This window comes from Nycticebus coucang, chromosome 15, assembly GCF_027406575.1.
Source record: "Nycticebus coucang isolate mNycCou1 chromosome 15, mNycCou1.pri, whole genome shotgun sequence".
NCBI classification, from domain to species: domain Eukaryota; kingdom Metazoa; phylum Chordata; class Mammalia; order Primates; family Lorisidae; genus Nycticebus; species Nycticebus coucang.
The window spans coordinates 62,858,177-63,146,534 of record NC_069794.1 but is presented as its reverse complement, the minus strand read 5'-3'; the positions used below and the strand labels follow the sequence as shown (position 1 = coordinate 63,146,534).

Genomic DNA, 288,358 nt, shown 5'->3' with positions numbered 1-288,358 from the left:
TCTTCTGCAGTGCCATCCTCGTAACCCACCACTCTCTGACACAGCTATATTCCTCTTTCGGATTGCTGCTGCAGTACAGTATGTACATCTAATCTTGGAAGTTTATCTTATTTAAAGGCTCTGGAGATGCTTCCTATTTAAAGAAGGCAAGTGATAAGCCCTAGAAAAATGTGAGTAATTATTCCATAATTGATTTATTTTATAAATTTGCATCTTATTTCAGTGAACTTTAAATATGGAGCGCTGGAGCACGCAGCCATCTTTTTCATTTATTTTTTTTTTTAATGGAAGCCCGTTTACTCTTTCTGAAGGGGCAAGCCAGTGATGAAATCACAGTCACTCTGGCCAGAGAGCTGAAATTTCTCCTTGCTGCCCTCTGTTGCCAGGGAATCTTCTCCTTTGGGTTGGGGGCAACCATTCCAGCTTCCTTATCTTTCTCCAAGAGCTAATTTGGGAGGAGCTGAGAGAGTTTGCATAGGGCTTTGTATTTGTGATTCATTTCTGTTAGCCTTACAGCCATGATGGATGGCACTGAATAGCACATCCAATTTTTTTTTTTTTTTTTTTTTTTTTTGTAGAGACAGAGTCTCACTGTACCGCCCTCGGGTAGAGTCCCGTGGCATCACACGGCTCACAGCAACCTCTAACTCTTGGGCTTACGCGATTCTCTTGCCTCAGCCTCCCGAGCAGCTGGGACTACAGGCGCCCGCCACAACGCCCAGCTATTTTTTTGTTAGTTTGGCCGGGGCTGGGTTTGAACCCGCCACCCTTGGCATAAGGGGCCGGCGCCCTACTCACTGAGCCACTGGTGCCGCCCTAGCACATCCAATTTTTGAGGCTTGATATTCACTAAGTACATAGCCAGGCCCCTTTGGCTCTCACTGAAGGGGAAACTTACACTATTAACTGAGATAAAATGACTCATTTTGAGGTCAAACAGTAAGTTGGGAATAGAATGAGAATTAGAACCACAGCTCCAAAGAGCTGCAAACACAAAGACTGGAAGAGGGGAAAAAGGGATACAATTTAGGAAGATTACTTACTCTTTCTCCTCCTGCTGCAGCGACAGACAACCCTGGCTATGGATTATTTGCAGGGATTAATAATTCATTTCAAACCTCAATAATGAATTAGTATTCATGCACACAGGGTCCTTACGTGACACTTCCGTGCTCTGCTCTAGAAGAAAAATGAAGCAGGTTTAAGTGGTTTACCAATCTCCAACCACTCTGCTGTGTACAATGTTGATGTCATTTAAATTTAATTCAACAAGAATTTATTTAGCACATAGTGTGTGCCAAGCATTGTGTTAATCCCCTAAAAGGAATATTAGAAATCCCTGCCCACAAGAAACCTGGAGTCTAGTGCCCTATTCATTCATTATCCTGATTTTGTTATTCATACCATTCTCTTTTTGACTGGTATAATTACAAGAACACAAATTAGATTTTGACTTTAAAAGTATCAAGGATACACAGTGTTCTTGAAGACATGATTGGTTATTTTTCATTCAGCCAGATGAACTGGTGAATGCCAACACACACACATTGACAGCGACTGTTGTCCTTCAGTGGTAAACTTGGAAAACATGTTCTAAATCCCCCCGTGAAATGTTTTGGCAGGCATTTTCATCTAGATATTATTACCAACAAAACTAAAACAATCCACACATCATTTTTGACTCTCAGGGAGGTCCTTGCTGGAAATGTTAGAGACTAGAGCTTCAAGTGCTTTTGTCCAACCAAATCTCATTTCCCAATCAGTCATAATCTTTTAAGTGGCTTTTCTGTTTGGGGTAAATAAAGGAGAACAGACATTTCCTTGTCCAACCACTTTTTGTGTTTTTCATTACTGTGACATTTTGGGAGGTTACAGCTGATCTAAGAATTAACTCCCTAAAAGTACTCTCAATGGCACAAAGACTGCTGGAAAAAAACATGCAACACACAGGTATATTACCAGTTGGAGAACGTGTCTGTGTCGTCCAGTCATTCAACAAATATTTATTAAGCTTTCTGACAGACCTTGCACATCTTAGACCAATGGCACAATCTCTTTGAACCTCAATTTTCCATGTCTGTGAAATGGGAATAATGATGCTTCTTTTACAGGGTGGTGGTGAACGTTAAGGACTGCAGCTATGTGAAAGTTCTCATCCCTGGCAAGCTCTTTGGTCAACGTGGTTTTCCTTCCCTCCTAGGGAAGAAGGGGCATACATATCAATGACAGGTATTTTCCTTACATTTTTCAGGTTGCCTTCCCCACTTCAGTCCTTTGTTCCTTTCACAGAGGCAACTTTGGAGACCTCTTGAGAGAGATAAATAGAAATCATCACTTGAAATGCCTTCACATTTCTGTCTTTAGACCTCTCAGTCTTCCCTCGCCCCTCCCTACTTTGTCTCAGAACATAACCTGTCCTAAGGCCTGGTGCAGTGGCTCTCACCTATAACCCTAGCACTGTGGGAGGCTGAGGTGGGAGGATGGCTTGAGCTCAGGAGTTTGAGACCAGCCTGAGTGATAGTGACACTCCATCTGTACTAAAAATAGAAAAATTAGCCAGGTGTTGTGACACACGCCTGTAGTCCCAGCTACTTGGGAGGCTAAGGCAGAAGGATCAGTTGAGTCCAGGAGGTGAGGTTGCTGTGAGCTAGGCTGATGCACAGCACTCTAGCCAGGGCAACAGAGTGAGACTCTGTCTCAAAAAAACATAAACAGAAACAAAATCTCCTGTCTTTCTTGATGGCCAGGTCAGCTCCTCTTTCTGTACTTGAGAGTCCACTCCTAACTGTGTTCCCATCCTGTGGTTAGGTACTTTACTTTCTGTTGAGCACAAAGAAGGCCGCCTTTCCTCCTGACCTCTTGAATACCCATCTGACTGCAACCTTCTCTCACTCTCTTTCCCTTCAAAGCCAGGCTTCTGGGAGGAGTGGAGACAGGACATCCCCTCCACTTTCTCACCCCCCATTCACTCTTCAAGCTGCTGCTCTCTGGCTTCCAGCTTCCTTCTGCCATGGCTATAGCTCTCACCACAGTCATCACTCACTGCCAAGCCTATTGAGTGTTAGCCCACCTTATTCTTCTCAGTTCTTTACGCCTTTTGAGACTGTTTCCTTTTTGAAACTTCCACTCTCTTGGCTTAGTGGTGCTACTATTTGGGTCTTTCTTCTCTTCCCCGGCCTGCTACTCAAGGGGATCCTTACCCTTTACACCTGATAATAATGACCAACTTTTGCTCAGACCTCAATATGTGGGGGTAGTTTTCTAAGCATTTTATATATATTACCTCATTTTGATCTACACAACAAACCTTTAAAGAGTTTTATTGTCTCCTTCTTTTATATACAAAGAAAGCAAAGCTTAGAAAGGCTAAGCAATCTGCTCAGAGTGACAATAGCTGTTAAGAAGTAAGACTTGATTCAAACCCAGGCAGTCTAGCCCTAGGAGCTCTTCTTATTACTACCTAAATGTTAGTGTTTCTCCTCATTTCCTTTTTTGTTCTCATTCTGTATGTTCTCCCAGGGATATCCAATTTGTCCCCATTCTTTCAGAATTATTACCTAGTTGCATATGGGTCTGTGTCAGTCCAGTGTGTCCAAGAAGCAGATTCCAAAATGGAAGATGTACAAGACATTTATTGAGAGAAATGCCTTTGAGGGACAAAGGAGAAGGCTGGGTGCAATGGCTAATGCCTTTAAGGTACAAAGGAGAAGGCAGGGTATGATGGCTCATGCCTGTAATCCTTGCACTCTGGGAGGCCAAGGCGAGTGGATCGCCTGAGCTCAGGAGTTCAAGACCAGCCTGAGCAAGAGCAAGACCCTGTCTCTAAAAGTAGCTGGGCATTGTGGCGGGCACCTGTAATCCCAGCTACTAGGGAAGCTGAGGCAAGAGACTCGCTTAAGCCCAAGAGTTTGAGGTTGCTGTGAGCTGTGATGCATGACACTTTACCAAGGGCGACGAAGTGAGACTCTGTCTCAAAAAATATATATATAATAAATGAATAAATAAATGAGACCCAATGGAGAGAATGAACACCCAAACACCCCATCATATTTAAGAGCCAATGGCATATAAGAATTCAAAATGACTGCACTCCCCAACTGGCTTAGTCTTTCCCTTTTTATCTCTAGTCAAAAAGTTCTGGCCCATGGGTTCCTTTCTCATTGGTCACTTTGAATCAAGTGAGAGAAGTGGGCTCCAGCTCTTACAGAACCATGGGCTTTTACAGAAGGTGAACCAAGAGTTAGTTTTCAGGTCCTAGGAAGTTAAGTCACCACAGGGAGGACCTCACAGATGTATTCTTGGGGTTTCCTTGAAAAGACCTCTGTTCTTGGTGGCGCCTGTGGCTCAAGTGGCTAAGGCGCCAGCCATATACACCTGAGCTGGTGGGTTCAAATCCAGCCCGGGCCTGCCAAACAACGACAGCTGTAACCAAAAACTCTACCCAGGGCGACAGCTTGAGGCTCTGTCTTTAAGAAAAAAAAACCACTGTTCTTGTAGACTTTACTTTTTCCTGGTATCCTCCCTCAAAATAATTAAAAATTTTAATTTTAATTTTAAAAAATGAGACAAAGGAGGAGAGACAAAGGACAAAGGTGTAGGCAGGGACAACCTTTGGGACATGGTGGCAATCAGACTTGCAAAAGGAGGGGGAAAGTAAGGATTGGATAGGGAGGCTGCACCCTAGATTATAGTGCAGCCCTCAGAAAGTCTTAGAGAAATCCTATAGGGCACTGGTTATGCTCAGGCACTGGGTGGGAAAGACACAGGGAGTGTGGCCCACACAAGCACTGCCACAGACCGAGGGTGAAGGTGCACTTCCACTCCTTGTAGCAAGTTCTCCTAGCAGGAGATTTGAACAGCATGCCTCCGTGATCATCAGAAAACCCAAATGTACATTTTCAGTCCTAACCTCTCTTTGACTCCAGTCTTATACCCAACTGCTGACTTCCCAATTCATCCACATCCCACAGAAGCTCAAACTCAACATGGCTAACAATGAACTCACTATCTTCTCCCTGTCTCCCCCTTTAGAGTCACATGTTTTGTATATTCCCTACCTCAGTATGTGGCATACCATCCACCCAGCCTTTAAACTCAGCCCTCCATTATCCCTCATATCCTCACATACGATCAGTAACCAAGATCTGTGGATTTTATGTCTGAAATATCTATCTGTTGAGTAAGTTGGTCATCTCTCCATACAAACTACCACTGCCTTTGTTTATACCCTCATCATCTGACTGTGCTATAAGCGCTTAGTCTCTCTGGTGTCTTTGTCTCTGCTCTCTTCTCATTGAACTGCCAATAGAGTGACCCACTTCCCCACTCAAAATGATCGCGCAGACAGAAAATCTCAACATGACATAGTGAATGCTTAATAGTAGGCCCAGGTGCTACAAGAATTCAGAGATGCACACTCAGTCCCTTATAAAAAGGCAAAGAAGGCTTCTTAGAAGGCACCCAGAAACACACACACACAAAGCAGAAGACTAGTCCTTGTTTAAATAGATAATTATTCAGAAATGGTTTTTCATGGCCAAGAAAAGTTTAGTTATAAGAAAACTTCATGCTGCTGTTAAAATACAGGATTGCTAAAGGCAAATAAGAGGTGCTTCAATTGTCCTGAAATTTGAGGCTGTCTAGGTTTGAGATTTCTCTTTTAACTACAGTCAACATAGACAACGTATCTGTCAGATGGGTTTCAAGTTCAGACACTGACTTTACCATTAGTGCTCCCTGATCTCACCCCAGACTTGCCATATCCTTTTAACTTGAGAGGCAAACTCATTCTCCCCACTCTTCAGGGAGGGATTATTTATTGTCTCCTAGAAGAGACACTTGAGAAGGCAGTGTGGGCCTCTCCTGGTACCATGAATTCTTGATGGGTCTGAGAAACAACTACTTATCAAGAGTCTATTTCAGTTTTAAGAATATCAAAGATAATCATCCAAAGTTTTGATAATCATCCAAAGTTTTGTGTATTTTGAGTTTAATTTCAGAACATGTCAGTAGAGATATGATGACAATATGTTCTGGAAGATACAAGATATTTCACTGTGTGAACTGACTTGTGGAAGTTCAATCACCTTGCTTACCCTCCCGCATCTCAACTAACCAGGATACAGAAATGAACACTCCCTTTTTTGATAGTAATTTATTCCACATTCTTCTATGAGACAATGGATGGAAACTATAATAAATGAGATAAACTGGCACATGTGAAGATGTTATAAACTATAAATAATGTCAAAAATAAGACTTATAATTATGGCATCTAAACATAATTTCCTTAGCGAATTTCATTTCAATAACATGTAATTTATAAACTTGCTTTATTAGTGTTTCTTTTATAAAGGAAATGATTGCATTATCTTTCCTTCGACTGTAGGAGGAGAGACAGCAAGAGGAAGACAACAGAAGGGAAAGGTCGTGGCTATTGATTTGATTGTTCAGGCAGATGATTAACTGCGTCTGCAGAGGCAGCTCCCAGGGCCGCGAAAGCCATTGCTCAATTTGAGACCTTCCCAAGTTTCCTTCTTTATGACTGAAATCTGATCTTTGTTTCTCAGGCATATGTAAGCAGCTTAATAATGATTTTCTTGATTGGTAATTTCTCCTCTGTGCTCAGGACTTGCAGAGTAGGTAACAGCTCTCTGCACAGTGGTGCCTTTCTGTGCTGGTGTCTCCCTTCTCGTGCCAAGGTGGAAAGTAACAAGAGCTAAGAGAAGATGCACAGAGAGGTTAGACTTAGGATCTGGGAGAGGAGCCAGTGACTACCACCCTTCGTGGCCACTCATTCTCTTTGGAATCAGCTGGACCACAATACAAAAAGGCAACATCCTGATGAACTAAACAACTGGTTTTCTAGAATCCAAGTGGATGTCCCACATGTATTACTAATAAAGATGCAGCATTTTTATTAGTAGCAACTACTATTAGTATTATTAAATAAAAGTGAGCAGATTAGTGGTTCTTCTTAAAATAATGTCTCCATTACTCGGGTCTATTCCAATGTATTTCCCAAGGAGGGGTTCATGCCTAAGGTTCTCATCTGTGTTGGGTGTCATGATGAGAATATAGCTGAGAACTTCTGGTCAAAGAACATTCTCTCTGGTCTTCTCACCTGGCATAGAACCATACATTGCGTGTGACCATTTTTTCTTCCCTCTTCCTTCTTCCCTTGCTGTCTAACCGTCGCTACTAACACAATACATTGTTCAGCTGACCCTTAACTTCAAATGAGCTCCCTCTAAAACCTGCTTTTGCTGAGTTGTCTTGAACAAGACTGCTGCCTCCCACTTGAATGTAGGTCACTATGAATATTTTGAGACAGACTGTCTTAAGGTCCATTATTTTACTTTCAAGAAAAACAGTCAATGTAGTTCTTTCTGATTCACCTGTGCAAGGGTCAACTTGCTTGATTTATCTGTGTTGCTGGGAGGAGTTCATTTGTTTCCATCCATGTGGATTTTATGTCTCTTGATTTTTGTGTATCTCACAAACTTTTGTAATGACCCCCATACAGCAGATCTGCCCCCTCCTTCTTTAAACTGTGAGGGCCTAGCTCACACCTGTAATCCTAGCACTCTGGGAGGAAGATTGCTTGAACTCATGAGTTTGAGACCCGCCTGAGCAAGAGCAAGTCCCCGTCTCTAAAAATAGCTAGGCGTTGTGGCGGGTACCTGTAGTCCCAGCTACTCGGGAGGCTGAAGCAAAAGAATCAATTGAGCCCAGGAGTTTGAGGTTGCTGTGCACTGTGACACCATGGCACTGTACTGAGGGTGACAAAGAAAGTCTCTCTCAAAAAAAAAAAAAAAATGAGGAGACACTGTATATTATCAGGACAGTTGTCTATGTTTTTCCTTTTTTAAGTAATATGGATTTAAACCCCATTTCTGCCATGTAACTACTGTGTGACCTTAGGAAGCTTTCTTAAGCTCTCAGAGGCCCAGTTTCCTCACCTGGAAAACAAGAGCACGTTGTGAGGGTTAAGTGAATTGGTATTATGGAGGGGTAAAGCATGTTCTCTTTTCAACTTGGGCTCGGTGGTTAGAAGCCTGCAAACTTAGCTGACCATAGATTACCAGAGAGAAGACAAAGTTCAGTTATGTGCACAGGAGCCCTTCTGTGAAATGGCTCCTCTAGACACTAGAAAGAGGTGTCCATACCAGTTACACAGGGGGAAAGGGAGCAGGAGAAAGGGCTTCTGTGGAAGAACAATGGACGGAATGTGATAGTTTCAGTGTGTCTGAGCAATTCCTCACCATAGTGCTAATGGTTAGTCTCCTTGCTGGCTGTTACCCTCCTGGAGGGGGGATTTATGGCACCTATCTTTTTTGAAAGATCCTGCTTAAGTCAGCAAAAAGAAGTTTAAGTAAGGTTTCTTTTTTTGTGCCTAATGTTTCTTCAGAGATTTTTAGCTTGAAATAATTCTTATGCTACTGAGCTCTATTTCAGATCCCTTTATCATAAAACATATAGTGTTACCTATGTGTTAGTTTATTGCTACTGTACTGCGGTGGTCCTTGTTACAGAATAAGTGCATCTATCATAGTTCAGAGTCATTACCAAAAAGTGGCGCCATCATCCTTAGAACAAACGGCTCCTCCTGGGCATGGATGACTAGGACGTCCATAGTAGTTACAGAGCAACGGCAGCCACAAGGAGAAACGCTCTGCTTTTCCCCAGAGCAGAAAAGAAATTTCCATTCTCCGTTCTTTTACCATAAACACAAATACAGAGTTTCTGCCCCTACCTATAATAAACAGCCTCTTCTTTGACCCATAGCTAAGAAAAAATAAGCTGAATAAAAATCATTTTATTTATGAAGTTTTTACTCCTGATGTCTAAACATTCAGAGTGAGGCAAGTCACACGGCAGAGGGATTTTAGAGTTGAGACAGGAATCACAGCCACCCAACAAGGACTACATGGAAATTCACATGCTAGGTTTGTGTATTTTAAATCCTGGGACACAGAGACTCTCTCGAAGTGAATAGTTTTATATAAAATTTTCTGATTTCAGGCTGGGCATGGTGGCTCATGCCTATGGTCCTAGCACTCTGGGAGGCCTAGGTAGGTGGATTGCTTAAGCTCAGGAGTTCAAGACCAGCCTGAGCAACAGCGAGACCCCTGTCTCTACTAAAAATAGAAAAACTAGCCTGGCATTGTGATGGATACCTGTAGTCCCAGCTACTCAGGGGGCTGAGGAAAGAGGATCACTTGAGCCCAAGAGTTTGAGGTTCCTGCGAACTATGATGCCACAACACTCTACCCAAGGTGACAGAGCGAGACTCTGCTTTAAATTAATTAAATTAAAAATACAGTTTTCTGGTTTCAACGTAGTTTAAGCACCTAATAGAAAAAACCTCAAAATAATAGACAAATCTCTATTTTTCCTTATTAGAGAAAAGAATGGCAGAATTATCTGTACTACACAGATTTCAATATAATTCCCATTTTTCAGGTAATCACCATTTTCTTTGTAGTACAGAGCAGGGAGGTATGGGGAGATGAGGGCATATTAGAAAAATATTCTTGTATTATATAATTAATTCTAACTGAGTTTTTGTACTAAACCAGACTGTCTTTCAATGGAAAATTTGCTTTATTATTTATAATTTTAAAGATTTATTGTTTTTCTATACTTAGGCAAAATAATTTTAAAAAATGATAAACCTGAAATTCTAATTGAGCAAGGATGACGATTTAATAAATATTTTCCTCACAAAGTTGGATTCCCCTCTCTCTCCTTGGCTAACTGGTAATAAATAAGAAGAAAGTACATTGGTGATTGGGAGATGAAGTTTGTTTGCTTGTTTGTCTGTTTTAATATAAACATATCATTGAATATTTTTTAGGAGTAACCTAGTTACAGGTGCTAAAGATTGTCTACTAGTCAAATTGTAACTAGTACATACTAAGGACATGGAATACACGTTGACAAAAGTTTGTGGAATCATTTGGGGAGAGATAACACTTTTCTTAGCCAAGAGGTACCCCTATGTTTACCTAGTCTTTCTTCCCCCGGGCACTTGCTTATGATAAGTAAATAACAGAAATGCTTAATTGATCTATTCACTTAAAAAAGAAATCTTACTCCCTGCTTGTTGCCAGCATTTTTATCTGCATAATTAATTCCTTTGGATTGTAAATCCTTAAAGAGGTAGTTTTCAGCTCTGTGACATTCAGCTCCTGTGTCATTGTCTGTGCGAAAGAAAGGAAAGGAGTCAGGACTTGTGAGGTGGGATGCAGTGGGACTCAGCATAACTCGCAGGTGCACCTAGGCCCACAAACCATCTTTGATGCCCCTGGAAGCAGGTCCCCCCACAAATATCCTCTGTCAGTTGTGTCCCTGCAGAACAAGGGTGAAGGCTTTGTGGCTTGAGCCGATGTGGCTTGAGGTCATGTTGACCCAGATGATTCTGCCCAGCATGGAACAGTGTCATGACAAGTGGATATCTCATAAAAGCCACCTGATGATGATGTGATGATCACGATGATGATGAAGGCAGCGGTGTGGTGATAATAATGTACTCTTGCTGTCAAGTAGTTCCTCGTCTCCCCTGTTCTACCTCTTTTTGGCCTAGACCCAGACAAGTTGGAAAGTGGATACTTAGAGCCACAGACTCCTTCCTCAGAGGAAGCCTAGTGAAAGGTATGAGGGAAGATGTGCCGATCCTTCTCTGCTCATCACACTTGTGGGCCTGGATGAAGGGAAGAGCTGCTTTCCTGTCTGGAGTCCTTTGGGAGCCCACCAGGAGGAGGTCAGAGGGCAGCAGAGCTAGAAAGGAGTAGCAGGTCTTACTTTTCGTAGCAGACACGCCATTCATTGCATGTCCAGTTGCCAGTCTCAACCCCACCCCTTCTCGTGTCTGCCCAGCATCCATGAGCTCAGAAAAGGCAGCAATTCTCAAAGGCCGTCACAGCAGTGTTCTCCTCTTTGCCAGGGACTGGCTTAGGCATTGGCAAGGTGACCCAGACCTTACCTGAAGGTAAATCTGCTGGGGCTACTTCCAGGAAAACTTTTCCTCATTAATTAAAAACAAAACGATGCATAGAATGCACTTCCCTCCTTTACTGGCTCAGCTACAACCTCTGGAGGTTATGAGAGGAGACGCTGGCAGTGCACTGGGGCTGCTGAGCTGCTGAACCAGAAAGGGAAAAGCACCTGGGGCCTTGATGTCATAAGAGTACCCCTGTAGAAAGCAAGCCTGCAGCTGCCCTCTCCTGGAGTTCCAGTTATGTGGGACAATAAGCCAGCTACTGTTTAAAGCACTCACAGATCAGCAGGTCCTCTGTTGCTCACAGGCAAAGGGATTCTAACAGGCGCACCCTTCATAGGACCACTGGGGCTCATGATTAGATAATCAGAACTGAGAGCCCCCAAACTGGCAAAGGACCAGGCATGTAAGTTGTCCCAGCCAGGTCAGTGTAGTTTAAAAACTCATTAAAAGCCAGGTGCAGTGGCTCACGCCTGTAATCCTAGCACTCTGGGAGGCCGAGGCCGGTGGATTACTTGAACTTACCAATTCGAGACCAGCCTTTGCAAAAGTGAGACCCCCATCTCTACTAAAAATAAAAAAAGTGAGGCAAAAGGATCACTTGAACCTGAGTTGGAGATTGCTGTGAGCTACCCAGGGTGACAGCGTGAGACTCTGTCTCAATAAATAAATAAATACTCATTGAAAACCATAGTTTCTTAGGCTTCTACCTCCAATCGCTCATTCAATGACTATTCAGTTAGCCTGCACTATGGTTTTGCTGTAAAGGACACCAAGAAATAAAATATCTAGCAATAACTTGGCACTTTAGCATTCACCAAGAACTTTGCATACAGCTCATTTGATGGCCATAAGAACCCAGTGAAATCAATGTTATTTCTATCTTACCTACAAGAAATCTGAGGCTTGAAACAACTGTCCAAATTTCCATGACCCAGAGTTCTTTCCACCAAACCTGAATTGTATCTTGCCCTTAGGAAGCTTAAGATCTATAGTTAGGGAGCAAGGGTATCCATATATTTACAGTTAAATAACAAACAAAGCTGGGCATGGTGGCCCATGCCTGTAATCCCAGCACTCTGGGAGGCCAAGTGGGTGGATTATCTGAGCACAAGAGCTTGAGATCAGCCTAAGCCAGAGCAAGACCCTGTCTCTAAAAATAGCCATTGTTGTGGTGGTCACCTGTAGTCTCATTTACTTGGGAAGCTGAGGCAAGAGGATCACTTGAGCCCAAGAGTTTGAAGTGCTATGAGCTATGATGCCATGGAACTCTACCAAAGGCAATACAGTGAGACTCTGTCTCAAACAAAACAAAACAAGATTTAGATAGCAATGCAAACAAGTATATTCAGGAAATTTTACAGAGTAGTAAGTAGTTCAGGACCAAACAAGTAAAAAGTAGAGTAATAATTATTCAGGAGGAACTTAGTACTGCCTATAGAGAATCAGTGTATATATGTGTTTACAGTAAATGTAAAATAGTCTCTCACATACAAGGACTAATACTTCATATTTGGAATATGACATAATCATATAGAAACTATTGTTAACTTCAAATAAGTAATACATAAACAAGATTCATACTTCTTTTTTTTTTAAGATTCATATTTCTTATCAGATCTTTGTCACTTACAAAAAGCTAATTCTAAGCTTGAAAGAATTTGATAAAATAATTTCATCTGAAAAGGAAATTTTCAAGTATTTATGTGTACTTGTTAAGAATATTGGTGAAAAGAATTAGGGTGATCTTGATCGGCCCCAAGAACACCTGAAGTGAAGGAAATGGGTTAGCATTGGAGTCTTATCTTCACTAGCTTTTGTAGAATTAATAATAGTCATACCCTCTAGAACTGTGCTGCCTGGTTCAGCAGTCAGTAGCCACTAGGCACATACAGCTAGTGTGGCTATTTAAATTTGAATTGTAATAAATTAATGGTAAATAAAAGTTGGAAGTTCAGTTCCTGAGCTCTACTAGCTACATTTCATGTGCTCAATAGCCACATATTAGTTAGTGCCTGTCATATTAGACCATGCAAATATGGAATATTTTGCAGAAAGATCTGCTAGACAATGCTGCTATAGATTCTTGCAAATGATGCACTATGATGGAGAATGTAGAATGTTTTTTAGAAGAATATGAGGCGGGGGAAGAGCAGCTTGATGACTTACACCTGTAATTACAGCTATAGGAGGCTGAGATGAGCCCAGGAGTTCAAGGTTACAGTGAGCCTGCACTCTGCCTTGATGACAGAACAAGACCTTATCTCTAAAAAATTTTTAAATGTTAAAAGAAAATGAGGAGAATAAGAAGTCTTAATTACAATGCTTTTGCAGTGTTTTGTATAGCTGCAGCATCAGAGTTAATTTTGTTCATTCTTTTTTTTTTTAATAAAAAAAATTCACACTTTGCTTGGTACTGTGTTATAATAAAAACTATAAGTGCACTATTTCAGTTCTGTTAGGCATTGGCAGTTGTTTCTTCTAGAATCTAGCATCTAGCACTGTGCAGGAAAATAGTCCTACTCATTAGTTGTTCATTGACTGAATGGTTCTGAGGAACAATGCAGACTTTAAAACTTCTGCTGTTGTTAACAGAGCAGGGGTGAGACTAGAAGCTCCCTGCAAAGGATAAAGCAAATTCTTTATTACCCACCCAGTATCTCTTCCCTTTTTCTTTCTTACTGATAGGCTCCAAATTGTTGATGTAAATAACAAATGGAGAGACGCTCTCTAAAAGAAGATGATAGTAATTTAGGAATAGTATATAGCAATGGGAATATATATACCATGGTAACCTATGTGTCTGTTCAGTGAGGTAAAGACAAAGGTTTTTAAAGGGAAAATGAGGAGGATTACATAACTAGAGATAATTATCTTTTGCTATGAGGATCACTAACACAGGTTAGTGATACCAGTTGGAGGTTGTACAGGCAGTTACTGGGAAGATGTCCTGGCAGAAGTATTTTCTGTTTAAGGTTGCCATGGCCTTTGTGAAAGGTTGTGGTTTTTGCAGTCTTTTGTGATCGTTTTTGTTATCAGGGATTCATGCATGAGAATCCTGTCTTCATGGCCTTCCTCAACTACAAATTTTTAGGTTACATTGCTCTCACTTCCAAGGTAAAGTTCCAGCTGTAAAAGAACCTCTCACCCAGGGTGCGTGGTATGCGCCCACACATTGCCCGTTAGGTGAGTTCCCACCAAATGTCCTCCCTCCTTCTTCTTTTTTTTTTAAACACAAGTGACTCCATTTTGATTCTGACAGCTTTTACACAATTTTATTCAGGACAGTAATGTCCTTAATCAGGGCAATTGGTGAAGAATTTTCCACGCCCATTTGGCAGTTTTATTCCGGTATTCCTATCATCTCTTTGAGCTAGTATGGCCTTGTCATCCAGATTTGGCCAATAAGATCTAAGAAGAGTTTCTGTAAAGGCTTTTCCCTCTTGATAAAAGGAAACTGACATGGCTATACAACCTGCGCCCTTCCCTTTATTCCTGTTTTAAATGTGGATATGATATTTAGAGATTCTGCAGACATCTGCAATTATAAGAAGACAAGTGAAAAATCAAGAGAAGGGCGACGCCTGTAGCTCAAAGGAATAGGGCGCTGGCCCCATATGCCGGAGGTGGCGGGTTCAAGCCCAGCCCTGGCCAAAAACTGCAAAAAAAAAAAAAAAAAAAAAAAGAAAGAAAAATCAAGAGAATTGCAGACAGCACTTTTGTCACTGTTAAACTGTGAAGACCCTCAACTATTTATCACTGAACTTCCCCTGCGATAAAAATGATATGCCCATTCATTTGAGTCACTTTTAATGAGATGTTCTGTTACTCGTAGCTAAAAGCAATCCTAATTGATACAGAGCTTCATGATACACAACACTGTGTCTTCCTCACTGGATCCAGGACCATCTCATACAGCTATGGAGATTGTGCACTGCACTAAGGTGGCAGGCCATGGGGGTTGAGTGATTGTCTTTTTTTTAGTTTGCATAAATGTGTTGTATAACTTAGTAGCTGCTGTGACTGGGACAGTGAATTTCCCAAATTCAGTCCATCAATTTCTCTTGCTAATATCTGATTGCCTGTCCAGTGTAATTCAACTGCTTTATCTTCATGTTTACTTCCTTGCATCCTTGATACCTTGAGGTGCTCATTGTGCCTATCCCCAGTCTTAGATCCCTTTTCTTCCTCTTTCTCTATTAATAAACTGCTTTCCTCTTTCTTGATACCTCATTTTCAAGTTCCCTGGTGGTCTAGTGGTTAAGATGCAGTGCTCTCAATAGCTGATTTTCCTAGTTACATATATCTAAATATATATGTTATAGTTTTAAAAAAATTAAATAATTTAAATAATACATAGAAGTATGAAGAAGAAAGTAAAACAGTCACCTGAAATCTCATGTCTGAGGTAACTGTCACCTACATTTTGTTGATTTTTTTCACACGTTTGTGTACATATAGAATTTTCTGGATCATTTTCACTGTCTGCTTTCGTCAATGCTTCCCCTAGAGATAAATAAAGAACCATCTAATTAGACCCCACTACAAATTTAGTTGCCACACTTTGCCTAGATGCTTACATTACTTAGTAATATTTAAAAATCTGCCTTATTTTGTTTGGTCGAAACGTGGGTCCCACCATGTTCAGTTAGTTGACACCTTCTAAATTCTCAAGCATTACCCCCGTTGCTAAAGACAATGAGCTCCCCCTCAACTCTCCTTCACCTCCGTGGACTTCTGTCATGGCCTTTGCATCAAAACAAAAACAAAAGTGGGAGGAGCAAAGACAAGGCAGGCAAGTCAGAGCTGGGAATGGGCAGCTGACAATCAGAGAAGACAGAAGCTAGGAAGGTGAAGTGTGTGATACCAGCACAGCATCCTCCCTAGAGCAAGACCAGGTCCAGATGAAGGGTCAAAAGGCAAAATGAGATTGCAATGGAAGAAAAGAATGGTCTTGTAGAAATTCTGTTTCTATAGTTTGTTTTGTGTTGCTATAACAGTTTACCAGAATACCAGGGGTAATTTATGAAGAAAAATAATTTATTTCTTACATTTCTAGAGGATGGGAAGTCTGAGGTCAAGGGGCCTTCGTGTCATGTCATCCCATGGCAGAAGATGGAAGGGTGAGAGAGAACAAGAGGGGTCCCAGCTTCTTTTTATCAGGAACATATTACCATGATAATGGCTTTAATCTATTCCTGAGGTTAGAGTCCATGGCCTAATCACCTCTTAACATTCCACCTCTTAATGCCCTTATAGTGGCAATTAAATTTCAACCTGAGTTTTGGAGGGGGCATTTGAACCACAGCAGCTAGATATCTGAGTCTGACTCCAACTGGGCTTTGTTTAAACAACTCCAGTCACTAAATTGCTTTAAGATGTAAGTGTGACTTAAAACAAATTAAAGTTCTGGTTCTTGCCCAGCATGGCGATTCACGCCTCTAATCCTAGCACTCTGGGAAGCTGAGGCAGGTAGATTGCTTAAGCCAGGAGTTTGAGGCCAGCCAAGAGCAAGACTGTCTCTGCTAAAAATAGAAAAACTAGCCAGGCATTGTGGTGGGTGCCTATAGTCTCAGTTACATGGGAGGTTGAGGCAGGATGGCTCAAATCCAGGATTTTGAGGTTGCTGTGAGCTATGATACCACCGTGCCATAGCATCCCACCCAGGGCAACAGAGTAAGACTTGGTCTCAGAAAAAAAAAAAGTTCTGGTTCTTGAGAACTGTTGAGAACTGGTTGCTGGCCAGCTGCTCCATGCACTCCACTTGCCTTCCTGGAAGCCTTGGAATCAGCTCTTGCCTGCATTATGGCTAAGTTTGTACCATTCTTTGTACTGGGGCATTTCTACAGAACACAGACAGAGATTGCCCCAAGCCTGGGTCTGCCCTGGTGAGTGGTTCTTTCAAAGGACTCCTACCAATATTTCTAAAACCTTTGCTAAGTTCTAACAAAAGATAATAGGTTTGTTACCATAAGCTATGTTCTAAGGTAGGAAAATATATATTTGGGGGGGAGGTTTTGATCAGAGTCTCACTATGTTGCCCTTCGTAGAGTGCCGTGGTGTCACAGCTCACAGCAACCTCAAACCCTTGGATTTAAGGGATTCTTTTGCCTCAGCCTCCCAAGTAGCTGGGACTACAGGCACCCACCACAACACCCAGCTATTTTTTGTTGCAGTTGTCATTGTTTAGCTGGCCCAGGCTGAGTTTGAACCCGCCACCCTCGGTGTATGTGGCTGGCACCGTAACCACTGTACTACAGGCACTGAGCGGGGAAATATATGTTTTGATGCTACTAGGTAGAAAAGAGAGGGGGGGAAAAACCACCAAGTCCTTCCACATCTGGAGTAAGTCATAAAAATGCTGTGACAGAGGTCAAGCAATTGTTAGCTGTGCGTAGTAAGGTTGGGGATCTGAGGGTCTAATGGGCTAATCTAAAATATGATTGCGACAAAGAAGATGAAAAGAAAGAACAAGACCATTGAAAAAAAAGAAGATATTTGTGGACCAGATGACTAAAGGCACAAAAGAGGAGTCCACAGCACTGGTGGGTTTGGGACAGAATGACTGAGAGAATTCTAGGGAATTTATGAAGAGTAAGAAAGACTTTAAAGCCATCTACATGAAATCAGCTTCAACTGCAGAGTTAGTGCTCGAGATTACTGCAATTCCAATTCCTAAGCATTTCAGACATTTTGTATAAATCAGATCAGTTCTAGATTTCTTTCAACACTGGTTTAGGAGTCAATTTTCACAAGTCTAGTGAGTCAATTATCACTCATCCTTCTACTTTACAGTTTTCAAAATGTTGATGATGTTTGTCTTTATGCCTGTCTTTTAAATTTATTTATTTTAAGCCTTTTACTGTCATTTTCAAGGGGCTTGGGAAGGACTTCAAAGTCACTGTGTGCAATCTATCATCTTAACCCAAAGGCTAAGTAAGAAAGTATTTGCAAAGGAGAACCTCAAAGAAGGTTTTTACCATGAGACCATCTATAAAATGTAGGCTAAACTAGAGGTGCAGACGCTTAAGCCATGGAATGAAGAGGGTATACAAACATCCAGAAGAAGATAAGAGAAGGAGTAAAGTATGATTGTGATAAAGAAAATGAAAAGAAAGAACAAGACCATTGAAAAGAAAGATATTTGTGGACCAGATGACTAAAGGCACAAGAGAGGCATCCACAGCACCGGTGGGTTTGGGACAGAATGACTGGGAGAATTCTAGAGAATTTATGAAGAGTCAGGAAGAGAAAGGGAAGAGGACTTAGAAGTAGTTGACTGGTTCTGTTTTTATAATGGTGAGAGCTGAGAGTGAGGGAAAACTGCAACTTTCTTAGCTCATACAAAATATTACAAACATTCTGACAAAAGGCAGCAAAACATTTTTATTAACATACAGGGTAATCAATTTTTAAAGATACTTGGAATATATAATCAAGAACATTTAAGTGTAAAATTAGACATTGACTCAGAGGTAATTTCCTCTCTTATTCCACATGAAGGACATACTTTCTCAGGAAAAATTTTTCTGGTGTGAGCATATTAAAAGGGTACTGCAATGAAATCAGAGGGTTAAGAAAAATTCTGCACCCTTCTTAACCAGCCTCCTTGGTTGGTGGCCAGCCTGCTTCTTTAGTCAAGAGACCAAAGAGCCTTTTTAAAGAAATCTGACCAGCTCAAAAGGAAAAGGTGAAAGATATAGACAGCAGAGGTTTCCTTATCAGTTAGGCTTCTCAGAGGAACAGAAATAAAATAAATTATTCAGAGATTTATTTTAAGCAATTGGCTCAAGTGATTATGGGGGCTGGAAATTATAAAATCTTTAGGGTAGAATAGTAGGCTAGAAACTCAGGCAAGAGTTGTTGCAGTTTTGGGTTTGAGACCCATAGAGTTAGGCTAACAGACTAGAAACGGTGGCAGGATTTTTAGTTACAGTCTTGAGGCAGAATTCCTTTTTTCTGAGGAGCTTCAGATTTTTGCTTTTAAGGTCATCAACTGATTAAATCAGTCCCACCCACATTATTGAGGACAATCTCTCTTGAAATCAACTAATTGTACATGTCAATCACATCCATGGAATACCCGGACAGCAATGTCTAGTCTAGTGTTTGACCAAACAGGAGGGTACCATAGCTAAGTCAAGTTGATACATAAAAGTTAGCTTTCACACTCCCCAATGAAACTGTCCAGCCAGTCTTCTCAACATCAAAACCTACCATCAGTCAACAAAGCCCACCTATAGCACAGAATTCCCAGTTAGCCTTTTAAATGCTCCCATTCTAAAAAAACAAAACCTAATAGGCAAAAATAAATAGACATCTGAGGAAAGTCACTTGAAGGAAACAAAAACAATCCAGAAGGTAAAAAACAATAAAATAACTATCATTAATATTCTCAGAGAGCTAAGAGAAGATAATGTAATCATTAAACAAGAACGAGCTTGTTTAATGGAACTAGAATGAGCTCTTGGAGATCACAAATAAGATAACATGAATGAAAAACCTGGGGGGATGTGGTGGCTCCCGCCTCCCTCTAATCCTAGCACTCTTAGAGGCTGAGGTGGGAGGAACACTTGAATTCAGTTCAAGACCAGCCTGAGCAAGAACAAGATCCCATCTCTACCAAAAATAGAAAAATTATCCATGTGTAGTGGTATGCCCCTGTAGGCTCAGCTACTTAGGAGACTGAGGCAGTAAGATGGCTTAAGCTCAGGGCTTTGAGGTTGCTGTAAGCTAAGATGTTGCCCCTGGACTCCAGCCAGGGTAACACAGTGAGACTCTGTCACAAGAACAAAAGAAAGGGAAGGAGGGAGGGAGGGAAGGAAGGAAGGAAGGGAAGGAAGGGAAGGAAGGGAAAGAAGGGAAGGAAGGGAAGGAAGGAAGGAAGGAAATCTCCAAGAAAGCAGAACAAAATGATAATGAGATGGAAAACAGACAAGAAGAAAAATAGAATTTGGGAGGATTAGCATCTGAATAAGGTTTCTACAAAGAGAACAGAGAAAACAAAGGAGGGGAAAATTACCAAAGTAATAATGCAAAAGAAAATTTTTCAGCATTAAAGATCTTGAGTTTCCAGATTGAAAAGATTTGTGGTTAAATACATATCCACACCAAGACACTTCATCCTTTAAGAAATTTAAGAAAACAAAGATAGGATATTTTTGAGTGGTTGGGAGGAACAGATGACACACAAATGATCAAGAATCAGACTGAGGGCTGTGCGCAGTGGCTCACACCTGTGATCCTGACACTCTTAATTGTGGTTCTCAACCTGTGGGTTGAGACCCCTTTATAACAATGAAAATACATGCTGCATATCAGATATTTACATTATGATTCATAAGAGTAGCAAAATTACATTTATGAAATAGAAACGAAAATAATTGTATGGTTGGAGGTCACCACAACATGAGGAACTGTATTAAAGGGTCACGGCATTAGAAGCCATTAGGAAGATTGAGAACCACTGCTCTAGGAGATGCAGGTGGGTGGATTGCTTGAGCTCAGAAATTCAAGGCCAGCCTGAGCAAGAGGGAGACCATATCTCTAAAAAAATAGCCAGGTGTTGTGGTGGGCTTCTGTTCTGGGGAGGCTGAGGCAAGAGGATCTCTTGAGCCCAAGTGTTTGAGGTTGCTGTGAGCTATGATCCCTGGAGTTGAGACTCTGCCTCAAAAAAAAAAAAAAAAAAGAATCAGACTGACTTTAGGCATCAATAGAAGCAATGGAACTATGCCTTCAAAACTGTAAGGAAAAATGACATTTTAACCCAGAATTTTATTCCCAACCAAACCTAAAAAATTTAAAGATAGAAGATCCATGCAAAGCTGGCCAAAAGGAAAAAAGAGGCAAAAGAATGATCTTTTCAGAAGTGAAAACTCTCCAAAAATTTACTTCCCAATGACTTTTTTCTCAGTGAGTAATAGTAGCGGTATTCCTCAAAAAAATGTTTTTAAAAAAGGTTAGCAAAGTACAACCTTTCTGGAAGGAAGTATGGAGAAACCTCAAAGCACTCAAGCTAGATCTCCCATTTGATCCTGCAATCCCATTACTGGGCATTTACCCAGAAGGAAAAAAATCCTTTTATCATAAGGACACTTGTACTAGACTGTTTATTGCAGCTCAATTTACAATCGCCAAAATGTGGAAACAACCTAAATGCCCACCAACCCAGGAATGGATTAACAAGCTGTGGTATATGTATACCATGGATACTATTCAGCTATTAAAAAAAAAATGGAGACTTTACATCCTTCGTATTAACCTGGATGGAAGTGGAAGACATTATTCTTAGTAAAGCATCACAAGAATGGAGAAGCATGAATCCTATGTACTCAATTTTGATGTGAGGACAATTAATGACAATTAAGGTTATGGCAGGGAGGAAAAGCAGAAAGAGGGAAGGAGGGAGGGGGGTGGGGCCTTGGTGTGTGTCACACTTTATGGGGGCAAGACATGATTGCAAGAGGGACTTTACCTAACAATTGCAATCAGTGTAACCTGGCTTATTGTACCCTCAATGAATCCCCAACAATAAAAAAAAAAAGGTTAGCAAAGAAAGAGAACAGAGAGGACCCAAGATTCAAACATCAAAGGAATCTAAAAAAGGAATGACAAAAGAATAATTAGCAGGATAGTGAAGGGAGGTCCCAGGATACAGCACTGGACATATAAGTTGATCCAAACTGGATAAGTTCTGAGGATTCTGGGAGAGAGGCCTCCAACAATATGAAATTCATAGGCATGTTTACATGTAATAAGGAAAGATTTATATCTCTTGGGGACAGTTTGGACACAGAAAACTAAGTAAATATTTTTTCTAAAGTAAATTAAAGCAAATATTTTTTTTCTAAAGTAAATCAAGAAAAAATAACCAGGTACAGTGGCTGATAGCTGTAATCCTAGGTTTGGGAGGCTGAGGTGGAAGGATTGCTTGAGCCCACAAATTTGAGACCAGCCTGCACAATAGGGAGATCACCATCTCTATAAAAAAATAAAAGAAAATTATCCAGGTATGGTGGTGTGCACCTGTGGTCCCAGCTACTCAGGAAGCTAAGGCAGGAGGATCACTTGAGCCCAGGATTTCAAGGTTGCAGTGAGCTAGGATCAGGCCATTGCAATATAGCAAGACCCTGTCTCAAATAAATAAATAAAACCAAGAAAAGCAAAAGGTTATTCAAAAATGGAAAAGTAATAATGTCACTTAGTACTACTTGACTCAATTATGAATAATATTCACTTATTAAAATAATGTAAACAATGAATATGTTTAAGAAAACTATGTATTTTTGTGAAAGATGATGTTTGTGCTATAGGCAGAGAAGTATAAAAAGAGAGCTAAGTCTTTATCACTTATAATTGAAATAGATGATACATAATACCACAAAATCAAGAAGCACTTGTCCAGGAATGTTATGTAAAGATTTAGAGGTTAATAACAACAATAATAGTAGACAATTAAAGAGCTAAAATGGTGAACAAGGAGAGGACTACTGTTTTTCAAAATAAACTTTACAGAACCATTTAGCCCTAATTGGACTCATAATTTTGATAAAAAATAAAACAATTCTTTAAAAAAAACTTCCCAAACCTATAGGATAAAACCCATGTTCCTTGCAGTCTATGAGCTTAGCTTATGGAGTCAGAGTGACCTGGATTCTATTATAATACTAGCTTTGCTACTTACCAGCCAAGTAACCTTGGTCAAGTTATCTAAGTTCTTCAAATTCTATGAAAAGTGAACAATAATAGTTCTCATGGTAAGAATGCACACCTACTGATTAGAAGCCCTACATGTGAAGAATGAATAAAATAACCCATGTGAAATCTAAGCATTATGCCTGTCACATACGTAGTGTTGTGTAAACTTTCACTAGCATTTTGCTGTTATCAGGCTGACATTCAAGGCTCTTTGTAATCTCTCTCCAATCTGCTTTTCCAACCTCATGTCTTATTACTCTCCTAGACAAACTCCAGTCTTGAGCCAGGCAGGTCTTACTCTTTCTGAAATATATCATGTTTTTTCAAACCATCTCCCCACTATTACTCCTGCAATTGTTTGTTTTTCTATTTACCAACCTATTTTGGTTGAAGTAACAATGGGAATGAAATGTGTTGCATCCTATGAATAACTGGACCATATTTGCATTCATAGGATCAAAATCCAAGATGTAAATATTTCCTCTAGGGGCTAAAAGCTGAAAGGAGGAGTTCCATTTTTGTTCAAGACATGTTAATCTTATCATTGCTCAAGGTTGCCATGGTTCCTGTTTGAGATATTTTCTTGGTGCTTCCAGGACTTAAGCTTATGCCACTACATCTGAACAAATAAAAAATAATCCCATTCTATTGAACAGGGAGACAGGGACGATAGGATTCTTGTCAGATAGGGCAGTGCTGTAACTAGAAATATAAGCCAGGATTTTCATGTCTCAGTTACAAACTAATCCTCACTCTCTGACACTGTGTATTTCCATCTTTGTTTTTTCCTGGTGACCAGGGAGCAATTTATTTTGTAAACCAGGGAGATCCTCTTTTTCCCTTTCTCTCCTGTGGCACAATTTAAATGGAAAAAAAACCCAGTAACCATTTCCCTTTAGTTTTTAAAAATAAAGGCTTTGATTTCATAAGTAAATTATTAGAGACAATTACTTTACTAGACAAGGGGAAGACTTTATTAGAATATAAAGATGAGCAAGTTTTAGCCTAAAAAAAAATAAACTAATGAAGATTAAGCTAATTAACTTTGACATTCATAATTTTCTGTCAACTTCACAATCATTTTTAATTTACAATCACAGATAGAAGTGTGTCTTGAACATAAATGAAAATTGTGCCTTTATGAGACTCACTAATATATTTCTGATGACTTTTATATCCTGTGAGTAGGTCCTTGCTTCTTCTCTGGCCTCTGAAAGACTTTGCCCTTGGGTGTATACAGGACATAAATAGTAATATGGAAATAGAATAATCACTCTTGATTATTGCTGAAAATGATCATAAAATTTCATAATTTTGTGAATTTCATAAATCATTTTAAATCTTTGGCAAATGTAAATAAGAGTGAGAAGGAAGAAAGAGATCTTCCTTCTTTCATTGTTAAGTTGAATTCAGAGAGACTATCTGGAATCTTACACAAATTTATCATCATTTCATCATTTATTATTCTTGCTGTCAGTATTTTGTTGATATTTGCTGTTACTTTATAATTGACCCTATGGCTTATGATAAATCAGTCACAGAAGGGGTACATTTGTATGTACTAGGAAAATTCTTTTTCCTCATAGGGTAAATAATTTAGGAAGCGCTGGTTCCTATAAGCGGTATTCAGCTTTTTTAGTTTTCAACAACGAAGTTGATATCTAAAAGACATTTCAATGTAAAATATAGCAAATTTGAAAACCCTGTAGTTAGGTTTTGAAAACTCTTTGGTGCATGCCTATAATCCTAGCACTCTGGGAGACCAAGGCCAGCAGATTCCTTGAGCTCAAGAGTTCAATACCAGCCTAAGCAAGAGTGAGACCCCTGTCTCTACTAAACATAGAAAAACTAGCCAGGTGTTGTGGCAGGTGCCTGTAATCCCAGCTACTTGAGAGGCTGAGGCAAGAGAATCGCTTGAGCCCTCGAGTCTGAAGTTGCTATGAACTATGATGACGTCACAGCACTCAACCCAGGGTGACAGCATGAAAAAAAAAAAAAGATGAAAAAGAAAACCTTTTTTTCCCTTGGCTTTAAAGAGAGATTAAGTAGAAGACGTTTGAGGGAGCAAAACTTACCCTTTAGTTTCAATTGCTCTACCAAGCCAAATACTATTGTTTAGGATGCCTCAGATACTTCAGGATAATTAGAGCATAGTTCAATCTCTATTTTAGATAATATCTTATAATTTGAGTATTATCCTATGAATGCCCTTTATACCTAATTAATTTTTTGTTTATTAATATCTTTGTTAATTTACACATACTGTGACTGCTTAAATTTTATGATACCAAAGTATGGAATAGTAGACAAGGATACGTTGTCAATAAAACTTGCCAAGTACAGGTTGGGACTGTTCTTGAAATAAGAAGGTCATATCCAAAATATGACCTGTAAACTGAGTTCCCAGAGCCCTGTAGTATGCTCTCCATACCAGTGATTGAACACAAAGGTAATACTAAATATCAACTTCTCTGATTCAAAAATGTCATCCAATAATAACATCTTCTGTGGGTTCACTACTACAATGATTTCAAGTACTATGGCTGCCAACTCTTCCCTTAACAAATTGTTTGATGCATATATGGAAAAATTGGGTCATTCCCAAGTGATAATCCCACTAATAGATACCATGTTTAACAAATTCATTCTGAGGCTTAATTCCACGCACAGTGGGAAACAATTAGAAAATTAAAAAGAAAACAAAAATAAGAAAATAAAAGCACTAGATACACCTTTCAAAGAAATGGCCTATAGTGTCATATGGAAGAGGACAAGGATAAATAGACAGTCCTGGAAGCATGGTGCATGACGCAAGATGACTGCCTTATTGGTGCGCTTCAAGTGGCTGAGTAGAATGGAATGCTTCCTTGCACTGAGCTGTGCCATGATGAGAGTGCAAAAGCTTTTTTGTTCGATGGTTTTACTGCTGTCTATGCAGGACTCACTCAATTACATGTGATGACTACATATTTTTTCCAAAGCTGATCCACGTATAGGATGTTCCAGAATAACAGTTTAATGGCCAACAGGGCCTCATATTCCTTCCCACCAAGCAGTGCCCAGGGAAACCCTGTTCTGGATTGTGATTGATAAGTATTAGTTGAATATTTCCCTGGTTTTTATACTTGTTTTTCCTCTTATTTCTTCTCTTTTAACCACTGGTGATATGCAGATTATGGTAAAACATACTTCACAACTTATTTCTGGCTTAACATTTTTGATTTTCAAACGTGCTTTTCAGACTTTAATTAAACCTGGTTTCCCTGAGGCCTTAAAAGGAAGCATTGTTTTTTTTCTGCTTTCCGGAAGGGGACAATGAAAATGGAATAATGAATACAGAGAGAATGAAAGTGGAAAAGGACAGGAAAAAAGAAGGCTTTCCTGACTTAATCTGAATTTAGAAGCTTTTCTGCCTTTCCTCAGACTTAAATGCACATTATTAAGCATTTTGGGAAAATCTGTTTCCTCAAGGGGATTATGAGGCATTATGTTCTATTTCAAAATGTGAGAAAAAAATTCTCATTAACAAAGTCCTTATAGATGTAACATCATATATAAATTAAAATATAAAAAAGAGAAAAAATTGTACTTTCAGCTGTTTTTCTTAGACAAAAACTTATTATTATTCACTACTAAATAATGGAAATTATTTCTTACTTTTAGACAAAATTCACTTATGAAATAATTAAAATTTAATAATTATAATAAAAAGAATTATAATTTAACCACTAGCCTTTGAGTAACATGATTTGTTAAGTGTGTACAATTATAATTTATTGAGACCCCAGGGGTCCTCAAACTGCGGCCCGCGGGCCACATGAGGTGGTATGATTGTATTTGTTCTGGTTTTGTTTTTTTACTTCAAAATAAGATATGTGCAGTATGCATTGGAATTTGTTCCTAGTTTTTTTTTTTAAACTATAGTCCAGCACTCCAACGGTCTGAGGGACAGTGAACTGGCCCCCTGTTTAAAAAGTTTGAGGACTCCTGATATTGTCTTTAAAATCCATACATATTGGACATGAAAGAGTTAAACAACAAAAACTCACTGAAGCAGCGCTGACAGTTCTAACCACATTTACTGAGGCCAAAGAACACATGCACTAGTGGTATACACTAAATAACCACAGAAAACATGTTTGAGTGGGTAATGAAGTAGATCCTTGAGGTAGCACTTATCCTTTCTCTCAAATTCCACAGCAGGGCAAAAAGAATTTCATTTTTAAAGGCAGATACTGTAGGCCTATTTTTGCAAAGAAAGCATTAGAATAGTTTCCTTCCCTTGAGGTCTGGTGCTGCACACTTTTTCACAGCTAATAGGAACAGAAGGAACTAGGCACATAAATTAAGTTGATGATGACATTCTTATTTAAAATTTGTATTTTTAATAATTGCAAATAGAAAAAAATGAAAAGAATGAGAATACAACTACTACATAAAAAAGAAAACAAGAAAACATTCTAGCATGGGCCAGTTTGAATGGAGGAGCATGAATAATACAGAATCAAGGGGCGAAGGAAGCAGGGATATGACAAGACTGAAAGAAACAGTTATCTCCATGGCAGCTCCCTGTTAATGTATACTGTTCATTATGGTTGAGTCCTCACCATCCCTTCCACCTACCAGATGATCAGTACGGGCCAATTGATCCAATCTGCCTTGCCAATGATTGGTTTAAGAATGGGAATGAGACTCAATGAGTGAAAGTCTGTGGGGGAATTTCTAGGAAATTTCCTCACTACTATAAAAGAGACAGGAAGAGATGGACTTCCTTCCTTCATTGGGCTTATACTCAACCAAATCTATACTCAGAAGTTGGCAGAGTGGATAAATGGAAAGAACTTCAGTATCTGAATTACACGAGTTATTAAATCAACCAATTTTGAATTCTTCCCTACCTCTGTACTTACATTTGTATGAAATCATGTTTCTCTATGTTTAAGCCAGTTGAAATTGGGGTTTTCTCTTAACTATTAACCAAGAATATTTCAATTCTAATTAATAAGGAAGATTAGCTATTTTACCAAAAGTCTTGCATGGCTATAGTATATATATATATTTTTTTCATAATGTATGTTTATACTAAGTCAACTGAGCCTATCTTATTTCACAATTTGTGTTATATGTTGTGTTGTTTAGTAGAAAAGTACCTGACTAATCGACTTAAAATATCTTTGCAATCAAGATTTGGTTTTCAGAATTAGAAGATATGCAAGCAGCATTACCTACAGAATAATGCTTGAAACGTCTATGAATGTGTCACATACTATCCCCTACAGATTATATAAAAATGAGCTAATAAAGATGTCATAAACTAGCAAATTTGATATTACTAATAATGTCACCATGAAAAGTATAATTTGTGAGCAGTGCCTGCGGCTCAATGAATAGGGTGCCAGTCCCATATATCAAGGGTGGCAGGTTTGAACCCGGCCCTGGCCAAAACTGCAACAACAACAACAACAAAAAAAAATAGCCAGGCATTGTGGCAGGCACCTATAATCCCAGCTACTCAGGAGGCTGAGGCAAGAGAATTGCCTGAGCCCAAGAGCTGGAGGTTGCTGTAAGCTGACACCACAGCACTCTACCGAAGGCAACAAAGTGAAACTCTGTCTCTAAAAAAAGAAAGAAAGAAAGAAAAGAAAAGTATAATTTGTACAGAATTTCTTCATTTTCCCTTCCCCTCATCTTTCCATCAGATGATTGTCTTATTCATGACTTAGTATATTCTCCATTCTATGCTGACAGTTGAGAGCCAAGCATTCATTCTGGATATACATGCTCATTTACTGGAATTAGGTATGAATATTAAAGAAGAGTCCTATTTTTCAGGAATCTGTAAGCCAGTATTTCTGAAACTAAAAAATTACAGGTCTTTTAGAAAGAATATCATTGGGTTAAAATTTTTATATTATTTTATTTTGACAGAGTCTCACTCTGTCACCTGGGCTAGAGTGCCATCGTGTCATCACAGCTCACAGCAACATCCAATTCGAGCAGTCCTCTTGCCTCAGCTGGGACTATATGCACTTGCCACAAGGCCTAGCTGATTTTTTCTATTTTTAGTAGAGATAGGGTCTCACTCTCTCTTAGGCTGGTCTTAAACTCCTGCGCTCAGGTGATCCACCCACTTCAGCCTTCCAGAATGTTAGGATTATAGGTGAGAGCCACCACATCCAGCCCAATATTTGCTTTCTATTCATTCCTTCTGTTCTGTGTTCTGTTTCCCTCATTTCCTGCCAATTTTTTTCTACTTAAAAAATATATATATATCTTTAACTTATTAACATAATAATTTAATTTCTTTTTTTTTAAAGGGTAGAATATTTTTCTTCTTTTCTTCCCAGGATTGGCACTTGATCAAATCCTGCCAACTTTTGAATTGATTTTATTATTATTAATATTCCACTTTTCCCCTTCTATGAACTTAGGAGTTATATATTTTTACTATTCTTTTTTGCTACAGATGTTACAAAATTAATTTATCAAAGTGTATTATTATTCAGTGTTTTTACCCTCTTACCAGAGGTTTTAATGCTAGAACCTCAAAACTTTTATACTCCATTTATCCTCTTTCTGCCTTATATGCCATTGTTGCTACATTTAATTTTATATTCATTGAAAATTCTACAAGACACTATTTTATATGTCAACATGCATTTCTATTTTCCCTTCTCATTGTTCTTTATTCTTTCTGGTATCCTTGAGCTTCTGTCTAGGGTCATTTTCTTTCTGCCTAAAGTTCACCCTTAGTATTTTCTTTACTGTGAGTATGCTAGCAATGAATTTTATCAATTTTTGTTTGTTTGAATATTTATTTTAAAAACTTCATTCTGTTTTATTTTATTTTATTTTAGAGATGGGGTCTTGCTCTGTTGACAGGCTGGAAAGTTGGAGTGGCATCATCACAGCTCACTATAGCCTTGAATTCCTGGGTTGAAATGAGCCTCCTGCTTCAGCCTCCCAAGTAGCTGGGTCTATAGGCATGTGTCATGCCCAGCTAATTTTTTAATTTTTTGTAGAGATAAGATTTCACTATGTGGCCCAGACTTAAACTCCTGGCCTCAAGCAATCCTTCCACCTTGGCCTCCCAAAGTGTTGGAATTACAGAAGTGTGCCACTATGCTTGGCCTCAACATCATTCTTAAAGGACACTTTCATTGAGTGAATAATTTCAGGTTGAAAGTTATTGTCTTTTAGCATTTTGAATTGATCATTCCATTGTCTTTTGACTTCCATAACTCTATAAAGAAGTTAGCTGTAAATCTAGTTTTGTTGCTTTGAAGGTAAACTTTTTACTCTTTGTCCTTGCTTCTACTATGGTAAATCTATGTGTAGTATTCTTTTACTTATCCTGTTTTGATTCATAGTAATCCTTGAATCTATAGCTTGGTGTCTTTCATAAATTCAAGAAAATTGTTAGCCATTGTCTCTTTGAAGTTGGCTGCTGCCTCATTCTTTCTCTCTTTCATATTGGGGACCCAGTTATATGAATCTTAGAGTAGCAGTTCTCAACCTGTGGGTCACGACCCCTTTGGGGGTCAAACGACCCTTTCACAGGGGTTGCCTAAGACCATCTTGCAAATCAGATATTTATATTACTATTCATAACAGTAGCAAAATTACAGTTATGAAGTAGCAATGAAAATAATTTTATGGTTGGGGGTTTTATTATCTCTTCACCACAACATGAAGAACTATATTAAAGGGTTGCAGCATTAGGAAGGTTGAAAACCACTGCTCTTAGAGTTTTGCTGTATGCCCTCTGTCTCTTATACTTTGTTCTATATTTTATATCGCTTTTTCTCTCCACTCATGATACTTTCTTATATTCTATCTTCCAGTTCACTAATTCTCTTCTTAACTTTGTTTAATCATATGTTAACCTTTTCCAAAGAATTCTTTTTTTGTTTGTTTGTTTTTGAGACAGAGTCTCACTCTCTCACCCAGGGTAGAGTGCCATCACATCCTAGCTCACAGCAACCTCAAACTCTTGGATTCAAATGATCAACTTACTTCAGTTTTTCTATTTTTAGTAGAGATGGGGTCTTGCTCTTGCTCAGGCTGGTCTCAAACTTCTGAGCTCAAGCAATCCACTTACCTTACCCTCCAAGAGTGCTAGGATTATAGGTCTGAGTCACTGCATCTGGCCTTTCAATGAATTCTTTTTTTTGAGACGGAGTCTCACTTTGTCACCCTTGGTAGAGTGCTATGACCTCATAGTTCATAGTAACCTCAAATTCTTGAGCTCAAGTGATTCTATTGCCTCAGCCTCCCAAGTAGCTGGGATTGTAGGTGCCCACCACAATGCCTAGCTATATTTATTTATTTATTATTTTTTTGAGACAGGTTCTTGCTCTGGCTCAGGCTGGTCTCAAACTCCTGAGCTCAAGCAGTCCACCCACCTCAGCCTCCTAGAGTGCTAGGATTATAGGCATGAGCCACTGTACCCAGTCTCTTCCAATGAACTTTTTTTTTTTTTTTTTTATTGTTGGGGATTCATTGAGGGTACAATAAGGCGGGTTACACTGATTGCAATTGTTAGGTAAAGTCCCTCTTGCAATCATGTCTTGCCCCCAAAAAGTGTGACACGCATCAAGACCCCACTCCCTCCCTCCTTCCCTCTTTCTTTTCCCCCCCCCATAACCATAATTGTCATTAATTGTCCTCATATCAAAATTGAGTACATAGGATTCATGCTTCTCGATTCTTGTGATGCTTTACTAAGAATAATGTCTTCCATGTCCATCAAGGTTAATACGAAGGATGTAAGTCTCCATTTTTTTTAACGGCTGAATAGTATTCCATGGTATACATATACCACAGCTTGTTAATCCATTCCTGGGTTGGTGGGCATTTAGGCTGTTTCCACATTTTGGCGATTGTAAATTGAGCTGCAATAAACAGTCTAGTACAAGTGTCCTTATGATAAAAGGATTTCTTTCCTTCTGGGTAGATGCCCAGTAATGGGATTGCAGGATCAAATGGGAGATCTAGCTTGAGTGCTTTGAGGTTTCTCCATACTTCATTCCAGAAAGGTTGTACTAGTTTGCAGTCACAACAGCAGTGTAAAAGTGTTCCCTTCTCTCCACATCCACGCCAGCATCTGCAGTTTTGAGATTTTGTGATGTGGGCCATTCTTACTGGGGTTAGATAATATCTCAGGGTTGTTTTGATTTGCATTTCTCTAATATATAGAGATGATGAACATTTTTTCATGTGTTTGTTAGCCATTCGTCTGTCGTCTTTAGAGAAAGTTCTATTCATGTCTCTTGCCCATTGATATATGGGATTGCTGGCTTTTTTCATGTGGATTAATTTGAGTTCTCTATAGATGCTAGTTATCAAGCTTTTGTCTGATTGAAAATATGCAAATATCCTTTCCCATTGTGTAGGTTGTCTCTTTGCTTTGGTTATTGTCTCCTTAGCTGTACAGAAGCTTTTCAGTTTAATGAAGTCCCATTTGTTTATTTTTGTTGCTGTTGCAATTGACATGGCAGTCTTCTTCATGAAGTCTTTCCCCAGCCCAATATCTTCCAGTGTTTTCCCTGTGCTTTCTTGGAGGATTTTTATTGTTTCATGCCTTAAGTTTAAGTCCTTTATCCATCTTGAATAAATTTTTGTGAGTGGGGAAAGGTGTGGGTCCAGTTTCAGGCTTTCACATGTAGACATCCAGTTCTCCCAACACCATTTATTGAATAGGGAGTCTTTCCCCCAAGGTATGTTCTTGTTTGGTTTATCAAAGATTAGGTGGTTGTAAAATGTTAGTTTCATTTCTTGGTTTTCAATTCGATTCCAAGTGTCTATGTCTCTGTTTTTGTGCCAGTACCATGCTGTCGTGAGCACTATGCCTTTCTAGTACAGACTAAAATCTGGTATGCTGATGCCCCCAGCTTTATTTTTGTTACAGAGAACTGCCTTAGCTATATGGGGTTTTTTCCGGTTCCATACAAAACGCAGAATCATTTTTTCCAAATCTTGAAAGTACGATGTTGGTATTTTGATAGGAATGGCACTGAATAGGTAGATTGCTTTGGGAAGTATAGACATTTTAACAATGTTGATTCTTCCCATCCATGAGCATGGTATGTTCTTCCATTTGTTAATATCCTCTGCTATTTCCTTTCTGAGGATTTCATAGTTTTCTTTATAGAGGTCCTTCACCTCCTTCGTTAGGTATATTCCTAGGTATTTCATTTTCTTTGAGACTATGGTGAAGGGAATTGTGTCCTTAATTAGCTTCTCATCTTGACTGTTATTGGTGTACACAAAGGCTACTGACTTGTGGACATTGATTTTATATCCTGAAACATGACTGTATTTTTTGATGACTTCTAGGAGTCTTGTGGTTGAGTCTTTGGGGTTCTCTAAGTATAAGATCATGTTGTCAGCAAAGAGGGAGAGTTTGACCTCCTCTGCTCCCATTTGGATTCCCTTTATTTCCTTGTCTTGCCTAATTGTATTGGCTAGACTTCCAGCACTACGTTGAATAGTAAAGGCGACAGAGGACAACCTTGTCTGGTTCCAGTTCTAAGAGGAAAAGCTTTCAGTTTTACTCCATTCAGTAAAATATTGGCTGTGGGTTTGTCATAGATAGCTTCAATCAGTTTTAGAAATGTGCCCCCTATGCCTATACTCTTCAGTATTCTAATTAGAAAAGGATGCTGGATTTTATCAAATGCTTTTTCTGCATCTATTGAGAGGATCATGTGATCTTTATTTTTGCCTCTGTTAATATGGTGGATAACGTTTATAGACTTGCGTATGTTAAACCAGCCTTGCATCCCTGGGATGAAGCCTACTTGATCATGATGAATGACTTTTTTGATGATAAGCTGTAATCTATTGGCTAGGATTTTGTTGAGAATTTTCGCGTCTATGTTCATGAGTGAGATTGGTCTGAAATTCTCCTTTTTGTTTGGGTCTTTTCCTGGTTTTGGTATCAGGGTGATGTTTGCTTCATAGAATGTGTTGGAGAAGATTCCTTCTTCCTCAATTTTTTGGAATAATTTCTGCAGTACAGGAATAAGCTCTTCCTTGAAGGTTTGATAGAATTCGGAGTGAAGCCATCTGGACCAGGGCATTTTTTGGTTGGAAGATTTTTTATTGATTCTTTGATCTCAGTGATTGAAATTGGTCTGTTCAGGAACTCTATTTCTTCCTGGCTGAGTCTAGGGAGAGGGTGTGATTCCAAATATTGATCCATTTCTTTCACATTGTCAAATTTCTGGGCATAGAGTTTCTGGTAGTATTCAGAGATGATCTCTTGTATCTCTGTGGGATCAGTTGTTATTTCCCCTTTATCATTTCTGATTGAGGTTACTAGAGATTTTACTTTTCTATTCGTCATTAGTCTGGCCAATGGTTTATCTATTTTATTTATTTTTTCAAAAAACCAACTCCTTGTTTCACTAATTTTCTGAATGATTCTTTTGTTTTCAATTTCATTGATCTCTGATTTGATTTTGGATATTTCTTTTCTTCTACTGAGTTTAGGCTTAGATTGTTCTTCTTTTTCCAATTCCATAAGATCTCTTGTGAGATTGTTGATGTGCTCTCTTTCTGTTTTTCAAATGTAGGCATCTAAAGCGATGAATTTTCCTCTCAAAACTGCTTTTGCAGTATCCCACAGGTTTTGGTAGCTTGTGTCTTCATTGTTGTTATGCTCAAGGAAGTTAATGATTTCCTGTTTTATTTCTTCCTGCACCCATCTGTTATTCAACAGAAGATTGTTTAATTTCCATGCCTTTGGGTGGAGTCGAGCATTTTTGTTAGAGTTGAGTTCCACCTTTAGTGCCTTATGGTCTGAGAAGACACAAGGTAAAATTTCAATTCTTTTGATTCTGTTGATAATTGTTTTGTGTCCCAGGATATGATCAATTTTGGAGAATGTTCCATGGGGTGATGAGAAGAATGTATATTCTTTATCTTTGGGATGGAGTGTTCTATATGCGTCTATCAAGCACAGTTGTTCTAGGGTCTCATTTAAGTCTCTTATATCCTTGTTTAATTTCTGTTTAGAGGATCTGTCCAGCTCTGTAAGAGGAGTGTTAAGGTCCCCTGTTATGATGGTATTATCAGATATCATATTGCTCAGACTGAGTAAGGTCTGTTTCAAGAATCTGGGAGCATTTAAATTGGGTGCATAGATATTTAGAATTGAAATGTCTTCTTGTTGTATTTTTCCCTCGACCAATATAAAGTGACCATCTTTGTCTTTTTTGACTTTAGTTGCTTTAAATCCACATGTATCTGAAAATAAGATTGCAACTCCTCTTTTGTTCTGAATTCCATTTGCCTGAAAAATTGTCTTCCAACCCTTGACTCGGAGCTTTAATTTGTCTTTTGAAGCCAGGTGTGTTTCTTGCAGACAGCAAATGGATGGCTTGTGTTGTTTAATCCAGTCAACCAATCTATGTCTCTTCAGTGGGGAATTCAAGCCATTAACATTTATTGAGATAATTGATAAGTGTGGTAGTATTCTATTTGTCTTATTTTGTGAGAGTCCATTGCTTAGTTTTATCTTTTGCATCAGTGTGGAGGTTAGGTTCTGTCCTTTAATTTCTGAGTTCTTACTTTGCTGCTGATCCATTGTGGTGGTCAGTGTGCAGAACAGGTTGAAGTATTTGCTGTAGAGCTGGTCTTGTTGTGGCGAATTCCCTCAATGTTTGTATATCCGTAAATGATTTGATTTCTCCATCAATTTTGAAGCTTAGCTTAGCAGGGTACAGAATTCTGGGCTGGAAATTGTTCTGTTTAAGTAGATTAAATGTAGATGACCATTGTCTTCTTGCTTGGAAAGTTTCATTAGAGAAGTCTGCGGTCACTCTGATGGATTTGCCCCTGTAGGTCAACTGGCGCTTACTCCTGGCAGCTTGCAGAATCTTTTCTTTTGTCTTGACTTTGGACAGGTTCATCACAATGTGTCTTGGAGAAGCTCGGTTAGAGTTGATGCGACCTGGGGTCCGATAGCCCTCTGAAAGCAGTGTGTCAGAATCTTTGGTGATATTTGGGAAATTTTCTTTTATAATATTCTCTAGTATGGCTTCCGTTCCTCTGGGGCATTCTTCTTCCCCTTCTGGAATTCCTATAACTTGTATGTTGGATCACTTCATAAAGTCCCATAATTCTGACAGTGAACTTTCTGCTTTCTCTCTCTTCTTTTCTGCCTCTTTTGCTATCTGAGTTATCTCAAAAACTTTGTCTTCTACCTCTGAAATTCTTTCTTCTGCATAGTCTAACCTGTTGCTGATACTTTCCATTGCATCTTTAAGTTCCCTGATTGACTGTTTCATTTCCTTCAGCTCTGCTATATCCTTTTTATATTCTTCATATCGTTCATCTCTGATTTGATTCTGTTTTTGGATTTCCTTTTGGTTATTTTCCACTTTATTAGCAGTTTCCTTCATTGTTTCCATCATTTCTTTCATTGTTTTCAACGTGTGTATTCTAAATTCCCTTTCTGTCATTCCTAACATTTCTGTATAGGTGGAATCCTCTGCAGTAGCTACCTCATGGTCCCTTGGAGGGGTTGTTCTGGACTGGTTCTTCATGTTGCCTGGAGTTTTCTGCTGATTCTTCCTCATGAGTGATTTCTTTTATCTGTTTCCTTGCCCTAATTTTCCTTTCACTTCCTCTTGCTCTTTAAGTTCTCGTGCCTGTGGAAGTTGCGGGCGGGTTTAGACGGATTGAACACACGCGACCACTTGCCGGTTTTCCACTGTTTTAGTCCTCCTCTTGGGGTCCAGAAGTCTCTCGCTGACTCCCTGTATCCTCTCAGGGGTGATAGTAGGCAGATCCCACCAGCCAGAGATGCCTGGAGTCCTATATCCCCAGACTCACGGTGCCCAGATGCAAGGAAGCTGTTACTCGGCTGCCATCTTGCTCCCTCTTCCAATGAATTTTTAATTTTAGGTTTGTATTTTTCAGTTATAGAATTTCTTTTTTTTTTTTTCTTTTGAGAAAGAGCCTCACTCTGTTGCCTAGGCTAGAGTGCTTAGCTCACAGCATCAGCTTAGTTCACAGCAACCTCAACTTCCTAGACTGAAGTGATCCTCCTGCCTCAGCCTCCTGACTAGCTGGAACTATAGGACCCCTCCCCAATGATGGGCTAATTTTTCATTTTTAATGGAGATAGTGATGTACTCTTGCTCAGGCTTGTCTCAAATTCTGGAGCTCAAGTGATGTCCTGCCTCACCCTTCCAGATTGTTAGAAAGAATTGCAGGTGTGAGCCACCATGGCCATCCACCCCTATAATTCTTAATTGATTCATTAGTTCACTAATGCTGTCATGGATTTTTTTTGTTTACAGTTGTCCAGGTATTTTTGTTGTTGTCATGTTCATTCAAATTACCTGGTCTACCATGCCAGAAGTAAAAAATCTAATCTTGCAAAAATATAAGTCAAATTATGCCACTGAACTGCTCAAAACTCTCCACATGGAGAATAAAATATAATGTCTTTATAATGGTCCAGAGGATCCTGTGTGTTCCACTTTCAGGCTACCTTTCCAACTTTACTTTTTACAGCTGTTCATACCTCACTCCACTCCAGTCATACTGTCTCCTTACTAGTCACCATGCACACCAAGCAGGTATAATATCAGGTCCTTTGTACTTGTTGCCATTCTTGGAATGCTCTTTCCCTAAATGTCAAATTATCACAGGTGATTTCGCCAATCACTCTATATTAAATATTAATAGTAGCCATTTGCCCAGTACTTTCCACCCTCCTTATCTGCTTATTTTTTCATTACAGCCCTCCCCAACCCTCTGTCTCTCTCTCTCTCTCACACACACACACACAAAAATTTATATATACATACATATGTGTGTGTATGTACATGTAAATTGTTTTTAATTTGGCTTATTCCCCCTGAATATATTCTCTATAAAGACAACATACGTATTTTGTTAGTATTATATATGATTCCTACAACATTGCTTTGTATATAGCACTACCTATTAAGTATTTATTAAATGAAAATATAGGGTCAATATTGCCTTGCAGAACTACCTGAATTTTGGAGACTTGTTGTTGGTGATGGGATCTCCAAGTTTTTGGGAGCTACGATTTTTTTTTTACTATTTTTGGATCCTTCTGTGAATTAAAGGGAATTTCATTCCCCTTGATATATATTTAGCAAGTTAGTTTGTGTGAATATAGAGTGTTACTTTAGTCATAAATAAATACTTGTCGGTTACTTACTCTGTACTTTGGTGGAAGGATACATACATATAATGATGAATATGACAGCCTCTGCCCTTAAAACCATAGCATGACTTTCCATAAATTAAGGATCAATACAAATGAAAACTTCCAGAGTAAAGATACCATGTGATATATTTACTTTAGAACCCTCATAATGGCCAGGGTTGGTGGCGCACACCTGTAATCCTAACACTCTGGGAGGCTGAGGTGGAAGGATGGCTTGAGTTCAGGAGTTTGAAACCACCCTCAGCAAGAATGAGAACCCATCTCTATTAAAAATAGAAAAGTTAGCTGGGTATCATGGCTGGAGCTTTTAGTCCCTGCTACTTGGTAGGCTGAGACAGGAGGATTGCTTGAGCGTAGGAAGTTGAGGTTGCTGTGAGCTAAGCTGACACTATGGCACTCTAGCCTGAGCAACAAAGTGAGACTCTTTTTTTTTTTTTTTTAAGAGACAGAGTCTCACTTTGTCGCCCTTGGTAGAGTACTGTGACATCACAGCTCACAGCAACCTCAAGCTCTTGGGCTTAGGCGATTCTCTTGTCTCAGCCTCCCAGGTAGCTGGGACTATAGGCACCCACCACAGTGGCTGGCTATTTTTTATTGTTGTTGCAGTTTGGCAGGGGGTGGGTTTGAACCCGCCACCCTTGTTATATGGGTCCGGTGCCCTACTCACTGAGCCACAGGTGCCGCCCCAAAGCGAGACTCTTGTTAAAAATAAAGACCCCCTGAAATAGTGACTTGAAGTACATAATTTATTTCTTGATTACATGGAAGAAGTCTGGACACTGGCAGTTCAAGACTGGTATGAAAGTAGCAAATATCAGGAACTAGGCTCTATCTTATTGCTTTACCGTATGTGGCTTCTTAGGTAGCATTAAGGAGGGAGAGGAAAGCAACAAGGTACCTCACAATTATAGAAGATTGTTCAGAAGTATTATATAACACCTCTGTTTTCTCTCATTACCTAGAATTTAGTCACATGGCTTCATCTGTCTGCAGGGGCAGCTGGCAAATGCAGTCTTTTGCTGAGAAGAATGTGCTAAGTTGGAAAATTGGAGAACTTTTATTAAAGGGGAAAGCAGAATCTGGTATATAAACAGTAATCTGTTCTATAAACACTACGCTTTTTAAAAAGCTGGGATTTCTTGGATTATCTCTTCTTTTGATCTTGATCTTAACTACTGCTCATAGACTAATTCATTCAGTGTCTACATCATTCAAATGTAATATTTCAATCTCCCAAAGATTCTCCATGCAAAATCCTACAATTGAAACTTCACCAGGCTAACCAATATCTCTTACACAAACATAGAAATATTATCTCTTTGGTTGGATGTGGTGGCTCATGCCTATAATCCTAGCACTCTGGGAATGCTGAAGAGGGAGTATTGCTTGAGGTCAGGAGTTTGAGACCAGCCTAAGCAAGAGCAAGACTCTGTCTCTACTAAAAATAAAATAAAATAATTAGCTGGGTCTTGGGGCAGGCACCTGTAGTCCCAGCTACTTGGAGCTTGAGGCAGGAGGATCACTTGTACCTAGGAATTAGAGATTGCTGTGAGCTATCCAGGGGCAACAGAGTAAGACTCTATCTTGAAAAAATATATATATATATATTATATATATATATATATATAATATATATATATATATATATAATCTCTTTAATAAGACCCTCTTTAGCTAAGTGAGAGATAGAACAGTTTCCCCAAACACCCATTGTTATTAACCACATATCTCCAGTGAAATCACTCTGGCCTCCACAGAATGTGAATTCTTCCCTTAATTAATTTATAACTATATTTAATGCATGTAGTGTGAGTACCATGATCTGTGATCCTCTAATTAATGCATTTATTGGTATCAACACTTTCAATATTAGATTGAATAATATGTGTCTCTCCTGCTAGAATGTAACCTTTGAGAGGTTGAGAAGCATGTCTATTTACTCTCATTGTTTTACCTACCATCTAGTTTAGCATGGGGTAGTCACTAAATATTTATTAAAAGAAGAAAAAGTTAACATTTACTAAGCAACTGTTATATGCCAGGGAATAGGTTAAGGGCTTTGCAATTATAATTGTGTCAGACTTTTCACAACCATGTTATAAGTATTATATCTCCATTTTACAGTTGAGGGGAATAGAGCTTGAAGGAAATAAATAATTTCACCAAAGCTCCATAGCTAGAAAGAAGTAAATCTGAGGTCAGACCTATAACCTCTGTCTAATAGTAAATTCTACTTTTACTCTGCCACATTTATGTATACCAGGTGAAGTTGTTCCTAGCTTCCCCTGATACCATAGGTTGGTTCATTTCATGATAAGATGGAAATAAATAAAGGATTAATATATTTCAGTGGTAAATTCTTGAAGCCTTGTTGCTTTATCAAAAGAATTTGGTTCAGCACCTATAGCTCAAGCGGCTAAGCCACATACACCAGAGCTGACTGGTTCAAATCCAGCCCAGCCCTGCCAAACAACAATGACAACTACAACTAAAAAATAGCTGGGTGCCTGTAGTCCCAGCTACTTGGGAGGCTGGGGCAAGAGAATCGCTTAAGCCCAAGAGTTGGAGGTTGCTATGAGCTGTGATGCTGTGATGCCATGGCACTCTACCCAGGGCAAAAGCTTGAGGCTCTGTCTCAAAAAAAAAAAAAAAAAGAATTTATTTATAAAGATTAAATTCTAGGCACAATGGCAGCAATTGAGTGAGCTGCTAATCTGAAAGGGATAAATTCAGGAATAGCTCTCCAAAAATTATACTACATAGTATTTCCTACTTTGCCAATACCAATTGCCCACAAGGATCACTTAAGTGTTTGTTAGATATAATTGTGATATCAGGGCTTATAGTTAAGAAGCTGAAACAATGTCAAAAATTTCAACAAAGATCACTAGTCTAGCTGAGCAAGAGCAAGATGGCAGCCATGTAACAGCTTCCCTGCAACTGGGTACTATGAGTCTGGGGAGATAAGACTCCAGGCATCACTGGCATGGGATCTGCCTATAATCATCCCTTTGAGGATACAGGGAGTCAGCAAGAGACTTCTGGACCCCAAGAGGAGGACAAAAACAGTGGAAAACTGGCAAGTGGTGGTGTGTGTTCGATTGGTCTAATCCCGCCGGCAGCTGTAAGTACAGCAGCAGTGAGACTGAAAACCAGAAAGGCCTTACCTGTGAACTGTTTTGGTGTTTTTGGACTTGGAACTCAGTTGAACTGCCTTGGGGAGAGCTTGAGCAGGAGTGTGGAGAACTTTGGGCATTGTCTAGTGCCCCAGACTGAGCTGCTGAGCCAGACGGGGCTAATAGTGTTTGGCTGTGGGCTGCAGGGAGCCATTGTGAGAGAACTGCCCTGGCAAGCTCCACCCTAAGGGTCGCAGAGCAAGGATCGGGCAGGAGCTAGTAACCTAGTGACTGAGCAGCCTAAAGGTGGGGACTGAGCCGCCTTATAGAATTAACCCTCAAGGGGAGAGTGAGACCAGTTTTGGCACACTGGGTAAGTGGATAGCCACTTCAGCAGTGATCCCAGCAACAAGCACTTTCCTGGGAAAGCTTCTGCTTAGCCAAGTTTAGAAGTTTAAAGTGCCTTGTAAGAGGGCTGAAGAGAGATTTAGGGTGTTCACCTTGTGGGGTTTGAGAAAACAGTAGAGGCCTCCAGTTGTATCAGCATTATGATTAACATCTCATACCCCAGAAGACCACCTGTTGCCCAGATGATATTCTAGAATATATATGTATATACTGCTTTGTTTTTGTTTTTTTATTGTTGTTTGTTTGTTTTTTGTTTATTTTGTTGTTGTTTTGTTTTTTAATTTCAACCTTTTCTGTACAGATTTTTTCTTTTCTTTCTTTTCTTTCTCCATTTTTCTAGTGTAAATACAATTTCCCATTGCTGACTTTTTCAATAATTAGAACTTAATTTTTGCTAGTGTTTCTACCTCTATTATTTGGTTTTTCACCCAATTTTATCGCGTAAAGTTTTCTGTTTGCTTGTTTTGGTTTGATTTATAGCATTTTTTGTCTTTCCTCTCTACTTGGTGGAGGTGGGGTACTGTGTTCAATCAGGTTAGCAAAGAGCTGCTGACCTCAAGGGAAACTCCCAACCAGGCACCGCCAGAGGTTGGAAGTTTTTTAAGGTTGTGTCAAAGTACTCTACTGTAAACCTATATTGCTCTGTCTCCCTCTTTCTGTGCCTCTCTTCTTTTTGTCAACATTCCCTTTTACCCACCCCCTCTCCTTTCTCTATTTTCTTTTAGTTCTTTCTTTCTTTCTTTTATCCCTTCTTGCTCTTTAACTTTCTCATCCTTCTGGTCCTGTACCAAAAGGACTCATCGAAACCCTAAGCCAGAGGCACAGTAACTTAAAGAGCAAGAGGAAGTGAAAGGAAAATTAGGGCAAGGAAACAGATAAAAGAAATCACTCATGAGGAAGAATCAGCAGAAAACTCCAGGCAACATGAAGAACCAGTCCAGAGCAACCCCTCCAAGGGACCATGAGGTAGCTACTGCAGAGGATTCTACCTACACAGAAATGTTAGGAATGACATAAAGGGAATTTAGAATACACATGATGAAAACAATGAAGGAAATGATGGAAACAATGAAGGAAACTGCTAATAAAATGGAAAATAACCAAAAGGAAATCCAAAAATAGAATCCAATAAGAGATGAACGATATGAAGAATAAATAAAGGATATAGTGGAGCTGAAGGAACTGAAGCAGTCAATTAGAGTACTTAAAGATGCAATGGAAAGTATCAGCAACAGGTTAGACCATGCAGAAGAAAGAATTTCGGAGGTAGAGGACAAAGTTCTTGAGATAACTCAGATAGTTAAAGAGGCAGAAAAGAAGAGATAGAAATCAGAAAGTTCACTGTCAGAATTATGGGACTTTATGAAGCATTCCAACATACAAGTTATAGGAATCCCAGAAGGGGAAGAAGAATGTCTCAGAGGAATGGAAGCCACACTAGAGAATATTCTAAATGAAAATTTCCCAAATATCACCAAAGATTCTGACACACTGTTTTCAGAGGGATATCGGACCCCAGGTTGCCTCAACTCTAACCAAGCTTCTCCAAGACACATTGTGATGAACCTGTCCAAACTCAAGACAAAAGAAAAGATTCTGCAAGCTGCCAGGAGTAAGCGCCAGTTGACCTACAGGGGCAAATCCATCAGAGTGACTGCGGATTTCTCTAATGAAACTTTCCAAGCAAGAAGACAATGGTCATCTACCTTTAATCTACTTAAACAGGACAATTTCCAGCCCAGAATTCTGTACCCTGCTAAGCTAAGCTTTAAAATTTACAGAGAGATCAAATCATTTACAGATACACAAACATTGAGGAAATTTGCCACAACAAGACCAGCTCTACAGGAAATACTTCAACCTGTTCTACGCACTGACCATCATAATGGATCAGCAGCAAAGTAAGAACTCAGAAATTAAAGGACAGAACCTAACCTCCACACTGATGCGAAAGATAAAACTAAGCAATGGACTCTCACAAAATAAGATGAATAGAATACTACCACACTTATCAATTATCTCAATAAATGTTAATGGCTTGAATTCCCCACTGAAGTGACATAGATTGGCTGACTGGATTAAAAAACACAAGGCATCCATTTGCTGTCTGCAAGAAACACACCTGGCTTCAAAAGACAAATTAAAGCTCCCAGTCAAGGGTTGGAAGACAATTTTTCAGGCAAATGGAATTCAGAACAAAAGAGGAGTTGCAATCTTATTTTCAGATAAATGTGGATTTAAAGCAACTAAAGTCAAAAAAGACAAAGATGGTCACTTTATATTGGTCAAGGGGAAAATACAACAAGAAGACATTTCAATTCTAAATATTTATGTACCCAATTTAAATGCTCCCAGATTCTTGAAACAGACCTTACTCACTCCGAGCAATATGATATCCGACAATACCATAATAACGGGAAACTTTAACACTCCTTTTACAGAGCTGGACAGATCCTCTAAACAAAAATGAAACAAAGATATATGGGACTTAAATGAGACCTAGAACAACTGTGCTTGATAGATGCATATAGAACACTCCATCCCAAATATGAAGAATATACATTCTTCTTATTGCCCCAAGGAACATTCTTCAAAATTGATCACATCCTAGGACACAAAACAAACCGCAACAGAATCAAAAGAATTGAAATTTTGCCTTGTATCTTCTCAGACCACAAGGCACTAAAGGGGAACTCAACTCCAACAAAAATATTCAACCCCACACAAAGGCATTCCAAATTAAACAACCTTCTGTTGAATGACAGTTGGGTGCAGGAATAAATAAAAGAGGAAGTAATTAACTTCCTTGAGCATAACAACAGTGAAGACACAAGCTACCAAAACCTGTGGGATACTGCAAAAGCAGGTCTGAGAGGAAAATTTATCGCTTTAGATGCCTATATTCAAAAAACAGAAAGAGAGCACATCAACAATCTCACAAGCCATCTTATGGAATTGGAAAAAGAAGAACAATCTAAGCCTAAACCCAGTAGAAGAAAAGAAATATCGAAAATCAAATCAGAGACAATGAAATTGAAAACAAAAGAATCATTCAGAAAATTAATGAAACAAGGAGTTGGTTTTTTGAAAAAATAAATACAATAGATAAACCTTTGGCCAGACTAATGAGAATAGAAAAGCAAAATCTCTAGTAACCTCAATCAGAAATTGTAAAGGGGAAATAACAACTGATCCCACAGAGATATAAGAGATCATCTCTGAATACTACCAGAAACTCTATGCCCAGAAGTTTGACAATGTGAAGGAAATGGATCAATATTTGAAATCACACCCTCTCCCTAGACTTAGCCAGGAAGAAATGGAACTCCTGAACAGACCAATTTGAAGCATTGAGATTAAAGAAACAATAAAAAAAACTTCCAACCAAAAATGCCCTGGTCCAGATGGCTCCACACCAGAATTCTGTCAAACCTTCAAGGAAGAGCTTATTCCTGCACGGCAGAAATTATTCCAAGAAATTGAGGAAGAAGGAGTCTTCCCCAACACGTTCTATTAAGCAAACATCACCCTGATACCAAAACCAGGAAAAGACCCAACCAAAAAGGAGAATTTCAGACCAAATTCACTCATGAATATAGATGCAAAAATTCTCAACAAAATTCTAGCCAATAGATTACAGCTTATCATCAAAAAAGTCATACATCATGATCAAGTAGGTTTCATCTCAGGGATGCAAGGCTGGTTTAACAGAGGCAAGTCCATAAACGTTATCCACCATATTAACAGAAGCAAAAATAAAGATCATATGATCCTCTCAATAGATGCAGAAAAAGCATTCGATAAAATCCAGCATCCTTTTCTAATTAGAACACTGAACGGTATAGGCATAGGTGGCACATTTCTAAAACTGATTGAAGCTATCTATGACAAACCCACAGCCAATATTTTACTGAATGGAGTAAAACTGAAAGCTTTTCCTCTTAGAACTGGAACCAGACAAGGTTGTCCTCTGTCACCTTTACTATTCAACATAGTGCTGGAAGTTCTAGCCAATACAATTGGGCAAGACAAGGAAATAGAGGGAATCCAAAGGGGAGCAGAGAAGGTCAAACTCTCCCTCTTTGCTGACAACATGATCTTATACTTAGAGAATCCCAAAGACACAAGAGCCAATCCCACAAGACTCCTGGAAGTCATCAAAAAATACAGTCATGTTTCAGGATATAAAATCAATGTCCACAAGTCAGTAGCCTTTGTATACACCAATAACAGTCAAGATGAGAAGCTAATTAAGGACACAACTCTCTTCACCATAGTTTCAAAGAAAATGAAATACCTAAGAATATACCTAACAAAGGAGGTGAATGACCTCTATAAAGAAAATTATGAAATCCTTAGAAAGGAAATAGCAGAGGACATTAACAAATGGAAGAACACACCATGCTCATGGATGGGAAGAATCGACATTGTTAAAATGTCTATACTTCCCAAAGCAATCTATCTATTCAATGCCATTCCTATCAAAATACCAAAATCGTACTTCAAGATTTGGAAAAAATGTTTCTGCATTTTGTATGGAACCAGAAAAAAACCCATATATCTAAGGCAGTTCTTAGTAATAAAAATAAAGCTGGGGGCATCACCATACCAGATTTTAGGCTGTACTACAAAGCCATAGTGGTCAAGACAGCATGGTACTGGCACAAAAATAGAGACATAGACACCTGGAATCGAATTGAAAACCAGGAAATGAAACTAACATCTTACAACCACCTAATCTTTGATAAACCAAACAAGAACATACACTGGCAGAAAGAGTCCCTATTCAATAAATGGTGTTGGGAGAACTGGATATCCACAAGTAAAAGACTGAAACTGGACCCACACCTTTCCCCACTCACAAAAATTGATTCAGTATGGATAAAAGACTTAAATTTAAGGCATGAAACAATAAAAATCCTCAAAGAAAGCATAGGTAAAACACTGGAAGATATTGGCCTGGGGAAAGACTTCATGAAGAAGACTGCCATGGCAATTGCAACAACAACAAAAATAAACAAATGGGACTTCATTAAACTGAAAAGCTTCTGTACAGCTAAGGAGACAACAGTCAAAGCAAAGAGACAACTTACACAATAGGAAAGGATATTTGCATATTTCGAATCAGACAAAAGCTTGTTAATGAGGATCTATAGAGAACTCAAATTAATCCACATGAAAAAAGCCAACAATCCCATATATCAATGGGCAAGAGACATGAATAGAAACTTCTCTAAAGAAGACAGACGAATGGCTAATAAACTTATGAAAAAACATTCATCATCCCTATGTATTAGAAAAATGCAAATCAAAACCACCCTGAGATACCATCTAACCCCAGCGAGAATGGCCCACATAACAAAAATCTCACAACTGCAGATGCTGGCGTGGATGTGGAGAGAAGGGAACACTTTTACACTGCTGGTGGGACTGCAAACTAGTACAACCTTTCTGGAAGGAAGTATGGAGAAACCTCAAAGCACTCAAGCTAGATCTCCCATTTGATTCTGCAATCCCATTACTGGGCATCTACCCAGAAGGAAAGAAATCCTTTTATCATAAGGACACTTGTACTAGACTGTTTATTGCAGCTCAATTTACAATCGCCAAAATGTGGAAGCAGCCTAAATGCCCACCAACCCAGGAATGGATTAACAAGCTGTGGTATATGTACACCATGGAATACTATTCAGCTATTAAAAAAAAATGGAGACTTTCCATCCTTTGTATTAACCTGATGGAAGTGGAAGACATTATTCTTAGTAAAGCATCACAAGAATGGAGAAGCATGAATCCTATGTACTCAATTTTGATATGAGGAAAATTAACGACAATTAAAGTCACTGTGGGGGTGGGGGAAGGGGAGAGCAGAGAGAGAAAGAAGGAGGGAGGGGTGGGGAAAAGAAGAGCAGAGGGAAGGAGGGAGGGGGGTGGGGCCTTGGTGTATTCCACACCTTCTGGGGGCAAGACACGATTGCAAGAGGGACTTTACCTAAAAAATGCAATCAGTGTAAACTGGCTTATTGTACCTTCAATGAATCCCCAGCAATTAAAAAAAAAAACAACTATAAAAAACAATTCTAACAAAGATAACAGATAAATTTGAAAAGGCTAGAAAGGCAGAAAAGTTAGAAGAGCAAAAAATATATACAAAAGGAGAAAAACAACAGTGAAATGCAAAAGAGGTGGGGGTAGTACCTACTAGTTTTTGTTGTTATCTTTTGTTCATTCATTTTAGATTCCCAGCTTCCAGTCGGCCTTCTTTTAGTGGTAACATCTTCATTTACTTTTTGGGAATTACATTGTTACATTTGGATACCATGTGGTATGACTGCTGTTTAGACATCCTGACTTCTCCCAGTCCAGGAAAGTAGCATTGACCCTAAGGAAACCAAATGCTCTCTTCCTGGAATTTGAATCATCTATTGAGTTGTTCATGCTGTGGAGATGCATGTGAGCTGTCTGGTTAGTCCTTTCCAAACACTAGTTATTTAGCTTTCTCTTTTCATCTTTTGAGCTTCCCACAATTTACCCAGTAAATTCTCTTCTTGCTAAAGTTTACCAGAAGCAACTACTGTTACTTGCAACCAAAGAACTCTTAACTGCTGCAGTGAAGAAAGAAGGAAATACGTGGAAATAAATGCTGATACCAAAGCCTAGAATAGGATCCACTGAGAATGCATTTTCAGTTCCTAAAACAGTAGCTATTGGGGACAAACAATTCTAGTTTAAACTGGAATCAAAGTGCAAATTAGTGTTCAATCATCTCAGCCCATCTCCAGGAGCAAATGCAATCACTCCATAAGGTAACAAAGGGCTTCTAAAAGATGAGAGTAACATTCTTTTTAAGGTTAACCTACTGTAGGATTGGTGTCACAATTCTGAGTACTGAAAAGAGAATGTGTTTCCTGCAAGGCAGAGTTTGCTTCTGTTTTTACAATGTAAAAATCTTTGTTTCTTTAATAATTTCACATCTTTAGCATGACTAAAGGATTTTCAATTCAAATTAAACTCCTTTAACTCTTCTCATCCTCCCCTTTCCCACTGACTTTCCCCGTGGGATTCTTTCTTTTCACTACCAAGGATTAAACTCTCTGCGAAAGGCTTGGAGGCAATAGACATCTGTACTGGAAATGAAATACAAAACTGTCCAAAAGAGAGAAGCAATCTCAAAGTTTACATGAGAAAATAATTGAACTCCTATTCATATTGGGGGAAAAGTTTGATTTCAAATTGAGTTCTTTATTGACTTTTTTGGTCATAAAAATAATCATCATTTATGTCAAACAAGAAACCGTTATTCTTCTCTTTTGCCAAAGATGCTAAGTTTTGCATGTTCTAAATACCAAATGTTTCCACAGAGAACAGCTCACTGTCAACATCTGGTGTGTCCAGTAATCCTAACCAATCTCCTACCTAAAGCTCGTCTTCATATACCAGAGTATATGAAGTATAAACAGAGTATATATCTTTACATACGAGTTATAAACATGATTTAATCACACGTCTATTTTAAAAAGTCAAATCACCTGTAATTTAACCAAATTGTAATGTGGTAATGGTGTAGGTTGTCTGTTCTTAGACAGGCTGCAAAGTGAAGAACCCTGTAATCCTGATTAAGAGTATGAGAGCTGTCTTTGGATAGAATGACCCTTCTCCACATTGTAACTGGTTGTAAGCAAGCCAGACCTTCAGAACTGCCCTGTTACCTCAATCCTGTGTTAGCAGATGAGTGATTCAAGGTAGAATGTTGAATTAGAATATTCAGTCCTAGTCTTGCTTGGTGTGCTACTTTTACTGGGGCATTTCTTGGTGGTCAAAACGTAACCCCACAGTCTCAGAATTGTGCACATCCAATGCTCCTTCCTTGAGTCAAATAAAGAAAGGCACTGTGTGTAATATGAAAACGTCAGATGTGATAATTACAAATATAAAGGACTCACAGTATACATTGTAGTTCTTAACTAGTATCTTGTTAATTCAGTTCTAATCTCTCTACCTTCACATATAAAATATTTTACAAAAATTTTACATCCTAACAATTGGTAGGTGGCATCACAACTTGCGCCAAACTAACGTGATTGCCAGTTTAGATACAATGATATGGGGATCATGTAAGAGTGATGCATCATCAGAACCACATCATCTCTACTTCAGTCAGCTGTTCAGTCTATTAATCTCCAAGTGCATCTAAGACTGGATCTGGAGGAATATGATTCAACGGGCAGGAAGTGAGCTCTTGTAAAACTGCATCTCAGGTGGCGCCTGTGGCTCAAGTAGTAGGGTGCCGGTCCCAATGCGGGAGGTGGTGGGTTCAAACCCAGCCCTGGCCAAAAAAAAAAAACTCAAAACTGCATCTCGACAGGTATTCTCTTTTTCTTTTTGGATCTGCCGCCTCACTTTGTCACCCATGCTACAATGCAGCCTCAGCTCCCGAGTAGCTTGGTATATAGGTGTGCCCAACCATGCCCAGCTAATTTTTCTATTTTTTTTTTTAGAGATGGGGGGATGGGAGGGAGGGGAGTATTGTCCTTGCTCAACTAGTCTTAAACTTCTGGCCTCAAGCCATCCTTCATCTCAGCCTCCCAAAGTGCTAGGATTACAGGCGTGAGCCACCACGCCCAGCACAATGTTTTTTTGTGTGTGTTTGCCATGGAAAACGATATCATGTTTGTTCCATGTGAGAAAATTTAGCTCGTGGGAAAATTACTTAGGATAGTGTGTCAGCTCTCCCAGATGGTTAGCTGACCCTCTGTAAAATAACCTAAGGGTTCTTAGCTTTTCTTATAATTACTTGGGCCTCAATTCTATTGAAAAGTGACTGGAAAAGTTGCTCTGTGAAATGACTCTTTAATATTTGATGAATGATTCCGTCTTATGGCCTATATGGTCACATAATTCATGGTTCTCCACTGAGACTGCATATGTTCACATGAGATGGATATTCAGTAAAACTTTTAAGATGACAGGAGTTCAGTTCTTCTGTCTCATTTCCCAGAAAGAAAAATAATGGATAAAGTCTTCAGGCTTAAAAGCAAAAGGAGAAGTTGTGCACACCCACCCACACACACATACACACAGGTGCACACACAGGCATGTACATGAGTCTTTCTTAATCTACAAAGACAACATAATTTAGTAACAAAGAGCCACATTCTAATCGACAATGTGAACAGGAAAACAGAAAACATTTATTCCTAAATCTTTATGACATTTTAATAAAATAATGGGAGAATAATATTATTAGATTCTTAAAAATTGAGATAAAAGGATACTGAGAAATATATCAAATATTACACTATTATTGTGATTTAAAGACTATAACTTGCTATAATATCCTAGTTTAGGATCTGGTTTAGACACTCAAGCTGGTAAGTGATATGGGGAACATCAATACTGGATATTCAGCTTCCACATGGATCCAAATGTTATTTCCAGTTTACCCATAGTGAGTTAGCACTGTTTGTATCCACAGACTTAGGAAGCTCTGGCTTCTGCTCAGAGAGGTAAGACTGTCAGGACCACTCCCCTGGATTTCTCCTTTCCTGCTGCTCCCCGTTCCTGCTGTCCCTTGCCCTCTAGACATACATACAAGGTGCCTATAGCAATCAACTATCTCAAGTCAGTGCTCTCCCAAGAAGGGTTCCTATGGAAAGACAGCAGGCAGCAGCAGGAGCTTTCCAGCAAAATTGTCCCTTGGCCTCTTATCTGGCTTTTGACTTTGACTCATGTCTGGCAAAAGATAACAAATACCCACTAGAGAAAACATGAAAAATGCAAATAATTTTTTAAAATCACCCATAATCTCACCACCCAGAATGATGACTATCAATATTTTTGTAGAGTAAAAAAATTTTTTTATCAAAATAAAACACATAAATGTGCATTTAGTTGGGTTCACACTATAGATGAAATTTTGAATATTGCTTTCCTTTTTTTTATTTAACTCTGTATCATGACATTTATCCATATTATAAAAACAGTCTTTGTTACCATTAAATATGTTCCAGAAAAAGAAATAAAAACAATTATAGAGATCAAGAAGAAACCCCAAGAATTAAAGATGGGAAAATGAACAATCTAGAAATTAAAGATGAAAAAATGATGATTGTCCCAATTATCAATTTGCAAATCCTAAATATTATGTAAGAAAGTGTTCAATGGAAAAATTAAGAAGTACAAAACAATAAAAGTAGCAACTATAATCAATTTATAAAATAATCAAAAAATAGTTTTAGGTGAAAGAATTGTTATTGTGTAACACCAAATTATATTGGTAAGGTTTTTTATATTATATTTTATATTATATTGGTAATGTACTTTTATTAAATAATAGAGGAAAAATCCCTACATGTTTTAAAGATGCCTAGAGAAGGCTGGGCATGGTGGCTCATGCTTGTAATCCCACGGAGGCCTAGTCAGGTGGATTGCCTAAACTCACAGGTTTGAGACTAGCCTGAGCCACAGCAAGACACCCCCCACCTACCCACCCCTGTCTCTAAAGATAGCCGGGCAGTGTGGCAGATACCTGTAGTCCTAGCTACTTGGGAGGCTGAGGGAAGAAAATCGCTTAAGCCCAGGAGTCTGAGGTTGCGGTGAGCTGTGACATTACAGCACTTTACAGAGAGCGACAAGGTGAAACTCTGTCTCAGGAAAAAAAAAAAAAGAAGCCTAGAGAAAATATGCACAAGGGAGTTTATACTGATACTGCAAGTCAACATCCTTAATATGGTATTGCAGTTTCTGACATTAGATTCCTTTGATTTACAGCTTTACTGAGAACTTAGAAAGGTAAGCAGGATGATAATGGCTGAACTGTCTGTTGCTTCCACCTTAGGCAATTCTTTTTCCTTCAAAACAAAAATTAATCTCAAGGACCAGAAAATACAATGAGGTTTCATTTAACCTGCGGCAAAGTGTTTTGTTTTTACGGACAACTGACCTGATACCAGGTACCTTTCCCTTGCTGCAGTTTCCCTGTCCCAGTTATAGCCAGAGGGGATGGCAAGACCTGGGCTAGAGCTACGAGGAAAGATCTAAAATAAGGTCTCTGAGAAAAGATTATGGCTTGCTGCAAAGATGAAGAGCTGTGAGGTCAGACAGATCTGCATTCCAAGCCAAACAGTTGTTACTTCTGTGTCACCTGGGCAAGTGACCCAGACAATTTGGGGTTCCTTGTCAGTGAGGATAGTAAGACCTACTTCTTTTTTTTTTTTTTTTTTTTTATTGTTGGGGATTCATTGAGGGTACAATAAGCCAGTTACACTGATTGCAATTGTTAGGTAAAGTCCCTCTTGCAATCATGTCTTGCCCCCATAAAGTGTGACACACACTAAGGCCCCACCCTCCTCCCTCCATCCCTCTTTCTGCTCCCCCCCCCATAACCTTAATTGTCATTAATTGTCCTCATATCAAGATTGAGTACATAGGATTCATGCTTCTCCATTTTTGTGATGCTTTACTAAGAATAATGTCTTCCACTTCCATCCAGGTTAATACGAAGGATGTAAAGTCTCCATTTTTTTTAATGGCTGAATAGTATTCCATGGTATACATATACCACAGCTTGTTAATCCATTCCTGGGTTGGTGGGCATTTAGGCTGTTTCCACATTTTGGCAATGGTAAATTGAGCTGCAATAAACAGTCTAGTACAAGTGTCCTTATGATAAAAGGATTTTTTCCCTTCTGGGTAGATGCCTAGTAATGGGATTGCAGGATCGAATGGGAGAAGACCTACTTCTTATAGCAGTAAATGTTTCATAAAAGTTGGTTGTTGTCATTTATAATTTATTTTTATTATTTCATAAATTTTTACTTGCTCCCCCCTCCTTTTTTGAGGATAGAATCGCATTGTAGTCTCTTGCCTTTCACAATGTCATCTTATCATGCATCTACTGGACTTGTGCCATGGTAAGGAAGACAGCTTCCTTTTATCTCAAGACTTACCACTTGGTTAATAATGCTTATAAGTGGCACTGATAATGCTCCTTAAACAATCATTAAATAAAAATTCCCTTGATAATTTTTTTCTTGAGAGCCTAATATGAGCTAAGCACCATGCCAAATGATATGTCTAGAAATTAATAAATACCAGCTGTAGAAAATTGCCTAAATATACTTAGTATAAGGCTTAGGCAAAAGTGGATTCCTAGGCGTAACGTGAGTTAAAGACAATTTTGGTTATCCTAGCACTCTGGGAGGCTGAGGCAGGTGGATTGAGCTCACAGGTTCTAGATCAGCCTGAGCCAGTGTGAGACCCTGTCTCAAAAAAAAGAAAAAAGAAAAAAATAGCCAGGCCTTGTGGTGGGCACCTGCAGTCCTAGCTACTTGGGAGGATGAGGCAAGAGACTCGCTTGAGCCCAAGAGTTTGAGGTTGCTGTGAGCTGTGACGCCATGGCGCTGTACTGAGGGTGACAAAGTGAGAATCTGTCTCTAAAAAAGGCAATTTTGGTTTAATTTCAAGAAACCTTCTAATAGGGAAGAATATGAACTAAGAAACTGGAACACGAGAGTGGAATAGTAATCAGGAGTCTTTATTTTCAGGCCATGAGTTACTATACAATTTTGAGTGAGACATTTAATTTTTCTGTAATTTAGTTTCTTTATCTGTAAAACAGATTGAAGAGTCACAAATGAAAAAACACACTCTATTAAAGAATTTGCAGACTCAAGAGGAAATCACAATGGAAATTATGATTTTTTTTTTTTTTTCTGAGACAAGGTCTCACTCTGTCATTGAGTGCAATGGGGTCATCCCACCTCACATCAACCTTAAACTCCTGGGTTTAAGACATTTTCCTGCCTCAGACTCTGCAGTAGCTGGGACTACAGGTGCTTTCCACCAAGCCTGGCTAATTTTTCTATTTTTTGTAGAGATGGGGAGTTCTTAATCTTGCTCAGGCTATTCTTGAACTGTAGAACTCAAGCAATCCTCATGTCTCGACCCCCAGAGATCTAGGATAACAGGTATGAGCTACTATGCCCAGCTGAAATTATGAACTATTTTTATATGTACAACATATCAATACTTGTAGGCAATTATAAAGATAATGGTAATTAGTATGAAATGCATAAACGTAAATGAATTTATTTAAAATAGACAGATTAAAAACAATTGAGCTACATGTGCAAATTAAAAAACAAAGAAAAAGAAAATAAACAGTGAATATTAAGGAAATAGGAAAAAATTGATAAAAAATATTGATAACCAGCAAAACCCAAAGCTAGTTTTTAGAAATAAACCAGACAAGATAGTTTAGGGAAAGAAAATTATGGGCTAATTTCATTTATGAATTTAGTTATAAAATTCCTAAAGTACTAACAAATTATATTCATAATGTATTAAAAATACATTTTCATTGAATAATATTTACACCAATATCTGTCAGTCTAATCCACCATATTAGCAGATAAAAGGATCAATGGATGCTAAAAAAAAATTGCTAAAATTTAATACTTGGAATGTTCCTCTTTCAGACTTCTTTCCTGTAAGTCTCTGCTCACATGTCTCCTTTTTTGGACTATTCTTTATAAACTAACACCTTACAGTACCCTGACTTTCTGTAATGCCCTTTCTTACCTTATGTTTCTTCACAACAGTTCTCCCAAGGCACAAAGATAATGGAAGAAATCACAAAGAATGACATTGATAAATTTGACTATTTAAGAATGTAGAATTCCTAAATGCCAAAAAAGCATGATAAACAAAAGTAAGAGGCACATTTTAAAATTGGGAAAACTATTTATCATCAATATAACTGGAAAAGGAAAATGAGTTCACTTGTAATGATAAGAAAACTTTTATCTCATAGAAAAAGTAGGCCCATGACAGATTACTTCATTCACAAAATGCAATTTCATGACTATTAAATTTTCCAAAAAAAAAGTGAACTTAATTAAACAAAGAAATGGCTTTATTTTGTAACCTTTGAAATTTGAATAATTTTAAAAAGGATACAACTCTGTATGTTAAGACAGGCCTTCATAACCCTGCTGGTGAGAATACAAACTGATTTAGACTCTCTTCTCCCAGTTATGTATTGGTGCGTAACAAATTACCACAAAACTCAGCAGCTCAAAACAACAAATATTTATTACTTTACAGTTTCTAAGGGTCAGAGATGCAGCAATTGCTTAGCGGGTCTCTCAGGAAGTTGTAGATTGTCAGCTGGGGATAATCATCTCAGACTCAGTAGGGCAAGAGAATCCACACTTAAGTTCATGAATGTGGTTGTGGCAAGTCTCAGTGCCACACTGGCTATTGACCAAAGGCTTCAGTTCCTTGACACGTGGACTTTTTATTGTTCCCATAGCACAGTAGCTGCCTTGCCTCAGGGCTCCAAGAGGACAACTGACCAAGACACAGGCTATAGGGGTCTATTTTATTTTTTTCTTTTTGAAACAGAGTCTCACTTTCTTGCTCCCAGTAGATTGCAGTGCTGTCATAGCTCACAGCAACCTCAAACTCTTGGGCTCAAGCTATCCTCTTGCCTGAGCCCACAATGCCCGGCTATTTTTAGAGACAGGGTCTTGCTCCTCTTGCTCAAGTTGCTCTCAAACTCCTGAGCTTAACTGATCTACCCACCTGGGCCTCTCAGAATGCTAGGATTACCGGCATGTGCCACTGCCCAGCCAACTATAGGGTTTTTTATAATATAACTTTATAAGAGACATACCATCATTTTGCTGTATTAGTCACACACACCCATCCTGGTAAAATGTGGATGCAGACTACTTAAGGTGAAGTCAGGAATCATTTTGAATGCTGGTTACCACAATTCTTTAAAGCAATATGTCAATATTTAAAATTTTGTACTCCTTAATCCAATAATATTAGGTAATTCCATTTCTAGCAGTTTCATATATATGGACAAATACTGTATCTAAACATGTTTGATACAGCATTTTTACAGCAGTAAAATATGAAAATAAACATGTAGTAACAGAGGACTTACTTGTCAACTAAACAGTGATAACATGTAATGAATTATTATGTATCCATCAAAAGTGGTAATTTTATTTGTTTTATTTATTTATTTTTGAGACAGAGTCTCATTCAATTGCCCTGGATAGACTGCCGTGATGTCATAGCTCACAGCAACTTTAAACTCTTGGGCTTGAGCAATCCTTTTGCCTCAGTCTCTCAAGCAGCTGGTGCTACAGGTACCTGTCATAATGCCCAGCTAGTTTTTGTATTTTTAATAGAGACCGGGTTTTGCTCTTGCTCAGACCAGCCACCAACTCCTGAGTTCAAGCAATCCACCCACCCTGGCCTCCCAGAGTACTAGGATTACAAGGCATGAGCCACCATGCTTGGCCCTAAAAGTGATAATTTTAAGGAATTTTTATATCATGGAGAAATGATAATATAACGCTTGTTTTTAAAGGCAGGGCATAAACATTTATATATAACAATCACATTGGGGAACACCCTGAGGTTAAACACTGAGAAGATAAAACATACACCGAGAAGATAAAACAACTTATATCTAATATTCCTACCTGCACCCCCTCCCCCCAAAAGTTTAAACTGAATCTAATTATAAAGAAAGAATCAAACAAATCTAGGTGGTGGGACATACTAGTCTGCCATCTTCAAGAATGTCAGTGTCAGGAAAGAAAGAAAAAACAAGTGATTGTTTCAGACAAGTATCCAGTGTACTCAGTACTTCTATGAAACCAACTTGTATTTACTCACGCTTTCTTATGAAAGATAGAACACAACTATAGCCCAGGATGAAGGAGAGAAATGGAGTGGGAAGGGAGGGAAGGGGGGAGGTTTGGTAGAGGGAGGGTAAAAGGCAGGACCACACTTATGGAGCATATTGCAAGAGTACAAGTCAAATCTGTCAAATGTAGAACATAAATGTCTTAACACAATAATCAAGTAAATGAGGCGAAAGCTATGTTGATTGGTTGATGTAACCACATCAGATTGTATAAAAAAATCAACACGTGGTCCTCCCCCGGCCGCTGCCCAGCGCAGAGCTCGCGGTGATAGTGGCGCCCGCGGGAAGCTCGTCACCTGGAACCGGAGCCGCCAGTGCAGGCCGGGCGGGCCGGGCTGGGCTGCGTGCACTGGCTCGACCGCCGCCCCGACCAATTTCTTGTGAGCTCCCAAAAAAACTATACTCTGTGAGTTTCAGAGCAACCATCTGAATTATAATGACCATAATAATGGCATATATTGGATACTCAGCAAATATTTGTTAAAGGGGTAATTGCTTTCTGAAAGGTTCCCAGTTGCTTGTAGAGAGGTAATGTATAAACATAAAGATAGAGGGGCGGAGCAAGATGGCAGCCGAGTAACAGCTTCCTTGCATCTGGGCACCATGAGTCTGGGGAGATAGGACTCCAGGCATCTCTGGCTGGTGGGATCTGCCTATCATCACCCCTGAGAGGATACAGGGACTCAGCGAGAGACTTCTGGACCCCAAGAGGAGGACTAAAACAGTGGAAAACCGGCAAGTGGTCGCGTGTGTTCAATCCATCTAAACCCGCCCGCAACTGTAAGTTCAGTAGCAGCGAGACTGCAAACCAGAAAGGCCTTACCTGTGAACTGTTTTGGTGTCTTTGGACTTGGCACTCAGCTGAACTGCCTTGGGGAGAGCCTGAGCCGGACTGCGGAGAACTTTGGCCTTTGTCTAGGGCCCCAGTCTGAGCCGCTGAGCCAGACGGAGTTAATAGTGTTTGGCTCTGGGTCACAGGCAGCCATTGTGAGCGATCTGCCCTGGCAAGCTCCGCCCTCAGGGTCCAGAGCTAGAATTGGGTGGGAGCTGGTAACCCAGCGACCAAGTAGCCTAAGGGCGGGGTCTGAGCCGCCTTGCAGCCCTAACCCTCGGGGGCAGAGGGAGACGAGTTTTGGCACACAGGGTAAGTGGATAGCCACTTCAGCAGTGATTCCAGCGACAAGCACTTCCCTGGGAAAGCTTCTGCTCAGCAAGTGAACAAGTTCAAAGTGCCTTTTAAGTGGGCTGAAGAGAGATTTAGGGTGTCAACCTGCTGGGATTTGAGAAACTAGCAGCCTCCAGTCGTATCAGAACTGTGATTAACATCTCATACCCCAGAAGACCACGTGTTGCCCAGACAATATTCAATAACATATACATACTGCTTTGTTTTGCGTTGTGTGTTTTTTTTTTTTTTTGGTTTGGTTGTTTTTTTTGCTTATTTTGATGCTGTTGATTGTTGTTTTGTTTTTTAAGTTCAACCTTTTCCATACAGATCCTTTTTCTTTCTCAATTTTTGTAGTTTAATTATAATTTCCCATTGCTGCCTATTTCAATAATTAGAACTTCATTTTTGTTAGTGTTTCTACCGCTATTATTTGGTTTTTCCATCCAACTTTATCCTGTAAAGTTTTTTGTTTCCTTGTTTTGGTTTGATTTATAGCATTTTTGTCTTTCCTCTCTACTTGGTGGAGGTGGGGTACTGTGTCTGATCAGGTTAGCAAAGAGCTGCTGACCTCAAGGGAACCACCCAACTGGGCACCCCCAGAAGGTGTTTTTTTTTTTTTCTTTAAGGTTGTATCAAAATACCCTACTACACACCGATATTGCTCTGTCTCCCTCTTTCTGTGCCTCTCTTCTTTTTGTCAATATTCCTTTTACCCACCCCCTCTCCTTTCTCTATTTTTCTTTTTTTTCCCTTATCACTTGGTCCTCCTTTCTTTCATCCCTTTTTTGCTATTCAACCTTCTCACCCTTCTGGTCCTATAACCCTTAGTCCACAGGCACGAGAACTTAAAGAGCAAGAGGAAGTGAAAGGAAAATTAGGGCAAGGAAACAGATAAAAGAAATCACTCATGAGGAAGAATCAGCAGAAAACTCCAGGCAACATGAAGAACCAGTCCAGAACAACCCCGCCAAGGGACCATGAGGTAGCTACTGCAGAGGATTCCACCTATACAGAAATGTTAGGAATGACAGAAAGGGAATTTAGAATACATGTTGGAATGACAGAAAGGGAATTTAGAATACATGTTGAAAACAATGAAAGAAATGATGGAAACAATGAAGGAAATTGCTAATAAAGTGGAAATTAACCAAAAGGAAATCCAAAAACAGAATCAAATCAGAGATGAACGATATGAAGAATATAAAAAGGATATAGCAGAGCTAAAGGAAATGAAACAGTCAATCAGGGAACTTAAAGATGCAATGGAAAGTATCAGCAACAGGTTAGACCATGCAGAAGAAAGAATTTCAGAGGTAGAAGACAAAGTTTTTGAGATAACTCAGATAGTAAAAGAGGCAGAAAAGAAGAGAGAGAAAGCAGAACGTTCACTGTCACAATTATGGGACTTTATGAAGCGTTCCAACATACGAGTTATAGGAATTCCAGAAGGGGAAGAAGAATGCCCCAGAGGAATGGAAGCCATACTAGAGAATATTATAAAAGAAAATTTCCCAAATATCACCAAAGATTCTGACACACGCCTTTCAGAGGGATATTGGACCCTCTGAAAGGGTCGCCTCAACTCTAACCGAGCTTCTCCAAGACACATTGTGATGAACCTGTCCAAAGTCAAGACAAAAGAAACGATTCTGCAAGCTGCCAGGAGTAAGCGCCAGTTGACCTACAGGGGCAAATCCATCAGAGTGACCGCAGACTTCTCTAATGAAACTTTCCAAGCAAGAAGACAATGGTGATCTACCTTTAATCTACTTAAACAGAACAATTTCCAGCCCAGAATTCTGTATCCTGCTAAGCTAAGCTTCAAAATTGACGGAGAAATCAAATCATTTACGGATATACAAACATTGAGGAAATTTGCCACAACAAGACCAGCTCTACAGGAAATACTTCAACCTGTTCTACGCACTGACCATCATAATGGATCAGCAGCAAAGTAAGAACTCAGAAATTAAACGACAGAATCTAACCTCCACACTGATGCAAAAGATAAAACTAAGCAATGGACTCTCACAAAATAAGACAAATAGAATACTACCACACTTATCAATTATCTCAATAAATGTTAATGGCTTGAATTCCCCACTGAAGAGACATAGATTGGTTGACTGGATTAAACAACACAAGCCATCCATTTGCTGTCTGCAAGAAACATACCTGGCTTCAAAAGACAAATTAAAGCTCCGAGTCAAGGGTTGGAAGACAATTTTTCAGGCAAATGGAATTCAGAACAAAAGAGGAGTTGCAATCTTATTTTCAGATACATGTGCATTTAAAGCAACTAAAGTCAAAAAAGACAAAGATGGTCACTTTATATTGGTCAAGGGAAAAATACAACAAGAAGACATTTCAATTCTAAATATTTATGCACCGAATTTAAATGCTCCCAGATTCTTGAAACAGACCTTACTCAGTCTGAGCAATATGATATCTGATAATACCATAATAACAGGGGACCTTAACACTCCTCTTACAGAGCTGGACAGATCCTTTAAACAGAAATTAAACAAGGATATAAGAGATTTAAATGAGACCCTGGAACAACTGAGCTTGATAGACACATATAGAACACTCCAACCCAAAGATAAAGCATATACATTCTTCTCATCACCCCATGGAACATTCTCCAAAATTGATCATATCCTGGGACACAAAACAAATATCAACAGAATCGGGCGGCGCCTGTGGCTCAAGGAGTAGGGCGCCGGTCCCATATGCTGGAGGTGGTGGGTTCAAACCCAGCCCCGGCCAAAAAACCAAAAAAAAAAAAAAATATATATATATATCAACAGAATCAAAAGAATTGAAATTTTACCTTGTATCTTCTCAGACCATAAGGCACTAAAGGTGGAACTCAACTCTAACAAAAATGCTCGACCCCACCCAAAGGAATGGAAACTAAACAATCTTCTGTTAAATAACAGATGGGTGCAGGAAGAAATAAAACAGGAAATCATTAACTTCCTTGAGCATAACAACAATGAAGACACAAGCTACCAAAACCTGTGGGATACTGCAAAAGCAGTTTTGAGAGGAAAATTCATCGCTTTAGATGCCTACATTCGAAAAACAGAAAGAGAGCACATCAACAATCTCACAAGAGATCTTATGGAATTGGAAAAAGAAGAACAATCTAAGCCTAAACTCAGTAGAAGAAAAGAAATATCCAAAATCAAATCAGAGATCAATGAAATTGAAAACAAAAGAATCATTCAGAAAATTAGTGAAACAAGGAGTTGGTTTTTTAAAAAAATAAATAAAATAGAGAAACCATTGGCCAGACTAACGAGGAATAGACAAGTAAAATCTCTAGTAACCTCAATCAGAAATGATAAAGGGGAAATAACAACTGATCCCACAGAGATACAAGAGATCATCTCTGAATACTACCAGAAACTCTATGCCCAGAAATTTGACAATGTGAAAGAAATGGATCAATATTTGGAATCACACCCTCTCCCTAGACTCAGCCAGGAAGAAATAGAGCTCCTGAACAGACCAATTTCAAGCACTGAGATCAAAGAAACAATGAAAAATCTTCCAACCAAAAAATGCCCTGGTCCACATGGCTTCACTCCAGAATTCTATCAAACCTTCAAGGAAGAGCTTATTCCTGTACTGCAGAAATTATTCCAAAAAATTGAGGAAGAAGGAATCTTCCCCAACACATTCTATGAAGCAAACATCACCCTGATACCAAAACCAGGAAAAGACCCAAACAAAAAGGAGAATTTCAGACCAATCTCACTCATGAATATAGATGCAAAAATTCTCAACAAAATCCTAGCCAATAGATTACAGTTTATCATCAAAAAAGTCATTCATCATGATCAAGTAGGCTTCATCCCAGGAATGCAAGGCTGGTTTAACATATGCAAGTCTATAAACGTTATCCACCATATTAACAGAGGCAAAAATAAAGATCACATGATCCTCTCAACAGATGGAGAAAAAGCATTTGATAAAATCCAGCATCCTTTTCTAATTAGAACTCTGAAGAGTATAGGCATAGGTGGCACATTTCTAAAACTGATTGAAGCTATCTATGACAAACCCACAGCCAATGTTTTACTGAATGGAGTAAAACTCAAAGCTTTTCCTCTTAGAACTGGAACCAGACAAGGTTGTCCTCTGTCACCTTTACTATTCAACATAGTGCTGGAAGTTCTAGCTAATACAATTAGGCAAGAGAAGGAAATAAAGGGAATCCTAATGGGAGCAGAGGAGGTCAAACTCTCCCTCTTTGCTGACGACATGATCTTATACGTAGAGAACCCCAAAGACTCAACCACAAGACTCCTAGAAGTCATCAAAAAAATACAGTAATGTTTCAGGATATAAAATCAATGTCCACAAGTCAGTAGCCTTTCTGTACACCAATAACAGTCAAGATGAGAAGCTAATTAAGGACACAACTCCCTTCACCATAGTTTCAAAGAAAATGAAATACCTAGGAGTATACCTAACGAAGGAGGTGAAGGACCTCTATAAAGAAAACTATGAAATCCTCAGAAAGGAAATAGCAGAGGATATTAACAAATGGAAGAACATACCATCCTCATGGATGGGCAGAATCAACATTGTTAAAATGTCTATACTTCCCAAAGCTATCTACCTATTCAGTGCCATTCCTATCAAAATACCAACATCGTACTTTCAAGATTTGGAAAAAATGATTCTGCATTTTGTATGGAACCAGAAAAAACCCCATATAGCTAAGGCAGTTCTCTGTAACAAAAATAAAGCTGGGGGCATCAGCATACCAGATTTTAGTCTGTACTACAAAGCCATAGTGCTCAAGACAGCATGGTACTGGCACAAAAACAGAGACATAGACACTTGGAATCGAATTGAAAACCAAGAAATGAAACTAACATCTTACAACCACCTAATCTTTGATAAACCAACCAAGAACATACCTTGGGGGAAAGACTCCCTATTCAATAAATGGTGTTGGGAGAACTGGATGTCTACATGTAAAAGACTGAAACTGGACCCACACCTTTCCCCACTCACAAAAATTGATTCAAGATGGATAAAGGACTTAAATTTAAGGCATGAAACAATAAAAATCTTCCAAGAAAGCATAGGAAAAACACTGGAAGATATTGGCCTGGGGAAAGACTTCATGAAGAAGACTGCCATGGCAATTGCAACAACAACAAAAATAAACAAATGGGACTTCATTAAACTGAAAAGCTTCTGTACAGCTAAGGAGACAATAACCAAAGCAAAGAGACAACCTACACAATGGGAAAGGATATTTGCATATTTTCAATCAGACAAAAGCTTGATAACTAGCATCTATAGAGAACTCAAATTAATCCACATGAAAAAAGCCAACAATCCCTTATATCAATGGTCAAGAGACATGGATAGAACTTTCTCTAAAGAGGACAGACGAATGGCTAACAAACACATGAAAAAATGTTCATCATCTCTATATATTAGAGAAATGCAAATCAAAACAACCCTGAGATATCATCTCACCCCAGTGCGAATGGCCCACATCACAAAATCTCAAAACTGCAGATGCTGGCGTGGATGTGGAGAGAAGGGAACACTTTTACACTGCTGGTGGGATTGCAAACTAGTACAACCTTTCTGGAAGGAAGTATGGAGAAACCTCAAAGCATTCAAGCTAAACCTCCCATTTGATCCTGCAATCCCATTACTGGGCATCTACCCAGAAGGAAAGAAATCCTTTTATCATAAGGACACTTGTACTAGACTGTTTATTGCAGCTCAATTTACAATCGCCAAAATGTGGAAACAGCCTAAATGCCCACCAACCCAGGAATGGATTAACAAGCTGTGGTATATGTATACCATGGAATACTATTCAGCCATTAAAAAAAATGGAGACTTTACATCCTTCGTATTAACCTGGATGGAAGTGGAAGACATTATTCTTAGTAAAGCATCACAAGAATGGAGAAGCATGAATCCTATGTACTCAATTTTGATATGAGGACAATTAATGACACTTATGGTTATGGGGGGGAAACAGAAAGAGGGAAGGAGGGAGAAGGGCGGGGCCTTGGTGTGTGTCACACTTTATGGGGGCAAGACATGATTGCAAGAGGGACTTTACCTAACAATTGCAATCAGTGTAACCTGGCTTATTGTACCCTCAGTGAATCCCCAACAATAAAAAAAAAAGGTGTATAAAGCTAAAAAAACAAAAAAAATCAACACGTTGTACCCCACATATGCATAAATGTATTCATGATCTATGTGTATATGACTTAATAAAAAAATACTTTAAAAAATAAAGGAGGGTAAAGGAACATAATTAAACGCAACGATTTTCTTCAATTGGCTCTTGGATTTTTTTTAAGTTATAAAGGACATGATTAGAACAATATTGGGAAGATTTGAATGTGATAATAGCATTATATAAAAGTTTAATCAAAGTATTGATCACACTTGGGAAATTAATAGAGGAAGAACACTATTGTTCTTAGAAGATACATGTGGAAGGCTTGAGAACTGAAGTGTAGGCAAGCAATGAGAGGGAAAGAAAGGGAGATAGATATGCAGAGACAGAGTGTTACACAAAGAAAAAGTAAATGTGGTAAAATAAAAAAGTAAATGTGATAAAACATTAACAATTGGGCTCGATGCCTATTGCTCAGTGGTTAGGGCGCCAGCCACATACACCAAGGCAGGCGGGTTTGAACCCAGCCCAGGCCTGCTAAACAACAACGACTGCAACAATAACAAAAAAATAGCTGGGCGTTGTGGCAGGCAGCTGCAGTCCCAGCTACTTGAGAGGCTAAGCCTGAGAGTTGGAGGTTGCTGTGAGCTGTGATGTCACTGCACTCTACCAAGGGCAACATAGTGAGACTCTGTCTTAGGAAAAAAAAATTAACAATTGGAGAATCTAGGTGAAGACTATAGGTATTCATCCTACTATTCTTGAAGCTTTTCAGATAGTTTGAATGTTGAAAAAGTAATCTTTTAACAGTAAATGCAAGATTAGAAGACATTGAGGTATTAAGTAGGGCATTATTTTATTGAAAAATTAAGATAAAATTTTATACTTTTTGGTACTTCTGTATTTTCAGTATTTTAACACGCTGAGCCTATTATTTTTATAACTGGAAGATAATAATAGTTACATAAAAAGACAGATTCTTCTTTGTTAGCAATATCCATTTCAGTTTTGTGTACCCAATTCTGTGATTCTTTAAATGACTTCCTCTAACATTGTGTATAGCAGAAATTTTACTTTAAAACTGAAATAAAATGATTAGGAGACAGCCTAAAGAACATATATTGGTTTTACAAGATACAAGTTAACATTTGTATAAGCATTTATGTTCATTATATAAAAAGCATTTATGTTCATTATATAAAATGTCAAAGAAAGGCAAATATGTAAATACAGAAAGATAAGTAGTGTCTACAGTTGGCAGTGCAGATGATTATAAATGGGTGATGAAAATGTTCTAAAATTAGACTGTGATTATGGTATACAACTATAAATATACTAAAATTCATTGAATTACATACTTAAAATGAGTGAATTTTATGGTATATTAATATCTCGGATGTTAAAAAGAAGATATAGATTAGAAGAATGTAGCCAGATGAAATATACACATACAATCTCAATTTGAAAGAGAAAAGAAAGAGACTTTTCAAAGATGAGAAGTCTATTATAACTACTTGTGACAAATCTAGTAGAATCCTATTCTACCCTTATGAAGCCAGAAAAACAGCCTGTAAGATGGAGTCTGAGAAGCTAAACTGAGCAGTACAGCTGACCCAGTATGCTCAGCCTGCCCAGTGTACCTTCCGTGGTGATCTAGTTAAAGTTTCACCATGATTGTGAGGATGTTCACCTTAGGAGACTCAGAGGAAGTAGTCACACATAGACAATAGGTGATATTGGTAGAGTAGAGGTTACTCTGATGGTGATGTTTTCTTTAATGATGCTCTCAGATATTTTGTTAAAGTGAAAACTGTCTTTGTTATTTAAACATTTTATACTGTTAGAATCAAGACTACTTTGATATTACTACCTATCAGATAAAGTTAAAACTTTCGAGGTTTGTTTCCTTGTATTTCATTATAAAAATGATAGAACTGTAACTGAGACAAAACAGAACTGAGAGGCTACTCCTGCTGTTTTCCAGGTTGCTGGCCTTTTGACAATAAAGCTTGATGGACCTAACGCCCATCTCTACATCTGGCTGACAGTGACAAGCAGGCCAGACCTTCTTTGTTGGTTAACACTTAGATTTTCTCTATTTTTATAAAGAGAAGCATTATAAATTCAGACTTTCTGGAGGCATTTAGTTGTACAGGAACAATCTGATTTATAGACTGATTCTCTAAAACATAATTTTAAGGTAGACACATGACTAGAATCAAGCTAGTAGAGGATCACAGAAAACCATTGCTTAATTAATGGATAAAGTTGTCCTTCTAACTATGTTTTAATTTTTTCATTCTTTTAGCAAATGATTATTGAATGTTTACTGTGGCCAGTTTTAGCAATAACTGCTAACACAATGGTTGTATATAGGCAATGGTAGATGCAAATATTTTAAAATGCTCTTTGGAGTTAGGCTTCATATGCTTAATATCTAAGCAGATTCTTTTTTAAAAAAGCAATACAAATATCAATTTACTCAAAATAAGAATCATATTATTCAAATTCAACTGTGACAATCGGTTACAAAGCTTGGGGATATCCAGACACTTCTCCTAAATCTTCTTGGACCTTTTACTCCACCATTGGTACTGATTCCACTTGGGCCTTGACTGGCTTTGCATTAGGCGTGATAGGACAGAACTTGCCTGAGCCCACTTCTTCTGACTCAGTGGTGTGGAATACCCCAGAAAAGGTTCTGTACTGATGTCTATACAAAAGCTTGGGAAGAGAACCTAATACTCATAGACTGACCACCTTTAACCAATGGGGGATGAATGGCAGTTGATAAATGTTAACCTTGTTTGTTTCTTGAAAAGCATTTTAAAAGGCTTCTCTCTGACAGCCCATTCAATAACTCAACCTGGTATCCTTCCTCCTTCCCTGTTTTTCATTCTTCCTGCTAATTCTTCCTGCTCCATGGAGCCATTGTTTTCAAATAAACTGCTTGCATGAAAACCTTGTCTCTTACTTTGGAAGAACTCAGATGAGGACACATGGGTTATTTGAAACATGCAATGCATGGTACTTGTTAGCAAATTATTGATAATTAATTGACAATGTTGCACCAATAGGTTTGCATTAATTCACTTTAATTGCATAATTTAAGTAATAGGAATTACCTATAAAATAAGCCTCTAATGGCTTGATGGCAAAAGTCTTCACAGTACAGTTCTGATTGTAGCATGGTATAGTTCAGATGGCTTCAGTGTATCAGGGTCATTGTCATTCAGAAATCAGCTTAGGCCTCAATGGAAGATAATAGCAATACATAGCAATATAAGATGATGATCAGGTTCTGTATGTCTGGGATTTCTTTTTGTTTGAAGAATGTGTGCTTGCTCCCCAAAAATAAATAAATAAGATTTAGCAAGTCAAGTCAGAAACAAAGATGGGTCCTATAAGTACAAAGGGGTTTCAGAGTGGGCAGTGGGCTTACTCTTGCAGAGACCTCTCCCATTTGCCCTCCTACCCAACTGCAGGCACCTGAGAGTTGTGTATTAACTGTAATCACTATCCCTGATTCAGCCTTTGAAGACTTCTGGACACTACCTCAACGTCCCGAATAAAGTACTTGCTCCACAACTGACCCTATTACCCTGCCTTTAGTGTTTATCCTTTGTTGACCCCATTATTCCATATTTCTGCTGGTTGCATAGAATAGTAGTCTCATGAAATGTATGGTTACTGTCATTCTAGAATAATCTGTTATGAGGTATGTAGGCAGAAGCCAAGTTTTCTGTCCCACATTAAAAGTAAACTACAATTTAGGCAGATTCTTAATAAATGTTTGTGGGCAGAGACCTCATTGAAACTACAGCAATCTATTCTTCATTAACTTTACTATTAGAAGAAAGCAATGATGGAATTCTTCCAACATAGTGAATAAACTATAATAGACTTTGAATTAAATTTAATGGATTTCTTCCACTCAATGGATTTGCCTGCCTAAACTCTTTTCTTTGGTCTGGACTGAATTTTAAATGATTTCACTTCCCTCATGCACACATTGCAGTGTGGCCATGGGGGCCCTCGGCTGGTATTGAATGAGAGGTTCAGGTGGTCTGGGAATAGAAACTGCCCATGGGAAATTCACATGCAGATAATGAGGTGGTGGTGGTACCTAAAATATTGATCAAATGCAATTCAATATGTGTAGCAGGCTTCAGGCTCTGCTCTTTTGGCTTTGGGACTGCCATCACCAAGTTAATGTAAAAGGGCCTTTCCTGAACAGGATAAGCAAGTTTAAGCTTTTAAAATGGTCTTCATGTTCCTTGTTGAGTTTAAACTTCTGTTTAAAAAACTCCAGTTTATTGCTTTAAAGGTAGAGCTGATCAATTGTTATGTTTTATTTTAAAACACAAAACTGTCCTATATAGTGACAGGAAAATTCTGTCACTATACAGAAAATGGCATGCCATGGAATAAAATTGGTGAATGCTAAATATATGACACATGTGGTTCATGTTTCATCACCACAAGCTTTTACCCTAGGTGTGGTTGTTTGCTATCATTGCGTTTATCAAGGAGCAAGTAGCCTCAAATAGTCCTTTAGTGTACTGTTATGGTCCCTGCTGTCTATTAAATTTTGTGTGTTTTTCTAATCTTATTAGTACTACTGTTAGATTTAGTTACATCTTGAACACAATCTTCCTTTTCATAGGCTTTTGTCCTCACAAGTGTCTGTGATCAACACACAAACAGCAAAAGTTCAACAACAAAAAAAATTAAGACAACCAATAGAACTTATTCACTTACTCAGAATCAATTATCTTACTAAGAAGCCATAATGACAGTTTTTATATCTATAAAAGGCACTAATCATGTGCTCATTCCCTACCAGACGTATGCATTAATGAGGCCTTATGATCATGGTTTCTAAATTATACTGCTGCTATTATTTCACATGAAAACGATATTCTTATCTAGGCCAGGCGCGGTGGCTCACACCTGTAATCCTGGCACTCTGGGAGGCCAAGGTGGGTGGATTGCTTGAGCTCACGGGTTTGAGACCTGCTTGAGCCAGACTGAGACCCCTGTCGCTACTAAAAATGGAAAAACCGAGGCAAGAGGATCGCTTGGGCCCAAGAGTTAGAGGTTGCTGTGAGCTATGATGTTACTATGACACTCTACCTAAGGCAAGAGCTTGAGACTCTTGTCTCAAAAAAATAAATAAATACAAATAAAAAAAAAAACTATTCTTATCTAATTTCCAAAGATCCATATTTGTCTATATGTAACTAGTGGATTGAGAGGTGTTTGTGATGATTTGGAAGTCTCTGATTACCTTTAACTTGAATGAAAAATGCCTTTGGTACAACATGAACCAAATTGTTCCCATACCACTTTTCATTTGTCCTTCATTTAGAATAGGGTTATATAAATAAACGTTTGAGCTGGGAGCAAGGGTTGGGGAAGATATATCATCTGAATCCTCACAGACATATATAAAAAATACATAGCACAAGCAATTTTGTCTCTTAAAGAACAGGTAGCAGATATTCAATTAATGACACCAAAGTTGGAGCAATCTTATCTTTCCTATTCCTAATTTTTCTAAGGATAACAAAATCCCACATTTCCTATTTTATAGTCCTAAACAATGTAGCAGCCTACAAATTATTATATATTTTTGGTTAATTTTATTTTTTTCAAGGAAAAACATATTTTAACCTAAGAGGTAAAAAATGCAATATGAATCAGATGAGATCAGCCAATATTGTTAATATGTATTAGTGAAGTGTTGAATGTTCTTCTTTTTAATAAAAAACTAATAGATGGGCTGGGAACAGGGGCTCACATTTGTAATCCTAGCACTTTGGCACCCAAAGCAGGAGGACTTCTTAAGAGCAGCCTAAGCAACATAATGGACCCTAGCTGCACAAAAAATAGAAAAAGTAGCTGGGCATGGTGGCACTACTCAGGAAGATGAAGCAGGAGCAAAGTTTCAGCCCAGGTATTTTGAGGTTGCAATGAGTTATAATGCTGCTGTACTTTACCCAGGGCAATAGAATGAGACCCCGTCTCAAATTTTAAAAATTATAAAAAAACAACAACAAAAAAATTAATGGATATCCTTTCATTTGTTTTTATTCTTCACATTTTTGTAGCAGTACTATTCATGAATACAACTCATCATGTATTTAGGATGAACAGAGTAGCAAAGAGTATTATTAGTTGATTGCTACTGCACAACTATCACGAAAAAGAAAATGGCATTATTTGAGGGGTTCATCAAAGTTAAGATGGTTATAATTTCAGGCAGGGCATGGTGGCTCATGCCTGTAATCCTAGCACTCTGGGAGGCTGAGGCAGGTGGATTGCTCAAGCCCAAGCATTTGAAGTTGTTTCAAGCTAAGATATGCCCCGGCACTCTACCCAAGGTGACAGAGTGAGTTTCTGTCTCAGAAAAAAAAAGAAAAAAGAAAAGATGGTTATAATTTCAGTTTCTGAAGTATGATGAGGAAAATAGGAGTGGAGGGAGGAGGACGGAGGGGCAGTGAATAGGATGGGACTAAAAAGAGCATTGGGAGCTGGCTGGTGTCCATTATAAAATCTATTTGGCATTCCAAAGACTTGACTTGCAGATCAAAGCCATCTGATATGTTAAGACCTGCGTCTTAAATGAGTGACTTACCTGTTACAACTAATAATAAAGTGACTGCTAAATTAATGTCTTATTAGAACAGAATTGTTGAAGGTAGTGGCAATGGCTATTCTCTTCGGACATTTTTAAAATGCAGAGTTGGGTGGAAATAATGATTTGCCTCCCCTGAAGATCCTACAGATCTGAGAGGCTCTGGGCCCCAAATCTCCCTTTTCTTCCAAAGAAAGGGGTGGCATAAAGAAGTACTACTTTTAGTTAATTAGTTTGTATTCAGTGGGAATACATTTCAGCTACAGAATCATTATCATTAAAAAAGAATTTATGAAACACTTGTTACTGTACTAAATATTATGTACATAATTTAAAAAATATATCCCTCAGAATCAGCAAGGTAGCTTATTCTAGTCTTAGTTAGACTTAGGTGGTTTTTATTGTAATGATTATCATAAATGAAAGCAAAAAAGGGTTCACATGGGGAGAAACGTAAAATAACAGAAACTTTATTTGGTATTAATATTTTAAAACAGAAATTTTTTTTTTTTTTTAATCAGGGAATCATTCAGGGTACAATGAGCCAGGTTACACTATTTGCGTTTGCTGGGTGAAGTCTCTCTATTATAGTGTCCCGCTCCCAAAAGGTGTGCCACACTCTGTGGCCCCACACCCCACTCCCTTTTTCCCTCTCTCCCCTCCCTCAACCATGTACTAGCTTCAATTGTCCTCATTCATTGAGTACATTGGATTCTTGCTTCTCCATTCTTGTGATGCTTTACTAAGAAGAATGTATTTCAACTCTATCCAAATTAATACAAAAGTTGTACAGTCACCATCCTTTTTAATGGCTATATTAAAACACAAGTTTTGACCAATAAACAGTTTTCTTTTAGACATACTAAGTCAAACTTGTAACTTTCATCTGAAGTTGCTTTATTAATGTAGGCTTTGTATGAACTCTGAGATACTTATGTCAAAGGATCACCAAATTTCTTACAAATAGTTCTGGAGCACATCTGAACAGAAGATGCAGATGAATTTCCAATGTTCTTAGGCCAGGATATAAAGAATGCATTTCTGGCATACACAAAAGCTAGGGATCCCAGTTCTATTTAGTATTTGGTATAATGCACTTTGCTTTTGTTTCTCCTAAACAAAAGCAAAGCTATCAGAAAAGGAGATGCAGAATCAACTCATATCTTCTTATCATTTTTCACTGAACTTTGCTTCTTTAAAAAAAAAAAAAAAAAAAACGCTTTTGGCATGATGTTCCATGAAAAAGAGTGGTCAGCAAGTTGTTACAGGCTTATGTTAGGTAAGGAGAATCTTACAGAGATCAAGTGAAAGAACAGAGGAGGAAATTTAATGGTATGGGACGTCCTTGAACAACATTTTAATAATGAGCTTGTTTTCTAATGCTGTAATTTCTGAACTTTATGTTCTCTAGAAACATGTGAAAAATCCAGTAGTAAAGGTTATGTGATAAACTATGGTGCTAATATTACTACATAGTGCAGGATTTAAGATTTTTTTATAGGAACTTATTTTCTGCTATATGTTTGACAGAATAAAAAAAAAATTAGCTCCTTTCTCAAGACGCTTTTCATTGAAAGTATTTCTTTTAAAACTCTTATTTTTCAAATAATTTCAGGTCAACATAGGGTAAAATACAGTATTACCTCCATTTTATTCAAAACATATCAGTACATTAATGTTGTAATTTACTAACCATTTTTGTATGTCAGTTATGATTGAATAAAGATAGAATTCTTTCAAATCATCAAAGTTAAGCCACTAACTTGACATTATCACATGGTGTCATCTGGTCTATAAGTAACTGGAGCACAAAATCACCTGGATATTTCAATTTTTGATGGAAAACTTTTGTAGTCTCTGGACTTTTAACTCAGGCAAGAGGTTATGTCAGTCATGTATTTTTCTTGAGTTTGACAAGTGTGTATATATAATAAAAAGAATCAATTTTGTTGGGCTTTTTCTCCTAAGACTCTGCAATTTATGGTTCATCTAGAAAGGTACCGGAAACACTTTCAATATCCAAATCGTGTTGTTGCATTTAAATTTTCAAAGTCATAGTATTTATAGTATTGTGTTTCCTACTCCAATGTGAATTGCATACATTTAAGATTTTTATTCTTTTTCAAAAGGTATTACAATCACAAAAGATTTTACCCTTTAAGACTACTGATTTTCTGCCTTTTCTTCTATAATGAAATTAACTGGAAATGTAAAACTTGAATGTAAGTTACTAATAACTATCAATGTTCTTCTCCTAGAATGTAAGTTGGAGCAGAGAGAAAAAAATGAATGACCAAAGGAAATTTCCATACTAGGGAATGGAACAACATTCCTTTTTCCTTGAGCCTTGAGATACATCTGTTTGTGAACCTAAGCTTTAAACACAAAGGCCAGGCATAGTGGGCCCTGTGCCTGTACTGTTAGTTACTTTGGGACGCTGAAGTAGGAGGACTGCTTGAGTCCAGGAGTTTGAGACCTACCCCTCAAAAAATTAAAAAAAAAAAACAAACGATTGCTTTTGATTGTACTGCTTGACCTAATTTTTGTTCACAGTGGATGGACAGAGGTCTTACTAGAATCATGATTGAAATAAATATGACACACATTTACTTCTAGAACTTTATTAAAAAAGAACTGCAATGGGTCCTCAGAACATGTTGGAAAGACTAGGTTATTACTCTATTCTATAGGCTCTCATGCTCAATTAATGCTAATTGCTAAAATGGGAAAACGTTTATCTTGTCCAATATAGATAGCACTTCTCAATTACATGTGATTAATACCTTTTTCCAAGCATTTGGCATCTGTTTTGATCATCCAACTTAATCAAATCATCATTCTGTTCCTTTATGTCCAATTCCTATGTGGCCATAGTGGAGTTTCTAAAATAAACATTCTTAAATGTCTGTGTATTACATACTGGAAATGTAAAACTTGAATTTAAGTTACTAAAAACTATCGATGTTCTTCTCCTAGAATGTAAGTGGAGCAGAGAGAGAAAATGAATGATCAAAGGAAATTTCCATACTAGAAAACGGTGCTCAGCCTTTGGAGAGGTTTAATCAGAAAAATTCACATGTAAGTATTCTGCAGAAATCTAACTTGAGTGCTTGAGTTGGCAAGAGCCTGAATTAACAATATGCCTTGGAGGCAGCTGTGAAGTGCGGTTGGACTACCAGGATTGTCATCTTAGTCCTACCACTAGCCAAGCTGTGAGACCAAAACTTCTCTGCATCTCATTTTCCTCAATTGTAAAATGGGGCAGTTTATGCTCCTACTTTTATACAGTTGTGAGGATTAAGTGAGATAAATCACTTTAAGGTTTTGATAAGCACTAGCTATCATAGGGGATTTGGAGAGAGATATTTGATTATAGCCTTAAAAATCCTAAATTAACAAATTATTTTTTTCAATGTTTTGTAGCAAAATAATTTTTTTGGTGAGAAAATTACCCAAATTAACACATTTGTAAGTCAGAAAAGACTAGAAGAATTTGTAACACTTACATTAGTTTAAATGGGAAAGCCTTTCATCCTCTTTATATAGGAAAAAATGCTGTTTGTAATTAATGTGTCTACAGGATATTTTCCTTGGCATTCCAAAGCATCGGAAGACCACTTATTAATTTCAAGAGATTTTTGAAAAACACACATCTCTAGAGTTCAGACGTTTTTGGAAAAATTCCCAACATCAAGATATAGAATCTGAAATTAAGAGGACCTGTGTGTCCAGATTTAGGCACACACGAATCTTGGACAAGTTATATTTAACCTCTTTGGAATACTTTTTGAGACAGAGTGTCATTTTGTTGCCCTCAGTAGAGTGCTGTTGAGTTACAGCTCATAGCAACCTCAAACTCCCGGGCTCATGCAATCCTCTTGCCTCAGTCTCCACAGCAGTTGGGACTACAGGCTGGGGCCACGCCTGGCTATTTTTAAAGAAAAGTTGTTCCCAATTCCTGAGCTCAAGCAATCTATCAGCCTCATCCTCCCAGAGTGCTAGGTTACAGGTGTGAGCCACCTCATTGGCCTGGAATACTTTTTTGTTTCATAAGCATTATCTTTGAGGATATAAAATTATTTAGCTGAACCAAAATATACTGCAAATTTTAACTAGTGTTACAAAAACTAATCAATTATAAGCTAATCTGTACTTAATTAAAATTTGAAAGTTTCAAAATAAGCATTTTGTGATATTAATGGTAGTGACCGATCTCATTAAAAGATTTTCTAGATAGCAAATTGATTAACAGACATGCTGCATATCCCCCTTCCATAAGTTTCTTCATATGTAAAAATGCATTTGTTTACAACTCAAATATTTAAATATTTGACTTTTTCAGATGACATTTACAAGTTACCAATTGGTAATATTGCATGACTGAAGTACTGGTTAGCTAGAATACTACTGGAGTGGAACAGTGGCATACTTTCTGCACACATTTCTCATTAGTATCTGTCTTTGTCACTCACAGCCATTTGAAGCATAGATATGCCCTTCCTGCTCTTTAGGGCACTACTTTTGGAGAATTACTGGGCTTTAAATATTGATCCATTTTGCAGTTTTCACATATAGGCAAATTATGTTACAATGTCCAACAAATTTTCTATTTTTACAGTATATTAAACACTAAACATGGCCAAATATACAGGCTGGTAATGTTGCAGATTTATGTGAGCACTGTAGTACACACTAATCTTTTAGTCAACAGAAAAGAAATGCAGAGGTACACCTTCAGAGTGAAAATAGCTGAAATTCAGTCTTTCAAAAGGCAAAATTTAGCTCTAAGTGGGTTCAAAGAATTTAATGACTTTATTACACACAGCAGTGGGCGTCTAATATTTATGTAAAAAAAAAATCCAGACTTTATTAAAAGGTCACAGCATAGGAAAACCTGGCTGTTGAGATGTTTCTCCTTTTTTAAACGTGTTTGTATTCATGTAGCTGGTCATAAAATTCAAGCAGAAGTGGTGGGCAAGTTTTGAAACTCAGATTTCCCTAATGGCAGTGTTACTGGACAAAGAAGATCTTCAGCTGCCTGTCACTGTCCAGCCAATATGCAGATAGGGATTAAGTTCAGCCAGCTTTATTATCTGAAGGCCAGCAATTCTGAAAAACAGTGAGACTAGCCTGTCCAAAACTGCTGTACCTTTTCATTCCCCACAGTTTTATACATAAAAGTTCAAAGCAAAAGGCATGTTAACCTTTTTCTTAAACAGTAATTGGCATAATCCATGACCCAAAAATCCCACTTCTAATTCAAAACTTAATCTCCTAAACAATTGCCCTACTCAAGACATACACTTTTAGGTTAAAGATAAATTTACAAAACAAAGATAGAAGACAAGAGGTGAAAGTCACATAGGACCTAAACCCACCAGACCAGCTGTGTCCGGTGGGCCCTAGCCTTACTGACTCCATCTTATTCTCATTACATATGCTACTAGCAATTACTCTTTATATCTTAGGACTGGAAGCAGCCTAAGCAGGAGTTTGAAAGTAATAACAAAAATTAAACATATTTGAAATAGACTTTTTTTTTTTTTGTAGAGACAGAGTCTCACTGTACTGCCTTCAGTAGAGTGCCATGACGTCACAGGACTCACAGCAACCTCTAGCTCTTGGGCTTCCGTGATTCTCCTGCCTCAGCCTCCAGAGCAGCTGGGGTTACAGGCGCCTGCCACAACGCCCGGCTATTTTTTGGTTGCAGTTCAGCTGGGGCTGGGTTTGAACCCGCCACCCTCGGTATATGGGGCTGGCGCCCTACTCACTGAGCCACAGGCGCCACCCTGAAATAGACTATTTTCTTATGTCTTATGTTATCCTGGAAAAGTTGCCCTGCCCTTTTTTTATTCAGCTGAATTTAAAATTCAGTCTTTTAAAAGAAATACCACCCATAGTCTCCTTTGCTGCTGGTTATTAGAATAAGTATCTGCTTCTATAAGTTATCTCAATTCTTACATTCTCTCAACTTTGGGTAAGACTTTAATAAAGCTTCTGTGTTTCTTCAGCATTAAACCTTATCAGCACAATCATATTGGGTATTTAGATGGCCCTAGGGGTGTAAAGCTGCTCTTTGGGGTAATTTAGAACTTTCACCTAAGGCAACATTTTGAGGGACAGGAGCATTTTCTTTTACACTGTAATCCAAAGAAACATTTAGTCCATCTACATTTCATTGCAGTTTCAACCAGTTAGGATAGTTTCTATTTTCCTTTCAAAAACTGTTGAAAAAGAATGTCAGATGTGCCTTTCAACAATGGAAGGCAGCCATTAACCAGGCATATTACTTACAACAAAAGCTGTTGAGGATTAAAAAAGAAATAATTATGTTTGTAAAATACACAAATAGCTATAGTTTCCTAAAAACACAACCATTCCATGTATTAATGAAAACACATATTTGTGAAAGCCTAATTTATACCTAGCATAGATATTGAAGGTGTGTGTACACCTAGTCAAGAACAGAAGCAAATGGTGAAAATCTTAACTTCTTGAGGAACAGAAAGAGGGAAAACACTCAGAGAAAACTAAATGTAACATGTTGAATTGACAAGTAGAAGTCTTGTCTGTGCAAATTACTTATCATCATTTTTTGTTTTAAGAATCTCCTCAAATAGGACTGCAGACCTGCAAGTCTGATTTCCTGAATCAGAGGTCTAACCCTTAACATTTAGTTCCTTAACAACCAATTAAAAAACAGACCTCTCTCTACAGTATTTTGGCTTGCTTTGTTGTTTCTTTAATTCCTATGTGAGAAAGATATTCCTGCTTAGTAGTAAAAAATGCTTAGAACTAGCTTTTGCTACATAATACTGCTACCAGACGAGGAAGGTCCAGCCGCCTGTCACTGTTAGCTGATATGCAGAGAAAGGGACAGGTCCACCAAACTTTGTCAGAAGGCCAGTGATTCTGGAGAACAGTGAGAAGTCTCTCCAGGAATGTTCTGTTCTTCCATTTCCAAAATCACAGTTTTATATATAAAAGTTAAAAGCAAGAACTGTGCTAACCCCTATCTCAAACAACAGTAATTAACACTTAAACAATAGTAATCACAATCCATTACCCATAAAAAACAATAATTGACATAACCCTTGACGTAAAACAAAATTTCTAATTCAAAAGTTAATCTCCTAAATCAAGTGCCCTAACCTACTCAAGATATACACTTTTTTAGGTTTAGCTGTAAGCTGAGTTTACAAAACAAGAACGGGAGACATGAGGTAAAGGTTACTTAGGACTCAAACCAGCCAGGCCAGCTGTGTCTTGCCCAGCCCTAGCCTGACTGACTCTATCTTATTTTTACTACATGTGTTCTCAATAAGAAGAAAGCAATTGCTTATGCCTGTAATCCCAGCACTTGTGAGGCCCAGGCGGGTGGACTGCTTGAGCTCAGGAGTTGGGGACCAGCCTGAGCAAGAGCCAGACGTATCTACTAAAAATAGAAAAACTAGCTGAGGGTTGTGGCAGGTGCCTGCAGTGCCTTGGGAGGCTGAGGCAAGAGGATTGCTTAAGCCCCAAAATTTAACGTGACGTGAGCCTGCTCCACAGCAATCTAATAAGGGCGACAGAGTAAGACTTTGTCTCAAAATAAAAACAAAAAACCCAAACCAAAACACAAAAACCCCAAGAAAGCAACTAAGCGACTTTCAGTAAATTGCCTCCAATCATACCTAATATTGCTTTTGTAGATCTATACTCAGATGCATGAAATGTGTTTTTTCTAAATTAGTATTTCAGATGGCTCTTTTTTATATGCTAGCCCTAGAAGTCATGCTTTCTTTATCATTTCACTGTGCTTCTATCATCACTAGGCCACCTTGCCTCTTAAGTCAAATCGTATGGGGTTACAGCCTAGACAATTAAACAAAAAGGCATTGCTGATGGAGAATAAACTGCACCTGTTGAGGTCAGTCGGTTTACAGAGCTGGTGTGCTACTTCCCTCCAGAAAAGGATGGATTCCAACCATCTCTCCTTAGAGAAGATCCTATCCATGAGGAGTTTAGACAGTTAACTGTAAACAGCTGCAGCATATGCCCCGCTGCCTCACCCTGCCCGTCAAAGGGTGAGAGAACCACATGGCAGCCACACTGCCCTACACAAAAGCCACCATTTATCGCCAGTAGCCACTGGTCTTCCGTCGACGCCGCAGCTCCTGGCACTAGGACATCCCTCAGGGGGCGAGGGCTGGGCGGGCCGGGGGCGAACCCAGGTGAGGTGAGGGGGATGTGGCTTCGCCACGCGCTTAGGAAGAAAGCCTGACTCATGTCGTGGCGGCGGCAACAGTAGCGGCGGTGGCGGGCTCCTTTCAATTCATCACGAATTAAAACTCGTGATGCTGTTGCTGCGGAGAAAAGCCTCATTACCCATTCCGCGGGCGGGGAACACTACCCAGGGCGCGCACACCCAAGACCGGGAGCGCCAGCAGTCTCCACGGGTCCCGGTTCGCCGCGCCCCCACCCCTGCCCGCGTGCCCGCGCGCGCCGGCCGCGTGTGACAAGAGTGGACACGCCTAGCCCGCGCGCGCGCGCGCGCTCCCAGCCCCACCTCCCGCCAGGCGCAGAATCTCACAGATCAACCCGGATTCGCTCCTTCGGCCGATGTTCCCCACCCCCACCACCCGCACCTTCGGCAATTTCCGTCGAAAAACCCAGCGCTCGGCAAGGCCGGAAGATCCGCCACCTCCTTCCCGGCCGGCTTTATGTCTGCGGCGCCGGAGCGCATGCGCAGACGCCATCTTCCCTCCTCCCCCTCCTCCGCCTGCCCCCTCCCTCCGCCGCCGCTGCCGCCTCCTCTCGCTGGCGGTCGCCCCTCCTCCTCCTGCGCCCGGGCGCTGGTCCCTCCTCTCCCGATGCTGCGAGAGACAGGGGGATACGGTGGAGCCGGCGGAACCGGAGAAGAGCACTAGTAACAACCACCACAGCCCCCTCCCCGCCCGACACCCTCCCTCAGCACCCACCCACTCCCCCGCCCCGTTTGCCAACACCGACCAACCCCACCTCTAGTTCCTTTGAACGGCGTCGGCTGCAGTCGCTGCACCAGCCCGTCTGGCCACCAACGCCGCCACGAAAGAAGCCGCCGCCGCCTCCTGCGGCCCCCTTCCGCACGGCCACGGGAGCAGCGGGGTGAGGTCGAGCCGGCTGCGGAGGAAAAGGACGAGAGAGGGTCGCACCCGCTGCTCTAGCGCACGTCCCGCCGCCCTCCGGGGAGGCTCGAGCGCCGGCCCCTTCCTCCCCGAGGACGTGTGCCGAGCCGAGGCGCCTGCCCTGAGGGAGGAAAATGCTCGGGCTCCATGGCTGCCAGTGATGGAGCGGTCCCTGGGCGCCCGCTGCCACCGCCGCCGCCGCGCCCCGGCCGTGCTCCGCGAGGACCCGGCGTCTCTGCGCGCCCGCCCGCGCCTCGTTGCTGGGCTCACCGTACCGGGCGCCCCGCCGCCGCCCCGCTCGCAGCCGCGCCGCCCCGGCCCCAGCCGCGGCCAGCGTTTCTTCACGGAGCAGTCACCGCGAGCCCAGGGGGTTTGAAAGGGTCTGAGGGGCGTGGGGGGAGGGCCGAGCGGGGCCGGGAGGGGAGGTTTGAGCTACACTGAGCTCGGGGCTCGCTGGCGGTGGTGGCCTCGGGGGTGGCGAGGGGAAGGCGATACTCGCTTCGCGCTGCTTTCGTGCAGAGCGACCGGGAGGGCTTTGCAGCGGCCGCCGCCGCCGCCTCGGCGGGAGGAGGGGGCTGAGGTGGCTTCGGAGTTGGCCGGAGAAGGTGGGCATTTCTCGCTTTTCCTCCCCCCTCTCCCGCTCTCCCTCCTCCCTCTTGCCCCGCACCCCACGTGAAGCGGAATATAAAGGGGGTGTGAGACTAGAGGGAAAGTGAATGGTGAAGGACTGAAGGGGTCCCCCTTTCGGGTCCCCGGCGCCTCTGTTCACCCTCCTTCATCCTCCCTTCCCGAAGCTCGCCCTCGAAGGCAGGAGCGGCCGGCGCCTTCAGCTGAGGAGGAGGAGGAATCGCGCCGGGCGGAGCGTCAGGTCCGGCTTTCCTCTCCGGCGTCTCGAATACAAAGATTACGGTGCAGAAGGAAATTGCACTCGCCTCCTCCGCCCCCCGGTACCTAACACAATGCACCAGCCGCCTGAGTCCACCGCCGCCGCCGCGGCCGCGGCCGCTGCAGACATTAGTGCTAGGAAGATGGCGCACCCGGCACTGTTCCCTCGAAGGGGCAGCGGTAGTGGCAGCGCTTCTGCTCTCAATGCAGCAGGTACCGGCGTTGGTAGCAGTGCCACATCTTCCGAGGATTTTCCGCCTCCTTCGTTGCTCCAGCCACCGCCTCCTGCAGCATCTTCTACGTCGGGACCACAGCCTCCGCCTCCACAAAGCCTGAACCTCCTTTCACAGGCTCAGCTGCAGGCACAGCCTCTTGCACCAGGCGGAACTCAAATGAAAAAGAAAAGTGGCTTCCAAATAACTAGCGTTACTCCGGCTCAGATCTCCGCCAGTATCAGCTCTAACAACAGTATAGCAGAGGACACTGAGAGCTATGATGATCTGGATGAATCTCACACTGAAGATCTCTCCTCTTCTGAGATCCTTGATGTATCACTTTCCAGGGCTACTGACTTAGGGGAGCCTGAACGAAGCTCCTCAGAAGAGACTCTAAATAACTTCCAGGAAGCCGAAACACCTGGGGCAGTCTCTCCCAATCAGCCCCATCTTCCTCAGCCTCATTTGCCTCACCTTCCACAACAGAACGTTGTGATCAATGGGAATGCTCATCCACACCACCTCCATCACCACCATCACATTCATCATGGGCACCACCTCCAACATGGGCACCACCATCCATCTCATGCTGCTGTGGCCAGTGCATCCATTCCTGGAGGGCCACCCTCAAGCCCAGTATCCAGAAAACTCTCTACAACTGGAAGCTCTGACAGTGTTACACCAGTTGCACCAACTTCTGCTGTTTCATCCAGTGGCTCACCTGCATCTGTAATGACTAATATCCGTGCTCCAAGTACTACAGGCGGTATGGGTATAAATTCTGTTGCTGGCACTAATACAATGAATAATGTTACCATTAGTGCTGTGAGTAGTTTTAATCCTAACGTGACAAGCAGTGTATTTGGCAATGCTAATATAAATACAAGCAATATTCCTAGTGCTGCTAGTATGAGTGTTGGGCCTGGAGTTACTAGTGGTGTTAATGTGAATATCTTGAGTGGCATGGGCAATGGTACTAGTACTTCCTCCACTGTTAACAGTGTCCCCAGTGCAGCTGCAGGGATGACCATGGGATCTGTTTCAAGTCAGCAGCAGCAACCAACTGTTAACACATCAAGGTTCAGAGTGGTGAAGTTAGATTCTAGTTCTGAACCCTTTAAAAAAGGTAGATGGACTTGCACTGAATTCTATGAAAAAGAAAATGCTGTACCTGCTATAGAAGGTGTGGTGATAAATAAGGCGGTGGAGACTATAAAACAAAACCCGATAGAAGTGACTTCTGAGAGGGAGAGCACTAGTGGGAGTTCAGTGAGCAGTAGTGTCAGCACACTGAGTCACTACACAGAGAGTGTGGGAAGTGGAGAGATGGGAGCCTCTGCTGTGGTGGTGCAGCAGCAGCAGCAACCGGCTCTTCAAGGTGTGACCCTCCAACAGATGGATTTCGGTAGTACTGGTCCACAGAGTGTTCCTCAGTCACAGATCTCACAAGTACAATTACAGTCTCAAGAACTGAGCTATCAGCAAAAGCAAGGTCTTCAACCAGTATCTCTGCAAGCCACTATCAGTGCTGCATCTGGTATCCAGCCATCACCTGTAAATGTGGTTGGTGTCACTTCAGCTTTAGGTCAGCAGCCTTCCCTCTCCAGTTTGGCTCAACCCCAACTGCCATATTCTCAGCCAGCTCCTCCAATGCAAACTCCCCTTCCAGGGGCACCACCCCAGCAGTTACAGTATGGACAGCAGCAACCAATGGTTTCTACCCAGATGGCCCCAGGCCATGGTAAATCAGTGACTCAGAATCCTCCTTCAGAGTTTGTACAACAGAAGCCAATTCTTCAAACAGCAGTGTCCTCCGGACAGCCCAGTTCTGCAGCAGTGGGAGTAGGAGCAACAGTGATTCCTGTGGCTCAGCCACAGAGTATCCAGCTGCCAGTGCAGCCCACAGCAGTTCCAGCACAACCTGCAGGGGCCTCTGGCCAGCCTGTTGGCCAGGCTCAGACAGCAGTGTCTGCTGTCCCTACAGGCAGTCAGATTGCAAATATTGGTCAGCAAGCAAACATACCTACTGCAGTGCAGCAGCCCTCTGCCCAAGTTCCACCTTCAGTTATTCAGCAAGGTGCTCCTCCATCTTCACAAGTAGTTCCACCTGCTCAAACTGGGATTATTCACCAGGGAATTCAAATTAGCGCTGCAAACCTTCCGCAACAATTGGTTATTGCACCCCAAAGTACCCTGTTAACTGTGCCTCCCCAGCCACAAGGAGTAGAGCCAGTAGCTCAAGGAGTTGTTTCACAGCAGTTGCCAGCAGTTAGTCCTTTGCCCTCTGCTAGTAGTATTTCTGTTACAAATCAGGTTAGTTCAGCTGGTCCTTCTGGATTGCCTTCTGTCCCAACAAACTTGGTTCCACCACAGAATATAGCACAACCCCCTGCCACTCAAAATGGTAATTTGGTTCAAAGTGCTAGTCAACCTCCCTTGGTAGCAAGTAATATAAATATGCCGTTGGCACAACAGATACCACTAAGTTCTGCTCAGTTCTCTGCACAATCATTAGCTCAGGCAATTGGAAGCCAAATTGAAGATGCCAGGCACCCAGTGGAGCCCTCCTTAGTTTGCTTACCTCAGACTATCAGTGGTGACAGTGGGGGAATGTCAGCAGTTTCAGATGGGAGTAGCAGCAGCCTAGCAGCCTCTGCTTCTCTTTTCCCGTTGAAGGTGCTACCGCTGACGACACCCCTGGTGGATGGCGAGGATGAAAGGTAAGATCATGCCATATTTCTGCAGACATTCAACAGATTTGAAATTAATCTATTTAGTAGCTATATATGCACAAAATTAGTCTAAATTATATATTTTCATTTTTGTATGTGAAACATGTATTTTCATGGTAAGTTTTTTAGAGCAAGAGTGTTATGGAATGACTTCAGAGTCAAGAGATACGTAAAACTTTTGGACTAGTTAATTGAGCATATATTCACATTAAAAATAGGTTTGGGGGCACCAAGTGGTTTTTATTATCTATAAAATGCTTTTTACAAAGATTAATTATGAAAAGCTTAATTTTTTGCTTAACTCATAATGGTTAATCTAGTTTTAATCCTTATCATCTCTTGGGAGGTCGTGGTTCCCACGTTTGTTCTCCTTTACTAGACAGCCCTGTTTCATTTCTACCGCGTTTGATCTTTGTGAGATATTTTGTTACCTGCTTTTCCTAGTCAGACACTGTAGGAAAGATGACCTAATCTGGGGCATATAGGTTGCCCTATTACTGTAATTGACCAACTTTTGTGTAGTTACTTAATGGTCATTTTGTCTGAACAGTAAAGGAATAAGAATTTTAAAAAGTATTTTGAAGAGGAGGACAACTTACACCGTCAAAATCAAATTTCAATAGTAGTATGCTGTACATTTTTTCTTTTGCATTGTAAATAAAGGTGGTAGCCATTTTAAAGAGTAAAGAAAGTAAGTCTTGGAGGTGGAATTTATAAAGACATGAAAATAAGACCTTGTTTTCCTATTTATCTTCACCTGTTCCCTTCTTTCCTTGCCAAAAAAATACATAAAGCCTAGAATATATTAATAAATCAGCGTTTTTCTCAATTAGATGGGAATTAATGCACTAATCATGCTCATTGAATCACATTGTGTCTTTGAAGCTAATTGGCTAGAAAAATTGTGGACTCCTTCATGTCTCTACATTGCTTTGAAACCTAGTTGGTTTTTAAAGGAATGTTTTTTCACAGATTTGCCAGTCTGTGACTCACCTTAATCAAAATAATATAAGAATTATGAGAAGATTATTCATTTTCACTTTGGAATTTTGAGTAAGCATGAAGCATACTTATTAGTCGGTGATTTTTGTGATTGAACTCTTTCATCATACCAGTTGAAGCGTTTATGTTCTATATGTGTATTTGTGGGTTTTGCTTTGGAAAAATTGAGCATGTTGCAAAAGAACTGTAATTTTAGAAAAAAATTGAAATTTTAAGCCAGATGTTTCCATGAGGTTTTATGATTTTTTTTTTTTTAGTTTAAAAGATGAAATGTAAAGACATGGTTAATTGAAATAAGTTAAAATCTTTCAAGATTTTTGCTATTTTTCTAATCTAAAATCTTATTATTTTGCTATTTTTCTAATCTAGTTATTTAACCAGATGTATTCTGTATCTTGTGTATAGAACTGTACTTTAAAAGATTGACTTTTTCTAGGAGGTAGTTTCTTTAATTGTCCCATAATTATTGTTAAACCTTTGATTTTACCATTATCATGCTAATTCCTCTAATTTTAAATATTTACTGTAAGCATTAATATTTCTTAATTAAAAGGGTCTGATATGAATGAAGCCCCTGTAAAAACAGATATATTATGTGGGTGCTAAATTTTGAGAAATAAAAGACAGAAGTGAAATACACAAATAAAAACCACACATTTTTAATTGAAACCTTCTAGGATTTTGTAAATTACCATTTGTGATCTCCTGACATGATTTTTTCCTTCCCCCTCATTTGTAGGGCTTTTATAACTTATTGTTCAGATAATTAAGTCAGATGATGCTTACCTTCAACTAGGTTTTTAACTGTCAGAGTTTCAAGTTAAGATATTAGTACAAAATTAAGTTTTCTAGATGATAATTGAGATGAAGGGAAAAGTTATGTAAAAATGTGTGGAATTGTAGAAAGGGACAAGAAGAGATACTGAGAAATACGGAATACTGGTCTACGGTAACTTAAATTGTCTTTAGACCATACTTGTTTTTAATTTACTAAAGGTTTGTTAATTAACATCAAAGTTAAGTCATCAAAAATACAAGATTTTTGTTTTAGAGGTATCTTTTTCTTTATTTCCAAGTTTTCTTTTTTTTGAGACAGTTTCATTTTGTTGCCCTCGGTAGAGTGCCATGGTGTCATAGCTCACAGCTTTGGGCTCAAGTGATTCTCTTGCCTCAGCCTCCCAAGTATCTGGGACTGACTGCAGGCACCCACTACAACGCCCTGCTATTTTTACAGATGAGGTCTGGCTCTGGCTCAGGCTGGTCTCAAACCTGTGAGCTCAGGCAGTCCACCCGCTTTGGCCTCCCTGAGTTCAGAGGTATCTTTCTCTGTAAAATAAAAATGCTTCACCCCTGAAATACCTTATAAAATCAGAATGGATAAATATACATCTATACTATCTTCTTTATTGTATTTTATTTCACATTATTTATTTTATCACTGTAGTTTGGAAGAATTTGTTTCATTCAAGTTTTTTCTTGGAAGAGAATTTGAGAACAATTACAAAAGGAAAGTGATATGATTTAAAAACAAACAAAAAACTTTTTACCTTTCCTCCCAAGGTAGCTTTTGTGTCACTTTTTGTCCTCTGGGCTTGGTCGCCATTGATCTCTCATGGGAGAAAGGGGTATATTATAAATTAAATATTATGATTCAGGAAATATTTTAACAGTATAACTTTTTGGTCATAAGAAAAATCAGAGTGGTTATTTTTTAATCATCTTTTGAAATAATACTCTTAACACTTTAAATTTTAAAATGTTGAGATGTAGAAAATGCTTTCAGTTGGCCACTGGGAGAGACTAACAGAAACATGGATCAAAGCATTATGTATTTTGTTTTTTAAAAATCATTCTTATGAAGAAAATCTTAATGCCTTTAGCATGGACTTACCTTTGCAAGAATGGGAAAATACAGATATTTCATACTGAAATATAGTGAAAAATTACGTTGTGTAATTGTTGGTATAGCCTCTTCTGTGAAACGAGTCAAACTTCTATTCATCCCTCATACTGGACTCAGGTGTTCTTTGAAGTATTCTCTTTGCCTAGGGGGGGTTGTTTCCTTACCACTTTTTAAAGCTGCTCTATTCAAGCCCTGTACACATTCAATTATAATTATGTTTACCAATCTTTCCCACAAGACTAGTTCCTTAAGGGTAGGGACTAAATTTCTTTTAATAATTGAGCAGGTCTTTGCTTCTTCTATAATGATTTAAAGTTTATATATTGTCTCTTATTTTAAGCTCAACTGTGAGATATCCAGGATCATAGAATTTGTGCAATAAATTGAAAAAGAAAAGACTTTCTTTTTTATACTTCATCATTCTTTGAGGTGAATTAATGATGCATGTTTTCATCATCAGTGCCTGTTTTGTAGCAGGTCTTCAAATATTTAAGAAGAGTGTTTTCTGTAATACAAGAAAAAGCTACTTCTGGGAATGGTAGCATCAGTTAAAATACTCTGTTAGTTGTAAAATACCAAATCATAACTTTAAAAAAGTTTCTTTATTTTTTATTTATGATGTATATGCAGTGTTTAAAGAGTCAAGTAGTATATGTAGTTATCCAAAATGTAAAAGCTTCTTGCTCCTTAGTTTCCAAATTTTTCTTTCCTAGTAACAATTGCTTTTACCTCTTTTAGGTATTTACTGAGATATCTACTTCCTACTTTCTACCATGCTTGTAAATTGCTGGTAGATAATGCAACATAGCTTTATGGTTAGGAGCAGTGTCTCTGGAATTAGATTGTGTAGCTTTGTTTTTTTCTGTCATTTACTAGTTTTATGTAACTTTGGGCTACGACTTTAACAACTCTTTGCCTCAGTTTCCTCATTTAAAGAATGGTGATAAAAGTATTTACCTTATAAGATTGTTGTAAGAACTAAATGAACGTGGAAAGCCCTTAGAGCTTTGGTTAATTCACATGTCCTGTATTGTTTGTGAAATACTTCTTGAGTTGATTTTGTCTTTATTAGCTTCTTGAATGGAAAATGAAGACTTAACTCTTGTTGTTACCGCCTATGGAACTGATTCTCCTTCTTCCCAATACCCCTTCCTCCCAGTAGTTGTGATTATATCACTGTTGATTATTTAGTATTCTTGTAAAATAGGATTGCTTTTCCAGTCGCATATAAAGTCCAGTCGCTGCCTCTGTGCTCCACTCCATCCCCAGCTGTGTGGCATTATAGAAATGTTAATGGGTTCTGCTCCCTTCCCAAGTTTTCATCTATCAGCATGGTCTGTTTACTCCTAGTTGCCTCCTTCCATCCCTCATTTTATTTGTTTTGGGCTCTACTTTATCTTGGTAAGATCCTTTTCTTAGATGCTTGGTAATTCTTAAGTTGTCTGCATGTAAGTGGAAGGGAACTAAAGAGCTGATTAGAAATTTGTTGATTGTTAGCTTTATCCTCAGGGTGTTCTGGTTGGAATTCATTATCTTTCTTCTTTGCTTAGTTTTTTCTATATTCATCACTATTTCTATTTTCAGCAGATGTCTCTCAAGATGTTCTGACATTAGGTGTTGTTACCTGTTTTATCTTTCTTAGGACATGTCATGTCCCTCTGACCTCAGTTCTGGCTTGATTGCCTTCTAAGCTTAGTATACAACTATTGTCCTGGGATTTCAGGATAATAGTTCACTTTGACCTGTGTTGGAACTCCATTTTCCAGAGACCAATGTTGTCTTCATTTGTGGTTTACTTGGTGTTTTAAACTGGCTGTATTTTACCCTGACATTTATTTGCTTCTTTGGTTAGGTAAAGAAGGTATGGAAATTATATTATTTTGTACCATTGCTTTCTAGCATCCGTATTGCTTTTGAGAAATCCGAAACCATTCTGAGTTTTCATATATTGCATAAGTGTTTGTTTTGTTTTTTCCTCTCCCTCCCTCCTTTCTTCCCCCTCATTTAAAAAATTCTCTGAAAGCTTCATAAGATTTTCATCTGTTTGCAGTGTTCTGAAATTTTAGAGAGGTCCCTGGTTTGTTTATGTCCATGGTGCTGAGTACTCCATATAGCCATTTAATCTGGAAATGTCTTTTATTTATTTATTTTTTGAGACAGTCGTACTCTGTCTCCCTTAGTAGAGTGCTGTGGCGTCATAGCTCACAGCAACCTCAAGCTCTTGGGCTCAAATGATTCTTTTGCCTCAGCCTCCCAAGTAGCTGGGACTGCAGGCACCTACCACAACGCAGGGCTGTTTTTGTTTGTTTGTTTTCTTCTTGTCCTTGCTCAGGCTGGTCTCAGATCTGTGAGCTCAGGCAATCCACCTGCCTTGGTCTCCCAAGAGTACTAGGATTACAGGTGTGAGCGCCCAGCCTTGGAAATTTCTTTTAAATTGTGGGACTTATTCTTGAATGAGGTGGTTGTTTATTTCTTTCTATTTTCTCAGTCTCAAACTCTTCTTATTTGGATAGTGGACCTTCCTTATTGGTCTTTTAATCTTCTTATGTTTTCTTAGTTTTCTATCTGGTTTTCTTTTTGCTCTATTTCTGTTGTTTTCATTTGTCATACATTTACTTTCTAAGAGCTTTTTTTTTATTCCTTGCTTTTTAATAGTATACTGTTTTTAATTTAATAATGGTAGCACTTTCAGGTGTCTAGATATATAAAGATTAGATTTTTTTTTAGGTTTCTTTCTGTGTGGTCTGTTTCCTCTATGTTTCATTTTCTTTTTGTTTGCTTTGATCTTTATCTTCCATGTTCCAGCCTTTCTTCTGATGGTTGGTGTCATGTGCAAGAGTAGGGAATAAAATGATTAGAAATTTTCAGTGAGAACATATCAATTGTATGATAAAATATGATTTGGCAATTTACCAACACAGAAAAAAAAAAAGAAATTTTCAGTGAGGCTTGCCAATTGTTAGCTTTACTGTATGGTAACTTTGATTGAGGGACTTCTGATGTCAATATCTTCCTGTATTTCCTCTTAGCTGGTTAGATACTCATAAGAAGGCTCTTCTGATTTCTTGCCTGAAACTGATGGCCACATACTCCTGATAGGGCAGGAGGGGGGAGTAGAGTAATAAGTCTTGAGGAGTTTGAGCATCTCAAAAGGTTCTTCCCTCAACCTGGTTTTCAGTATGTTCTGCTGCATTCTGCTGTGCCTGATTTCTTTACTCCTGTCATCTTATGTTTTACCTTCTCCAGACAATATGCTTTTTTTGTTGGGTTTGGGGAGGGACATTGGGGATCTGTGGAACTAGTTGCTTCTTAACAGACTTCTAAACAATCTTTCTTATTTAACACCCCTCACTCCACATTCATATAAATGTGGTACTGCCAATCCTGAGACTTTCAGGGATTTTACAGTTTAAATTGGTTTTGTTTTTGGCTTTGCCTACTGTTTGCTGAAGATTTGATTTTCTAATGTTTGCTAAGTCATTTGTCACTCAACCATCTGCTTTCCAGCTTTCAATTTTTTGTTGCTGTTGTCTTTTCATCTGTCTCTCAATTTTTGTGGGTTTGTGTTGTTGTCTTAAATTCCTTTTCTGTTTAGTGGGGTTTTTAGGGAAGGAGTAAAAAAATAGATGTGTGTGTACTCTTGTTACATATCTATTTCAGTGGTAGAATGTTGCACCATTGAATGTAAAGAATGATGCTAATTTTAATAAAGTTATTGCTCTAGGATTTGATCTGTGATGAGTTTAAAAGTGGAATTGTTGGGCTTATAGTCACTAGAAATAATAGTATGTAACTCAATTATTTCAATTTATAGAGGTAATTAAAAACATTAGTATTAGATTCAGTTAATACTATCATTTGACCCCTCAGTAACCTTGTGAGTTAAGTTTTTCTAATTATTAGTGAATAAACGGAAACTTACTGGGTTTTTAGACATTTTAAGTGAGCTATTTTAAGATTACATACTTAGCAAGAAAGTAGAACTAGGATTCAAAACTATTCTTCCAATTCAAAATCTAGTGCCATTTCTGTTACTTACAAGGCCAACAAGAAATAAGGCCAATGGCCGTACATAATTTAAGAGTGGCTGAAAACCTAAAAGGGCAGGCTTTAGTCTTTGTGTATTAATGTAATGATGGAATTGCTATAGAACACACCAGCACTTCCCTGTAATACCTTGGTGAGAAAAGAGGGAAAGTCATTTCAGTGCTGTGTCTGGAATGCAGTAGATATTCACATGTTAAATGAGTTAATGTGGACGTGTTTTTCTTTTGAAACATCTGTGGAAATTTTCTTTTCATGAAAACCATTTTAATTTTCTAATTTAGATTCAGTATTTGTAACATTGGTATCAGAATCGCAAAATAAGTAGATTTTATTTCTTGCTTAGAAAATTAATTTAAAAATATGAAACTGTGGCTTGGCACCCGTAACTCAGTGGTTAGGGTGCTGGCCACATATACTGGGGCTGGCGGGTTTGAACCTGCCCTGGGCCCGCTAAACAACGACAGCTGCAACAACAACAAAAAATAGCTGGGCATTGTGGCAGGCGCCTGTAGTACCAGCTACTTGGGAGGCTGAGGCAAGAGAATCGCTTAAGCCCAGGAGTTTGAGGTTGCTGTGAGCTGTGATGCAACAGCACTCTACCGAGGGCAACATAATGAGACTCTTATCTCAAAAAAAAAAAAAAATATGAAACTGTGCTAAGCATGATCTGTTCTGCAGTGCTGGAATACTATGTATTAGAATCTTGATGGTTGGTTTTTGCCTTGTCACTGTTATGGTTGAATATGAGTATGTCATGGTAAGAATATGCTTTAATGGCTCATTCAAAAAAAGCTACATGAGGGGAAAAATTTTTTTAAAGTATCCCTACCCTTCAATTTCTTTCTTACCAGTACATTTGACCAGGAAATCCTTATTTTACCTTTCAGGCCCATCAGGCCTTCTTGACCTTTTGTTTGTGCTCCTTGAAACACTCTTTGCTTTCTGTGATAATTCTCCATTTTCTTCTCAATTTTCTGGCCAATCCTTTTCAGTCTGTCCTTCAATTTCCTCTCCTGTGCCAGACTCTTAGTGTTAGTTTTTTTGGTTTTCTGAGTCCTTACTTACTACCTTTTCTGTAGGTACTCATTGGTTCCCAAGGCTGGCTGAAAAGTCTGTGTGTTATCAATTCCTGATTACATATAACTAGTCTAGACTTCTTTTCTTAGCCTTAGACTGGTATAGTCATCTGCCTTCACAACATCTCTGCTTATATTCTCACAGGCTTTTTCATCTCAAGAGATTGTAACCACAACCCTTAGTTATCCCTCAAATTTCCTTCTTTAATTGTCCGTATTTTCATAAATGTTATGTTTTATTGTAGTTTCTTCCTTTGCTTTAGAAACCTGAGTCATTCTTGATACCTCTTTTTCTTCATCCTCTACTTTTTGACCATTACTTTAAAATATATCTTAAATTCTTTTTTTTTTTTAACCATTTCTAATCTGAGAAAGTAACAACAATGCTCAATGAAAGTATTGCATGCATTACTTTTCTCACAGTCAGAATGATAAAATGGAAATTTTTTCAGGTAATTCATTGCCCTAAACCTTTACATTTAAGCTTCTCTGTTTATTTTAAGGTTAATTACTTTGTCTTTGCTTAATCTTGGCCGCCCCTGCTATTTTTCCCAGTTCCACTTTTGTGTTCTAATTGCACTTGACCTTTCAGAAAGTTTCTCACCTTGCTATCCCTTGTTTCGTTTTCTAGGTCTTTACATACAGGCTGAACAACCAATATGCCATTTCCCCTCTATTCTACCTTAAAGTTTGTCATGGGCTTACCTAAGCTTAAATTCTTTGTTAAAACTGTTTAATATCACCTTGTTCTTTTTAAAATGTTTATTACAGTTTGTATGTTTTGTTTTTGTGATTATCTGATTATTTTAAACTTCAACAGTATTTGGCGTGCTACTGCATGTATATACAAAGTCAATTTCGGTGCCTAACAAATAGTAGATACTTAGTAAAAATCTGCTTAATGAAGATTGTTAATATTGGCATAGGAAAAGATAAGGGGAACTTCTCTTTAAAAACAGAAAAATAAGTTATTTATGGATGATGATATGATATCACTATTTTCTTCTTTAATGACCGACAAAATGACTTTTTGCTGTATTTGTGAGCCAAATACAGTAGCCAAATACAGCCAAAAACAATAATTAGTACTTTAACAAGCATTTTATGTTTATTTTGTATTTACTATGCTTATGCCAGTAAAAATTCTCTACCTTGAACAAACAAACATCTTCCATTTTTTCATGATGGAAATTGTCAGTATTTTCTTTCTGGTTTATCTGTTTTTGACTGATTCAACTATTTATCATTTGATGGTTCTTAAATATTTAAGTATTACCTTGGACATCATTTGGTGTGCTTTCAGCTATTTGAAAATATAAACATTTAAGTTGTAAAATGCCACTTTTTTGTATTAAGAGAGTTTTCTTTATTAAACATTTTAGTAAATAATTGAGTTAACTAACTTATTTAAAATTTCTGTGATTTTTTTTTTTTTTCTTTTTCACAGAGTCTTACTCTGTTGCCCCAAACTAGACTGCTTAACTCACAGCAAACTCAAACTCCTGGGTTCAAGCCAATCCTTCTGCCTCAGCCTCCCAAGTAGCTGGTACTACAGGCATCTGCCACAATGCCCGGCTAATTTTTCTGTTTTTAGTAGAGATGGGTCTCACTTTTGCTAAGGCTGGTCTTGAACTCCTAAGCTCAGGCAATCTACCTTCCTTGGCTTCCCAGAGTGCTAGGATTACAGACATGAGCCACTGTGCCTAGCCAGTTGTGATCTGTTTTATGTATGATGATTATAGTTACTTTTTATTAAACCTATAAATTATGAATTATACCAAGGGAGAGAAATCATGAAAAAGGTTTGGCAATGATCAGAATTAGCAATAAACTTTATTGATTACATACAGGTGTTAAATGAAAGTAAAAATGCATTAAAAGATAAGGCCTTCACTATTAAGGTTGGAGTAATTGGAAAGAGAAAGGAAAATACAGAATCCAATGTCATTGTGTAATAATCATTAGAGGCTGATTCTGAGAGTCTCTAAAGGTTTTTACATTCTGTTCTGGACATATCTGCCATAAACTTGGTTGCCTGGCTTAAAACCATATTTGTGTTGATTGAGGGGAACATTTGCTGTGGCTTGATACTTACTAAGGATTAATTTTAGATCATGATTAGTGGTGTTGCTCTTAGCCACGGAGCCATAGAGTAAAGGGTCACTCTGAGCTTTATGTGGATAAGACAGCACTTTATTTTTCCAGGCCTTCTAGATTATTTTTGTAATTTCAGCTGACTTCTGAGGTTGAGGAACTCCTGATACCCTGTATGTAGTATACATGCCTGAGTATTCTTTTTTGAGTGAATTTATAGGTGGATTGATTCATAAAATTATTCAGTGTTGATGGGACTTAGTTTTCTCCCAGCTTATCTAATTTCCTTTATTATTTGACTTCCTTTGGGTGTATTTCCATGGTAGAAAATAGCATATTGACTAGTTAAGAATGCTTTGAAGGTATAGACATAACTGTCAAAATAATGGCTAGTATTAAATTTTCTCTATCGTGTATCCCTGATACATTTCTAATGCTGATAGTATTAGAAATACTTGCTCTTGTATGAGTTTTTGTATTGTTTCTAATAAAACACTTTGGAATAGATAATGTCCTCTTTAGCCCCAGCAATCTCAAAGTTGATAGAATGCCTTTGTTCAAGTTTCACAGAGGAAAAGGCTGACTCTCAGGTTCATTTATTCAGTCTATAATATCAAGTTCCTGCTGTGTACTATATGCTGTTTTTTAGCTTGTTCATAGACTGTTCAGTAATTTAGTAATCATAGCAGTAGTAATAATTGAACAGTAGTTAAAAATTGTGGTACTTATGCCCCAGATTGTTTCAAACACTTTACATGGGTTAATTTGTTTAATTCTCAGAGCATCCTTATGAGGTGTAAGTACCATTATTATCCCCATTTTACAGGTAAAGAAATAGAGACATACAGAAAGTCCAGGTTATAAGCGAGTAAGTGGGAATTGGAGTTTAAATTCAGGCAGTCTAGCTCCGGAGTTTGTATCATAATGACGTTTTATTGCATCTGTAATGTCTCATTACCCTGTTTCCCCGGAAATAAGACATCCTCCAAAAATAAGACCTACTTACAGGAAAGATAAGACATCCCCTGAAAATAAGACCTAGTGCATCTTGGGGAGCATACCTTAAAATAAGACACTGTCCTATTTTCGGGGAAACAGGGTAGAACCAAGGTATTGTTCTGACTTTTGTTGGTTCAAAGTTAATTAAATATATTGGAAGACACTGGAATTATAGTTATTTGTTAACCTGTTATATCTTCAAAATACTCTTGTTTTGTTCTAAGTCTGGGTGGTGATACTACTCTTGTTCTTCTGCTCAAAAATCTAAGCTCCATTACAGAAGGACCTTATCCATCTAGTTTACTGCTGTATTCCCAGTGTACAAAATTATGCCTGGCTCATAATAAATTCTGAAATGCTTATTTAATAAGCAGATTCAGACATATAGCAGGAAAAAAACACATCTAGGATAAGGATTTAATCACTGCCAAATACTTTGCCTTCCTGTTGCCATTGGTGCACAGTTTTGATAGACAAGACTGAGGTTCAGTTGTGTCTAGATGCAGTCATCCCCTCTTATCCATGGTTTTGCAGTTTTAGTTACTTCCAGGCAATAGTTGTCTGAAAATAGGTGAGTTTTTCAGAGAGAGAGACCACATTTACATAACATTTATTACAGTATAATTCTTCCATTTTATTGTTAATTTATTACTGTGCCACATTTATAAGTTAAAACTTTTTCATAGGTATGTACATATAGGAAAAAACAGTGTATATTTGGGGTTCAATATAAGCATCCTCTGGTAGTCTTGGAATATATTACTCATGGATAAACGGGGGACTACTGTATGTTACTGTACCTGTTATATTAAATTTTCTCTCTCCTTCACCCGCCTATCAGATGCACTAGGTGTAAATCATTATATCTAGTAATGGTTTGGAGAGAGGTATAATCAAACATAGTTCTTATGTCTTCAAGGACTGTATAAGACATATATATAAACATGTGGAAATTATAATACAAGGGCTTTAATTTTAAACAACATGAATATATATATACTTTTTTTTTTTTTTTTTTTTTGAGACAGAGTCTCACTCTGTTGCCCAGGCTGGAGTGCCTTGGTGTCACCCTAGCTCATAGCAATTTCAAATTCCTGACCTCAAACAGTCCTCCTGCCTCAGCCTCCTGAGTAGCTGGGACTGTAGTACCTGCCATGACACCTGGCTAATTTTTCCTTTTTTTTAGTAGAAACTGGGTCTTGCTCTTACTCAGGCTGGTCTGGAACTCTAGAGCTCAAGGGATCCTCCTAGAGGTCTAGGATTATGGGTGTGAGCCACAACGCCTGGCCTAACAACATGAAATATGAAATCAAAGACTCAGAAATTAGAGCTGGAAATCTTGAGGTGTTGTTCACCCATCAAAGAACAAGTTCAGAGAAGTTAAGTGAATTCTCTGAGATAGTACAACAAGATGTTTCTTAGACTAACTGGAACTCTGATTTTCAAAATGATGTAGGCAAAGTTCACAGAGGTATAAAATTAATCTTTGGTAGATCAGAAAAGTAGCGCTATTTGAAATGACTTTTCACAAGTTTTGGTAGTGAAGGAGAATGTTAATAAAATATGGATAAAAATGGGGAGAAATAAAACCATCTAGGCAGCAATAAAGTAACAGTTGGATTTAGTAGAGTAAGTTTGTTATCCCTATCAAGAAGGAAATGACTGAAGGCTGAATTGGGGAGTGATTGGTCCTCATGCTGTTCAAGTAAGATTAGTAAAAAAATAATCTGCAGTTTGGAGTGGGAAGCCCGCACCAGGTGGGATGTTACGTTATTTTTTCGTGAATGAAGGAAATAAATGAGGGTGGTAGTGATTTTCATTGTACAGTAATTAAGGGTAGGATTTCTTTGGCTAGCACTTTCCTCAATTTATGAAAACACTGTATTCACTTTACTAAGTTTTCGTTCCTCAAAGCACTATATTACTCTTTTCATTTTGAAAAAAAAATAACCCCCAAACCTGATTTCCCCCAAATTGTGTTATCCATAGCCTCAGTTTTTAAATTCCGAAGGGTCAGTGGTTATAACCTTAAGGTAGGACTTTTGACAATCTTATATTTTAAGAGTTTATCCACATCTGTAATCCAAAACAGATGTGTCCAAAATTTATTTTGTAGTGAAAGGAAATCCAGGTGAATGTGCACTAACATTTTAGTATTGTTTCTTTCTTTAAGTGATTGTAGAGACCTTTGCCTGTTTTTTCATGCTAAACAGACTTCCATTGCCAGTTTCTTCTAGGCAGAGGAAAGAAGAGCAATTCTTTCTATCCACTGGGACTCTTAGGTCTCAACTAAAAAGGAAGTGGTTACAGATCTTAAATTATTTAAAATGTGAAGGGCATTCATCACTGGTAATGCTAACATTAATGCAATCACATTAATACTACCATTGATACTAAATGTGAGTAAATTGATTTTTTTTTGATATTTAAAGAGCCACAATGCTACCTTTTATTCTTTTTTTATGAGTGCTTTTTTTCACTGTTTTTAAAGTATAAGGATGTATAACATACACATGTATGTGGGTAAAAATGTAAAGGAATATATATACACACACATATATATGGATATATATATATTTTATTTTATTTATTTATTTTCTTTTGAGAAAGATTCTCACTCTGTTCCTCTGGCATGATAGCTCACAGCAACCTCAAACTCCTGGGCCCGAGCGATTCTCTTGCCACAGCCTCCCTGGTAGCTGGAACTATAGGCATGTGCCACACCATCTGGCCAGTTTTTTCTATTTTTATAATAGAAACAGAAATAGGGTCTCGCTCTTGCTCAGGCTAGTAAATATAATTTTTTTAAACAAAATTTTGAAATTGTACTGAGATCAGAAAACCTCTTGGCTATCTGAAAGAATACAATTTATTTAATAAGTATATGCACAGCTCTACCCTCTATTCTTAAGGTACACCTAAAGATGAATTTAAGAATGTGTGTGTGTGTTTGTGTATTTAAGGAAAAGATAACAGTTTCCTCCTATTACTCTCCTACAGTTTTTGGTCCTTTGCTTCAGTTTCCTTTCACCTACTTTAAATTTATTTTATCTCAAAATATTTCTATCTTTGAAAATTCCTCTAAATATTTTAAAGAATGGCTTGGGGTAGAAATCCAATAAGTGAGAAAGGTCTCACAAGATAGGAAATGATGTGTTGGGAGAGATACTAATAAAGTAGTATTGGGAGGCCAGGCATGGTGGCTCAAGCCTGTAATCCTAGCACTCTAGGAGGCCAAGGCAGGTGGATTGCTTGAGGTTAGGAGTTGGAGACCAGCCTGAGCAAGAGCAAAACCTTGCCTCTACTAAAGATAGAAAAAACTAGATGGGTATGGTGGTATAGGCCTGTAGTCCCTGCTACTGGGGAGGCTGAGGCAAGAGGACTGCTTGAGCACAAGAGTTTGAGGTTGCTGTGAGCTACGATGATTTTATGGCACTCTAGCCCACGGTGACAGAGTAAGGACTCTTATCTTAAAAAAAAAAAAAAATAGTATTGGGAATCAAGGAAAGTAAAGATTACATGCTTGTGGAGGAGTTGGACAGCTTTTTGTATTTGTAAGTCATTTTAGTAGAGAAAACATAAGGAAGTGTAAAGAGCGTTTATATAAGATGTAATCCAACTTCATAGGAGATAGGCTTTGTATACTTCATATGGCTTACTTTGAAAAGCCTTAAATGCAAGATTGAGAAGTCTTGACTTACTTGGACATGAATTAGAAGGCCCCTTTTAGTTTTTTTCCATGTAGTGCTGTGTTTTAGAAAAGTGCAGCCTTTATTTGAGATGTCAAGTTGCTTCCTTTCTTAATTGGGTATGAAAAACTCAGTAATTCCTTTTTCCTCAATGATGGAAATTGGAGGCATGTTCTGTTTGTGATCTGAGATGATGGTTTGAATCAATGATGTTGGCCTCATCAGTAAAGGGAATCTGTATCATTTAACCATAAACACTCATTTTACTGCATGATTGGGAAAGGTAAGGATCCAGTCCACACATGCACACGTGGTAATATTCATTTATCCAGAGTTTAAACGCTGGTGACCTAATGCTTTGGAACATAGCTCTGGAATATAACGGCCTCAAAAACTAGTTGAAATTACTATCACAATAAAACTATGGCATCACCCTCCCACCCACCCACCCACCCCCTCACCCCCTCACCCCTCGCCCCACTCCTTGGCTATTTTCTTTTTTAACTTAAAAAAAAAAAAGCTCTAAAAAGCTCTGGGGCGGCGCCTGTGGCTCAGTGAGTAGGACGCCAGCCCCATATGCCGAGGGTGGCGGGCCAAACTGCAACAAAAAAATAGCCGGGCGTTGTGGCGGGCGCCTGTAGTCCCAGCTGCTCGGGAGGCTGAGGCAAGAGAATCGCGTAAGCCCAAGAGTTAGAGGTTGCTGTGAGCCGTGTGACGCCACAGCACTCTACCCGAGGGCGGTACAGTGAGACTCTGTCTCTACAAAAAAAAAAAAAAAAAGCTCTTCGTAGGGTTTGTTCGTTTTATCAGCCAGAAGCAGATGGAACTGGGGAGAGAAAAGAAATGACATTCTGTAGCTTGTGAGGTGACATTAGGAATGTTAATTTTGTAGCTTGACATGAAGGTAAGAGTTAGAAATTTTAAGACAACCCCAAGTAACTCTGATACGGTATTGAATGTTCGCTAGTTGAAAGTTAACAGTGTGTTTGGTATATTGTTTTAAGGAAGCCTGGACAGAAATAATAAATTCCATGTGATGTTAATTACAGATCTATAGATAGGTATAAAGAAACTGTGTTTTAGTTGTAGTGCCTCCACTATGTCATTTAACCATAAAGATTCATTTTACTGCTCTATATTTCCATTTTAAAATAAGACAAATGCCTCCTATTTTCCTGGTTTTTAAGGTACTGAGGTTATTCTGTAGGAAATTCTTTAACATGTTATTAATAAAATATGGGGCTTTACATATAGTAATTATGAAGAATATTTGTAGTAATATTCAGTAGTAAAATTATAAATCTCTAATAGATACTAAGATTTATTTTTAGTAATGTTACAAATTAATGCCATAGTGGACACCTCCTCTGCCTAAGGTATTTTATAGATATGTAACAATGTAGATATTTTGTATAACGAAGATTCCTCCCCATTTTTTTCTTTTAAACATTTTTATTACCTTTCTCAGTACATTAAATCAAATATGCGAAGGGAGACTGACTTCTAATTTCATGTTTCTATTCCCTTTTTTAGAAATGAACAACCCAATTCTATAAAGAAGTTTTTGTTCATGCTTAATATTAAATTAATTTTTTTTCTTGGTTGTGCCTTCTAGGCAGATTTGTTATAGTAGTTTTTTTGTTTGTTTGTTGCCCTGGGTAGAGTGCCCTGGCAGTATAGCTTACAGCAACCTTAGACTTTTGGGTTCAAGTGATCTTTTTGCCTCAGTTTCTTGAGTAGCTGGAACTACAGGTGCCCATCACAATGCCCACATAAATTTTCTATTTTTGACAGAGATGGGGTCTTGCTTTTCCTCAGGCTGGTCTTGAACTCCTAAGCTCTAACAATTCATCTACCTTGGCTTCCTAGAGTGCTAGGATTATAGACATGGGCCACCAAGTCCAGCCTGTTGTGGTATTTTTGACAAGTTTCTTTCTGTTGAGGAAATACTCCATGTTTTAAAGATTACCTTTTTATTCCTTAAAAAACATAGTATTTAGTAAAATTTAGTAAGTTATTTTACAAAAAATGCTGCTTTATACATTAATTTTTTTTGTTTGAGTTTTGATCAAGTGTGTTCCACACTTCCAAGGTGGTGGTATGTCTGCTCATTGAGAAAATCCCTGGTTTGGGATATAATGCTGTCCACTGTTCAGGTGCTGATAGCCATCACATATTTAAGTCTTCCCTTTTTTCTTTCTTTGAAAAGCTTTTATTGCTGTTGTTCACCTAAGCTTCACTTTTAGAATCAAGCCTGGAGTCATGTTTTCTCTTCGGTTGGTGCTCCCTTTTATTATAGAATGCTGGAATAAGGGTTTGGTAGACTCCTAAATTAAATTCCTCTATGAGGTTTCCACCAAACATTCATCACTTATTCTCTGAAATGACAGTAGGATTTATACATTTGTGCAACTGGTTATATTTTGTTACGGATTTTACCTATTTTTAGGTTCTAGCAGGCAGGGTGGATCTAGAATGTGAAGAGTGGGAATGAGAATTTCAAACCAAAGGTACCTTACTGGTTTCCTGCCACCATCCTTGAATCCCATAATAATAAATCATAGCATCACACCCTAACCCTTTTAGGAACAAATGTATTTAATGCTTATTAAAGGCATGTAATAATTGAATTGACAACTTCTTTAGCTTTTTTGGTAAATGTACATAAGATTGATAATAAATTCATAGGGGACTTGAGGTGTTACTATATTTTTGGTTGATTTATTACTATAGGTTAAATACTGTGAAGTTAAGTAACTTGATTACATAACTACTAAGTGATGGAGCTAGTTCTTATTCCATTAGGCAGTTTGAGTCCAAAGTTGGCACTTTTAACCACATCATGGAGATTCTAATGTCCTCTGGTAAGTAGCAAGAGGCAAGAGTTGCCAACTATAAAAAGCAGTCCTTAGCCTATCATCATGGAGGCATTTGGCCCTATAGACTTCACTGGTTCTTTAGGGTGCCACTATTTTATAGAGTTGTGCATTGATTAATGTTCCTAGTGATGATTCTTTCAATCTTAATTATAATTGTTATTTTCTTTTAGTACATTCAAAAATTTTTCCCACCCCAAATGGTTACATTTTCCATATTTATTGCTAAAGAGTGAATAATTAAATTTGGGAGGTTTGCTTAAATAGAGTCCAGTTTCAGAAAAATAAGTGAGTAGTAGAGACACTTAAGTTTCTTGACAGGCACATTTCAGAAAATTTAAATTGGTAGTCTTCTAGTAGTTTCAGTAAGATTTTATTATAAACTGTTGATACTTAAAAGAGCATTTCTTAAAGCTCAGTGTGGTCATATTATGTTAAAATACTTGTTTTAAAGTAGAAACTTCACTTGAATCAGTTGGAATTATTATTAGTTTTTTGAGATGGTGTCTCTGTTTCCTGGGCTAGAGTACAGTGTTGTGGTCATAGTTTACTGCAGCCTCAAAGTTTGTGCTCAGCTTCTGGAGTAGCTAGGACTATAGGAACAATCTACCATTAAAATTTTTTTTTGGGGGGGGGGCAGAGATAGGGTCTGGCTATTGCCCAGGTTGGTCTTTAACTTCTGGCCTCAAGTGATCTTCCCGCCTCCCAAAGTGCTACGATTACAGGCATGAGCCATTGCACCCAGAAAATCAATCGAATTATAATAGGACATTTTTTTCATTCAATCTTTAACTTTAAATGGTTACAACTTATCTTTATATCCTATGTTTGTTACTAGAGTAAGAAAGTGCTAATTTATATGAAAACTTTAATCTTTGGTTGAAAAATAAAATTTACCTTGTTTTTTTGCACATTATTCTAGAAGGTAGAATTGATTTTTTTCATTAGGTGGTGGTTAAAGTTTTTACAGTTTTTCTAGAGCTGCTTTCTTTCATTTTTGTTATTTCCTGATTCATTAGTAAATGTGGGAACTATTGAAAGAGGCAACTGAAATTTTTATAAATTGTAGTAAACAGTTAAGATCAGTTTTCAAGGATGCAGTAGCTTATCTACATTACTAATATAAATGATAAATCAAGTCTTATTTGCATGTTCCATTATTTTCACTTTGCACTAATATGAACCAGCACAAAGCTGCTGAAAGCCAGTACTTTTCACAAATTGATTGCATTTCTAGGTTAAAATGTGTATGCTTTTGATAGCTCTAAATTGCCATTGTCCCCAATCCATGTGGGCATTTATTGGGAAGAGAGAAAGTTTTAAAATTGGGTTACCTTTTGTGAAATGGACAGGCTAAGACCAACTTTGGATATTTTTCTTTATATAGAGGTTTAGTTATCATTCTATTTGCACTCAAATTCTTAGCCCATGGCGATCTATAGGTAGCTTATTAAGAAATTAATCCAATAAGTAAAAACAAAAACTGTTAACAAGTGGTCACACTGGGCCAATGAAAACCAAGTTATACAATATATGACCTTATAAATATGTAACCTAAATGCCATTAGTACCAATAGTCTTGAGTTAGGCTTACCACGTGAATGAGAAGAAACTGGAGAAATAGAAGGGAAGTTGAAGACCATTAAAAGGATTGCCAGAGAAAGATGAGGATCTGGTCATAATTGGTAATTTGTTAAAAATTTGGTGCAATCGGGCACTACACCCTCATTGCCTACATTTGTAAACCAGGGGGCACTATGCCTTCATTGCTTCTATTTATAAATCTAGCTATATAAAAAGTATTTTAGAAAATTATCTAAGGTACTTGAAGCAATTACCTGTTAGTCTAGAAGGCTTTTAACAGTACCTCTGTTTTTTCCCCTGGTATTGTGATAATTTATTTATTTCAGAAATAATTATTGAATGCTTGGTATATAGCTAGTATTAAGCGAGGGTGCTATGTTTACAAGGAAAAAAAAAAAGACATGGTTTTGGTCTTTAAGAATTTAGTACCCTGAGGAAGCATCATACAATCTTGATGTATTTTCTGAATTATACAAATTAAGTTATGTTGTGCTCAGTTGTTACTTTGTATATGTTGCACATGACAGCTTTTCTTTCAAATTGGTTGATTAATGGTGCCTGTAGATTAATGAGCATAGAGCATAATGAGGTAGAGTTTAATGAGCATTAGCCTTGGCATCAGAGTGGTATCTAATCTTGCTTCTGTTACCTCTTTATCATATGACTTTTGTAAATGAGTTAACCTTTCTAACCCATTTCCTTACCTGTTATGGAGAGGGATAATTTCTCTTGCTCTGTTGGGAGCAAGAGAAAAGGTAAAGGGAACCAGCTAAGTTCTTGGTAGTTCTGTAAATGATGGCTGCTTTTCTTACTATGCCAAATAAGATTGATTCTTCTTGTAAGAAATGTAAATTAAAATAGAAAGATTTCCTACCAGTTCAGAGACTTTCTACATACTGTAGCCTTCTAACGTGCTGATTCTGTGACATTTGTGATACAATCTGGTTTTCCATAAGATAATTAATCCCTACAGGAAAAGAGCAACTACTCTCACAGTTCTAAGAATTGTATATATCTAGTCCCACTATTCTAGATGCATAAGAGAATAGTAAATTCATTACATACAAGGGAGGCATCAGGAAGTAATTCTTTTCCTGAATCCCAGGCTGCAAGGACTATGCTCTATTTGAGAAGTGCTTTGAAATTCTTACTCTCGTGAAAACAAAAGTTGTTACAAGTCATTTTTTTTTCTCTCTTTTTCTCAGTGGGTGTGAGGAGTACTCAGAAGAAGTATAATGTCATGTAGAATTTGTTAATATTCCGTAATAGAACCATTATGCTAATCAAGTGATTCTCAAACTTTTTTATTCTAAAGATTATTTTATTTTAAATGGGCATTATGCCCCAAAGACCATCTGTTTTATGGTGAATTCCATTTGGAACTGAAAACTGTTCTGAATGGATGGGATTAATCTGTTTTTAATAAGAAAATAAGTCAGCATCTGGTTTTTAAGTTTCAAAGATTCATTGAACTAGATTTTGAAATCTATTAAGTTTCAAAACTAGTGTTCTTGTAAGCTATCTGTAAATACTGAAAATTTAGCTTAGCTATCACATTCGTACAGAGAATATTATCTGTTCCATAACAAACTAAAGACTGTTCTTTGGATAACAGAATTGAGCTCTGAATGTAATTTGTTATTACCATATTATTTTAATCATGTTTATAACAGATATCATGACTTAACCTATAGCTATAATGTTTATATCAAGGCAGTAAAGCTCCGTAAACTCTTTATGAAATTCTCATACATCTAAAAGACTAAATTTGCCAAACAAATATACAATAAAGTGACATGTAAACTAGTAATGCTAATTAAAAAGCCTGTGTGGGGTGGTGCCTGTAGCTCTAAGGAGTATGGCGCTGGCCCCATATCCTGGAGATGGCAGGTTCAAGCCCAGCCCCGGCCAAAAACTTAAAAAAAAAAAAAAAAAAGCAAGCCTTTGTATATGTTGCTTTTTGCAGATACTTAATCAGTGAGAGGGATTTCTGAGTACTATTTAAACATACATTTAGATACAGGCTTTTCAGTTTCAATTGAATACCTGTTCCTAGATTATTTGTGTTTTACTACACTATATTTCAAACTTTTATTGTCTTGTCAAACTTTCATAGGTTAATAGAAATGTTCGAGCAAGTAACTGTCAACTGATATGTTTGAATTTGAAGGAAAGAGTTTCAGAATTCTACTTAAAACAGAATATTTGTTCTAGCATTTTATCATACACTAAATATCTAAGAAGACATAATTGTTAATCAAAATAATATGATTTGGAAAAGTCTAGATTAGTTACAACTCAGGATCTTGGAGTCAGACTGGTTTTGAATTTCCTGCTTTTCAACTTGGTAGGTTACTTCACTACTTTGTGCTTTAGTTTTCTTTTCAGTAAAGTTGTGATGGTTATGATAGCAATATTGCCTATGTCATCGGTTACGGTGAAAATTGAATGACACAATGTATATAAAATGCATAATACAAGCTGAACACTGTGGTGGTGTACCTGTAATCCCAGATGCTTAGGAGGTGGAGGTGGGAGGATTACTTAAGTGTAAGAGTGCAAGTTTGTAGTGCACCATTATTGTATCTGTTAATAGCCACTGCACTCTTATCTAGCCTGGGCTACATATGTTACTTGCCATATATACTCAGTAAATATTAAAAATGAAGCCAAAGTTATGAGTATTTACTTGTAACCAACTTTATAGGAGAAGGTAAATTATTTGTAACTTTATCTCAATTTTTATTACAAAGAAAATGTGAGGATATTTACGGTACTAAACTCTTATTTTCTGTGGAAATTTTTAAAGAAAACCAGTGGAAAGTCTTTCATTTTTTAATGCAGAAATAAAAATTGATGCATAATATAAATTGGTGTTTTTATACACCTGTTTTCTGTTAAATGCTTGCTGTAGTCTAGACTTTTTTTTTTTTTTTGTACAGACAGAGTCTCACTTTGTTACCTTTGGTAGTGTCATGGCGTCACACTGCTCACAGCATCCTCCATCTCCTGGATTTAAGTGATTCTCTTGCCACAGCCTCCCGAGTAGCTGGGACTACAGGCTCCCGCCACAACGCCCGGCTATTATTTTTTTTTGTTGCACTTTGGCCGGGGCCGGGTTTTGAACCCACCACCCTCGGTATACAGGGCTGGCGCCCTACCAGCTGAGCCACAGGTGCCACCCTGTAGTTTAGACTTTTCACCCATACTACCCTGTTTCCCAGAAAATAAGACATCCTCCAAAAATAAGACCTACTTACAGGAAAGATAAGACGTCCCCTGAAAATAAGACCTAGGGCATCTTTGGGAGCACACCTTAAAATAAGACACTGTCTTATTTTCGAGGAAACAGGGTATTTAACATAAACTTTTTCTGTTTGTAGGAGAGATTTTTGTCTTTGTATCTCACATATTTTCTGAACCAAAAATCTCTCTAAAGAACTGTTTACCAAAGAAAGAAAAACAGATTGCCATCTGATTACTTTTATTAGTATAGACCATGACATAGTGAAAGCAGGCTATCGTTTCCATTAGGATTTGTTTTTTTTTTTTTCTTTTTCTTTTTTTTTATTGTTGGGGATTCATTGAGGGTACAATAAGCCAGTTACACTGATTGCAATTGTTAGGTAAAGTCCCTCTTGCAATCATGTCTTGCCCCCCTAAAGTGTGACACACACCAAGGCCCCACCCCCCTCCCTCCGTCCCTCTTTCTGCCCCCCCCCATAACCTTAATTGTCATTAATTGTCCTCATATCAAAATTGAGTACATAGGATTCATGCTTCTCCATTCTTGGGATGCTTTACTAAGAATAATGTCTTCCACGTCCATCCAGGTTAATACGAAGGATGTAAAGTCTCCATTTTTTTTAATGGCTGAATAGTATTCCATGGTATACATATACCACAGCTTGTTAATCCATTCCTGGGTTGGTGGGCATTTAGGCTGTTTCCACATTTTGGCGATTGTAAATTGAGCTGCAATAGACATCTACCCAGAAGGAAAAAAATCCTTTTATCATAAGGATTTGTTTTTTAAGGTAGTGTCTGTCTTGCTCTGTTGCCCAGGGCTGGAGTGCAGTGGCTGGATCACAGCTCACTATAGCCTTGAATTCCTGGGCCATACTGATCCTTCTGCTTTAGCCTCCCGAATAGCTGGAACTATAGGCATGTGTCACCATGCCTAGCTTTTTTTTTTTTTTTAAGTGGAGAGGGGGTGTGGGCTCAAGCCGTCTTCCCTAGACCTCCCAAAATGCTGGGATTATAGGTGTGAGCCACTGTACCTGGCCTAGGATTAGTTTTTAAAGAAAGTTTGGACTTTTTATCTGAATGCAGGTTTATATTTCTTGTCAGTGGATATTCTATAGGTGTGTCAGTATGGAACTTTATTCAAGACCTTTTTTTCTATTTTTTGTTTGTAACTTTTTGTTTTGGACTTAACCCAAAAGTTGCAAAAGTATAATATGCAGATTTCCCATATATCTGACACCCAGCTTTTTTTTTTTTTGTTCTTTTTTTTTATTGTTAAATCATAGCTGTGTACATTAGTGCAATCGCCTGTACCCATTCTAAGATGCACCATAGATGTGGCCCCACCCATTACCCTCCCTCCACCAAAACCTCCCCCCTCCCTTCCCCTTCCTTGGCCCTTTGACACCCACCTTTTTTTAATGTATATATCTTATATAACCATAGTAAAATGTAGTAATGAGGAAATAAATGCCAACTAATCTATAAACCTCTTTTGAATTTTGGTTTATCTAGTAAATGATCTTTTTTTGGTCCAGGATCTAATCTAGGAACTAACATTATATTCAGTTGCCATGTCTCCTTAACCTCCTTCAGTCTAGATCTGTTCTTCATTTTTTCTTTGCCTTTCACGACTAACACTTTTGAAGAATACTACATAGGCCCTCATTTTGTGTTTGTCTGATGTTTTCTCACAATCAGATTAAAATTATGCATTTTTGGCAAGGATGCCACAGAAATGATAGTTTTTCCCTGTCAGTGCATTGCATCAGGAGGTACACGATAATGAGTCATCCCATTTCTGGTGATGTCATCTTGATCATTTGATTAAGGAGCTATCTGCCAGGTTTCTGAACTGTCAACTTATTATTTTTCCCTTTGTAATTAATAATTGCTTTGCAGGGAGATATTTTGAGACTATAAATATCCTGTTTCTTACCATACTTCTCCCTATTAATTTTAGTATCCATTGATGACTCTTGCTTGATCCAGCCTTTTAAGTGTGGTTCTTTAACATCTTTTTGTTGTTGACTGATGTATCACTTTTCTTGTCATAAACCCCAAGGGAATACATGTAAAGGCAACTTAATTTATAAAACAAAAATATTTCTTCATGGCAAAATAGGTGAAGAAGAGACTAGAGAGGCAAAAATAAGGGATAGATTAATTATGGAAAAAAGTATTTGAGTAATTTAGAGATTTTCTTAGTTGCTTCTAGTAGGTTTCTTTTTTGTCAAATACAAAGCCTTTTTCATTTGAAAGAGTCAGTGGCAAATTTAATCATTTTTGTATTTAGTCCTCTTGACCCTGAGGCTTCTTTCTTAGATGTTTTATAAGTCAGTATAAATTATTCTATAGTAGATTAAATGCTCTAAAAATATGTATTTTGTAGGTTTTCTTTTTCATCAGTTTTACTACTTTAGTGGAGCACGAGATGCATTTGGGTTATCTGTTGCTTGTCATTTAATAATAGTTGCCATTTAAATCTAGTGGAATAACTTGAATCCAAATAACATTTTTGGATGGTATATTTTTCAAAAGAATGAAGAGAAAATATATTGATAATAGAATTTGGTTGGATGGTGAGCTTTTGTTGCAGTTTGGCTGGGGCCGGTTTCAAACCCACCATTCTTGGTATATGGGACTGAGCCACAGGCGCCGCAGGATGGTGAGCTTTTAAAACATTCTTACGGTTATTTCATTATAACTTTCTTTTCTTTTAAGAAATTACTCTTTGTGATTGTGTATTTTTATGATAGCCAAGCAGTCCCTTCAATTTTAGGCTTTTTTTCTATTTTATTTTTTAAAGGTGTATCCCCATTTGACAGTACATTCAAAATTTGTGGTTTACAAATAATCTTTTCCTCCAGAGTTAATACAATACTTTTACTAAATAATCACAAGGAATGTGTTTTTGTTGTTGTTTTGGGCATGCTCTCTTATTTTTTGCAATTGAAAATTTGAAATTGGATGTTCAGAAGGATCTGGTATGTTTTCTCATTACTTTTAAATGTCTGAAAAAGAACATTAGAAAATCTATAATAGGTGTTAAGATTTGGTTAGAATTTGTACCAACTCAGGCTAATATCTTTAATGGTTCTGCTGATCATACTCAAAACTTCATCTTGAAGCTGATGACCCTCCCCAAAAGAGGTAGATCCATGAAAGTAATACTTTGATATTTTTGTTTCCTTTAGGATTAGAAAATTGGACTTTTTAGTGTCTACTTCAGATATTAGCCACTTGACAAAATTTTCCTTTTCTTTTTGTTTTGTGATCAATAGACTTCATTCATTTGTAAAAAACATTTACTGAATTCTCTAGCCAGTGTGCCAAGCACTTTTCTAGGGGCTAGAGATAGACACACTGCTTCTATTAAGGATGTTCTTTCCTTTTTTCTTACTGCCAGCTGGGACTGTTTGGGTACTTAGAGGAACTTGTGAGAAATTCATTTCCCTGATAGAAGTGTCTTAGAACCTTTATAGTAGATTAACTGCTTAAAAATATATTGTGGGTTGTTTCTTTTTTTTTTAGTTTTACTCACTCATCTTACACCTTAGTCAGTGGAGTATGAATAAGATGTTATATCATGCTTTCAATTTATGTAGAATTTATACATTTATAAACTAGCAAGTTCAACTTCATACTAGTCAGTTATAGCATAGGTGAGTAGAAATTGGTCTTTGTAGAAACATGGTGCCTTCTAGTTCATTGCTTAAAAATGATTATGTGTAGCATTCCCTTATTCTTTGATATTAGAAATGCTTAAAATGAATAAGCTTATAAGCTCATTTGATAATTTAACATTTAGGACAAATACTGGAAATAGTGTAATTTGATGTACACCTCATAAGAATTTTTTTCAGTGGCATTTATGTATAAAATACTTAGATTTATTGTTTCTGATTTGACTATAACTGAATTTTCAGTAAGAATCTTAAAATTAAGCATTTATGAAAAATGTTAAAATGATTTTACTGACGGATTTTGTACCTATGACACCCATTTGAGGTAGCATTGCTGATTTTGCTACCTTTGGTTTGAAATTTATTCTCTAGTGGTTGAACTGTAAATTCTGCAGTGGAATACTTACTTTTCTCCCCTTTTATAGTATCACATAGAGGAATGCTGTCTGTTAAAATAGATTAGGTAAAGTCCTACTATATCATTGTTTTGAGCCTCCATCAGTAATAATCTCACAAAGGTTGCTCTTCTTTGATTAATAACCTCATTTTGAAAGGAGCGTTAGGTTTTTCTATATAAAAGATACATTATGAAATTCAGAGTCCTTGTAAATTAACTCTTAAAGCAACAGAGTTACCAGTTCTTCCCAATGATTTCAAAATTATTTCTATTAATGTGTTCCCTTAGTCATTTTTGAGTATGCGTATGAAGTACTGAATCATATTTTTGGTACTTCAGTCAGAATAAAGAAATTATATTCTGAAAGTGATCTGGTTTAGAGGAAGTTTATAAATGGATCTATTTCTCCAGCCACCTCTTCTGTTTAACTTGCCATGTAACCTACCTTAAAGACATCTGGTTTTTTAAATCCAACTTTGTGGTATTTTTAATACATATTTTGTGGTGTGTTCATAAATAAATTAGAGGTTTGGAGGTGTTTAACTTAAAACTCCTGCTGAAGGAGAAATTCTGAATTTAACCTAATATTAATCTGAGCAAGACATGATTTCTTGGTAGTTAATATTTCGTTTTCAAAGTGAAATGCTCCTATAAACTTAAAGAATCTTTTGCCTGTATTTTCCCTCAGCCAGATATTATTACTGGTTAGTCTTCAAGAACTGAAGGAAAATGGGAAATTTGGAAAATCATATCCTATTTATAATTTGTAAGTGTTTTAAACTATTTTTTAGTTTTACTTAGATTTTGTTAATCTGGAAATCTTAGGTAATTTTCATGGTTTATACTAGTGGTTCTCAACCTTCGTAATGCTGCGGCCCTTTAAGACAGTTCCTATGGGTTGAGACCCACAAGTTGAGAACCGCTGGTTTATACTGAAATACTACTACACATGAAAAAGAATGGTTTGTCAAGGAAATTGATTAGAAAACACTAGAGATGATTGCTTAACAAATAATTTTTAGATGAGTTTTGTAGCACCTATTTGCATCATTAGGTAATGAAAATGTATATAAGATAGCTTTGATGTATTAATTTTAAGCCCTTCTCATCTATTAAAGAACCAACCAATAACAGCTCTAGCTGTGGAATAGTTTGTTACTCTATTTCATTTTTTTTTTTTTTTTTGGATTCTTGAAAATAAGTAATGGGATTGCATTTCTTGAGTTGTTATGTATTCAGTTCTTTTTTCTAATTTGTGCTCCTTTTCTGATACTATTCCTCATATATGTCCTCAGTATGATTACACTGTAAAACACTTTTGTAGCCTACTAATTTAAAAAATACAGTCTCCTCAAAACCAAAAGGGTTTAAAATCTGTTGGAAACTTAAAATGAGAAAATATAGCTGCCACTTGGGCACATAAAGTACATTCATAGTTATTGATTTGATACCTCTTGTTAGATGCCAATTTCACTTCCTTGCCTTCTTTCAGATTTCTTTTTTCATTTCTTTTAGTTTTTGGAAATTATGGATTTGGTGGTTAAATTCATAGGTTTTCTTAGATTAAACTGTTTTCATTTCTTGTTTGTAAAGAATTGGATATGTTTCTAAGCAGAAGGGTTAGTTCATTTTTTTCATCTTCAGGCTTTTTAAAATACTTAGTCTAAATGTTGTTAGGTAATGGAATAACCGTTCCTTTTCAGCTTTATTGATATGTTTCCAAACTGGCTGACAGAGTCAGGAGGAAGTGAAGGCATTAAAATACTAACTAACTTTGGTTGGTTGCTACCTTCTTAGTGCTGAGGCAATAACCTTTGTTGGTTGGTTGATAGAGAACAAGAGAGCACAATCCTCGTTCCACTAAACAGGTAAGGAACCCTTGTGATAACCAGTTGGTGTGAGAGGAAGATTACCTGATAGCATTTTTTTTCTTAATTTATCCCAAAATATAACATGTCCCAGAAATAGGACACTATGACTGACTGTATTCCATAGAACAGGGATATGTAGCACCTTTATATTTAGAATAAGATCTGAAATTTATAGGATGCATCACTCTGTACCACAAAGTATAAGTGATCTGTTTTCCAAAGGCAACCCTGTTTAAAATTTATCATTCAGTCCCTATAACTTTAAATATGTTATCTGCCTGTCTTACTCTCCTTTCAGCTTTTCCTTGATCAGATGCTTGAACTTCCTTCTCTTATTTGCCTTATTCCTATATTAAAGCTAACTATTTTCTAGTTTCTTTACCATCGTCCATTATTTGGGTATATCTTATTTAATTTCTACATTATAGCCATAAATGATTATTTCTGGTCTTTCTTGACCCAAAGCAAAATGATTATGCATTTTAAAAAGATTTTGAGTCTGTATTATCTATGTCTCCTATTCTGCCCTCCTAGTTTTAAAGATAAGTACTTGAGGAATAAACCTTTTCAGTGATAGTAGTCATAATGTTGATGAAATGCAGGTTTAGTTTTATTAACTATCATATGGGCCTATAGTGTGATTTAATTCTTTAAAATAATAAGGACTTGAAAACTGATAACAAATTCAGCTTCTTAGGCATTCCCAAAGTTTAGAAACATTCCTGTTAATATGCTTGATTTTTCTGTTTCTGCTTTTCAATTCATCATCTTCTCTTTGACAGAAGAATTAACCAGACTCCTCATTTGATATGTCTGAGGTTAAGTGCCTTTTCCTGTAAGACAGCTATGATCTTGGTGCCAGTTACAATTTAGTATTTTTTGATTTGATCTTCCATTTGAAGTTGAGTGGTCTGTCACAGAGCATGTTATGGCTTAGACCAGTACCAGTCCCTTCTTAACAGTTACTGAGGAGTTAGTCATTTGTGGTGTCAGACTTCTATAATTTACATTAAGAAGTTACTAAGGAGAGTATGCCCAGAGGTAGCTCCTTTTTATCCTGAGGATAAGCCATTTACACACTCAAATGACCAGAGACTGTAATTTCTTAATAAGAATTTTTTCTTAAATCTATATTCAGCTCTCTATTTCAGTGCTTCTCTCCTACCAGAGGTGCAAGGAGTGATCCTAGACCACAGATACAGCCAAGACCACGGAGAGCTTTTGACGTCAGGGGTCCACTTTCTCCACTGAACCCTTGGAGGCAGAATATCCAGCTTCTGGAGAGAGTGGGAAAGGATAATAAACAAGTGGGTGCTTTCCATTATTTACTTGGGTTTATTTATAGATTGGAGTGTCCTTCCATTGCCCATTTAATTCTGTTGGTAAACTCCTTGGGTTCATGTAAGAACCAGGTGGGGCTGCAATCTGTTTGCTTTTCTAACAATGCTAACTAGTGCCCATTTAAAAAAGAGACCTAAAATTTATTTAATTTTCTCTCCAGATAATTAAAGCAGTAGATGATTTGGGGCACATGGTCTGGTGAATGCCTGTGTAGTCCACAGGAATTATAAAAAGGGAATGTTTACCAATTTTGCCTTGATGGCATTAATGGACTTCTAAATGCTCTTTAATTCTAAATGTTCTAGTAATTTAAAAGTTTTCTGTATTTCATCTTTGGGCCACTGGACATCTGGGAAATCTAATTTATACAGTAAGATGTCTAGTTGTTATCCTACCCTGTTAGTGAGAACTTTTTGGTCTTTTTCCTACCTTAAACGTTAGGACATCATATTAGATCTTTGAAAAGATGCAATGATAGTACTGTTATGGTTTTACTGTCAAATCCAGGCTTCTTTCCTTAATAAAATAAATATGAATGAATATAAGTTTCAGGATATAATATCCCTGAAAGCTATGGTTAATATACTCAAAAGTAGTATTTTAGTCCCTAGGAATACAATTATTTGTGGCAAAAGAGCCTTTTCCTAGATTTTTACCATGGCATTAAGATGCTTTTCTCTTAGTTTCTTTGATGCCAATGGTAGGATTTGATTCCAGGAAGTTCTTATCATCTACAATGGGTAGAATGTGAACTTGTTGACTTTGGCAAGTTTTCATTTTTCCTTGGTGGATTCCTTCTGTGACTCCAGGTATCTTGATAATGGGAGACCGGTTTATTTGTTCTCTTAATTGCCCAGATTTCTTTCAACTGGTAAAACATCATACTTCTTCAACAAAAGGAATTCTTCTAGCAGAGCCTTCATGGATGATCTCTCTCACACATGCCAGCACCTGCAGTTTGGAAGGCAGTGGTGAATGGATCCATGCAATATGTTTAGAAGACACAAGGATGAGCGAGTCACCTGATCTTGTCATTTATAAACTTTACTCTGGTTTACTCTTGGTCTGAAAATGGGAAGGCTCAAATAATGAAATAATCTTTTCATATTGGAATTTTACATGGCCATGAAAATATTCCTTTCTATTCAGAAGACTGAAATAGAGGAAGCTGGAGAAACTTCTTTCTTTTAAAAGCGGCTCTCTGTATCTATTTCACTTAAGAGATTTGTGAGTTTGAAAATCACCTTTAAAAAAGTAGGCGAACTTTTTTTTTTTTTTTAAAGTAGTATAGGAAGTCCAAAACACTTAATGAAATAGTTTTTGTTGCCTGACACTAAGAGGAAATAGTAAATAAAGGGTGAATTTTTTAATAATGCCACAATTACTTTAATATTATGGTATATTCTTGTAGCTCATCTTTGCTTGTCTTTAGGCTTATTTGTCAAATCAATAAAGATTCTAATAGAGAAGTAGGAGAGGTATCTTTTGAGATGAAAGTAGCTTGGTCTGTCTTTGAAGTAATAAACACATGTTAAACTTGAAGTATTTTCTGCACTGAAGGCATGATTATAAACTGTCACAAAGCAGTTTACAGAGCAAAGGTGGTTAGTATTATTAGAGTACTCCTGTGTGAATAAGTGTTCCAGGATAGTTACCCAAGCTATCAATTGATAGAAGTAGCTATCAAAGTGTTTCTTCTTCTGTCTTTGATATCTATTAACTGGTCAGTCAAAAGCTATTACATTTTTAAAAGTCAACTGATGCTGTCAGTTTATTTCATTTGGGATAAGTTTTAAGAATAGAAATTCTATAGTTATTCTTATGGAAGCACTAAAATATTTCAGGAGTATCAAAGGTTTTACAACCCACATTTGCTTTAATATAACCTGGCCTTTAGTCTTTCTTGGCTATCTGTGAGTACTGCTTTTTTCCTTATTAATTATAAATAAATTTTTGTTAGTACTTAATAGTAAGTTTAAAGATCAATTTGAACTAAAATTTCCCCCAGAGAGCTCTGAATTCTTAAAAATGATACAGCTTTTTATTCCTGACTTGTTTTTATTGAATGTTAATAAGACAGTTGGTTTTAAATACATAAATTAAAAACTATTGAATTCAGGGAAGTGAAAGTGAATTTGCTCAGAAATTAAGTTAGTTGAGTTCTTTGAATCACAGTGCAAACCAGTTTATGGTCTGTGAGATTATTAGCTCTTTGTTTCAACTTTGAAGATGAAAAGTGATTTAATCTTTTAATACTCATGCTTTGATTAAATTATAGCACTGTTCCTTAAAGTGTGCAAAAGAAATGTAAGTGCATTTCTATTCATCTTATGCCACTAAACACTATTTAAGTGAAAATTTTTGTATATTAATGTGAACTGATTTGTTTATTTAAACTTTTGATGCTTTTTCCTTTCAGTTTTTATATTTGTCACAATATGCAGTCCTATATTTTTCAGTGTTTATTTTATGAATATTAATACAATATACGTTTCTTTTTTAGAATGATTAATTGTATAATATTTGTATTATGTGACCAATTGAAAACTAATAAATATTTTCTCCATGAAAAAATGCACTTACTGAAAAATGGCTTATTTCTGTTTCAGGAGTAGAAAGTGAAAACTGCAACAGTATTTTAAAGTGTATTTTAATTTTGTATGTCTTTCTCTGAGGACTTCTAAATACATATTCCATATTGTATACTTTTTTTGAGAAAAAAACTTTAAATTGTTAAAATGATTCTTCATGGGATCACCAGTGAATGTATGAAACAGGTGATCATTATAGTCTTGTTTTTGCATTTCTCTGATTAGCATCGGCTTAGAAGCTTTGTTTTCAGAATTAGATCTTTTTAGATGCAGTTTTTGTATTCAGTTTTGCAAACCCTTAAAACTCTCTTGAGTTAATATAGTAAATATCAGGATTAATTTGGTCAAATCTTTTAAAGCTAGATTGATCAAAATATAACCCCTTGCAGTTCCTTTACCCAGAAAAAGAACATTTAAAAATAATGGCTGATTGGAGAACTACCCAGTTCATAAGAGCTGTTACCAAGAGAAGAAAAATGTTTTGTATTTTACTGTTGTACTTGCACAAATAACCGTAGGAGAAATCTTGACTTCAGAGTCTCTTACCTTCAACCTTATCAAGACAGTGTGGAAAGGGGTAAAATTTAGCTTGACGATTCCTCTCGTTATAGCCACACAAACTTACTTACTTGAAGTTACAGGAAAAATTTGCCTTTTCTACACAGGATCTGCTAGAAACAAGAGAATTTCCTTTTGAATTTGAAGAAAAGTTATATAAGAAGTGGACCCCCAAAATTAAAAATAAACATTAAGATGGGGTCCTAGGAAAGTAATAAAAATTGAATTAAAGACAACCTATGGGTTAAAATGAAATAATTTGGTTCCCCAAAGAAATTATACTCTGAAAAAATAAGAATTATCAAAGGAAATTATGATTTAGAGTAACTGCTGCATTGGGAATGGGGGAGAAAAAGCTAAAATTCTTGGCTTTATTAACCTGGTAAGTTTGGAAAAAGATGAGTAAAGATTCTATAGGCAAAATTTTGTTTTCAGGATTAAAAGTATAAATATATTTCAGTGGAAGGCTATATTTTACTTTAGTGCCAAAAATCTTATAATAAGCTTTTCTTATATGTATATAAATGTGTGGGGTGGGGGTGGAGATTAAAAAATATCCTGCACTGGAAACTTATAAAATATTATAAAAATAATGGTGAAATGAGTTTTAAATTAGTAATTTTCTTAAACATGGATCCTTTCCCTACATTGCCAATAGCTTTCAAAATAAAAATGTTACAGAATGATGAACTTGGCTTACCATTGTATCATCAAAGTGTAAGAGCATAGTCTTATGGTTTCACTATCATTGATTAATTATAGTAATTATATAATCACTATCATTAATTATAGTATAAAAGTGTGTTTTGATTCTTGTTGAGGAAACAAAGGGCTTTTTTGGGTAGCCTCTGTTTTAAAAAAGTAAATAGCATAAGCAGTGTGACTGCAAAGTACTGACCGTATAGCCTTTTGCAAATTTGTACAGAGATCTTATTTTCCTTTGCTGTATTGAAAGACTTGAGCAAAAAACATCAGTGCTTAGATATCCTAAGCAGTATTTAAATTTTTATTTAGGTGTTTGTTTCCCATTTTAAAAGATTTCATATTAATTTAGTTCTAAAATATAAAAGATTCATGTTTGAAAAATAAGCACACAGGTGCTCTGAAGATTTTTTTTCCTGACAATATGTACATCTAAGGTAATTAGATTACTGCAGTAAAAATGTTAGGGAGCTTTGAAGTATGCATCGGAGTTTTCAGGAATTATGAACAAAGGGATTTCTGCTCAAGAGGTAAGGTATGGCACAGGTAGAAAAATGTTGAAAATATGTTCACTGTAATGTCTGATAAAGTAAACTACAATAGGTACTCTTGGGTTTTCAGACAGATGTGGAATTAGGAAAACAATTTTTCTTCAGACTATCTCAGAGAAGAGAAAATGATAAACCATAAATTTGCTTTTATGTCGATTTGAAGTGAATTTAGAATCATGTTCACAGACTTTCTACCCTTCATGTGTGTAGCTTCTGGTACTCTAAGCACCCCCAACCTTGCTCTCAGCATTTACAATCCATTTTTAACTTAACATTTCTCAAACCTAAGAACTATAAAAATATTATATTTTACATCAAAAGTTGAGCACATACTTTATGAATTTATTGCCTGGCTTTATTTTTGGCCATGGATGCCTATTTTTATTAAATGATACCTAGAACTTAGGAAGCATTTGCTTGATTAATTTTTATTTTAGCTTGAGAAATTAAGGAATTTTATAAACAGTTACATTGTAACTTGAGAATCTTTTATTAAAGACCAAGAAATAATATTTTTTCCTTATGTATAAAATCATTGACAGCTAAAACTTATTGTCTAAAGAAAAATAGGCTCAAAGAAAGTGTTGATATGTTGCTTAGTAAATCTAGAAGCAAAGGAAAATGCAAGATTGAATATGGATAAGATAGGAAAATGGATGAGGGTTTTTTTTCTAGACTTACTAGTATACTTAGACTCAGCAGAGGATAACAGAAAACACAATCTTTCGTTGTGCTTTTGAATTTTATAAGAACTGCTCATAGACATTTGGCTTTTACTTAAAATAAGTTGCTACTTATTCCACTCTTTTTTTTACGTAGAAAAAAATGATAATGTTGATGTGAATTAGTGATAGAACTTAGCATTTCATGAGGTAGCTACTTCCATGTTCGGAATATTCATCATAGTAAGAAGTAGATCCAGAATTTGTTCTTATGCCATTTTTTATTTGAAACTTACTTTTGAAATCTTCTAGTTCAGCATCTTCATTTTGCATGTAAGATAATTGTTATCCAGAAATACCACATTTCTAGTATCACACTGTTTTTAAAAAAGAGTAGGACTCAAGTCTCTTGATAACAAGGCTCAGAGATATGTACACTGTACTATCTCTTCCATTGATCATAGTTCTGGACAACAGAGCATGTTTGACCCCGTTCAGATATTACTGTCGTTGAGATGGCTGTTAATTCCCCATCAATTCTGAGTCCCAAGTTTTCTGCAGATAAGCATCCTCATGCTTGTGGCTCTTATTCATGTAGCACAGGTTTGAGATCTTTAAAAGTTTTATGGATCTTCTCTGAACATACTTCAGTTCCTCCCAGCATGTGTCACTGAACCAACATGTTATAGATGTGTTCTTCCTGGGCCTCATGTTGTGCTTGGCCCTGGAAACTCATACCACTTTGTCCTTACATATTTATCCAGTAAGGTGGGTGCTTAAGTTTATGCATATTGAGATTCTACTAGGCAAAGAAATAATACAGTAATAAGTAAAATGTTTTGTTTCTAAAAGGCTAGTAGTGTGTTTTACGCAAAGTCTGTAAAATGTGCATTGCTTAGTAAAATAAACGGACCAAACATTAATTAGTGGATGGAACCTTGGGAAATCATAAATACAAAAGCAAAATCTCCATTTAAGTTGCTTTTGGTTTGCTTGCTAATTCTGACACATTATAAATTCTGTATTAAATGACTCGTGTAATATAAAATGTTATTTTACAGGTTGTGCTTATTAATTTAAGGCTAAGTCTGCTGGAGCCAAACTTTTGTCACATGACTGGCATTAAGAAGAAAATAAACTTGTGTTTAGTAACAATTAAAATAAGCAGAAAAATTTGGGAAATACCAAACTGCAGAAGATGGTGGAGAAGTAACCCTGGGAGTCTGAGAATGTGGCTTAAGATCTAATGCAAGCATAGTCTTATGTCCCATCTTGAAATAAAGTGCAAACACTCTGTTATAGAAACATTGTTTGGGATAACAGTATTTTAAATGACCATTTAAAATATTTAGCTTTTCCCCCTCAAATCTTACAATGAACTCTTTAATAATAAAATGTACATCTAAGGGAACAGGTGCCTCTGAGAAACAGTGGTTGAGTGTAGGGTATATTCTATCTTACCTGAAATTAGAATTTTAGGGAAAATAAGAACATATGCCTCCTCTACACCTTTAGGTACTTTACATTATTTAGCTAACCTGTGAGAAAGTGGTAATTTTTCCATTTTACACATAAAGATGCTGAAATTCAGAAGTTACAAAACCTTTTCAAGGGTATATAATCATAAGCAGTGAGGATGGCATTTGAAAGCAGATCTCTTGATCTAAAGAATTCTATTACACTATATTAAATATTTTTGCCAAAAGAACGCATATGTCCAGGAAAGTTCAGGAACCTCAGTGTCGAAAGTGAAAAAAGGGGTTATATTATGTGCATTTCTTTATAGACTTTTAAAGAAAGAACAGTTTTAGGTCTATAGAATAATTGATCAATAAATTCAGAATTCCCACTCCATTCTCTTCCTTTTCCTTATAACTGTCTTAGTTGGTAATATATTCTGACTTCCCCATTTAAAGTTAGCTAGTGTGGTATATTTGTTACAACTGATGAACCAGTATTGATACATTATAATTAGAGTTCATCCTTGATATTATGGCTCACACTTTGTGTCACATCGTTTTATGAGTTCTGTCAAATATATGTCATGTATTCACATTACAGTATCAGAGAGAAAAGCTTAACTGTCCTAGAAATGTCCTGTGCTCTTCCTGTATGAGCAATTGCCGGATCATCGGTAAGCCTATGTTTAATTTTGTAATATAGAGACTGCCAAACCACCCAACAAAGTGGCTGTACCATTTTGCATTTCCACCAGCAATGAAGGAATCCTCTTGCTTCATATTCTCACCAAAATTTGGATATTGTCAGTGTTTGATTGTAGCCACTCCAAAAAGGGGATGGTGGTACCTTAATTGTTTCAATTTTCTGTTCCTTAATCATGTGAACATACTTTCTGTCTCTATTAATCTTCTGTACTATCTACCCAATTTTTTTTACCCATTTTTGAAAGCATTTTTTTTTTTTAATTTTAAGAGTTCTTGGTATATTTTGGGTCCCAGTCTTTTTTCAGATATCACATATTTTCTCCCAGACTGTGGCTTCTCTTTTCATTCTCTTAATAATTAATGTCTTTTGCAGAGGTGAAATTTTAATTTAATAAAGTCTTACCGTATCAATATTTTCCTTAATGATTTTGGTGTGTATCTAAAATTCATTGCCAAATCCAAGGTCATCTTGATTTTCTCCTGTGTTAATCTTTACAAATGTGACTTTTTTTCCTTTATCATTTACTTTTACGGTTTTGTGTTCTACATTTAGTTCTATGACCTATTATTTTGAGTTAATTTTTATGAAAGAGGTAGGGTTTGTGTTTAGATTGATGTGAGGAGGTGGGTATGTGGTGTCTGGTTCCAGTATTTTTCTCTCTCCATTGCCTTTGTTCTTAATTCAAAGGTCAGCTGACTATATTCATATGGTTCTGCCTATGGGCTCTGTGTTCTGTTCCCTTGATCGTTTGCCAGTACCATACTGTCTTGAATACTGAGCTTTTAAGAAAGTTTTTAAAATTTGGTGGTGTAAGTCCTCTGATTCTGTAGTTCTTCAATATTTTGTTGACCATTCTGGATCTTTTGCTTTTTCATACACATTTTCAAATCAGTTTGTGTATACCCATAAGATAACTTGCCAAGATTTTGATTGAGATTGCATTAAATCTAAGGATCAAGTTGGTTAGAACTGACATCTTAACACTATTGAATCTCCCTATCCATAAACATGGAATATTTCTCCTCTTACTCAAATCTTTGCTTTTTCATTAGCATGTTCAAAGGTTTTTCTTCATGCACATCTTATATGAAATCTTAATTAGATTTATACCTAAGTGTTTCACTTTTTTGGTGTTAATGTGTAAGTTGTGTTTTTAATTTCAAATCCCAGTTGTTCATTGCTGGTGTTTAGAAAAGCAATTGGCTTCTGTATACAAACTTTGTATTCTACAACTGTAGCTATTGTACAACTGCTGTGGTCACTTATTAGTTGCAGGAGTTTTGTTGTTGTTGATTCCTAGGGATTTTCACCATACACAGCCATGTTATCTGTGAACAGAGTTTCATTTATTTTCAGTCTGTCTACCTTTCATGTCCTTTTTTTATTGTACTAGCTGGGACTTTCTGGTATAATGTCGAGTGGGAGTGGTGAGAGGAGACGTTCTTGTCTTTGTAATAGTACTAGGGGGAAAGCATCTAGTTTCTCACCATGGAGGTTGATGATATCTGTAAGTCTTTGTAGGTATTCATCATGTTGAAGGAGTCTTCCTTTTTGGTTTGCTCAGTTTTTAATTGTGAATGGATTCTGGGTTTTGTCAAATGGTTTTCTACATTTATTGACAATGATCATATGATTTTTCTTCTGTTTGTTTATATAGTGGACCATATTAATTTTTGAATGTCAGCCAGCTTGTGTACCTGAAATAGATCCTACTTGTCATGGTGTAGAATTTGTTTTATACATTGTCAGGTCTGATTTACAAACAAGAACTTTTGTGTCAGTGTTCCTGAGAGATACTGGTTTGTAATTTTCCTTTCTTGTATTGTCTTTGTCTAATTTTGCTACTGGGGATAATAGCTTCGTAGATTAAGTTAGGAATTGTTCTCTTTCTACTTTCTCAAGAGATTGTAGAGAATTGGTATCATTTCATTAAATATTTGATGGAACTCCACAGTGAAACTATTTGGGCCTAGTGTTTTCTGTTTGGAAAGATTATTATTGATTCGATTTCTTTAATAGATACAGGGTTATTAAGCTTACCTGTTTCTTCTTGTGTGAGTTTGGTATATTTTATCATTCAGGGAATTGGTCCATTTTATCTTAAGTTATCAAATTTAGGGGACAGAATTGTTTACAACACCATTTATTATATTTTTTAATTCCCATGGAATCAGTAGTGATGGCATGTCTTCATGGTATTTTTTGTGTCTTGTTTTATAGTTAGCTTGGTGAGATGTTTATCAGTTTTATTGAGAGAACTAGATTGAGTTTGTTAATTTTTCTGTGCCTGTTTTCAGTTTCATTGATTTCTGATCCAGCTTTTTTCTTCTATTTGTTTTAGGTTTGTATTATTCATCTGTCTCTAGTTTTCCTTAGCTGGAAGTTAACGTTATTGATTTTGGGTCTTTTCTAATATATGCATTTATTGTTATAAATGTCTCACTCAGTACTGTTTTTGTTGCATTTCAAAAATTTTGAAAATTGTATTTTTATCTTCATTTAGTTTGAAATATTTTTAGATTTTTCGAGATTTCTCTTTGACCCAGGTGATATTTTGAAATGTTTTTGAATTTTTAAGTACATTGGGGATTTTTAGCTATCTGTAAATATTTGGTGTTAATTGATTTTTAATTCTATTGTGATGTAAAAGCATGGTTTGGGCAGCGCCTGTGGCTCAGTGAATAGGGTGCCGGCCCCATATGCCGAGGGTGGCGGGTTCAAACCCAGCCCCGGCCAAACTGCAACCAAAAAAAAAATAGCTGGGCGTTGTGGCGGGTGCCTGTAGTCCCAGCTGCTGGGGAGGCTGAGGCAAGAGAATCGCGTAAGCCCAAGAGTTAGAGGTTGCTGGGAGCCGTGTGACTCCACGGCACTCTACCCAGGGCAGTACAGTGAGACTCTGTCTCTACCAAAAAAAAAAAAAAGTAAAAGCATGGTTTGTATTTTATAATTGTTATTACGTGTTCTTTTTCCCCCCAGAATGTGGTCTAGCTTGGTGAATATTCATGTGAGTTTGAAATGAATTTGTATTTTGTTCTTGAGGGAAGTAGTAAATGTCAGTTATTCAGTTGTCTCCATAGTGCTGTTCAGTTCAATAGTTCCTCAATGATTTTATGCCTGCTGGCTCTGTCAATTCCTGATAGAAGGGTGTTTAAGTCTTTAACCGTAGTAGTGGATTTGTCTGTTTCTCCATACATTTCTGTCAGTTCTTTCTTTCCATATTTTGATGATGTATTGTTCAGTGTGTACATATTAAGGGTGGTTATGTCTTCTAACAGTACTGATTCCTTTATTATGATCTAATATTCTTCTTTGTGATAATCTTCCTCATTCTGAAGTCTGCTTTGTCTGTAATTAATGAAATAATTCCTGGTTTATTTTTATTAGTGTTAGCATGATATATCTGTCTTTATCCCTTTCCTTTTAATCTGTATGTGTTTTTATATGTAGGTTTTCTTATAGGTAGCATACAGTTGGGTCTTGTGGTCTTGTATTCTTTTAATTCAGTTTGCTAGTCTGCCTTTTAAACTGTTCATACGCCAATTATTGATAGAGTTGGATTTATACCTATCTTGTCTATCATGTTTGTAAATTTTCTATTCATTATCTTTATTCTTTTTTTAAACATATATTTTGCCTTTTCAGATACTAATTGAACATTTTATATAATTCTTTTTTCTCTTCTCTTAGCTATCAATTATACTTTTTCAAAGATTCTAGTTTTTGCCCTAGAGTTTGCAATATACATTTACAACTAATCTACTTTTTCAGGTAGCACTTAGTGTTGCTCCATGGCTAGTGCGGATCCCTTTTAACAAGAGTATTCTCTATTCTCTCCTCCTATCCCTTACAACATTGCTTTACTTCAATTTATTTTTCAATAAACTATAGTCCAATATATTGTTGCTGTCATTTTGAACAATCTTGTGTTAATCAGTTAAATTTTTCTTAAAAGTTTTTGTTTTACCTTTCTCTGCTCCTCTCTGATGCGTTTTCTTTCTTTGTGTACATATCTAACATGTTATTTTCCTTCTCTCAGAAGCACTTTTTAAAAATTTTTTCAAGACAGATATGGTAGTGACAAATTCCCTTTGTTTACTTTGAGAAAGTTTTTTTCCCCTACTTTTCAATAATTTTGTTGCGTACAAAATGCAGGATGGTAGTTTTTTTCATTTGGCACTTTAAATATTTCACTCCAGTCTGCTTACTTACATGGTTTCTGAAAAAATATCTGATGGGATTCTTAACCTTGTTTTCTCAATAAGGTGGTCCCCTTCATCACCTGAAGGAGCTTCTTTAAAAACTTTTTCTTGTCTTTGATTTCCTGCAGTTTGAATATGACATGCCTAAGTACAGATTTTTGGTATTAATTCTATTTTGCGTTCTATGGACTTCCTACATCTGGTATTTGTTGGGAAATTGTCAGCTATTATTTCTTTAAGTACAGATGATCCTTGACTTATTATAGCTCGGATTACACTGTTTTGACTTTACCTTGTTGAGAAAACAGTGCACTTTCAGTGGAAACTACTGTTCTTGCTATGCTGCATAGTGGCAGGAAGCTCCAGCTCCCAGTCAGTGACGCACTTGGATATAAAATGTTTTCTCTTACAATGGGTTTATCAAGACATAAGTTGAGAAACATCTTTATCTGTTTCTTTCCCTTTTTCTTCTTCATGGATTTCTATTTGCATACATTTTACTTTTTTTAATTGTTCCACAATTTTGGGATATTCTGTTCTCTTTTTTTTTTTCTATGCTTTTTAGTTTAGGAAGTTTCTGTGGACATATCTTTAAGATTGTTTATTCTTTCTTAGGTCTTATCTACTCATGATCCACTCAAGTACATTCTTCATTTATGTTACTGTGTTTTTGATTTTTTTTTTTTTTCCGCAGTTTTGGGTGGGGCTGGGCTTGAACCTACCACCCTCCATATATGGGGCCGGCGCCCTACTCCTTGAGCCAGAGGCTCCGCCCAGTGTGTTTTTAATTTTTAACATTTCCATTGTGATTTTTCTTTGAGACAATCTCAGTCAGTCAGGCTAGAATGCAGTGACACAGTCATAGTTCATTGCAGTTCCTCCTTCTGCCTCAGCCTTCCAAGTAGCTAGGACTACAAGTACATGCTAATTTTTAAAATGTTTTGTGGAAACAGGGTCTTCATATGTTGCTCAGTCTAGTCTTGAACACTTGTAAGTGATCCTCCCACTTTGGCCTCTCAAAATGCTGGGATTACATGTGTGAACCACTGTGCCTAACCAGACTATCTTAGAGCCTTCATCTCTCTCATTATGTTGGCATGTTTTCTTTTTTGTTTAGCGCTCTTAGAGTAGTAGAAGTTATTTGAAATTGCAGGCCCTAATGACTGGAAAATATCTGCCATATCTGAATCTGATTATTTTTTATTTTTTTAAGACATAGTCTCACTATGCCGCCCATGGAGTGCTGTGACATCCACAGCTCACAGCAACCTCAAACTCATGGGCTTAAGCAGTTCTCTTGCCTCAGCCTCCTAAGTAGCTGGACTACAGGCACCTGCCACAATGCCCGGCTATTTTTTTGTTGCAGTTATCATTGTTGTTTAGCTCTATACAGAACTCTGTTGGCGTGGTGGTTGGCTTGGGCTGGGTTTGAACCTCCCAGCCTAGGTGTATGTGGCTGATGCTGTAACCACTGTGCTACGGGCGCCGAGCCCTGAATCTGATTTTTATGCTTATTTTGTATTATCAAACTTTTTTTTTTTTTTTTTAACTTTTTAGCATGCCTATAAGTTTGTGTGTGTGTGTAGGGCTAGATATCAGTAGGATTTAGTTTGAGGTTTTATGTTGATCTAGCGAAGGGTTAGTCTGTGTTTACTGTTTGTTGTGGGTGTCAGAAGCTATAGCATCCTTCATTTTATCTTACTGTCTTTGGGTTTCCCTAGGGACTCCTTTTTAAATAGAGCCCAAGCCTGGCCGTTCTTTCAGTAATTCCCTGTTACTATACAGAACTCTGTTGGCGTGGTGGTGTGATGTGGGGAGGAGAAGTATTCTGTAGTACTATGGTAAAGTCTTAGATTTTTAGTGGGACAGGTTCCTTGGGCTTTTACCTTTACAAAGGCTTTTTACTTTTTCCCCCCCTTGAGGTGGAACAGGAAAGCTAGAGAGCCCTTCTAGAGTTGTCTTTCCTCTTTGGTTAGGCTTTGGTATAATCCATGTTGGTTAGCCGTTGGTAAAATACCTTTCCTTAAGGACAGTCCTTTGTTAAGGGTGACAGATTGCTCTGTGGATATTTGAATATGATTACTTTTCCTCTCCTTTCTCTTATTTTTTACCCTAAGAACCTAACAGAACTTCTGGAGTTAAAAATCATGGAAATGTAGGGGGCTCCTTAAGGCTGATTTGCTAGAAGTTTTTATCTAGCATTCCATACTCGTATAGCGTATCCATACTCATACTCTAGCAATTATCAAAGTTTTTCTACTGGTTGGGGTTCCAGCAGTGGTTTCTGCTTCTGATGAGCTGTGATTTTTCTGTATTTTCTTGTTTCTCTAGTTTTGGGAACAGCAGTTTGATCTGTGAGTTCAATTCTTTGATGAATCCAAGAGGGTTGATTTCCAGTTCAGCTTTTTTCTTGTTGTGTAGGCAGGAATAACAACCTTACTTGTTGAACTAGAAATTGGACATCAGTTTGCATTTTTAAATGTTTGAGTTTTCCTTCAGTTTAGCTTTAGTCCTAACACTTAGGCCACTGTTGCTCTTTCTAGGAGCTTTCTAACCTGTTATGTTTATTTAATTTTATCTTCATTGAGAATCTACCTACTAAATTTCATCTACCTAAGCATTGGTAATATTAATTAAGGTGATTCTACTCCTGAACTTCTTTTTTCACATTTTTTTTTTGTTTGTTTGTTTTCATTGTCTCTAGAACTTGGATCTATCTCTTGTATCTTATTAAAGATTTTGTGCTTTTAGTGTTTTCTCTTTCCTCCATTAGCAAATCTTTTTCTCTTCTAGATCATTCCCTTATCTCAGTCTAACTATCAATATTGCTTCCTATCTCAGTTTCCCCTATTAACATCCTGCATCACTGTGGTACATTTGTTGCAATTAGTAAACAAATTTGGATGCATTAATTAAAGCCCATATTTTACATTAAGGTTCACTTTTTATGTCATACAGTTCTGTGGGTTTTGTGAAATGTATGGCATGTATCATGGGATCTTATAGAATATCATTACTACCTTTAACATATACCCTACATTCCACATATTCATCCTTCCTTATTCCAACCTCTGACAACTACTTACCTTACTGTCTCCAGTTTTGCCTTTCCTAGAATGTCATAGCATGGGAATCATACAAAGGCTATAGCCTTTCAAATTGACTTCTTTTCACTTAGCAGTATGCAGTTAAGCTTTTTCCATGTCTTTTGTGATTTGAGGGCTCCTTTCTTTTTATCATTGTGTATATCTACCACGGTTTGTTTATCCATAACTTATTGAAGGACATTGAGGTTGCTTCCAGTTTTTGGCAGTTATGAATAAAGTTTCTGCAAACATTCTTGTGCAGGTTTTTGTGTGGACGTAAGTTTTCAACCCATTTTGGAAAATAACCTGTTTGTGCAGTTGCTGGATCATGTTGTAAACCTATGCTTAGCCCTTGTAAGAGACTGCCAAACCTTCTTCCCACCAGGAGTGGACTTGAGTTCTCTTGTTCCATTCTTTACCAGTTTTGATGTTCTCAGTGTTTGATTGTGGCTATTCAAATAAATGTTAGTGGTATCTCATTGTTACAATTGACAATTCCCTACTGATAAATGATGTTGAACATCTTTTCATATACTTATTTTCTCTCTGTTAATTGTGGTATTTGCTGAAATCTTTTACCCATTTTTAAAATCAGTTGTTTCCTTATTGAGTTATAAATAGTCTTTTTTTTTTTTTTTTTTTTTTTTTTTTTTGCAGTTTTTGGCCTGGGCTAGGTTTGAACCCGCCACCTCCGGCATATGGGGCCGGCGCCCTACTCCTTTGAGTCACAGGTGATGCCTGAGTTATAAATATTCTTAGTATATTTTAGGAGGCAGTCCTTTATCAGATATGTGTTTGGCAAATATTTTCTCCCAATCTTTGTCTTGCAGATGAGAAAATTTTTAATTTTAATGAAGTCTACCTTAATTTTTTCTTTACTAGATCATGATTTTGGTGGTGTACCTAAAAACTAATTGCCAAACCCAGTGTTTTCTCTTTTGTTATTTTCTATAAGTTTTAGAATTTTGAGTTTTACATTTAGGTCTGTGATCCATTTTGAATTAACTTTTTATAGAAGGTGCAAAAGGTCAGTGTTTAGATAGACTTTTTTTGCATGTAGATTTCAGTTCTTCCAGCACCATTTGTTGAAAAGGCTATTTATTCTCCACTGAATTATCTTTGCTTCTTTGTCAAAGGGCATATTTACCTCCTAAATCTCTCACCCCTATTCACTTCTCCCTATCTCCATCATCAGCCTCTTGTCCAACCCATCATCATCTCTTGCCTGAATTATGGGAATAGCTTAGCCCTTACTTTCCTTGATCTATCTCTTAATTTCCTGTTTTCTTCATAGAATGATTTATTATAATTTTAAAGAATAAATGAAACGTTTTCTGGTTAATTCTCATTTACTTTTCTTTGTACAAACAGTAAAATCCAAATTCTTTATTATGCACTATGAGGCCCTACCTTGTCCTCCAGCCTTTCTTCACTACCGTTCTCTCATCACCTTGGACTGACTTCATTTAGTCTCTGAATTTCTTACTTTCCTCTATGTTGGGGGATTCCTAATGACTCAATGTACCGTTCCCCACTTGTACAGCTCAGCTTAAATGCTTCCTTTTCAGGGATGCTTCTTAGGTAACTATATCTAAACATCCAGTTCTGTGTCTTGACTTTTATTCTCTATCATTATATTGATTTCTTCCTAGAATTTTTCTCAATTTAAAAGCACATATTGGGCAGTGCCTGTGGCTCAAAGGGGTAGGGCGCCAGCCCCATATGTCAGAGGTGGCGGGTTCAAACCCAGCCCTGGCCAAAAACTGCAAAAAAAAAAAAAAAAAGCATATATTGTTGATCAGGCCCGGGATCCTATCTGTCTTGTTTACCATTGTTTTTTAGCAGCTGCTACACAGGCACTGAACAGATATTGTGAAGGAGACATGGGCAGACTTCGAGATGCCAAAATGTAGTGAGGGAGACCCATAGGTTAGCAGGTAAATGAGGCTGGATGTGGTAGGCCCCACCACTTTGGGAGCCCAAGGCCAGGAATTTGAGACCAGCCTAGGAAATCTAGGGAGACCCAGTTTCCTCTACCTTGGGGGATTCCTAATGACTCAAATGCATCTTTCTTCACTTTTAGGACTCAGCTTAAATGTTCTCTTTGGGAATGCCTTCTCTGGTCACTGTGTCCAGTCATCCAATTCTGCTTCTTGACTTCTTACCCTCCTCGGCCCCCCAAAAAGAATTAAGTGGGTGTAGTGGTGCCTGTTTATAGTCCTTAGGAGGCTGATGAGGGAGGATCACTTTAGGAGGTCAGGATTACAGGTGAGCTGATTTTATACTGCACTCCAGCCTGGGTAACAGACTAAGACACTCCGCAAAAGAAATAAAAAAGGCAACTTACCATAAATATATAAATTATTATGTTACTTCAGTCCTATTGGAAAGTTGTAGTCCTGGAAAGCAATAAAGATTAAGAAAATAATCTTTCAGATTCTTTCTCACTAGTGTGAACTAATGATTATGGATATCAACTTAAGAAGTTTTCTTGCCTAAACTTCTTAGCTATAAGTAAGTTGGTATTTCTTACTATTTGATAATGTGAGGTTAACATAACTCTTAGGCTAGTGGTCCCAGATTTAAATTGTCAAGTGGCCCAAGAAACCATCAATCTGTACTGAAGTGTGGGTGCTCTAGGGGCAGTCTCAAGCCCACTAGAAATCTTGTAGGACACTAAGCTTTTTGCTCTTTAGAGTCAGTGTTTAGATTCGAATATCCAGAAGTGCCACTCACTTTGGACAAGTCACTGTGCCTCAGTTTGCTCATCTGTGAAGTGGTTAACAAACATTTTTTAAAATAAACACATTTACTATGTGCCAGAGGCTACAATAAACATGAAAATGTCTTGCTACATAAAGGCCTTCTATTAAAACAAAATTTCATTACATTGCATTCACATGGAGTAACATGCAGTTTTCACAATGATATTTCAATTTTACAGAGAAATGAGAAGCCATCAGATGGGGACTGCCTTTGTTCTCCTGTTAATTAAACAAATCTAAGTTTTTTAGTATCCATCCCTTCAGTTCTACTGATGTTCCACATCTGGTTGCCTCTGCTGTCATGTAAGTCTTAAGATTCTTTTTATTGGGCGGCGCCTGTGGCTCAGTCGGTAGGGCGCCGGCCCCATATACCGAGGGTGACGGGTTCAAGCCCGGCCCCGGCCAAACTGCAACCAAAAAATAGCCAGGCGTTGTGGTGGGCGCCTATAGTCCCAGCTACTCGGGAGGCTGAGGCAAGAGAATCGCTTAAGCCCAGGAGTTGGAGATTGCTATGAGCTGTGTGAGGCCACGGCACTCTACCCAGGGCCATAAAGTGAGACTCTGTCTCTACAAAAAAAAAAAAAGATTCTTTTTATTATTTCTTTTCTATGTTCCTTTCAGTTAGGTCCCCCTCAAAAGCATAGAAGTATGATAAAATCTCTCAATTTAAAATAAAACTTTTATTCATTTATAGCCAACTCTAACTAGTACCCAACCTTCCTTTACAGACCCAAACTCAGAAACTCTGTAACCTCCATTTCTTCCGCCCATTCAACTTCAGCCATTTGAATCTTTCTTCTACCTCTAATAACTTCGCTGAAACAGTATGTTGAGCTTATTAGTGATTTTTATCACTAAATAAAGACCATTTCCCATCTCATCATATGTGCACTCTGCAGCGGCATACACAGTAGATTACATTCATCTCTTTTCAGAAAATGTTGGGTCCTGTGAATCTTTACTCCTCAGATTTCCTTCTGTTTTTTTGGGCTGTCTTTAGTCCAATTAACAGACTCATTCTCACTACCCAGACTTTATATGTAGGGATTTCTCAGGCTGGGCTGTTGGTCATTATCTGTCAATTTGGGTATTTCTGCCCATACTGCAAATTAAATACCTTTATACAGATGACTTAAATTTATAACATTCATCCAACTTTGTAGCTCTACTTACTTGACGTCTCTTTTGGGTGGTTTTATGAATTTATGACTTTGCTCTCAAGTCTGGGCTTTTTAGCATTCCTCATCTTAGTGAATGGCACCCTCATGTATCCAATTATGTCTGCTGGCAACCTGGGTGTCCTGATTATTTCTGTAATCCTTACACTCTATTAGCTAATACTGTTCATTTTTTTCTTTTGATCTAAAATATCTCAGTAATATGCCCATTTCTTTGTTGTTTTTGCCCTTACTCAATCCAGTACTTCTTTCCTAACTTGAACTACGATGATTCTAATTGGTCTCCTTGTATATAGTCTTGTGCTAGTCCAATTCATTCTTCACAGTTCAGCTAGAGTGATGTGTCTAAAGATGCAAGTTTGATGCAACTCCTTAGTTAAAACATTTGGTTAGCTTCCTGTTGCTTTTAGGGTACATAGGTAGGGTAGAGAGAAAAATCCTTATTATAATTTGTGAAACCCTGAGAGACGGAGTCCCTGTTTACCTCCCTGATCTCACCTCTGACTACTTTTTGGTGTCTTTCTCATAGGTTAGATCACCGTTCTGTTTGCTGTCATTGTGCATGTACACATGTCATTCTTTTCAGTCATGGTTTTGTATGCCATTTCTCCTCTCCTAACTTAAACCTCTAAAAGAACAGGGATCTTGTTTGCATTTGCTTACCATTTGTGAATGCTTATTAGCACAATAACTGCCTTATACACTCCATTTTGTGAAATTTTAAGATGTTGCCTCCTCCTTTTTTTACTAAGAAAAAAAGGAAAAAGTAATCAATGAAAGAAGAAACCTAATAGAGATGTAAAATGTGTTGCTTAAAATTAGAGAGAGATAAGATTACAATATTTTTGGAAGAATTTTTTATAGAAACTGAAATAACATGAGTTGTAACATTCTCTCCTACTCTGCCTTTTTATGATGGTAAAAAAAAAAATGTTACTGAAAAGATTCAAACTTTGCTATTTCTAGATGCTGACACCTTAAGAACATATTGACACTGATTCCACTATTCAGGCCTTTTATAACTAAAAAATTAAGTCTTGTTCTAACTTTGAAAATAAAATATTCCAGGTAGTTTTAATTAATCTGGCTTTTAAGTTTGATCAATGGTTTGATCACTTTCATTTCTGAGAAGGGATATTTAGTGATAGCTTGAATTTAACCTTAAGTTCAATGCTATAGTTGATGGAAGACCATCTGACAAAGGGCTAGATCACATGTATCAGTGTCAATTAGCATATTAAAATAAGCAAAGTTCAGTGTTCCTTTTAAGATAAAAAAATAGAAATTCTCATATTTTCTTTCTGCATCAAAGAGATTGTCTTTACACCCTATGGTGGAAATTACTGGTTTCAGAGTATGGTTATAGAAAAAGTGGAGTTTTCGCTCTCATAGTCCTTTAAAATTAAGTAATTTGCAGATCAGTTAAAATAAATTTTAGCCTTCACAGTCCATTTTTTCTATTACCTAAATTGTCACAATTTTTCATGTCCATGGTCATTGAAAGTTTACTGAATTAAATGATTATACAGTTTTAGATAAATATTTCACCAAAGTAATGCTATAGCCACAATACTTTGATACCTTACTTATAGGTACTATAATTAGGGCTATGTGCTATAAATAGGAGTAACCTATTTTTAACTTGGCTGCTTTTTGGAAGATATCACAATTTAATTAGAGATATCCTTTGTGAGTTAACATAAAATTTGCTTACCTCTACTTTGAAGCAGCATATTATTTCTGAGATTTTTAACTTTGATTTTTCATCCAAACTATTTGAACACACTGATGTGTTCTTGAGATTTAATTTGCAGACATGTAAAGAAAATAACTGTATGAGGCTGGAGAATACATTGCTTAAGGTTTTTTTTTTGATTAATTTATTTTTATTGTTAAATCATAGCTATGTACTTTAGTGCAATCAAGGGGTACAATGTTCAGGTTTCATTTACAATCTGAAATATTCTCATCAAACTGTTCAACGTAGCCTTCATGGCATTTTCTTAGTTACTATATGTAGGCATTTGTATTCTGCATTTAGTAGGTTTCACCTGTACCCATTCTAAGATGCATCGTAGATGTGGCCCCACTCCACATTGCTTAAGTTTTGATATACAAAGGACTAGTATTCCTGCATATTTTCACATGGAAAATTTAATAATTATCTTCATTGACGTGTCTTCCAAATTGTAAGGGATAATAATTTCTTCAGGGAAATTTTCTAATGTGTGTTCACTGTTCATTTAAAATAATTTTTACCAGCACTTTAGTGAAGAAAGGTCTTTTTGGTTTGTTTTTTACAGTAACAGTGGTTACTGTATGTTTTAGATGTGATGGTCATATAGATAAGTAGGATGAGTAGATAGGTGTTTTTTTTTTTTTTTTTGCGTTTTTTGGCTGGGGCTGGGTTTGAACCCGCCACCTCCGGCATATGGGGCTGGTGCCCTACTCCTTTGAGCCACAGGCGCCATCCTGAGTAGATAGGTTTTGAAAATTAGCTCTTTTTTGTTACTGCTGATTTAAAAAGTGTGTATTTTTTTCACTTACACATGATTTAGATCACATTATATATATGTATATATATATGTATCCACATGCATGCATAGGTGTACATGTATATATAAACATTTCATTGGTCCCAGACTGGAGAAGTGTGGTGGATCAGGCAGCTGTAATTTCGGGTTGCTTTTTTAGTCCAGGAGGTGGCAGAAAGAGGGGGTGACTAACAACTTGGTAGCACTTGGGGAAGAGACTGCTATATTTTAATTCCTTTATCTCACAGGCAATTAATCTGCTTTTGCTGAAATGTTTTATTTTCTGCTTTGTGAAGCTTCTGTTAGTAATGTTGGTGTTTTAGGAAGCAAAATGATGCAATTTTATAGAGGAAAAACATTCTAAAATCCTGTCTTTAGGGGAGAAACTGTTAAGTGCCTTGGTCTTATCTTTTAAAATGTCTCTTTGCACAGTTTGCATTTAACAAGAGTAAGCCAAGAGTACTATTTCACTTGCAATATTTGTTTGCTTATTTTTTCATGAAATGGTAGGATGTTTATTTCTTTACTGCTATAATGCAGTTACTGGTTGTGCTTGATGTGTTGGATTGTCCTGGGTTTTTTTTCTGTCAGGTAGCTATCGTGGGGCTAGTTTCCCTTAACTGTTAATGCCCAAGTCTTCCTTAAGAGTTTGAATTTAAGTCTTTAGGAAATTTTATTTTTAAAGAGATTTTTAAAAGACTATTAAATTTTAAAAAAAGGAAGAATCACTAGAATTAGAGTGAGGTTATCTATGAAAGAAGGAATGGATGGGTCAGCACCAATTAGAGATTCCCAAGCTCACTAATAGTGTTCAATTAAAAAAAATACTTTTAGTAGCATAGATGCCCAAGTTTTGCAGATCAAGTAACTTATTCCAGGGATATTACATACTAGCTAAAGCATTTAGAAACTGCTATTTGGAAATGGGATATGTTTTTATTAAATTCAGCTCCTCTTTCTGTTTCAACCACCCATTTCAAAATATAGAGGGCAACATGAAAAGTATTTACCTATCCTCAGAAGCAGTTTACTAGAAAACTAATATCTTTATTTTTCCCTCGTAAAGTTACTGCTTATTTGAAGTGAGGTGGTTTTGTTTCCTTTTTTTTAGAGATGGGGCCCTGCTGTGTTGCCCAGGCTGGCCTGGAATCTTTTTCAAAAAATGTAATAGGTTTAAAATGGTACATACTGCTAAATTTTGCTCTTATTTCTGTTTGCCCTTCATTGAATACTGCCCACTTCCTTAATGTTAGTCCTATGAGGCTGCTGTTAGGGTTTCTGTGTGTGTGTGTATGTGTGTGTGTGTGTTTCAGATACTCTATATACCTATACTTAATTTTTACACAGAAGGCACCACACTAAAACACTCAGTTTTGTCATTTGCTTTTTTTCATTTAATATTTCCCAACAATATTTCCATATAGTAAATAAATGACTTCCTCAGTCTGTTTTTTATAGTGGTATAGTATTGCATTGTGTGAGTACACCATACTTAATCAGTCTCTTCTTGCATATTTTATAGTCCTTTGCTATTATAAAAAATGCTGTAATGAGTAGCCTTGTCATTTCTTGTCTGTATATGTATATTCACAAGTTAAATTCCCAGAAGTAGAATTGCTTGGCCAAAGGATATGATTTTGCAATTTTAATGAATATTGTCAGGTTCCCCTCCACGAGAGTTGTACTAATTTACCCTCCCACTAGCAATGGGTTAAATGCCTCTGCCTCTTTTCCTACTGCCTTGTCGTTAAGAGTATGCTATTGAATGTCTGGATTTTTGCCAGGTAGGTGAATTTATATCTCAGTAGTTTAAATTGACATGGTTTTTATGAGTGACTTTAAACTTCTTTTCATGTATGTTTATATTTTTGTTGCCACATACTGCCTGCCAGTTTGTATCTTTTTTTTTTTCCTGGTGGGGTGGAGGTAGGTGATTAGCCCTTTGTTGGTGGTTTGATTAGTAGTAAATATTTTTCCCAATTTGACATTTATGTTTTGACTTTGCTCTGGAGTTTTAAAAATTTTTTGGCTATTCATAAGTTTTGTGTTTGTTTTTTGTTTTTTTTTTTGAGACAGAGTCTCACTATGTTACCCTTCGGCTGAGTGCTGTGATGTCACAGCTCACAGTAACCTTAAACTCTTGGGCTTAAGCAATTCTCTTATCTTAGCCGCCCAAGCAGCTGGGACCACAGGTGCCTGCCATAATGCCTGGCTATTTTTTTGTTATAGTTGTCGTTTTTTTAAGCAGGCTCCAGGCCGGGTTCGAACCCACCAGCCTCAATGCATGTGGCTGATGCCCCAGCCACTGAGCTATGGGCACCGAGCCATATATAAGTTTTTTATATTTTACTTATTTATTTTTTTTTTGAGACATTGTATCATTGGTCACCCTCGGTAGAGTGCTGTGACATCATAGCTCACAGCAACCTCAAACTCTTGGGTTCAAGTGATCCTCTTGCGTCAGCCTCACAAATAGCTGGGAGTACAGGCACCAGCCACAATGCCTGGCTATTTTTTGGAGATGGGGGTCTTTCTCTGGCTCAGGCTGGTCTTGAACCTGTGAACTCAGGCAATCCAGCCTCCTCAGCCTTCCAAGTGCTGGGATCACAGGCATGAGCCACTGCGCCTGGCAGTTCTTGATTTTTATGTAGTCAAATTCATCAGTTCTCGTTCATGATTAGAATTTTGAGTCAGAAAGTCTTTACTCCAAGGCTATATAGAAATTGTCTTGCATTTACTTTAACTTTTGATTCCCTTTTTCCTATGTAAGCCTTCAACTCCTTTGGAGTTTTTTTTTGTGTGTGTGTGTGTGCACTGAGTAGATTTAACTTTTTTTTTGCAGATGATTCTAGTAGTTCTATCAATATGTAATGAGTAATTTGTTTTCCTCAGATGATCAGATCATATTCTGAATGAATTTTAATTAGAATGCCTTTCTAATGTTTTGAGTATAAAAGTGATATAATAAATGAGTAATAGAAAAGTTAACATTTTTTACTCTTAGTTTTCTTGTTGAGTTACTAAAACTTTAGTTATCTGTAGCTACACGCAAATTGAAAGAACTTTTTCTAAACTTTTTTAATGTATTGTTAGAGTTTAGTGTAGGTTATCTTCAGTTTTTATCTATTAAAAACTAGTTTTAATTGGTATCCAGAGTTGTTGATGCCTACCAAAATTTGCTTCTCCAAAAAGCTTTAATTAGCTAACCCAAGAGCAAGGGAGGGTGGAAGACATAGATTCTCTTCTAAGGTTATCGTGCTGGTTGATGTTGCATGTGTGACTGCAATTGGATTTGTCTCCTGTTGTTTGTGCTTCCAATGGTTTACACACACAGTGAATCAAGATGAAAAACCACAGCCAGTGTTTATAAGCTGTTCTAGGCAATTCACATTATTCTATTAAATATTTGTTAGGCCAGTTTCTTCTAAATCCGATTATCTTCACATTTTCAAGTATGGCCTGTTTCTCATAGCAAAAAACATAAGACTTAAGAAAATACATGACAAAAACCCTTCTAGCAGTGAGATTTCAATTGGTATAAAAAATATCTACATGCATTTGAAGGTGTATTAGATATGTTCATATTATCAGTCACATGTTAGATCCTATACACCAAGTCATTTTAATGAAGCCTTAGATGAAGTAAAACAAAGTGGTATGAGAGAGACAATCTCTGCAAGAACATTTTTGAAGTGTTAGGAGAGGGGAGGTAGAGAAGTACTTACTGTGTGACCGACCAATTGCAGTGAAATCTAACCTGGTCTGGAGAATAGGGAGATCTGCTTGAACAGGAGATATTTAAGCCTATTACTGTAGAGGATTGATGGAAGTTAGGACTGGAGGTGAGAAAATCAATTAGGCAATTTCAGAATTTAGGACGGGGGCTAATCTGTATCAGAATTAGGACAGAGGCTTTAGAGATAGGAATGAAGAGATTGATTTTTACTTAGGAATTCCTAAGTCATGTTAATGGGTGGATGTCAGTGTAGGGAAAGGAAGGCATTAAGGGTGACCATGTTTCCTAGGTGGGAAGTGGATCTGCTTCCCAGAAATAGGGAATATAGAGGGAACAGGTTTATAGAAAGGACACTAAATCAATTTTAGGCAGAGTGAGTTTAAAGCAAATATCCAAGTAGAAATGGCCAAGTGGGTATTCAGATTTGGAGATGGAAGATTGGGATATAATTCTGAAATGAAGATGTTGATTTAGGAGCTGTCATCTTTATAAGTGATAATTAAAGCTATCAGAATAGATATGATTGCCCAGAAAGCATGTGTAGAATGAGAAGAGCAGGAGGCTAAAGGTAGAACTTCTGGGGTCATCAGCTATTTTTCACTATTTCATCATAGATAGTGTTTTAATGAAAATTTGTATTTGCATATTAATTTTTTTATGCCTTTAGTATTTTCTGAGAGTTAATATACAGAAGTGATATTATGGGACAAAAGAATTTAAATACTTTTTAAGACTTAACTAACAAATTCCTTTTCAAAAGGAATGCTTATACTTTCACTAGGAATGTATCAGAATACTCATGTTTCACTTTTTTTTTTGCTAATTTTCTAATTTGACAGATGAAAATGGTATCTTGTTTTAATAATGTGAGTTTCTTTATTAATGAAGATAAACATGTTAAAAGTGTAATGATATTTCCTCTTCCAACTGTCTCCTTTTTCTTCATTAGTGAGCAATTATTCTTACTGTGTATTTCATGATTTAATAGATTTAGAAGATATCCTTCTTAGCTCTTAATGTTTCTTATGGCAAGGAGATCCAATTTTTTAAATTAAGGATGTATTAAAGCTTTCTTACCTCCCTTTAGAAAAAACTGGTAAAATACACATAAAATTCACTGTCTTGACCATTTTTTAGGCTGTAAAACCGCTTATATACTTAACTATTTATATACTTAACTATTCACATTGTCATATAGCTATCACCACTATCCTGGCTTTTGTTCATTTTAATTAGTCCTCCGTATAATAATGTTGGCTTCAGAATTCACCGGCGTGGCCTGTAGCATTGTTGGTGTTACCACACCGTTTCTTTTATTATTTTGTTGGCTTGTCTGGGTGTGGAATAACACTGGGTTCAAAACCTGGGATTTCTAGTTTATATTTGGTATTGGATGGTTGCTAACAATTTAGAGTCCTTCATTCAATAAGTATGAATTCTTAGCATTAATTTTAATTTTTTGTGAACTTTTTATTTTCTCTGGCCAAGATTGATGCTTATTTGCCACTTTGTGGTTATTACATGAGACCTCGTGAGCTTTTTATGTGGTTTGTTGTTTTGGATGAGATATTTCACTCTTCAGAGGTTCTTACACCTATGATGATGGGCCCATGTGTCTGTCTGTGTACTGGCAGAAGACACAGGAAGTGCAAGGCTGTACTGTGGGAAGGAGTCTGACTTACTCAAGAAACACCAGGGAGGCCTGGGTGGCTGAGGGGGATGGGAGCAAAGAGACAGTGAGATCAAGTTTCAGAGGTAAGCAGGGTCCAGATGCCTTGGGCCCTGTAACAGTTGGGTTCTTATCGGATTGTGACTATTGAAGGATTTTAGTGGGAGATGGGGTCAGACAACATCATTGAATGTGTTTTTAAAAAATTACCCTGGCTGTTGGATAGAAAAATGGATTATAGAAGACTAAGAGTGGAAGCTTGGGAGTGTGTGGGAGAATGATTTCTGTTATCCAGGTGACAGTGTTTTATATTGATTTTCTTTTTCTCTTCTTTTCCTTTTTTTTTTAAACCCCATATTGTGAATGTCTGTGGCACAACTGAAAATAACGGGCCACACTTACGCTGCTGAAAAGTTAAGCTTATCAGAATGTATAACCATCAGGGTCATGGGTTCATTGACATCATATTTTAAGTTTGCATATGAATCTCAAAAGTTTATTGTCAACTGTCTTTGAACATCCCTGTAAAGTTAACTGAACTTTTAATTATAAATGATTTAGTGAATTCAGAAAGATGTTTGTATTCTTATTTTATATATGAAGTAAGTCTGGTCATTTGTAATACTGAAATTAAAAATATTTGCCAGTTTCTCCTACAAATACCATTTTATCAGCATCATGATTTTAGTTTTTAATTCTTTCCCTATCAATTATAACTTAAATGTATGTATGAGTGTATTAAATGTATGAATAATTTAACTGGTGTCCCAAGGTTGTATAATTCCTCTGGGAAGCTGCTTGTGATTTCCCAAGACTAGGGAAGGGTTCCTCTTTGAGCAAGAATAATGCTTTCCCTTCCTCTATGCTGAGCATTTATTGTGCTGAATTATAAGGCAGCTGAGGACAGAGCTCAGGGGTGGGGAGAATGAATGCAAACATGGGTATAGGGAAGGCAAGCTTGAAGGGACTTGAGGCAAGAGTGAAATTTCTTTGAAGTCTTATGAATCTTCTGTTTTAACCCTTAATGTAGTTTTGTTTTAATATGAAGTAGTTTACCTAATATTCAGTAAAATTGACGTTACCAAGGAGCTACACATTTTCTTTATATTGTGGCTTCATCTATTTTCGGCACACCGTTATCTTCTCTGGTATGAGGAGTTAACAGCTCTCTAGTAGTATGTGTCCTATACTAATAGTATATTAGTCTCCTATGCTGGGTTTAGGGAATAGCATCAATACATAATTAGCTTTTTAAGTTTTTAAAAATATTTACTTTGAATGTAAAATTTTGAAAAGAAGTCAGCCCCTTAGTTTTTCAGCATAATTAGTGTATCACTGGCACCTTCCTTTCTCAGACTTCTCCAAGCTTGGCCTTTTGCTCCTTTTTGAGCCTTCCTTATTTTGATACTGCACTACTGTAAGTTTTCTTCTTCTGTTATTTTTATTTATTTATTTATTTATTTTTGCAGTTTTTGGCCGGAGCCGGGTTTGAACCCACCACCTCCAGTATATGGGGCCGGCACCCTACTCCTTTGAGCCACAGGTGCCGCCCTCTTCTGTTATTTTTAATTCCTTACTTGGCTATTTGTTTGCCCACCCTTCTGTGAGTTACATGTAGGCATAAAAGGTTATCTGTTTCTTTCTGTGCCTTTCCTGACGCTTACTCCAGAAGCATTTTCTACAGTTCTTAAACGCTAAACTCTGCAGATGAGGACAAATCCTTATCTTCAACCTGGGCCTCTTTTCCATTTCTTTGTCCTGAGGAGCTGACATATTTTATGGGAACTCTTACTCCTAAGCTTAAAGGTTCTGTTGGTGATTGCCTGAATTTTCCAGTTATCCAGGCTCAAAAGTCTAGTCACCTTTGACCTCATTTTTTCATGTCTCCCACATGCTTGTTCTGTAGTCCTCAGACCCTGTTACAACAGCAGGCACTATGTTCAAGTCACCCAGTTCTGAATTTGCAGATTCTGTAGTGTGTCTTTTTTGTTCTTTTCCCTTGCATCCTCATTACTATTGCCATAGTTCAGGCTGTATAAAGTCTTTGGATTATTTGTGAAGACATCTTAACTGATCACCCCATATCTGAATCCACCTCCCTTCTTCCCAGCCATACAACTTGACTTACTTTATTAAAACATACCTTCCTGATACCCAGTTCAGAAATCTTTAGTGGTTGGCTATTTTCCCTTCTAGCTGACTTCTTAGACATACTTTTCATATACTACCTTTTTTTTTTTTTAAATATACAGCTTTAGTACACTCTTTTCTTGCGCATCCTCTTTATCCAGAATTCTCCCTCCACTTTCCCTGAAACTCACCTACCCTCTGGGACTGTATTTCAAGTTCTACCTGATGGAATATAATGTAATTTGGGAAACTCCATTATTTTTGTACGTTTTAAAAACTGCCCTTATCGTTGCTTTATTGTACCTTCATCATTTGTTGCAAGTCAGCAGGGCAGAGTGGTTAGAAGTGTGGACTTGGGAGGTACACTGACTGCATTCACATCCCAGTTCCACCTATTGTATTCTTTACCTTGAGCTGGTTACTTAACCTCTCTGCCACATTTTCCTGGTCTATAAATTGGGAGCAGTAGTAATTCCTATCTTGCAGGGCTGTTAGGAGTAATAAATGAGTTAATGTCTATTTAAAATGTAGAACACTGCCCAGTACTATAGAGGTGTTTGCTTTCATTTTTATTATATGTTAAAGATTTCTCCTGTACCATAAGCTCCTTAAAGGTAGGGAATGTCTTATTCTTTGGATGTCCTCATGGAATCTCGCATACTACTTTGTATATAGCAAGCATTCAATAAGTATTTATTGAATGAGATTGAAATTTATTGAAAAGTTCATTTGTCCAATAACAGATGTTTTTGGTTTTGACATAAGATTGTTTAATCTTGTATAGAATAGTTTTCAGCAGCCATAGAGGTCAGAGTTTTTCTGGGATAATTTAATAGCAGAGAATACTGTTCTTTTGCTTAATTATATGGTTTGGATAAACTGGAGTTAAAAAAATTTTTTAAACAAAATTACACAAAGATGATGAAATAATAAACATTTGAATATTAAAATATAAGACCAAAGCTCTGGTATTTACAAAAAAAGAAAATAAAAACCCAAAACGCTAAGAATCATGTTGGGCAGCAATTTGCCTGCAGTGGAGATAAGCTTCTGAGTGAAAGCATCCCAGCATAGAACTAGCCAGTTATGATGTATAATTTTCTTTGAAGAACATGAGTTTTAAACTTGATGCTGAAATTTTTAACTTCTGCGTGCATTTGGCTTTTTAAACATATTTAAGAGAGGTTTTTTAGTAACTCTTAGAATTGAAGAGAGGTGTCCAATATTAAAATTTGCAGATATAAGGATAAAATATGCAACAGTACAATCTCAGCTCTCAAAACATAGGGTTTTGTTTTATTTATGTAATTATAATTTAAATTTGTATCTGCTTATGCATTTAATCATTAATTTCCAAACTCTTACTATTTTATATTAATATTTATGTGCATTAAGGCTTTTTTCCATATTTAGAATTGTGTATTAGAATAATTCCCATAAAGAAAACTCTAGTAAATGACAACAAATACTTTTAAAACTATTAATTCATACTTTCAATTTAGTTTACTTTCATCAGAAACAAAGTATCCATTTCATGTTATTCCTAATAGTATTATATTTCAAATCTTTATGGATTTGGCAGGTGAAAATAGTATCCTCGTCATGTTTAAATTGGTATTGCTATGTTAGATAAATTGAACATTTTCCATATGTTTGTTAACGAATTATATTTATTTCATCAAGTATTTCTTTTGCCCAATTTTGTATTTGGAAAACCTAAATAATCAACATGTATCATAATTATCATTTATAAACAAAAGTTGTACTTTCTTGTTAATTTAAGAATCTTTCTTTTTTTTTTTGTGTGTGTGGTTTTTTTTGGCCGGGGCTGGGTTTGAACCAGCCACCTCCGGCATATGGGACCGGCGCCCTACTCCTTGAGCCACAGGCGCCGCCCAATTTAAGAATCTTTCAATAAATTATGAGTTGTCTAGAGGCAAAAAAAAAATTTGCTGTTGCTTGATATATTAAACTTTAATACATTGAAATGTGGTAATGATGTTTTAAGCTTAAATATTTGACATCATTTGGGTATTAGTTTTATTTTTGTGTGATTTTAAAGAAATGGTAAATATTACCATTTGGATAGACATTTAATTTAAATTTTATCAATTTGCTTGAGACTTTAATAGAGACTTCTTTTTTTTTTTTTTTGGCCGGGGCTGGGTTTGAACCCGCCACCTCAGGCATATGGGACCGGCACCCTATCCCTTGAGCTACAGGTGCCGCCCATAATAGAGACTTCTTAAAACTAGAATACAGGTGAAATCTGTTTGGTTTGGGAAACAGAAAAGAAATGGGAAAAAGAAAGAAATGTCCTCTGACTATAGGCTTAATATATTTTGCTCCATGAGGAGAAAAATTGTTTTTTTACCAGTAAACAAATTCTGACTAAATGACATAAGATATTTTATTTCATTTGGTAATATCAAGTAGTTTTTTTCCCCTGTAGGATTTACACGGGCTTTGAAGCCTCTCACAAAGAACCACTTGCAACATTCTAAAGTTTCTGTTCTGACAGTTAAACCATAGCTCAAATTCCCATTAAGCAATCATTACTTACCATAATGTCCAAGTATTATCTTGAACATTTCAGAGTTAAAAATTAAAATTCTATCTTTTTCTGTTAATATACTCTAATATTTATTTGATGTATTATAATTTGTCAGGAGTTTCAGATTTTTAATATTTATATTCATAAGTATAGTAACATAATATATTTTGATATTTGTTAAAAGTATTCTAAGTATTTCTAGTTGAAATAAAAATGTATATATATTCAGTCTATAAAATTAGGTTTTGAAATGGATTCGTATTGAAGTAAAAGGAGGAAAGGTATTAAGTAGTTATAATGAAATATTCATGAGTTGTAAAATGACCTACATATAAACTTGCCAGGTCTTACCACTGTTTCTGTCTCATTTGTCTTTGAGACCTTCGTGTTGAAACACTAAGAAGTTTATACTGTAAACTTCAGTTTTCTTTAGAGTTGGAGATACTAAAGGACTTTTGTATGCTTAGGTAATACCTTCTCCCCTCTCCTCCTCTCTCCACCCCCAAAGTTGAAGAAAACTCTTGGGGCAACTGGATGATTTACAAATCTATTATCAATGGTAATAGTATGAAAATTCAAAGGCATTTATGTATGGCGTCCGGTAGTTTTGGTGGAAATCATTTCTTTTCCTTTCTCTTTTGCCATGTCAACTTGAGTGTAGATTCCAAAATAGAGTCCCAGCAAAGTTTTAGAGATGTTTGTCTTTAGCTATGTCATCTCTGTCCTCTGGCTTTTTTCTATGTGCTTACAGGGGTCCTCAAACTGCGGCCCACAGGCCACATGAGGCAGTGTGATTGTATTTGTCCCCATTTTGTTTTTTTAATTCAAAATAAGATGTGTGCAGCATGCATAGGAATTTGTTCATGGTTTTTTTCTTAAACTGTAGTCCGGCCCTCCAACAGTCTGAAGGACAGTGAATTGGCCCCCTATTTAAAAAGTTTGAGGACCTCTGGATCTGTGTGGGAACATTACAAACCATCAAAACGAATGAGGAAGTAAAATTGTTGAAACAGCACCCTTCATATTAGCATTATATGATAACTTTAAAATTGATTGTAGATATGTTTACATTATGTAATTCTGTATTTTTATGTTCAGATTTTGAAATGTTTAATACCCCCATATTAGTATGTCTCTAAGAACAGATGACTACAGTTTGTCTTAAGCAAGGCTAATATGTGGTATCAAGTATGCTAGGTCGCACCTATTTGAATTCACTCCTTTTTGCTCCGTATTTCTTATGGCTATTATTAGTTGCAATGAACAATTAAATTATGAATACCTTTTGTTAGTCTAGCACTGTGGAAATACAAGGGAAGTTTATTGTGGCCCTTATTTAAAATACTTTGTGGTTTTATTGTCTATACAAGTTTATTCATGTAAAGTAATTACAGTACATGTGCTGCTTAAGTGAGCACGTGTAAAATAATTACAAAAAAATTAAAAGAGCAGATCAAAAGGTCATAAGGTATAGCTTGTACATGGAGGAAGAACTAAGTGGACTGAGAGTAACAGGGTTGGACTTATTGAAGTAGTAAGGACTTTGAAGCTAGACTGGATTTCAATCTTGGTTTCACAGCTTAACTAGCTATGTGAGCTTGGTCAAGTTTCTCAACCTTTGCCACAGTTTCTTCATCTGTCAAATGGGGATGATAATCTACCTAATCGAATTGTGATTTGTGACCTTTTTTAACTGGGTGCTTTTTAGAAGAAGATTACGCGCAAATGAGTTTAGGCATCTAATGTCTGAATGAATACAGTGGATTTCTGTGGCTCTGGAATGGCACTCTCATCCTGGGGAGATTTGAGAAGACAGCCACTGAGATAATTTTCTGTGTGCAGTGGTTCCAGCAAGGAACTCTAGTTAAGAATTAAATATGATGAATGACCTATGATGAATAATGTAGAACAAGGCCTGCAAGTGTTAAAACTATTTTTGTTGTTGGACTCTGAAAAATGAAGAGTATTAATTGGTGATAAAGAAGTTTTCTGGCTGAGAGAAGTCAAACGTTAATCTGAAAGTGTTTTCTTCCATCTTAAGTATCCAGTTATTTTGTGTGAATGGGACCAGGAAAATCAGCAATTTACTTATCAATCAGAAAGGCATGTAATATTTGAAAGGAGGATTACCCATATAGAAAAATGCTTCTTAATTAACCTATTATCTATATCAAAGTCATTTAAAATTTGCAAGTTTCAATTGAAACTGAGAGCACCATAAAAATTTCTAGTGAGCAAGAGATAGCTTTTAGAAATTAACCATTTCCATGTTAAGGTGTGTAAATTGACATTGCGTGTCAAGGCAAGTTAGAGGCATTTATTTCAGTTGATCTACAGTGCTATGTGTACAATTTTAGGGAGATTAAGTACTAAAAATTGTAGTTGGCTGCGCGCGGTGGGTCAGACCTGTAATCCTAGCACTCTGGGAGGCTAAGGTGGGTGGATTGCTTGAGCTCAGGAGTTTGAGACCAGCTTGAGCGACCCTTATCCTATCTTGGGGGGGGGGACAAAATGGCTGTCAAGTATAAAGATCATTGGTGACTCGGGAAGAGAGCCATTTCCATAAAGTATCAGCCTACAGCGTGTGTGTTACTGCTTCTCTTTTCTCTCACACATACTGGTTTTGATATGGTATCTGTAAGTTTTTGTGGCTTTTGTCTGGCAATATGCTTATTTAAAAGTTTAAATTTTTTTTCTTTTTTTTTTTACTGTAGTACTCTTAGCTCATTATCCTACACTCAGGTTCTCTCTTCCCTGCAGTTAAGTCCTGCATGGCCCTGCAATCTAGGATCATTTTCCTTCATCTGCTCCACTTGATTCCTACTAGTATGCTCACTGTTCCCCCTAGCCTTGCCTCTGGGACCAAGTATGACCTTAGGAATTCCAGTTCAATGCCAGAGTATTCAGCAGAAAGAGTAGTTGTTGCTAGTTTTGATGCTTTAACTTTCGATATTTGTCCTTAGTGTGCTGTTTTATGCCAAGGATCAGTTCTTTAACTTGCACTCCAATTCAGGTGCCTGGGCTACTTTCATTTCTCTTTGCAAAGCCCGTGGTTTGATAACCCTAAGCCTTTGAAATGTATTCTCTCTGATATGTGACATTTGGAGTGTCTTATCTGTTGGCATATATGTTAATTCACATGGAAACCCCCTCAGACCAATTATTTGCTGTTAATTAATAGTTATCTGTCAGAGTGTTATCTGTATTCTACCTCTAGAATGTTCCTTCCCTGCCTGATTTCTAGTTCCAAATCATTATCCTTTCCAGTCCCTCTGCAGGAATCTCTGGCACCGCGGGGAATGACCACAGCAAAGAGTGTCTTTTTTCTAAAACGTCTCTGGCACAGCAAGGAGCCCACAGAACGAATGCCATTAAACATACAAAATGAAGTAGGCCATAGAAGAAAATCTGAAAAAGTTTTAGCTTTGACTCTGTTCCAAAATCACCAGTTAGGGCTGGTCCTGGTACAGTGGTATTTACAACTGATTGATCACAGCCCCTTAGTTACAGATTCCTTTGTTCTCTCTCCGCACCCTTTGTTTCACTTGACTAGTCTTAAACCAAAGAACTCAGATGGAGGCATTTTGTTTGTTTTGATTGAGATTATAATTTAGAAATTTTTAGATGGGGTGAGGAAAAGGAGGGAGTTTAACTGACTGGCTCTATTATCTCTGAAATTTAGCTAGAGACCTTATCTATTTATAGTGAGATAAATTGCGATAGCTTAAAGAGAATGAAGAAAGGTCTATAGTGGCTTGTATGGGGGAATGGAGATACCAAGAATGAATACAAGGATTGTTCACCACCCATGGAATAAGGATACGTCTGGCTCCTATAACATTTGAAAACCCAGAAACAGACTAGCTAATAATGCCAAATGTGTATATGAGGCTTTTTTTAAAAGGATTATTTTCCAAAAGAGACTAAAGGCAGTTTACAAAAATACATCTAACATAACAAAATTAAGTATGTATTGGGGCAAAGGAGAAAAGCCTAAAAGGAATAGTAGGGAGTTCAGAGTGAGACTATGCTTCATGTGAAGAAGTCTAGAAATGGGCCATAAATTAGCTGTTAGCTTTTTAGAAGCCATTTGTAGAGATAGAACGAATAATTAACTGATTCTAAGCTTGTAAGATATAAAACAAATAAATTACTTAGGTAAATCATAAGAATTGATAGCATTGAGAAAATATTTGCCCAAGGTCTTTTCTGAGAATTTATAAAATAATGTAAATTATTTGAATCCAGCAGAAATAGTCCTAGGAAAAATTAGTCTTAACTATAAGAAAGTAAGTTAATAGCTGTGCTTCATTCTTTCAGATGTTTAAACTATACATTGGATCCAAACAAATGGAATAAGACTAACCCCATTAACAATGAAAATACATTACTATAGTTTTCTTACACAAGTACAATTTATAGGAAGTAGTTATAAATTTTAGATATTTCAAAATGTCAATTTGTCTCTAATCATTAAGTCTAGAGATATAACATATTCTTATTCTAGGCTCATCTTGGTGCATTCAAATTCAGATTATCTGAGCATTCTCAGATACCAAGTGTGTTTAACTCCAAAGGAAAGAGTGGAGGGATTTTTTTTTTTTTTTTTTTTTTTTTTTTTGAAGAATATGGGTGGCGCCTGTGGCTCAAAGGAGTAGGGTGCCGGCCCCATATGCCGGAGGTGGTGGGTTCAAACCCAGTCCGGCCAAAAACTGCAAAAAAAAAAAAAAAAAAAAGAACATTATGAAAGTTTCTGGCATATTATCTAATACCAACTAAATGACATGGTGCGCCTAAGGACATGGGGCAGGGTGTCTTACGGGATTGGTAGTGGTACAAGAGTGAAAGTAACTACGTCTAACTCTAAAGACTGAAATCAAAATGTATTTCCAGTGAGGGAGAGAAATTTTTATGTTTAGATTTTTCATCTCAAAATTAATCCAGGGATTTTTTTTTTTTTACCTTTTTTTTTAATCATTTCCTTAGATTGACTTAGACCAGTTTTTAGTTTTTTTTTAATAAGAAGGATTAGAAAATACTCGTTTGTGTATTAAATGGGTTAAGTCGAAAGCTCTTGTTTTAATTAGTTTGAAGATGAAACATAATACAAGTTGCTAATTATTCTCTCAGATTTTGACAAGCCATGAGAAGACCTAATGATTAAATAGCAAAGGATGAGATCTCTGGATTATTTTATGCTTGACTGAATGAATGAATGAATGATAGGCATTTGCTGAGCCAATACATATGACATAAGTTATGATAGTCATGGCCCCTGCTCTCAGTCTACCAAAGGATTACGTAGTCTGTTGGAAAATAAGCCAGTTCTACCATAGTGTGATAAATGCTCTATCTGGGAAACGACTAGTATGCAGTGAAAATAGAGATTTAGAAGCTGAATGACACATTTAGTTGAATGTTTAGGGAAGTTTCTCCCTTCGGGAAGGATCTCCCAGGGAGAGAGTACAGAGATCTTAATCAACAAAGAGCTCTGAAGTAGGAAGAGCATGTGTAGCCTATGCATAGCAGAGGAAAAGGAGGGATGACAGGAAGTGAGGCCAGAAGGGTAAGAAGGGGCTAGAATAGGGTAAGGAGTGGCATATTATTCTGAAAGCTCCTGAGAAACATGAAAGGATTTTTAGTAGAAAACGCACTTGATTAAACTTGCATTTTAGAAAAGTGAAATGTTCTGTCAGCAACTTGGGAAAGAGATTAAATGTGGGTAGCAATACTGTTGTCAACTGGACTATCTAGGATACTAGTAATTAGTAGCTAAGAAGTGATGGTCCTGAATTAAGGCAGGGCCTTTGCAAAGGAAAAGAAGGGGGAAGAGCATCTCCTTTTAAAGTGAAATAGAATCTACTTTGGCTCAGTGCCAGATGTGATGTGAGGGATAATGGACAAGAAATTAAAGATAATTTGTGGCTTTCTGATTCAGGCTACAAGTTTTTTATTTTTGTTTTATTTTTAAATTGAGGTGAAATTCAGTTTATAAACAACATAAAATCAATCATTTTAAACTATAATTCAGTAGTGTTTAGTATATTCATAATGTTGTATGACCTTCACCTTTGAAAAGTTCCACATATTTTCTTCACCCCAAAAGAAAGTTCTGTACTTGTTAAGCATCAATTTCCCATTCTCTCCTTCACCACCCCCCCTTTTGCCCCCCAGCCCTTGGCAACAACCAACCTGCTTTCTGTTTCTATGGACTTACCTATTCTGAGCATTTCATGTGAGTGGAGTCATATAATTAATGTGACCTCTTATGTTTGGCTACTTTCACTTAGCGTGCTTTTAAAGGTCATCTGCTTTACAGCATGAAGTAGTACTTCATTCATTGGAATGGCTGAATATTTTGTGTATGATAAATTAACAAATTCACAAATTTTGTGAATGTTATGTGTATTTTGTGTATGAGTTTATCACATTTTATTCATCTGTTGAAGTAGCTTCTGTCTTTTAGCTATTGTGAATAATGAGTGCTGCTGTGAACATTTGTGTATTAGTATTTAACTACCTATTTTAATTCTTTTTTTTTTTTTTTTTTTTTTTTTTTTGGTTTTTGGCTGGGGCTAGGTTTGAACCTGCCACCTCTGGCATATGGGATCGGCGCCCTACTCCTTGAGCCACAGGCACCGCCCCCTATTTTAATTCTTTTGGTAATAGACTTCAGAGTGGAATTTCTGAGTTGTATAATAATTCTGTTTAACTTTGTGAGGAATTGCCAAATTGTTTTCCATAGCAGCAGTATCCTTTCATGCTTCCACTTTTATACAAGGGTTCCAGTTTCTCCACATCCTCACCATTGCTTTTTATTTTCCATGATTTTAATTATAACCATGCTAGTGAGTATTAAGTGGTATCTTGTGGTTTTGACTTGCATTTCCTTAATGTCTAACGATGAGTTTCTTCTGTATGCTTATCAACTATGTATATATATCCAGGGTATAAGTCTGAAAGATCTGTTCACATGCTTAATTCCACTCCTAGGTATATATCTGAAAGGTCTGTTCAAACACTTTGCCCATTTTTAACTGCATTGTGTTTTATTACTGTAAGTTCTTTGTTTGTTCTAGATGCAAGTCCCTTCTCAGATACACAGTTCACAAATATTTCTCCCAGTATGTTGGTTATCTTTTCACTTTCTTGATTGTGTTCTTTCATGCACAAAAGGTTTAATTTTGGTGATATTCAGTTTCTTTTTTTGAATTGCTTGTGCTTTTCGTGTCATAACTAAATACATTGTTAAATCCAAGGTCATGAAATGTTCTCTATGTTTTGCTCTAAGAATTTTATAGTTTTAGGTCTTATATTTCAGTGGCTAGTCTGAGTTTGTAGATGCTGTGGGATAGGAATCCAGCTTCGTTCCTCTACATGTGATTATCCAGTTGTTGAAGAGATTATTCTTTTCCCCTTGGATGGTCTTGGCACCCTTTCTAAAACCAGTTGGTTGGTTGTAGGTGCATTTACTTCTGAATTCTCAATTTTATTCCACTGGCCTATTTTTTATGTTGTATCATAAATGATGTCTGTACATTGTGTCCATTAACAGATTTGTTTTGTTTAATGCAGGTGTCTTTAGTTCATATTGAAAAAACAGAAGAGTTGCAAACCAAAAATGCAATAATGTGGTCTTATGTATTTATCTACATGGTTATCTTTGCCAGTATTCTTTATTTCATCGTAAGGCTGTGTTACTGTCTAGTGTCCTTTCTAACTGGAAGGAATAAAACAAAACAAAACAAAAACCCATCTCTCGCAGTCTACAGAGTGGTTCTGTGTTAAAGCTTAGCCTATTTATAGTCCTTTGTAGCCTGCTTGAGCTGAGCCTAAAGATCAGCAAGATGGAAAAGTATAGGGTCTTCTCAAGTCTTTTCAAAGCATGCATGCTGCCCTGGGCATGAATATAGCTCTGTAAATTCCATGGTAACGTAACTTCTCAATGCACTAAATCTCCAAAGAACATTTCTCTTCAGGCTTCAGCATATCTCTTGTGAACTATAATCTTTTGCCTCAGGTTTCAGTGTCTGTCCCCGACCGCTGCCCCCCCCCCCCCCCCCCCCGTGTTAGAGAATGCCTTCTGTATAGTCACTTTTCTGTCTTGAGAGAGTCTGAGTTAGGTAAAACTAAGGCTAGTGTCTTTTAAGGTTGTCCTCAGATATGTCAAACAGACAAAAGCAGTTTTTTGAAAACAAGGTGGGCTCTGCCCTCCACAGACCTGGGGGCCAGGGTCCCACACAGGGAATGTGGGCGCCTATTGTCAAGACCTCCACTCAGCCAGGGAGTCGGGACTGGGTGAGGGCAAGTAAAAATGCCACCAAGTTTTCATGTTTCCTCTTGAGGCAGTGTTTGCTTGGTAAACCCCGGACTACTTTGCAGAGTTTGTTGATTCTGGTAATTTTTGCTCATTTTCTTGGTGTTAACTCCGGAAGGAAGTTACCCTTCATGCTACCTTCTCTGCCATTTTCACTGATAGCACTCCCACAGGTGTTTTTTTTTGAAGAATAAATTTGATGGGAGAGATGAAGAATGTCTGACCTAGAGAAAGAAAGGGATTTGAGAGTTATTAGATGTGGAGAATGTATCTCTTGAGTATTTTTTTTAACTTTTTTTTTTTTTTTTCAGTTTTTGGTCAGGGCTGGGTTTGACCCGCTACCTCTGGCATATGGGGCCAGCGCCCTACTCCTTTGAGCCATAGGCACTGCTCATAAATTATTTTTTATTAAATCATAACTTTGTACAATGATGTCTTGCATATTTTGAAGGCGAAGATTAGAACTGATATATTATTCTCATATTTTGAGAAGTTTTTTGTCATTGATTGTGGGGTTCATATAGAATTATCAAAGTTCTTGTCTACCATCTACTACCCAACCTAAAACTAAAACATTATAGTATCCTTGAAACTGCATTGTATTTCTCCTAGTACCACCCTCCACCTTCCCTCCAGTGATAACTAATGTAGTGATTTGGGGGTTAGGGAGCTTATATTCCGTATTTTGAAACAAAGCAGACTCCAGAGCAGCTTAAGTTGGTATGCACATACCCATAAACAATGTTTTGCACAGTTTTGTCTTTGAACTCTATAAAAATGGAATCCTGTAGGGAGTCATATGTTTTACATTTTTCATTCAATATTGATGTAAGAGTATCTATGTTGTATAGAGCTGTGCAGATGGCTCCTGGTTCAGTTTAGGATTTTTCAACTTCATGCTGGTGCAAAAGCAATACACATTTAGTAGAAACTATACATTGAGTACTCATACAGGCATTCTGCTTTTCACTTTCAGTATAGTATTCAGTAAATTACATGATGTATTCAACACTGTATTACAAAAAAGGCATTGTGTTAGATGATTTGCCCAAATGTAAGCTAATCTAAGTGTTCTGAGCAGTTAACATAGGTAAGGCTAAGCTGTGTCGTTCAGTAGGTTCGATATTTTTGTTTTTTTTAATGATAATAATTTTTTATTAATTGGTTCAGGTTCATTGAGGGTACAAAGAATTAGGTTACACTATTTGCATTTGTTAGGTAAAGTCTCTCTTATAGTTGTGTCCCACCCCCAAGAGGTGTGCCATACATTGTAACCCCCCAGCCCCCTTCATCCTTCCCTCTCCCCATTCCTCCACCCCCACCTTGAATTGATTTGAGTTTTTCTCTTATGTGGGTATGTATTAGATTATCTACTGGCTTCATATTAGAGTTGAATACATTGGATTCTTCTGCATTCTTATAATACTTTACTAAAAAGAATGTGTTCCAATTCTGTCCAGGTTAATACAAAAGATGTAAAGTCTCCATCTCTTTTAATGGCTGAATAGTATTCCATGGTATACATATACCGCAGCTTGTTAATCCATTCCTGGATTGGTGGGCATTTAGATTATTTCTACATTTGGTGTAAATTGAGCTGTAATAAACAGTCTAGTGCAAATGTCCTATGATAAAATAAGTGTAGGCATACCCCTTTTGGGTAGATGCCTAGTAATGGGATTGCAGGATCAAATGGTAGATCTAATTTCACTTCTTTAAGGAATCTTCATACTTCCTTCCAAAAAGGTTGTATTAGTTTGCAATCCCAAGATTTTAAAAGCATTTTTAACTTACGGTGGGTTTATCAGGACATAACCCCATTGGAAGTCATGGATCATCTTTTTTATGAGTGAATAAAACTTAGATATGTGAGGCTACCACAGCTTATCTTTTATTCTCTTGATGTGCACTTAAACTTGTTTCCAGTTTTTTATTTATTTTTATTTTTTGATGAACAGTGATCATTTTTATACATGTGCATAAGATGTGTGTTATTTCCACTGAAGGGAATGACTGAATCATGGAAGATACACATATTTACCAGATGATGTCTCTTTGTTTTCTACCATGATTCCACTTCGCCCCCCCGCCAGCACATTAAAAAAATTCCAGATTGGTATTTTTGCCAACATTTCGTATCAGCAGACTACTTCAATTTTGCTCTATAGTGTATGTAAATATTAGCTTCTTGTGGTTTTAATTTGAGGTTAAGCATGTTATATCTGTGTGTATTAACCATTCACATTTCCTCTTCTATAAAATTCCTTTTCTCAATTTTCTGTTGGATTGTTTGGATTGTACTCATTTGTGAAGCTCTTTATGTATTCTTGATACTATTTTTTTGCCACACGTGTTGTCAGTATTATTGCCTGACAATATACATTTTCACTTTCTTTATGATGTTCTTTGAACAGGAGTTCTTAATGTAGTCAAGTTTATGAGTACATTTTTTTATAGCAAGTGATTTTGAGTTTAAGAAAATCCTTTATATTATCTCAAGGTCTTCAAGACAATTACCTATAATTTTTTCTTAAATACTAAAGTTTTTGTGTTAAACTCTTATATCTTTAACCATTCAGAATTATTATTAAAAGTTAAAGTATAGCATACATATTAAAAGGTACAAATCATACCACTTAATGAATTTTACAAAATAATAGGTATATAACCTCCATTCAGACAAAAATAATAGAACATTAGCATTCAAGAATCCTCTCTCAAACCACCTCCTGAATACTAACCTTATTCTTCTCCCCAAAGATACTCATTCTGAGGTTTCTAATATTATCATTAGTTTTGTCCATTTTGAACTTTATAGAAGTAAAATTATATGCTGCCTATGCTTTTGTTTCTGATTTTTCTTGTCCAGTAATATATTTGCAAGACTCATCCTTATTGAGTTTAATAGAAGTTTGTTCATTTTCACAGATACATACTGTATTTTATGTCTGTTCTGTTGATATACATTTGAGTTGTTTTCATTTGAGAGGCTGTTATGAATAGTGCAGCTATGAAAACTCTTGTACATGTTTTTTAATGTAAATATTTGCATTATTTGGTATATATTTCTGTTCATCTGTTTCTTGGCCATATGGGGTGGATGTGCCGCCCTTCCAGGTCGCTTCTCTTATAGTGAAATGTCTTCTTTGCTCCAACCAGGAAGCGCTTGTACATGTTTTTTAATGTACATGTTTTTTAATGTAAATATTTGCATTATTTGGTATATATTTCTGTTACGTAGAAATAGAACTGCTGGTTGGTTTGTGTATGTTACTAGATATTACCAGGTTTCCAAAGTGATTGTACCTATTTTCACCCCTACCACCTGTGTATGTATATGAGTGTTCTAGTTGCTCCATATTCCATCCATCACTTGTGTTTAAAACACTCGTCAGTCTTTAACATTTTGGCCATCTTGGTAAATGTGTAGTACCTCACTGTGGTTTTAAATCGCATTTCTCTTATTGCTAATGAGATTGAGCAGAGATAGACAAGCAGACAGGCTATTTGGATATATTTTGTAAAATGGCTGTTACAACCTCTTGCCTATTTTTCTATTGGTTTCTTTGTCCTATGATTAAATATTCATGAAGTGAGTTCTTTGATATGCTACAAATATCTCCTCTCTCAGGATGACTTACGTTTTTATTTTCTGATTGATAATCTTTTAATAAACACAAATTCTTAATTTTGATACAATGCAGTTCCTCTTTTTCTTTATAGTTAGAGCAGTGCTCCTGTATCCTTTTAAGAAATCTTTATCTAGTCCCAAAATAGTCTCTTATTTATTTTCTAGAAACCGTTTACTTTTCACATTTAGAGGTACAATCTGATTTGACTTTTTTTATAAGATGTGAGGTAACATCAGAAGTAATTTTGCTCCCATATGGACAGCTAATTGTATCAGCATCAGTATTTGAAGACTATCCTTATTTTTTCCAGAGCTGCTTTTGTTATAAATTCATATATATAGGTCCAGTTCTGTAATAGTGCTTTGTTAAAAAGCACCTGGGAAGGTGAAGTCCTCCACTGTCTTCTTTAAGATGCCTTGTTTATTATGAGGGCCTTCCTCCTTCACATAAATGTTATGGGTCCTCAGACAACCATTTTGGAATTTTGATGAATACCACTGGATTTAGTACTACTGAATCTAGAAATGAATTTAGAATTTATGGTAGAGTTTATTTTAGTCTTTTTGATAAATGTCAATAAAATTCTAGTATCTTTGGTTAAATTCTAGGTGTTTTATGTTTTCGATGCTTTTGTACAATATTTTTTGAAAATTACAAATGTAATTTTTTACATTTGAAAATTACAAATGTAATTACAATGTAATTTTTGAAAATTACATTTTTGATGTATTGATATGTAGAGAATGCAGTTAGCCACTTTGCTAAACCTCCTTATTGGTTCTAATAAATTCTCCGTTTATTTTTTCTATGTTTTTTTCAGTGGTTCTCAACCTTCCTAATACCGCAATGAATTTTCATTGTTACAAAGGGGTTGTGACCCACAGTTGAGAACCGCTGGTGTAGACAATCATAGAATTTGAGCATTTGACAACTTTGTTTCTTCTTTTTCAATATCTGTTCTTTTGTTCTTTTTTTTTATCATTTTACTGAACTAGAACAGCACTATCCATTAGAAATGTAATGTGGGTCAGGTGTGGTGGCTCACGCCTATAATCCTAGCACTTTGGGAGACTGAGGAAGTTGGATTGCTCAAGCTCAGGAGTGCAGGAGTTGGAGTAAGAAACCCCATCTCTACTAAAAAAATAGAAAAATTAGCCAGGTGTCATGGTGGGCGCCTGTAGTCCCAGCTACTTGTGAGACAGAGGCAAATGGATCCCTTCAGCCCAAGAGTTTGAGGTTGCTGTGAACTTTGATGCCACAGAACTTTACCCAGGGCGACAAAGTAAGACTTTGTCAACATGATGTATCATTTAAAATTTTCTAGTAGTAGGGCGGTGCCTGTGGCTAGAGGAGTAGGGCACCGGCCCCATATGCCAGAGGTGGTGGGTTTAAATCCAGCCCCGGCCAAAAACTACCAAAAGAAAAAAAAATTCTAGTAGTAAAGTTAAAAAATAAAAAGCAACAGGTGAGGGTAATTTTCATAATTTATTTTATTTAACTACTATTGTAATTTTAACATGGAATCAGTATAAAATTAATGAGGTTTTTACTTTCGATGAGTACTAAATCTTCAAAAGCTGGTAAATATTTTGCACTTATAACATTTCTCACATTTCTCTAGCTATACAGTGCTCACAGCAACAAGTGACTGACGGCTACTATATTAGACAGTGCATTTCCAGCAGCGTGCTATTTCTATGAGTGTGTTTGTCTTGTTTCTAATTTTTAAACATATACTTCTGACATTTGATTATTAGGAAGGATGCATTCTGTAGGTTTTGGTAGGTATCTTTTAGGTGGTTAAAGAAGTTCCTTAATTTTTAATTTACTGTTCTTTTCTTAGTCAGAAATTTATGTTCAATTTTATCAAAGTCCTTTTATCTTTGAAGTGATCTTAGCTCCCTAATTTGCTAAGGTGATAACATTTATAGATTTTTCCATGGCAGGCTACTCTTACATTGCTTAGGGAAATCCAACTTGGTTTTGACATCACTGTGAGATTTGTTGTTTTTGAAGATGTTTGTACTCTACATAAAAGGGAATGGCTTGTAATTTTTTAAAACTATGCTTTCTCGTTTTGGTTTCAAGGTTTTACTGGCCTCTTAAAAAAAGCTGGAAAATAAAGCATTTTATATATAAGTGTATATAAAAATCTCTACAAAAATTTCCATTAAAAAATGTCATCTTATTACTTGGCAGTTTAGTAGAACTTGGCATATAAAACCTTTTAGGGTTTTATCCCTAACAATAAAAAAAAAATAAAAACCTTTTAGGGGGCAGCGCCTGTGGCTCAACGAAGTGGGGCGCCAGCCCCATATGCCAGAGGTGGCAGATTCAAACCCAACCCCGGCCAAAAACTGCAAAAAAAAAAAAAAACCTTTTAGGTCTTGTTTTGAAATTTTCTAAGTTGCCTTAAACTTCATACTAGTCTGTTGTGTTGTAAGCATTTACAATAAAGTAAGCGTTTTAGGTGATAAAATCCCCTCTGAGTTATTTATTTCATACTTAATCTTAGAAATGTGCATTGCCTTTTCAAGTGTTTTTTAAGTTTTGATTATGATTTGTTCTTGGTTCCACAGATTTTTTAGAAGTGTTTTGAAATTATCAAATGTAGGTGTTTTTATGTCTTATCATTTTGTTAGTGAAGTATGCATTGAATTTGTTTAGTCTTACTTTATCGTTTAACACGTGAACAATTTATATACAGATTTTTTAGAAGTGTTTTGAAATTATCAAATGTAGGTGTTTTTATGTCTTATTTTGTTAGTGAAGTATGCATTGAATTTGTTTAGTCTTACTTTATCGTTTAACACATGAACAATTTATAGAGATGGTCCATGTGTGCTTGTAAAGGATGTGTATGCTGTAATTTTGAGGTTATCCATTAAGCCGAGTTTTTTAATTGCTTTGATAAGATCTTTAAATTTGTCTGCTAGATCTAACAGTAATAGAGATGATTTGCCACTTTCTTCCTTAGAGTTCTGTCAAATTTTGCTTTATACATGTATGTTTATGTGTCTTCAATGCATGTAAGTTTAGAATTTACATTAGTATCTTCCTTATGATGATGCCCTTTGCTTAGGTCTACTTTGTCTTATTTTAACAAGGTTATTCCATCTTTCTTTGGTTGGTATCACCAATGTTATCTTTTTTCCACTTCCTCTCTTTTAACATTTCCATGCCCTTATATTTTAGCACGTCTTCTTTAAATATTACATATTACATAAATATTACAGGGGTGGTATTTTAAATCTTTAGTGCATTTGGTCTATTAATATATATCTATGTATGATGATCACAGATCTGAATTTCTTCCCCCCATCCTGTGCTTCCAATTTGTCCTAGTTTTTCCTTGCTTTGTCTGCTTTCCCTTCTTGCTCTATTTTTTTTGGATTAAGTTTTTTGGGGTTTGTTTATCATTTCTGTTTTTTCCCATCTTCTAGTTTAGAAGCTGTGTATTCTATTAATGTTCTTTTAGTTTATGCCCTTTGTATAATTACAAAAATCTAAAATTAATCAGCATCTTAAAACCCATCTCCCCCCAAACCTTACAGTTTAACACTAATTACCTATACATTTCTTCACTTCCTATGATTTTTTTTTTTTTATTGAATCATAGCTGTGTACATTAATGTGATCATGGGACACCATACACTGGTTTTATAGACCGTTTGACACATTTTCATCACATTGGTTAGCATAGCCTTCCTGGCATTTTCTTAGTTATTGTGTTAAGACATTTACATTCTACATTTACTAAGTTTCACATATACCCTTGTAAGATGCACCACAGGAGTAATCCTACCAATCATCCTCCCTCTGCCCACTTCTCACCTCCCACCTCCCTCTCCTCCCTTTCCCCCTTCCCCCTATTCTTAGGTTATAACTGGGTTATAGCTTTCATATGAAAGCCATAAATTAGTTTCATAGTAGGGCTGAGTACATTGGATACTTTTTCTTCCATCTTGAGATACTTTACTAAGAAGAATATGTTCCAGCTCCATCCATGTAAACATTAAAGAGGTAAAGTCTCATCTTTCTTTAAGGCTGCATAATATTCCCTGGTGTACCACTTCCTATAATTTTACATGATATTCTTTTTTTTTTTTTTTTTTTTTTGTAGAGACAGAGTCTCACTTTATGGCCCTCAGTAGAGTGCCGTGGCATCACACTGCTCACAGCAACCTCCAACTCCTGGGCTTAAGCGATTCTCTTGCCTCAGCCTCCCGAGTAGCTGGGACTACAGGCGCCCGCCACAAGGCCTGGCTATTTTTTTGATTGCAGTTCAGCCGGGGCCGGGTTTGAACCTGCCACCCTCGGTATATGGGGCCGGCGCCTTACCGACTGAGTCACAGGCGCCGCCCTACATGATATTCTTGTTCATAGGTTTCTACTTTATTTCTAATAATTATACATTTTTTTCATTATTATTTTAGATGGATATTTGTTGCTAGAAACACATTTACTAGTTTCTTTACTTCCTATTCTTTCTTCTAACTCAGACTTCTCTAATGGAGTATTTTTTCTTCCTAAAGAATATGTTTTGGGAGTTGCTTAGTGAATGTAAAATGGTGGTAAACTTTTCTTTTATGTTTATCTGAAAATGTTTCATTTTACTCTAGTTCTTGAAAGATCTGGCTACCCAGTTCTGTTAGTCACTTGTTCTCTCTAAAATAGCAGAGCATTTTTGAAATGTCTGCCTAATGAAAAAGGTAATCAGAAGTCTCATTTATTATGTTTGGGCTTAATAAAAAAATCTTACTGAGATGGCTCTTAACCTCGTACAAAGTTTGTGTTAGGTTACTGAAAGAATTGCTATACATTTAAAAACTAAAATATGACTAAAAGAATGTCTGGTTCTGTGGTTCTAACTGCCCTTAGGTTTTATAATTCTTTTAGTTTTCATTTGCTTATATTAAGCACTCATTTTCAGAAAATTTATACAGAAAGGTATCCTGCCTTCCACTCTTTAAAAATCTTATTTTCTAACTATGCCTTGCTTGAAGTGAGCTTACGTGGATTTATATTGTTATTTTTTGCCCGTCTCTTATTTCTTCTATAATGTAAAAGGAAGACAAAGAATCCAACATTTATTAAATCTTTATATATCATTCATGCCATATACTGTATTTAGTATTATGTATAAATATTTTTTTGTTTGTTTTTACTACATACAATCCCACCATTCTTTTATTTTATAAATGAGGAAATGAAGTTTGGAAGTTAAATGACTTCTGGAGGTACCCATAGTGTGTTTAAGTATTGGAACTAGGAGTCAAAACACAGATGCTAGTGTATTGTCTACAATTCTAGTATCATTTGAATTAAAACATTCTATGGTAATTAGTCATCTCTGTGCAGACCAGCAAGCAGATGGGATAACCACCTGTGTGGCTTGATGTTAGGTGTGAGAATAATGATGTACTGTTACTCTGTGGTGCTCCAAAGGCCTATAATTAGATTTACTTTGAGGATTTGGAATAGTTACCTTATGCCACAAATTGTTAAATTTGTTTGTCACGAATATTAGTTGTACTTTTAACTATTTCCATCATTACCTGCCTTCCCCAACTCCAATTCCCATCTTATACTAACATAATACTAACAAATAGCTATGTGTTTTTACTCTTCCAGACTAATTAACTTATACTTTCATGCTCACATTCAGAGATTACTTCTTGATTGGGAAGCAACTATTATTTATAATGTATGTAAGTTGGGCTGGTATAGGAAAGGAGAAAATACTATCTGCCCTTGCTCATTGACAGGAAATTAGTATATTCTGCACAGCCATAAAGCGTTTCACAGTAAGAAATGAAAATCCTGTTATTTTAAAGACTAGTGATTTTAAAGGGATTTTTCAACATTCCCACAGTTGACTTTAGAAATAATTTCAAATTCTTCAAAATATTCAGGTGCTGTTTGTTCTTAGGTTTTTTTTTAACCTGTTCCTTTTTTTTTTCAATTTCAAACTTTGTGATGATATTTCCATTGTATTTATTGGCACATTTTCTAACTTTTTGTTCTGTATTTAAGTAACATATTTTTTTAAAAAGTTCAAGATTCATGTATAAGATGCCTGTGTGTTCAGATTAAGAAAAATTAGGCCATAAATTGTATTATATGGAATAGTATATAAATCATACTGAATTTAAAATAGCCTGAAGTTGCATTACGTAAAAATACTCTTCTGGATCTATGATCCTTTTTTAATAGGATATGTTGTGTTAGCGCCATCTACTGTTATGTAAGAATAATCACTTCTTGATGTATATTTTGGTTTCCTCCCAGTGGCATATTCCAAGTCCAACATGTTTCTGCGGGTCTCCTCACTGATTTGGACCACTCTGTATGATATGGGTGTTTGGGGTTATTCAAGTGATATCCTGTCTATGTTCAGGATTGGCCAGCATTTGTAGATCTTGTTTCATAATTCTTGTCAAAGTAGCAATGGCAAATTTCCTACAATTTTCTTGATAGTTTAAGATTTTAAAATAAAGCTAGCTGATTAGGCTAGCTTTCCATATATCATCCCTATTTTGAAATTCACTGATTTGACCATTGTTATAAATACTGATGGATTAGAATTGAGAATTAAATTGAATATCCAATTTTGAGCTGAAAGACTATTTATGAAAATCTATATCAACATGTTTGTTAATTGATTGTCTAAATCTGGATAGCAAAACATTAAGTGTATTGGTAATTTAGGGGGAAACCCGTGTCTAGCAATATTTTTTTTGAAATTTCGTAATGAAAATATACTGCAAAAATAGTTTCATATAATGTTTAGGAACATAAGTTTTAAAGTTGGACTCCCTGAGTTTTAAATGCTGGTTTTACCACTTGCTGCATTTGTGATCTTAAGGCCATCAACCTTGACTTCTCTGAGTCTCAGTTTTCTCATCTGAAAATGAGAGTGATAGTAGTACCTGCCTCTTGAGATTATTTTGAAACATAAATAAAATTACCTTTCTAAAGCACTGAGCATAAAGTCTGACACATTAATAAGCACTCCAATATTATTTGCTATTATTAATATTTTTGTCAGTGTATATTCAAAATGAACAGAATGCTTTAATATATTTTTATTTTAGTTACTTATAACTTTTCGATTATGAAATTATGACATATTTGACAAAATGTGTGGTTTAAGGATATAAATGTTCAAAATGTTTATTGTTTGTTTCTGTGTATCACTAAGAGTAGTATGGGAGAGTGGAAAGAATGAAGGTAGGTCTTCAATGTTGGCTCTGTCATTCACTAGCAGTGTAACTTGACAAATTATTTAACCTCTCTAAAGCTCAGTTCATCTGAAAATAAGTTGTTTTGGGGATTAAATTATATAAGCTATATATAAGTCATCATTCTTGTCACTTAGTAGACTAACTGCATATATGTTAAATCTCCTGTTTAGTAACATACTGAAAAATTATTAACATGCATATATTTCTATAGTTTTGCTTTATATTATTATTCATACTAAAATTAAAAGATATTAAGTAGTATTTATATTCTAAAAACTTCTGGAGTTTCAGAAGGGTACAATGAAATCCTGGTGGGGCGCCTATGGCTCAATAGTATTTATATTCTAAAAACTTCTGGAGTTTCAGAAGGATACAATGACATCCTGGCAGGGCGCCTATAGCTCACGCGGCTAAGGCGCCAGCCACAAACACCTGAGCTGGAGGGTTTGAATCCAGCCTGGGCCTGCCAAACAACAACGGCTGCAACCAAAAAATAGCCCAGCGTTGTGGTGGGTGCCTGTAATCCCAGCTACTTGGGAGGCAGAGGCTGGAGAAGCGCTTGAGCCCAGGAGTTGGAGGTTGCTGTGAGCTGTAATGCCACGGCACTGTACCTAGGGCAACAGCTTGAGGCTCTGTCTAAAAAAAAAAAAAAAAAAAGAAAAGAAATTGTGACATCCTCAAGGAATATAGTTGAGATGGGATAAAACGTGAAAAAAAAATTTTTTTTAACTTGAATAATGGTCCAGGCAGTAATATTTGTATGTGACTGCTAAATAAGTTATAAAGAAATGTTTGGGGAAGTTTAAAGGAGGAATGCTTTTCGCCCTGGACCCAGATTTCATATCCCCCCTCCAACCTTATTATTGTTAATTTTTTTGGTAGTACGGCCTCTCTGGCATTCTAGGACATAAAGAAGTTAAGATCCACTCATAGATCATTAGTAGGATGCATCCAGTCTTCAGCTGGGCAGTGAGGTGGGGTTTGGTGGTAAATGATCAGCACTGAGTGCAGTTCCTGAGCACAGTAAATGCTCATAAATAATTGAACGCGCAAGTGCAAGTGTCTGCATCACAGTTATGATCCTGAAGCTAGTGTTCATATCATACGCTAATTTAAGTGACTGTGTAGAATTATAAAGAGCTTGAATTCCTTCCTGTGTCCTCTAGGACTTGGCTTCATCAGGATACATCATCCCTTGTTATTTTTAATGTTTTCCATGTTTTTGACAGCTTGTGTGAAGCAGTAACTCCCCAACCCTTGCAGGCCCTGTCTCCCTTATCCTACATATGCCACCCGCGAATTCCTAACTGTTAAGTCTCAAGTTGGAGAAGCACTTTTCCTTCTTCATCTTATTTGATATTTGTGTCTTTGGCATTGCTGTTCGTTACTCCTGGAGTTCTCCTCACTTGTCTCCCATAGTGCACGATGTCTCCTGGTTCTCCCATCTCTTGGCTTTCTTATCAGCCTCCTTTACTGTTTCTTTGGGGTTTTTTCTCCCCAGCCCTCTCACATGTTGATGTTTCACTGGGTTTTATCATTTGCCATCCCTTCTTTTTACTCTTGAGATTTCTTTCACTCCAAAGACTCTACTCATATCCTGGTAATGGGGTGCCTCCACTTGAGACTTACCTGTGGAAACCAAGCAGCCACTGATAGCTTCAGCCCCTCATGATATCTATTACTGTTTCACACTGAAGATCAAAACGTACACTCTATGTACATACAACCTGTGTAAAACAAACGACTTAAAGCAAAACTTAGCCTCAAGAAACATCTCCTAACCCCTCTCCCAAACTACTCCTTTGTGGGAGTTTTAAAGTGTCCCTGGGTATCCTTAATTTCCATGAGAATATACCCACTTGGATGTTTCCTCCAAACACTGCCTGATCCCTCTTTTCATGCACTCTGCCCCTTTAGTATTTTGTCAATAGTACCAAGATGTACTCTGTTCCTTAAGCTGTTAAACCTCAAATTATTTTTAAACTCTACTTCTTTATTCTCAACAACTGGCTCTAAGATCACTACTGGATTAATCTTTCATTTGTGAGAGAGTTCACTACTATATATTATACTTGATTATGTCTACTTCTTTCAGTTGAGTTTTTATGTTCCAAGCACCTACCAGAATTTTTATATCATATTGTGTTCAACTAATACTTTACATGTAGAAATGAATTTATCAGCAATCACTAATTCCTAAAGATAGGAATTCCTAATTAGTAAAGTAAGTTTACTCCATTGTCTTAAAAAAATGCGAAAGTAATATAAAAATATAGGTTTTCCAATCTTAGTTTTTAAAAATGTTTATGAATGTTAAAGTGAAATATTTTAAGATCTCTTTTATAGTTGTTCAATTTAAAAGAAAGTTTATGTGCTATTAGTACATTATAGAATTTCTGCACTTCTTATACCTTAACATTTTTAAAAAATGAACTCCAAACTTGGTTCTTTCAGTCTTAATGCTAGCAATCCCATTTTTCTTATTTAATATTTCATAGTATTTTATTGGTTTATTGAATGCTCTCAAATGGTGGTTTGTTTCATTTTTGTTATGTATTTGATATAAGGGATTGTACAGTAGAACCTCTGTAAGTTGACCACCCAAGAGACTTTAACAAACTGGGCATACCGAGGTGGTTAACAGAAGGAATTAGGCCTACTGTACTGGTATGTTCACATGGTGCATGCCCAGTCTATGAAAATTAGGTCAACTTTAGGTGGTCAATAGGAAGGTGGTCAACTGTGGAGTTCTGCTGTATTCATGTAATCAAAGTTGAAACCTTCAAATACCTAATCTTGCTTTAACCTGATGGGCTGATGATGGCTCAGATTCAGCAAAGGAGTGGTTAAGTTGTCTTGTATGATGGCTGCCATTTCCTTTTTGTCTTACTAGATTAGAAGTTATCTCTTCTTATGACTGTCAGTGTGTGTGGCTGGTAACACCTTGCCATTTTTGTTTAGTTGCTTTTTACTCTTGGGAGGCTCGGGAAGCCTTAATGAAATTTTAAAGATTGTGTGATAAACAAGAGTTAATAATTCTCAAACAAGAGGGCAGAGTTTATTCATTTGGTGCAGTGGCTTTATGAGAGCCTTTTCAACATGTTAGAGGTTGATCTTCATTCTTTGAGTTTCTAAACCATGTACTGAAGGTTAGGGCTGCAGATTCTAGATACATAGATGAATTTCCCATTCATTTGTTGTTCATTTGCATCTGTTCCGAGAACCATCTGGGGCCACTGAGACAGTTTAGGTTTTTTCACTCAGTAATAATCAGAGATCTTTAATCTTTGGTAGAAAGCACTACCAAAAATCTACACAGGTACAGATAGACAAAGAACCCAAGAATCTGTACACACAACACAGTGTACATGTATGTTTATTTATGTTCACACAAAGTATATATGCATTAATCTTGCTCCCGTTAGTTCAGTGCTAGAATCCTTGCCTAGTGCTGTTTTTATTCATAAAGGGTATTAGTGTACATGTGTGCACGCTGGGCTGTGGTGCTGAGTGTTGTGCATGGTAGGAAGGACACGATGATGGGGGGGAAACTAAACATGAGTTTTCCATAAATGGTTGGATGTTGGCTTATATTTTAGAACGTGTTATAAATATACTATTATTGGTTTATTTTAAATACATAAAGAATTGCTATGGATGATAAATGTAAAAAACAATTTAATGCCTCATTATTTTTTTCTTTTCTCAAAAAATTTGAGCTTCCCATTTGTTTAATTCTTTGTAGAGGCAATTTTAAAGCATGTGCATTCTGCACCAGGCCGCCAGGTTCCAAGCCTGAGTCAAGAAATTATTTACTTATTCCTATAAACTTGGGCATATCATTTAGTCTTTCTGTGTCTTAGTTATAGAGCTATTGTGAGGATTACATGAAAAGTACGTGGATGTAATAATACTGGTAATGTTGTTCTGTATCTTTTACAGTGAAAAACATCTGAATACTTAGAAAGGCATGTGGATATAATAGAATTGGTAATATTCTATATTATTTTTACTGTAGAAAACATCTGAAATGTAAATAAATTTTAATATATTTTTCAAACTTAAGACTTCCAGAATTTCTTGGCATCCCTCAGAAAATGTTGTGGTCTGTTTAAGCAATTTATAAATAGTTCAGGTTTTAAGTTCTGTCCTAGTTTTCCCAAGGAATTTGGTGAAATTATTTTACTTTTTCCACAAGGACTTTATTTTAAAAAAGGAATAATACTTCTGTATTCTCCATGATCTCCTCTCTCCTTCAGACACCTCTGACTTCAGGCATTGTGTTAGGAAATTCAGTGAAAATCATGTGTTCCTTGTCCACTATACCTTGAGTATAAGGGAGGAGTCAGACTCTTACTTTCAATTGTGCAGGTGATGAAGTTATACTAAGGAATGGTATTTAGATCTCTGAATGCATTTGGCAGGGAGACCTCCCCTGTAAGGAATGGTATTTAGGTCTATGAATGCATTTGGGAGGGAGACCTCCCTGGGACTAAGTGTTCATGAAAGGTTCACTTCAGGAAGGATATTCAGTTGAGATCCAAAGAATGATATGAGTTATTAAGTAGAAAAGGAGTGGACATGGCAAGGCATGTGTTTAGCAGAGTTAGATATTTACATGCCCGGAGATGGAAAGGATCCATTGTTCATAGCCATTGTTAGATTGTATATTATTTCAAGGAAAATATGGTGGATTTTTATTGTTTGGCAGTGATGATATTTTGTACTGGCGGTGATGGGTCACTCAGTGCTTTGGAGGACTGGCTGGTAGCGCTGTCTAGTTTGGGAGTTTTACTTGTATAAAGATTTTTCCCTACTATATTGATTTAATTTTATGTAATAGCAATATAAGGCTATTCAGATTTTATATCTCTTTCTCATTCTGTTTTAGTAAATTATAGTTTTTCTAATCATTTGTCCACTTAATCTGTTATCTTTTAAATTATGATTATATTCTTTTTTCATTCCTGATATTGCTTATTTTTGCCTTCTCTTTTCTCTTGATTAATCAGAGTAGAGGTTTACCAGTTTATTTCAGAAACCCAACTTTTAGCTTTGTTGATCTTCTAATGTAGGTTTGTTTTCTATTTTAATAGCTTTTACTGTTGTCTTTATTATCTCTTTTCTTGATTTTTTTTTTTTTCTAAGTGTATTTGGCCTATCTGTGCATCCCTCGCCCCCAGTTTTCTTGGTAAATCCTTATTCCACTAATCTTTTGTTTTCTTTTTCCGATTTTTAGTAGTGATGGGGGTCTCTCTCTTGCTCATGCTGGTCTCAAACTCCTGAACTCAAGTTATCTTTCCTTTCCAGCCTCCCGGAGTGTTAGGATTATAGGTGTGAGTCACCATGGCTGGCCTCTTATCCCACTAATCTTTAGTATTTCTTCTAAATATTCAAGACTACACATTTATCCTGTGTTACTTTAGTTGCTTCCTAAGTTTTGATATATACTATATTTGTTATTATTCTTTTCATATAATTAAAAAAATCCCACGACTGTGATGTTGGGCCCTTTGCATTGTATTTTTCTATTGTACATTTCCTTTAATATTTTAAAGTTTAAACTATTTTTTAAAGCTTTAACATGTATTTACTTAATAATTTTATACATTTTTCCATCTAGTAATTTATACTGTGCTGCTCTTATTTATGCCAATACCTTTGAATTTCCTTTGGTTGACTTTATCAGTCTCTTTCTACCTGCTAGAGTAGCACTGCAGACTGTTTAGGAGAAAAACAAATGAAAAGCTGTGTATTTCTCTTTGTTTCTTACTCCATCCCCATCTCTGCTCCAGTAAAATGGCATTTGATAGGACTAGAGTAGAATATCGTGGACACATTGCAAGAAGTACAAGGAGGCCTCAGGGAACAAACGCTGCCAGACATCTAGTTTTCCCTGTTTCTCTCTGGAACTTCATACCTGATTGCTTTGGCTTGGCTTTGCTTGTCTTTATTTTTCTTTCCTTCCCTCTCACTTCTTTTTCCTTTCCCCCTTCCCTCTTTTCTTCACCTCCCAGTGCTATCTTCATCTCTTCTCTTCCTAGTCTTCTTCCTTCCCTTCATGAATCTTTCTTGTCTCCCTACCCCAATACAAACAAGTTTCAAAAGTTGGGAAAACCCCCACTGGGTCCTCCTGATTTTTAGACTCAGGAGAAATGATTGACAGAGGCTGTGTGTTATTAACTTGTTGGACTCTAAAGAAGACCTAAAGAAAATAGCCTATGCCCTTTTAAATCTTTGAAGCACAACAAATCATCATGTTCATAATATTCGTGTTCTTTTTGAAGCAATGAGTCATCATAAATAAATGGCATCACTGCCCCTTTAAATAGAAACTGCCTGGAGGACTGATGGAACGTTGGGTGTACTGTACTTCTGCAGCACTTATTGGTCCTCCAGGAGTGTCAGTTGGGCCTGGGTGGGAAGAGAGGTCCCAGAAAGCCACCATTGCTTCCTTAACATGAAACTTTTTCTGTAGTTTAGTGATACACTTGCTGTAAGTACTTAACTGTATGTAATTCAGGTAACTGTGGAAGGGATTTTCTCTCAGTTGTCCTAACCAGCACTGGTTCTTACCTTGAAAGGCAGTTGCCTTCCTTCAAAATACCTATCTTGAAGGGTGAAATTAGGTTCAGTTCAGCCATGTTTTCTTTTTTTTTTTTTTTGCTTTGTTTATTTTTTTTCTACCTGGAAAAATTTAAAAGCTATTTTTAAAATTACTTTGACGGTTTTGGGGAGATCATGGTGGCAAGAACTTTCCCTTCCATTGTTAACTGAGATAAATTGTATAAAGTCCTTTTCTAGTTTAAGGTCTTTAAAAATTTTGTGACATAACAGTATTAACTTTTTAACATGTTTGATTCCCTAGTTGAAGCCATTATTAACACTGTAAGTGACTTAGAGTTTTATATTGAGCCTACCTGTCAAAAAATACTAGCTTAATTTATTCATACTTTAAAGATGATGTTGGCTGTACTTTTGTATGTCTTATAAATAGAGATCCTTAAATTTATTATGTAAAGTGTCAGTTGCATGGTTCTTTTGAAATGGTCAGAAATTTTGTGAATGTTTAATAGAGTTAGCTAATTCTAGCTTAATGATGTAAAAACATATAAAGGATAGGCATAAATTTTGTGTGCAATTTAAAATAGTTTAACATAGTAAATTGCACATGAGCTTTATGTGCACTCTATCCCAAAACATGTACATATATATGTAGTTTTTATACTGTTTCTGTAATACTAATGATTTAAATGCTGGCAAAGATACCGTAGTTGGAATTTCTCTGTGTGTTGGGTCCTTGATCTTGGGGTTAAAAGAATGAAGCCACGGATCATGCAAATAAGTCAAAGGACAGTTTATGGAAAGATAAGGAAATAGATAAGGGAAAAAGGATGAACAGAACCTCTGGCAGTCAAGGGGGTGATCAAATGGGTATCCCTGAACAGGAGAATCCTGTATCAACCCTCACTCTCTGAATAGAAACTCTTAACTGCTGTTAGGGAAAAGGGGTGCCCATTGCTCCAAAACTGGTGCTTGCTGAATATGGACGATGACAAAAGGGGCAGTTACAGGTTCCTCAGAGGAGGGCGATCCAGGGGTTCCACGGTAGATGGGAGTCTGGATTGATTGTGGTCCTGAGTAGTTCATCTTATGGTACCTAGGAGGACAGCAGTGAAAGCATGTAGTACAAAGGGACAGAAAACGTAGTGTACATTGTATACAAACAGTCCTAAAGTAAGAATAATTCTTCCACGAATAACTAAGGCTCTTAACCAACCTAAATTAGATAACCAAGAAAACAGTTGACTGAGATCAAAATGGAAAAAGCCTTCTCTTTGGGTGATACCATCGAGTACATTAGTTACTTTTACTTGTTGTAAAAGTAATCAATAGCTGCTCGGTTTTCTGAGACAGCTTCCCGACTTGCCCAAGTTGTATGTTTATGGCACTAATAGCTTGTGAGGTGAAGTTCAGGGCCTTTACCATGCCACAAGCTTGTTGAGTCATCTCAACCTTTGATTCAGTTAGCATAGCTGTCATCACAAACAAAGACAGGGAAATAAATGAGCTGGGATGAATAGGTGGACATCACTCTGGCAATCTTTTGGGAGATTAAGATCTGGGGCCTTGCCAGGTCCCTCCAGTTCAGGTGTGATTCAGATCCCATATCGCAGGCAAGAAAAGTGCTAATCTGCCTAGAGAATAAGGACCTCCAGTGGCATTAGCTGGAACATGAGAAAAAGCCTGTTACTCACACAGCAAAAACCATCCTTTAGGAACTTAGTATGCATACTGGCATAAGACATGGTAGCTGTCTTGTGACACTGGATACAGGAGGTGCAGCAGCCTGAGAACTTTACCTTGTCTTCTCCAGGTGTAACTGTTTTGAGGCAGATAGAAAACATCTTTTTTTTTTTAGACAGAGTCTCACTGTGTCACCCTCGGTAGAGTGCCGTGGTATCACAACTCACAGCAACCTCAAACTCTTGGGCTTCAGGGATTCTCTTGCCTCAGCCTCCCAAGTAGCTAGGACAATAGGCACCCGCCACAACGCTGGGCTATTTTTTTGGTTGCAGTTGTCATTGTTGTTTAGCAAGCCTGGGCCAGGCTCAAACCTGCCAGCCCCGGTATATGTGGCCAGTGTGGCCTACTCACTGAGCTATGGGCGCCAAGCCGAAAAACATATCTTTTGATCCATCTCTCGGCACCCCCTATACACATCCTATGAGATGTAAACACCTGATCTGCATGAAGTCCTCCTGCAAGACAAAAATCAAATACAGTCATAATGTTTTTAGCCAAGTAAGTCCAAACATTCTCACCCCATAAGGGCACTATGTTTTGTCTCCCCAAATTCCTAGAGTTAAAAAGTGTTATGAAGAAGAGAGAGGAGCATCTTGCAGTCATTTCTTTATCACCAATTGGTCTTAATGTATGGATGTGAAGTAGGGTGTATCAGGGAGAAGTAGGGTGACTTGGCTGTGATGAGTCCAGGACTTAGGTTCTGCCAGTTTTAATTGTGGTGAACAATAAAAAGCAAGATATGAACAGATTGAGCATATGTTCATTCTTTTCACCAGTCCTTAACACTTTCAGTGTTAACATCTGTCTTTAATAGGCTGTTCCCGCTTTAACCAGTATATCTCGAGTAGAGTTAAGATTTTTAGGAATGACTAGAAAGACACGAGAGAACAGCCACTTTCTCTAACTGTAAGAGTTGAGAGGAGGTTTAGTAACTGGCCTTCGGACACCCACTTGATAGTTATGATGTGGGGGACAAGAATCCCAGATTGAGAGAAGCTCAGTCTCTTTCTCCCAGAGAAAGAGAAAGCTTATCTCCTGGCCTTCCACAGTCAGGAGCCCGTGGGTCTCTCGGGCAGTGATGAGACGAGCCAGAGCCCTGAGAGGCTGTCCTGGACATCTTTAATCAAGCTCAGCGGCCAAAGGTGTTCCCATTCCTGAGGCCTTCACCTCTGGGAACAGGCTGATCTCTAGTAGTTATCCCTACCTACTGGACAAGGCTTGCCCACCAGGCTGCTCTGATTTGGCTGCTATCTTTTTCTTCTCTTTTTCCTGGTTTAATTAGAAAAGACTAATATGGCTTGTTTTAGGAGGTTTTCCAAATTAGGGTTAGGGGCTAGAGCCAATTTTTGGTAAGTTCCTCCTAATGGGCTGTTTGAATAATGAATTTACACTTTAAAATTTGGCCTTCTGAAGAGTCAGGGGTAAATTGGGTAAATCTTCAATGCCTTTCTAGGTCACTTAAAAACTGAGGGATTTTTTTGTCCCTCTCCTGAATGATGGAAGGCAACAATTCTGAGTCCAGAGTAGGGTCTTGAAAGGTGCCTGTCTCTCTGTGGGGTACCTGGTCTTAGGGCACATATTATTATGAACCGCAAGTCACCCCACCTTCTAGCTTTTCTTAAGGCGTTCTTTCATCTAAGGTCAATGCTTAGTCAGCAACCTTACATCTCTCCACAAGAGGTTAAAACATTTTCACTCTTGGAAGACATTTACACACTCATCAGAATTATCTGAAAAGTTTCCCAAACCATGCCTAATTTGTTTCACTTTGGCTAGAGAGAATGGGGTACACACTCAAGCAGTTTTTCACATCACCACCCCTGTGGGATCAGGGAAGACTCTGAGACTGGGCTGTCTTTCCTAGGCTCATTCTCCTGCTCCCCTAAAGGCACTGAAAGAGGTGGGGAAGTGTTGGTGAGTCAAGGTAGTAGTGTCTCCCTAGGGAACTTCTGACCACCCTAGCTTAGAAGGGCTGTTTTCCCTTCAGCAAAATAAGCCAAAATGTGAGATAGCTCACGGGATCCTCTGGCAGGTATTGCTTGCCATTGGGGACTTGCAATTAGTGCTGAGCATTAGTAAACAGAAAAATTAGGCATTGTTTCTTTAGAGGTTCCAATACTTGTAAAATGCATCCTAGCTTCATAGTGGGGTGCTGAAAGTTGAGGAGGAATTCTCCATCATTCCAACCAGGAGGGCCTCCGTTCCTGGGCTTGGAGGATCCCAGTTGTTCCAACCACAGGGGCCTTGCCCTATGCTCTGGAAGAGCCTGCTGAGGTGTGTGACCACCCCACAGAGAGTAGCTTGCCTGGATTTATTTATTTATTTATTCACCAGTGTAGTGATTTTCACTCCCAGGTTCCTCTGTTCTGCTGGCTCCAGGTGGGAAGAGCAAATATGGTTTGATTTAGTGGCTCTTCTACTGGTGCTACCTGTTGCTAAGCCTCATTTGAACTGGGTCCATGTTCAAGTTACAGAGAACGAGACTTTCATCCATATTTCCTCCAGTCTCATTGCCCCGGTATCAGAACTGGTTAATTTAGTAATCTCTGTGCTTGGACTGTTGATTAAAGTGGGGACCAGACCCCTGGAGATTACTCGAATTTGGTTGGAGTTGGGGCTTGGTTAAGTTGAGCCTGTATTTCCCCCTTGGCATATGTAACCTTTGAGCCTTAATTGATAATTTTTATAGGCTTTCCCCCACATTTCCAGATACAGGACACAAAGGGAAATAGCTATTTTCTTTTTATAATGAACAGGACTTTCATCAGACAGAGCACAGAAAAGCCTCTAAATCTGGCAGAGAACTGATGGGCACCATTCTTCTCTTTTTCTCTGGAGAGTTGGACAGATAAACACCGTGTTTCCATCCTCTTCCCGAAAAGTCAGCCAGGCAATAATAACCAAACTTAATAAAATCAAGGTTGAAAGAAACAGGTTTGGGAGACATTTTAACATCACCGTGGAGGGGTGAACATTTCCTTCAGTAAAAAACTTTCGCAACAGAATTAGTCACAACCAGCCAAATTCTTATAAAAACCTGGCATGCCTTTGAACAATTCCATTTTAGGGCACCAAGGGTCATTTTTTTTTTTTTTTTTTTTGCTTTTCCTTGTTTTTTAAAGGGTTCCCCCCCATTGTTCATCTTTTGACCAAGGAACTGAACTGCAGTCTGGGGTTTTATGTGCGTGGATCCATAGTGTGGTGCTTGCGGGTGGGTGTACCTTCTCTGGGCATCATCCACCAAGCCGGTTCCACCCTATTACACATCTTGGTTTCTTTCTTCAAGGTCTAAGACCTCTGGGAGGGTTCAGAACACTGAGGGATCAGCTCCTGAATGAGCCATTTTAAATTAATTTAGTGGGGGGGTTTATCTATGGGACCCCTGTTGCCTTGGGGCATCACCCCAGGATACATGCAGGCTGCTAGTCACCCAGGGAAGCCTTCCAGGGAAGAGTAAAATGCCCCTTCTCTTCTAAGTCTGAGGCTTTCACTTCTGTAACATTGATATAGTTCAGTCTTTTTTGCAAACACTCAGAAAAGCCAATTGAGATTAATGGAAAGGCAATGAAGAGGACCCTTTAAAATACACTCAAAGCAGCTGAGAAATACCAGGAAAAAGCACAAACTTCACCAAATCCACAAAGCTGTCCCTTACCAACATTACTGACATGTAGTCGCTACCAAGCGAAGCATGCACATAAGCCACAAGGAAAACACACCTGAGAGAGCAAGCCAGGTCTCTTTCCCAGTGTGGAGGAGCGATCCTATCACTTGTCTATGGAGATAAGCAGTAAGAGGCTTCGGACCCGACAGTGAAAGTGCCTAGGACAGTTTTGTCAGAAGGCTTATCAGTGCTGCGGGGTCTCAGCCTTTGCTGGAGACCCCAACACCTCTATTGCTTCTGCTCACTCTTGGACTCTCACCCAGAGAAAGACAGTGGAAACAGCGGGTTCAGGAACCTCTGACTATTCCCTTGTGCCCCTTTACTGCGCTCCCCTGGTGCAGGGAGCTGCAATCCTTATGGGGATTGCACCTCTTACAGAAGCTGCACCCCTTGCTGGAGCTGAGGGGGATTGGAAGGCCCATTCCCAAGTAGCCTGTTACCTGCGATGCATTTACTGGCTCACAGGTACTTGGTGTTTTCCTCTCCATGGCTATAGAAAAAAACAGGATAGAGTCAGGCAGTGGTCTGATTGCTTACTGCAGAAGATCTCGAATCCCAGAGAAGAGCCCCTGAAATGTATAGCCAGAATTACTCCGTGTTGGGTCCTTGGTCTTTGGGTTCGAAGAATGACACCACAGACCATCCAAATAAGCAAAAGGACTAAGTTAATTGAAATAAATAGATAAGGGAAAGAAGGAGAGCAGAACTTTCAGCAATGGAGGGGGTCCCAAGTGGGCAGCTCTGAAGGGGGAACCCTATATTAGTACTGATCTACTTGTATAGTTCCTAATAAACTTAAAACACTTCAGAGTAACTGGTATATGAATTTTAAAAGTCATTAATAGGTTTGAATAATAGGTATACATTAGGTCTGAAATTGCAAATGAGAAATTTTCTGCTTAGTATAAATGAGAATTCTTGAGTCTTAAAAGAGAAATAACTTTCTTGCCTAACTTCTTTGTATATTATGGCAAAATTTTCAAATTCTGGTAAAAAACTAACTACTCAATTATTTTTAAAATTCTGATTTCTTTTTGACCAGTGGTTTTCTGAAGTATTTGTAAAGTTTTTAATCAGACAATTTTAGAGCAAGAAGAGAACTAAAGATTTGACTACTAATGGCCAAATGATTGTTTTTATAACAGTATACATGAAGATGGGAAGATTGTTTTTTAAGAGATCATTGAAATAACTTAGAATTTAGTTGTTGATCTTAATGGACTACCCGAAGTTAAGAGTAATTTTTTTTTTTTAGAACTGTCTGTGATTTATTTATTATCATTTTTTTTTGTAGAGACAGAGTCTCACTTTATGGCCCTCGGTAGAGTGCCATGGCATCACACAGCTCACAGCAACCTCCAACTCCTGGGCTTAAGCGATTCTCTTGCCTCAGCCTCCCAAGTAGCTAGGACAATAGGCACCCGCCACAACGCTGGGCTATTTTTTTGGTTGCAGTTGTCATTGTTGTTTAGCAAGCCTGGGCCAGGCTCAAACCTGCCAGCCCCGGTATATGTGGCCAGTGTGGCCTACTCACTGAGCTATGGGCGCCAAGCCGAAAAACATATCTTTTGATCCATCTCTCGGCACCCCCTATACACATCCTATGAGATGTAAACACCTGATCTGCATGAAGTCCTCCTGCAAGACAAAAATCAAATACAGTCATAATGTTTTTAGCCAAGTAAGTCCAAACATTCTCACCCCATAAGGGCACTATGTTTTGTCTCCCCAAATTCCTAGAGTTAAAAAGTGTTATGAAGAAGAGAGAGGAGCATCTTGCAGTCATTTCTTTATCACCAATTGGTCTTAACGTATGGATGTGAAGTAGGGTGTATCAGGGAGAAGTAGGGTGACTTGGCTGTGATGAGTCCAGGACTTAGGTTCTGCCAGTTTTAATTGTGGTGAACAATAAAAAGCAAGATATGAACAGATTGAGCATATGTTCATTCTTTTCACCAGTCCTTAACACTTTCAGTGTTAACATCTGTCTTTAATAGGCTGTTCCCGCTTTAACCAGTATATCTCGAGTAGAGTTAAGATTTTTAGGAATGACTAGAAAGACACGAGAGAACAGCCACTTTCTCTAACTGTAAGAGTTGAGAGGAGGTTTAGTAACTGGCCTTCGGACACCCACTTGATAGTTATGATGTGGGGGACAAGAATCCCAGATTGAGAGAAGCTCAGTCTCTTTCTCCCAGAGAAAGAGAAAGCTTATCTCCTGGCCTTCCACAGTCAGGAGCCCGTGGGTCTCTCGGGCAGTGATGAGACGAGCCAGAGCCCTGAGAGGCTGTCCTGGACATCTTTAATCAAGCTCAGCGGCCAAAGGTGTTCCCATTCCTGAGGCCTTCACCTCTGGGAACAGGCTGATCTCTAGTAGTTATCCCTACCTACTGGACAAGGCTTGCCCACCAGGCTGCTCTGATTTGGCTGCTATCTTTTTCTTCTCTTTTTCCTGGTTTAATTAGAAAAGACTAATATGGCTTGTTTTAGGAGGTTTTCCAAATTAGGGTTAGGGGCTAGAGCCAATTTTTGGTAAGTTCCTCCTAATGGGCTGTTTGAATAATGAATTTACACTTTAAAATTTGGCCTTCTGAAGAGTCAGGGGTAAATTGGGTAAATCTTCAATGCCTTTCTAGGTCACTTAAAAACTGAGGGATTTTTTTGTCCCTCTCCTGAATGATGGAAGGCAACAATTCTGAGTCCAGAGTAGGGTCTTGAAAGGTGCCTGTCTCTCTGTGGGGTACCTGGTCTTAGGGCACATATTATTATGAACCGCAAGTCACCCCACCTTCTAGCTTTTCTTAAGGCGTTCTTTCATCTAAGGTCAATGCTTAGTCAGCAACCTTACATCTCTCCACAAGAGGTTAAAACATTTTCACTCTTGGAAGACATTTACACACTCATCAGAATTATCTGAAAAGTTTCCCAAACCATGCCTAATTTGTTTCACTTTGGCTAGAGAGAATGGGGTACACACTCAAGCAGTTTTTCACATCACCACCCCTGTGGGATCAGGGAAGACTCTGAGACTGGGCTGTCTTTCCTAGGCTCATTCTCCTGCTCCCCTAAAGGCACTGAAAGAGGTGGGGAAGTGTTGGTGAGTCAAGGTAGTAGTGTCTCCCTAGGGAACTTCTGACCACCCTAGCTTAGAAGGGCTGTTTTCCCTTCAGCAAAATAAGCCAAAATGTGAGATAGCTCACGGGATCCTCTGGCAGGTATTGCTTGCCATTGGGGACTTGCAATTAGTGCTGAGCATTAGTAAACAGAAAAATTAGGCATTGTTTCTTTAGAGGTTCCAATACTTGTAAAATGCATCCTAGCTTCATAGTGGGGTGCTGAAAGTTGAGGAGGAATTCTCCATCATTCCAACCAGGAGGGCCTCCGTTCCTGGGCTTGGAGGATCCCAGTTGTTCCAACCACAGGGGCCTTGCCCTATGCTCTGGAAGAGCCTGCTGAGGTGTGTGACCACCCCACAGAGAGTAGCTTGCCTGGATTTATTTATTTATTTATTCACCAGTGTAGTGATTTTCACTCCCAGGTTCCTCTGTTCTGCTGGCTCCAGGTGGGAAGAGCAAATATGGTTTGATTTAGTGGCTCTTCTACTGGTGCTACCTGTTGCTAAGCCTCATTTGAACTGGGTCCATGTTCAAGTTACAGAGAACGAGACTTTCATCCATATTTCCTCCAGTCTCATTGCCCCGGTATCAGAACTGGTTAATTTAGTAATCTCTGTGCTTGGACTGTTGATTAAAGTGGGGACCAGACCCCTGGAGATTACTCGAATTTGGTTGGAGTTGGGGCTTGGTTAAGTTGAGCCTGTATTTCCCCCTTGGCATATGTAACCTTTGAGCCTTAATTGATAATTTTTATAGGCTTTCCCCCACATTTCCAGATACAGGACACAAAGGGAAATAGCTATTTTCTTTTTATAATGAACAGGACTTTCATCAGACAGAGCACAGAAAAGCCTCTAAATCTGGCAGAGAACTGATGGGCACCATTCTTCTCTTTTTCTCTGGAGAGTTGGACAGATAAACACCGTGTTTCCATCCTCTTCCCGAAAAGTCAGCCAGGCAATAATAACCAAACTTAATAAAATCAAGGTTGAAAGAAACAGGTTTGGGAGACATTTTAACATCACCGTGGAGGGGTGAACATTTCCTTCAGTAAAAAACTTTCGCAACAGAATTAGTCACAACCAGCCAAATTCTTATAAAAACCTGGCATGCCTTTGAACAATTCCATTTTAGGGCACCAAGGGTCATTTTTTTTTTTTTTTTTTTTGCTTTTCCTTGTTTTTTAAAGGGTTCCCCCCCATTGTTCATCTTTTGACCAAGGAACTGAACTGCAGTCTGGGGTTTTATGTGCGTGGATCCATAGTGTGGTGCTTGCGGGTGGGTGTACCTTCTCTGGGCATCATCCACCAAGCCGGTTCCACCCTATTACACATCTTGGTTTCTTTCTTCAAGGTCTAAGACCTCTGGGAGGGTTCAGAACACTGAGGGATCAGCTCCTGAATGAGCCATTTTAAATTAATTTAGTGGGGGGGTTTATCTATGGGACCCCTGTTGCCTTGGGGCATCACCCCAGGATACATGCAGGCTGCTAGTCACCCAGGGAAGCCTTCCAGGGAAGAGTAAAATGCCCCTTCTCTTCTAAGTCTGAGGCTTTCACTTCTGTAACATTGATATAGTTCAGTCTTTTTTGCAAACACTCAGAAAAGCCAATTGAGATTAATGGAAAGGCAATGAAGAGGACCCTTTAAAATACACTCAAAGCAGCTGAGAAATACCAGGAAAAAGCACAAACTTCACCAAATCCACAAAGCTGTCCCTTACCAACATTACTGACATGTAGTCGCTACCAAGCGAAGCATGCACATAAGCCACAAGGAAAACACACCTGAGAGAGCAAGCCAGGTCTCTTTCCCAGTGTGGAGGAGCGATCCTATCACTTGTCTATGGAGATAAGCAGTAAGAGGCTTCGGACCCGACAGTGAAAGTGCCTAGGACAGTTTTGTCAGAAGGCTTATCAGTGCTGCGGGGTCTCAGCCTTTGCTGGAGACCCCAACACCTCTATTGCTTCTGCTCACTCTTGGACTCTCACCCAGAGAAAGACAGTGGAAACAGCGGGTTCAGGAACCTCTGACTATTCCCTTGTGCCCCTTTACTGCGCTCCCCTGGTGCAGGGAGCTGCAATCCTTATGGGGATTGCACCTCTTACAGAAGCTGCACCCCTTGCTGGAGCTGAGGGGGATTGGAAGGCCCATTCCCAAGTAGCCTGTTACCTGCGATGCATTTACTGGCTCACAGGTACTTGGTGTTTTCCTCTCCATGGCTATAGAAAAAAACAGGATAGAGTCAGGCAGTGGTCTGATTGCTTACTGCAGAAGATCTCGAATCCCAGAGAAGAGCCCCTGAAATGTATAGCCAGAATTACTCCGTGTTGGGTCCTTGGTCTTTGGGTTCGAAGAATGACACCACAGACCATCCAAATAAGCAAAAGGACTAAGTTAATTGAAATAAATAGATAAGGGAAAGAAGGAGAGCAGAACTTTCAGCAATGGAGGGGGTCCCAAGTGGGCAGCTCTGAAGGGGGAACCCTATATTAGTACTGATCTACTTGTATAGTTCCTAATAAACTTAAAACACTTCAGAGTAACTGGTATATGAATTTTAAAAGTCATTAATAGGTTTGAATAATAGGTATACATTAGGTCTGAAATTGCAAATGAGAAATTTTCTGCTTAGTATAAATGAGAATTCTTGAGTCTTAAAAGAGAAATAACTTTCTTGCCTAACTTCTTTGTATATTATGGCAAAATTTTCAAATTCTGGTAAAAAACTAACTACTCAATTATTTTTAAAATTCTGATTTCTTTTTGACCAGTGGTTTTCTGAAGTATTTGTAAAGTTTTTAATCAGACAATTTTAGAGCAAGAAGAGAACTAAAGATTTGACTACTAATGGCCAAATGATTGTTTTTATAACAGTATACATGAAGATGGGAAGATTGTTTTTTAAGAGATCATTGAAATAACTTAGAATTTAGTTGTTGATCTTAATGGACTACCCGAAGTTAAGAGTAATTTTTTTTTTTTAGAACTGTCTGTGATTTATTTATTATCATTTTTTTTTGTAGAGACAGAGTCTCACTTTATGGCCCTCGGTAGAGTGCCATGGCATCACACAGCTCACAGCAACCTCCAACTCCTGGGCTTAAGCGATTCTCTTGCCTCAGCCTCCCGAGTAGCTGGGACTACAGGCGCCTGCCACAACGCCCAGCTATTTTTTTGGTTGCAGTTCAGCCGGGGCCAGGTTTGAACCCACCACCCTCGGTATATGGGGCCGGCGCCTTACCAACTGAGCCACAGGCGCCGCCCCTGTGATTTATTTTTATAAAGACATTTTTTGTTAAACCTAGCAGAACTTACTATTCACAAAAAATATCTCACTGAAGTTAATTGGAAATATTTTAGGTGTATAGATTACAATTTTATCTTAATTACAGCACTAACTTTAAGTCCCCAGCTATTTGTAATATGACTTGTCTCTCTGATAATTAGTTTTAGAAGTAAAGTAACTTAAAAACAATTGACTGTTGAACAACATAGGTTTGAACTGTGAGTCCACTTATACATGGATATTTTTTTTCTCAACCAAACTCAGATCAAAAATACAGTCTTCTCTGGATGTGAAGCCCATGCATTTTGGGGACCCATTTTTGTATACTCAGATTCTGCAGAGTGAACTGAGGAACTTGCGTCTGAGCAGGTTTTGTACACTTGAGGGATCTTGAAACCATTCCCCCTCATATACTGAGGGACAACTATACTTATAGGTGCTTTTACATACATTGTCTCCTTTGGATCCTTGAATAATTTGTGAGGGAAGTAAGGGAAATATTTTAATCTTTATTTTATATGTGTAGAAATAAAGACAAGCGATTGTTAATTGTAAAATCACAGCTGCTCAATCAGACTAGATCTCAGTCTTTTAACTCCCAATTTTGTACTTTATACATGTCAGTAGTGTGTATAAAGTATGTTCAACAAATGTCCAATGAATTAGCATGAATAATTTTTCATTATAGAAGCAATATAGATGGTCCTACCTTCAATGATTCAACTTAATTTTTCTTTACAGCATTGCAAGAGCAATATGCATTCAGTAGAAACCATACTTGGAGTTTCCATACAATCATTTATTTTTAGTATGTAATAAATTATACAAGATATTCAACATTTTATTTTATTTTATTTTATTTTTTTTAATTTTTTTATTAAATCATAACTGTATACAATGATATGATTATGGGGCATCATACACTCACTTCATAAACCATTTGACACATTTTTATCACAGTGGTTAACATAGCCTTTCCGGCGTTATCTCAGTTACTGTGCCAAAACATTTACATTCTACATTTACCAAGTTTCGCAAATACCCCTGTAATATGCACCACAGGTGTGATCCCACCGATTCCCCTCCCTCTACCCACCCCCCCTTTTCCCACTTCCCCCTATTGTTTTTTTTTTTTTTTTTTTTTTTATTAAATCATAAGTGTATACAATGATATGATTATGGGGCATCATACACTCACTTCATAAACCATTTGACACATTTTTATCCCAGTGGTTAACATAGCCTTTCCGGCGTTATCTCAGTTACTGTGCCAAAACATTTATATTCTACATTTACCAAGTTTCGCAAATACCCCTGTAATATGCACCACAGGTGTGATCCCACCGATTCCCCTCCCTCTACCCACCCCCCCTTTCCCACTTCCCCCTATTGTTAAGTTGTAGCTGGGTTATAGCTTTCATGTGAGAGTCCCAAATTAGTTTCATAGTAGGGCTGTGTACATTGGGTATTTTTTCTTCCATTCTTGGGATACTTTACTAAGAAGAATATGTTCCAGCTCCATCCATGTAAACATGAAAGAGGTAAAGTCTCCATCTTTCTTTAAGGCTGCATAGTATTCCATGGTATACATATACCACAATTTATTTTAAAGTAGATTTTGTGTTAGATGATTTTGGACAACTGTGGGCTAAAATATGTGTTTCAAACATGTTTAAGGTAGGTTAGACTAACCTGTGGGTGTTTGGGAAGTTAGGTACATTAAATTCATTTTTGACTTTTGATGTTTTCAGTTTACAATGGGTTTATCAGGACATAAACCTATTGTACAAGTTGAGCCTCTATATTCTTATTACAGATTGAACTAGATGTTTCTTTAATGAAAAAATTGGAAGAGATAAGAAATTAAAAGGGAAAAGTTTACAAATATGTCTTACCAAAGGCATTGGATGAAGGGTAAAAAAAGATCTTGTATATGTCAAGTATATATGATTGTAATATATATACATGTTTTGTATCTATATGTAGTTTTAAAATGTATATATGTAAATATAGATACATATATGTATACATTTGTATTTTAAACTGAAATCGTACTTTATTTAATTTTTTTTTATTTTTATTGATTTATTTTTTTTTTGTAGAGACAGTCTCTCTTTATCGCCCTTGGTAGAGTGCTGTGGCGTCACAGCTCACAGCAACCTCCAACTCCTGGGCTTAGGTAATTGTTTTGCCTCAGCCTCCTGAGTAGCTGGGACTACAGGCGCCCACCACAACACCCGACTATTTTTTTGTTGCAGTTTGACTGGAGCCAGGTTTGAACCCGTCACCCTCCATGTATGGGGCTGGCACCCTACCCACTGAGCCACAGATGCCGCCCTTTGATATTTTAAATCTAATAAAAGACTTGTCTAAGTGAGGAAGCTTTATAGAGGAATTTATGTCTAATTGCAGGGGCAGGAATATTTCGGAAGAAATCTAAGAAAAGTTGTTTATTTTATTAAGAAAGCTGAAAGGGGGAATGGAGTAACTTTAGAAGGGGCTGGATGGAGCTTTCAAACTTGATTCTTAACTAAAACTTTGGGGTTTAAAGTAAATCAACTTGTAAATATTTGTTTCTTGAATTTTCTTTAATCACTGTTTATGGAATTTACAGGTAATACTGATATCCTTGTTTCTCCTGTAGCTATTTAGTAGATTATTTGGACATTCTAACTTATGAACAGAAAAGGTAAAATATTTTGAAAAAACTTATTTGCATAATCATTGTCCCTGATAAACCTTTTTGTTTTATACTTTTTTCTTTTAAGACCAGTCTTGCATCTTTGTAGTACAAGACTTTATGCTATTAAAATAAGTACTTAGCAAAGTTGTATAATTAGAAGTGGGGCTTATTTGGAGAATGATTTAGGGGAATAGGTGTGGACAAGAAAAGGTACCTCAAAACAAAATTAGCTGTCTTTCCTTCACAATTCCATTATACTCTGTGCATACTTGTCTTGAAGATTTGTCATTATATTGTGTTTTTGTGTCTCCCCTACGGAACTGAAGTTTTAAGGGTAAGGACCATGCCTTTTCATGTTTCTCTTTTCACATGCCTGGCAGGTACTCAAATATTTGCTGAGAGGATGAATTGGTAAGAGGGGAGAGGAAATCAAATATGCTAATGGTTATGAGTATCTAAGGGATTGATAACGGTGTGTAAGGTAAAAAATATGGGTTCATGATGAAAGAGAACAGTTCTGAGGTTGTAAGGTAAAAGAAATGACCAATGTTTGTTAAATTGAAGGAAATTCAAATGATGCTGTAGAAAAATAAAATGCAACAGTCTTTTTTCACTCTTTCCTAAAAGTTTTGTAGCAAAGAAGGAAATTCTTGAGTCATCATTAGTAGACAAAAAATTTTAACCAAAAGATTGAATTATCTTTTCAGAAATATTTTAAATAGATATTTTATTTTTACCCATACAAGTATCTATCCTACTGGATCTGGTAGGTAGTTGAGACCATGGCAACTGGAAACAGACGGGCTCTATCACTTAGGGCAGGTTTCTGGGCTATACGCTTCAATTACCTTGTTGGTACCTCTTCCACAGGTTGACATAAGGATTATTAAAAGAGACAGGTTTGGTAAAATACAGGGCACAGGTTTATAGGAAGCTCTTGATAAATGTTATCTATTAAATTGAGTGATTTCAACCATTTTCGACCTACATTAATAGACATTTCATGTGGTTTAATATAACATCATTATCATATTTTTCTGTACAGTAGTCATTCCTAACGCTGGGGGATAAGTTCTAAGACTCCGAGTGGATACCTGAAACTGTGGATAGTATTGAACTCTATATATGCTGTGTTTTTGCCTTTATTTATATACCTATGTTAAAGTTTAATTTATAAATTAGGTACAGCAAGAGATTAACAGCAATAAATAATAATGAAATAGAACAATTATAACAATATAATTATATAGCATCACTATTCTTGGCTTGGAGGCCCTTCTTAAGTAAAATAAGGTTACTTGAGTGCAAGAACTTTGATATGGTGATAGTCAATCTGCCAACCAAGATGGCTACTGAGTAACTAATGGGCAGGTGGTGAATACAGAGTGAATCCTCTGGACCAAAGGAGGATTCTGGTGCACAAAAAATTTCTGAATTGTTTATTCTTGAATTTTCCATTGAATATTTTTGAACTGTGGGTAACCATGGAAAACAAAACTGCAGATAAGGGGATGGGAGATGACTATAATTGGTAGTTTATAATTTCACTGGATAAACTTCTAGTCTTTTATATATCAAAAGATTCAATTATCATTTAATAATTTTCTAAAAGTAATTATTATAGAAGTGTTCTGAAAATGGTCAGTGGTTCTATATATATATATATATTTTTTATTGTTGGGGATTCATTGAGGGTACAATAAGCCATGTTACACTGATTGCAATTGTTAGGTAAAGTCCCTCTTGCAATCATGTCTTGCCCCCATAAAGTGTGACACACACCAAGGCCCCACCCCCCTCCCTCCGTCCCTCTTTCTGCTTCCCCCCCATAACCTTAATTGTCATTAATTGGCCTCATATCAAAATTGAGTACATAGGATTCATGCTTCTCCATTCTTGTGATGCTTTACTAAGAATAATGTCTTCCACTTCCATCCAGGTTAATACGAAGGATGTAAAGTCTCCATTTCTTTTTAATGGCTGAATAGTATTCCATGGTATACATATACCACAGCTTGTTAATCCATTCCTGGGTTGGTGGGCATTTAGGCTGTTTCCACATTTTGGGGATTGTAAATTGAGCTGCAATAAACAGTCTAGTACAAGTGTCCTTATGATAAAAGGATTTTTTTCCTTCTGGGTAGATGCCCAGTAATGGGATTGCAGGATCAAATGGGAGGTCTAGCTTGAGAGCTTTGAGGTTTCTCTATACTTCCTTCCAGAAAGGTTGTACTAGTTTGCAGTCCCACCAGCAGTGTTAAAGTGTTCCCTTCTCTCCACATCCACGCCAGCATCTGCTACACAATGGGAAAGGATATTTGCATATTTCGAATCAGACAAAAGCTTGATAACTAGGATCTATAGAGAACTCAAATTAATCCACATGAAAAAAGCCAACAATCCCATATATCAATGGGCAAGAGACATGAATAGAACTTTCTCTAAAGATGACAGACGAATGGCTAATAAACACATGAAAAAATGTTCATCATCTCTATATATTAGAGAAATGCAAATCAAAACAACCCTGAGATATCATCTAACCCCAGTGAGAATGGCCCACATCACAAAATCTCAAAACTGCAGATGCTGGAGTGATTCTATATTTTTAGCCACTATTTTGGAATTAATTTCTTTTATGTCAATATGATGTTAAGAAATTTAGTAATTATTTAGGTTCATTGGAGAGCCCAAGTAATCTAAAATTTATAAAATTTAAACAAATTTTACTAATATCTTTACCTAATATTGAAGATACTATAGAAATTTATGACACTTAGTTTATTATTATTTATAGTTTAAAGTTGATCAAGCAGTGTTATCTGATGGACCGTAAAAATTTTAGAGTATTACAGTTCTATTTATTTAACATTATGGTTACTTAACTATCAGAAAAGGAAATGTGATGGTAAGAGTTTATATTCAGAGTTCTAAATGCTGCACAATCACATTTCTACATCTTATGTCTGAACAGACTTTAGTTTTGACCTTAAAAATAATTTCCTTAAGACAAACATTGACCATGTAGTAAATTTAATTTTAGCAAATATCAGTGTCATTATTTAGTATTTTAAAATAACTGTTATTAATATTTTTACAAACAAACACATTTTTAAAAAATCAGACAATTCATTAAGTGTGAAATGAAGTCGTTTTGAATAGGTACCACAAGGTGGCAGGATTGTATTTTTGTAGATTCTTTTTGCTTTGATGTACAGCGAATGCTTGTTTATCTAAAATCTAAGTTTTCCTGTGGTTAACTGTTACGCATTTTATATACCAGAACTTTTAAATTTTAACTTTTCGGATGGAAAATTTTCTGAACTATATTTCATGATTTCCTGATTTCTTACAAAGTTGAATATAACTTCACTTAACTATTACCAATGAACCATCTGAATACCAGTTACTGGATGTGATTAAGATGAAGTGGTAGAGGTAATCGTACGTAAAGTGGAGGGAAGCTGTACTGGACCTTTGCCCTTAAAAGCTGTGTCTGACGTCAACTTGCTTCTTGCTCATTTGCATTTTTTTCCTATTAAAAGTGAAGTGAATCATATCAAATGCCAGGCTCTGGTATGGCTGTTTTCAGTAAAACTAAATAGCAAATGTAGACAAGAACTGCCTTCTCTCAGGGGATTTTATGATATGGGATGTTTAAGGAAGGAAAATAACTGTGAGGCCTTAAAATTTCTTCATCAAAGACCACACTGGTAAAGGTGGTACTAGACCAGGAAGAATAGGATTCTGTAGTTATGAGGAATATTAGGAACTGGTCTAATCGCTTGGGAAGCAACTTTAAGAAATCTTTCCTACAAAAATATTCTAGACTCTGAGTTGTACATAATTTGAATGTGGTGATATTGATTATAAAGAATGTGTCCAAATATCAGTCTGTTTTGCTGCTGAAACGGTTTACCTGTTTTGGTAATCAGGGAGCTGTTCCAAGGCAGTTTGTACCTTTACTGGTGATAAAACAATCATTGGGTAAAATCTTAGTGTATTAGACTTCTTGATTTGTTCATTTGTGGGTGCTGCTTTTTGCCAGAGACATTCTTTCCCCTCCCTCATATTCCAGGTTTGGAGTTGTTCTGTTAGTCTATTGTGAAAGATTGGACTACAGAGAAATTTTCTTCTGGGTCTATTTCTTTCATTCATTATTTGCTTATTTTTCTAATATTTTAAAAGATATCATCTATAAAATTTATTGGATCATATTTCAGAGTGAAATAATTTAACTTCACGTAAGTACTGGAGAAGCAATAACTGAGCTCCACTGGATAAGGGGAGAGGAGGAGGATGTCATTTCTAAAGCATTCCTGTGTCTCTCTGGCTCTCTAAAATGTTCATCTACCTGTCTGCCACTGACTGTCTTTTATGGATTTTAGCTACATAAATCAATAATTTTACAGAGGTTTTTTTTTTTTTTTTTCTCATTTTTCATTCAGCCTTCCTGGGGTAATGGAGAGCTTTTGTAAGAGCTCCAGAGAATCCACAGGAAATAACTGATAAATTAGCTCCACCTGAAATGGATATTAAAGCATAGACACTTGATCCTTTTTTCCAGTTCTCTTGGTAGTATAACTTTTTTTTTTAACCTCACAATAGATGAATAAGTGACTAAAGTATATTGATAAAAATTGCAAATCCTGCTACCTTGTGATAAGTTTCCCTAGCATGTAGGATGTATACATTTTCCTTCTGGCAAAGAAACTCTATGTTTTTAGTTAAAAACAATTCCTTTCAAGATTGACAAATGGGTTTAGTGGATCATATGCAATTAATGCTTTAAGACACAGCCTAAATGTCCCCTTTGCTTTAGGGCACAGTTTTTGTGTGGTTGTATTCTCTGAAACTAAATTAACTCTTAACTTTGAGGTTACCAGAAAGATCAGGCAAGAGCTTAGCTAGTGTTGGGAACACTACATGTTCTGCCACAAGTTAAGAACGATTAGCAAAAGCAGCTTACTTGAAGTAGTATGAAATTTGAACATTTAACTCCAAGATAGCAGAGTCTTATTAAAAGGATTTAAAGAATTAGCCTACAATTTAAATATTTTCTCATTTTAAATGTAAGGTACATTTAAATCCTTTTATGAAGGAACTTTGGCTTAAAAATGCATTATAGCTGAGTCTATTAAATAAGAAGTTGGAGATGTGTATGGGGCAGTTAGTTACAGACCTTGAAGGCCAGACTAAAGATGGGGGGGTTATCCTGTAGGGAACATGTAATCATTAACAGATTTGTAATTGTGTGGGTGACAGGCAAGCAGTGTTCCAAGAAAATTATCCAGGAGGCAAGATGGATTTGCTTGGATCCAAATGGATAGACAGTGGAGCCAGATTGACTGACAGTTGGGATAATATGGCTTTCAATCTCGAAGTTTTATGATATGAACCAGAGTTAGGGTAGTGGCAATAGGAATTGAGAAGTTAAAGGCATTTAAGATCTTAGTAGGACAGAATTGATAAGACATAGCAACTTGCTAAATGAAGTTAGAAAAAAGCATGTTACATAAAATTTCTACTTTTGTTAAAAATAGAAATCTTAGATCCAAGTCCATCTTCTACCAGGGGTGTCTAACCTTTTTTCTTTTCTGCCACACATTAGAAGAATAAGAGTTGTGTTGGCCATACATTAAATACACAAACACTAATGAAAGCTGATGATCAACAAGAAAGGGTCTGTGCATACTTTCACAATATCTGACATCACATGTAAGCAAAACAGTCCTCAAATAATCTGTATGCAGCCTGCAGGTTGGATACCCCTGTCTACAGGAAAATTTTTTATATGCATTTAGTGTATTATAAATTTTTCATAGTTAGAGATAATTCTACTTGATTTAAAGCATAACAATAAAAGACACTTGATTTGAGTCAGATTTCTTATAATGATCTGGCTAGAGTGGCTTTGAAAGATCACATCATGCAGTGGTTCCCAGATATGAGATGAAGGCTAGCTGCCTCAAAATTACTTGGTTTGTTGTGGGTGGAGAGGTTCTTAAATAATGCAGAATGTCATGGTTAAGAGCACAGACTGTGTAGGTCTACAGGTTTCAAACCTGGATCCATTGACCATGAGCAAGTTACTTAACTTTTTTTGTGTCTCAGTTGACTATTATGGAACCAAATAAGATGATACATACAAAGTGCTTAGAAAATTGCCTGGCACATTGTAAATGCTAAATAAATGATAATGACTATTAACTTCTTATTTCCTACTTCTGGAGATTCTAATTCGTAGGTTTGACATGGGCTTAATCTGTATTTTAAAAGTGTAACTTGCGACTCCAGTTATCAAGTTTGAAAACTTGTTGTCACCCACTTTTCTACCTCCGTGTAATAGGTCTGCATTTAAACCACTCCACACCTTTTTATCCTTTGACATTCCAAAGATGGCCACATTTTAAAATGATACATGCTATTATTTGAATGTGCCAAGTCTCATTGAATAGCTTACCTAGATCCCTCTGGCCATAGCTCTTAAGCGGCCACTTCCCTGTGCCCCTTGTTACCTGTTCTGCTCCCTAGTGGGTTGTGCCAGTCTTACCCGCTACCTCACCCGGAAGCCTGGATCAGCGTTCCTTGTGTCTTGGCCCTCACACTCCAGCTCAGCTTATTGCCAGCCTTACCTGTATCCTTAGAAATATCTTTGTAAACTTTGCAAAAATGAATATATAGTATTATTTACTAATTAAAATTGCAGAGCTTTTTAATACATAGATAATATTAGATACGGGTTTTGTTCTTGTTATTTAAAAAAAAAAAATTCTTCCTATGACCTCTTCTCCTTTCCTCTGATTACTTCTGGTGCCCTGCTTTGGTCTACTGGTTTGTGGCCCTGGCTTTACATTAAAATCAGCAGGGGAACAGACCCACGCAAGGCCAGTTAAATCAGTCTCTGAAGGATGGATCCTGAGCATCTATATTTTGAGAAGCTTCCTACTTGATTTTGAAGTTTACCCAAGGTTGATGGCCAATGAATTAGTCTCATCACTTTCATACTCCCTTTCCCTCCATTCAGTGCAATTAGAGAAAAAAATGTTTCAACCATCTGAAGTGAAGATAGTTTTCTTAGTCTGGTGAGATGGTAGATGAAGAGAAAGCTAACTTAACTGAGCCTGCATTTTTCCTGGGAGACTCCCCTGTACTCCTGTCTCTGATTTAAACCTTCCCAAGTACTATTTCCATATTAGGTTAAGGTCCTCTGTTAAATACTATCCTAGTACTGTGAAAGTTTCCTTAATAGTACAGGCATGTCTTCTATGTCATGATAGATATGTTCCTAAAAACCTCATTCCGCAGAATTGTGTGTTAGAAATAAGACAGTTTATGGTGAAAACAAAGTGGGGGCCAGCCGCTCAAAACTTACACAGCCTTTTGTGACCAGGGTGCCGAGACAAGTTGGTACCAGCTTGTTTGGTATGGATACAAGCTCCACTGGTGGATATAATAAACACATACACACACAAAGAGCAAAATGCTAGCATAACCTGGCATAAGCTGAAAGCAGCGCAATGCTGGTAGGGACTCCTGGGGGAACGCTCGCTTTTAAGTTTTGTGAAATACAAACAAGAGGACTCTTGAGATGGCAGCAGAGCCTAGAGTTCTTTCCTTTCTTGCCAAGGGCTGTGATTCACCTTAACTTCTAATTCAGAGTCAGGGGTGTAACCAGTCATAGAATTGCCTTTTAGCTAGAGCTGCTATTTCTATAATTCTGGGTAGATGGGAGAGTAATACAGGTGTGTGAGAAGTTTGAACTGGTAAAATAAGTCAAATTTGATGTATAGCTCCTCAGTTACTACTACACTTCAAAGAAATTTTCATGGACTTTTTACTGAAAATCTGTAATTTTAAGGAAATCCCATGTAGTTTTTTTTTTTAATCTGTTTACTACCTTCCTCCTATGCTTACATACAGATTATGAGGCCTCTCTCTTCTTTTATTTTGTCAAATAAAATTGACCCCTATGATCAAATGCATGAGAAACACCCAGGCAGTATTTTCTTATATGACTAATTTTAGTCTTATTTAAGAATTGGGATTAGACAAGGGAAAGAACTAAAATTATTAAGTGGTTTCTTTCATTGAAGAGTGGCATGATTTAGATTGTTTTTTAGCTTTTCAAGCTCTCAATAAGTATAATATGCATCTAAAATAATGTTTAATATTATATCTTAGCTTGTAACTCTACTTTTCACAGATAAGTACAACATTTTAAAGGATCTGACATCTTATGTCTGAATATGAAATGTGACATATTTGTTTCTTGTTCCCTTTTGTAGGTTTTTCTTTTTTTTTTTTGCAGTTTTTGGCTGGGGCCAGGTTTGAACCCACCACCTTTGGTCTATGGGGCCAGCGCCCTACTCCTTTGAGCCACAGGTGCCGCCCCACATTTTCTAGTTTTATAACTTTTTAAAGTTGTTTTGTCTCCTTCTGAGGTTTCTTCTAAAATTGTATATGCTCATTTTGATTTAGAAATAAGAACCTATAAAGTGTCCAGGTAAATACCATAAGTAGAGTAACCCCTAGTATCTTATATTTCATAATAATGGACTTTTGAATTTTATTATGTATCTTGATAATATTATACAAAATTTGCTTTTATTTAGATTTTTTGTGCTATACCTGTGCTCATTACAGGTATAAATGACCATCCATCTAATTAAAAGTATCATGGGCCAGACTAGACCTTGAACATTTGCTATAAAATGGTCATAGTGCAGAACACTGAAGGCTTGTTAGACGTACATCATTACCACTTTCTGTTCTTCTTTTTCCACAAAACAGATTAAATGAAGTCCTTGTGAAATAGAGTTTACAGAACCATTTGTTCTATTGCCCAGTACCTTTCTGAAAATGTTTGTAAAATAGATGTTTGATGTTCTGTAACCTGGACAAAATAAGGTGCTTAGTTAAGTGAGAGTAGCTGTTTGTATTATTCTGCTGAGAGAACATCCATATATATATATGTGTAAAGGCAATCTCACAGTCACCAGTTTGAATTATTATCTAATAGTTTCTGTATAATATATATTTTTGTTATAGTGATAGACTCATTTGAAATGATAATTGGATTTTGGTTACCTGGTATCTTTAAAAGTCACTTATCTCCTTGCCTCGCACCAGCAGAACCCTTTAACGAAATTTATTCCTGGTCTCTGCTTTTGTCCTCCTCCTAGTCAGCCTTACATGCTGTATCCAGAATTGTCTTTCTAAAATACAGGATTTACAGATGTAAACTCTTCACTGGCTGCTCCTATTTCCCAGGGCTGTTATTTTGCTGGTTTGCAGCAGTTAGGTTGAACTGGCTGTTTGCAACCCGTATCTGTTCTGATTGGGGCTCCTGCTATGGGGTACATTTCAGATTCCTAAGCAGTATTTTCAGTGTTTCAGGGGATTAGGAGATCTCTGAGTGAATACTTCTCTGCCTTTATTTTCTACTATTCCATAATTATTTCAGATGTCCCTGTTTGGGGGGGCATCTTCTACAAAGATGCTTTTTGACTTCCTGCCTCTGTTTTCAGTATGCTCTTTTTCCTTGATATGTTCATTCTCTGATCTAAGTAATGATTTTAAGATTTGAGATTAAATCTTGAAGATTTAATTTAGGAGAAAATTCGTTTGTGAAGGCTCTCCTGACCAGCCACTGTCTATACCCTCCCACCCTTTACTTGGTTATCTCCTTCTATGCTCCCTTGGCACCTGTCATACCTAAGATATCACTCTTACTACTTTGCCCCATAATTTTATCTACCACCTTTTCTGGACTATGGACCTATCACAATGGTTACCACAGAGAGGTACTGAAGAAATATTTAAGTGCATAAGAAGAAGTTAGATTTTTAAGTCAGAAAGACCTGAGTTCAAATTCCAGGTCTGCCACTTACCCAGCAGTATGAGAGTGAACAAATTAATTTGGCATAGCCTCAGTTTTCTACTAATCTGTATATGCAATGATAGGAGTGGAGTTGAATATTAAACAAGGTAATATGTAGTGTGCTTATTACTCTTCCTAGTACATAGTTATTCAACAAACATTCTATTCTCCTTGTTAATTTGGTTTAATAGTTTTGTTTTACCTTTTTTTCCTCTTTGAACTTCAGTTTGTAACAAGAAAGCAGTTTTTATCTGAAAGCACCTCTCCTAGTTCTCTGTGATAAAAGTAGATGGTAAGTTATATCACTCTACTGCTAAGAAAAACCATTATTTACAATTTCTAATAGCACTTTCTGGACTGAAGGCTTTTTAGAGGAAGGGCTCCTTTACTCTCCAAACGAAGCCCAGTGACTACCACAGTTCTAGGCACAAAATGTTTGTGAAGTAAATATTTGAAAAAAATATGCGCAGTAAATATTTGTAATATGTATTTGTGAAATATTTGTGCAATGCATATTTGTGGAAAGGAGCTATAGTGGGAAGGACAGTCTGTCTCCTCTTCCTTGATTTCCTTCTGGAACAACAAACATGCCGAAATCACAGGAAGAGAAGATGAGAAGCTGACAGGGTCTCTGCCCTTGGCTTTTCCCTGAGGACAGGCGAAGGTGGTAGAGACAGCCTCTGTGACAGAGGTCACAAAGACTGTCACATAGTTTGGGATGGCAAATAAATGGGTAAAGGAAGAAAGAGAAGATTCTCTTTAAAGATATAAAACAAAAATATTAGGAATCACCCTCTGAATTAATTCATGTCACAGATTAAAGCAAACCTTGAGTTGCCCTTTTACCAAACAATGAAGCCGCTTATGAATTGGTTCTCTGGATAGTTAGTCTGCTGGGGAAAAGGGCAACAAGTTGTATACAGGTGGTTTTCATAGGTGAAAAAAAATTCTTTTGGAAGTGGTCTATAATAATACTTTTATATTAGGCCATTCTCAAGCAACTTTCTACTTTAAAGAGTAATTGGAAGCTGGGCTCCTGTAGCTCAGGCGGCTAGGGTGCCAGCCACATACACGGGAGCTGGCAGGTTCGAATCCAGCCCAGGCCAAAAAACAGCTGGGTGGTTGTGGCGGGTGCCTGTAAGTCCCAGCTTCTGGGGAGGCTGAGACAAGAGAATCACTTGGGCCCAGGAGTTTGAGGTTGCTGTGAGCTGTGACGCCTCAGCACTCTACCTAGGGCAACAGCTTGAGACTGTCTCAAAAATAAAAAGTGATTGGAGAAATGTGAAGATCTCTTTTGATTAACCCCAGTTATAGCTGAAACCAACATTAAGGTCATAACCTTAATTGCTCACCGTAATTGCTGCAGAGCATGCCAGTTTCTTTCCTTGTGTTATCTCTCTGTCATAACGTATTATCAAATAGGTATTAGCACCCCTATTTTACATATGAAGAAATAATTTTTTTGAAATATGAATTAGAGTCTAACTCCAAAACTTAAAATCTGACCATTACTCTGTAGAGTTACATTCAAAAGTCAGTACTGATCAAGAAGCTTTATAATGGCATATCTGGACTTAAATGACTAAAATTACATCACAAATGCTTTTAAAGAAAGGTTGTTTCCTTCAAATGAAATTGTGAAGGAAAAATCAGCATCATTTTAGCTTACCTCTGTCAGCCCATATAAAATCATGCTATTAGGGTACATGGAGAATTTTTGTTGATAGCAGAATCATGGTAAGATTCGATCGGATTTGATATAAGAGTTTTATAACTCAGAAGGCTTCAGAGACTTCACTGATCTGTTTAAAATTAAAAGTAGATTTTAGAGCTTCTTTTATTTTGGTATAATAAGACCTTGACATTCTTGGATATAGTTTTCTAAGTTCACCCCATAATACAAAACAGGGTCAGCAGACTTCGATCAGATCCATACATTGTAATAGATACCTATTTAATCAAAATTGAAAATTTGATCAAAATTCAGTTGCTTTCTTCAATTAACTTACATATCCCTGCTAAAAATTCTTTCGTAGTTTTCTTATCTGTGTTCTCTACTTTACCCTCTAGCTGAAGGTTATGGAAATTTTAGGTTTGTTTGAAAGTACTAAACCAGACACTCGTAGCACTAAAAGAAGCAACTTCTGCAGAATTTGGGAATTTCCATTTAAGGTCTTTTTATATATTTCTATGGTGCCTTTTCTTTGTGAGAAAGGTTATTCCTAATTTTTTTTCTCTTTGCTTTTCAATACATATGCTTAACAATGTTTCCATTTCTTCTGTTTCTTTAGGGGTTGTTGTTTTTGACTTTGCAGCACTTGAAACTGCTCTAGCAATAGGCATTTCTTTTATTTTCATGTGTTCTTTTTGATGGCCCAATAAGGATTTCTTCATGCCTGTCAACCTGGGAGATATCACAATTTCTCATCACATATTCTCTTGTTTCTTTCAAAATGCTGTATTTCTAGCACCTCCTCAATATTTGAATGCTTCTTTTGTAAGTAATGCTTGATTATTTTTGAACCAGGGTGGTTAGACATGTTTGAGATGTCGAATGAGTGCTTTTTTAATATAGAAAAATTAACACTTACAAAAACGTAGCAAAACATCTTGTGATGTGTTGAACTGAAGTACCTGGTATACGCTTGAGATGTGTATGCCTTTGCATTTTGCTATAAGGCTTGGTTCAGCTGGCTTCAATTTCCTGCATTACCTGATGAAGTCACACATAAGCAAATGTGAAATGTATATTATGCTCAAATTGTTCTCTACCATGTAAATTTTGGAGGAACAAATTTGCAAACAGAACAGATTATACTTAATAGGCTCTGTTAATTTTTAAAAGGCTGACCTGCAATTCTGTGAAATTTTCTTGCATTTTTGAATGATATTTATCCCCTCCATATTCTTTTGTTTCTGAAACTATCCTTAAGATGTTAACCCTTCTAAACATCTATTCTTTCTTTTCTTTCCTGTTTTCCCCTCTTTGGCATTCTGCTCTAGTTTCTAAAGTATTTCTTCAACTTTAATGTGCATCCTATTTATTCTAGCACATTTTCTTTCACTCATGCTGTCATAGCAGTTTTTCAATTTCCAAGGACTCTTTTTTTGGTATTTTGAGTGTTGCTGTCCTCTTCCCCCTCCTCCTTTTATTTTATTCATGTAATCTTTTAGATATTTTAAAGTTTCTTCGCTTCCCTATATTCTGTTTCCCCCAGTTGCCTTTTAAGTGAGTGTTGGTTATATCAGAGGATTCTCTTATACCTTGTAGTCCAGCTGGACAGCTGTTACTTGTTTTTCAGTCGTGGGGGTGGGGGGTTGGGGAGGGAGTCTTCAGCTCTTGGAAACACTCCCAGGCTTCTTTCTGCTAACCATTATTTTTTATGTGCACCCAAATATCACATGTATTCCTTCCCCCATCCCTACAATTTCCCCCAAGTCACTGAAAGCAGGGACTGTGTTATTCATCTTGATAATTTTGGTGCCAACCTGAAGTTCCTGGTCTTTTCATGGGTGCTACATTGCTAAATGAATGTCAATCAGTAAACAAAAAATGCCCAAAGAGCTAATATATAGAAAATTTTTTTATTCTAGTTTATATTCTTCTAGCTAAGATGTATTATTTTGACCATTTCTTTTATAGTACTTGGCAGCTGGTTTAAATACTAAGAAGTAACTCTAATGGTCATTGTAAATTTACATTTCTCACTCCATTGGCCCCACTCCAGACTTTTGTTATTTTTATTATATTGTCTCCTTAACCTTACATAATTGTGAATAAAGGAGAATGTAGCAATGTCGGAATCACATTAAAATGATAACGTAGGGGGGAAATATAATAACGTGGGATCCAAGATTGATGGCCACTAAGAGGAAAGATCCGTGGGAAGTATTGGGGCTGCCACAGAGGTTGATATGCTCCTTTTGTTCCTCGCCACAAGCCTTGAGGATGAAGCCTGCTTTCCTTCTTCACAAGTGAGCATCGTTTTCATTGGTCCACTTGGACTTCCTCTGACCCTTCTTCTCACAGCTCTTGAGGTTTGGTCTCTACACAGTTTCCCAGCTGATTTCTCCGTCTGTGAAATGGGCAGCTTTTAGTGATGACTGGGGCTCCACTGAGGTCAGCATGAGGCATCTCCACTGCACAGTCTCTTTACGCTTCCCGCTCTTACATTTGTTGGGGGGGGAAGATTCTCTTCTGTAGTTCCTCTTTAAAATTAAGTCTTCCTTCCCATCTGTAAAAGAAAATAAAAAGTTAAGTCTTTTTACTATGTGGATATTCTTTTGGAATTAGTAGTTATGTTAAATGTGTATGTGTAGAATTTCTAGTCTGCACTTCTAGAGCTACTATATTGAATCTGAGGTTATTTTTGTGTTGCATCCAGCAATTAGCTAACCCTGCAATTAGGTAAACCCAGCACAAAGCACCTAATGTCCTTGAATTTCCATTTCTAAACCTATAGAATAAGGAAATTAGAACTAAATGATCTCTAAGCTCCATTTCGGCTCTAAAATTCTGAATAGATCAGAGGGTTCAAGAATCCGTCAGACCCATTTAAGTTACAGAGCTGATGTCCAGAGAGGCCATAATGTATAGAAACGGGTCCCTTCATCAAAGCAGAGGTATTTATTATAAACATTGTGTCCCCACCACACGGAGTCAGCTTTTTCCTTGTGCTAATGCTTACCCTAAGGCCTTAGACATTCCATAGCTATGTAATGCCCTTGAATTTATCTTTGCCTTTGTAAATAAAACTTCAGGTGAGCTTCCTCTCATTGTTTTGGGGTCACCAAGAGATGGACTCTGATGGCCCTACGTGGCTCTGTATGCACAGAGAAATGGTTAGTCTAGTTCCCACCGGCTCTTCTTCTCAGTACTGCGTGTCGTTGTTCTCTTCTGGAATTTAACATGAAAAAATTAGCTTAAAGTAACTAGTTATTTTTAAAAAACATGAAAAGAGCTCAAAGCATCTATTTTTCATAGCTGTGCAAAAGTAAAATAGAAATGATGCACGTATTCATTTTTGTTAGGAGACTTGCATGATGTTCTTGAAATAGAAAACCGTAATCAGGACAACTTTTCTCTTCTTCAGATGTTTTATATAGAATATCATTTGGCTTCTAAATCTGTGATGCCTTTTTTGTCTATAGCTCCCAATTTTCATAATCTACCGCTATTAAGCAGAAGTGGTAATTTATGAAGAAGTTTGGCTTTGAAAAGCTCATTATTTTCATGAAAATAAAAAGTAAAATACGAATGTTAACCATTTTGAACTCTCTTGCTTAAAGGCTTTGAGGAAATTTGACCCTCATCTCTGTCCTGTTGCAGTAGTTCCTCTTTAAAATTAAGTCTTCCTTCCCATCTGTAAAAGAAAATAAAAAGTTAAGTCTTTTTACTATGTGGATATTCTTTTGGAATTAATAGTTATGTTAAATAAGGCAAAGAAAACGGAACCAAATTTGCTCCAATAAAAAAAAATACATTTACATATGTAAAGATCAAAAGGAAGGGAGAAAATATTAGCAGTGGTTTTTTTTAGCAGTGTTTTTTTCATTCTTCCTATTGCCCTATTGCCTGCAGGGACCCATTTTTTTTTTTTTTTTTTCATTTTTTAAGATAACTTACATGCAATAAAATTTCCCTTTTTAGTATGCATTTCAGTTTTGAAAAACACAAACATGGCTAAGTGCAATGGCTCATGCTTGTAATCTCAGCACTGTGGGAGACCAAGGCAGGAAAATTGCTTGAGGTCAGGAATTTGAGATCACCTCATCTCTAAAAAAAGTTTTTAAGTATTTGCTGGGGATGGTGATGTGTCTATGTAGTCCTAGCTACTCAGGAGAGTGAGGAAAGAGGATCACTAGAGCCCAGGAGTTTAAGGTTGCAGTGGGCTATGATCATGCCACTGCTCTCCAGCCTGTCTCAAAACAAACAAAAAGGAAAACAAAACATAAGCATTGTGTATACTACTACCATCATAATCAATATATGAAATAGTTCCATAGTTCCATCATCCACAAAAATGTCTCCTCCCCTGCTCCAAAGCTCTGGGAACTTTTCATCTGTTTTCTGTCCCTATGGGTTTTGCCATTTGCTATATAAATGGAATTATATAGTTTGCAGCCTTTTAGTATGGCTTCTTTCATGTTGTTATGTGTATCAGTAATTCATTTCTCTTTTATTTTGAGTGTTATTCCTTTGTATAACTATACCATGGGTTTTTTTGGGGGGGGGAGGGGACAGAGTCTCAAGCTGTTGCCCTGGGTAGAGTTTGTCATGGTTCACAACAACCTCAAACTCTTGGGCTCAAGCGATTCTCTTGCCTCAGCCTCCCAAATAGCTGGGACTACAGGTGCCTGCCACAATGCCTGGCTATTATTTTTTGTTTGTTTGTTTGCTTGAGACAAAGTCTCACTCTGGCTCAGACTGGTCTCGAACCTGTGAGCTCAAGCAATCCACCCACCTTGGCCTCCCAAGTGTTAGGATTACAGGCGTGATATACCATGGTTTGTTTATCCATTCTCTAATTGAGTGACATCTGGGTTGTTTGCAGTTTTGTATGGTTAAAAATAAAGTCACTCTAGCCAGGCACCGTGGCTCACACCTGTAATCCTAGCACTCTGGGAGATTGAGGCGGGTGGATTGCTTGAGCTCAAGAGTTCGAGACCAGCCTGAGCAAAAGTGAGACCCCCGTCTCTACTAAAATAGAAAAACTAGGCAAGAGGTTCGCTTGAGCTAGGAGTTGGAGGTTGCTGTGAGCTATAACGCCATGGCATTCTACCCAGGGCAACAACTTGAGACTCTGTCTCAAAAAAATAAATAAAAATAAAAAAATAAAGTCGCTCTAAATAAACATTTATGTACCAATTTTTTGTGATAACAGGATTTCATTTATCTTGGGTAAATAACTTGAATTGGGATTACTGTATTTTATGGAAAGTCTTATCTAAATTTATAAGCAATTACAAAACTGTTTTGTAAAATGCTTGTACCATTTTGCATTCCCACCATCAATATGAGTGTTCCAATTATTCTGCCTTCTTGCCAACACTTTGTATTTTCAGATTTAAATTTTAAAAATATTTTTGCAGGGCCAAGCTCACTGGCTTGCACCTGTAATCCTAGCACTCTGGGAGGCCAAGGGGTGGGTGGATTGCTTGAGCTTATGAGTTCTACACCAGTCTGAGCAACAGTGAGACCTCATCTCTAAAAAATAGCCAGGTATTGTGGTGGATGCCTGTAGTCTCAGCTATTGGAGAGGCTCTGGCAAGAGGATCACTTGAACCTAAGAGTTTGAGGTTGCTGTGAGCTATGATGCCGTGGCACTCTACCAAGGGTGACAAAGTGAGACTGTGTCTCAAAACAAAACAAAACATACATACATAGGTATACACACCATATGCCTGGCTATTTTATATATATATATATATATGTGTGTGTGTATATATATATATATATATGTATGTATATATATATATATATATATATATATATATATATACTTGCCATTCTGGTAAGTGTGTAGTGGTATCTAATGACGATTTTAGTTTGCTTTTCTCTAATGATGAATGGTATGTAGCATCTTTTCCATGTGCTTATTATCCATATGTCTTTGATAAACTGTTAAATTCTTTTGTACATTTCTCATATTGAGCTGTTTGGGTTTTTTTGCTATTGAGTTTGGGTTCTTTATATATTCTGGATATAAGTCCTTTATCAGGGATGAAACTTGCAATATTTAATTCCAGTTTACAGGTTTTTGTTTTTTTTAAATTCTTATAGTCTTTCAAAGAACAGAGGTTTTGGGCTGCACCTGTGGCTCAACGGAGTAAGGGGTGGCGGGTTCAAATCCAGCCCTGGCCAAAGACTGCCAAAAAAAAAAAAAGAACAGAGGTTTTTAATTTTGATAAAAGTCCAATTTATCAATTTTTTTCTTTCATAGATTATGTTTTTGGCATCATGTGTAATCTTTGCTGAACTGGAATCTCAAAGGTTTCTCCTTAAGAAGAGAAATTTCATATAAAAGTTTTATAGATTGGGATTTTTACATTTAGATCTATGATCCATTTTAAGTTAATATTTCATATGATGTGAGGAGAGGATGCAGTTGGGGTTTTTATTTTAGGGTGTTTTTTTTTTTTTTGGAATATTGTTATTAAGTTGTTACAGCAGCATTTGTTGAAAAGACTGTCTTTTCTGGCTGGGCACGGTGGTTCTCGCCGGTAATCCTAGCACTCTGGGTGGCTGAGGCAGATGCATTGCTTGAGGTCACAAGTTCAGAGACCAGCCTGAGCAAAAAGCAAAACCCCGTCTCAACTAAAAATAGGAAAACTGAGGCAAGACGATTGCTTGAGCCCATGAGTTGGCAGTTGCTGTGAGCTAGGACGCCATTGCACTCTACCCAGGGTGACAACCTGAGACCCTGTCTCAAAACAAAACCAAAAAAAAACTATCTTTTTTGCTTTGAATTGCCTTTATATATTTGTTGAAAATCAATTTGCCATGTCTATGTATGTGGTCCTGTTTCTGACCTCTCTATTTTGTTCTGTTACTATCTATGTCTGTCTTTTTATCAATACCACACTATTTTGATGAGAGTAGCTTTACAGAATATCTTAAAATCAGACAGTGGAGTCCTTCAGTTTTGTTCTTTTCCCAAAATCGTTTTGAGTCTTCTCCTTTTTTTGCCTACATATACAGTGTATACATAAAGTTCGTATGCGGTTTTAAAATAGTTTAACATAGTAAATTGCACATGAACTTTATGTCCATCCTGGATAAATATTAGAATTGTTTTGTTGTTTTCTACAAGAAGTCCTGCTGTGATTCTGATTGGGATTACCCAGAAATCTGTACAATAGCTAGGGAGTGGGGAATTGACAGCTTAACAATAAGTCTTTTAATCTACAAACACAGGATATCTCACCATTTATTAGGTTCTCTTTGATTTCTTGCATCAATGATTTCTAATTTTTAGAATATAAATCGTGTATACATTTTTTTAAATTTATATCTAGTTCATATATTTTATGCTATTGTAAGAACTTCTTAAAATTCAATTTTTAATTTTTCATTGCTAATATATAGAAATATAATTGATTTTTATACTTTGAACTTACATCTTAGGGTCTTGAAAAATTTGCTTATTAGTTCTAGTACTTCGTGGAGTTTTAGGATTTTCTGCATGTATAATCATGTTATCTGTGGATCAAGATTTTTTGTATTTTTCTTTCTTATTTGGATACCTTTTCTTTCTTTTCGTGCCCTGTTCACTGGCTGTTACCTTCTGTATGAACAGGAATATTGAAAGTGGACATTCTTGCCTTGTTTCCAGTCTCAGGGGGAAAGCATTCATGCTTTTTACCATTAAGCATGATGTCTGCCAAATGTTTGTTGTAAGTGCTCTTTAACAGATTGAGGAAGTTCCCTTCCTTTCCTGTTTTGCTGACAGTTTTCATCCTGAATGCATGGTGAATTTTGTCAAATTTGTTTTTGCATTTAATGAGATGATCCTATATATTTTTTCCTTCACTCTATTGGTGGAGTGAATTACATTGATTTTTCCAACGTTTACCTTGCATTCCTAAGATAAATATCACTTGGTCATAATGTATTACCTGTTTTTATATATAGTTGGATTTGATTTGCTAGAATTTTGTTAAGAATTTTTGTGTCAGCTCAGTGTCCGTAGCTCAAGTGGTTAGGGCACCAGCCACATACACTGAGGCAGATGGGCTGGAACCCGGCCGGGCCTGCTAGATAACAGTGACAACTACAACAAAAAAATAGCCAGGCATTGTGGCAGGTGCCTGCAGTCCCAGCTACTTGGGAGGCTGAGGCAAGAGAATAGCTTGAGCCTAAGAGTTTGAGGTTACTGTGAGCTGTGACACCATAGCACTCTACTGAGGGCAACATAATGAGACTCTTGTCTCAAAAAAAAATTGTGTGTGTGTGTGTGTCTATGTTCATTAGAGCTATTGGTCTGCAATTCCCTATTCCTATTTCATAATGTATTTATCTGATTCTACTATTATGGGAATGCTGGCCTCATAGAATGAATTGCATTTTCTATTCTTTACTTTTTAAGAAGAGTTTGTGTAGATTTGGTCTCTCCTCCCCTCCTCTCTCCTGCTTTCTTCCTTCTCCCCTCTTCCCTCTCTCCTTCCACCTCTCCCCCCCATCCTTTTTCCCCTTCTCCTCCCCTCCCCCCTCCACTACTCCCCTCTGCCCCTCCTGTCTTGTCCCCTCCCTCCCCTCTCCTTGATGTTTTTGCCTCATGGTTTGCCTTCTTGTTGACTTTAGTCTGATGACTTGTGTCTTGGCAATTGCCTATTTACAATGAATCTCCCAGGTGTTTCTTGAGCTTCTTGTACCTGGATGTCTAAATCTCTAGCAACACAAGGGAAGTTTTCCTCAACTATTCCCTCCTATAGATTTTTCCGCCCTGTGCATTTTCTTCTTCCTCCTCAGGGATGCCTATAATTCTTATATTTGGCTGTTTTACACAATCCCATATCTCTTGTAGGCTTTGTTCATTCCTCTTAATTATTTGTTCTTTATTTTTGATTAACTGATTAATTAGAAAGAGTGCAAAGAGTATTCCCAGGAACAAAGGACACTTTATTTAAGCTCTGAAACACTTTTCTTTTGCCTAGTCTATCTTTTGTATTTCCTTGGATGATTTTTTTTCATTTCTAAAAGTTCTATTTTTTTTAATATATCTAATCTCTTTAGTAAATTTTTAATTTGTTTTCTGAATTGTTTTTCTTGTTCTTTTTTTTTTTTTTTTTTGTAGAGACAGAGTCTCACTTTATGGCCCTCAGTAGAGTGCCGTGGCCTCACCCAGCTCACAGCAACCTCCAACTCCTGGGCTTAAGCGATTCTCTTGCCTCAGCCTCCCAAGTAGCTGGGACTACAGGCGCCCGCCACAACGCCCGGCTATTTTTTTTTTTTTTTTTTGGTTGTTTGGCCGGGGCCGGGTTTGAACCCGCCACCCTCGGCATATGGGGCCAGCGCCTTACTGGTTTTTCTTGTTCTTTATCTGTCATTTTAATATTTTCATTTTGGTTATGATCCATTACAAGAGAGCTGGTGTGTGTGCCTTTGGGGATGTTCTTTTGCTCTGATTTTTCATACCTTTGGAGTTCTGCTGATTCCGTCTCATCTGGAGCAGCTGCTGTTTTTTGTTTTTGGAGTTTCTTTTATTTAGATGGGGTTTCCCACACACACTTACAAGGGTATGTCTGCAGCATATGTTGGGTAAGAACCTTTAGTGCGGTGATTTTCTCAGTTGCTTGTAGGCTGTATTGGTGGTGAGCTGTGTGTGAGCAGATTCCGAGTCTGTTATTGTTGAGGGAGAACGGCAGTCTTTGAAATCCTTTCTCTTTTCCCAACCCTGTGGTCTTGTTATTGATGTCTAATTTAATTCCATTGTGATCAGAGCACACATGTTGTATTATTTGAATTCTTTTAAATATATTGAGACTTGTTTCATGGCTCAGAATATGATCTGTCTTGGTAAAAGTTCCATGTGTGCTTAAAAAGAATATATGTATTCTGTCATGTAGGATAGAATGTTCTACAAAAATCAATTGGGTCAAGTGTGTGGTAGTGTTATTCAAATGTTCTGTGTCCTCATTTTCTATTTACTTGTTCATTGACTTACTCAGAGAAGGTTGTTGCAATCTTCAGTTATAGTTGAGATTTTTCTGTTTCTCCTTGCAGTTCTATCAATTTTTGCTTTGTATTTTTAGCATTTTTATGAACTCAATGAATTGACCTTATATCTTTATAAAGTGACAATTATTCCTGGCAATATTCTTTGCACTGCAGTCTACTTTGAGTAATGTGTATGGGCATTTCAGCTTTCTTTTGATTACTGCTAATATAGCATATGTTCGTCTGTACTTCTAGTCTACCTATTTGTGCCTTTGTATTTAAAGTATATTTTTTGCTGACAGCACATACTTGTGTCTTATTCTTTCATCCAATCTGGCAAACTCTTCCTTTTAATTAAGATGCTTAATTGAGACCGTTAATTTTTTACTGTGGTTATTCATATAGTTGGTTTAAATTTTCTCTCTTGATACTTGCTTTTTATTCTCCCTCTTACTTTCTTTTAGACTGTACATTTTCTTATTCCATTTTATACTCCTGCATTAGCTTGTTAGCTGTGGAGTTTGTAGTATACATCTTTTTTTTTTTTTTTTTTTTTGTAGAGACAGAGTTTCACTTTATGGCCCTCGGTAGAGTGCTGTGGCATCACACAGCTCACAGCAACCTCCAACTCCTGGGCTTAAGCAATTCTCTTGCCTCAGCCTCCTGAGTAGCTGGGACTACAGGCGCCCGCTACAACGCCCGGCTATTTTTTTGTTGCAGTTTGGCTGGGGCCGGGTTTGAACCCACCACCCTCAGTATATGGGGCCGGCGCCCTGCTCACTGAGCCACAGGCGCCTGTAGTATACATCTTTAACATGTCATAGTCTACTCAGCAGTATACTTCCCTTCTCCCTTCTTGGCCTTCTCCTATTTTTGCCATACATTTAATATAGTGTAGTCTATTCTCATACTTTTTTTTTTTTTTTTTTTTTGCTTTAAACAGTTATTGTTTAAAAGAGATTTAAATAGTAAGAGACGAATAATTTTCATGTCTAACCATGTGCTTATCATTTCTGGTGCTCTTCACTCTTTTGGATAGATCTAATTTTTAAGTCATCTGGTATCATTTTCCTTCTGCCTAAAGGACTGACTTTAAAATTTCTTATAGTGCAGCCTTGGCAATGTCTAAAGAAGTCTTAATTTCATCTTTAAGTTTTGAAAGATATTTTCCCTGGGCATAGAATTGTAGATAGATTTGTTTTCCTTTTCTTTCATCAACTTTAAAGATGTTCCTGTGTTATCTTCTGTCTAGCATTGTTTCCAACCAAAAGCCTATCATTCTTACCTTTGGTTTTTTGTATGTAATAAGCTAGCTCTTTTTTTCTAGATGTTTCTGAGATTTTCTCCTTATCCCTGGTTTTAAGAAATTTGATTATGATTTGCCTTATAGATTTCTTCACATTTCTCTTGCTTGGGGTTTTTTTAGCTTCTGGAATCTATGATTTGTTTTAATAAAATTTGGGGGGAAATTATCATTATTTTAAAAAATATTTTTGCTCCCTCCTTCCATCTTCTCTTCTTTAGGGACTTCACTACAGATATATTTGCTTGAAATTGTCCCACATATTCTTGAAACTTTATTCTTTTTTTGCCATGTGTTTTCTCTATTTTATTTTGGATAGCTTCTGTTTCTTAATATATCACTAATACTTCTTCTACCCTGTCTAATCTACTGTTAATCTCATGCAGTATATTTTTCATCCCAAACATTATAATTTTTTTATCTTGATAAATTTAATTTGGGTTTTCTTTATACTTTTACACCTGTCCTTAATATGCTAATATTTTCCTCTACCTTCATAAACAAATAAAACATAGTTGCAATAACTGTTTTAATGATCTGTCTACAAATTTTATCATCTTTCTTATATCCAGGTCATTTTGATAGATTGATTTTTCTCCTCATGAGTCAAATTTCCATGCTTTTCTCCTCATGAGTCAAATTTCCATGCTTATTTGTTTGCCTGGTACTTTTTATTAGATGCCAGACATTGTGAATTATTGGATGGTAAGAAACTTAATTTTATTAAATACACTTGAGTTTTGTCCTAGACAAAATTAGGTTACTTGGATCCTTTCAAGGCTTCCTTTTAAACTGCTTTATGTGTGATTTCTGAAAATCACTCTGCCTGCTTCCTTTGGGTGGTTCTTTCCCCTCGCCTGGAGTAGTTCCCTTGCATGCAAGTGTGATCCATACTAGCTGAAGCCTGGGAGTAGGAGGCACACTGCACATTCCTCTATGTACCCCTCTTTCTTTTCACTTTAAAGTGTTTGTTTGTTTTGTTGAGACAGAGTTCTACCCTATGCCCTAAGCAGAGTGCAATGGCGTCGTAGCTCACCGCAACCTCAGACTTGGGCTGTGGGCATCCTGAGTGAGTGAGTTGGGGTCTCACTCTCGCTCAGACAAGCCTCAAACTCCTGAGCTCAAGCAGTCCTCCCGGCTCAGCCTCCCACAGTGCTGGATTACAGGCGTGAGCCACCATGCCCAGCGTTAAAGTGCTTTTTAATCAAAGCAGTACATGCACATACCTAAAGATCAAGTAAATAGAAAAAAGTTAGCTATTCCCTTTTTTTCACTCACGCCAGTTTGTACCTCATAGGCAGCCACTTTCAGCTTTTTTTCTCCTATTTACCTCCACATTTCTGTGTAATACATTTATACTTATTTCTTTCTTTTTTAATTTTGGATATTATATAATCAAGTTGTAGAAGATTAAGATTTAGCATTTTAAACCGTTCCTATCATGCATTTGTTCTTCCTACTACCTTTTCAGTAAACTTTTTAATGATCATATAAATTTTATTTATGAGCATTCCATGTTTTTTTCTTGCTTTGTTTTCCGTAAAACTGCCTTTGAACTTACGTGAGTCTTCCATTAAATCTGTCATATACTAATGCTCAGATGTGTTAGACAACCTGGGTGTTTATTAGCACCAAGGCTCTCCCTCCTGGAGTTTGCAGACCCCTTACGGGCAGCTGTGACCGTAAAATGCCCTTCACTGCCCAGCTTCCTTCCCTCCAGTGTGTGAGTCCCTGTCTCCGACCTGCCATACCTCCCTTTTTCTTGATTTCCTCCTTTATCTTGGTGTCTAAAATATTTTAAAATGTTTTTTATTCTATCTTTGCACTCACATGATGATTTGGCCACGTGAAGTATTCTAGATGAAAAACCTTTTTCTCTCAGAATTTTAAAGGCATTTTCTCTGTCATTTCTGGCAGTGAGCAAAACCATTCTAATGCTAGCTCCTGTGTTTGTAACTTGTTTGTTCCATTTGGAAGCTTTTAGGATTTTCTTTCTCTCCCTAGTGAAGTTTTATGATAAAGTGCTTTGGTGTTAGGCTTTTTTCATTTATTGTGGTGAGCATTTGGCCATGTCATTTGATCTGGAGACTTGTAGCCTTCAGTTTTGAAAGAATTCTTATTTCTCTACCATTTCCTTTTCCCTCTGTTAGAACTCATCCTTTTTTTGATGTTGGACCTTCTAGATCAGTGGTTCTCAATCTTCCTAATGCCGTGACCCTTAATACAATTCCTCATGTTGTGGTGACCCCAACCATAAAATTATTTTCATTGCTACTTCATAACTGTAATTTTGCTACTGTTATGAATTGTAATGTAAATATTTGATATGCAGGAGACCCCCAAAGGGGTCACTACCCACGGGTTGAGAACCACTGTTCTAGATTCATCCTTTAAATATTTTGTATCTCACAATTCCATCTCTTGTTCTGTTTTACTTTTTGGAATTTTCTGAATTTTATATTCTAACTTTTCTATAGAAACCAAGGACATTAAAATATGGTTGAATTTAAACAGCGTTTTCTTCTTTAGATTTCTTTGGCATTGCTTTTTGTTCTGACAGTGTGGACCCAACACTAAATAAACTTGTTTATTTGCAAGTCAAATTTAACTGGGAGCCCTGCAGTTTTATTTGCTCCTGGTAACCTTATTCTCAGTGCCTACTGAGAGTAAATTAGAAAAGTGGAAGTGATATGGGAGTCCATAGACAACAGTGATTTGGTCAGGTTCAGGGTAATGTGCCTTAGCTTCCTTCCTGGCAATTGCTTTGTATTAGCCAGGAGTTTGGACAGGGAGAGAAAGAGGTTATTCTTTTTGAGTGCTGGATCCCCACCTGTGCCTACGTTGGTCAATCAGATCAAGTTTGGAAGAAAAGCATATGTTATGCAATCAGAAAGACACAGGCTCTGCCCCACTCCTCCTCTCCTAGGATGCTCTACCTATATGCAGAGGTGGTTGAATTAGAATTCACAGAAAAAGGCTCTTAAACAACAGAAAATATCCCAATTTCAAATGTCCAATTTGTGTATCAGTCTTCAAGGGAGTGAGACCTCCTGACCTTTGCTCAGTGCCTGAAACTGACTTGTATAGTCTGTGCCTTTAGGGATCTCTCCTGGAGGCATTGTAGTGTTTTCCCTGCCCTGTCAGCAAGTCTGGTGAACTCTAAGCAGGCTTCAGATTCCTGGATGGTTTGCCTTGCAAACAGAAGAAACTTTGAATGTGATTCTAGCCATTTGTGCTTCACACATACTTGAACCAAAAGTCTTCCTGCTTAGAGCCTTTCTTCATTTCCTTTATCTTTTTTTTTTTTTTTTTTTTGCAGTTTTTGGCCGGGTCTGGGTTTGAACCTGCCACCTCCGGCATATGGGGCTGGCACCCTACCCCTTTGAGCCACAGGCACCGCCATTTCCTTTATCTTCTTTTTCACATTATATTGTTTTAGTTTTTATTCAAAAATCAAGTTTTAAAGGAATTTAGCACACTTATGCAATAGATATGAAAAGACTAGCTTTATAATTCTTTTAGTTGTACATCCTTTGGCCCAACAGATTCTCCAGAAGTATGTACACATGTTCAAGGATGTATATGCTAGGATGTTTTTTGCAATTTTATTTTAAGTATCAAGGTATTAGAGATAACCATAAAGTCCCTCAGTTGGGAAATGGGTTAAATATAGTTGCTTGTATTTGCTTCTGTTATTTAATATAGTGGACAATCAGTAGAAATGATCGAGATAAAAACTTTACCCAATTTCAATCTTATTGAAGAACTGCATGAATACATAAAAATTCCGTTAATTCAGTACTTTTTTTGAACTGCAGCTGAGAATTTTAAATTTATTTTTTGTATGACAGAATTTTATTTTTCAAACTCTTTTTATAGCATAAGTGGTGCTTTCTATAATACCTTTTTTTATGAAGTTGCCATTCAGTTAAAGTATATAAAATGGAATTTATCACAGAAATAGCGTTAGTCATAACATTAACTTTCAAAATATAGAAACTATCATGAAGTAAATAATTCTGTTTAGCATTCACAGACATAGAACCTAAATGCCTATTTCCCAACTTATGATTTTTAAGTTCCCACTTACTGTTTCCTTTTACTGAAGATGGGTACCTTTCTTAAATAAATTTGTATCATGTAAGATTTAATTTTTATAAATTATAAATATGCTAACAAATATTAAAAACAAGGCCTTAAAATTTGGAGAATAATATGAACCTTTCAGTAAAAAGAAATATGATTGTTTTATAGTTAGTGACACTTTGGTTTTTAACGCAAAAGAGAATTACCCTCTTCATCATCCACAGCCCTAACCAAAATTCCTTCCTAACCATGTTGGACAGGTTCTAAAACCCAATGCCCCAATGCCACTATTGGGTCAACTTCAAAGACTATCTAAAAGGGCTCTGAAGGGAAAGAAGACTGTGTATCTTATGTGTTTGTGCACTCAGGTGCGTGTGTGTATAACATACATGTTCTGTGGTCAAATTTTATGTTGGAATTACTTGTGATGACATTGTGAGTAAGAGAGGTCTTCCTAAGCCTTTGTAGTTTTATTTTATAGTATCATGCCAATAGAGGGCAGTATCGTATTGAATTGCAAACTGTTTATGTTGCATAATAATCAAGCAAACTCCAGGCCTTAGATTTACAGTATATTAAGCTGTAACCTTAATTAATAAATATTTGCAAAAGTTTTAAATTAATAGATGAAATTTCTAAGGGATTAGGCTATTTTGTACCCGCATCTCTTAATTTCGGTGTAAAGAAGGGAATTATTTGGTCGATGTAGCTATAAGGATGAAAATGAGTCGTTAGCATCTATTAGCTACTTAACTATTTTTAACCATCATCAAATCCTCCTTTTTACTGGTTCTGGACACTCACATGAGTAAAGAGACTAACTGCAAAGAGTCGTGTGCTTTGAATCCCTGTATATATTTCACAATATTTCAATCCCTCTGGTGTAAGAAGGCTAATAGGATTTTATGTCTTAGAGGAATCGCCACTTCCAAAAGTTTGCCTCAGAGACTTACTGAAAATAGATCTATGTAGGATTCAACTTGTAGATTGACTTTTCTCGCTGCAAATAGGAGACATTTAATTACTGATGAGACGGTACTGATAGGGTGTGATTTTTAAGGTCTATGACTTTAGGAACATTTTAGGAATAGCCATCGGATTTCATCCATTGGGTTCCTTTTTTACTCAATTTTTATGTCTACCAAAGAATATGTAATGTTTTTTGTTTTGTTTCTACAAGTAATAGATAAATTCGCGTAAAGGTAGTATCTCTCAAAAAGCAAATGTGATTTTCCCTCTAAAATAAAGCATTATTTGCATTAAGGTCATTATCCTTAAAAGTAAAACTGCCTATAAAACCCTCCCATATAAACCATAATAACCCTCTCTATAAAACCACTGCCTGTAAGAACTAGAAAATTGAAGTCACTCGAGCTCCCATTACCACTGCCTGTAGAACTAAATAATTGGAGACACTCGAGCTCCTCGGAGTCTCAGCGGTGGGACTGGGCATGCCCAGTAGCTCAGGCGGGTCTGGTTGCAAATAGGAAGCTTTCGCCGTTCAGCAGCCGCGGGCCGGGCAGCTCCGCTGACGGGGTCTGACTCCCTGGAACGTAAGCACGTGCGGGGCCCGGTCGTATTTTTCAGGGACTTCTCTCATTTTCTGCTTGGTGCAGTTCAGCCTTCCGAAGCTGCAGTGGAAGCTTCGGTGGCCTCAAACCCCTGTGGCTCTGAGCGCGGCCTGGGCCAGCCCACCCGAAGAGGGGGTGCTCGAGGCTGGGGGTGGGGTGGAGGAGAAAGGCGGGGAAGCAGGAGGAGGACTGGGGAGAAGGGAAGGAGAAGAGGCGGTTCCAGTGGCGTGCTGGCCAATCGGCGCGGCTCTTCCCGTGCATATATTTTGCGCTAGGACTGGGAGACCGGGACTAGAGCCGAGTGCAGCCGGGCGGCGGATCTGGGATCCTTCTTCGCGTAGTCCAGAGATCCGCGTCTTCTTGGGCTCGCCAAGTCCCCTGAAGCCGAGTTTCTTCAAATTGGGGCTACTGTTTTCTATTTCTTCCTGGGCTACAGAAAGCTAGAAGATTTTATCTAGCTCAAACAAGGCTGCTGGTCCCTCTTTTTTCCACGAGGGTGTTTTTGGCTGCAGTTGCATGAAATCCCAATGGTGTAGACCAGTGGCGATGGATCTAGGAGTTTACCAACTGAGACATTTTTCGATTTCTTTCTTGTCATCCTTGCTGGGTACTGAAAACGCTTCTGTGAGACTTGACAATAGGTAAATGTCGGCTGGGATAGTTCTTCAAATTTACTCATTAGATGCTTGTAATAATGCAGGTGAAAGCTAGCCAGGCAAATTCCTTTGTCCATTGCTGAGAGATTATGGTGACATGGATGTTGCTTTTTGAAATGTTCAGAATAGCCTTACTTTGCAGATCTGGCCAGAGAATAGGCTTTCCCCACATTATGTAATTTAGCCTTCTGTGGTTCATTAAAATAAGGAAATGCCTGGGTATTCGTTAGGAAGAGAGGGCTTGAGGGTGATAACATTACATTAAAAGAGTATTCAAAATCTGACGCTAGCAACATCATAAAATTGGCAGATCCTTTTTTAATCTTTGACATTTAAGATCAATTCCATTTATCGGTAACCTTTTATATTTTCCTTCCGTCTTTTTCAGCTCCTCTGGTGCAAGTGTGGTAGCTATTGACAACAAAATCGAGCAAGCTATGGTATGTACTGATTAAAAGTCATTCATACTAAATGTGGGCACAGCACAAAAAACGAGGGGTCTTGGGGAAGCAGTGCATCCCTGAGTTCGGATGATTGCTCTTGATAATTTAGAAATGCCGGCACTGTCTGCATGCTGCAAGCATGAAGGATCCTACCACGGCTGCCGTGAAAGGAGAAAGGGGGCTAGGGGTATTAAATGTTGGACTAATTTCACTTAACATTACGATTCCCCCCCCCCCCCCACGTTGGCCCTTTTTGTTAGGGATTTGCTACTGAAGCACTGGCCGGTGGGCTCCTTGCGTTGGTCGGGCACATCTTTAGCGATGTGCCTTTACTAGGAATCCTAAGATTTTACTAGGGAACGAGGGAGGGGGGAGTGGAGATCTTGGGGAAGGACCTTCTAGATGGTGCACAAACGGATCCCTGGTCATGCAGGCTACAGCACAATGAAGAAGAATCGTAGAAAAGTTTTGTTTTCTCTGCCTGCCTGGATTTCTCCTATTTTTTATTTCCGCCTTGGCTGTTCTTTGTTATTGGAGCAGCGCCTGTGGCTCTTCTCACGGGATTCTCTGCCCACTGTTGCTAGGCAAACTCCGAACCTTTAATTCGGAGCTATAAATAACTCGCGCTCCCATTGGTTGTGACGGCTGCCCAGGTTTCTGTGATGTCAGCTTAATCACGAAAAGGGGGTGGGGTGGGGTGGAAGGGAAGAAAATGCGGCAACAGGCTCTGTAGGAACTGGCTGCAGCTGGTGCGGAGGGAGGCGGCTCCAGGCCGAGGGAGGGAGGGATGGGGGCGGAGAAGCGGCGGGGGAGCTGCGGCCCTGGACGTCCCGGGGCCGGGCTCTGGTCTGGAACCCAGCGCCCGGCCCGAGAGCCAAGTGCATTTTGCCACCTCAAATAGAATACCTGACTGCTGACGTCTGCAGAGAAAGCAGACTTTTAAAAAGCTTAATTACTCTTGCATTAAACTTAAGTACTGTACAGTTGTAGTTGTATTCAGATTCCCCCAGGTGTCTTTTAAGAACTTACAGGCGGGATGTGTGTGTGAATGGTTAGGGAAAGCCATGCAGAATAATGCCTGAGAATTCAGAGTCAGTAAATAGTTAAGTGAAGCCTTTTTTTTTTTTTTTATTTCCTCTTCTTTCAGGATCTGGTGAAAAGCCATTTGATGTATGCGGTTAGAGAGGAAGTGGAGGTCCTGAAAGAGCAAATCAAAGAACTAATAGAGAAAAATTCCCAGCTGGAGCAGGAAAACAATCTGCTGAAGACACTGGCCAGTCCTGAGCAGCTCGCCCAGTTTCAGGCCCAGCTGCAGACTGGCTCCCCGCCTGCCACCACGCAGCCCCAGGGGACCACGCAGCCCCCAGCCCAGCCTGCGTCCCAGGGCTCAGGACCTACCGCGTAGCGCCTGTGCTCCCCCACCCCACCCCCGGCAGAACTGGCTGCTGCGTGTGAACTGGACAGACCAGAGAAGACGTTCTAGGGAGGACCCGCCTCCACAGTCACCCATTTCATTGCTCGCTGCGGAGAGACGTGAGACTGACACATGCCATTATCTCTTTTTTTCCAGTATTAAACACTCATATGCTTTTGGCTTGAAGAAATCTCTTAGTTGAGTGAATTAAAGGTTAAATCAGAGAATTAGTGTGATATACTGGGACCTCATGCAGCTTGGCAGATATCTGAGAAATGGTTTAATTTATGCTGAGGAGCCGTGTGCCTTTCCATCCCTTCCCGCTCCCCACCCCCACTTCCAAGAGTTTTCTTCCCTGCTTGCTGTAGTGTACTCCACCGGGTTATGAAGTGTGGAGCTCCTCACTGGACTTTCCTCTCTACTTTCCTCCCTCCTTGAAGAACTTGAAAGGGAGGGAAAAGTAAAGACTAAACTGAGGGGGAAAAGAGTTCATTGTACAAATTGGCAACTGTCACCAAAATCTATTAAAAACAATAGTACTGTGCCTCTTTCTGAAACTGGATGACACAAAACTGTTGAGTGACAAAACGTTGACAGGTAGCTGGGACTTAGGCTATCTGACCATGAAGGTTGTTTTGCTTATTGTATATTTGTGTACGTAGTGTAACTATTTTGTACAATAGAGGACTGTAACTACTCTTTAGGTTGTACAGATTGAAATTTAGATGTTTCATTGGCTGTCTGAAGAGGTGTGGGCTGTCTTTTATATATCAATCTACAGAAAAACCTGCTACATGACAAAAACCACACCGAGAGAAATTTTAAGAATTTGGCACAGTTACTCACATTGTGTAATCTGAAATCTTGTAGCTGCTGACTATCCTGAAGTAAATCTCTGTTTACTGAAGTCTTTCGATTGAGTTGGTTGAATACTTTGAAAAATGATCCATTCTAGTTGCTGAAATGGATTTTCCCAGTAGGGGTTCTGCATATCACCTGTATAGTAGTTTTATGCATTTGTTTCTGTGCATGTTCTCCACACAGTTGTAAGGTGTCACTGTATTTAACTGTTGCACTTGTCAACTTTCAATAAAGTATGTAAAATGTTGATAAACAAGTGTTTGCATATTACAGTGTTAACCTGATTGCAGTCATTTCCACAGCTATTTCTAAGTAAAGCTAACAATTTGGCTAGTAAAATCCTAAAGGGAAATAGAAGGACTGGACAAAGTAGAGGCACCAGTGGTTTAACTATGGTAGTAAAGGCAATTGACGTGGCATTGTCCACCCAATAAGGAAAGAGACAGTGGGGGAGTTGTGCCCAGTTGTAACTCCTGTGTGATGTGAACAAGTCACTTCACTCCTCCAGGCTAATGTGAGGGATTAAAAGAGGAAATCTCTTAAATTCCTCTGTGGCTTTAAAATTCTAGGAATCCATAAAAATCTTAATTTTCCAATGTTTACTGAATTCAGAAGGGAATAGCCATATCGTGTATACTTAAAATAAGCAAGTCTAGGATCAAAAGATGGAAGCTGGAGAAACTGATTTCCAGTTGAAGAACCAACTCTATCGCCTTGGGTTTAGATGATTTCTATCTAGTGTGGGATGAGTTTCTGGCTTCTGGGACAATCTTGCTTTGTGCAAGCTAAAGACTGGATTTGAGGTGGGACCAGATGAGCAAGGGGGTCCTCCCAATTGATTCCATAAGACTATAAAATTAGTCAATATTTAAAATACGATGCCATCCACAGTTGGCACCCGAGGGTTGAGACTGGGGGCTCCTGTTGTGCAGTAGGAGCAGGGTCTGTGAGCAAGTAAATAGGGTGGGTTTACTAGCGCTGTAATCTGCCTCAGCAATGGGATTCTGACCATTCCCAGGCTCTCAGGTTTATCTAAGTTCTTACATGACCAAAGACTTAATTTTCTGAATCCTTCCCCTCTCTGATGTAGAGCTCGTGGGATATTTATTCATCTTTTCTGAGAGATCCCAGAGAAGAATTGTTAGATGCTGTGCATATGTTATAAAGTGGTAACACACTCCCTTCTGAGGCAGGGAGCTGCTGACCACCATAAGCTGAGTAGTTGAATCTACCCAGGCCTGACAACATGACTGCATTTAGACAACTTCAGATCCATTCAGAGAGTAGTTAATGGCATTAAGATTATGACAGTTGCCACAAAGATATTTTAGGGGAATTGGGAGATGACTTGAAAAAAAATCTTTGTCATATTAGTTTGAAGGTTATGTAACTTTGACTGAAATACAGGGATAATCATGTAGTAATTACATTTTCTTAAAACTAGAGTGAGTAGAAATCGCTAGCCATTTTCATTTTTTGTATTTTCAATGAGCATCTTAATGCCATAGGTGGTAATTGTGGAAAATATGAAAAATCTCATGTCAGTGTGTTACGGTAATAGAGAATTTAACTCTTCCATTATTTAATAGAAGTTTGAATTTTTTTTTATTAAATGTGTGAAACTCCCTGTCATGAAATTTTGATAGCTGGATGTTGTATGTGAAGTAAGAATGAATTATAAAACAAAAGATGTTTTTCCATACATGTTCATCATTTTAGTATTACTAAACATACTTAAAGTAATTTATATTTAAGCATATTTAAGGTAATTTAAAAAGGCATTTTGCCACTCATTTACAGACCTAAGTAGGCCTTACTAGCCTGTATGTTATTATGTAATTGATTATATCACTCTTGTATTCTGTGGCGGAGAGATTTCTAAGGTGAATGGAAAGTTGTACCAGCCCTGGGGTATTCATGGCATCAACTGCAGCAGGAGAAATCCCTGTTCAATGAAGGAGAAACAGAAGGAATTTTACAGGATTTTAATATCTGCTTTCTGTTTCAAATCAACTATTCCTAATTCAGTAATTCTGTGCTTTTTTGCATACTTTAAAAGCAAAAACTTCCTTTTCATTACACAATAAATATGCAATGCCAAGATTGGTTTAAATACACAAGACATGTATAAAAGTTAATTAAAACTGAAATTAGAAATGAAAATTAATTTCAATACTGGCATTCCTTGTACCTTGGCTTTGTGTAAAATGAGTAGTTGAAGCTACCGAGGCCTGACAACATGACCACATTTAGACTTCACCTTCAAATCCATTCAGAGAGTAGCTCATGGCATTAGAAAGAGAGGCAGAGAAAATAAAGTTTCCTCTCCCTCTTAGATACCCTGTTTCCCCGAAAATAAGACATCCTCCGAAAATAAGACCTGCTTACAGGAAAGATAAGACGTCCCCTGAAAATAAGACCTAGCGCAACTTTGGGAGCACACCTTAAAATAAGACACTGTCTTATTTTCGAGGAAACAGGGTAAAATTGCCTGAAAATGGAGATCTGTGCCCACCCACAGGAATTGGAAACAGTGCAGTAAGTTCCTTGCACTGGGTGTGGGAGCTCACACAGCTGAGAGGCTGCTGGCTGCCAGGCCTGGCCTTCAGTGACCAGCCTTTTGACCTTTGGGCGAGGAACAGAACCCCTCAGACCTGTGTTCTTATCTGTAAAATAAGGATCAGGTCAGATCACAAAGATTCTGTCCTGCCATGGATGCTAAAATTTTCTGCTTTTTATGATGACTTTATTCTAACTTTTGGAAGGAAGGAGTGTATGTTTGTCGGGAGTAGCAGTTTTGTGTTCGTTTACATTAATGACTACAATTAATTTGGTTTCGGTTCTAGTTCCTCTGCCAGTTACTAGCTAAGTGACCAAGGGCAAGTTACTCTTTGGTCTTTGTTCCCTTGTGCTTAAAAAGGGATATTCTGTCTCCAGAGGGGTTTTGTGAGGCCCACGCTGGAAAGCAGCATAAAGATGCGTTCAGAGTAAAATGGGTTGAAGGAGGATTAGCTGTTAATATTATTTTTGAGTCATTAAATTATTTTTGAGTCATTTTCGAGTCTTGCTTATGTTTATAAATTTAATTTTGTATTTGTGACAGCTTTATTTTCCAATAGCTTTTGATTTACTATTTGGTGATAGTGCTGACTGTTTAAACTTTACTATGAAAACACACATAGAAGAAAATGTTATTTAGAATATAGACAGAATACACTGTTTCTTCTGTATCTAAGAAATAATGCCAAAATTCAGCTGCTGCTTTTATGTGAGTTACGATTCGGAGTTGTTCATGTTTCAATGTCCATTTTCAATAATATGAAAATAATAATATTATTGGAAGTAAATGATTATAGGTGGGGCAAATATATTTCATAAATTAGTAGTTTCATTATGGAAACAAACCAAACTCTATAAACAATGCTTTGGAATGCCGGGCAGGCTAGGAGGCCCTGAGATTAATGATCAGACTCTAGCAACAACTACTGGATGGTGCAGTAGCTATTTAGAAGTTGCTGCAAACTTACAACACAAAGCTTTCTTTAAAGCAGGTAATAGGGACAGGGTCTGTCAGACACAGCCGAGGAGTTTCTTAGTGAGGTGAGCGATAGGAAGTGGTAGTAACTGACGGTTGCAGAGTGAGCTGGTCTCACAGGGACAGCTGCTGCCTACCTCCATCCAGTTGTTGACATATGGGAATTCAAGCCCCATGTTGCCCAACCTTCCAGTTTCTTCCAAGATCCAGAAATCCAGGATTCTGTCTGGAAATGCCTGACGTTTGGACACTGCAAAACCAAATAAGATCATACCGATCCTCTCTGCTTTCTAACTTCTGACAACCTCAAGAACCAGACTCCTGCCCTCAATGGCAGCTCACTTTGCAGCTCAAAGTAAAACTCTTCAGAAAAACTTCCTTCTGATTAGAGAAAGGGGGCACGGGCTATCTGGTAAGCTACGTGTTAATTCTGAGAACATTTTCCAAGTACCTAAGGTAGTAAACCAGCCACAGTCCCTGTCTCCAAGGACAGCTCACATAACTGCTTTTAAGATAAGTGAGGTAGTTTTTCTGGTAAAATTTCCTTTGTGCGATATAATTCTGAATTATTCCTTTGCTTTCACAGATGAACCTTTTGGCAAAAATATTTCTGGGAGTTCTTTTAATAACTCTTGTTAAATGGGTAGCATTTTTGTTGATGGTGGTATAACCCCACTACATTTTCTAGCTGACTCATTTACGGACAAAGACCCATGTTTGCAAATGTGTGCGCTGAAAGATTATGTAACATATGCCCCAAATTTCCTGGGACAACATGTTTCAATTAAAATAATCTGTTCAGGCCGGGCACGGTGGCTTATGCCTGTAATCCCAGCACTTTGGGAGGTGAGGCAGGTGGATTGCCTGAGCTCAAGGAGTTCAAGAACCTGTCTCTAAAAGAAAAAAAAAAAAAAAAATAGCTGGATATTGTGCTGGGTGCCTGTAGTCCTAGCTACTCAGAAGGCTGAGATGAGAGAATCATTTGAGCCCAAGAGTTTGAGGCTGCTGTGAGCTATGATATTACAGCACTCTACTGAGGGTGACAAAGTTAAGACTCTTGCAAAACAAAACAAAAAACTAATCTGTCCTATTGTCTCATAAGTACATGTAATTCATGCCATGATAATTAGTTTGTGGTCATTGTAGACTACGAGACTGAGAAAACAGGACTTTGGGTCTCACTTCTTAAAAACTGAATGCAATGGAGGCTTTAAGGCTGACGAACTAACTGTTCTGTTTGCCTGAGACCCAGAGTGTCCTCGGGAAGTAGGACTTGCAGTGCTAAAACAAATTGGTAGCTTTAGATTCATTTTCTATTCTACTTGTACACATCTAAAAGTTACACCTTCCATCCGCACTCCTAAAGTTGGGCATGACCATGGGACTTACATTGTGAAGTGGCAAAACATTTTATAAAACTGGCCTGTGCTGAGAAGGCCTGATGTGTGCCTGGTTGTTCATGGCTCTGAGTCACCAGGATATTAGAGACCTTAACTTCTCACTGTGTTACTTCTCTATGCTTCACCAGAAAAAGTTGATGTCAGAAAAGAGTTAGTCATTTTGTAAGTAGAAAAGAAAGGGAACTAAAGATACAGAAATTTGGGCCTATCTCATTGGAAAAGCCTTATGCTTGGCCCTAAAAGAGTTGAAAATCAGGAAAGGCCCATTAAGTCTTTTCAGTTAAACAAAGTGCTCTGTCCCTTCAGCAAAGATTGGACAAAGGGCCACGTGTAGTAATCCCAATTCTTTGGGAGGCTCAGGTGGAAGTATTGCTTGAGGCCAGGAGTTAGAGACCAACCTAGACAACATAGTGAGACCCCTATCTCTACAAAGATTGGATAAAGGGTATGAATTCCCTATATGTGTGTTTTGTTTCAGATTACTTCTAGGTGGTCGTTTTTCCCCTGACAAAGGTAGGGAAAGGGAAATAATAAAACAGCCATGGGCAGGAAAAAAAATTAGGTCTTGCTACTGATACATTTGAGTTGACTGGAAACAGATAAGGGAGAAGCCTACTCAATTTCTGAGGCAATTTAACTGTCAAGAAAAACACAAGCCGGCCCAGACTTTAATAACAAAACTTCATTGAAACCCTCGAACAATCCTCTGGCCCCAGAACTTGCAGCAGGAGGAAGTGGATAAAGTGGGCATCTAGTTCCCAAGAGGAGCATCCTCCTAGCACCTGTTTCAGAGGTGGCCGTGGGGGATACTGGACAAGAAAAGCCTCCCAGGAGTAGAAGTCTGGAACTTTGGAGAGCAATGAGCCCCGGATTTCTTCCCAGAGAGCGGAATCAGGCTCTAATCAAAGAAATTCCTCCATTGCCAGGGCAAAGGGGTCTCAATGGTCTGGCCAGCTACATTTCGTACTTGCTGAAGACAGGGGCCTACTGTGCGTCTTCAGTCTTTCACTGCAGTCATCACACCCCCCTCCACCACTGTGCATTGTCAATGGACAGGAAGTTAACGGACCTTAGGTCATATGCACTGCATCCTAAGGAGCCATATCCAGACCTTAGCCTCCCCTAGAGAGCTTGGAATTTTGAGCTAGATGGGACTTTAGGGTGAGTGGATGAGTGTGTTCTGTGAGGGCAAGAAGATGAATTATGTATTTGAATCCACTAGATGTTTATCAAAAAATCATAATTTTAGGTCTTGCTACTGATACATTTGAGTTGACTGGAAACAGATAAGGGAGAAGCCTACTAAATTTCTGAGACAATTTAACTGTCCAGAAAAACACATGTGTATTTTAAAAACAGGGTTAAAATGAATTAAGCCTCCAAATTTTAAGCGACCCCTTTGCCCTGGCAATGGAGGAATTTCTCCGATTAGAGCCTGATTCTGCTCTCTGGGAAGAAATCCTGGGCAATTCATCAAGAAGATGAATTATGTATTTGAATCCAGTAGATGTTTATTGAAAAATCTCTTCCCTAAGTTACACAGATCGCATTTTCCAGATTCCCTTGCAGCTAGCTGGGTAAGCCCAAGTGAGTGAATTCTAGCCAAAGGAATGTGGACAGAAATGTTTTGTCATTTCCAGGCCTGATTCGTAGAAACTTCTCATTGGCAATCATCCATGCTCTTTCTCCTCCCACCAGCTGGTTGGAGACAACTACAACCACTTTGAAAACCACATGTTGGAAGATGGCAGAGCCTATCAGCCTGGGCCCCAGAAGGACTGAGTGAAGCAGAGTCCTCTTTCCCACTCCCCCAACCTGGAACTACTCAGGACTATTACAAGAAAGCAAGAAACAAATTTCTACTATGGCTTAACCATGGCTTTTTGACTTTGTTACCTTAATTGATAACACAAATATGTGGAGTACCTGAACCAATACTATAAAGCAATATAATCACAGATTTAATGTACTGCTAATTAAACATATCAGAGCCAAGAAGTAATAAATAGATGAGTAGAATACGTCAGAAAGGAAAATCTGGAGGTGGACTTTGAAGGAGCTGTAAAATAACATACGGGAAGAATAACTTTGAGCATAATTATCAAAACAATCACCTTCCCATATGGAATGAATGAATTGCCTTTAAGCGTTCAGGAAAATTCCTCTATGCAGTGAGAATTGGCCTGCTGAACTGTAACTCACTTTGAGAAACAGCATTGGCACGGTGTCAGCCGAGATGAGACCAACAATCTAGTGGTCCCCACGCTATATCAGGCCCACTGACCAGAGCTGGCTCTTGGACATGTTTAATTAAAAAAATAATGTGAATTAGTGAAACTGTACTATTGTTCCAAGTTCTGGCGTATCTCTGTATGACAGTAATCAGCTGCTGCTATTCTCTTTAGATCAGGCCTGGCCCTCCAGCTGCCAGAGACCCACACTTGGGACAGCCCCATACCAGTCAGTACGTAACTGGCTGCCAGACTGTAACACCTGATTCTTTTTTATTTTATTTTTTTTTTGTACAGACAGAGTCTCACTTTATGGCCCTCGGTTGCCGTGGCCTCACACAGCTCACAGCAACCTCCAACTCCTGGGCTTAAGCTATTCTCTTGCCTCAGCCTCCCGAGTAGCTGGGACTACAGGCGCCCGCCACAACGCCCACCTATTTTTTTTTTTTTTTTTTGTAGAGACAGAGTCTCACTACTTTATGGCCCTCAGTAGAGTGCCTTGGCATCAAACAGCTCACAGCAACCTCCAACTCCTGGGCTTAAGTGATCCTCCTGCCTCAGCCTCCCGAGTAGCTGGGACTACAGGCGCCCGCCACAATGCCCAGCTATTTTTTGGTTGCAGTTTGGCCGGGGCCGGGTTTGAACCCGCCACCCTCGGTATATGGGGCCGGCGCCTTACCGACTGAGCCACAGGCGCCCACCTATTTTTTTTTGGTTGCAGTTTGGCGGGGGCCAGGTTCGAACCCGCCACCCTTGGTATATGGGGCCGGCGCCCTACCGACTGAGCCACAGGCGCCGCCCCACATTTGGAGGCTTAATTCATTTTAACCCTGCTCTTAAAATACACATGATTTGGACCCTTAAAGAAGAAACGAATCAGATCTTGGTCTACTATCTATTGGGTAGATCCAAGCATTTGGAAATGAGCAGATAAGCTTTCTCCTTCATAGATGTAAAACGGTTGAACAGGGGCCAAGCATGAAGACCTACAGTCTCCTTCTGGAAAAAGAAAATGGAATCCATTTTTATTATTATTATTAAATCATAGCTGTGTACATTAACACGATCATGGGGCACCATACCCTGGTTTTATAGACCGTTTGACATATTTTCATCACACTGGTTAACATAGCCTTCCTGGCATTTTCTTAGTTATTGTGTTAAGACATTTACATTCTATATTTACTGTTTCACATATACCCTTGTAAGATGCACTGCAGGTGTAATCCCACCAATCACCCCCCTCCACCCACCTCTCCCCGCTCTCTCCCCTCCCTTTCCCCCTTCCCCCTATTCTTGGGTTATAGCTTTCATGTGAAAGCCATAAATTAGTTTCATAGTAGGGCTCAGTACATTGGATACTTTTTCTTCTATTCTTGAGATACTTTACTAAGAAGAATATGTTCCAGCTCCATCCATGTAAACATGAAAGAGGTAAAGTCTCCATCTTTCTTTAAGGCTGCATAATATTCCATGCTGTACATATACCACAATTTATTTATTTATTTATTTATTTTTGGCCGGGGCTGGGTTTGAACCCACCACCTCCGGCATATGGGACCAGCACCCTACCCGCTGAGCCATAGGCGCTGCCCGATATACCACAATTTATTAATCCATTCGTGGATCGATGGGCACTTGGGCTTTTTCCATGACTCAGCAATTATGAATTGGGCTGCAATAAACATTCCAGTACAAATATCTTTGTTATGATGTGATTTTTGGTCTTCTGGGTATATGCCTAGTAGAGGAATTATAGTATTGAATGGCAGATCTATTTTTAGATCTCTAAGTGTTCTCCAAACATCTTTCCAAAAGGAATGTATTAATTCGCATTCCCACCCGCAGTGTAGAAGTGTTCCCTTTTCTCCACATCCACGCCAACATCTCTGGTCTTGGGATTTTGTGATATAGGCTAATCTTACTGGAGTTAGATGATACCTCAAAGTAGTTTTGATTTGCATTTCTCTGATGATTAAGGATGATGAGTATTTTTTCATATGTCTGTAGGCTGTGCGCCTGTCTTCTTCAGAGAAGTTTCTCTTCAGGTCCCTTGCCCAGCCTGCGATGGGATCACTTGTTCTTTTCTTGCTTATACATTTGAGTTCTCTGTGGATTCTGGTTATTAAACCTTTGTTATTAAACCATAACCTGCAAATGTCTTCTCCCATTCTGAGGGCTGTTTGCTTGCTTTACTTACTGTGTTCTTGGCTGTGCAGAAGCTTTTTAATTTGATCAGGTCCCAGTAGTGTATTTTTGAAGCTGCTTCAATTGCCCGGGGGGTCCTCCTCATAAAATACTCACCCAGACCAATTTCTTCAAGGTTTTTCCCTGCACTCTCTTCTAGTATTTTTATAGTTTCATGTCTTAAGTTTAAATCTTTAATCCAGTGGGAGTCTATCTTAGTTAATGGTGAAAGGAGTGGGTCCAGTTTCAATCTTCTACAAGTTGCCAGCCAGTTCACCCAGCACCATTTGTTAAATAGGGAATCTTTACCCCACTGAATTTTTTTAATTGGCTTGTCAAAGATGAAATAACAGTAAGTAGCTGGATTCATCTCTTGGTTCTCTATTCTGTCTCCACTGCTTTTTAACATTGTAATGGAAGTTTTAGCTACCGCAATTGGGGAAGAAAAGGCGATCAAGGGTATCCATATAGGGTCAGAAGAGATCAAACTTTCACTGTTCGCTGATGATATGATTGTATATCTGGAAAACACCAGGGATTCTACTACAAAAGTCTTAGAAGTGATCAAGGAATACAGCAGCATCTCAGGTTACAAAATCAACATCCATAAATCGGTAGCATTTATATATACCAACAATAGTCAAGCTGAAAAAACAGTTAAGGACTCTATTCCATTCACAGTAGTGCTAAAGAAGATGAAATATTTGGGAGTTTATCTAACAAAGGACATGAAAGATCTCTATAAAGAGAACTATGAAACTCTAAGAAAAGAAATAGCTGAAAATGTTAACAAATGGAAGAACATACCATGCTCATGGCTGGGAAGAATCAACATTGTTAAAATGTCCATACTACCCAAAGCAATATATAATTTTAATGCAATCCTTATTAAAGCTCCACTGTCATACTTTAAAGATCTTGAAAAAACAATACTTCGTTTTATATGGAATCAGAAAAAACCTCAAATAGCCAAGACATTACTCAGAAATAAAAACAAAGCAGGAGGAATCACGCTACCAGACCTCAGACTATACCACAAATCGATAGTGATCAAAACAGCATAGTACTGGCACAAAAACAAAGAAGTAGATGTCTGGAATCTATTTTTTGTTATTATTACTTGTGACTGAGGACTTACATCCACCAAGCACTTTAAAGACAGTGTCTCATTCATTTATTCTTCACACCAGCTCTGTGAAGAAGATACTCTTAACCCACATTCCAGAAGAGAGAATAAGTAACTTGCTAAGCCAGGTTTAAAGAGCTGGTAAGTGTGATGCAAACCAAGTTTGTCTGACACTAGGGTCTATGTTCCTAGCCACTATATTAGCTACTCTTACCTGACACCTGGTGCCTCCTGGGGTCTGTGGCTGCCTCAGACCTGGCATTCTGTCCATCCCCTTAGTATGTGGCCCAAAGAGAGGTGCACATGGATGCACATAGGCTGGCATGGGGATTCTTTCCCCTCCAGAAAACAGCAATAGACGGGACCTGCCCCAAGTTCTTCTAGTACATCAGTCTGCTTGGCTAGCAGAATCCCGTGGAATTCTGTGTCCTTTAAGAAACCACGAAGGGAACAGAAGGTGCAGACTGAATCAGATGATCCATAAGTGAATGTACAGCTGAAAGGCAAATTGCATCCCCTCTGTCCTGGTCAGCATGGCTCCAGATGGATCCACAGCATAGGAGAGACAAATGCATTTCTCTCTCTGATATCATGGCCACTTGACCCAGAAATGCCAGTGCTGGAAGATTAAATATCTCTACAGACCAGTGATTTTCAGCTGGTGTGCTGTAAAAAATTTTTAAAGATCATTCATTAAATTATTTTCAAAAGAAGTTCAAAGCGCAGTAGGAATATTCTTTTTTTAGTCTTTTTTTAACCAACATAATTTAAGTGTGTCGTGGAAGTTTATAGGTTCGAGTGTGCTGTGACATAAAAAAGGTTGAGAAATACAGGTCTAGATGATACTACTACTAATTCACTCACTATAAGTGAATAATAAATAAAGCCCACTATATTTATTAAGCACCCATAATGTACCAAGCTTTGGGAGTCCCCTAGGTGCTTTGCGTCAAAAATGAAAACACTTCTTCTTTGGGGGTACTCAAGTCTAGTAACCAAGATGTATAATACACGTGTATTAAGAATTACTATAATACTATATCAGGGACTATGGGAAAGGAGAGGAGGGAAGGAGTGATCATGTCCAGAAGGGGAGAGAAGGACTGATTCTGTCCAGGAGAGGAGAGAAGGACTGATTCTGTCCAGGAGAGGAGAGAAGGACTGATTCTGTCCAGGAGTGGAGGGAAGGACTGATTCTGACCAGGAGAGGAGGGAAGGACTGATTCTGTCCAGGAGAGCAGGGAAGGATTTTGTCCCCTAATTGGGTGGCGGAGGGAGGGAGAGACACCGCTGCAGAGAGGAAGTTTTGGATTTGCTGTTGGCTGCCCAACATTCATTCTCCTTCCTTCCTTTCTTTGGGAAACCCCATGTGGCTACGGAAATGGTCCTGATTGACATATGTCTCTTATATGGCCACAGTGACCCAACCTGGTCCAGTCAGAGTTAACTTTAGGCACATTACTGAGAATCTCTCTTTTCTCTCTCTCTCTCTCTCCCCCATCATTTAAACCCTGTATCCATCTGGGTCTGAAGCCAGATCAACCCCAGGACATTGCTCTTTTCTCTAGAACTGATTTAAGTTGGGTTTGTTGTGGCTTATAGATGAGGGGATCCCTAACTAAGACAGGTCTTTTCTCTGTTTTCTTGTCAACAAATCATGATTCTGTTTACTTTTTTCCCCACAGGAATAATTATGGTTGCACACACTGAATTTTAGCAGAAATAATTACTGTGGCATACTTTGGATTCCCAATGTTCTGTAGGAATGATAAGTATAATTATCTAGTTAGGAGATGAAGAAAGAACAACCATCCTCCTAGAGTTTCAAATGAAATCAATCCATTCTATTACCATAGACAAGGATGTGTTCCCTAATGTATTTATCTGTTCCTTATGGTTGACACCGCTCTGTGAAATGACCCACAGCATTCTACATGGGTGTAGTGGTCAACTCTGTCTGGGGAGGTCTAGAAGGTCCATGAGCAAGTGATACTTGAGCTGCACCATTTGGGATAAGATGCAGGTGGCCAAGAGGAAAAGGGTAGGGGTGTTTGAGGCATCTTTTTGTGAGTTTCCTCTAACTGGGCGGGCAGGCCGACAGAGAAGGCTATGGGGCTGAGGCAGAGAGGGAGGGCCCAGGGCTGGTGGGCCCTGTAATCATGCTAAGCAGTTGGAGGGGAGAACCACAGGATAATTCTGTCTTAGGAAGAATTAAAGAGGAAGAGACTGTCTGAGCCATTGAAATTGATCAGATGTCACACCAGCAAAGAAGGCGAGACCTGGCAGGGTGGGATGGGGGAAGGGTGACGGGCCCTCACAGGGAATTGGGTGGGGAATAGTGCCACAGCCAAGCAAGAAAGATAAAGGGACTATAACTCTGGGGTTAAAATGAGTTCAGTTGTGAATAGTAGCATGAGGAGCCTGTAAGATCTCCATGGCTGGAGTCCCCCATCCCCTGGGCCTCACAGCTCCAGGACTGGGTTCTGGGCTAGTTCCACAGAGGTTCTAATGCTTACCTACATACATCACATCTCCCATCCTCCAGGACAGTTAGGTCTGGCCACGTTCTGCCCACGGGCTGTGGGCAGAACCAGTATGTGCTACCTGCAGGCATGGCCCTAGAGGCACATCCCAGTCTTTCTACAGCCTCTGAGGGTGTGGGAAAGCCAGAGGCACAGGACTGCAGGACCACCAACTCATAATCAACTCTCCAGTAAGCAAAAAGTAAAGTTGAAATGTGCTAAGCCACAGGAATTCTGGGCTTGTTTGTTACAGCAGTCAGCCTGCCTTGACCGACATAGCTGCAGAAAGTGACTGAGCATCGTTCCTGCATGAGGGTAATGAGGCCTGGCTTGGAGGTGTAGCTTGGGAGAAGTGCAGTCTGTGAGGAGAGGGGTGAGGATGGAGCCCTGGGAAAGGCTGGCTAAAGAGCGAGCCGGCAAAGGAGACGAGGAAGAAGAGTCAGATGTGAGAGAGATGTGCCTGGGGGGGCTGGGATGCCCAGGAGCAGAGGGTGGGAAGCACGTGCTTCTGAGATACCAGGGAAGATGCAAGGCAGCCAAGTGTTCAGTGACATCAGTGAGTAGAAGGACATGAGGGTTTCCATGCTGTAGCGGAAACCTAATTTCAGGGGCCTGAACAATGAATAGGGCGTCAGGGGGAATTACTGAGAGGAAATCAGCATTTTAAAGAACTCGTTCATAAGAGAAAACAAAATAGAGGAACAACTAGATGGAGTATCAGGAAATATTTAAAGACAGGAGAAATTTGCACAAATTCATTAGTCCTAGAAATCAAAAGTGACAGTCCCCGAGGAAGAAAGAAGTTCTTCTCACACAGGAGAAGGAGTCAGGGTCTTCTCAGCGACCAGGTAGAGAGTGAACGTAGGAAACGGAAGGTCCCTCCTTCCAACCAGATTTGCCCTCTGTTCATGAGGAAGTGGGGATCTTCCCAGAAAGTGCAGATGGCAAAGTCTGGAAGGGAGTTTGAGAAAAGCAGTAAAGATAGAGTCATACATGAGATTTATGGAAGGAAGAGATGGAGGTTAAGGACTTTTGATTCCAGTAGCAAGTGCAGACCTAGAAGACTCCTTGCAGGCCCTAGAAGCCTCCGCCTCCAAGCCAAGCTGCCTAGACACACTAAGTCAGTAACTGAGAGAGTTCACGTGGAACAAAGCGAAGGCCTGGGTTCAGCAGTGGTTTAAGAAAAGGCAGTGGTGGGACTTAAGAAAGCTATTGTAAGACTTAGTGACCAACTGGATTTGAGTATTATGGCTTTAGCCTGAGGTGGGTTATCTGGGACAGAATGTGGCCTTGGGAAACTCTTCCACCCCAGCGGACACCTCCCAAGTCACACAGCAGAATGACAGTACACAGGACAGGACAGGGGTCCCCAGGCAGCCTCTCATCCCCTCTCTCTCTCCTCTTACAGGGACCTGAATGCCAGAGGAAGAAGTCGCTTATTCATGGTCACAGAGTTAGTGGCCAAGCCAGCACTGAAACCAAAAGTGACTGGAAGAGAAAGAAGAGCCAGAGAGAAGAGGGAGAAGAGTTCATCTGTTCATTCCTCCATCACTTCTTCATAAAGCAAATTAGGATAGCCTTTTAGCCTACCTGAATATGACCAGGTATCTGCTTTTAAGGGTCTCACACCCAGGGAGAGGAGACCCATGAAATATGGGTATTCTATACTGGAATATAGGCAGTCGCTGGGTCACAAACAAGATAGGTTCTTGAGTGGAATCTATATGTAAGTTGGAACAGGTACAGACCTATAATAGCCTATAGACCTATAATAGCCTCTGTTTGCGCAGAAGTCCATGTGTGTAGCTCAGGGACTGCCTGCAGAGCATGCAGAATGCAGGGGACGTGAAGGGGGAAACAGTTATTGCCGCCTGAGGTGTTGGAAGCTGAGTATCAGGAAAGCTTCCAGAAGGAAGTCACTTGAACTGAGCATGGAAAGATGAGATGGATGCAGATAGAAGAGGCTGTCTCAGCGGCACAGTGGGGACACCAGGCCTGCTGGCTGGTGGGGGATGGGCTGGCGGGTGAGACTGTTTGAGAAGGAAAACAGCCCTCCCGTGAGTTAGGGGCGAGCGAGGTGATAAGTGAGTCCTTCTCCTTGGAAATTGTGTTTTGATTGGGTGGGGACTATCAGAGGACACTCCCAAGAGGGGTGTCCCTGTAGCATGGGTTACAGCTTCACCCCTGCAGGTTGGCAAGATGCTCATCAGCCCATGAACAGGGAAGGCAGCTGCCCCTGTCACCCAGCCAAGAGTGCAGGAGGCAGAGCTCAGAGCCGGCCTGTTCGGCCCCAGGACTGGTGAGGCCCATGTCACCCCAAACCACCCTGAGCAACCAGACACTGCCCGAGGGCTGCCACCCCTGGGTGATCATAAATAACACAAATGAAAAACAACAGTGCTAGAATCTATGTGGGAGAATGTCCAGGAAGGAGTGATTTGCTTCAGTGGGAAAGTTGAGTGCTACTGAGGAAACCACTAAAGATTCTGATGGATTTTTTTCTTGATGGAAGAAGCAGCCAGATCAGGTGTCCTCTGTCCCCAGCCGGACAGAGGCAGTGGTTCTCTCACCAGTGCTGTCTTGATGTATTATTTTCCCAGTTCTTCTGGCACTGTGTAGATGCTAAATAAATTTTTGTTGAACGAATGAATGAAAATGGGATATACAAAGAGATTCCAAAGGGCATCTGTCCTTTCACTGCTAGGAAAATTTGTTGTAACCGTGGAATTATAAAACCTAAGTTTTGGTTTACCCTCAGGGCCCAAACTTAGCTTCTTTGAGGTTCTTAATCTTTTTGTGTGTGCCATGGACTCCTTTGGTGTCTCAGTGAAGGCTGTAGAACCCCTCAGAATAAAGTTTTAAAGGTTAAGATAAAATGTACAGGATCACAAAGAAAATAGTTCTTTTAAAATACAGTCATCAGAATACTTTAAGAAATAATTTACAGTTATATTAATAGATTTACTTATTTATTAACACATTAAATAAAGAGATCTATCAGCAGGTCTCATTAATTACTGTAATTTCAAAGCAGCGATGAACTTAATGACATTTATAAGTATCTGCCACAACTGTAATAGATCTGAAAATATCTATGATTTCTACTGGTAAGAAAGTCACAGAATGTGCTAACACTACCATTGTCTGTTGCCTGAATTAATTGTCTACATGACGATTAGAGGTTAGTGAAACAAAGGTGCATTTTTTTTCCCCATTCCAGTTTGTACAGCCACTGAATTCTATGCCTGGTAATGAACTTCAGCCCAATCCCGGCATGCTTACCTGCTGTTGTTGCAGAGGCCCTCATCCCTGAGGAAGAGGCTTACCTAAGATCGGTCCTCCTGTGCCTGGGACCATTGCAGGGTGGTCAGGCAGGGAAGCCAAGTTGCTAGTGCTTTAGAATAATTTTGGCCCTTTGGATACAGGAAGAAATGGTGGAGACAAGGTGCTCTCCTTTGCCTAAGGCCATACAGAATTTATCTCCAGAAGAACTACTGGGTTCAGAAGATGCAACAGGTTAAGTAGGCTTCTGACTTGGTTGGTTTTCAGCAGTCTCAAACTCTGGATTTTGTTCTTTTCACCTCACTGGACAAGAATGCAATGAAATCCCTGTATAAATGCCTTGGGTTGCCGGCAGTCAGTACAGGGTTTTGTTTGTTCATTTGACTTCTGGGCTATGTATCAAAGGAGGAAAAAGAACAGCAAAACCTGCCCTTGCTGAGAGTGTGTGGGAACACGGCATTTCTGCACTTGGCTCAATGTTTCTGCTGAGCAGTTTGGCAGTATGTATCCACAGTCCTGAGTCTGTACAAATACTTTGGTCTAATAATCCTGCTGCTAAATATTCTTCTTAAGAAAATAATTGTTTTCATAAAGATATATGTCTTTATGAAAAACATTCTCTCTCTATATATACATGTTTATTAGTGTTAACAATACTAGAATAAAAAATAAACCAACTCTCCCTCCACCAAAACCAAAAGAAACCATTCTCGATATATTGCAAAACGTGCAAAACCAAATGCTACCAGGATTCAAAAGAGTACTACGATATGATAACAGTTTGGAAAGCTAACACACACATCCGTGAAAAATGCTAGACGCACTTACACAAAATGTTGACAATGTCATCTTCCATGGTGGGATTATGGGTGAGTATTATTCTTCCCATGTGCTTTGCCAGGTTTTCTGAAGTTCTGGCAGGGAGCATGTATTATGTAGCCCAGCTAGAAATATTTATTTTTAGGGACACAAATGGTAAATTTGTGAAGAAAGGACCAGTACACTTTTTTTTTTTTTTATCATTTCTTCATGAAATTAGAGCTCCATTCAAGTCTGTCGTCTATCTCCCGGTGGTGTGAACTGAATGAGCACGCTGGGAAAGGCCTGGTCTCCTCCAGGCACCTCTCACTGAGTCAGGGCATTGAGCCTGGGGGACAGCAGTGTCTGGCCAGCCCAGGTTCCAGCCTGCTTACTGCTGTCACAAGCCACCTTCTAGACTGCCATTTTGTCTGGAACCTGGGCATGGACGTGCTGAGTGTCACTTCTTCCTCTCTCAGGGGTGACAGCAGCAGGGCCTAGATGACATGGGCAAGGAAGACAGACAACAGCTCAATAAAACCTCACCTTCTGGCGTCATTTCAGGGGTCTGAAGTTCCTGACGCTGTGCTTTGGCCTTAGGATCTTTTACTTTCAGAGGCTGATCACATCTCACTTGTAGATAGTACTTAATAGTATCTTCATGACTTAACTCCACAAATAATTACTAAGTGTCTTCATCAGAGAGCAAACCATTTGTGGTTCCCTCCAGGACCCCAGGAGCCCCTCTACCCCCCATTGACAGGCAGATTCTAATCATTCTTCCTAGTCTGGCTACAGGAGGCCCTTGGGGTGAGGATGTGAGGCATGTGGGGGAGGGACTGATGTCCTGGGCTCAATGGAGGTCACACTAGGGGGGTGTTGGAGGTGGGAGGGGCTGGGTTTTGATGAGTTTGGTCAGGAATGGTTATAATGGTAGCTCATGCGGAGCATGCAGGTGGCCAGGGAGGGCTGAGGGCCCTGCAGGAGTGAGCTGGCCTGATGTGTGTAGAGCCGATCAGCTTGTATTAGTCAAGGTTCTCCAGAGAAACAGAATCAATAAGATGCATTTAGATATACAACAGGAGACGTCTGATGGGAATTGCCTTATGATGATGGAGGCTGGGAAGTCCCACGGAGGACTAGAAAAGCCAGTGATATAATTCAGTGTGAGGGTGAAGGCCTGAGAACCAGGTGTACTGACCTCCAAGGGCAGGAGGAGATGGATAAATCAGCTCAAGCAGAGAGAGTGAATTTTTCCCTTCTCTGCCTTTTTGATCTATTCAGGCTCTTGGGGGATTGTAAGGCCTCACACTGGGGAGGGCTACTGCTTTACCCAGTTCACCAACTCAAATGCTAATCTCTTCCAGAAAACCCCCAAGACACGCTCAGAAGTAAGGCTTTGACCAGCTGCCTGGGCATCTATTAGCCTAGTCAAGCTGACACATTAAAATTAACCTTCACAATGCCTTTCATTCTTTCCTTCCATCTACCCCTCCACCTATATGCATTGAGATTGTCTCTGTGTAAATACCCTGTAGACTATATAGCTCCCAGTGCCATAACACAGCTCCTGCTGCCTGGTAGGAGAGGCAGAGAAGTAAACAATTGTAATCTAGAAAAAGTGCTGGGTGCATGTAAGTTTAAGGGGTAGTGCTGGAGCCCAGGAGGAAACAGGCAGTTCTGCAGGAGATGAGGGAAGGAAGACAGGAATAAAAGCAGAACCTTGTGAAAGAGGATGGCCTGGCCTGGGACCTGGGTCTTGTAGCCACAGCCAAGGTTGCTCACCCCAAAAGAGGCCAGCAACGTGGCAGGCAGCAGGCCCTAGGGACCACTGAGGGAGCTACCACAGACAGGTGGGCACATGCTCTGATTTGCTTTTAGAAATCCTGTGTTGGCATTTGTAGGCAGGGTGCAAAGGTGGGTTGGGGGCGAGGGGCTGGAGAGACGGGCTGTGGCTGACAATGCAGCACAGAGGCCACTTGGCAAACTGTAGCCATTTGCAGTGGCAGCAACCCTAGGAGGAGAGAGGGAACCTGAGAACTCTTTAGGAATGAAAGAGACGGGTGGAATGTGATGGGTGAGGAAGGAGGGGGCAGCAGTGACTGGTGCTATGCTGGGCAAGATTTGACTTGATGATGGGGCATCCTGGTGGGAGCCCAGCTGGCAGCAGGTCATGGGGATTTGGAGTTCAGGAGGGAGGACTCTGAGCTGGAGCTGAGCTCTGTAGACAGTACTATCTTGGGAAAGGGGTCCTGCCACAGGGCCAGGTCGTGGGAGCCATCCCAGTGCACCACCTTCGGGCACAGGCAACCCATTTTCCCTTTCTGTGCCTCAATTTCCTCCTCTGTGTAGTGTGTAGTGCACTGCGGTTGTGGTGAGGATTGAATGAGTTACTGACATACTGTGCACCCAGAAGTGCTCTTTGCATGCTTGCTATTGTCATAACTATTTGGAACTCTTCAGGTTTTAAATAGTGGTTGGGGAGTGGGGAGGATGGGTGGAGGGAGGGTAATTGAGGAGACCACACCTATGGTGCACTTTACAAGGGTACATGTTAGATCTACCAAGTGTAGAATATAAATGTCTTAACACAATAACTAAGAAAATGTGGCGAAGGCTATGTTAACCAGTTTGATGAAAGTATTTCAAATTGTACCCCAGCACATCGTACCCCATAATTGCATTAATGCACACAGCTATGATTTAATAAAAAAAAAAATAGAAAAGAAAAGAAAAAAAATAAACAGTGGTCAAAAGCTTAGATGGAAGAGATGGCCCAGGGAGAAAGGTGTGAGTGAGCAGGGGTGAGGCCCTGAGCAGCTGAGGCAAAAATGTAGCTAGGGCTGTGGTTGAAATATTTTTAAAATAAATTCTCACCAGATCTATATCTAAATATATTAAGGCCGGGTGCAGTGGCTCATACCTGTAATCCTAGCACTTTGGGAAGCTAAGGAGGGAGGCCATGAGTTCAATATCAGCCTGGGCAACTTAGAAAGACCCCCATCTCCACAAAAAATAAAAAAAATTATCCAGGTGTGGTGGCATGTGCCTCTTGTCCCAGGTACTCAGGAGACTCAAGCAGGAGGATCACTCTAGCCCAGGAGTTTGAGGCTACAGTGAACTATGATCAGGCTACTATATTCCAACCTGGGCAATAGAAAAAGACCCGATTTCAAACAAAAGCAAGTCTTAGCTTTATTTATTTATTTATTTTTTATTAAATCATAGCTGTGTACATTAATGTGATCGGGGGAAACATGCACTGGTTTTATATACAATTTGAAATATTTTCATCAAACTGATTAACATAGCCTTCCTGGCATTTTCTTAGTTATTGTGTTAAGACATTTATATTCTACATTTAGTAAGTTTCACATGTACCCTTGTAAGATGCACTGTAGGTGTGTGTCCCAAGTCTTAGCTTTATGAGCAAGCCAAATTAAACTCAAATTTATTCTTTATGTTTCCAAATCAACAAAGTGACACAGTTAACACTATACAGGACATTTTTGAGGCATAAGGGGATCATTGCTGAATCCACACCCTGCTGGTAACTAGCTGTGTGACCTTGGTTCAGGTTCAGAGCTGCCCACTTTCTCTGAGCCTGAATTAAGTCACTGTGAAAGGAGCCAGTTAGATCAGAATTATCACTCAGGTTTCTTCTGGACCTGGAAGTCTGGTTCTCAGGGCAACCAAATGGTAGCTTGGTTTTAGTGACTCTGTATACTTAGAAGTTAAATGCTGGGTCTTCTTTAAAAGTGTGTCCATGTATGGGGCTGAGGGAGAGGCTCAGTTTCCAGCAGGTGAGAAGACCAGCAGGTGGGGAGAGGACAGTGGGGTGGAGTGGACAGTACCAAGGTGGCTCTGACCCCAGCTGGTTCAGAGAGTTACCATCAGGGAGGGTCGGTCAGTGGGAATAGCACCGCCTGGGGTCCCCTGTGAGCCAGCCCTCATCATGGAGGCAGGCACACTCCCATAAGCACAGCAGACACAGCCGCTGCCTCACCGTGTTTGCCATCGTCTGCGAAAGCGAGATATTGGCCAAGTCCTCATAATGAATGAAATGATTCTAAGACTGAGGGCAAGTTACCTAATTTCTCTGAGCTTCAGTTTCCTTCCCTGTAAAGTGGGATATAAATGTTCAACTCAAGAGCTGGTATGAGAGTGCTGACACGGTTTATTTATTAATATTTGACAGGCTGTGGCGATGCATCGAATACCACAAAAGTTAATAAATGAAGGCACTGGAGCGAAGGGATGAGAAGATGCGGGAAGGGTAGCTGCAGCACCCAAGTGCACCCCGATGGCCCTCAGAGGCTGCGAGCAGTGGGCTGCAAATTCAGTTCTTAGTTTCTGAGCTATCAAAGAAAAGAAGGAAATAGGATCAATCTGATGCTATCACTTTTGGCTTACAATTAGTCAGTGGCTTCCTGTGGCTCTTAAATTAAACTCCAGCTCCTTCATCTGTCTCAGGCCCTCCTCTGCTCTCTAGTCCATAACACTCTGTAGCACAGAAAAGCTGAACCTGTCCCGTTCCTGAGCCCCTGTCTCATTCTGTCTTCCTGCTCAGCTCATTCGCTTCTGGAGCTTCTCCTGTCCAAGGCTCAGTTAGGGAGCGTGGCTCTCTGCTCCAAAGCATCTTGCACTCCCTGCCAAGGCTCCCCCCAACCCCCCGCCTCCTGTGAGTGAGGGTCTGTCTCCTCTCTGTCCCTCCCAGTGTGCTTGATGCAGAGTGGGCGCTCTGTAAATACTGAGAGGGGCACTTTTTCCCAAGACCTCTTGAGGATATATGCTCCAGGCTGGTCACAGACATTCAGCTCAGAATAAACCTCTTTAAAAAAAAAAAAAAATTCTCTCTCTCTCTCGCTAGTGTATATATGTATATATATATATGTGTGTGTGTGTATACATACATACACACACATATACACATTCTCCATATATACATATATACATATGGAGAATGAATGAATCTACCTAAAGTTGCACAGTTTTCCCTGTCCTGAGAACTCTGTGTCAGAATTCCCCCCAATCTTCAGAAAGGGGAAGCCGTGTGTAGTGGTGGACACAATGCACACATGGCCTGCCTGGCTGGATTGAAAAAATGCTGTTCTGAGAGGGATGCAGGAGGCCGATGGTGTGGGGTTAAGGTGTGGGGTTATGGTCGTACTCACTGAAGAAAGCAAAATGTGATGGTAAGAACTGAGATGGGAGTTTGCTAAAGGGGAGGATGGAGGTGGGAAGCAAAACTTGCAAAGGGCATATTAGGAAGCCCACTTTCTGGTATGACCCCTTGTAAGGAGCATTTGTAAAAATTAATGAGATTTTTGGAAATAAATTAAAAATCAATCCCAGAAAAGAGAAAGCAGAGGAGACCCAGAGTACTGACACATTCTGGGACAAAGGTCATGAAGGTGAAGAGTTCTGAATTCAGTGACTAGTTGAATTATGTGCAGTGTAGATAGATAACAGGCGATCAGAGAGCACGTGGTCAAAACTTTCATACATGCTGAGCCGTGAAGATGGTATAGTGAACCTCGAAGTAAAGGATTTCCAGAACCTTGAAAAATCATAGCAATTACTCTGTGCTAATAATTTACAACTAGAAATTGCTCCAAAGATCTTTTTATATCTCTATTTTACCTACATCTGTCTGCCTGTATGTCCTTTTCTTTTCTTTTCTTTCCTTCCCTCCCTACGTTCCTTCCTTCCCGTCTTTCTCTCCACCTGTCTGCCTGCCTTATTGGACTCTAAGCTACTTGGAAACAATAGGGTATGTTCTTTTCATGCATCTTCCATAGTATCTGTTGCAGAATCTTCATTCACATCATGCTCACTTGCTGAATCAAAATGGATTCAAAGGATTGGAAATATATAGTTTTTGGATATAAGGAAGACATGCTAAGTTTACTGCTGCAGATCCGCATTTCAGGTAATTTAAAATGAATTATTTGCTTGTAAAAAATTTACTAGTCCATCAAAAAATGATCCAGAGACTATGTAAAAAGACAGGGGTTTTAGAAAATAAGTCCATGGGAGCCAACGCTGTGAAATAGCCTCCAAGAAAACCTGCAGGCCCCGTTGGCTGTGTTGATAAAAGGGTGTGATGGTGTCACTCTCCACTGGTGACACCATACCTCATTAGGGAGCTCTGTTCTTGCCCAGGAGATGGAAAAGCTCAGAATGCTCTCGGGGAGGATGAACAGGAAGGAGAAGACCCTCAAGTTATGAGAAGTGGGAAATAATTGAAGCAGGGTCCCATTCAGGCCACCATTCATCTTCTCACACAGACAAGAATCTAGCCACTGATTTTAGCCTCTTTGATCTAGGCACAGTGCTCTGTCCTCCAGTGTCCCCAGCTGAGCTCTGGTGCCTACTGAGTCCCTGGGTTTCTGCTGCAGGGCCTCCTTCAGGCCAGCACTTTCCCACCCATCTCCCATTCAGCCCTCAGGGGGAGCTTTCTGAAAGGTACATCTGTTTGTGTCACTTCCTATTAAAATCCTTAGTGAATGCTCATACAGGCACCATCTGACCCAAACCTTTTGTGACCTGACCCAAGCTCGCCATTTTGGACTTATCAAAGAGCTCCCTTTCAGGCTCCAGCCAGCCCAGTGGTTATGTTGCCAGCCACAAGCACCGAGGCTGGCGGGTTCCAGCCCGCCCTGGGCCAGCTAAACAACAATGACAACTGCAAGAAAAAAATAGCCAGGCATTGTGGTGGGTGCCTGTAGTCCCAGCCCAAGAGTTGGAGGTTGCTGTGACCTGTGATGCCATGGCACTCTACCCAGGGTGAGGGCAACATAGTGAGACTCTGTTTCAAAAAGAAAAAAAAAAAAAAAAGAGTCCCCTTTCATAAACACCCTGGGCTCTGGCCAGGCCACACACCATGACATACCAAAAATTTCCTTGTTGTCACATGCTCACACCTATGGTTTCCTCTGTGTGGTGAACTAGGACAGAAACTCAACTCAAACTCACTTAAAAAGAGAGACTGTTGGTACCAACAAAGTCTATACCTGAATATAAGGTGACTCTAAATGTAAAACATTTCCCAGTGGGAAGATTTCTGCCTAAGTTAAATATTTATACTTACTGGGGGTAAGGAGGCAGTAGCAGCCAATAGTTGTAACTTTACATCCTCTCAGAATCCTGAATTCAGAGGCAAGAGACAGCCTTTGTGATAACAGAAGATCCCCAGGAAGGACTCTGAGGGGCTGTGGCCAGGGAAGAGGGGCACACTCTGATTTGCTCGTCTGTACCACAGGAAGATGGCACCATTCTGAGACCCCACCAGGACTACGTGGAGGGAGAGAAGCAGGGAAGGCGGCTCTACAAAGGGAAGGACGCTGGGAGACATACCACTATGGCTGCTGTCTCGCAAGTCTTCCTTAACCTTCTCCAAGATGGGAGCTTCCAGAAGTCCTCACTAACTCCTCTCTTCCAGCCTGAGTTGTGTCACTGTGGATTTTTCAATATGTGCCTTCTCAGCCACCCAAGTAAGCTCCCAAAGGGCAGAGATGTTGTGTGCACGGTTGTCTTCTCTCTGCCCTCCACCCTTCCCCTCTCCTCCCCCCACTCCCCTCTGAGGACTGTGTCCGTGGGATCCTGTGCTCCTGGCTTCATCAGTGGTGGGGGTGGGCAGTGCAACGGTTCAGGCTCTCGGGCAGGAGAGCTGAGCTATTTATGTGTCCCTCCAGCTGCCTCCCTGCAGGGCTCCTGTGGGCTGCCTGTTTCCCTAGATTCAAGGCGACAGCCTCTCAATGAGAAAGAACTTGGAAGCAGCTCCCTTCTCAGCCCTTCCCACCTTGCCCCTCTGTTCACAGCCCCAGGGGTCTGCACTATCTCCTTAGTTGCCCTGTACGCTGCCCACGCTGTAGAAATAGTTCCTTTTTATTAAGCTCTCCTCATGTTACCCAGTTAGGGTGTGCCACTGGCTCCTGCCGGGGCCCTGCCCAGCACGGGATTCTATTCATCTCTATGCCCCAGGAGCCAGCTCAGTGCCTGCCACACATCATGGGCATTTCATAAATTTAGAAACTGTGGAATGATTCAACATTGGCTGGATATAGGAGTATGGAGCCCTTTATGGGAAATAGATCAGGGGAGTGGCTTTCAAATGTTCTTTGGCTGGGACTCTCGGAGGCATATTTCATGGTGTGCCATGGCACACACCAGACATAGTTATACGTCACTGACAGAGGAGATGCGTGGCAGTCTTACCTTTCCCATGGGCAACACTGTCAGCTTGTCTATTTAATTCTGCTCTATTTCAATTTTCAAGTTAAATTTTTGTTATGGTCCCTTGAATTGATTTCACGGCCTGCAAAATGATTGCAACCCAAGGCCTAAAAAGCACAAGCCTTACGACCTCCACGGTGCACAGTCTTTGGTTCCTGGAGCAGAACCCTGAGGCACAAGGATTCTGGCAGTGATGGTGCCTTTATGGGAGCTGACTTCCCTGCCTCGAAAAATCAAATGACATCTCCATTCTGTCTTCAGTTGTCCACAGACTTCTTACTCAAAGTTGGCTTCTTTTTAGATTTAGCCTAATTTGGGAGGTGGGAGATGAGAGTTTTTAACACACTGATGTGCACATAGTTTAAGCTATGAACTATGGCGGGGCGCTGTGGTTCATGCCTAGAACTTCAGCACTTTGGGAGGTCAAGGCAGGAGGATCACTTGAGTCCAGGAGTCAAGATAAGCCTGGGCAATTAATTAAAAAATTATCTCAACAAAAAATTTAAAAAATAGTTGTGGTAGCACAGGCCCATGGTCCTAGCTACTCAGATGGCAGAGGTGGAAGGGTTGCTTGAGCCAAGGAGGTTGCAGTGAGCTGTGATGATGCCACCATGCTCTAGCCTAGATGACAGATGAGACTCCATCTCTAAAAAGAAGAAAACGTGTCCTGGAACCACAGCTCCCGAGTGCCAGGGGGGCCAGAGGCTCCGCACCAAGCCTGCAGTGGAAAGTGAACCTTGTGAGCTTCCCTTGGGCTTCCTGGTCCTCTCCACTGTGTCCTTGCTGCCACCATCAGCTCTTTCTCCTTAGCAAACACATTTTTTTAGTGACTGGTTGTGTGTAGAGTTTGACCAAGAGAACAACACAGGCCTGGTCTCCAGGGTCCTGCTGTCTACCTGCGATTGGACATCTCAGTGCTTCCAACTCAGCCAAGGTCTGTGGGCTTGCCACCCTGAAAACTGTATGATTCTGTTTTAAAAACTGAGTTATGTATGTTATCTAAAATTGAATGCCCCTTCTTAATTCAGCATCTGCCATTCTCCTGGTATCTAAACGGGAAAGCCAAGTTAAAAAGGCAGAAGACGGTCATATACACTGTTTAGCTGTGAATCTGAGTCAAATCCGCAAGCCCTGTCTTCCCAACAGAAGGAGGGGGAGGGATAAATGCAGAAAAGATGAACCTCAGAGAGTGAGCATGTGACCAGGTGGGGAGAAGACAGTGAACAGAATAGAGCCCCTGTCCTTGGGAAGCTTATATTCTAGTGGGGGAAACAGAAGAGAAACAAAGATACACACAGCAGCATAGGGGATGGGGTCAGTGTCTCTGCGGTGAATAAATCCGCCCAGGAGGGAGGCAGGCACTGTGTACATGTGGCTCACACTCGTGTGCGCATGCGTGAGCTTTACTGTAGTCCGTGGCCAGAGAGGGCTTCTCCAGGAGGTGACATTTGCAGAAAGAGCTGAGCAGATTTGAGTCGTGGAAATCCTGAAGGAACAGTATCTATGAAGAGAAGAAACGTGCAGGGGCCTTGAGACCCTGAAGGACTCCTCATGCCCAGCTAGAGGTGGGCCAAGGGCCATAACTGTCGTGGTCTTAGCCACCTCGTTTGTCCTCCCCCACTTAGCCCATGCCAAATCTTGGCCACCATTTTTTGACACATAGATTCAATAATTTAAAAAAAATTATTTTTAATTGTGGTAAAATACACATAACAAATTTATCATTTGAACGTTGTTGGGGCATACAGTTGACAGGCATTAAATATGTTCACATTGTTTTGCGACCATCAGCATCACCCACCTCCAGACCATTTGCATCACCCCAGCCTGAAAGTTGCTCCCATTAAACCCTAAGCCCCCATCTCCCACGCAGCCTTTGGCAACCACCTTTCTCCTTTCCGTCTCTATGGATTTGCCTGCTGTAGGTATCTCATGTAAGTGGAATCACACAATATTTGTCTTTTTGTAAGGGGCTTTTTTCACTTAGCATACTGTCTCCCAGGCTTATCCGTGTTGTAGCGTGTGCTGAGTTTCCTTCATTTTTAAGTCTGGGTGGTTTTCCACAGTATGGATGTGACACACATCGTTTATCCACTCATCCGAGAGGGCTGACGGGCAGGTGGGCTGCTTCCGCCCCTTGGCTATTGCGGATAACGTTGCTATGCATGTGAGCATGCCAGTATCTCTCCAGGTCCCTTTTTCAGTTCTTCTGGAGACATAACCCACATGGATGGACAATTTTAGCTCACTCCTTTGTGATTTGACCCACTGGGCTTTGCACATCGCCCCTTTTAGTGACGCCAGCTGTTAAGGGTGCTGCTTTGACCTGCTTGCCTGGCCCTCTCTGCTCTTGGCCGAAAGTTTCCAGGGGACAGGGAACCGGTGTTCAGTACTATGCACCCCAACACCATACATGCATCATAGTCTCACCTAGAAGGGTCGATTCAGTGAGCAAGTCTGGAAGGGGCTGCTGCCAGGCAGAGGGCAAGGGTGGGCTGGACAGAGCTTGCCCTGCCCTCGCTTTGTACTTATACACCTTGGGCCTCTCTGATTTTGTTGGAAGGGACACTCAGCCTCTAAAATAAAAACAGGTATAATCCATCTCCTTGTGGGAGAAATGAAAAACAGCTGACCACATGCAGGGAGGGGCACATCCAGGGCCAGAATCCAGGCTTCCCCATTCTCCAGCCAGTGGTGCTGCCACCATTCCTGTGGCCTGGAAAGGAAAGAGTGTCCTTTTGCTCTTCCCTCATCTCTGCCTGCACCCTCAAGGTCAGAGTAGTGCCAAGACAGAAGAGGGGGCAGACCTTCGTCCAGGGCCAGCCAGGGCCTGCCAGGTGGGCAGCCTGAAGTGGGCCCAGCAGGTGGAGGCTGCTTTCCTCTCCGTGAACTTTAGCCATGTGTGAAGCACCTCAGGGCGAGCAGCCGCAGGTGGCCTGGCTCAGGTGAACTCCAGGTGGCTCAGTAGGGGGCCATGGATGGCATGCTTCCACTCTGAGGCTGTTCTTCCCTGAGAAAGTGATCCGCTTCTTGTCAGGGTGGGTTCAACTGGTCATGCATGGACATGTGAGTGTGTGTGTGCAGGTGACAGAGACAGAGAGAGGCCAATGGGTGGGCTGTGTGACAAGGGCAAGAGGCATAAAGAGAGAAAGAGAATGCGATGCAGAAAAGAGCATTCTGTATAGAGTTGTGGGGGTTAAATGCTCTGAAAAGCACTTGGAACAGCATCTTGCAGGCAGTAGTGGAGATGTTGATGATTTTGATTATTATAGAGGCCCAGAGACAGAGAGAAAGGAGGGGAGGAAGGGGTGAGGGGAGGAAAGGAGGTAGACCGGGGGCTGGGGGGTGGGGAGACCACCAGCACCTGGGAGGGCTCCCTTGCCTAATTATTCTTTTATAAAGCTGATTATGCTCGCCTGCCTCCCCCTTATATTTTTAAACTTAAATAACACAACCTCCATTGTATAAAGGAAAATAATTTTCTAGTTTCCCTGCAGTACCTCTGTGCATGGTGCTTTGAATCTGCCTGGCAGCAGGGACAGGGCCATGGGAGAGTGCAGTGGTGGCCGCATGTCCCTTCTTCCTGGTTGGGATGTTGCTGTGCTCATAGCCTCTCAGGCCTGGGCTCCCTGGCCCGGCCACCGTGACCCCCATCATTTGGGCTTCATCTTATCTCTGGCAGGAAATCCCAGATATGTGGGATTAAATGTGAAGCCATATATCTTCTGGCTCCTGGAAAATATGGGTCAAGATCCTAAAACAGCTGCCCCAGAGTAAGTAGCTCCTCTAAGGGCAGTGGGAGCCTGCTGCCCTGCTTCAACTAGGAAGTCCTCCCTTTGTGATGGCCCCCAAAGGACAATGCACCGGGAGTGCAACACTGACCATCTCAGGGAATTTTTTTTGGTTACATTTAGAAAACACTTTCTGTTTGGTCTCTGGGTGGAGGCTGACAAGGGCTCTGCTGGCGGGGTCCCCACAGGGCTGGCCGTGTACCAGCAGGCTCAGGTGCTCCTTGTACTCAGGACGGGCTCTGAGCTGTGGTGGCTGCACTAACCGTACTCCTCCACCTTTGCACCAAGAAATGCAAATAGCCAAGCCAAAGGACTATTTGCATTTGTCCTGGACTTTCCCTGGCTGCTAAGAGACCTCAGTGGGAGCATTCAGGGAGTGGAAGGGGGACAGAATTCTGCAGGGAGAGCACGCCTGAGACCCTGGGCCAGCTGATGAAGCCTGGAGACATGACAGGGTAAAAAGCCCCAAGGCCAGGCAGAGCCTGCAACTCAAAGCAGCGAATCAGTAGTCTGAGAGAGAGAGTAGCAATGGCTGCTCCCTAATAAGAATCGGAGACAGACAGATGGAGGCAGAGAGAGATGCACAGAGGGAGAGAAACAGAGAGAGAGATCCAGAGAGACATACAGACAGAAACTGAGCCAGACAGACACACGCAGAATGAAGGAGACAGAGAGAGCCAGAGAGACACAGAGCGAGAGACACACGCAGAGACAGAGTGAGAGAGAGAGAGACAAATGCACACACAGGGCTGCACCCAGCAGCCCGAGGGACATGCTGTCAAGGGTGGCTTCCTTGCTGTGGTGAAGACTATTTTGCACGGCTGGCCGGGCTTGACCTCATGCGCTGCAGCCCCTGGGAAGGCCGAGTGCGGCCTCCTCCGGCCCCTGCCAACTGCCAGTGGGCCCCACACTGGGTTATGACGTCAGCGCCTTCTCTGCTGCTCGGCCCCAGGGGAGTGGGCCAGGTTGGAGAGCAGCAGGAACCTTTTTCAACACAAATAAACAATGATCTCAGGCAGCAGTCCTGACATTAGAAAGCGGGGAGCATCTTGCAGCTCTCACTCCGCCTGAGGGGGTCCTGCCTTCCCCAGGGCCGGGCCAGCCCCTTGAGAGCTGGTGGCCCCTCCGGGAGACTGAGAACTGTAGAGATGTCCCCTGAAATATAACAGGGGTGGCTAACCATGAGTGGCCCTGATTCCCAGTGCAGCATTCCCTTTCCTTTGCTCTCCTCGGCTTGTCTGTAGCCCTTGCTGAAGAGCAGACACGTCCAGGCAAAAGCCCCCAGCCACATGCCAGGGGCAAATGAAATGTTTTCCCACCATGTGGAAAGCCTGAGAATTCCCATCTGCAGAGCCTGGAACCATGTTATCAATTTTTCTTCTTCCTTTTTTTGCCCCAAATAATCCCCTAGAAGAGATAGCAAACACAGGTTTTGTAGACATACTATACAGGGAGGTACGTGCTGTGTCACGGTCATATTGAACATTGTTGTGTGTTCTAGCAGCCACTTGACTTCTTCAGGAGGAAAATTAGGCTGTGCATTAAGTGTCACTAGGAAGGGAGAGGTGGAGATGCAGGGTGCTGCCAGTGGCACAAGGTGCCATTGTGCTGCTGGAGCCTTTGGGAGCCCTCGGCACTCCCTGCTCTCTGCCCTGAGTTCCCAAGATAGGCCCGTTCCACACCCCTGGGGGTCCACTCCTGCGTGTGAGTCTTGCTACCTGACAGTCCTATTCACACCTTGTCACCAGAAATGCACCTTTATTCCTCTCTCACCTGTCCTTGACACCTCTAGCCAGATAAAATAAGGAAAAATAAGCCCTTTCCCCTAAGGAAACAATATGGGTTTTTGGAACTGAACAGATTTCTGCCACCCTCCCCAAAACCATTGCCCCCATGCCCTTTTCCCAACCCCTACCCCCACTGGGGTTCTGAGGGTGGAGATTGAGAGGGTGGGAGGAGTCACAAGCAGGACAATATACCTGGCTGGGGCAAAACATATCCTGTGATTTCTTCTTTTAGGAACAGAGCCTCCCTCTGCCGCCCAGGCCGGAGTGCAGTAGTGTGATAAAAGCTCACAGCAACCTCAAACTCCTACACTCAAGAGATCCTCCTGCCGTGGCCGAGTAGCTGGGACTATAGGTTTGTGCCATCATGACTGGCTTATTTTTGTATTTTTTGTAGAGACAGGGTTTCACTGTGTTGCCCTGACTAGACTTGTACTCTTGGACTCAAGTGATCCTCCTGCCTTGGCCAAAGTGCTGGGATTATAGATATGAACCACCGTGCTCCTGTGATTTCTTGTGAATGAGAATGGGAATCCCTAATACATTAAAAAGTTCCCTCCCTTCCTTCCCTGCCTCCCTACTGCTTTTGTCTCTTTCTCTTCCCACCCAGCTTTATTGAGGTATAACTGACACATAAAATCACACATCTTCAAAGTGTACATGATGATCTGATTGATATGCATATATATTGAGGGATGATTATGCTAATCAAGTTAGTTAACACATCCATCACCTCACTTAGTTACCAATTTTTTGTGTGTGGTTAAGACCATTTGAGATCAACTCTCAGCAAGTCTCTGGTCTATAGCACTGTAACTGACTGCAGTCAACACGCTGTGCACTAGACCCTGGTTCCCTGTCTGTCTTTCTCTTTCTCTTCCTCTATCCTCCTTTACTCCCCTCTTCTTTCCTCATCTGTTGTGAATCTCCAGAGCTGTGTGAATCAACTGCACATCCCACCTGTGTTCTCTTCAGATACAACATAACAGGAGGTTTGAAGATAACACACGTCAGAATGAAACTAGCCTCTTAGCCATAAACAGATACCCATTGTCTTCCACAGCCCAGATTAATTTGGAATCCTGCTTAAACTTCAGCCTGCAGAAATTGTTGTAAGTAACAATGATAATACAGAAAACAATGGCCCTGACAACAGCATGTGTACTCAAATTCGAACTCTTCTCTTTTAGGTGGGATGGATAGTGCTGGTCCAGCCATCCCTTCTGTCTGGTCACCCTGGCTGGGGAGAGCATGTTCTCAGGCAGGACCCTGGTCAGAGTAGCTTTGGAGTATGATGCAATGTTCTTCTCTGTGAAGTGCCCGCAATTATTATGATATTATTATATGATTGCCAACAGTGATTACATAAGCAATTATATATAAAATAGTTATATATGTAATTTGTGTATTATTTTACAGTTTTGTTTTTTTTTTGTAGAGACAGAGTTTCACTTTATTGCCCTCGGTAGAGTGCCGTGGCCTCACACAGCTCACAGCAGCCTCCAACTCTTGGGCTTAAGCGATTCTCTTGCCTCAGCCTCCTGAGCAGCTGGGACTACAGGCGCCCGCCACAACGCCCAGCTATTTTTTTGTTGCAGTTCGGCCGGGGCTGCGTTTGAACCCACCACCCTCGGTATATGGGGCTGGCGCCCTACTCACTGAGCCACAGGTGCTGCCCTATTTTACAGTTTTTTAAAAAAAGTTTTATTTTACTTTATTTTATTTTTTGGCGTTACAGCTCACAGCAACCTCCAACTCCTGGGCTTAGGCAATCCTCTTCAGCGTCCTGAGTAGCTGGGACCATAGGTGCCCACCACAACGCCTGGCTTTTTTTTGTTGCGGTTTGGCCAGGGACTGGTTTGAACCTGACACCTCTGGTACACGGGGCTGGCACCCTACCCACTGAGCCACAGGCACTGCCCCATTTTACAGTTTTTTCAAAGTAATGCCACGCAATGCCATGTCACTGGCTTCTCACAACAGCCCTGTAATGGGGACAGGCAGGGTATCTTCATACATGCTCATGAGCACACCAAGGCCAAGAGGAAAGAGTGATGGGCAGAAGCCAGGCAGGAGCCAGCACCCCAGTGCTCGGTCCTGGACAGTTTCCATGATCCTGTCCTGTCTCCTATAACTTGAGCCTTGCCAAGGGACTGCTATTCACTTGTTCACTCGTTCAGTTATTTCATAAATATTTATTGAATTACAGGCACTATTCTATGTCTTGGATATTGAGCTGTGAAAAAAAAAAAAAAAAAAACGAAAAGAAACTCAGCTCTTTCTGTTGACAGGATTGTGTACTTTCCAGGGCAGTACAGTAGTGAATACAGAGGCTGGGCAGGCTGCTTGACTTTGAACCTCAGCTTGCCCCACTTGGGGAAGCATAACCTTGGGCAATTTTTCAAACCTTCTGTGTATCAGTTTCTTCATCAGTAAGACAGAGATAATACAGCTCCTGCCCAAGGGGCCACTTGTAGGGATTGAACACATCCATATTCCTAAGTACCCGTGGTGTCCCACGCAGTGAGCCTTCTGCAAGTGTTAGCTGTGAACCTAACCTACCTGATGGGCAAGCCAAGTTCTGAATTCTCTTTTTAGGAGACACTGACTTATGCAATGAACAATAGGCTTATGTAAGTGCAAAACTTTCCAACTTAATCCAGAGCCTCTTGAGATGAGTTATGCATCTAGGCAGGCATGGTTAGGTGACCACATATGCTCATTTGCCCAGGATAGTCATAGTTTATGTCTGGTGTCCTTGTTTATAAGTACTGTTATTGACAGTACTTCCTGTCATGCTGAAAACTATCCTGGTGTGGTTGATAAGTCACATGGTCATCTATCAGTGGGCCACACAAGCTTCCCAATCACTGTGAGCTGGACATTGGGGTACAGCCCTAGGGACCAAAGGAGTACTTTGAGATTAAGGCCATAAAACAAGGTGATGGCTAGAAAACTGCCTCAACTAAGCTCTCATGTGACAATTAGAGGACATGTGGATAGGTTGGGCAGTTTGATAATTTTGGCCACTTCTTTGCAAAGGCAGAGAAGAGCTATTGTCCCCTGCATCTCTATGTAGAAATGACCTTGTGATGGCAGCAGAACCAGGATGACTGAGCCTCCACTCGGAGAGAAGTCCTCACAAGCCTGCATCAGACTTGTGTGAGAGAGAAATAAATGCTTATTGTGTGAAGCCACTGAGCTGTAGTTGTTAATGCAGCAGAATTTACTGTATCCTGACTACTACTGAAATGAGTACAGTTATGCTCAATCTGTAAAGAGGATTATATAAAAGGCCTATGTGTGCTCTTTTAGGTCATAAAAATACAGTGGTCTCTTCCTGGACTTATTCTGACCATAATGTTTAAAATCTCATCCACCATACCAGTTACCATCACATTGTCTTGCTTTATTTTTCTTTAATTATATTGCTTTATTTTCTTTATTTATTGATATAGATGGTATCCCAAAGGTTGCCCATAAAGTTGCTACACATAGTATGGAGAAACCTCAAAGCACTCAAGCTAGACCTCCCATTTGATCCTGCAATCCCATTACTGGGCATCTACCCAGAAGGAAAAAAATCCTTTTATCATAAGGACACTTGTACTAGAATGTTTATTGCAGCTCAATTTACAATCGCCAAAATGTGGAAACAGCCTAAATGCCCACCAACCCAGGAATGGATTAACAAGCTGTGGTATATGTATACCATGGAATACTATTCAGCCATTAAAAAAAATGGAGACTTTACATCCTTCGTATTAACCTGGATGGACGTGGAAGACATTATTCTTAGTAAAGCATCACAAGAATGGAGAAGCATGAATCCTGTGTACTCAATTTTGATATGAGGACAATTAATGACAATTAAGGTTATGGGGGGGGAGGAAAAACAGAGGAAAGAGGGATGGAGGGAGGGGGGTGGGGCCTTGGTGTGCGTCACACTTTATGGGGGCAAGACATGATTGCAAGAGGGACTTTACCTAACAATTGCAATCAGTGTAACCTGGCTTATTGTACCCTCAATGAATCCCCAACAATAAAAAAAAAAGAAAAAAAAAAAAAGTTGCTACACATAGAGAAAATGGGAAATTGTAGCTAAACGTACTTTTCCTGTAGAACCTTTTCCATTAGTTGACCATCTCCCTACATTAACCAACTCCTTAAGTTGACCTAAGTTTCACAGACTGGACATATACTACATGTATGTATCAGTACAGTAGGCCTAGTTCCTTATGTTGAACACCTCCATATGTTGACCAGTTTGTTATAGTCCCTTGGGTGGTCAACTTACAAAGGTTTTTACAAAATATTCATTATGAAAGTTTACAAAGAGGTGGCCAACCATGTAGACAATATTCCACAAATATTTTATAAAATTTTGCAATGAATATTTTGTAAATAAAGGTACAATTAGGTACAATCTCCCATTTTCCCTATGTATAGCAACTTTATGGGCAATCTTTGGGACACTGCATTTATTTGTCTATTATTCTCTTCCCTTAGAATGTAAGGGAAGGCTTCCCCAGGCTCATCAGCAGCCCTCCTTCTGGGGAGGCAAAGAACTTGGTTTATTATAGGCACTGAATGTATAGTTTTAAAAAATAAATGTGAATTGAAAATTTCTGTACTTAACTATCTTCTCTCTCGTTTTTCTTCTGAGACTGGGTCTTGCGCTACCACCCAGGCTGGAGTATATTGGCATCATCAATAGTTCATTGCAATGTCCAAGGCCTGGGCTCAAGCAATCCTCCTGCCCCCGCCTTCTGAGTAGCTGGGACTACAGGCACCCTCCACAATGCCAAGATAATTTTTCTATTTTTTGTAGAGATGTGGTCTTGCTATGTTGCTCAGGCTGGTCTTGAACTCTTGGCTCAAGCCATCCTCCCACTTTGGCCTCCCAAAGTGCTGAGACTACAGGCATGACCCACCACACCCAGTCCTTAATTATTTTCTTTAAGATCTAAAAAAACTAATATAGGTGAAGTTATTCCTGTTTTATTAAATGCTTAAAAAGAAGCAGTGATGGGGGTAGAAACAGAAGTCAGAGACACAGACTCTAGCTTCAGGGGGTTTCAATCTAAGTGGGAGAGATATGACATGAGTAGAGAGCAAAACTCTAGGTCATAGTAGTCAATTAAGTAGTAGATGTACTTGGTTTGTGAGGGATGAAGCAGCAGAGGCCCATGGAGGGTGTTGCTAACCATAGCAACTCCCTGGAGCAGACAGATTTGGACCATATTAAGTCAGGGCAGTGGTTCTTAAACTCTGAGAATCACCTGGAAGACTTCTAAAACCCACAGTTTGGGTTAGACCTGAGGATTTACATTTCAAACAGGTTCCCAAGGGCTGCTGATGAGCCTGGGGGAGGGGAGAACCATAATTTAGGAACTGCTCTAGAGCAAGGATCAGCATAACTCTGCAAGCCTCATCTGTTTTTTAAATTAAGTTTTATTGGAGCACAGCCATGGCCATACACTTATGTATGGTCAAAGGCTACCTTCAAGCTACAACAGCACAGTTAACTAGTCTTGGCGACCACATGTTCTACACAGCCTACAACATTTACTATCTAGCCCTTTACAGAAAAAGTTTGCTGACCCCTGAAGAGGAAGACATGTTTGTGGCTGGCAGATGGAAGGGTTGGGACTTGAAGTTTCCTTAAAGAAAGGGACCTGCTAAAAAAAGAAAAAGAAAGGGACCTGCTGGCGGGAGCTGTTAATATACTTGCATAGGTTGCAGCTGGAGCCAGATGATGACTCGTGTAGGATAAAGCTGTGGTCCCCAGTCCCTGGGCTACAGACCAGTATGGTCTATGGTCTGTTAGGAGCTGGGCTGCTAGAGCTCTGTCTGCTCTTTCCTTGTCCCCCCTTGTCCTCCTAGTCTTTAAAAGTTGTCTTCCATGAAACTTAGGAACAAGCCACACAGCAGGAAGTGAGTGGCGGGAGATGGAGGGAAGCAGCTTCATCTGTATTCACAGCCGCCAGCCATGCTCCATTGCACGCATCACTGCTTGAGCTCCACTTACACCCTCAACCCTCTCCACGGGTAAATTGTCTTCCACGAAACCAGTCTCTGGTGCCCAAAACGTTGGGGGGGCAACTGGTATAAGGGACATTGCCCAGATGGCATTTTGCCTCCAAAGCTCTGAGGGCCAAGTGTGGAAGAACTGCTATTATGTTAGGACATTCTTGTGTCTGGATAGGATGAGAATTGTCTTATAACAAAGTGCAGCCTCATGTCTGAGGGTGTTTCCTGTGAGTTCAGTTCACTGAGGCACTGGCCTCCCAGGAGCAGCAGTTATGTCCTAGAGGGCAGAGACCTCAATAAAGACCTTCACTTTATACCAGCACAATTCTCCCCTCTTATAGAGCCTCAAGAGTCAAGTGTAAGTGCTCTGTGGCCAGCTCTGTGACCCACTTGGGGCAACAAAGACACATAAAACCCGGAACAAAACACGGTGACAGAGTCTTATCATCCCTGAGCCCCGTGGAGCCCCCGAAGATCCTTTCAGACGTCACAGGAGGGAGAAGCTCTTGGGTGTCAGAGTGAATGTAGTGGTAGGTGTGGGGCATCGCCTCTGGGTCTCTGCTTTGGTTTAATTAAACTAAGTCTGGTGGTTCATTGTTTCCCAAGAGGGCATGGATAGAGTGGCAGCACCAGAATCATCTGAACATCTTTTAAAAGATATGTGTGCATAATACAAACGCACGCATGTCTTCCCCAGAGAGTTTGGTTTTCAGCAGACTTGGTGGGGATTCCCACTTTTGAGAACTCCCCACCGCCACCCTAAGTGATTATGACTCCCGGCCAGCGGACGCTGGCAAATGCAACCTGATGTTTATTTCAAAGTTTGAGTGAATTCAAGGCAGTGGCCAGATCCACAGGCTAACCTGGCCCCACACAGGCTAATCAGGCAGATTCTCTGTGGAATCTGCCAATGTGCCTTAAGTCCCCCAAAAGGTTGCTTATCAAGCACCACTGCAGCTCTTGATAGGTTGTGTGACTGAGACTTCAGGTTCTCACCAGAATGCAAAGTGGGATTCCAACTTTTTTGCCTTACAAGCCCGTTTGTATCTGCCTGCTACTAAGGGCTTGGTTTTCTTCTGAGGAGCAGTGTTTTTCAAACTGTGGGTTGAAACCTGTTCACGGGTTATGAAATCAGTATTAAAAACAAGTAAATGATAAAGAATCAGAGTGAATCACATCGGTGAGAATAAGTGTCATTCTCTAACATGGGTTTTGGTGGGTACCTTGTGCATTGGGTGTATGTATTCCTCTCTGTGTGTCATGGAGAAAATGCCGTAGTCTCAGCTATGATGACCCTGATCTACTAAAGATCACTCTCATCTCCTCGGCTTGCAGATAATTGATGCAAGAAGTCATCAGGGAGGTCGGACTGCCATATACCAGTTCTTGAGGGTGGCTACCTGGAATCTAATAGAAGACCAATTTTCAGATGATTGCACAGCCTGCAGAGGAGAAGAACTCAATCCTGGGCTGTTTTAGCAGCCAACTCAGCCCACCACTGCTGTTACCTGAGGATTAGCTGGGGTTGTCTGGAGCCCACTCGGGCCGGATTTCAGCTTCACTTTCCTTGAAATTGTGACAATCACCCTTTTGACTATCACTGTTACAGGAAAGACAAAATTAAGGAATAAAAATTTCCAGTAAAGGATGAACCACAAAGCTCAGGCCCAGTCATGGCCTTTCATGGAGGTTTAGTAGGTGTGTTTTTATTAGCATTAGGGGAGAAAGGGAAGGCCTGCACGCACACCAAGGCTAGAGAAGCTGGGAGTCAGAAAGGGTGAGTGGGAGCACAGACCCAGCTCCCTGAAGGTGAGGCGCTTTTCTTCTTCCTGGACCCTGGGCAGGCCCCAGGGGGCTGATCCTCCACAGCTCATGGAGACCTGAGAGGACAACAGAGGCCACACGATGAGACCAGCTCCAGGGTGGCTAGTGTGAGCCACCCTCACTCAGTGGACTGTCTTCTGCCACCTTGGGAGGAGCTGGGAACTGGGGGCTGCTGACTTTGGAGCAAGGGGGGAAGGAAGGAGAGGAGGGTTTTGGGGGGCCTAACACAGCCACACATAAACCTTTTCCCCTCCCCCTCTTCCTAAGGATCTGACTAGTCCATCCCCTGAGAAATCCACACCTAAAGACCCTGACAGGCAGCCTGTAGAACCTGTCCACTCCCCAGCCCCATATAAAAGGGGTCTCCAACTGCCCACCACCCCCTGGGCACAGATGCCCTTTGCACTGCCCAGGCAGGTCACCCTCCCCTTTCCATAAGCCTGGCTTAAACATCTCTGCTGTGGTCTCATCTCTGGGCACCAACATTTCTCTCCTTTCAGAGGGGAGAGAGATAATTTTGGAGGGGAACTCCAGAGGGTGGGAGACAGGTAAGTTTTACAGAACATCACCAAAGAGTTGGGGGTGGGGTGGGGGAATACTCCAGTTCACAGAAGCCCTCTATTTCAAAGGGTGCCATTTACAACAAAACCCCAAACGTGGTCTAGAGAGGTCTGACCATTTCACTTTCTTTTTTAAAGTTCTCAAGGAAGTTAAAGAATGAAAAAAATATATATCAATGCAAAAGATAAGATTTAAAAAAAAAACACCATGCTGGGCGGCACCTGTGGCTCAAAGGAGTAGGGCTCCGGCCCCATATACCAGAGGTGGTAGGTTCAAAAAAACTGCAAAAAAAAAAAAAAAAACCCCACCATGCTTCAAGCTGCAGGGTGACCACCTCCAATTGTGCCTGCAATGCTGTGGCTGTTGTCCCTGTAACTTGCTTTGGCCACAGTCCACGGCGAGGGGCTGTGGGAAGGCTGCTGGTAGCTACACTCTGATAACCATCCCTGAACCCTCCAGAGGGCTGAAGGGATCCTGCTCTGCCCAGAGTGGGGGTGGGGGGGGCAAGGTTGGATCTGCATTGGATGGTTCTCACCAAGAGGCCTGGGACAGACCCCAAGGCACACCACAGGGGAGATAAGGACTAATCAGACCCTCACACACATTGTGTGGTGCCTTTTCTGGGCTGAAAAAGAGAAGAACAAATAAAACAAGACAACTTGTTAAGTTAACAAGAGGTCAGTGAACTTCTTTAGAGAGGCAGCCTAGCTGTGTCTGCTGATGGATGCCTCAGGGATTTATAGATAACTCCTATATATAACTTAATATATATACATAGAAGAGTAAATGTGTGGAAAACCCAAGGTCATTCAAGCACCCAGGGCCTCTTTCAGGGAAAGACCTTGGGGCCAGGGACCAGCTAGGTAAATCCAGCTGTGTCTCTCCAGCCACAGATTCCCTGCCCCCTTTCCAGTTGCCTAACCAAGCTCCCCCACCCTCCTCAACCTCCCTTGAACAATTCTATTTTCTTCCCTTCCATTTTCTCACTGTAACCCACAAATGCATAAGGTTGCACAAAGACATTTATTTGTAAAATCAATTCCCAGTGGAGGAGAGACCGCATCCGTAGAAGGTGAACCAGCAATCACTCAGAGGGCCACATGCATGCATGAGGGAACCAAAGGAAAACCAAAACTACGGCACTGCTGTGGACGACCAATCCCACCGACAGAAAAGCAAAATGTCCTTTTCCGCTTGAGGACATGGATGCACCAAGAAGTCCCGTGAGAAGGCAATTTGGTCTGACATCCAAGATGAAGTGACCAGGGAACAACAGAGGGAGGCTTTTTCCTATTCCTTTTTGCTTCCTGCAGGTACCGGCTGAATCAAAGCCCTGAACTTCTCACATGCCCATCCTTATGCTCTGAATGATCTGGAAGATAGCTGCAAGAGGAAAACAGAACAGTCAGCACAGACACCAGGCAGTGCAAGCTGCAATGAGCCTGGCTTCTGCAACCCCGGTCCGATGTGCTAGCTCACAGCTGATTAGATATTTCCTAACAAGGAGTTAAGTTAACAAGAGGTCAGTGAACTTCTTTAGAGAGGCAGCCTAGCTCTGTCTGCTGATGGATGCCTCGGGGATTTATAGATAACTCCTGCTAATTCCACCAGCAGTTAAGGCCTGAAAGCCCTCTGGCACTGAGAGACTTGGTCCCTTCCCTAGCTAATGTTCTGGGGCTGCTGGAGAGAGGGAGGTAGGCTTTCATGCAGAAACTACACTCATTATACAGGTCAGCAAGTCTGCCTTTTCACAATGGCTGTGATCTGTGAAATAACCAGCCCTGTGCTGGGAAGACAGGCCAGGTGCTCGGAGCAGGCCCACTGGAGACACGTGCATCTTGTGGCTGCCTGGAACTCTCTGGAATGCACTGTCCCTCATGGAGGGCAGCAGTGATTTATTAAAGACTCAATCTTTACTACTTGGGCTTGTCAAAGAGTAAGGAGACTATAAGCCCCACAGAGAACTCCTGGGCCCCCTGCTCGTGCTGAGGAGAGCTGTCTAATAGCTCCCAGCTTGGTCACCAGTGGGTTTCAAATGTGGCCCAGGCTCTGACTTCTTTTACATCCTCCCCAGCAAGCAATGTTGGTCAGTACTGATGGAGACAATGATGACAATGATTAGCTCAACTACCACGTACTGAATGATTTTATTTTTTGAAGGGAGGCATGAAGTGTCATCTCATTTAATCACAGGCATAGATGGAATCAGTGCTGAGCTCTCAGGGATCTTACCCCTTCTCTCTTCCATAGTCATTCTGGAATATATCTGGGATCCTCAGTACCACAGGGGTATCCAGAACCCTCAGGAAGTAAGTCATCTATCTGTCATCATCTAATGTTAGAGACAACACCCTATGTGCTGGGATACAAAGAGAAATAGGACATAGGACCTTGGAGAGTCTTTCTTGGAAAGCTGGGTTTTAGGGGTAGACAAAGCACTAATGCATTTTGGGTTTTTTCCCCCCTTTGGAAAGAAAAAATGCTGTACACATCATTGCTACCTTCCTTTGAGATACCAAGCATGATTGAATGTTAACTTTTCATGAGCACTCAGTGTCACCATAATGATAAACAGTAACTGATAAGACTCTGTCTTGGCAGTGTCATGGAGGCTGCACCTGTCTGACCTGATACCAAACAGCTCCCCTTGGCTATACCTCTGGGCTCTTGTTTACACTTCTTATTGTTTTGTAAATCTCTTTATTCCTGTCTCTGGCTGTAACTCTCGTACTAGTTACTACACTTATCTGCAGTGGGCCCTCTATCATTATTTTGTTGCTGTACACTGAGCTGAAAACAGACTGTTGGAGAATCATTGCAAATTTATTCCATGAGTGTAGGAGGGATTTGTCTGTAGACATAGTGAAGGACTTAATTCAACATCTTGTGTTATTTAATTCTGGCTGTGCTCAGAGGTTTTCTTGGCTAATTTGGGGTTCTTAGGTGGGTCTCGGCAAGGGGCAGTTGCTAGATGGAAGAAAAAATATGCTGCCAAAATTCATAATCTTGTAGATGTATCTGATGTTTCTGTTCTCCCTCATCAAGACTGACAAAGAGTAAAATTAAAACATTCTGTATTCTGGTTTAATAGGAAGCTCAGGAGGCTGCAGCATATTCAATAACATGAGGAAAAAGATAATTTGCATCTACACCTTTGACTTTGTTCTTGGGACCAGGAACCCATCCCTAATCTTAACAAAGAAGCAGAGTATGAGGGTCAGATGGAGCTGGACCCCCCAGCTTGTCATGGAATAGCTGGGAATAATGTAACCTCTTTGAGAGTGTTTTGTGTTCTGTGAAACAACTTATCTAGTTCTTTGGGTCTACTTTAAAAACTAATAAAAGATCATTCCAGATCCTACGTGAACCCATGAATTCACATGTAAGAATTTGATGGTCCTTAACTTGTTTAGAGGTGGCCTCTTAAAATCCAACCCTCTTGGAGAAATTACTTTGCATAAAGTCTGTTTTAAATTCACCATCTGTGTCCACATCTAAGATAATGGTAAGATGGTTGTGTTTATTATTTCTTTTTCAGGTGTATCAATGTCTGTAAGAAGGCTTCCACATTTTATAGCAATTGTAATTGTGTGTCTGCCAATATTGACCTGCAGCGTAACCCCAGCCTCCTAAATGCTGACTTTCCGAGATGGCAAACGGGAAGAGAGCCAACAGCAAGTTCAAAGAGGGAAAGGAAGCGGGGAGTCTAGATCCTGACAAGTTAATAACTTAACAGTGGGTGCACAAAGCTGAGAAAACAGCCAGGCAAGCCGCAGGAGCAGAGTGGAGAGTGCCAAGGCAGGGCGGGAGGCAGGCACTCCAGGCTGGGGCAGCAGGCTGTGGGCAGGTCACCGAGGCTCAGGGAAGAGCAGGAACTACCAGAACTGATGGGCCTCGGCACCCTCCCACCTATGTTTAGGACCCTGCCCTTGGTGGGGAACCTTTGGCCTTGGGGTCCCCAAGTGCAGCCCCTTTACAGAACACATCCCTTTATTAAAAGAATTTGTTCTGTAAAATTTGGATTCTGTCAAAAGGCCACAGGCAAGGATCCAAAGGCCACATGTGGCCCCAGAGCTGTAAGTTCCCCATCCCTGCCCCATCCTGTTTCTCTTTTTTTCACCCTCCCTCTTTCAGTGAAGTCCTTAGGCTTTAACAAGCTCAGATTGCTTGCTGCCAAATCAAACAAACCCAATCAATCTGCCTGGCCCCACGTCTCGGGGCCTCTCTTACTCCTCACCGGCATTTCTCAGGAACTGTCCACACTCACTTTCTCCGCTTGCTTACCAGCTAGTCCTGTCTGCACCTACCTCATTCTAGTTTCTTCTGTCTTTGCTCCATGGAGGCAACTTTCCTGACCTGAAGAGTAATAACCTTTGTGTGTCTCAGGGCAACAGGTGTTTCCTTCCCTCTCCTCTGTGTCCTCCAGCCTCCTCCCCTACCCATCCGTGGAGTGCTCCCTCTGGGAAACTCCCTCTGTGACAGCAGTTTCCTAGTTTCTAGATTTCCTCTTTCCTTCTCACTCTTTCCTCTAAGTTTGTTTGATGGGGTCATTGTCCTCCACCTGACCATTAAATATGAGCACTGAAATCCTCCATGAGCCCCCTGGCTTTCTTCTCTTCATTTCTTTCTTCTCCCCAGGCAACTCATCCCAGCCTGGAGATTCAGTTGCCACTCGGCTGTTGATGGTGCACAAAAGCATCTCCAGCCCTGACGCTCTGAGCTCTAGCACCCTTCTGCCACCTGACAGCTACAGCTGGGTGGCTCCAAGGCCCCTCAGGGGCAGCAGGACCTTCTCATGATCTCTTTCCACTGCCCAAATTGGATCTTGCAGGTAAACTCAAAACACCAGAGTCCTACCTGACATCTCCAATCAATGATCAAGACCCGTGGATTTTCTCTGAGAATCTTGGGATTAGGCTCCCTTCTTCCATCCCCCAGAACCACCCTTGCCCAAGTTACTATCATTCTTCCCCAGGCCCCTGCAAGGACCTCCAGGACCTCTACTCCTGCTTTTCTTCAATACCTTCTCCACACTGTAGTTAGAATCATCTTTTAAATAAAAGCAAATGATATGGTATCACCCTGTGCTGAAAACACACCAAAAGCTTCCTATTGCCGAATTCTTGATGAGGTCTCCACGGCGTGCATATGCCAGGCCCTGCGCACGGGTCACATTCACCTTGCATCCTGCTTCCTCTTGCTTGGGGTTCACGCTCACATTTTAAAGCTCCCTGCTTTGACAACAGGGCTTTTATGAGTGTCATTCTTTCTGTCTGAAATATTTGCTCTACTCTACCCTGTTCCTTAACTTCCTTCAGAGAAGCCTTTTTTGACCACCTGGAGCAGAGGTTCTCAAACTTGAGGGTGTATCACTGTCTCGTGGGGATGTGTTATCACGGATGTCAGATCTCGGCCTGAGTTTCTAATCCCATGGGTCTTAGAGAGGGACTGAGAATTCATGTTTCTAAGAAGTTCACAGGTGATGTTACTATTGCTGGTCTGGGAACCACACTTTGAGACCCACTTATCCAAGAGCATTCTGTGCTTTCAAGACCCATGGCTGAAATATACACCATTTAGGGTGATTACCTGATTAACTTGTCCTTCTTTCCCACTCCAGGAGAGCTGGGACCAGGGATGGCACAAAATAGGCCCTCTGTAAATATTTATTGAATGACTGAAAGGTGAATGTTTTCAAAGACTACAGAGGAAAGTACATATTAAAAACCTCGAATGACTACCAAAAGAGTCAGCATAAAATGGCTGCCTTCAGATTCAAATGTTCCAAGAGCTCCGTTCTCACAGGAGGAGCAAATCAAGACAGACTGTTAACTCATAAAGGCCTGAAACTGGGGTACCCCAAGGACTGTCGCTCTGGGGACTGACCCAGCCCAGCTAAGTGGGAATGCTGGGAGGACATAGGGATGACAGGACAAATGGGTCCAGCAGGAAACTGTCAGAAAGCTAAACCCTGACAGACAATATGAAGCTTCAGAAAGCCAATTTTATTGAAAATAAATAGTTAATGATAACAGAGATCAAGGGAGCTGCTAAGAAGACAGATTAAGACAGCCCAGAAGAACATCCTTTAGGAAGAGAAGACAACCCTACAGATCATAAAACTTTAATTATTTTTCATTAAATATATGAAAAAAGATGGGCCCGCTGAGAGAGAAGTTGAAACATTAGGAGAGAAGAAATTGCAAGGTGGATGGGTAAGCTCTCTAACAGAAACAGCACAGAGCAAGTCAAAGGCCAGACACCATTTTCTGATAGCTTCTGCAGAGGCGGAGCAGAACAAAGAGAGATGCCAGAGATGGGTGAGGGCAAGAAGGTGCGGTTAATAAACCAGATGTTATTAGCAAAGAATGGGAGGCCTTCTATCCACATTAAAATACCAGAGACCCTCTTCTGAGGAAGAGCCCGTACATAGTCCCAAATGCTCCACCAGGGCACATGGCAGAGGGTGGCATATAGCAAGGGAGGCCAAGGTCACCTTGAGGGAGCTGAAGGCTGATGGGATGTCTTCTCCAGACTGTCCATCTCAGATCCGGAGCAGGTGCCTGGCCTCAGTATCTCCTCCAGGGCCATCCAGTTCCTCAGGTTGGGGGAAGTGACCCCTCCAGATGTCACATTTTTTGAAAGTTCTAGCAGGCTCCAGCAAAGTCCAGTGTTTATGCAGTTGACCTGCGAGTACGATGAATTCATGTCTGTCCTGGAGCAAGTGTCCAGAAAAGAGTCCAACTGAGAAGCAGCTTGTGGCTGGGTCAAGACCCAGGATGGCTGTGCATCTGGAACATTTGGAAAACTCAGTTTTCCTGGCAGAAAAATTGGGTATTTTACAGGAGCTCTTTTCAATACATGGTCATATCCTAAGTTGGTGGAAAACCTTTGCTCCATACTACGTCTAGGGAAATAATGAGAGGGGAATTCAGGGGACAAGAAAGCAGATAGATTCTGGAGTCTCAAAGAACTAGGTTTAGGGACTAACTCTCTCACTTCAGCGATGGGCCATAGGCAGATTTCCTCTAAGAGCCTCAGTTCTGTGATCTGGAAAAAATGAATGTAATAGCGCCTTTGTGCGGATTGTGTGACTAAAAGAGGAAACGCATTCCTGGGGCCTGGTGTTATAATAAGTTGGTCCTCAAGAAATGGGAGCCAAAATAGTTGGATGAACAGACCTTGCTCAGTACCCAAGGGCTTGTTTATAAAGAGGTTTTTCTAGGGCAGCGCCTGTGGCTCAAGGAGTAGGGCACTGGCCCCATATACGGGGTGTGGCAGGTTCAAGCCCGGCCCCAGCCAAAACTGCCCCCCTCCCCCCAAAAAGAGTTTTTTCTAGAAGTAGAGAAGAGGTTCCAGCTGTCCTTAAAGTGGTGATACCACGGACCTGCTGGTTTACAAACTCTGTCCTCTCCAAGGACGGGTGACAGCTGCTCTGGGCACAAGCTGGTCCTCAGTATCTCAGAATTTTGCTTCCCCACTATCACCTTATCATTACAAAGCAAAGCCACCACGGGGGCAACATTTTATTTTTCTTTCCTTGTGAGCATTTGGAACCCTGGCCAGAACCTTCCCAGGGGTGTGGAGAGGTGGGGTGACAATGTGATCAAGGCCACAGGCATAATCCCAACAGTAGCAAACATGTATCAAACCATTAGCGGACTCCACTAAACATTTCACATGCACAGTCCCAGTGAATCCTGAGAATCAGGAGTCAGAGACCAGTACCATCCTCTTTAAGAATAAGAGAACGGAAGCGTTGAGTGGGTGTAGTAACTTAGACAAGGCTGCACAGCCAGTAGGTGGTTTCAAACCCAGGGAATCTGGCCCTGGCGTCAGAAGGCTTAGCTATTGTGATACCTCCGCCCTCATGACGTGTGGACATGCTCATTTGGTGGCTTTCAATAAACATACCCCCCAGTACAGACCTTCCTCAAATCTTGTGTTTCTGGAAGGTTTCAAAGAGCAGCCAGTAGTTCATAAAGGACAGTTACTTAGCTGTTACGAAAGGCTTCATACTGGCTCCTTACCCTTTGGGCTCAAAGACAGTTCATAAAACTGGTGGCCACACAAGGGCCACACAGGGAGTGGCAGGCAGACAGCACCAAGAGGCATGGCTCTGTGGCCTCCAGTGTGGCCCCGACACCTGCATGACTTAGTACCTTCCCTCTTCCACACCATCCTTAATAAAAACAGCCAGTTTTAGAGAAAGTGGGGGGGGGTGTGTGGCCTTCCAGAAATGGAGAGGCCTTCAGTGGGTCCACAGGGAGAGTTGGGACCCTATGAAACTTGAGGCTGGGAGCAGGAAGAATTCAGATCCTGCCCAGGACATCTCAGAGAATCACTGCTTCACATCTGTTCTGAAAAGGCTGCCCTGAAAAAGAACATGTCCGTGACAGTGACATGATCTCTCTTTCCCCCGCCCCCACCCTCCCGTAGGCAGAGTCCCTGGAGAATACGGGAGAAAAGTACAGTCTGTTAACTGACAAACAAAAGGAATGTCCCTGGCCAGAAATGGTGGAGCTACTCACCACAGTTGGTGCCAGATAAACCCAGCAGGCTGAGTGCGCTGAAAGGCATCAACTCTGTAATGACAGGGGCCAGCTCTGGGCCAGGCACAATTTCCTACTTAATGGGCAGAGAGGGTCCAGATAAGAAAGTCAGAATATCTAGCAATGCAGGGAGGTACACGCTACACACACACAAACACCCACGCGCACACAGAGAAATGCACACACACAAACACAGAAGCACACACATAAACAAATACCCCACTTCAAACAGAACAGCTTTGCTTTCGTTTCCCTCTGATTTGAACAGAGTTCTACAGCTTTAAAAAGGAAAAAAAAAAAAAAAGGCTGAAAACCACTAGTCTATATATTTTTTGTTTTTAAATCACACAATATTTTCATGATTATAAAAGTAATATATACTTTTGACAAATTTGGAAAATACAGAAAATTATGAAGAAAATAGCAGTCACTGGTTAATCCTATTACCCTAGAGGTTTCCCTTTGATGGAAATTCTTTTCACTTTCAAGAATATCCAGGCTTAAAAAAAAAAAAAAGAAAAGAATATCCAGGCTTCGGTAACCACTGAAATTCTCATATAATCTCTAATTAGGAAATGAGTATCAGGGCTTGCCAGAGAGAGAGAGGGAAATAAAATTTAAATTAGCGAGAAACAGTCTGAGGGAGGGAACTGGGGCATGGCTGGTATTTGAGAGTTTTCTTCTACGAATCAAAGACTGATGGGAATCAAGTGACCCATAGACCTCATTTGAAATCGTGACTGAGGGATGAAGGGTACAACCACGTTGCAAAGAGCGCTGTCTCAGACCATTGCTCCCTGTCCACGTACAGTCTCATAACTCAGAAGAAGGAAATAATACTATAAGACCATAAGAAACATATACCCTGTTTCCCTGAAAATAAGACATCTTCCGAAAATAAGACCTACTTACAGGAAAGATAAGACGTCCCCTGAAAATAAGGCCTAGCGCATCTTTGGAAGCACACCTTAAAATAAGACACTGTCTTACTTTCGGGAAAACAGGGTATATGCTGACTCTCAACAACAAAATTGTCTGAGCTAGCATATTAAGGAAAACACCTCATTTTACCAAGTCCAGAAGGTGTCTGATCAAAGAGGAAGGTAGAAAATGCTGTTTGTTTGTCACAGTTGTCTGTGAACACCGTGGCACTAACATAAAAAGTTTAAGCTGAGGAGAGCAAATATAAGGACATGGCCCTGCTAGCCACACCATGCCCAGGCAGACATCACTAATCAACTGCTGCCCACTTTCCCATTCAACCTTGGTATAGCCTGAAAATCCTTCTTGATAAGGCTCTTTAAAGAGCTGAGGACAAAAGGGAGAGGAAAAACCCAGGGGCAAGGGTTCTGGGCAGGAGCAGCAGAGATCAGACCCGTTAGTGGTCTGGGGAAGCCACCACGCCACCTCTGCAAGTGTTCTGTGGAGATAGCAGTGGCATATCTATGCGACAGCATCTCTGTGGGGAAACAGTCTCAGACAGGCATTCCGGATCATGCTTGTCTCTGAGTCTTGAGATAAAAACACTCTTCCGAAGCTATCAAATAATTCTTCAAAGAGGCAGGTTTCAAAACCTGGGGCTGGCAGTGACAGGATGAGCAGTTTATCTGGAGAGAGGCCCTACTGCCTGCAGAAACGGAGGATAAGGCTTTTATCAAAAGGGAAGAGAGAAGAATAGAGAAGAAAGCCAAGTCTCTTAAGGGGGCACTTGGACTTCATTGTGGATCTGGGTCCTAGGAAATCAGGTGGAGACAGACCCAGCTGGTTAGCAAGGCTCATGAGAACAAAATCCCGGACGAAGGCTTGAACAAGAAGTTTCTGGCCTATTTGTGATAATAATCTGAGGGATCCACAATAGGTGTTTGAGGAATGGATTTTTGATTTCTCACATAACCTGTTGATAAATAACATGGTTGCCAAATTAAACAAAATGAAACAAAACAAGATATGGCTCCAAGATGTTCTAATGGATAATGCCACTTCTCAAAAGAATACACTGTTCCCAAAGCTTTTGCATCTTACAAAGAAAACACCCATAGTCAAACAGTGCTGTATCAGGGTTGCTTTAAGGAAACGAAACTGACTTTTCCTTTTTTTTCAAACCGCTCTTCATTGATTTTGGTCTGGGTGTTGGTGTTCCTTCTTCCTGTGTGGGGAAGACTTTAATGCTTTATCATATAGGAAAATAGTCTTGGGCACCCCAACTGTTATCACTTAGAGTGCTCACACTCTTCCTGGCAGTGAATAGGCTGGGCCCCCAGCTTTATGATAGATTAAGACCAATGTGAGAGGCTGAGCCTGCCAATTCAATGCCAGCCTGGGAGGATGAAAGACTCATGAAGTCCAAGCACCCCACAGCACGACTCACAGTCCACGGAGCCACTGTCCCCCAGAGGCTGCAAGGAGAGAGGTGGTGGTGACCGTAGCTGCAGGTTTTGAGTTTGCCATGGGCCAACACCTAGATCCCCAGAACTACTCGGTATCAGGACAACCTTGGAAGTTGTCATATTACCCCCATTTTCTTGATAAGAAAATCCATACAGGGAAAGTAAATAAATTACCTGTCCAAGGCCATTCAGCTGACAAATAGTGAATCCAGGCTTAGAAGCCACACCTGGCAGATTCCACAACTATCCTCCCCTCAGAGGCCTCTTGTCCCATTACTGTCAACTAGTGAGTTTTTAAAGAAGTCCCTTGCCTTGGAGTCCTTTTGCAATCATGCAAAGTGGAAAGTGACTTCCTCTGAGGAGGGTGTATTATGATTGCCTCCCTGCACTCCCTCCCACATGAGCAAGGCTGAGCTGCACTGGGATCTAGGAGGCTGGGGCAGCCCCGGGAGGTCTGTGGCTCCCATCTGATTTCTCAGTGATGGAGGAGGCATTTCCTGGGTGCGTTTGTGCCAGGGGTCTCTGGGGCCTGGACTCTGTCCCCACGGTGCTCTCCTGCTCCTTCCTTCCTTGTCATTATCTCGTTCTTATCAGCACCACAGGCATGAAAGACACCAGTAGAGAACGAGGCGGAGGGCAGTGACACAGGACACTGCATAATCAGGGGTCCTATAAACTGCTGTGCAGCTTGTTAACCTGTTTTTCCACATAAAATGGAGTGTAGGGGAACCAGTAAGTGGGCATATAATTCAATAGCAAGTTTCTACCAGCCCAAATTCTTCCCCAAATATAATGGGAGAAGCAGATAAAAAATGCATTCCTTACTCCCTGCCTGGCTGAATATTTATATACCCTGGGTATATGGGCACTATTCTAAAACCAGTACTTTACCCAACTAGTCATCAAAGGGAAAAGCAGGTTGATAAGATAATGAAAGCAAGTGAGACTTTCAAGAGATACAGATCAGTGAGCAGCATTTTCATTAATATTAGAAGATTTTGTCTTTTTCTTTAGTGTCTGCATAAAAATATGAAAAATAACAGTAAACAACCACATGAACTCAGAGAAGATCATATGACCATCAAGGCCTCACTGGAACTAGGTTAAAAGCAACTTGGGCCTGGCACAGAGGCAGATCTTGCTAATGGAGAGGAAGAGGGAGAAGGTGGGAAATCCCATGAGCCCCTTCAGTGCGCCTGCAGGTGTAACAGGCTGCAGATGTGCACGCTGCAGATGGTCAGACAAGAGGCGCAGGGGCTCTTTCCCATTTTGGAGTACAGCCTGGAACAGACAGACCAGTGAGAAGGTGGGCGGCGTCAATATCCCTGCCCCTACAGAAAGGCTTGTTGCCTAAAGTGGAGCATCCGGGAAATGGGCTGGACCTGAGAACATCACATTCTTTTAAATGCAGAGAAAAGACAGGTGGAAGCTTACAGCCTGCAACCCTAAAAAAAGAGAAACTCAAGAGGGATGGTAGGCTCTTCCAGATGAAACCAACCGTGACTAATCCCTGAGAGGTGGCAACAGGGACAGATCTAAAGGAGCTATTGTGTTTTTCATGACATGTTCTGTTTAGAAAAGGACGTGTACAAAGATAGAAGGAAGGGCACAGTACCAAGGACAAACTGAGAAGAGTGACACATTTCTGTGAGAACAGTGCCTGACTTGAGCTGAGGCTTGCAAAAAAAAAAAAAAAAAAACGCTAAAGTTGGTGAAAAAAGAAAAGTGGTGGTGGATTACTTTTGTTATGATTGAATAACATGGTAGCATGCTAACAGAGGATGGAGAAAGTGAGAAGACTAACTCCCATTTCATGTCTAACCTCTCCATAAAAGCAAAATAGTCTTCTAACTAGAAAGAGTTAAAGCGCATCATTAAAAAAGCCCCGGGCACTAAGAGAGGGAGGCTGTGATATAGGAATAAATGGTGTGTCCTCTCAGCCTCTTCTGCCCAAATCTCCTGGCCCTGCAGGCTCATTCCCTGTGCCCCAGACAAACCTACAGTGAAGACAGCACAGCCAATGGTCTTGATCCCTGAGAAATTACTGCAGATGGGAGAGTTCCAAAGATTGTTGTCAGCAGATATCCCAATTTATACAAGAAAGAAAGTGATCATTTCTGCTGTATGGACCAGTAAGCCTGGCAAAATGCAGGCCATATGATAGTGGGAGAGATGGAATTTGAGAATTAGCATGGATTTGAGAAAAAGGAGCCAGACCAAAAGACTCTATTCTCTTTTTTACCCTGGAGGCTAACCCAGGGGTCAGACTGGGGAAGGCCACAGTTTACTGTATATCTTGAAGCTAAAAAAGAAACAAATATTGGCTCTGTATCTATTTAGGTCCTCGATAATACAGGCCTGTGATCACTGGGCTCAGCAAGCCCTGTGACCCGGCTTGGGACATTCTGAATGCCTGACATTCTTGAGCTCTGAGCACCAACTCAACCCTCTATGCCTCTGCCACATAGCATCCCCCCATGGGAGTGACCCTCCTTATACCCTTTGTCTGGCTTTTTGTATTTTAAGCAGCCACCCCCTCTTGGAAACTTTCTCTTTTGCTGAGTATCATTTAGAAGTCCCTTATCCATGAGTGCCAAGCTCTCTGAGCTCTCTGCTGTCACCAGGGAAGTGTCCTTTCCCTGGGCTACATACAACTGACAGCTTCCTCATCTGCCTTCCCCAGTGCCAGCAAGCTCCCCGCAAGGGGACTGTATTTTCAAAGCCCAGGACAGGGCCAGGCACAGAGGGGACCCTTGAGACATGGTGAGTGTTTGAATGGGTTTTGCTTAGAGGTTCAAACTCAACCTGAAAGAAGTTGTCTCTAATTGTGTTCTGCGTCCTTCTCTAAGTCTACACTTTTATTGATGACTTGGAAGAACAATACACTTTCAGAGACTATAAAGCTGAGAAAAAAGATAATCAGATCAAAGCTCAAGTTCCAAGATCCAACAGTCTACAGACTGATTAAAGCCTGAAAACGTACATAAGTTTTTTTGTATAGATTGATTTTCTTTCTTGATTTTCCTGTGGCATGCTAATGGCACTGTTTTGTGAGTTTGTTTTACTTTACTTTGTTTTGGGCTAAAAATCAGAGACATACCATCTGAGGCAATGCATCCCAGATGAATATGTAGGTACTGATGAAAATGTTGCATTAATGTACCATATTCTTGCAACTTTGTGCAATGCTTTGAACTATGCATTGCTGACGAAGGACAATACATGGACTATATCATGCAATGTCACTGACCATATCATATAGTATAATTTAATATCAGTAAGCCACTTATTATATATGTTTGTCTATGTTTCCAAACTTTATAAACATTCTGTAAACAACTCACAACCAACAATATTAATAGAAATAATCACGAAGCTTTATATGAGGTCTCATGAAAGGTCAATAAGTAATCTAGAAGGGGTGCCCAATCTTTTGGCTTCTCTGCACCACATTGAAAGAAGAAGAGTTATCTTGGGGCCACACATAAAAGACACAAACACTAATGAAAGCTGATGAACAAAACAAAACAAACAAAAAACAATCAGTGCATAATTTGCATGATATCTGCTACCAAAGATAAGCAAAAAAGTCCTTACGTAATCTGATGCAGTCCATGGGCCACAGGTTGGACACCCCTGATATAGTGTGGGAATATCTGGCTTTATCCATCCATCCATCTGTCCATCGGCCCATCCATTCACATTGAGCACTCTTCATATGCTAAATACCATACCAGGATCTACAAATTTAGTGGAAAATAAACACTGCCTCCCCTGAGCTTACATCCTAGTGGAGGGAAATGGATAATAATTAAATAATTACAAATGCTTATGAAGGCCATGAGTAAAATAAAACAGTATATGATGGGGACAGGGAGACCTTGGGATAAGGGGGTAGCAGATGCCACTCTGAGGTTGCAGGAAGTTTAGTAATGAAGAGCTGGGTGGGGCCTGGCTGGCCACCAGCTCCACGTGAGTCAAGGATGACAGCAACTGTTAAAAGTAACTGAAAGCCCAGTCATAGGAACAAAAGGAGAGTGGTGGGTGAAATCAAGGGCAGTGACACTCCTCTGCCCCTGTGTAGTCACACCACTTCTAGACCACCTGCTGTAGATGCAAAGGCTACACTTTAAGGGTGTCATTGAAAATAGCCGTCTAGAAACATCTTATGAGGTAAGGTTGAAAGAACAAGGAAAGTTTACTTTGTAGAGGCAGCCACCAGGCAGTCATCTTTAAAATAGCTGAAGACTCAAGATGCTCAGAAGATAATGAGTCCACTCTGTTATACCAGGAGTCTAAGCCTGAACTATTGAGAAGACCGGCATAGTGTAGATCAAAGCAAGAGAGATATTTCCAATAGAATCAGTGCTCATCAGAAATGGAATTGGCTTTTTGAAGAAGTGAACACCCCATCCTCAGAAGTATTGCGGCAGAGACTAGGTAAACATCTGTTAAAAATAGAAACGAGGGAATGCCTACACAGGGCAAAAGATACCTCTCAAGAACAAACTTTTGGGGATGGGTTAGAGCTTTTGTTTCCTGGAGTGGAATATTTTCTCATCTTGGAATGCCAAATTATCTTTAAAGTATTTGAGCCACAAGCAACCATTGTGCCAAGCACTTCAGACCCCTTCTTCCTTCTAAGAGCTTTTGTTTCCTTGGAAAAGTGACATCTTGAAGATCAAAGGAACTGAGCTGTTTTTAGTCTGGGGCTTTTCTTGTCACTGGGACAGAGGATGTCTTCCCAGGAGGCTTAAGCCTGAGCAGGAAGATATGGATTTCTTCCCTTCCCCACCCTCAGTGAAGGTCAGATCCAAGGATGGGAACCCCTGCAGGTGCGCCCTGGAGTTAGAAGAAGTGGTCTCCACTCACCAGTATTTCTGAGACCCAACACACAGCTCCCAACAACAGCATTTAACTAGAAACGACTGCGTGGTGCTTTTGCTCACCTCCCCTGTGCTGGGGTGTGCGTGTGTCTTTGCATGTGTTCAAGTTATACTCTCTGAGCGTATCAGGTGACTCTATTTTAAGGCTCAGGTCAAAGGCTAGTTCTACCTAGGAGCTCTGTAGAACTTCCTCAAAAGTTCTCCAAAAGGCCTCTCCTTTCTCTGGAATGTGGATTTATTTCAGGCAGACAGGTACTCCACTTTCTCTTCTAAGGCTCCTTTTAGGCTCTGTCTTCACAGACAGACTTAACTGAACTCTGGTTTAATTGCTCTGCATAATCATTTTATGATCCTGATTTGATAGTGTATCAACTCTGTCTCTACTCATATTTGCAATAGAAACTAAATCAAAACCCATTCAGATTAAGGGTGAGGCAGTGATAAACTTGAATTCCAGACCAATGTGTTTTTCATCTATTTACTTCATGAACAAAATGTCTTTTTGGAAATACAGTGGAGAACGTGGGATATAAGTTCAGTGAAATGCCCATACCTGAGCCACAGACAACAAAAACAAACAGTGCCAACAGCCATGGTCCTACAGGATATTTCTCTTCTTGTGGCCTCTAAAAGGGAATGGGAAAAGTAAGATTAGGTTCATGGATTCAATAAACATTTATTGAGTTCTATAGGCATTGTGCATGGTACTGGGGATTTGAGAACAAGACAGACTTGTTCCCAACCCTCAATAGGCAGAAATGAATAAAGTCAACTGTAAAGGATTGAGACAGGTTTGTAAAAATTCATCAATAATATTATTACTTTATTAATGTCCTTGTAACCGGATGAACTTGGTGGTTGTAAATATAGATAGATAGGGCATAAAGACATAAACCAATGCAGTGATTTTGAAGCCAAAATGATATTAATCGATTGCTTCCACCTGTTGAAGGCATGCTCTATGCCAGGGACTAGACTAGGCAGCCTACAACCAGTATTTGCAGCATACACAGTTCCATATAAGGCATTATTATTTCCATTTTGGAGTTGAGAAACTGAGGCTCTATGTTTATATGAGGTCTCATGAAAGGTCAAGAGCTAGGATTCAAATTTAGGTCTGCCTTTTTACAGAGCCTGGGTGTTTTCCATGCATAGATTCATGTTTAATTCCTGCACCTGGGAATTCCAAGCAGGACCAGAGAAGCATAGACATTTTCTAAAAACTTTTTATATACCCCTCCAAATTAGGAAGTAAAATGGAAATCCTTAGAACAAAAGAAGCGCCACAGCAACTGTGAATGGGTATTAGCAAAGCAGCACTGGTAATAAAGCCTGGGTGAAGCCTGCACTTGGGAGAAGTCCTTGTGTTCTCTGGGAAGCAGAAGGGGACTGGTGAAGCTGCACGAATGTAGCCTTTCATACCTCCTGCTCTTCTCAAACCAAAAGCACAGACATAGTAAGAATGTCCCTCCATGACATCTCTACATCTGATTGCCAGGGTAGGACTCGAACCTTTTAGAACTAAATCAATCAATGCATCAACAAATATTTTCTGAGAGAGGCATCAAAAAAGCATCAAAAAAGCAGTGAATTTCTCACACAAAAGGGGAGAAAAAAGAGAGTTAAAAAAGTAAAGGATTCAGTAATTATTTTTTCATTATCCTGAGGGGAAAAAAAAGTCTGTATTCAATAGGAGTTAAAGAGCTCTCACATACACCCAAAATAAAAAACATGTTGGTAAAATTGGTATATTGACAAATATTTATTTGTGGCTGAAATAATCAAACCTAATTTGAAATTTCAATTAAATGTTCCTGATATTTTAAAATTACTTATATCCGTATAAATATGACAGCTACACAGTCAGACTTAAGGTAAGTAATCTTAATGTTTCTCAAAAAATGACTGGTGGATGGGTGCAGTGACGCATGCCTATGATCCCAGCACTTTGGGAGGCCAAGGCAAGAGAATTGTTTGAGGTCAGGAGTTTGAGACAAACCTGGGCCACATAGTGAGACCTTGTTTCTATAAACAGTACAAAAACTTAGCCAATAGCTAATTGTGGTGGGCGCCTTAGTCCCAGCTACTCAGGAGGCTGAAGCAGAAGGATCCCTTGAGCCCTGGAGTTTGAGGCTACAGTGAGCTAAGACCACCTCACTGTACTCCAGCCTGGGTGACAGTGTGAGACTCTGTCTCTAAAAACAACACAAATAAATAAAAACCTGGAAAAATGAATGGTGTTGTCATCAAGGATATACTTTTCTGAAACGTTGAACATGTTTCATTAAAGTTTCTAACAATAAAAAGTATTATCTTCCTTGGATTTTCATTGTAGTTGCTTTCCTGTAAAATTTATCATATACTAAAACTGCAAACCCCCTGATGTGATGCATTTATATATAAAATGAAGTTAACTTCTAGGCTCATATAAATCGACTTTTCATGTAAAAAAAAAAAAAAGAAACTTATTTAATTACAGGTCAGGCAACAAAATCCTTTAGTTCTCAGTTTACCTGTTACATTCTTAGGGAGACTTCCCTTTCCGACCTAACTTGGGTTCACTTGTCACTTGTATAATCATATACTTTTTCTTGAGAGCATTTGTCACAGTTTGTAGGTCTATATTTATTTCTATGATAATGTGTTAAATTTCTGTCCCTCCATGAGACTTCAGACCCCACAGGGGCAGGAACTATGTCTCGTTCATGTAGCAATGTCTAGAAATGCCTGGCACAGAACTTAAATATAGGAAATAATAAATGTTCATTGAACAATCATTAAATATGATTTTTAAGGTTAGGTAGAGTAAACACAGGGTCTAGGAAGGATATTGCTTTTTTGTAATACTTCTAATTGGTGTAGAGGTATCCCACCATTTCTCTTACTACAGAAGAATGGACTAAAGTGTCAATGGCAGGTAGACTTTGACTGAGGATTAAAGCCTTCACTTCTTTGTCCTTGACAAGCTTTTATCTACTACCACTTCAACTCCAGCAAGTCACACTGCAAGAGAATTGGCTGCTCTTGGCCAGACAAGGAAAAAATCAGTCTCAAATAATTGCATAAGATAACCGTGCTATTCTTTTGGACTTAAGACTTGGCCAAGTTTGGATCAAGTAAATAACAGAGATATTAAATAAAGTTATCTGAGTAAAGTGTGACATTTACCCTTCCCTACTTGCTTCTACCACCTTCCTAACAATTTATCTATAAACCAATTCTGTTTCTGTTGCCCCATTAATGCCATATAAAAAATTCATTTTAGCTCTATTTTCAGTAAAGCTAACAAGTGAATTCAGAAGCCTATAAATGAATAATTGCCCTAGTACAGATACCAACTGGAGTCCTTTATTTTTCATTTGCAAAACCCCCCTAGATTATCAGCATGCAAAGCTTGGAGTATATAAAACAAGACCTTTTGGATGATATTCACCCGTGAATTCAACATTATTTGAGGACTTTGGCTGATCCTAATGTTCAAATGTCCTTTTTTGACAGCTTTGGATTACTATTTTTTTGAAAAATTGTCCAGCATACTCTAGTCGAGACAATTCACATAAACCTGACTCTACTACTGAGAATGGTAAAGAAAATGGTTGCAATTCTCCAAAAATGGTTTACTTCAAATTCTGAGGGTCCAAAATGTCAGGAATTGCTTTCCCTGTGATAATACACCAACAGGGTAACTCAAAACTCTGAATTTTAAGTTTCCTCTTACTTCTGGAGAAGTTACTACTATATAATCTCAAAATGATTATTCCATTTCTGGGATTAAAATGTTAGCTGGGAAAATAATACTGATGTACTCCTATACTGAAGCATCTGAATACAATTAAAGGACGATTAGTTTGAATTTTTAGTTGGAATCTATACATATGTTTCCATTTACTGAATTTCATCCTGAATAAGTGATCTTTTGCAAGTTGCTTCTATCAAAGTATAATCATGTTTGACTTGTAATGGGAAAATTAGATTCAGAATTTATAGTTTCTTTTTGAAAGAGAATTTCATTTTTCTTTTTGGATGTTGATCCATTTACAATAACTAAGACCCCTCTAACCAATTCAAAGCTACCATTTATTGTGGCTTAGTTTGGAAGGCTTTCATTACAAATTTACTTGAGCCATTTAAAAACCCTCATAGGCGCCAGGCACTTTGGAGGGCCCACCCCATAGTGCATCAAAACCTATTAAAATGAATGCACTCATAGTGCACATTAAATATAATTTAAATGTAGCTCTGAAAGTTGAGTTGAATGGCAGGTGACTAGTTACATTTTCTAAATATTTAAACAGTGTTTTCCATTTTATTCTCATTTTCCTTTCTTATTTTGGTGCCAATAAGTTTTTCTTTGGGTCTCAAACATTATCTAGTGGTCTTACAATGCTAGAAGTGGCAGACACTGTGTCTGCAGAGCCTGACACATAAAACAGCCCTGAAAATTAGTTCTTAATTTCACGCTACTTTTGTAGTCAGATAAGTTGTCAACGGAGATCCAACAATGCAACTTTAGTTCTTTATTTCATTAATAGGAACCACATGACTAGATATTTTCACTATGTCAGCTAGTAGGTCTGATACTTTGAGAAAGAAGAATTGATCTCCTAGGAATATAAAATCCTGTGTGCCCTAACATCCATTATAAATTGCTTTTCAATGTTAATTAGAGAAGCAATTTTTTCCCCCTTGGGTAACAATAAGTAGGGAAAACATAGTTCTACATGAAAAAATGGCTCCAATTTGATAGCACGTTGGCATTTTGCTGCCATACCACAAGTAAACGATCTAATTGTGAAATCAGAGACGTCTTAAGGATTGCTTAAGCCTGAAGCTTGTATAAATTTCTGAATAGAGTTGAGTTTGATCATAAGGTTTCTCTGCCGTGATTCTGCTTGGTTTTGCAAGAATTCCAGTGTAATGGTTGCAGATCCAGCTTTTTGGTCACTTAATCAAACCAGCATAATTTCTTTGGCTAAAAGGAATTGGTTCATCAAATCTGCAAGCTTCTCCAGCCAAACCCCAGGCTTTAGACGGATTTCCACTTAACTGTATGGGATAATATAACAGATCTGAGGCGCCTTTGCTCATAGAAATGGAGGCTAACTCTGCCCAATGACCCGTCCAACTCATGCCTTTGCAGGTCCAAAGTCCCAGGCCTGGCATTTTCTGATGAAGGTAGTCTGATTTGCTAGAAGAAACCCCTGGGCATAGCCCAGGTTTAGTTAAAAGTCCAGTTGTAAATCTTTAATCTACAGTTCTGGGGGCACAGAGTAGAGTGCCTGGCCATAAACTGGTCTCTAAAGTTATACCGTCATAATGAGTGTGAATTCACAGGGTGGGAAGAAGAGTAATGTTCCACTTAGACTTTAGCCCAGGGGCGGCCTCTTTAGAAAAGAAGTAAAAGAGAAAAAGGAGGTCTGGAGGGGATTAGGGCTTCCATTCCAACTCCCTACTTTGAGTCCTTTCAACATCTCCAGGGAGAGAATCACAAGGGTTGGAAAGGAAACCTTATTCGGCGTTGTGTCGGTCGCGGAGGGAGACCAGAAGTGGCGTGTGGGAACGGGAGAGGACAAGTGGCCTCCATTTACCCGTTCATTCATTCGTTCATTCACTCATTTATTCATTCTTTCAACAAACGTCCTGGTACCTGTTAGGGTCCAGGCCCTGTGCCACGCAGTCTCCTTCATTGGCCCCTAAGAATGTGGCTTTCCGTCTTTCCTAGGGACTAGGAAGGCCCGATTCTCTCCTGCGGTGGGTGGGGGTGAGGGGGCTCCTGTGCGCCTCCGGAGCAGCCCAGCAGCCACTCCCAGAGGGGCCATGACCAACCAGCGCCCTCTCCGCCCACGCAGGTGCTCGGAAGCCCTTGCCGCCGGTTCTAGCCCCCTCTCCGCTGGCCCCTGGGGGCGGGCCGGAGAGGAGCGGGGCGGGGAGGGCGGGATAGCCGCTGTCCCTGAGCCGCGGCCCGCTCGGCGGCCCCGCCCCCGCCCCGCGCTGCCGGCCCGCCTGGCAGGCGCCGCCCCAGCCTTACCAGAGTTTTGGCTACGTTCCCTCTCTGGGTGATGTTTTTGCTGTGCTTCTCGTTAGCCATCCGGATCCGCTGTTTGGCCACCATGGCTTGGGCGCTCAGAAATGCGCCACCTGCAAGGATCGCCCCGTGTTAGCCCCTGCGACAGGGCCGCTCGCGTCCCGCCTCGGGCCCCGCGGGCCGCCCCGGGCGCTGCAGGTGGCAAGGCGCGGTCGCGACTCCCGAGCACCCTGCTCCCCGAGCCACGGCGAACGGCTCCTGAGAGAGGCCAGAGCCCGGACGGAAGTAATCTCTCATCTCAGGAAACCCTCTCCGACTTCCTCGCCATCCTTCCGGTCCCCCCAGCTACCTACCCAGCGCGGCCACCGAGACAGGCGCGGCCGCGCGTCCTCCCGCACCGATCCGCTGGAGCGCAGCGCGCGGAGCCGCTGGGGCCGGGCCCCGCCGCGTCGCAGTCGGGCGGCAGAAAGTGCTGGGGCCAAGTGTTCTGTGGCCTCAGCGTTTGTGAGCGCGTAGGGGGCGGGGGCGCGGCCGCCCTGGGTTCGTGGGCCGGGGACCCAGACTGGCCCGGGCGAGGCTTCAAGTCGGGCCACGCGGTCTCCCCCACACTGCTGTCCTTGGACAAGGCTGGTCCTCAGGAGACAAGTAGAACCAGACCAGGGCTGGGCTGGGCCGGTGCTGTTGGGGAACATTTCCCTGTAGGACTCCGGGGAAGGCCACTGTGCTAGGGAACCCCACTTGGGGACCTTCCTTGAGGGCTGCTTTGTAAGATGTGGAGAGGAGGCCCAAAGCTGGATCGCCCGCGGGATGGGCATGGGGTGTGAGAATGCGGCGGGAACAGGCCTTCTTGCCTTAGTAGTTGCAGGGGTTACCCTGGAAGATGAGCCAACGATGCCTCTGTGAAGAGGTCTGGGGCCTGCAGCCCTGGTCGGATTAGGCGGCCACTGCCCAAAGCTGATGCTTTGTCCAGCCTTGACTGTCCACCTACCCAGGGTGGCTTAGACGCCCCTCCAGCCACCCTTGTCCCGAGGGATCTGAGTGTGGACTCCCGAGCTGACGTGGGCATTTTCCTGCAGTGGAAGGCTGAAAACAATAGCATTTATGTTCCCTCCTGATGCTGGTATTAGGGCCCTTCAAAGTGTCTAGTCGGGGTGGGGGGTGGGCGGGAGAAGGGGGTTGGGTTTTTAAATTTTCCGCGTGCTGAACACATTGGCGTTAGCTCTTAGAAGCTCAGAAGAGTTGGAGCAGAAGGAAAGGGGAAACCCCACCTGGAGGGTTGGGGGCAGTGGGAGGTGGCAGTGCAGGTAGTAGGGGCAAGTGGCAACACCCCTGGTGTGGGGAAGAAGCACTGTGGCTTTTGTCCAGCTCTGGCTGTTGCATCATCAGCCCTTCTCTTGCAGTGGTGGTGTCTGTGTTTCAACTGGGTGAAATCCCATGTCCAGGGCTAGTTAGGGCCTGTCCTAGAAGCTGGTCCCTCCCAACTCCCACACATGCTTCTTTTCAGTCAAGCCTCATGAGGTACAAGCTGTTGAGAGGGATGCTTGGTGTAATCCAGAAGACAGAATTCCCTGGAGTCATTGCCAAGAATCAGGTCGTTCTTTTTTTTTTTTTTAATTATTTTTTTGTAGAGACAGAGTCTCACTGTACCGCCCTTGGTAGAGTGCCGTGGCGTCACACGGCTCACAGCAACCTCTAAGTCTTGGGCTTACGCGATTCTCTTGCCTCAGCTTCCCGAGCAGCTGGGACTACAGGCGCCCGCCACAACGCCCGGCTGTTTTTTGGTTGCAGTTTGGCCGGGGCTGGGTTTGAACCCGGCACCCTCGGCATATGGGGCCGGCGCCCTACTCACTGAGCCACAGGCGCCGCCCAGGTCGTTCTTTTTTCTACTCTGCAGGTCAGTTCAGTTTGAAATAAGCCTCCATTGGCCTCTTAGCCATTATCACCAACTAACATCACCACCATGATCTCAGGACTACAAACCAGGTCTGGCCAACTCCAGTTCCATGCTTTTATAACTGCTGGCTTTTCAGCCCTGGGGGATTTCTACCTCAGTGACAACTGCTGCACCTGAGGCCAGAAGGTCATGCTACCTGACTCACTTGTCTCAGATCACATCTAATGCAGATTCTCACCAGAGGTGATTGCGGGCTTAGCCCCAAGGGACATTAAGGAAAAGATGTAGACAGGTTTCCCCTCTGCACCGTCTAGCACTCCAGGGTTCTTAACTGAGAGAATCCTGCCTTCCCACAGCCTTCGGCAAAGCACTTTGGGGAAAAATTATTGGTTGATCCTTGAGTTCTACTTGCTACAGGCCAATTTTACTCCTTTTTCCTGCTATACTTTTACAGCATTTTTAATTTGTTTTAATTATAAATAGGTTATGTACTCACAGTAAATAGTCAAACAGGAATAGGACATAAAGTGAAAAGTAAAGGATTTTCTTTCCTTAGCTCCTCCCTGTCTTCACAATTCCCATGATTCCTCAGTTACCCTTCCAGCATTTTCATACGTACATAAGACGATTTGTATATACCTTTCTAAAAAGCAAATGGGATCATGCTATGCAATCTGTTCCACCACTAGCTCTTCTCCGTTTACCAATAGTATTATCATATCTCTTATGTCCTACTTCTTTCTTTATCATAATTGCATTTATGTCAATGGTATGATTGCACAGTAATATATCAAACTATTGGTAGATGGTTATTTCCAGCTTTTTTTTTTTTTTTTGCGATTGCCAACTATTCTTTAGTGAATATCCCTGTACATTTATCTTTATGTACTTGTGCAAGTACATCTGTGTCCAGTATTGTGAAATGTGTATTTGGTGGTAGCCTCTGCTTCCTGAGACAAAGCTCCTAAAATCCTTGGAAAGTTCAGAGTGATGAAAGTGTCTTTTATATGCTAATGAGATGATTGGTGACCAGGGGACCCTAGATAGCTTTCCTTGGGGGCTGGTCACCAGAAGGACCAAGGCACGATTAGAGAGTTGGGATTTTCAGCCCCTTCTCCCCATCCCCAGGGAAGGGAGAGGGGCTGATAGTTGAATTGACACCGATGACCAATGGTTTTGTCAAACATGCTTACACGTGAAGCCTCTATAAAAGCCCCAAAGGTCTGGCTTACATGAGCTTCTATTTGTTTAGCAGACCCTGGCCAGGTTTGAACCTGCCACCCTGGTGCACAGGGCCTGTACTCAAGCTTCTGGATAGCTGAACACGAGGCTCCTGGAGGGTGGTGTGCCCGGAGAGGGCATGGAAACTTCACACTCCTTCCATACATCATGCCCTGTGCATCTCCTCTCTGTGTGTGTTTGTCTATATTAAATAACACCATGTATCATAAAGGGGTAAATAGAAATAAAGTGTTGTTGTTGTTTTTTAGAAGTAAAGTTTTTTTCTTTTCTTTTTTTTTTTTTTGTGGTTTTTTGGCCGGGGCTGGGTTTGAACCCCCCACCTCCGGCATGTGGGACTGGCACCCTACTCCTTGAGCCACAGGCACCACCCTGAAGTAAAGTTTTTTTCTTTGAGTTCTGTGAACGACTCTAGCAAATCAGCGCAACCAAGATAGAAGTTGTAGGAATTATTTATGATCTATAGCCAGTCAGTCACAGATATAGGCTACAACCTACTACTTGTGATTGACTTCTGAAGTGGGAGGCAGTCTTATGGAAGTGAACTCTGAACCTGTGCCATCTCCAGGTAGACAGAGTCAGAACTGAACTGAATTAGGACACCCAGCTGGTATCTTCTGCAGAATTCCGTGGTATGTGGGCAAACAAGCCCCATATATCAGGTGTCCAATTTGCTGTGCCTGTTGGGTGAGAGTGGGGAGAACACTTGGCTTTTCCCTACAACACAACACTGTGGAGTCAGATTCCTGGAAGTGAAACTGCAACTTTTTATGTCCTTGGTTGGAGTTTCAGGCAGTCCCCGAGTTATAAACATCCAACTTCTGTATGACCTGCACTTACAAATGGAGGCTATTATGCTTAATAGGTTAATATACCTTTCCAACTCCCATACCAATTCAACTTAAGAGTAAAGCTATAGAACCTATCTTATTCCTAACCCGGGACTGCCTGTACTGGCTGTTTTGGGATGAGGAAACCTTGTGCTGAGCCTTTGACTTTGCCAGTTGTCCTCTGCAGTCAGGCCAGCTCCTCTGTGGTTCTGTTGATTGCCTGGAGGGCTTTGCTGACAAAAAGAGCTTTCCAGCCCCTGCCTTCTGCAGGGAGCTGGGGCAAAGGCCAAAGCTGCGTCCCTGGAGTTCCAGAGTCACTGCTGAACTAGGAAGAGCAAAGCCTGAAGTCATCTTGCTGTTTTGAGGACTTGGAGGGGAATGGGAACTTGATCAAGAGTTGAAAGGTCCCCTGGGTTCATCTGTGCCAGCACAGGAATTTTGTGACATGCTAGTAGCATTTAGTGCTCAACTTCTAAAATAGCAATGAGTTAGAGTACCAGGAACTACTGATTAAAATTCAACTTTGGCTGGTAATTTTGTCAGCCTTTACAGCAAGAATTCCTAAAATGCCTATGTACATTAATTGTAAGTCTTCCCCACTGAGAGCACTGGATTTATAACCGCAGAGACTAGGTTTTACCTACCTTCATAAATATAAATAATGTATCATCCAAGCATATAGATATTACACTATTGAAGTATGATGTAGTAGACACCAGACATTTTTCTGTGGTTGACCAGCATGCAAACTCCCTTCCTATTTGGGGGACTCCCCCACTGTGTGAGTCTTAAGACCTTCTCTCCCACTCTGGAGCATAAGAAGCCAGATAGTTGGATTCCCAAGCCCTGACAACTAAGACTGATTGACCCAACTTGGCCAAAGTTTGGAACTTTGACAGGTGATATAAGGATAAAAGGACAAATTAAACTTCATTTTGGTGGACAGGTCCCCAGAAGCTGGCAATACCTAGCAGTAGTGGTGGTAGAATTAGCAATGGTGTCCTTTTTGTTCTGTGGTCCTGCAATCCTTATGAAAGATCCTTCTGCTTCCATTGACCAGACTTCGTGTGTTTACAACCAAGAACCCTGACTAATGCTTATGACAACACGCAAAAGCCCAGAATGTCCTCCTTGGTCATTTCCCCTTCCAGATCTAGAAAGATTGGAAGCTTTAAAGTCACTTGAAGCTTTTGGACATTATTAGCTGATCACCTCTCTTCAACTTACCTCAGCAAGGAGAACTGAGTATAGAGGTGACAGGTGCTGTGGGTGGCCACGTCTCACTTATGGACAGGAGTGGTTGACAGGCACACCCTATGTCAATATCAATAAAACAAGCAGATCACGGACGATGAGTACTTTCTTTCTTATCCAAACCATTTCCAATGCTGCTAGAGAAGAGGAAAATTTGGCAAGTCTCCAATCATCTCCTTTTGTAAATACTACTTACATTCTGGTGGAAATGTTCATGAAGGTGTCTCAATAGTGGGCAGAGAAAAATAAGAAGAGAGCTGACACCCAGTGTTATCTGCCACGGTGTTGAAATCAACTCAATGCACTGGATTATGGTTTTTGTAGACTCATGCTACGCTGCAGCTGGAAGGAAACTTGGACAGTCGTCTGTCCATTAGTGTTTACTAAGTTAAGTGATTGCTGAAAGAGGTTCTGCTTTAGGGAGCTCTCAGTTTTGCAGAAGGGATGCATAAATAAATATTGTGAGATTCCCCTAATTTCACAAATGAGTAAAAAGCCTCAGAATTGCAAAGGGCGTGCTAGCAGAGCTGAAAGTAGACTTGAACACTATTGACTTCCAATTTTTCTCAAAAAAAACTTTACCAGGTAAACCTGAGTGGGAGCCAAGGTAACAGGACTCCCTCCAAGGCTGAGCTTTAAAGTATCTTATGTGTGCATGAAAAATAAACCTTCCTTTCTCTTTCGCTCTCTCTCCCTCTCTCTCTCACACACGCCCACACCTGCACTTACACACACAGACTGCAGAACAAAGATAAACTATATTTCAGACCTTGAAGGTTTGAACTTTGGTCCACAAATAGTGGCACAAGAACAGACTTTTTCCATTATTATAGTTGTGTTATTCCTTGACCCTAGAGGTGATCAGATTAAGCTTTAAAATGCAAGATGTGATTACCCATCTTGAGTCTGTAATTGCCTGGCCACATCTGTTACTAATAGCAGTAAAACCATTGCATCCTGAAGGAAAAAAAAAACACACCCGACTGCAGAACTTTCCCTAATGACCTCCCATGGCAGTTCACTGAGGACTGAAGAGGTGAGAGGTGTTTTCACATGTTTGAGCTTGAGCTGTGGCCGTGTCCCTGCTGAATTTACTCAGTTATTTCAGCACAAAGCCTCCTTGTTTCTGTTTAATCAGGTTCAAGCTTTTAATGGCCAGAAGAGCTTCCTGGCAGGGAAGAAATAACATCAGTAACTGTATCTAATAGCATTTTCTAAGCACTTACTGCGGGCCCGGCACTGTGCCACACACTTCACCTGCACTTTCTCACTTCTTCTCACCACAGCCCTGTAAGTTAGATGGATTCCAGAAACAGATCCTGGTTCCCCCACCTATTAATTTATGATGTAAGTTTCTTTCCTTATCTATAAAATGGGGATGATAGCAACAATACTTATTGGACAAAGTTGTCTTGAGATTAGATGGAATAATCCATGTTAAAAGCATTCAGCACAGAGCCTGGACCCATGGCAATCACTTAATAAATTATCAGCTATCACTATCATTGTCATCTTTATCATTGAGGAAACAGATTTATAAAAGTTGAGTAACTTGCCCCAGGAAGCTGAAAACAAATAAGCCCTAGTCCGTGGCTGCTCAGGGAGTTCATTTGAGGTATGCAAACACACACTCCTGGATATTATAAGCACACAGGCACAAGGAGCCATTGAATTGGGAGGCAGGACAGGGAACCATATTTCTAGGTCATTTTTTTTCTTGTTAATTAGTTTAAAATTCTGAAAAAAAATTCTACCCTTACCATACCAAAGGGATACAGAGAAAAGTAGGTCTCCCTCATCCCTGATCCTAAATTCAAAGCAACCTCTGTTACTACTCCTGCATGTGCCTATGTATATTCGAGTGTGCATGCATAATCATTTCGACATATGTGCATATATTATATGCTCATTTATGCATATATTTTAAAAAGCTCTTTACAAAATCCTTTTAATCTCTTAAAAATCTCAAATAGTACTATAGTACTTAATATAACTTGGACTTTATTTTTGTTTCTTGTTTTTTCTTTTTTTTACATAACAATATTTCATGAATATTGATCCATATCATCACATCTAGATTTATTTCTTTTGTTTTGTTTTTTGAGACAGAGTCTCATTCTGTCACCCTGGGTTGAGTACTATGGCATCATCATAGCTCATGACAACCTCAAACTCTTGGGCTCCAGCAATCCTCCTGCCTCAGCCTCCCAAGTAGTTGAATATCTGGGACTACAAAGGTGAGACACCACTCCTGGCTAGCTTTTTCTATTTTTAGTAGAGATGGAGTCTCTCTCTTGCTTAGGCTGGTCTTGAACTCCTGAGCTCAAGCAATCTATCTGCCTTGGCCTCCCAGCACATTAGGGTTACAGGTGTGAGCCACCAGGCTTGGCCTCTTTCTTTCTTTTCAAATAACTGCATGGTGCGGCATTGTTTTTAGACACTATAATTAGTTCAATCGATTGCCTATTGATGAATTCAGGTTGTTTAAGTTTTTTGCTACCATAAATCAACAAATAGCCTTGTATATGAGTTTCTGCAAAAGTGCATGGACTTTTGGAGAACATTTTAGAAGTATAATTCACTGGGTCAAAGTTATGTGCCAAATTATTCTCTAGAGACGTTTCTCGATTTATACTCCCTCTGTAATGTATACGAGTGTGGTCAGGCTATTTTTTGGTAGTTGTGTGACATTGGACAAGCATTCCTAGGTAAATAGCATTACTTCTTTTGGTTTCTTTATAGAGTTTACTAGTTAGATTGAATGCTATGCTTATGAGGACAAGGTCATGAATTTGTCCACTAGGTAGTCAATTAGCTTTGCTGTATCCTTAACCAAGGTTAGTTCTTTCCAAAGTCTGTGAGTCACCATGGGAACCATAGGAGAAATGGACAGATCTGCAATGGACTGTAAGCTTCTTCAAGTTACAGACCGTACAGGTTTCTGCATCCTGGTATCCCCAGAGGCTAGCATGATGACATAAAAACTGAGAGGATTTGGGGGGAACTGAGGTATTAACAACACTACATCTACCCAGTGGTTTATATAGTTCTTATTTCATTCATTCACAGAAGATGTCTTCTTGTGTTAGATACACAAAGCAGGTTCACACTCCAAGCTGTGATCCAGGCATCTAAAATAGATAACAATCTAAGCCCTTGTTTAATTGCCTGTGTTATTTTCCTTTGATTCAAATGAAAACTTAAATCGCCCTTTACATAATACACTAACATGTTTTCTGGATTCGATTGACTTATTCCTCATTGTAGTTTTTATTTTGATCTCTGTCAAGTCAAATTTAAAGAAAAAGCCAGTCTTTTATAACAACTTCATCACAAAGTTACTCTAAAGGAGCTGTGCAGTGGAACAGGAATGCTCAGGGCCTTTCGGAATGCCAGCAAACTAAACCTTGGATCACAGCTTCTAAAAATTTTGGGGAGCCTGGCACTTCCAATATACCTTAAAGGGATTTTATAAAAAGCGTATTGGCAGTGATGTACATGGATTAGTAAACCATCTGCAGAAAGCCCAGGTGTTTGCAGGGAACTGTTTTCACCAAGACCACAGCAACCTTTTAATCACGCGGCGTTCCTGGGAGATTATATACAAGGGGAGCTCTGGGCCTCTCTGGTTTTCCCAGCTTCATCTGGGTAGGTCTGTTTGCTATGTAGAGATTTCCCTAACATTGCTAAATTTCAAACTGAAACCTGAGCCAAGATCAGGAAATAGGTGAGGGACTAGGAAGAGGAAGCTTGAAGGGATCCCACCTGGGTCACTGGAGAAAGGAGCATTAGAGCCTTCACATACCTGGAAACAGGAGCCTGAGGCCAGCCAGAGCATGGGCCCTCTCCCTCCTACCACGCCCATTTCATCTGGGAGCAGATATCAGGAAAGAGTCAATCTGTGGGAAGAAAGGAAGTGATTCAGAGCAGTGGGCAATCATCAGTGCAAAGCTGATTCCCAGGAATTCCTCCACGCATGATATTGGGGGTGTGGTTTAATCTGCCCCTTAACTCCAGAGTCCTTTGTCCCAGTGTGACAAAATAACCAGCAAAGCGAGACAGGTGCCACAGCCTCCACCCTTGGGTCAGGCCTCAGGGAATAGTATGAATTCTTTCTGACAGATAGGCAGAGTGTTTTATTATCCACATTGCAAAGCATAATGAGTTAATCCCAATACCACCACTCTTGGGACATAGGTTGGTGTTATTATTACCGCAGATTTACAGATAGCGCACAGATGAAACTAGCCCACAAGTGGTGACTGCTATAGAATTTCTATATAGGAAAACCTTATAAGGACAACAATCTCGTTAGCCGTGGAGCAGGGTGGCCAGTAGCAGACATATGCTTTCAAGTTGTCTGTACACAGCACTTTTTATAAACTTGAGCAAAGGTCCAATGTGCTCATCCCCAACTCCCATAACTTGGCACCACCAATTCTCTTGGGAAGTGTGGCTTTGTTGGGGGGGTTCTCACATACCCATGGTAGTGTTGGGTGAAAGTGAGGAGAGTGCCCGGCTCCTCTGCTTGCTGTTAGGACTCCCCATCTGATAATCTATGATGGTACGTCAGGGTTGAAAAGGACCAGGGAGATTGACTAGTCTCACTCCCCATGAAAGGTGACACAAAAGAACCACCAAAAGATACAAATAACTAATCATGGGGGTTGCCTGGTGACTTAGAGTGATGATTTCCATATGTAAAAATGGTGCTCAGAGAATTTGAGTGAGTGTGTGTGTGTGCGTGTGTGTATAAAGAAGGGGCTCATTTTCTTCTTTTTTTAATGGATAATTTATTTATTTTATTTATTTTTTTATTGTTA

At 39.3% G+C, this 288,358-nt stretch overlaps 3 protein-coding genes and 1 long non-coding RNA gene across 11 annotated transcripts; 1 reads left to right on the top strand and 3 right to left on the bottom strand.

The window, feature by feature from the left end:
- Positions 1-72,858: 72,858 nt before the first annotated feature.
- Positions 72,859-80,915, bottom strand: LOC128566450 (uncharacterized). The gene is made up of 4 exons (XM_053563317.1): positions 80,802-80,915; positions 80,578-80,734; positions 80,157-80,297; positions 72,859-79,501 (listed from the first exon to the last, which is right to left on the bottom strand). Exons 1-4 carry the CDS (start codon positions 80,913-80,915, stop codon positions 79,092-79,094), a joined length of 822 nt encoding a protein of 273 aa, XP_053419292.1. The 3' UTR covers positions 72,859-79,091.
- Positions 80,283-217,409, top strand: TSC22D1 (TSC22 domain family member 1). Of its 4 annotated transcripts, XM_053564044.1 has the most exons (4): positions 80,283-80,682; positions 81,097-84,122; positions 214,827-214,878; positions 216,029-217,409. In XM_053564044.1, the coding sequence occupies exons 2-4, from the start codon at positions 81,262-81,264 to the stop codon at positions 216,284-216,286; spliced, it is 3,171 nt and encodes a 1,056-aa protein (XP_053420019.1). In that variant the 5' UTR covers positions 80,283-80,682; positions 81,097-81,261; the 3' UTR covers positions 216,287-217,409. The 4 variants fall into 4 exon arrangements, with proteins under 4 accessions (XP_053420019.1, XP_053420020.1, XP_053420022.1 ...); XM_053564045.1 differs by lacking the exons at positions 80,283-80,682; positions 214,827-214,878; positions 216,029-217,409 and adding exons at positions 113,743-113,911; positions 114,803-116,500 and having other exon boundaries at positions 80,695-84,122; XM_053564047.1 differs by lacking the exons at positions 80,283-80,682; positions 81,097-84,122 and adding an exon at positions 213,730-213,764.
- Positions 217,410-238,396: 20,987 nt separating this feature from the next.
- On the bottom strand, positions 238,397-241,875 carry LOC128566925 (uncharacterized). The gene is made up of 3 exons (XR_008374662.1): positions 241,597-241,875; positions 241,331-241,490; positions 238,397-238,595 (listed from the first exon to the last, which is right to left on the bottom strand). It is a non-coding gene; the product is annotated as an uncharacterized LOC128566925 (long non-coding RNA).
- Positions 241,876-257,455: 15,580 nt separating this feature from the next.
- On the bottom strand, positions 257,456-279,139 carry SERP2 (stress associated endoplasmic reticulum protein family member 2). 5 transcript variants are annotated; one of them, XM_053564056.1, is made up of 4 exons: positions 278,672-278,873; positions 278,322-278,431; positions 272,847-272,919; positions 257,456-257,851 (listed from the first exon to the last, which is right to left on the bottom strand). In XM_053564056.1, exons 2-4 carry the CDS (start codon positions 278,403-278,405, stop codon positions 257,811-257,813), a joined length of 198 nt encoding a protein of 65 aa, XP_053420031.1. In that variant the 5' UTR covers positions 278,406-278,431; positions 278,672-278,873; the 3' UTR covers positions 257,456-257,810. The 5 variants fall into 5 exon arrangements, with proteins under 5 accessions (XP_053420031.1, XP_053420032.1, XP_053420034.1 ...); XM_053564059.1 differs by lacking the exon at positions 257,456-257,851 and adding an exon at positions 263,043-263,183 and having other exon boundaries at positions 278,672-278,917; XM_053564058.1 differs by lacking the exon at positions 257,456-257,851 and adding an exon at positions 263,246-263,375 and having other exon boundaries at positions 278,672-278,919.
- Positions 279,140-288,358: the final 9,219 nt, after the last annotated feature.

Bases quoted from the DNA above. Each gene is read 5' to 3' on its own strand.
- LOC128566450 (XM_053563317.1), bottom strand. From the start codon at position 80,915: ATGCCCACCTTCTCCGGCCAACTCCGAAGCCACCTCAGCCCCCTCCTC. The intron at 80,735-80,801 runs GCGAGTATCGCC...AGCTCAGTGTAG, and splicing joins CTGCACGAAAGCAGCGCGAA to CTCAAACCTCCCCTCCCGGC. The intron at 80,298-80,577 runs GTACGGTGAGCC...TTTCCTCCGCAG, and splicing joins GGGCGGCGGCGGGGCGCCCG to CCGGCTCGACCTCACCCCGC.
- TSC22D1 (XM_053564044.1), top strand. From the start codon at position 81,262: ATGCACCAGCCGCCTGAGTCCACCGCCGCCGCCGCGGCCGCGGCCGCT. The intron at 84,123-214,826 runs GTAAGATCATGC...CGTCTTTTTCAG, and splicing joins GTGGATGGCGAGGATGAAAG to CTCCTCTGGTGCAAGTGTGG. The intron at 214,879-216,028 runs GTATGTACTGAT...CTCTTCTTTCAG, and splicing joins ACAAAATCGAGCAAGCTATG to GATCTGGTGAAAAGCCATTT.
- SERP2 (XM_053564055.1), bottom strand. From the start codon at position 278,405: ATGGTGGCCAAACAGCGGATCCGGATGGCTAACGAGAAGCACAGCAAA. The intron at 272,920-278,321 runs GTAAGGCTGGGG...ATTCCCTTTTAG, and splicing joins GGAACGTAGCCAAAACTCTG to AGGCCACAAGAAGAGAAATA. The intron at 263,519-272,846 runs GTATGGGCATTT...CATTTTTTCCAG, and splicing joins TTTTGTTGTCTGTGGCTCAG to ATCACAGAACTGAGGCTCTT.